Source organism: Mixophyes fleayi, chromosome 9 (assembly GCF_038048845.1).
Source record: "Mixophyes fleayi isolate aMixFle1 chromosome 9, aMixFle1.hap1, whole genome shotgun sequence".
Classification (NCBI taxonomy): Eukaryota; Metazoa; Chordata; class Amphibia; order Anura; family Limnodynastidae; genus Mixophyes; species Mixophyes fleayi.
Genome location: NC_134410.1, coordinates 14,909,910 through 15,198,267, shown reverse-complemented (window position 1 = coordinate 15,198,267; position 288,358 = coordinate 14,909,910). Strand labels below are relative to the sequence as shown.

At 41.7% G+C, this 288,358-nt stretch overlaps 9 protein-coding genes and 3 long non-coding RNA genes across 32 annotated transcripts; 8 read left to right on the top strand and 4 right to left on the bottom strand.

Moving 5' to 3' along the window:
• Positions 1 to 30,905: 30,905 nt before the first annotated feature.
• Positions 30,906 to 65,519, top strand: PRRC2A (proline rich coiled-coil 2A). 2 transcript variants are annotated; one of them, XM_075186581.1, is made up of 32 exons: positions 30,906 to 31,050; positions 38,794 to 38,931; positions 39,082 to 39,259; positions 39,712 to 39,811; positions 42,247 to 42,319; positions 42,743 to 42,886; positions 42,991 to 43,175; positions 46,360 to 46,439; positions 46,535 to 46,674; positions 46,750 to 46,834; positions 47,039 to 47,267; positions 47,514 to 47,802; positions 48,685 to 48,908; positions 49,357 to 49,636; positions 50,118 to 50,319; positions 50,456 to 52,477; positions 52,568 to 52,779; positions 52,926 to 53,029; positions 53,156 to 53,267; positions 56,549 to 56,634; positions 56,729 to 56,890; positions 56,976 to 57,095; positions 57,366 to 57,440; positions 57,591 to 57,714; positions 58,495 to 58,535; positions 58,918 to 58,985; positions 59,110 to 59,338; positions 60,024 to 60,119; positions 62,064 to 62,225; positions 63,528 to 63,613; positions 63,693 to 63,756; positions 65,130 to 65,519. In XM_075186581.1, the coding sequence occupies exons 2-32, from the start codon at positions 38,820 to 38,822 to the stop codon at positions 65,253 to 65,255; spliced, it is 6,210 nt and encodes a 2,069-aa protein (XP_075042682.1). In that variant the 5' UTR covers positions 30,906 to 31,050; positions 38,794 to 38,819; the 3' UTR covers positions 65,256 to 65,519. The 2 variants fall into 2 exon arrangements, with proteins under 2 accessions (XP_075042682.1, XP_075042683.1); XM_075186582.1 differs by lacking the exons at positions 42,247 to 42,319; positions 42,743 to 42,886; positions 42,991 to 43,175.
• A 13,939-nt stretch (positions 65,520 to 79,458) lies between these two features.
• On the bottom strand, positions 79,459 to 102,912 carry BAG6 (BAG cochaperone 6). 6 transcript variants are annotated; one of them, XM_075186573.1, is made up of 28 exons: positions 102,800 to 102,912; positions 101,325 to 101,410; positions 99,571 to 99,688; positions 99,309 to 99,496; positions 96,944 to 97,003; positions 96,422 to 96,478; positions 94,648 to 94,722; positions 90,915 to 91,048; positions 90,679 to 90,805; positions 90,232 to 90,426; positions 89,831 to 90,089; positions 89,695 to 89,745; positions 89,313 to 89,408; positions 87,343 to 87,482; positions 87,165 to 87,237; positions 86,364 to 86,644; positions 85,062 to 85,344; positions 84,756 to 84,925; positions 84,481 to 84,534; positions 84,264 to 84,366; positions 84,019 to 84,143; positions 83,231 to 83,377; positions 83,037 to 83,093; positions 81,368 to 81,427; positions 80,838 to 80,987; positions 80,572 to 80,679; positions 80,305 to 80,451; positions 79,459 to 80,013 (listed from the first exon to the last, which is right to left on the bottom strand). In XM_075186573.1, exons 2-28 carry the CDS (start codon positions 101,400 to 101,402, stop codon positions 79,918 to 79,920), a joined length of 3,432 nt encoding a protein of 1,143 aa, XP_075042674.1. In that variant the 5' UTR covers positions 101,403 to 101,410; positions 102,800 to 102,912; the 3' UTR covers positions 79,459 to 79,917. The 6 variants fall into 6 exon arrangements, with proteins under 6 accessions (XP_075042674.1, XP_075042673.1, XP_075042676.1 ...); XM_075186572.1 differs by having other exon boundaries at positions 80,838 to 80,990; positions 102,800 to 102,911; XM_075186575.1 differs by lacking the exon at positions 81,368 to 81,427 and having other exon boundaries at positions 80,838 to 80,990.
• Positions 102,913 to 105,827: 2,915 nt separating this feature from the next.
• Positions 105,828 to 118,195, top strand: APOM (apolipoprotein M). 2 transcript variants are annotated; one of them, XM_075186571.1, is made up of 6 exons: positions 105,828 to 106,055; positions 108,090 to 108,235; positions 109,436 to 109,509; positions 110,008 to 110,106; positions 111,415 to 111,513; positions 118,106 to 118,195. In XM_075186571.1, exons 1-6 carry the CDS (start codon positions 105,942 to 105,944, stop codon positions 118,126 to 118,128), a joined length of 555 nt encoding a protein of 184 aa, XP_075042672.1. In that variant the 5' UTR covers positions 105,828 to 105,941; the 3' UTR covers positions 118,129 to 118,195. The 2 variants fall into 2 exon arrangements, with proteins under 2 accessions (XP_075042672.1, XP_075042671.1); XM_075186570.1 differs by having other exon boundaries at positions 105,829 to 106,055; positions 108,078 to 108,235.
• Positions 118,196 to 128,937: 10,742 nt separating this feature from the next.
• On the bottom strand, positions 128,938 to 137,575 carry LOC142102045 (uncharacterized). 6 transcript variants are annotated; one of them, XR_012679189.1, is made up of 6 exons: positions 137,490 to 137,575; positions 135,764 to 136,086; positions 130,856 to 131,084; positions 130,404 to 130,606; positions 129,625 to 129,725; positions 128,938 to 129,086 (listed from the first exon to the last, which is right to left on the bottom strand). It is a non-coding gene; the product is annotated as an uncharacterized LOC142102045 (long non-coding RNA). The 6 variants fall into 6 exon arrangements; XR_012679191.1 differs by having other exon boundaries at positions 136,023 to 136,086; positions 137,490 to 137,504; XR_012679190.1 differs by having other exon boundaries at positions 130,856 to 131,080; positions 136,023 to 136,086; positions 137,490 to 137,504.
• A 98-nt stretch (positions 137,576 to 137,673) lies between these two features.
• On the top strand, positions 137,674 to 151,799 carry DDX39B (DExD-box helicase 39B). Of its 2 annotated transcripts, XM_075186555.1 has the most exons (11): positions 137,674 to 137,783; positions 139,764 to 140,008; positions 141,014 to 141,141; positions 141,224 to 141,316; positions 141,667 to 141,850; positions 142,041 to 142,159; positions 148,291 to 148,422; positions 149,865 to 149,974; positions 150,659 to 150,803; positions 150,938 to 151,085; positions 151,204 to 151,798. In XM_075186555.1, exons 2-11 carry the CDS (start codon positions 139,795 to 139,797, stop codon positions 151,218 to 151,220), a joined length of 1,290 nt encoding a protein of 429 aa, XP_075042656.1. In that variant the 5' UTR covers positions 137,674 to 137,783; positions 139,764 to 139,794; the 3' UTR covers positions 151,221 to 151,798. The 2 variants fall into 2 exon arrangements, with proteins under 2 accessions (XP_075042656.1, XP_075042657.1); XM_075186556.1 differs by lacking the exon at positions 148,291 to 148,422 and having other exon boundaries at positions 151,204 to 151,799.
• An 855-nt stretch (positions 151,800 to 152,654) lies between these two features.
• On the bottom strand, positions 152,655 to 164,345 carry DXO (decapping exoribonuclease). The gene is made up of 7 exons (XM_075186557.1): positions 164,239 to 164,345; positions 159,905 to 160,289; positions 159,190 to 159,416; positions 158,692 to 158,911; positions 157,569 to 157,704; positions 153,130 to 153,224; positions 152,655 to 153,050 (listed from the first exon to the last, which is right to left on the bottom strand). Exons 1-7 carry the CDS (start codon positions 164,273 to 164,275, stop codon positions 152,939 to 152,941), a joined length of 1,212 nt encoding a protein of 403 aa, XP_075042658.1. The 5' UTR covers positions 164,276 to 164,345; the 3' UTR covers positions 152,655 to 152,938.
• Positions 164,346 to 164,456: 111 nt separating this feature from the next.
• On the top strand, positions 164,457 to 170,556 carry WHR1 (winged helix repair factor 1). 8 transcript variants are annotated; one of them, XM_075186560.1, is made up of 8 exons: positions 164,479 to 164,563; positions 166,147 to 166,249; positions 166,921 to 167,072; positions 168,346 to 168,491; positions 168,705 to 168,937; positions 169,837 to 169,934; positions 170,025 to 170,172; positions 170,287 to 170,556. In XM_075186560.1, coding segments are annotated over exons 2-8 (825 nt in total). In that variant the 5' UTR covers positions 164,479 to 164,563; positions 166,147 to 166,247; the 3' UTR covers positions 170,333 to 170,556. The 8 variants fall into 8 exon arrangements, with proteins under 8 accessions (XP_075042663.1, XP_075042666.1, XP_075042669.1 ...); XM_075186563.1 differs by having other exon boundaries at positions 166,918 to 167,072; XM_075186561.1 differs by lacking the exon at positions 164,479 to 164,563 and adding an exon at positions 164,578 to 164,681.
• A 2,728-nt stretch (positions 170,557 to 173,284) lies between these two features.
• NEU1 (neuraminidase 1) lies at positions 173,285 to 180,676 on the top strand. The gene is made up of 6 exons (XM_075186558.1): positions 173,285 to 173,518; positions 175,143 to 175,335; positions 176,402 to 176,664; positions 176,959 to 177,141; positions 177,546 to 177,765; positions 179,515 to 180,676. Exons 1-6 carry the CDS (start codon positions 173,399 to 173,401, stop codon positions 179,730 to 179,732), a joined length of 1,197 nt encoding a protein of 398 aa, XP_075042659.1. The 5' UTR covers positions 173,285 to 173,398; the 3' UTR covers positions 179,733 to 180,676.
• Positions 180,677 to 184,877: 4,201 nt separating this feature from the next.
• Positions 184,878 to 186,776, top strand: ATP6V1G2 (ATPase H+ transporting V1 subunit G2). The gene is made up of 3 exons (XM_075185901.1): positions 184,878 to 185,137; positions 185,612 to 185,712; positions 186,380 to 186,776. Exons 1-3 carry the CDS (start codon positions 185,056 to 185,058, stop codon positions 186,554 to 186,556), a joined length of 360 nt encoding a protein of 119 aa, XP_075042002.1. The 5' UTR covers positions 184,878 to 185,055; the 3' UTR covers positions 186,557 to 186,776.
• Positions 186,777 to 192,621: 5,845 nt separating this feature from the next.
• On the bottom strand, positions 192,622 to 235,619 carry LOC142102039 (complement factor B-like). Its single transcript, XM_075186554.1, has 18 exons — positions 235,502 to 235,619; positions 229,435 to 229,638; positions 228,161 to 228,346; positions 224,380 to 224,553; positions 222,565 to 222,660; positions 221,614 to 221,744; positions 216,974 to 217,112; positions 216,208 to 216,339; positions 213,920 to 214,015; positions 211,254 to 211,391; positions 209,115 to 209,212; positions 207,310 to 207,427; positions 206,130 to 206,283; positions 203,231 to 203,310; positions 200,287 to 200,390; positions 196,551 to 196,683; positions 194,921 to 194,970; positions 192,622 to 193,359 (listed from the first exon to the last, which is right to left on the bottom strand). Exons 1-18 carry the CDS (start codon positions 235,542 to 235,544, stop codon positions 193,207 to 193,209), a joined length of 2,229 nt encoding a protein of 742 aa, XP_075042655.1. The 5' UTR covers positions 235,545 to 235,619; the 3' UTR covers positions 192,622 to 193,206.
• Positions 235,620 to 248,708: 13,089 nt separating this feature from the next.
• LOC142101441 (uncharacterized) lies at positions 248,709 to 256,357 on the top strand. The gene is made up of 3 exons (XR_012679010.1): positions 248,709 to 248,773; positions 251,768 to 251,813; positions 256,247 to 256,357. It is a non-coding gene; the product is annotated as an uncharacterized LOC142101441 (long non-coding RNA).
• A 10,907-nt stretch (positions 256,358 to 267,264) lies between these two features.
• On the top strand, positions 267,265 to 278,139 carry LOC142102038 (uncharacterized). Its single transcript, XR_012679187.1, has 3 exons — positions 267,265 to 267,324; positions 271,556 to 271,601; positions 277,244 to 278,139. It is a non-coding gene; the product is annotated as an uncharacterized LOC142102038 (long non-coding RNA).
• Positions 278,140 to 288,358: the final 10,219 nt, after the last annotated feature.

The following is a 288,358-nucleotide window of genomic DNA, read 5'->3' as shown; positions in this document are numbered from 1 at the left end:
TTGAATGTGGACTTTAAATGTACCGTACTTATTTATTTAGTATACTTATTTATTGTACATATTGAAATTGTTTCAAGCAAAAGTAAATATATAATTATTGTTGATTTGTAAGGCGCCACAGCTAATTCATCGATATTATGATTTTATTATAAAATACGAGACACACTTCTAAGAATAGAGATATTAGCATATAATAACATTTTGATCATTTAATGAATGTATTTGTCTTACATTTTCATTTGACCATTCACTATTACGGTTCTGAAATGGAACAGTAAAAGTAATATAAAAGAAAATATTTAATTGAATAAAACCAGCACATCATGTTAATTGTTTTGCAAGTTACATGAAAATAATTCCATAAAGGGATATTAAGTATCCTGAAAGATTAGAATTAAAAAACAAACACTACATTTTACCGATTGCGCTGGTTCTTAATTAAATTACAGTGTTTAGAGTGGTAACAGCCACGATTCTTGCACACAAATGAATATAATTTAAGGAGTGCCGACTGAATTATAATATATAAAAAATATATGGACACAACACTGACCTTAGATACACTGTCTACTGACCACTCGCACCTTAGTAAACAGGAAATTAGCCTCTAGGCTTCTATTATATAATATGCTTCTATTACAATACCTTTTCTTTGTACCGCTCACTACATCTGTTTACTTTGTCATTGGCTTGTTTGTTTTATCTCGCTCACTATGCCTTTCCTTTGGCAGTTATCACGGCTTTTGAACATTCCTCAGCCTTTGTGCATCAGTACTGCTTGACCAATAGAGCGAAAGGATTTCTCAGGAGTTTGACTTGGAATTTAACTGTTTCTTCAGTGAATACAACAAACACTAAATTCAATAATATTTAAATTAGAGATTATAGGAGGAAAGAAAAACCAACCTGGGAGGAAGACAGCCAAGAACACCGCAACAGTATAAACAGACATCTCGCCAGGACTATGAAAAAATAGACATATGGTAAAATAAATATATTTTGAAAATGCCATGGGTATAATATTATCTGAGCAGCTACATGATTGATTTACAAATGACATGATCAAGGTGTAGATTTAAGGTGCATAGATGTCACACAAAAAACTAGATTCATCATTATCATCTATTTATTTATATAATATATATATAGATTAAATATTTGTTACTTGTTTTAACTTTTATTTTGGTTCGGACTTTATTTGTCGCTTGCCATTTTATTTTTTCCTTTAAAAACTACAAAGTTTCACACGGACTATAGTTATAGAGGCTTTTCATAAAAGGAACAAAGTTGTACAGCCCCTAAAATACTATAAAATATTCTTATTCTGCACTTGCAACTACAAACTAATATGTGCAATACTACAAGTGATGCTTTAAATGTATACAATAATACAATATAAAAATAATTGCTCTAGTGATTATATAGCAAATCGCTCTTTACTATATAAAATTACTAATTCAAATCTGAGAGGTTTTATAAATCTGGGGCTCTAGTAGAAATTCGTTTGCATTTTTCTTCTAAATATATATGCCTATTATTTAATTCATTATTTGTTTACCTTTTATGTTCTTATGTTGTATTTGGTCTTCACGACGTCTAGACTGAAATCCGGGTCATTTACAAACAAGACCTATACTTTTTACATCTGCGGATTGAAGTCAGGTGAGCTAGCTCCTGTTAGGGCTCTATTGGCTATTGAGCGAGAGAATCCCGTTTCTAGTACTAAGCTTTAATCTTTATGCGCCTCACCACATCCTTCCTAACAATGTGTTGGCCTTAATTCTAGGTCATTTTGCATTTTAAATGTTTTCTTGATCAAATTTTTTTATTTTTTTTTAAGTATTCTATATAGTTATGTGTTGAAATGATGGTAGTCTGTAGATACATAAAGTAATTATAACAGAAATGTACAGTCCTGTGAAAATAATCTAGTAATCTAATTTGGCTCAGTGTCTTATATCGGGTTAAAGGCAGAGTCTTAGCTGATTGGTCTGTCAATGCTTTTGCGAACATGGTTACTATAAACATAAAATAACGACAAAGAGTAACTGGCGCTGAGTTCTTTTTAGCTTAACAGTATTAATAAGTGTATATAACTCTTCTATTGAAGATTAATAGATTCTCATCTTTGAAGATATAATGGCAGAGTTCTTTAACGCACACCTCAATAACAAAGTAGCAGACGGCCTTTAAAAAACTCCTGTTTGCTCACCCAGGATAAAGTAAACCTGCAGACACATAAAAGGACAAACGGCTTCTTGTAGTACAATACTTATGGCTTGTGACCTTATTTAAAATATTACAAAACTGCGGACCGCATATATGATCTAAAACAGCCTGTCCATGTATTATGATTGGTCAATACTTCACATGTAGCTTTCATCCGCATGTGCTCTGGCACATGCGGATGGAATATTTCAAGGGAAATATACCGGAGGAAAAATCAGTAGGGCAATATTGTTTTTCTAACATCACTTGTGCAATAATCACACAACAAAAAGTGTCTTTATACCAACAAGTTTTTGTTATGGATTCCCAGGGTGAAAACCACGGAGAATAGTTGTAAATGCAAGCAGTGTCTTTATTTTGAACACCGATCACACAGGTTATAACCAAATGCAGTGAATGGTAATACATCTATCACAAGTCCATAGGTACAACAGGTATTACTGGTAAGATATATCGCAGACAGGAACAAAAGTACTTGATAATGCTAGTTGCCAGGATTAGCAGATGAACTGAAGACCAAGCACAACAGGATGATCCACTGGAGAATCAGACAGGAGGAAGGTCAGGCAAGCCAGGGTCAGAAGCTGGAATATCCACAACAATTCCAGGGAGTAGACAGGACCAAGGTCAAACGTAGCCTGGGTCTGGGTCACAAGAAACAGTGCAGGATAATGGAACAAAGCAGGAGTCAAATTTCAGGGAGAAGTCAGGATCCAAACAGGAGTTTCACAGCAGCAAAGACAAGCGGCACTAGTCTGTAAGAAAAGGTAGTCTTAAAATGGCCAGTCGCAGGTGATCACCATCCAGATCAGATGATGAGGGTTTAACCCCTTGCAGGCAAGGAGAAACTGTCCAGGTATACAGAGGTACTGCAGGCCAAATTCAGAATAAGGACAGAGTTTTAAACATTTTCTTTCATACATGGCACAGATACATAGTCCTATAGTGATATATAGCAAAGAAACATGTCCTATGGTGATATACAGCACATATACATAGTCCTATGGTGATCTATGGCATATAGCCATAGTCCTATGGTGATATAGGGCACATATACATAGTCCTATGGTGATATATGGCACAGATACATAGTCCATAGATGACATGTTAATTTGAAAGAGGCAAACGGGACTACCAACTTAATAGGGTATTCAAATGGCTTCAGAAAGCTCCCAGGATAGAGATAGATACTCTTAATTATACCACATCAGAAGCTGAATCATCAGAGTGGGAGTCAACTAACAGAATCAAATGGGGAATTGTAGAGGTTTTTTTTTTAGGAAGGACTCATCAAACTGTGGAAGGAAAAGAAAGCCGGAGAAAATACAGAGAGGAAGGGACCACTCCAAGAAACAAAAAACAAAAAAAATCTTCCTTTTTTTTCCCCTGATATTAATAACAGTCCACAAATCCAGATCGTATGGACTGACAACTTCAAGATATCAAGCTTCTATCTTTTGCCCAAAATCCATAAAAACAGCAATAAGACACCTGGGAGACCGATTATGTCAGGAACAGGAACTCTTATAGAAAACGCTAGTGTCATTGTATATACATTTCTGAGACCTTTGGTAAGGAACTCCTATATTAAAGACACAACAGAGGCCCTTAAAAAACTAGATGGTGCCTATCTAGTGACCAGTGATATTGATTCACTATATACTAGTATTGAACATGAAGTAGGAGTGGAAGCTATTACATTTTTCCTCATAGCTATTCATCAAACAGAATTGAATACTTTTATTATTTCACTTCCGAAATTTATATTAACAAAAAATGTTTGTATTTCTCAATCAATTCTACCTCCCGGTCAGAGGCACGGCGATGGGCACTACATGTACCCCAACATATGCCAACCTCTACCTGGGTTGGTGGGAAAGCAAGTATGTCTATTCTGATAACAATCTATGTTTTACGAAATGTATCCCAAGATGGATAAGATTCATTGTTGATATCTTGTTTCTGTGAAAGGGACCTATTCCTCACTCATTCATAAGAATTCTTATCACAAATTCTTCCAATTTGAGACTAACCCACCAGGCAAGTCAAGAACAAGTTAATTTTTTAGACCTCCCGATCAAGACAACCAAGGATGGAAAAATAACAACTGACCTTTGTCCGTAAAGAAACTGCGACAACCAGTTTTCTGCATAGCTCAAACTCTCTTCTCAATTCTATCATTAGAGCATTACCAACGTGAGAATTCCAAGGGATTAAAAGGAACTTATCTAGTGAACTGGACTGGTGAATTTACAGATTATCTAAGAGAGAGAGAGATGGTATAGCAACATAAATAGTAAAAAAGCTTATAAAACGGCAAATTAAAAAAAAAGACTGAAGTTCTGTGCAATACTAAGAAAAGGGACAAGGATAAACATAACAGATTTGTGGGCGCGTATTGTAAACAATGGATCAATTTTAGAAACATTCTACAGCAGAAGACACACATTTTACAGACATATACTGACCTAAAAGTGATTACATAGGTGATAAGATCCTTATGAGCTGTAGAAGATCTAAAAGATCTAAAAATCTGAGAGAAATGCTAATCCACAGCCATTTTACTAAAAAATCCATACAGGAAAAAGGATCATACAAATGTGGAAGATGTATGTGCTGCCACCATATGCACCCCTAGTAATGGTAATACCATAGGATTAAGAGCATTTGGTATTGAAAAAGTGTATCTGGGAATTAGATGGGGTAATTTAACTCAAAAACTACTAAAAATGGAAAGTAGATATATAATCATCTTCAGTATGGTATATCCAAATGGACTCAATGAATATATCAGCTTCTCTCCATTTCCATTAAACATTTGAATCATTTAATAAATAACCATCAAAATTAGACATATATATATATATATCTTGACACAATATTCAGTGTAAGTTACCATCACTCATAAACTTAATATTTGTGTTAACAGAGAGCATTACTGGATCACAGTATATATTTTCACTAAAAAATCACAAATAGAATTGATTTCTTTCACTATAATTTTATAAATTTTTATTTATAGAACACTAATTTTAGCGATCACAAATATATTAATAGTAATCTAATAAATATGATGAGCAATTAGTCACAACATGTGACTTATAATTAACACTTTTTTTGGGCTAATAGTTTTTTATAATTATGTATAGAGAACGAACATATAGAGCTTCACCTATCACTAATTTATTTACTTAAAGTTGTACAATATAAGAATGTTGGAATAAAAATACAAACTAGATACCAACCAAAACACAATTTAAACATGAGCACATTAAAAAATGTTACTTACCTGGAGGGTACTTTGCTTTTGTTAAGAAATATGGTGATCAGTGCAGCATTCCGGATCAGTTGCCTAGCAACAGTATTTGGCGTCCTTTATCAGACAACAGCGGATTACTCCCCGATGTGCCAAGTGTGTGGTGATCCCCACTGCATACCAGATCTGTTACTGGTGAGGAAAATAATTTGATGATCACTGCTACATGTCAGATAACTGTCATCATATCCCTGTCAACCAACATTAGATTGTGCCCTGATGTGTTTACTTATCATTGTGCCGTGCTTATGCAACACAATCACTTGCTGCACTCATGTAGCTGATCATCCTGCAATAACTCATTTGTTCTGCTGCCTATATAAACCCATTCCTGTTACCATACCAATGCTGGTGATAGTTCCTGCTTGACCTAGTGTGTCTTGTATCCTGATCTGTTCTGTTCTTGTTGTTTGACCCAGGTTGTTTAAATGATTCTCTATTTTCTCCTGCCCCTGACCTTGGCTTGTTAAACAGATCTGCATATATATCTCTACCTGCCCTGACCCCTGACTTGCTAAAGGAACTGCTGTCTTCTCCTGCTCCTGATATTGGCTTGTTAAATAAATCTGCATAAATATCTCTACCTGCCCTGACCCCTAGCTTGCTAAATGAACAGCTGTAGTCTCCTACTCCTGACCTTGGCTTGTCTATTACTCTGCACTAACCCTTGCCAGTCTGATTCTCAGTTTACTCTGTTATTATCATCTAGGTTGCTGCAATAATGAGACCAACAACTACTACTAACCAAGCTTAAGCCCTGGGGGCAACTGAGTACTATGGAATGTATATAGTTCCTCGGAAAGGGGGCTGCTAAAGTAGTAGTAGTTGAGTACCACGTGCCAAAGTGCCCTTAACAATTTTGTGTGTTTCATCTGGGATGAGGTTTGTTTTCAGGGTGGGGTATGAGGAGTTTGGATGTGGAGACCACCTATAATATTATAACATCATATAATAATGAATAACAAATAAATTAAACAAGCACAATATCTTATGTTAACATAGACACATTTGAAGAGAAGAGAAACTCTTATAATTACATTTATTAGCATTCACTTTCAATAGTCAACAGATAAAGCTCATCTCACTACGTATAAAATAAAAATAAAGAATATGTAAACAAGAAAATTAAATGAAACAATAAAGTATATTAAAAATTAAATTAAATAATAACTATATGCTAATAATTAAATCTAACAATATATAATCCTTACTTTCATTCCCTAGAAATGTAGCCTATTGTTTGATATTTATTTGTATATTATGAAGATAAGTCACTATTCATTTAATGTTGCAGATTCCATAGTTGCTACTAAGAATAACAGTTCACATACGTGATCCCGACATTGCCGCTTTAAAGGAAAATTCATTGAGGGCGCACTGACGTCAGACACTACTGGCGGACACCTGTGCATTCGGAAGAAGCTCCTGTCCGTGTTCTGCTAGGATCGGATATGTGGATAGTCGCTGATCAGGTAAGTCTGTGTATATTCTTGTCGTTTTCTTCTCAAATCGTTTTTCTTTTGTAGGTGTCGTCAGCGTTGGACTTATCAGCATCGGCGAAGAGACTACCACCGATCAGTAGCTAGTGGATCTCCGTATATATAGTAATTAAATACAGTAATTCTCTTCAGCAGTCTGTCGGCTATTACATCACAAGAGCAGTAAACAGCTAGTTATAATACTGAAACAGTGTAAAAATATATTTACTCGCTGATCACAATTTGTGCAGGGTTTGAAAACACTACACACAAATAGTTAATGACTGACCGTGTCTGTAAATTAGGGGTGAATAAAAGATACCTACTACAATGCCGAATAATCCTGTCTCCGTGAGTAGTACATGCGCACTCATAGGCACTACGAATCCACAATGTATAGAACCACGTACATACATCAGAGTAAGTGTATTCTATTATCACCTTTTAAAAGGGGGCTTACAGTGGTTGGACAATGAATCGGGATTTTTTTTAGTTTCTTGTAAAATTTTGATAAAATAATGGCAAATACACATATTTAATACTTTATATAAGCTTATTTTTTTTAGCAGCTTTTTGCACGCAGTAGGTTAGCATATACCTCTGCTAGTACTTGGTTGGGTCACCCTTGGCACTAATAACGGCTTTAACTCGGCGCGGCGAGCTCTCAGTGTGTTTCTTAGCTAACTCTTTGATTCTATCATCGTGATGCCAAACCTGAATCAGTCGTTTAATCAGCTGTCACTAATTTGTGCAGACAATTTTGCTGATTGCATCTTTCATCTCCTTCCAAATGTTTTCAATTGGATTCATGTCGGGATTATTTCCAGGCCAGTCCAAAATAGAGACGCCGTTTCTAGGAAGGTGCTCTAATACCACCTTTGCCATATGGCATGGTGCGTCATGTTGTATGTTTATATCCTGGATTATAAACCAGAACGTATTTACTATATATTCGCTATTTTTGAAGTACAAATCTTAAAAATACACAAAAAGTTTAAAAATTTCTAATTCATTGTCCCCCCCAGTGTAATGACGCACTAGACTGTGAGAATGTTAGTAGCCATAAAGGAGTCATGACGGCACAAACACTTTTGTGAAATTAAATTCAATTAAGTGTATCCCGCAGCGGCTGCCTTCAAAGCCTTGCTAGAGCGTGACATGGTAAACGGCAACGATAGTAATGTCTCATAAAACGGAACAGTGTAATAGTGTGTGTGAGGAAACAAGGTGCTACTAGACTAAGAACTTTGTATTCATCACCTGTTTCTCACAGTTTAATGTACTTTTTAATCCTTGGCCCAGTCTAAGTATATACACAAGAGCATCGGTGTATTATGTGTATTATTATTTCATGTTATTAGGTACATTTTGCCCTTGCTATTACCCGCAATATTGTATGTAGTATAAATATAAAGAATATTGCCGTACCCTACACTGCCTTGCCCTACACTGGCTCCCCTTCCCCTACAGAATTATTTTCAAACTCCTCACCACCACTTACAAGGCCCTCGCCAACTCAACTGCCCCATATATCTCTAACCTCCTCTCCATTCACACTCCCACCCGCTCCCTGCGCTCGGCCAATGACCGCCGCCTCTCCTCCACTCTGATCACCTCTTCAAATTCCAGAATCCAGGACTTTTCCCGTGCAGCCCCCCTTCACTGGAATGACCTCCCTCGCTCCATCCGCCTCTCTCCTACTCTGTGCTCCTTCAAACGTGCACTCAAAACTCACCTCTTTCTCAAAGCCTACCAACCATCTACTTAACCCCCATCTCCTCCACTCATTCTCCCCTCTCTCCCATTCCCTCAACTGGCTCCCCTTGTGCCTGGTCTGTTTAACCCTCCCTTAGGATGTAAGCTCGCTTGAGCAGGACCCCTCCCCTCCTGTCTCCATACCCGTTCTTCTGCTCCGTGTCTATTGCATCTGCCTGCCTGGAGTTTCTGAAGTATTGGTAGTTTTGTTTATTGTTCTGTACTGTTATACCCTGTATAGTCTACTGTTTGTACTGTGTACGGCGCTGCGGAAGCCTTGTGGCGCCTAACAAATAAATGATGATAATAATAATAATAAAAATAATAATAGTGTGTGAAAATATCAGAACAGCAGCAGTCATTTTGCTTGTGCTAGCTAATGTAATTACCATTTGTCTCCAATGTCCATTGTATGAGGTGCAGCTGAGATTTGGTTTGTAATCAGAACAATGTCTGAGTTAACTAGTTGGCAGCCCATGTTAATTAGCTGGGTCAACAGATAACCTGAGAGGTAATGAGGTTAGAACATCTAATGATATGCAATGTGCCTCCACAGTAATATATTGGTTGAAATAGCATTGGGAAATGTATCAATATGTAACAATATAAATGTAATTGTATCAAAAGGTATCACAGACTTATATTGTGTAACACTGCTGATATAATGTGTCAAAAGTCTTATTGTCCCATGTAAGCTTGCAGTGTCATTCCTTGATGTACTATTGTAACCCCATGTGTTGTAGTGTATCCAGCCAAAACAGCTAATTGAGTCAAGCCATTCTATTGTCTAATCAAGATAACAGGGACAGTATGTCTAGTAGCTAAATTGTTGACTGGGAGACCCCTTCTGTAAAGGGGGGAGGTTTGAGACATTTGACCCTACTTCCTGTGTATACAGAAAATAATATAGGGAGAGGAGGATGCCAGGGGAGCTATTCTAGTTTGGAGACATCAGTGAAAAGGACTCTGGGCCAGGCATTGTGGTGCCGCTGGAGGAAACCCTACCAGGACAGGGACGGTGTGAGCCAGTAACCCAGGCTGGGGGACACCATATCTGTTTTGCTAATCGGTAGTGGTAATATTGCGGGAAGATAAGACCCTGAAAGAGACAGAGATTATGACTTTGGAGTGCTGACTGCAAGAGGCTGCTGGAGGATACATGCTACCATTTACCCTGTAACTTGTGAACGTCTTGTGGTGTTGTGATGTCGTAATAAAGTCTTATTTTGGATATATTCTGGTTTACCCAAGTGAGTTGAATCCCACAGAGGGTAACTGCCAGCCCAGCTAAGGGTGGTATCCTCACAGTGGTATATTCTCTTGCTAATTACAGGTCAAGAATCCACTTACCGAGTTTGTAGGGTTTAGTAATATCGGGCACGGTCAGTTATTAATTAAACGGCTCTGCCAGAGAGGTATATGCATTACCTGCCGCTTGAGATGAACGTGTATGTGCTATAACAGTTATTAGTGCTACTTAGAAAATAGAGATTAAATGGCAAAACGGAACAGTGCCAGAATATGGCACTTATTGTTCATAGTTTAAAGCTTAACTGCAGAGGTTACAGGGTTAAAAACGTAAGCACAACCAGGTATTAAACAGCTTTGCTGGAGAAATAAATACATTACTTAATACTACACTAAATAACCCTGTGTTTTTGATGAATGTGTGTGAGCTATAAGATTTGCTAGCACTATTTTTAAGCAAAAAATTGAGCACGTTTTCTTACTCAAGTTTTCTGGACAAAACCATGTCACAATGCAAGGGGTGCAAATTGCTTTATTATTTTGCACACAAGAAAAATACTGGCTGTTTTTTCATGTAGCACACTGTCAAAGATATTTTATTTTGGATGAAGACAATTTATTAACATGAAAATATTTCTATTGTTTTATCTTATTTTAGTATATCATTAATATTTGATGTGGTATAATTATGTCAATATAAGTCTTGCGTGTGAGCTGATGAAAGGTATATGAACAGGAATGAAGGAGTTATTTAAAGAACAGATGTTTCCAATCAAAAGATGTTGAACAAAGACTTACACAGACTTCTTCAACTTCTCCATTGCATCCAGGAGACTCATAAGGATCAGGATACGCCTATATACCTTCTCAGACAATTGTAATATGATATTTGTACATTGTAGTACAACCTACTTTTGTTGGAACAAAAAGTACGTGTCTGAGCTGTTGGAGACCAGAGTTTTCAGCATTGAAAATGAGCGCAAGCTTATTCTTTTGTAAATAAACAATTATATAATTTTATTCTTAAAGTCTCTTTTGCTGAAGGAATTATTTTATTACTTTAATAACACAAATACTTGATAGCTTATTTGTACACTGAAATATAAAGTTGATCTAGGACATGATCTACCCCAAATATAAATCTGTCCCCACATTTTAACTTTACCTCCCCCTCCAATGCAACATGATTTTGTCTTACTTACTTACTTACTTTTGCTTAACTTTCCTTAATGAATCAGGCCCAGCATAGCAAAGTTTTGATAATTTGTTTACTAACAACATAACTATTGATGTATTGTAAAACAACATTGTATCTATAAAGATTGATTTGTGAACACCCTTAATCTCATGATTTGATTCATTAAAGTAACAAATCAACATGTCTAAATGATCCCTTCAAGATTACAGATGTCATATAAAAGCCAAAATATGAATGAGCTAATATGAACAATCTGTAATTCTGTGGGATACGTATGTAGCAATGAAATCAAGCTAAAATATTGTAATATATCCATTCACTATAGGGTGGTGGACATTTAAATTGATTAGGATGTATTTGCTAATACCAGGATGTTTGAACCTGGAGTACTTTGACATATAGAAGTGATACACGTCCATTTACCCCTATCTATTAGAGATAGACACCGTCACCAATATACAAGGTGGCTGAGGTTTAGCAATACATGAAGAGTTTTATATTATCACTGCTTTTCTAATACAGTGAAACAGTACATGAATTTGGCATTGTGGCAAAACAATATTTTGAATTATCGTAAATAAATCAGAAAGAGGATATACCATTATTTGAGTTAAATGATGTTACCAGATGTATGATCTCATTTATCACATTTTATATTTCATCCATTGTTTTATTTACATATTTTATTGACACGTAATAAAAGATACATTTTATTTAATCAAGTGTTTGGCCTATGTGTGGTTTCCCTTATCACAAGTGCTTACAATATAAACAGTAGGGGCCTGATTCTTTAAGGATCTTAACTTGAGAAACTTCTTATTTCAGTCTCCTGGACAAAACCATGTTACAATGCAAGGGATGCAAATTAGTTTTCTGTTTTTCACATAAGTTAAATACTGACTGTTTTTTCATGTAGCACACAAATATCAACTTTAAATTTCAGTGTACAAATAAGCTATCAAGTATTTGTGTGCTACATGAAAAAACAGTCAGTATGTAACTTATGTGCAAAACAGAAAACTAATTTGCACCCCTTGCATTGTAACATGGTTTTGTCCAGGAGACTGAAATAAGAAGTTTCTCAAGTTAAGATCCTTAATGAATCAGGCCCTAGATGTAAACATACAGCAAGATTTGTATCTCTAGCGCTTCACAAGGTATGCAGTCTAGTATGTAACAAAAGGTTCCACTAACACTAAATATGCAAAGATAAAAAAGAAATGTACATACATGTAGCGCTTCCTTCAAGCACACTGTGTGATATTTCAGATGAATGTATAAGGATATAACCAATTTTTCATGTGAGCAACTCAGGTTCTCAGGTTCAACACATAAAATTTATCATGGTATAGTATGTAAAAACAACAATAAGGCAATCACAATGTTATGACAGTCTCTAAAAGATTTCCCGTGCATCCGTGAGAATCTTAAACCATTGATCATCATCATCATCATCACCATTGTGATCACCCGTGTCTTCGTGCATATATCACACCCTTATGGGTATATGTTTACAAGATTGTAGTTTTGTTCACGCCCAAAAACAACAATGTAGTTGTATTCCTCAGACTTGGCGCCCGCTTCCTAAGGTGTTTTATCCACACTCGAATAAAAGAAAGGAGAGCAATCTAGCGCATTATCCTTTCAATATCAAAACAACTTCACATATTAAAATTGGACTCGTACTCACAGCAGTGAAATAATAAAGCTTAGACAAGGTAAGTGTGGCAGCTTGAATTCGCTCACCAAACCACAGTCTCATCCACGATCTCCGCGGTCAGAACATCCAGAGTAAAACCAACGCGTTTCAACTTGATACTCAAGTCTTTGTCAAGGTTTTTCTTTTTTATAAACAGTAGATGTGACTCTTGAAATAGTAGTATTATCATTTCTTCTTGTCGTATGTATGCGTTACTACCTAGGGAGCACCGAGTACGTAAAAGTTAACATATTAGAAGAATATAATATTGTACTTTCAAGGGGTGAGTTCAGACCACTATTATTCTATTGCAGAGGGTCTCTCCATTATTGTAAATGTTCATCATATAGGTAGGAAAGGATGAAGACTTCATGTGATTTGTACAATGCCTCCGTGTTAACCCATGGGACCAATTTTTGGATATAGCAATTTTAATAAATAAACAAAGGTCGGTTTATACTGTACCTCAATACACCAGAATCTACATCCACAAGAAACATCCTTAATGCAAGCAACCACCACTTCAAAGCACTTCTAAATAGTATGGGCCTGAGCCATTAAGGAGAGCAACGATAAAAAGGAGTAACTTTGCACCTGGGCAAAACCATGTTGCATTGGAGGGGAGGTAAAATTAAAATGTGGGGACATATCTATAGTTGGGGTAGGGCATGTCTTAGATGAACTTTAAAATTCAGTATAAAAATAAAGCTATCAAGTATGTGTGTGTGTGCTACATGAAAAAACAGCCAGTATTTAACTTATGGGCAAAACAATAAAAATAATTTGCACCCCTTGAATTGTGACATGGTTTGTCCCGGAGAGCATTTACTCCTTTTTTTGCCTTACTTTCCTTTAATGACTCAGACCCTATATCTTATGGGCACTATACTAGAAATGAAAAATCAAGTATTGCAGCTTTACTAGGCATGCGTCTAGGGCAGCATAATCCAGAAGATTTATATATATTTATTTATATTGCTAATTTGTCTCTACCAGTAACACATATTCACCAGTAAAACAATGAAGGAGGTCTATGGTATTTCCCCATAGAAAGTATAGAGCAAGCAATTAAAGAGTTGCCCCCCCCCCCATTATTGTGGCCCCTTCACCCCACCAGTGGCAGCTTCACCCCACCAGTGGTCCCAGTATAATAGACCAAGGTCCCAAAGACCCCTGCCCATTATAGCAAAAAAGTAGAACAAATAAACGCTTTTCAGATAAAGTCTATTTATGTAACTCTTGTTCTACACTTTATTATAACATTAAAACTTTCTTTGTTCTTGATCTATTGTACTTCAGTGCAAATTATTCCGTCTTTGTAATCCAATGAGATATTATTCTGTCCCTGTAGTGCAATGCGAGGAAGAAAAGAAACATAAAAGCTGACGCAACTGCTCTCTCTGAGCGCCCAACGCTGATTGGCTATGAGTAAAACTTTCCGGGACTTCCTTTAAACACTAGCCAATCACAAGAGACCAGCATGGAAAAATGCTACTTGGTATGTGTTGAATGTGATTTTATTTTATGTTTAAACTATCTGTTGTACTTATAAGTAACCAAAAAGATAATCTGGATACAGGTAGCCCTCTATATATCACAGTAAGTACTATGTCTAAAGATGGAGGGGACATCTGATTTAGAAGAGAAACTAGTGATGTACGGATTCAGCCATATTGTTTCATGACCTATTTTTGCACTTTTAACCTTATTTGTGAAACAGAACCGTCGATAATGACACTTTCGTATTACAGACACTCACTCACCACACACACACTCACGACACACAAGCTGCAACTGTTGTTTTGTCCCTTGTAAAAAGCTGAAACAAAAGACAGCGTTTTATACAGACTGAAGCAGACGTCCTTGTTCTGGAAAGAGTCAAGAAATGAACAAGACATAAATGTTTTGTGCCATCACTCTTTGAAATATGATTGATTTGGTGAAAATGACGTATGTAATTTTTTATTGCTATATTATAATAATGTGACTTATGCAGGTAGGAGGAAGCCTGCAGTGGAAAGGAGAAACACAGATGGTGTCTTATCATAAATTACAGTGGATGAAGGTGATGTAATGTTTAAGTGGTATAGAGCACAGGTAATGGTAGGTAATCAGCGTATCGTTATCTTAGTTCCATTTGCATTCTTCTGCCCCCTCAGTCCTCATTTACCACCCACCTATCACTCCTTACTTTACATCCCTTTTGATGACTATTTGCTTTTTTCACAACTACCTATCAACGACCTGTCTACACCTCTACAACTGTGATATCCCTTATACCTGTTATACATTGTGATCACTTTCACTTTCCCCTTTTGCATCTCTCTACCTAATTCTTTCCCTCCTCCTCCATCCGCACAACTTCCTAACACACCTTTATTTCACTCCGATATAATTTTCCCAAATTGCCCATTCCTTCTTTCTCATTGTCCTCTCATTCTCATACCCGTCTTCTCTGCCCACCTCACCCATAATGTACCCAGGGGCGGACCTTCTCTTACGACTACCCGACCTATAATATGACTTTTATACATTCTATTCTGTGTCTTCAACATTCTACTTTGATATCCTTGTGTTTTATCCAGCATGTGTGTTCTGTAGTCCTATTACTATCCTGATCACGTACATCATATATATTCACCATTCACCTCCCAATATTAAGTTGAACTGCTCTAACTAATTCTACATTTTCTCCTCAGCCTCCACACAAGTATTTATTGTGCACCCCCTAACTACTCTCTACCGCCTCAACAACAACAACCGAACGGCTCCTGGGCAACATCAATATTTCTATCTAACAACAGGATTCTCACAACATTTTATCACTCTCCAGGCACTATAAATTGATATGTATATAAATATATATTGTTGTACTTAAAATGCAAAACAAATAACACACCAGTGACGGAACTACAATTGGTGCGGCAGATGCTGTGCAGCGGGCCCATGGAGGTAATAGGGCCCACTGGTTCCCTCCTCCTAACCCTAACCCGCCTCTGAACACACCATAATGAAACTGAGGTAATATGACATGATTGTAATTGTGGTGTTGCAGACCTTGGATGGGGCGAGGTGGTGCACTGGACTGAGGGGGTATCTCCAGAGAGTGGGTAGCAGACCCCGAATCAGAGAGAAGGGGGCCCCAGCCAGGCAGAGATCCTATCAGTTCTGCCCATATGTGTAGTTTCCCCTTGGTTATTATATGTACTTTATAGTTGTTCCCTTAACAACGCTCACATACTTCTGTCAGCTCTCTTCATTTCTCTCTAGATAATCTTGTCAGCTCTCTTTTTTTTTTTTTTCAACTGAATTCTGTCAGCTCTCTTTACTTCTCTCCAGCTGATTCCTGATAGGCTCTCTTTCCATCTTCAACTGTCACTGTGCATTTTCCGACTCTGCTGAGCATCAGATTAATTTGTAAATTGAATATCTGACATGTCTGGCATATTGACATCAAATATCACTACATTATATAACATTAATATATAATTTTGTATATTTTTTTCTTTCTAACCTCTATCACCTTATACACTAAGGGGTAAATGTATGAGAGTCTGGTTTTGTCAAATCACTGATTTAAAATTGCAATTTAATTAAAGGAAAAACTGGGCAGTTTGTCAAATAGGCAATTTGACAAAACCGGACATTTATACCTAAAACTTGTCTGTAGGGCACCAGACTATTACAGTGTTTTAAACACATGATTTTAAAATGTTGGCAACAGTTCTAATAATCTTCTGAAAGTTTTAAGTATATGTTTGTCATTATTATAAGTAGATAGTTTATATAAGGAAAACATTTATTTAAAGTTTAGTATCTGTGTGGAGTTGGTATGTTCTTCCCTTATTTGGGTGGGTTTCCTCTGGGTGCTCTGGTTTCCTCCAACACATCAAAAACATACTGGTAGGTTAATTGGCTGCTGACAAAAAGGGCCCCTAATTGTCAGGAGCAGTAAACTACATCTCTGGGCCCCATACTGAAATTTGGGACCTGTGCATGCACAGCGATGCCCAGGGATATATAAATAGCCGTCCTTCAGAAACATAAAAAGGTACAACTCCTGCAGTACCACTTGTGACCAACAGATGCCGATACTGTGCAAATACTCTGTGGTGCTAATTAATGAGACTCTTACAGACGCCTGTAGTGGGTTGTGCACGTTTTGAGACTGAAATGCATGTATCAACAAAAGTAAAAAAGAGTCCTTCACATTAAGTGAAACATTTCCTGTTTTAATTTTAACTATTTTTAATTTGATCTTAATTTACATCTTAGGCTTTATTTCAAGAGTCCCACTATCATGTTTTTATTCCTACTCCCATTCACTGCACCATGTATACAAACACGGGGACTCTAGAGGTGTCCTGCTTTTACCCTTTCTTCACTCCTGGATCACTGCCTTTCTCCAGCTCCACTTCCTCGCTGACGCATGGGGTGGGCTACTTTACTTTGATCTTTCCTATGTATAACGTGTATAGAAAAATGCCCTGAGCACGAATTTTATTATATCAGATGCATATTCCCCCTATAAAATGTAAATACAGAGAAGATTGGCAAACGGTGCTGCAATTATGTCAAACAGAAAAGAATAACATGATGATTCATAAACAAACTCCAAAGGACAGCCCAAATCAAAGATATAATCTTCTTTTCTTCCTTATGATCGCCACTTAAATATTTCCGGCAATTGTTCCAAATGAAAGAAAAAAATATCCCATATAGTGAAGTAAGTCTACCACAATGAAACTTGCACCTTATGAAGAGTATCACCTTCCAAATATATATACCCAGTGTTTGTAGCAAAGTGGTGAATCTCCTTCATCATCATCTATATTTATATAGATATTATCAATAAATAAATGATGATGATGATGATAAGTATCAAATAATATGGTGCTGTTCTGTATCCTAAAATCTGAAGTTACTTTAGTCAAAGTGGTTTTCATCAAATTACTGGAAGTTAATGTATTTGAATTAAGGACACCGACATACTTCATGGGCCTGTCTTCTGCCACTTTACCTTGTTTATTTACTCAGAGATATCCTGTAGTCGCAGAAGAGCATTCGCCCCTTTCTTATTACCCAGTTAACAACCCATGGGCCATAAACGTTTGGCTAAAATTCTTGAGGCCAGACATTACCATATTTTGGTCAATCCAAGTTCAGTGTATAATCCTTATTGCAAACATGCTGGATCAAAGCAATGCTGTCCATAATACATGTGTGTGAAAACATCTGTATAAATTTATAACCTCTGGAAGTAACCAAATAATGTGTCAATTATATATGCAGGTCATATAAGGAACCCGAAAGGAAAATGTATCTCCTCGAAGAATCCATATAACTGTCACGGTGCTGTTAGCTATCACACCACGGCCAGCCAAGCCGCTTAGTTGACAGGACAGATTGTCAGGGACAAAGTTAAAATGGATGGGATGAAGAATATAGAATAGTGAGGAATGAGCTTGATAAACAGACAAACAAAACAAGACTCTTGAAGCACCAGCAGATGAATGAAATTCCAACTTTGCTCATGCAAAGAGTGATAGGGGTGAGGCGTAATAAAGGCTGCATATAGGTAAGTCCTAAATTACTTGACCTTAAGCAAAGTGCTGATAGCAGTAAGTTAAAAAGAGTGAGCAGTTGTCAGTGTAGATGGTGCACTGCTAACTTTCAACTGTAGCCAGTATTTCAGTGGATCTTCACAATAACATAATCATGTTTCATACATATAGGTGCAAAAAAAAAACAACACACCGGGCCTGATTCATCTTCAAGTTGCGTGCCATATTTTGCGTGCACATGCTCAGAAACTGATTTTACACTAGTGAACGCAAGGGCATGTAACTGAGGTTCAAATGAAAATGTCACTTCTGACTGCTTGTGAACAAGGGAGGGAAGGGGCATATGCACATAGGTAATGTGCAGTAAGGGTGTGCCAAGGTCCAGTACATACGGGCGGCCACTAAATCCCCCTCCCCCTTAGGAAAAAATCTACCCGCCCCTGTCTATCAGTTTGATCTTTATTACATCTGCAATTTTCAAATTGCCATAAAATGTAGATTTTCAAAAACCACATTGTGATACATTTCCCCCAAATGCTCAGTTCCAGGAGTTTACTATATTGGTAAACAGGCTTGTCCTCACCAAATATGCTTCTTAGAAGAGAAATAGTTTGATTTTTAAGACCTACATTTTTAACACCCCCACAAACTATCTGCTGCACTCATATTTATATTTTTTCTGAAAGCCAGTCACTATCTACATTTACAACAACAAGGCTGACTGCAAAAACTGTAAATCGCAATATGGCTGTCATGTTACTATCAGTGCTCTGAGCGCCCTCTAGTGGCCAACAAGGTGCAGCATTATAAGTGAGAGGGAGATTCCTTATACATTTACTTAGCCTAAATTTAGGCATCTCTTGAAAAATGCTGTTCAAAAATATATTTTTCATCTGTAAGGCAGATACATGTAACTTTCATAATCATTACATCAATAAAATATTACCCTGTAGTCATTTTTAGCCTTGGTTTAAGACTATGTTATGTTGCAACAAAATATTTGCCTGATCCTATATCTACCTCTGACTTTCTCACTAAATTAACATGGGCTCGAGTCAGCTATTGATGTAAAGGACTTTGTTATACATGAATTCATTGAGCTCTGGTTAATTCAGTCAGGAAGTCAATGTTAAATGAGAGAGCAGATATAGATCTCTGGGGTCGGGTTACCGTGGATGAGTGGTTTGGAAGCCTATAGATTTGACTCAACAGCCTTATAATACTGGCTGTGGTTTCACAGTCATGAAAACAATCTGCTGTTGTTTGAAGTGTGAGGGACTTTGGGGGGGGGGGGGGGGGGAGTAGGTGGGACCTGATCTACTTCAGAGAATTCCCCACATCCTCCCTATATATGTCACATTGTGGCGGGCAAATACCCCCAGAAGTGAGGTGCTGCATGAGTAACAACTGAGATGCATGATGCACAACATAAAATAATGAAGGGGGAGATTGAGCCACAAGAGCATAGGAAAGTAAGGCGGTGGGGTTAGAAAATCTATACTAAGGGCATTTATAAAGCACAAAACGGGTACTATGCACACATAAAAGCAGCATTGGACCAACCGCCTGCCTCAGTTTGTACCTAGGTTTCCATAGAGGTGCATAAGATAAGATCGAGGCAGATACGGATCATCCATTAGGCAATCTAGGTTCCTGCCCAGAGGGCAGTGAGGGGCCAGATTACCTTAACCAGTGTTAATGTGTGTTGGGCAGGGGGTTATAAAAAGATGGAGGAGAAGGTGTACTGCCTAGGACCCCTTGGGGTCTTAGTAAGGCTTTGGATGGCCTCCTTTGTGTAAGAGCAGCAGTTTCCGTGGGAAGAATGGGGCAGCCGGAAGTTGTCCCTAGTGAGGGACGGTGTAGACACACCAAACCACATAATCAGGAGTGGAGAGGTCACTTTTTAGGGACAGGCGTACCCCTCTGCACACCCATTTCCTTGAAAGGACAGAATTATATCAGCTTAGAGCTAGTGGTCTAGGGGCAGCTCGGTGACTTAGTGGTTAGCACTTCTGCCTTACAGCATTGGGGTCATGAGTCCAATTCCCAACCATGGCCTTATCTGTGTGGAGTTTGTATGTTCTCCCCGTGTTTGCGTGGGTTTCCTTCGGGTGCTCCGGTTTCCTCCCACACTCCAAAAACATACTGGTAGGTTAATTGGTTGCTAACAAATTGACCCTAGTATCTGTGTATGTGTGTGTGTGTGTTATGGAATTTAGACTGTAAGCCCCAATGGGCAGGGACTGATGTGAGTGAGTTCTCTGTACAGCGCTACGGAACTAGTGGCGCTCTATAAGTAAATGGTGATGATGATGGTCTTTGGATCTCATCCTGTATTATCAGGACCTGTTTTATGCACCCACGGTGCACTTCAGCAAAGACTTTTCTAGGCGCACTGCAGCCAATATTATAAAATGTTAACACACAAATCCCATATGATATAAAGAAGTCTCAATGTCCCCAACTGCCACAATTAATGTACGCTATGGATGGGGCCAAACTCGGCAGCATTTTTCGTGACAAATAGAAAAATTTATTTTATTGAAAGGGTTGGTCCTAAGATGGTAGAAAGTCTGACAATTAAAGTTTTGCACAGTGCGCCTCTTCAGAATTTGCACACGTCTACGATGTGAAAGGTGTTTTCACGAGTTCAGAGGGTTATACTGTCCATGAATGTGGACCAGTCAGGCGCACTGACCGGTCTAGATGAGATATGCATTAGATGCACTTTGAGCATTTTACTATGGAGCCTCCAAAGTTCTAGTTAAGCCCCTGCTGAAAGCCCTTTGTCTGCTAATGTAAGAGGTCCATTGGGGGAGGGGTGGAGATGTCCGAGCACCCAAACGCTGCAGGGGAGAAAGGCCCCTGTCTTCGTGTGCAGGGCACTCATTTTGCTGTAAGGGCAAAAGGGGGAAGTACGGGAGGGACAACTGCACAAGGTGAGTGCACCAAGGGAACAGCCCTAGCCGCGGCTATACACATGTACGCGAGTCTACGACGGTGACTTCCTCTATCCCTTCCGCGCACCTTGTCTTATGACCCGCACCTGTAAAACAAGGGAGACAGCACAAAGACAATCCCTTTCCCAACACCCTCACAGCCCTTACAAGGGCTCCCTACCACTTCCGCCGGTATCTCAGGCGCTGGACATCGCTGGACGTCCTCTTCGTTCTTCGCCACCAGACTGAAGCAATGGCGGTGCCCAGCAGCTTGTGAAGCCGCGGGCACCCCGACGTCATCAGCCGTCGCCACGAGCCCTGATTGGCTCACGGCAGCGCCAAGGGATCAAATGGCCGGAGGCGAGCCAGGAATGGCTCGCCGGTCCGGCCACTGATTGGCCAGCAACGGGAAGGGAGCCCTGATTGGCTCGCTTTCCCGCTGCCACCGGGAACTGCAAGAAGAGAGAAGACATACTCACCGCTGGAATGCTGGATCGGTGAGTGGTTTTCCTTTTCTTTCTTCACCCTCTTCACGGGCAGCTGGTCCGCGGGGCACTTCTCCACACTAATATGCAACGGGTTCAAATGTACAAGGTCATGAATAATTATGAGCGTTACTATCAGGGTCGCAGCTGTTATAGAGCCCCTCAACTGTCACACAGGCTGACTTGACCCCTTAGAACCTAAAACTTGTATTTTAACTTTTGGGTGGCGTTCTCATTTAATTGCTCACTTGACGTCCCCTCCGTTTGTATCATTTTTAAATCCCACTAAACCTAAAATACAAGTTGACCAATATAAAAGAGCTGGCTGTGACAATTACAAACCTATGCGAGATATTTTCCTGTAAAAATGCGGACTTTAAGTAATTCCATTAAAGGACATTTTAGCCAATATTTTTGGGCTACACATTTGGGTTTAGTTGCTCCCTCATCTATGGCGCATTATCCTGCAGCGTGTTTACCAGCAACTAGCGAAAGGTCGGTAATGCGCCATGTGCATTTGTAGAGCCCCTTGTAAATATGAACCATGAGAAAATAACTCTGTACAGCAAAGACAAATTTCAAGTTATACTCTATGTATCCCCTGGACAGTTTTAGTTCAGGTGTATGTAACTATGGTTTGAAGCCTCCCTTACTTACAGTGCCGTTACCTGCCTACAGCAGCTAGCAGGTGACATCTTCACCGCTGCCTGATTCACCAAACGCAGATAATAAGCACAGATTCATAGGGAGACACGACATCACGGCACATTTATTGCAGGGAGAAATGTCTGCGATAGGGGCGTGTGAATAAAGGTAAGATGGTAGTTGGCAAAAGTTGAATTTGATAAAGCAATCACAATGAAATCGCAGGTAAAACATAAACACAATGCTGTGTAATAAAGTCTACTACAAATGACACAAAGATAGCCCTCATCATTGCATACTATGGGCCTGATTCATTAAGGAGAGTAAAGCAAAAAAAATAGTAACTTTTTACCTTGGCAAAACCATGGAGGAGAAGGAGGTAAATGTAAAATGTGAGGACAGATTTATAATTGGGGGAAGAGTATGTCCTAAATCAACTTGTAATGTCAGTGTAAAAAGCTATCAAATATTTGTATCCTATATGGAAAAAAAACAGCCAGTATTTTCCTTACGCACAAAATAATAAACTCAATTGCACCCCTTGTATTGCAACATGGTTTTGCCAAGGTTCCAGGTTACTCAGTTTTTTGCTTTACTTTCCTTAATGAATGAGGCCCTATGTATTTAAACTTAGAAGTGGTTTTATTGAAATTTAGAAGTGGCGGTATGAAAAATGTAAGTGAAAGGAATGTGATAGTTTTACAATGAAGGCAGTAGGAGAAGCGGCTGTATGGCGTACCACCACCTACATCCCCACTTCAAATATTGCTTCTAAATAATAATACATATATGTTAATGATGCACCTGGCCTGTTGCTGGTGCGTTTTCAGGAACTTGATGTTATTCACTAAACACAAGCACAGTACTACTCGGTTATATACAGGTGAATGATGGTAACATTGACTAAGGCAAAACGCCCGTTCCCGGAGGCTGAAGTAAGTGTTCTTTGCGTTTGAAGATGGAGCGGACAGGGCTTCGTTCATGGACATATCTCCCAGTTCTAGGCATGCCCAGAGTGATTTTGTATATGATACGCTAAAAATCGGCAGATAGGAGCCTTGATGAATCAGACCAAATGAGTTCAGTTTTGGCCATGCTAACTTTAAGTAAGCGTAAGGATTTCCAGGAGATGGTGGAGAGGCAACTGGACACCCGAGAGAGGAGGGAAGGGGAGATATCAGGAGATGAAAGGTATAGTTGTGTGTTGTCGGGATATAGGTGGTATTGGAGGCAGAGGGCTGAGGACAGAACCCTGTGGGACTCCTATGGGAAGGATGGATGGGGGGAAGGGGATAGAAAACAGAGAAAGAGCAGTTGGTGAGGTAGGAGATGAACCATGAAAGGACGATGTCAGAAAGGCCAATGGTGTGAAGGGTGTGGAGTGGGAGAGATTTCAGATATCACAGAGAAGTGTAGGAGGATAAGCATGGAGAAGAGACCAATGGATTTAACCAAGAGATGATCATTGGTCACTTTGGTCAGGGCAGCTTCTCTGGAGTGTAGGGGGTGGAAGCCAGTTTGTAGAGGATCAAGGAGGGAGTTGTCAGAGAGGTAGCTGCTGAGACGGTTGTAGACAAGCCGCTCAAGTATTTTGGAGGCAAAAGGGAGAAGAGAAATGGGGCGGGAGTTAGAGAGTGAGGTGGGGTCAAGATTGGGTTTGATCCAACACTGGATCAATATCCGCGCTAAACTTAGGGCAGCCTCCCTGACACATTGACTGTAGCTGCCAATAATGAAGGCAAGGGTAATCACAACTTTGAATTAACAGTGGCCTCTATGTTCCTGGAGTTGGTCTTCTCCTCTTGTGGGTTGCACCTTACTCAAGTTCTCCTAGGCGTAGGTTAGTATGCCTCCAACAACTGGCTTAGTCTCTGTCCTTTCCTCGTTGCTGATACCGCCAAGGAGAGAGTAATATATGCACTGCAGAGACATTCATGTTCCTTCCTCTCATTAGTTCCTGCTTCTCGGGCTGTTGGAGATGAGTGCAACAGGACCCCTGCTCTATAAAGCCCTGCTCCAATCAGCACAGGTAAGGGGTGGGAGTTAGACATATAAACCCATTTGTTGAATGGGACGTAAAAAAAAAAGAGTGAGGTGTTGATTAAGACAAACATGTAATGATAGGCCTGTATACCTTGTCAAGGTGCACCCAATTTGTTGATTGTATTTGTGATAGTGTGTAATGAGGTGTGTTGGGCTCGGTATCACAGATGGCTTGAAAATCATAGCGATTACTTGACATCATTTTATCTGAGCTATACTAATGTATTATGGATGGATGAACTGATGGATATACTCCCAGTTAGGCGTTACCCAAACCAGAAGCAAACGCCAGCAATGAGCTGGGGACATTCGGTCTCTGAATAAATACAGAAAAACGTGTACCTGACGCAGTAGTAGTTACAAACTAATGTTGGTGGAGCCAATGTCAGTGCTACTACACCCGAGCTAGTGTTGGCGTCTCTGTGCCATGGTGCCACGTGCTGCATCCTTTCTGTAGCTAGACAATAGTCTTCCTTCAGCACCCGAAAAATGTGGTCATCACTGCACCAGTAGCTAGAAGACCTATCTACTGTGACCTTCTAGCTACTTAAGTGATACTTACTTGAACTATGCTGCAAACTTTATTGAATTATATATTAGTAACCTAATTTATGCCCTTTACTTTATGTCAATCACTACTACAATCTTTATCTAATTAAAGACTTGACAAACGGTGCTACCAACCTTAGGTAAACAATTCTGGGCGCGTCGCAGATATCACTTTCTGCTAGCTACTCCCGCTTTTATGTCCTATATGAGATCAATTTATTTTTTACCCAGGGCGTTGCCCCCTACACATATCAACGTAACGTCTGGTACACCAAGCCTTCTTGTTGTCACACCCAAAATGACCTCGATGTCAGCAGTAAGGCTTGTACAATGCCCTTTCACTGGCCCAATCGATGAATGAGTGCCTGATTATCCAATGCACTCAGGGCCCTGTTCACCTTTCTAACTTAACAAAGAAATTGAATATCAGGCAAGTTATTGACATTCTCTTTAACACCATTTATTGCCAGGTTCTTTAGAGAGAGAGAGAGACTGTATATTATTCCCATAGATTGTAAGCTTGCAAGCAGAGGCCTCTTACCTCTCTGTCTGTATTACAGAATATGTTGTTGATGATCTATATATATGTATATTATATATTGTCATTTATTTATTTATTGATCCTTACTTCGTTTTTATCGGTCCCAAAAAAACACCTTGACATATCAAGATCTCATTATCATCATCTATCCAAAGGGATTAACTAGGCACCTGTGGCTCCTAAAAATTACTTTATCCCTAAAGCCGTGAGAACGCATATGCTAACAATATATCTTTATGACTGATTCCGAATGGACATTTCTTTTTTTAATGTCAGTTAAATGTGCTTTATTATTAATGTGCAATAATAGATAAAGCTTATTATCATAATTTAATTATAAAGTGCTGACATATTAGACAGAGCTGTACATTAAGGGGATCGTGACACAGAGGGCCTGAGTCATTAAGGAGAGCAGAGCATAAAAAAAAAAGGAGTAACTTTGCATCTGGGCAAAACCATGTTGCATTGGAGGTTGGTGGGGGTAAATTTTAAAATGTGGGGACAGATTGTAGTTGGGGTAGGGCATGTCCTAGATCAACTTTACATTTCAGTGTAAAAATAAAACTATCAAGTATTTGTATGCTAGATGAAAAAACAGCCAGTATTTAACTTATGTGCAAAATAATAAACTAATATGCACCACTTGTATTTTAACCTGGTTTGTCCCGGAGAGCATTTACTCCTTTATTTGCCTTACTTTCCTTAATGACTCAGGCCCAGAAGGTAGAGAGTGAGCTTACACTATAAGGTGCGGAGAACATTTGGATTGAGAAGAGACAAGGGAAGGTGGAGACGTAAAAGATGAACTAGTCATTGTAGAAATCGTAAGGCATGAATCTCCAGTCAGCCATGACTGTCCATCATTTACTCACTCTAGTTCCTCTTCTGGTTCTGGAGGCTTTTTCTTTTGTGCTGCATGAATATTCTTGTGGTCATCTGTAAATTCAGATTAGCTGTGTGCCCAGGATTTTTCTTTGGCATCATGCTTGTTGCCGGACAGAGCCAGGAGACTTGTTCCCCACGGCTCACAGAAGTTGTGGCGGCAGCTGTATCCACCAAGTAGTCCGTGGAGATCAACTAAGATGGCAACAGCAAAGACAGCTGAACTGAGATGGTATTCAGAAGATCGCCATACTTTGAGAAATTGATGTACATCATTCTGGTTTAAAGGTTTAGATTGCAAAGGTTTCTCATTCAACTATGGCACTGAAATGAGCAAACTATGCAATTCAAGTTTATTTCCTTTCTGATGTTCCCTGTTACCAGCTACTGGTGTAGTTTTTCTTTTACTTTAGATTCTTGCTTTTGTTCCTTTTTTACCTATGTAAAACCATTTATTAGAAAGTCAGCAGAACTCTTGTTTGGGTATATAACAGCCACTGACCCATGCTCTGTAATTTAACAGGTGACATAGTTTTAGTTAGAGGATCCAACTTGTGGTTGGTTACGATTTGTTTGAGCAATTTATGGCTGGGTGTGTTCCTGTGCAGTGGTAGAGAGTGTGCGAATTTACATGACTTCATGCTGCAAGAATTTTCGTCTTTCTGTACAATGTAGAATTATATTTTAACAACCATGTATTTCTTTAAAAAAACAAAACAAAAAAAAAAACAGTTGCTTCAAAGTATATTTATTGGGTTTTCAATATCACATTGACTTTTGAATACAGACTAAAAATAAAAAAAGACAATAGCAATCAAGCAAATAGTCAATTAAACACAGTGCAAAGTGCAAATAAAAAAAATTGTACAAATGAAACAAGTCCTTCAATACACATTTATCAGCAAACGAAACATACAGTCAATAAAAAAAAGACTTTGAAAATTTGATATAAAAAGTATAGCCAATAAAACACTTAACATGCAAAATGCAAACATAAAAAAGCAAAAAAAGACATGCAAGCAAAAGGCACTAAACTATGCAATAAAAAAAACATGAAATTAATAATTTGTCTCTCTGGTGCTCTCTCTCACTGGTGCCTGGTCTATCTTAGGTTCCAAGCTTTCCTGACCTGATTCTGATGGGATACCTGCAGGTCAGCAAGGCAGGGCATATCGTTCGTGAAGGTGAGAGAGCCAGGGTTGTTCCTTCCCATGGCCGCCGTGTGTATCTTGTATGTCTGCCCTCTGTAGCCAGTGCCCAGGATATGGGGAAAAAAACAATGCTCAACAGAGGCAGAGGCTGTGCCTTTTTTCTATTTCTCCTGCTGTGCAGCCACAGGTTCCTTGAAGAGCTCTGCTGGCACGGCACGGATCAACGGTGGCTTTTGAGCCAGCGTGATGTGGTCAGTAGATGTCTTTTTCCGCCGAAGCTGATACTCGTGAATGCTGCTGTAAAGCTGAATACAAAAAACTAGTACCTCCAGGGTGGTGGGAAGGTCCCGGCAGGTGAACTCGTCTGCAATGGAGTCCAACAAAACTCTCGGAAAGGAGGTGAGCAGAGACTCAGTGTTCCTTCCAGTCTCTGCTGCAAGAGTCCAGAATTCAATGGCATACCGAGTGACTGAGCCACTATGCTCGATCCAGGCCAGTCTTACAATAAGTATTGTCGGTGCAGTCTGGAGTCAAAGGTTAGGTTAACAAGGGCAAAAACTTTTTATTTTATCCATGAACAGGTCTTTCTTCTCGTGAAGTGGTGTGACCCAGGCCAAATTTGACACGTCCCACTTTGATCTGCTCTGTGGGGGACAATGCTGCTTGTAGTTCAAACTGCAGACGGATCTCAAATCCCCTGAACCATATGCAAGAAAAAGGCAAAGGTGCAAAGGCTCCTGGACAAAAATGGACACCTCCATTTGTTTTTCCCAAACAAACATCTAGGATTCTTTTGTTAGATGATTGAGGCAGCACGGTGGCTCAGTGGTTAGTTCTTCTTCTGCCTCACAGCACTGGAGTCATGAGTTTGATTCCTGAACAGGGCCTTATCTGTGTGGAGTTTGTATGTTCTCCCTGTGTTTGCGTGGGTTTCCTCTGGGTGCTCCGGTTTCCTCCCACATACCAAACACATACTGGTAGGTTAATTGGCTGCTATTATAATTGACCCTAGTCTGTGTGTGAGATAGGGAATTTAGACTGTAAGCTCCAATGGGGCAGGGACTGATGTGAGTGCATTCTCTGTACAGTGCTGCAGAAATAGTGGCGTTATATAAATAATGATGAAATGATGATGATGGATGACCAACAATCCATAGTGGGCAGCCTGTGTCTGAGCACCTAAAAACTAGGAAACATCAAGGTGGTCGAATCACCAGGGTGACAATTTTATCTGACAAATGAATGGTAGCAGGTGAATTCTGGGAAATCAATGTTTTACATGAAGGAAGATTTGATTCTGCTAGTGATAGATACATTTTAGATAAGTAATTGATTATAGTCCCAACACCGTTATTATACTTACAATAAAATAGAAATGATTAGCTGTTTATTTGTTAATTATTTGTTATGCGCAGCAGCTCCGTTTTGGCAGCGCTGTCCTATACAGCAGCCGCGCAGGGGCGGTGCAAGGGTTCTCGGCGCCCTAGGCAAGCCGCCCCCGCCCGCGCCCCCCGAACACACTAAATTAAAAAAAAAATAGATTTCACTTACCTTATCTTCCTCTAGCTGCTCCTCGCGATGCATGCTGAGAGGGGAGAGGAGGGGGGAATAACTTTATTCACACTGTCTGTCAGTGACAGACAGTGTGATACCTCAGAGGCGCCGGACAGACTATCACATGATCACTGACTGACGTCAGTGATCATGCGGACATTAAAAAACAGCGGCGGCCGCCCCGCCGCCGCTGCTGTGCATCTCTCTCGTGCCGCTGAACCGCTGACTAGATTAGAAAATCTAGTCAGCGGCGCCCTGCAGGTCCCGGCGCCCTAGGCAACTGCCTAAGGTTGCCTAATGGGAGCGCCGGGCCTGCAGCCGCGGCGTTGTCAAAGAAGCGTCCGCAGCGGTGCTGTATACAGCACCGCCGCGGACGGTTCTTTGACAGCACCGCGGCTGCTGTATAGTACAGTGCCGCTATGGTGAGCACTTAGTTAGCGGAGGGGGGGGGGGTTCTGGGTCTCCAGAAACCCCCCCCTGCGTGCGCCATTGGAAATATAGAAGTGTTTGGGGTCATATCTTTACACCTGCTGTACAGTTGAGTGCAAGCAGTGGCGGAACTACAATCTTTGCAACAGGTGCGGTGCACTGGGGCCATGGAGATAATGGGGCACGCTGCATGAGGTAGTAGCGAGCTGTGGGCCCCGGTTCCCTCCTTCCCTGCACTGGGGCCCACAGCTCGCTAGTTCCGCCTCTGAGTGTGAGCTATTGGTCCCTCCGGCTAAGAGCCATTTACTGGACAGGAAGTCAGGTAAACCAAAATAACCTAAAATATTAATTATCCTGTGCCCTCATTCAGCTTTGCGCCCCGGCCGGTTGCCCTCTCGCCCCAGTTATGGTCCTATTTGTGCATTTTACTAGTAGGTCATTCATATAAGCCACATTGCTTTTTCGGTTTCATTGCAGCATCCATTAAATATAAACTCAAGCCATTCCTGACATAATCGTAAACATCACTAATGTCACCAACTCAGGGTGATGCCACACGTGCACCCCCAGTCATAACACTGCAACATTTAGAACCCCCCCTTCTCCAAGATTATGGCACCAGAGTGTAAATGAGACTATACGAGCTGGGGCCACAAACTTAACAAATAGAGGTGGACAGGTATATGGAAATCTTCATGCATTGAAATAATTTAGAAAAACACCTTCTAAATTCATTACTGCAAATCAGCATTTTGTTTCAAGGCAAATATCGAAATTATGATGGCGATTTGGGCGTTCTTCATGAGACACAAGACTAACCCATCAACAGAACTTTAAAGATGACATATACCAGCCCCGGGCGGTTAAAGGGACAGCGATAGTACAAGAGCCTGTGGCGTAACATAAACCAATCAACCTCAGGAGGAGTACAAAGATGGCGGAACAGTAACACGGAACAATAATAACAGCCAAACGTCTAAATTTGCGTTCCAAGCCTCGCTCTGGGTGCTGCATGTTTAGTGACAACGGAAACGATTGGCCGAGGGAAACCCAACCTCTCTATTATTGGCTCTAAACCGACGCCTCCCCGGGTCCTTCGACCAACCCCCTTTCAGTGTAGCGATAGATCCATAACCTCCAATCAGACAGCCTGGAATGCTGTGACGTCCGCACCAACGGTCTGCGGGCCTCCTTCCTCCATCTTGTCATTAATCCCCCTCCCCCATCGAGCTTACAAGGCAAACAGGGGGGGAAAGACAATCCGCCGCCATCCTTCTCCCGGCAGCCTTTCCCCATCCCGAAAACCCGCTCATCGGAACCCACTCACCAGGCGCGTCGAGCCCAGGTGGGTATGGGGGTCCGGGGTACCGGTCTGGCTGCCGTTGCTCCCCCATTAAAGCGGGCGCTGCTGGTCTCGTCCTAGAAGACGTAGTGTCGCCATTTTGTTTTCCGTTCAGTCACCTACATCCTAACACCCCCTTACTACATCCACATATTCACCCCCTTAGGGGCCCCTGACCCCCTTACTGGGGCCACATGCCCACTGCTCGCCTATTATCCCTCCCTCCCCCATCATCTCCATCACTTACCCCTGTGGTACCCTGCTATGTGCTGTTACTGGGGCAGTTACTGAGGGATACTGCCCCTAGCTAGCATGGGGGAGGGGGGGGCTTTACTAACTCAGAATAAAATGCTAATTAAACCCCAACCTTGTAGTGTTATCCATAAGGTTATCAGTATGTACCTCTGACAGGTAACCTGCATCTGCCTTGTGGTGTATACTGGAGATATACATGTGTGGATATTTATATTTATATTTATACACACACTCTGCTGGGGTTTATTTAGCATCATTTAATGTAATAATGTATAAAATGTTCAGTTTATTGTGATTTGTTGATCACTTAATATGTAATTTAAAGCACTTGTGACCGATTGCTGCTGTTTTGATCCCACAGCCAAGTGGAACATTTGTACATAAAAATCTCTATGTGAAATTATATATATATATTATATATAACACACACTGATTACAGTTAAATGACTAAATTCTTCTGGATATGGTGGTTTGATCTGACATTGCAATGCTTGTTCTTGTTATTGACATAAAATTATTTTTAGTGTAAGGTGGATCATAATTGCAGAGGAAATGTTTTGTCTTTTTAGATGCATTGTCTTTTCTTATTCTAGTTATGCAGGTTACATTGAATGTTATTCCAGGCAGTTTGTTATTATAATATACAGCATGCATTATTTGACACTTTTTTATTTTGGAAAATCACTTTTAAGCTATACATGTGTTTTAATCAAATGATCTATTGGTCATCAGGTGGTTTAAATAGCTATTGTGCACATTCCTATTATTTTAATTGGAAGTCTGTTGATGCCATTGGTTAACAGGTATTTACATTGTGTCCTGTAGCTAGGCACCTGATCACCGACTTCCTATTAGTATTTGACAGCTATTTTAAATACTATGCAGGAAACTTATGGTACTTTGCAGTGTAACAGATTATCTTTAAAACTGGCTGTGTCCATATTTCTGGTAATAAGTCGAGCGTTGGCTTGTATGGTTATTGGATCTTTTGATGGATATTGCGTTTGGGTGCGTACATTTGTGCATATGTAAAGCTGGGTACACACTACAGGAATTTCAACCAACTTTTTATGCCGAGCAATTTTACATGTGATCGATGTTCCGATCGCTCGGTCCATGGACTGCATACACACTAGCCTTGTTTAGGACGTTAAAGGGAAGAGCGGACGTCCCTTTAGCGACTTTTTACAGCCATGTTGTCCTGAGCAATGACTGTAATTTCGTACTCACTGTTGTGGATCGGTCGGAAGTTTATACACACTACACAGCGGAAACGAGATGGGAACGAAAATATTAAACGGTACGACCAATCAAATGAGGCGATAATCGTCCATTTGGGCAGACTTTCGACCGTGTCACTACACACACTGACCCGACTTTTGAACGAGCGGTCGTATGTTGGCTGATTGAGCCGATTATTGGACGAAAACAGTGTAGTGTGTACCCAGCTTAAGCCTTAGCGCTGTCCTATGATAAATGTCTATATTGATAGATTCTATCAAATCCACATCACTTAGGAACGGTTTTCGATATTATGTTGATCTCGGGCTAGTCGCCTTTGGCAATCTTAAGACTCTTTAGGGCTATGAAATTAAAGCCGCACAACCATTTAGGATGGCATTTTCCTAAGGTTTCCCCTAGCAGACTCCGGGGGCATCTATGTTTCTCTTGCAGCTGCACCCCAGGGTGAGATGGGGGCAGGGTGAGTGGGAGGACAAATAACAAGCCACAGTCTTGTAAGCATGGACCTTTATGTACGTCTGGCCCACTAGTCACTAAACCGAACCATTGGTCCCATGCTTTTGTAATAAGGTCCACTGTGTGCAAACAAGACTCTTTGGGGCATATTCAATTGTCCGGATTCCCCGTCGCATTAAAACTACTACCGTTATTATGGTAACTGGATTTCAGCTCGCGGCTCAGGGAGCTGAAATCCAGTGAGAAAACTACCGTAATAACGTTTTTTCTGCGCACTATTACTGGTAATAGTGCGTGGAGCCGCCGACAATTGAATATGCCCCCTTTAGATTATTTTTATTTCAGCTCAGCCTAACCTGGCTTTAGCTTTTTTGTTTTGACATGATATTTAAAAGAAAAAAAAGTAAAATTTTATTGTTTTTAATTTTTGCCTTGAGTATACATATCTGGTGTGTTTTACGGATGCAATATGACCAAACCTGGGGATAGACTTACTAAACTGCAGGTTTAATAAAGTGGAGATGTTGTCTATAGAAACCAATCAGATTCTAGCCGTCATTTATTTAGTACATTCTACAAAATGACAGCTAGAATCTAATTGGTTGCTATAGGCAGCATCTCCACACTTTCAAACTCGAAGTTTAGTAAATATACCCCTTGGTGTTTTTCCTTCATTATTGTGTATTGTGCAAACCAAGTGTAGTTGGTGATTGAGCTTTAAGTGAACACTCTTGCTGTGGTATCATGATTAGTGACTGTGCTGTGCATAAAGTAGGTAAGATTCTATTTAGGAATCAATATCTACAGCTCCACACCCCCATTTTGATTGCTCTGTTTCTGAAAACAGTTTCTATAAAAAGTCTCATGTTCTATTAGCAGACGGTTATTGAACACCGGGGGTTAGGAGTGATTCCAGCTAGGAGGTGTAAATTTGCAAACCTTGTTAAAACCATGTTGTGCATTTGGTGGGGGAGGGGGGGGGGGGGTTACATCTAAAATAAGTGACGGGATTTAGAGTTAAGAGGGGCATCCTAGCTCAACTCTAAATCACAACACAAAGATAAAGCTTCTCGGTGTCTGTGTGTTACTTGCAAAAAGGACAAATAAATTGCACCCTGGCATCACAGAATGGTTTTCCACGTGTACATTTGTATAATTTAGCTGAGTTTACTATAAGGCCTCCCCCCTGTGTGTTAACTAATGTATATGTCCACCTGTAATGTATGCTTTGGATGGCACAGTAATATAGACCCTGTGGGAATGTACACATTCTCCTGTACTGCTTTGCCCTTTAGCGTCTTCTGTGGTCAGATCAATAACCGCTATGCTGTATTTTTAGTAACCTGTTTATTAATCAGCGTTCAAGGTCTTTCCATAGTTTGCTTAAAACTACAGCGAGTATTGTAAATAGTGGGAAGTCCCTCTGCAAAAGTGAGACCACCTCTTAAACATTTGTTCACACGATGGTCGTGGACCGCTGGCTCTTCAGTATAAGTCCTGGATATATCCGGTCATCTAATAGAAGCAACTAACTGACTCGAAATAAATACAAAATAACATAGGTGAGGTTACAGGAGACTGCTCCCAATGTTGTAGTTAGAGCTCCCATGTAGGGTGACCAGATCAGCCATGTAAGAAATATATAGGTTACATTGCTGTCAGTTCTGAGGCATGCATAAGATAATACTGCAGGTATGTGTCAGTGCTGCCTATCATGGCAGCTATTATATGTGTGGTAACCCTAGATGTGCCCTCATTTTCCCCGGACACTGCTTCTTTCCCCCTAGAAGTCTGTAACTTGGATTATGTTCCTCGAAACCAGACTCACGATGAACATAGAATGGCGTTAATCCCATGCATGTTACTAGCGTTTTTAATGCCAGTATAACCATATAAACGCTATATATACAATAGAACACATTGTTTTTAATGTGACTTTTATGTTCTATCAATATGCGTTTACTGCCGGTAAATATATTGGAGTCAAATACAGAGACCTCCAACCACCTCAAGAGACTAGTAACAACGCAGGTCAAATGCAAACACAACACCAGTGTGTACCTGGCTTTAGTGTTAACGGTATCCCATGAGGTGTGTTTTTTTTGTTGTTGTTTTGTGGACTGAGTCGACTTGTTCCATTTCTACACCAGATATCCTGGGGTTTTAGAAGTTAGAAAACAGGATGTTTGCATACATTACGTTTGAATATACCGTTATTTGGGTACCGTGGCTTTGGAAGAACACAGGAATGTGTTTTCATATTTTGCTGTAAATGATGCTGTCATTGTGTGTGTAAAATAAATACATACACGCTGTGCCTGGAATGTGTAAGGAATGCACAACTTGTCATTGGAAAGCCATCGCTGCAGATGAACAGTCTGTGACTTTAGTACAGACAGTTGGAGTAGTGCTGGTTTACTTCTGCCTCTTGAACCTTACTTTGATCATCTGGCGGTTCTCGGGGTTCGTCTGCCGGCCAGTAACAAATCTCTAGCAACTGATGTCCCCACCTACACGGCTTCTGAAGTCATTCCATTTAGTGCCGTAAAAAATAAAAAAGCCTAGTAAGATATGTAAATAAATGATTACAATTGAGGCGATATCGAAAAACATGTGGAACAAATTTACTCACACTGACCTTCTACAAGCACGGAAAATACAACACGTGTTACTGTACCATTATTTCCTCTACGCTGAGATGAGATTTTTCTGTGACCGTGCTCTGCTTTCATTTACTTTTTAATTGTGTGGTTTGTTAAAATTTCAAAAGTCTATTGCAGCATACACTGAAGCTGCTGATCTGTCGGTTGCACTGGAGCTGGGTCCACACTACAGAAATTTCAACCAACTTTTTATGCCGAGCGATTTTACATGCGATGGATGTTCCGATCGCTCGGTCCATGGACTGCATACACACTAGCCTTGTTTCGGATGATAAAGGGAAGAGCGGACGTCCCTTTAGCGACTTTTTACAGCCATGTTGTCCTGAGCAATGACTGTAGTTTCGTACTCACAGTTGTGGATCGGTCGGAAGTTTGTACACACTACACAGCGGAAACGAAATTGGAACCAGAATATTTACCGGTACGACCAACCAAATGAGGCGACAATCGTCCATTTGGGCAGACTTTCGACCATCGTGTCACTACACACACTGACCCGACTTCCGAACGAGCGGTCGTATGTCGGCTGATTTAGCCGATTATTGGATGAAAACTGTGTAGTGTGTACCCAGCTTAAGGCATGTTAAAGGACTACTAAACCCCCAAATTATTGTGTTATGTGAACCATGGCAGTGAAATAGTTCAGTGTTGTCTTTCTATGTCACTGCAGTCTGCAAAAAAGTAAACAAGTTACCTAATCCATTACAGACAGCTGAAGCTCCTTTTACTTCTTTAGGACAGTGTCCTGAAGGAATCTCATAGAGGTCAATATCTCTGTCCTTTTATATAAATCCAAGACTCCCGCACAGTGCTTTTCTGCATAACAAGTCTGCAAAGCTGTCACTCAAACGCTGCCTGCTTATTTAGAGAGACACTTGTCTCCCAACATGTTAAGAGATATGAAGCCACATTTCTAAAGCCACTGCAAAGTAAAAACTAAGTATTTTATTTCTACACTGTATCCTTTTTTTTTTTTTTTTTTTTTTTTTTTTACATTATCTCTTTGTACTGCAGTGATCCCAGTGATGTAAAGAGTAGGCATGGCTTACACAGCACTCTACTGTTCATCGTCTATAATATAACTCTGGTTGAGGTTTTGTTTACTGGCATTTTTCAGTAGAACACTCTGACAATATGATTGCTTGCTCCCGTGTAGAGCAGAAGTAACGCAGTGCTGCTTAGGTATTTGTTAAGCGCAGTTGTTTTTTGTTTTGGTTTTTTCTGTGTTTGCATTACATTTTTATAGCATATTGTGGTGTTTTTTAAAAAAGAAATCAAAACATTAGGCTAACTTTCCCATAATATCGCATAACACACACAATTTCTTCAGTTTGGTTTATAAATGTTGGTTTTCAAGTCACTTTGTATTACATAACACGTGTCCTTTTAAATGTAATATTTTTCAAGTATTTTATGATCATTTATGATTTTTCTTCCAGTAAGACAAAGTTAGTAGAAATAATTCTGCAAGCTCACTGCCATGCATGATGGCCTAACCTTGCTGTGTGCCTTTATAAATTGGCTAGTCTGTTTGTTGGATGAAACTATTGCAGTGCACTGCAGAGCTATACAGGGAGCAGTGTCAGTGCTTCTACCAGTGAGCTAGCTGAGCTTAGTATTGGAGCTTTTGTTGTGCACGAGATACATTCTGTTTGAATTCTAGGATATAGGTTTAGTTATTTAGGTTCTATAATGGTTTATATTTTAAGTGACTTATTATTTGCAATGCAAGGTCTGACTCGCTACATACACTACATGACCAAAATTATGTGGACACCTCTTCTAATTAGTGTGGGCGGCCATTTCAACCATACCAATTGTGAACAGGTGCATACAATCAAGCATACAGCCATGCAATCTCCATGGTACTGAAGGGGCTCAGTGGCCATCAACGTGGTACTGTAAAAGGATGCCACCTTTCCATCAAGTCAGTTCATCACATTGCTGCCTTGGTCAACTGCTGTTATTGTGAAGTGGCAGCAACAGCTCATCTGCGATGCGTTAATCACACGCTCACAGAACGCGACTGGCAAGTGCTGAGGCGCCCAGCACGTAAACCTTGTCTGCTCTCGGGTGCTACACTCACCACCAAGTTCCAAACTGCCTCTGGAAGCAACATTTGCACAGAAAGTGTTTGGTTGGGTTTCTGTGGACGAGCAGCTGCACACACGTCTCAGATCACCAGGCACAATGCCAGACATCGACTGGAATGGTGAAAAGTGCGTCGCCATTGGCCTCTGGAGCAGCCGAAACTCGTTCTCTGGAGTAATGAATCACGCTTCACTATCTAGCAGTCTGACCGATGAATCTGGATTTGGCGGATGCTAGGAGAACACTACTTATACTACTGCCAACTGTGAAGTTTGTAGGAGGAGGAATATTGGTCTGGGGCTGTTTTCATGGTTGGCCTGGCCCCCCTAGTTTCAGTAAAGTGAATTCTTACTGCTACATCATACAATGACTTCAGAGAATTATAAGTTTGTAGCAACAGTTTGAGGAAGGCCCTTTCCTGTTCAGTATGACAGTGTCACCATTTACAAAACGAGGTCCATCAAAAACTGGTTTAATGAGTTTGGTGTGGAGTCCTGACCTCACCATCATAGAACACCTTTGGGACGAATTTGAAAGGGAATTACAAAATCTAGTGGAAAGCTTCCCAAGAAAAATGGAGGCTGTTATAGCAGCTAAGGGAGGACCAGCTCCTTATTAACGCCCATGGTTGTGGAGTGAGATGTCCAACAAGCACATATGGATGTAAGGTTCAGGTGTCCACATATTTTTGCCCATCTAGTGTCATTTATAGTTGCTTATTGGTTTTTTTTTTTTTGTTTTTTTTATAGAGATTTTACGTTGTTCTTAACACTCATTTGAATATAGTATGGTAAACTTATGCATTTGGTGTTTCATGTGTTAGAAAATAAATTAGATTAGCCGAGTGCAAACTATTGACCACCTGTTGTCAGCAATGTTATGCTTTGAGTGGCTTCTTACGTTCTCATCCAGGCTTCTCCTACTATAGTGTACTGTGGTGTAGTGACCAGCTATTCGGGTTGTGTGTGTGCACATTCCTTTAGTTACTTTATATACAGTCTGATTTGTATTTTTCTTCCGTTTTGGTTTGTCTCTTCAGTCCGTACTCAATGAGCTTCCCCCGCAATGTCAGAGCGGCCGGGGCAGACTGCAAAAGGGAAGGATGGCAAGAAGTACTCGTCACTCAACCTGTTTGATACATACAAGGGCAAGTCCTTAGAGGTGCAGAAACCAGCAGGTGAGAGGGGGATATAACATTGTCTTGTTATGCAGAATGAATGAAGAGAATGCCTTCTGTGAATGAGTGAGGGGGGAAACTTGCACAGAGACCTTAATTAATTTATGCTGAGCGAACAGTGTATTTACTGTTCTTTTTTTTTCTCCCAAGTTGCTCCCCGCCATGGCCTGCAGAGTCTCGGTAAAGTTGCCATTGCCCGGCGCATGCCCCCCCCAGCCAACCTACCAAGCCTGAAAGCAGAAAATAAAGGGAATGACCCAAACGTCTCACTAGTTCCCAAAGACGGATCAGGATGGGCAAGCAAGCAGGATACACCAGAGCCAAAGAGGTGAGGACGCGATGGTGACACTTATGTAATGAGAGCCAGTCTGGTATGGGTGTGTAGAGAGGAAATCCTGCTTCGTTGGATAGACCAATAGAGAAAGACATATAGAGAAGAACATAGAGACTGCTGAGCATTCAGGACTAGGGAAAAGAAAACAAGGGCATTTCTACCATAGGCAGTCGTCATATGTTCTTTTATTGTAGTTGGATTGTTATGCACACGGATTAAATAGTCATGGATACATAGCCTTGGCGTATACATCTCCATTCTTTTGTATTTGGATTAAGTTTATGTTGTAAGGAAATGTTTGTGCTTACTAGACGTAATGAATAACGCTTGTGCTTTTCCTTGGTATTGTCCCTACAATCGTGTCTCACTGTATTGTCTTATTATGTCTCCTGCTCGTTTACCACAATAACATCCTCTCTTGTGTATCTTCCCTCTCCCGCCTCCAGTACCGATGTCTCTCCAGCAGCGCAGCCGGAGTTGCAGCCACCGCAGGCTTCACAGACGCCTGCATCCAACCAGCCGAAGCAACCCCCAGTTCCACAAGAGGTAACACCACATATGTAGATATGTTTGTGAATGAACCTCGTGGCTGTGGTTAGGTCGGGAATATGCCCAGATGATGTCTAGTTTTACAGTTTATTTATTGTTTGTAAAAATAGTCTAAAGGAATGTGTCCCAGTTGTCCAAGCCACTTAGCGTAGTGAATTAAACATTGTTAGATCACTTTTGTCACTTACAAGTAAAATTAGTTCCTAACCAATCCAGACATAACTATTTAGCATACTGACTTTAGAGCTAGTAGTCCAGTAAAAGTGTGTTTTCCTCATGTTAGAGAAATGCTTCTCCTTGCTGCAGCTTGGATGTGCCCCAGTGTGGCCACAAGTCTTTGTACTATTAGCTGGGGTCCAATCACCGATCACTGGGAGCAGGAGCTCAGCCAGTGTCTAGATGAGGTTCTTTCACGCCCTGTCTCACAAAAACACTAAGTGAAAAGACCTATTTCACACACTGACCTAGCTCCTGCCTCCAGAGAACCTGAGATTGGTTACATGATGATGCTACAGCGACTCAGGGAGGGTAGGGGTAAAATGAGGTGCTTACCACTGTGTTGGGTACAAACTGGTGTAATGTGATGGGCACAGGCTTATATAATGTTCTGGACTTAGTTTTGTATAATGCTATGGGCACAGGCTTGTATAACGGGAACAGTGTTTATAGTGTGTGTAGACAGATATGAGGAAAGCAAATAAGTGGCGAGTCAAGAGAGTGCAGAGTGAGAAGGGCACTGCTTGATAGGAGGACCAACATTATGGGTGGCCACATTATTGCCTGTGACCAATTGGCTGAATGCCTGAATTTTGTCACTGTCTGAGCATGATCAGCCTTTGTGTTGCCATCTTATGCTCCGACTCTAGGAGATCTGACCAAAGTATGATAATAAGCGCAGAAGTTGCTAGTACCTGCTACTGTATCCAGAGCACATGTTCCAAGTGCCAGGCTAAACTGCAAATTAGACGACAGGAACCAGATGCCTGATGTGCAGGTTGTGAGGCAGAGGTCTGGGGGGCGGGGGGGGTCTCGACAGAGATGGCGGAGCCTACATGGACTAGATCGGTGGGGCAATCCATCTCTGAGCTGACTTGCCTTGCTGCGCACATCCAAAGGAGGTGACCGGAAATCCTTCTTTTCCTTCACCAAGGTTACGGAGGTTGATTTTAGCGACTTTTTTAAAGCCATGAAACTTGAGCTAAAGGTCATCCCAAACCAGGCTTAAAGCAAGGAAACCAGTCTTTGCAAGAAACTACAATAGGGTGTGGAAATGGTTTATTTCCTGGCATGAAAGGAAAGGTTGCCATACTTCTTCCTTCAGGTTGCCACTTGTTTTGAAAGACTGTGTTCCTTCTGGCCATTCCTTGGTGAGGAGAGTTTCTGAGTTGGGGGCTTTATCCTGCAGGTCGCCTCTCCTGGTATTCCTTCACGACAGGGCTGTCCTGTGCACCAAAACATATTTCTCGGCCCAGGTTGTGTCCAAGTTTAAGGCGAAGTGGATCCTCGAGGGATCACGAGTTGTTTATTTACTGGACGTGGTCAGATCTCTGAAGATCTACTTGAATGGAACTTATGATTTGCGGAGTACGATTAATCTTCTAGTCCTTTAGTATGCCCAGAAGAGAGGTTTGCCAGCTACAAAACAGACCATGGTTTGGGGTGAATAAGCGATTACTCATCAGGCTTATGTCCGGTCAGGAAACCAGTTCCAGAGAATATCTCTGCTCCATCAACCAGATCAGTGAGGGCTTCCTGGGTGGCGTGGCACAGAGCCTCAGCCGGGCAGCTGTCAGGCAGCCACCTTATCCTCACTCCATACCTTTATCATTTTAATGGTTTTGTGTCAAAGGATGCTAGTTTTGGATGAAAAGCTCTGCACTGCCTAGGAGCAGCTTTGTAAAGTCCCTATTGTAGCAGAGTCCCACAATAGGAAAAAAGAAAGTTGTTTCTGCTTGTGTTAAATCAATTTCTGATTCCCTTTGGGGTATGCTGCAATCCAATCCTTATGCTCAATTGTGCTGTTATTTTTCTTAATGTTTATGATTGCGGGGCCCGATTTATGCTGCTTGTTGTCATCCTTTAGGGCTTTTTGAGTTATTAACTTGGGAATCATTGGCACAGGGTTATAGAGGGGAGGAACGTCTGCATCCGTAGAGTTTAACTTAGAAGTGCCCAACTCCTGCACCACTCTCTATATCGCATGGTAGTAGAGTTCCCCAAAAGGAATCGGAAAAACGGATTCAACGAAAGTACAAAGATTCTCTTATGCTGCTAGAAACTACCCAGGAATTCAGTAGTTAGTGACCAGTTTACAGAGCCCAGAAATGAATCTACACATTGAGTTCTGCTGGCTTACTTTGTCTAATATGCACATTTACATAATTATTACATCACATTTTGATTGGATTCACTTCTCTATTCTGTTTTGTCAGCCCCCCCAACCAGTCGTCGTCGCGGTAAAGACCTGGGCACAGGCCAGTATCACACATGGAGCACAAGGAGATGGTAGGTGACTCTTACAACTGGTTGGATATTACGAAGAATTGCAGTAAAATGATTTTTCTCCTCTAAAATGAAAAGCCTGGAGTAGATGTGTGTAAATGTAGTGGAAGGTTGTCAGTGGAGCTGACTGGATGACTACTGTGGTTTATCCAATCCAGCAGCAGTAATCCAGGTCAGGTCGGTAATCACCTTCCATTCCATACAGGCTGTAAGCACTGGAAAAGAATTGTGTGTAGTTATTGGTGGGGATGAGCATGTTGTTGACAAGGATAGAACCTGGATTTTCTAGTTGGGCCAAGGAGACTTATTAAAAAAGTTACATTTTGAACATTTCCTTTCTGTGGGCTGGGGTGTGACGGTCTAATTGCCATAGATTGGTTGGGTTTCTGTTCCTATAGATTCATTGTCTGCTCCTGTCCTTGTCAGGTGGAAAGGCATCAAGCCGACTGTCGCCATTCTCTCGCGAGGAATTTCCAACCCTGCAGGCGGCTGGGGACCAGGACAAAAGTGGGCACGACCAGAGCACCTCCGCTGTGTCGTATGGGCCCGGACCAAGCCTCCGCCCCCAAAGTAAAACACATGTTGCATATAAAGCTTATTGCATTGTTCTACCTGTCAGAGAACTGGTATATGTGATTCGGTTTTACTCAATGTCCAACCGTCTCTTTCTCTAGATGCAACGAGCTGGAGGGACGGGGGTGGGAGGGGGGGGCTTGCTCCAGGCTCCCTGGCTGGTGACAACCACGAGCCTCCTCCTGACACGGCACACACCCCCAGCAGTGAGCCAGCTCCCCGCCCAGGGCTGCCTCCCCCTGCTCCCCAACAGTTCCCTCCATATCGGGGGATGCTTACACCATTTGTGAGTATTAACTGATGATGTTTCTTTTCCTTTAGCTCTTCTGTCCTATGTTAGACTTAGAGTTTTTTTGTTTTGTTTTGTTTTTTGTTATGTTTTTTTGATTGTAAGCATGCTTTATTCCATTTTCCTTGATACAGCAGCCTTTTAAGTGTATGATTTCATGTTTTTTGGTCTATGGATAATCGCCACCTCAGGTACTCTGCAGAGAAAATCTCACACTGTGTTGTACAGAACCTTTTACCGACATTTCTCTACCTATTTGGGGTAGACTGCTACCTTGGGGTAGACTGCTACCTTGGGGTATAGAGGCTGGACCAGGAGCGGGGCACTTAGTTTGAATCTGCACAGTTTCAAGCGAAGCATACAAATATATGGAGTGAAGCCGTATGGAGTACAAAATGTAGTGATCGCAGCGAGGCATACACTCTGGCTTAGAGCCTGAGACATGGACAGAGAGTCCAAAAGCACTCGAGAGTTTTAACCCTTTGAAGGTAATGGGGCCTGAATTGGACAAAGATCATCTGTTCGGCCACAATAGGTTCTTTGCTTCTTGTTAATGCCCCTAGATCCAGGGGTCTGAAATTCTACTCCTTTAGTTTGCCAGGGAAACTAAGTAGTCCTTTGGGCCGTGAAAAAGGAAACGGCCATGGTCAGCCAAGCACCCAACCCCCACACCTTCGGAGACACAGTCCGCATGACAGATTTTTGCCTGCCTTCTTCTCTTCTGGAATCCATTGTTCGAGTCCACTTCGGATGCATGGGTGAGAGGAATCATGGAGCGAGGTTACATCCTAAACCTACAGAGGTTCCCGCACAGGCAGTTCTTAACCACCAGTCTTCTGGGGGACAGAGAGATTGGCTCTAAAACAAAGACATTCAGTCTTTATTCTCAGCAGTGATTGTCCCAGTTCTGGAAGAGCAAAGAGTGTTGGGTTTTTACTCCCAATGTTTTCCTGGTACAAAAACGAAACCTGACCTTCCCACCCATCTTGATCCTGAAATCCCTAAACACCCCGCATTGGGTGGAGGTTTAAGAGAGTGTCTCTTAAGATCATACATAAATTGCATGGAGTAAGATGAATTTTTAGGCTCTATGGACATCAGGGCCTTATGAGATTTGCAGTCAGGACTGTTAATTTTCAACTTTATGCTCTACCCAGTGCCAAGGGTGTTCACAGAGCTTGGACTACAGGCGTGACTTTGCACCCTTGTCTGCAGATACTTTGATCCTTGTAGATGACAAAACATCAGTGTTTTCTAAAAAGGCACAAGCTCTTCTAAGATGGAAGGCCATAAAGATTCAATTAGGCCATTCTATGGCTGTGACATACATAAATCATCAGTGAGGCACCAACAGCTCCCTAGTAATGAAAGAAAACACTAAAATATCGTGCTGAGCGGAACGGAATGTTCCAGCAAATTCAGTGGTATTTATCCCATTGGTGTACTACTGGGCAGTGGACTTCCTAAGCAGGCATGCTGTTCATTCCAGGGTATTGACCCTTCACCCAGAGGTTATTCCTCAGATCATCGGCAAGTGGGGTCATCGGCATGTCGATATGATGGCATTTTGGCTAAACCACAAAGTAGATTTTGTCCAAGAACCATGGATGTCATGGTGTACCTGGTAGATGCCATAGCCGTAATTATCAGTCAGTATAGACCTAGGGCTAGATTTACTAAGCTGCGGGTTTGAAAAAGTGGGGATGTTGCCTATAGCAACCAATCACTAGCTTTCATTTATTTAGTACCTTCTACAAAATGACAGCTAGAATCTGATTGGCTGCTATAGGCAACATTTTTCAAACCCGCAGCTTAGTAAATCTAGCCCCTAGTCTTTTTCTGCACCAGGATTTGGCTCAGTAACTTTGGTGCATGACTGGTGCCATGATGCTTAAAACTAAAGGACTTTCTGATGATGCAATCCAGGCCATGCTTAAGGATAGAAAACCTGCCTATTACCATAGAGCATGGAGAATAGATTGGCATATGTTTGCATTTTTACAAGGATGGTTTTGACAGGAGCTTGAGACTTGGCTCCTTGAAAGTTCAGATCTTTGACCTGTCAGAAGAAATTAGCTCTTTACCGGTGATCCCTGTATCCACCATGTGAACCATTGCAGTCTTTTCAGCCACCAAAATCAAGAAATAATTGTTCAAGAGTAAAATGGTTCTTCTGGTGAAGAGAGGGGCCCTTTTGTTTAGTAAATGTGGTCACTGCCCTAAAGAGGTGTCTTTATAGAACTTCAACAATGCATAGTATCAACTACATTTTGGTCCTCTTCAATGTGCATAGAATTGGGTTTGCCAGAAACTCTGTAAACCATTGCCAGATGGATTTGGCTTGTTATTCATCTGGCTTGTATTATCACGGGTAAGCCGGTTCCAGAGAGTGTCAGGGGCCCACTCTACCAAGTCGCTGAGTGCCTACTGGACGGTGCGGCATGGAGTCTCGGCAGAGCAGCTGTCTCGGGCAGCCACCTGGTCTTCATTCCATACATTCACTAATTTTACAGTTTCAATGTTTTTGTGTCCAAGTAAGCTAGCTTTGGACAGAGTCTTTACAGCTATGTCTGAACGTACCCTCCCCTTGGGTCAGTTTTGGAATGTCCCCAAGGTAGCCATAGCCCCCAAATAGGAAAAAGAAAACCGGATTCATGTAGTTATGTTAAATCCATTTCTCCGTTTCCTTTTTGGGGACACTACACTCACTCTTTAGGCTCGTAATGGTTCTGTTTAAGGTTTTGAATGTTTGTGTTCCTTAAGGGATTTGCTACACTTGTTTGGTTTGATTCGTGTATCTTATCATATCAGACTTTGCTACTTAACAATTGAGTTTCAATTAGGGAGGGGAGAAGAGCTTCTGAAACTGCAGATTCAGGTTAAGTGTAGCAGATCCCCCCCCCAAATACGGATATCTTATTTCTTTCGCCTGCATTTCCCGGTTTTCAGTGCTGTCTATGAACAATCCAATTGTTGTCCAGGTGCTTCTTATAGACAGCAGTGTAAGCTTTTAGAATGTCCTGTGCTCGTTTTATTAAAGCGTTTTTATCTTTTAATAATGAAAACTTTTCATTATATTCACACCCAATACATTAAACATGCCCACTCCCCACCTGTGTTTAGAATTAGGCCCTTTATCTTTTGTCATTTTTTTTTTTTTTTTTTTCCTCTTCTCGTCTAGATGTATCCCCCGTATTTGCCGTTCCCTCCTCCATATGGGCCACAGGGGACATTCCGCTTTCATGGACCGGATGCACCCAGGTGTGTAATTGTGTTTTGGTCCTTAGAAGAATCAGGAGCACTCTCTTCATTCCAGCTGTTTATATTTTGGGATACTAAATTTCTCTCTAATGTAGATTTCCACGACTGGTTCCTCCACGAACTTCTCAAGCTGCCCAAAGGATGCCTGACCCTGTTAGTCGCCCATCTATCTTAAAGCAAGATGATCTTAAAGAATTTGATGAGTTAGATCAAGAGGCAGATGATGGGTGGGCTGGTGAGTACCTGATCACCCTTTTACCCTCTTGGTTCAGCAAATCATTGTCTATATCATGTTGTTTTCTCACCCTAGGGGCACATGAGGAGGTGGATTACACAGAAAAGCTGAAATTCAGCGATGATGAGGATGGGAAGGACACAGACAATGAAGAGAAGAGGTGCGTTTATCTTGGGTCATCTCATGAAATGTTAACTTTTCGTCTTGTTTAGTTTTACATTTTTACGTGTACAATTTAATATACTTTTTGGAAATGTTGTTATTTTGAATTAAAGTATTCTGTTTACATTAAGCATGAGCCCTTCCCCTAAAATACCCTTTGTTCTTTGGGTTTTATGCTCTCAATCCTCTCCTATATCTTCAGGGAAGCTTCAGTCTCTGGCACTGAGAAGCCATCTGTGCCCCATCCACAGAAGACGGCTGAGATCCCTGATTCAAGGAAGGTCTCGCCAACCGAGGAGAAGCCTCCTCTTGTCAAGACAGCTTGGGCAGAGGTGTCTAATACTCCAGAAGCCTTGCAGGTGCCTGCTGCCTCTGTTGCACCCCCTCAAAGGGCACAGACTGCACACAGGGGCCCGCCAACTGAGCACAAAGTAAGGACTTGTTTGTTACCTCGAAAATCAGAATTTTTTTTCTTTTTTCTTTTTTTTGAAAATATATGGAAAAATCTAAATGTGCGTTCACCTGTGGATCACACAGTATTAGCTGTTCTCTCTAAGTGTATTTCAAAAGCTGCATTTTTTTTTTTTGGGTACTTCTGCAACAGAGACAAATAGACCCTGATGGTCGCCGTTAAGTAGTTCCTGGGTACCTGACTTATCTCTAGCTCTCTTATTTAGGAAAAGCCGGCAGCACCTGTAGCTGTGGCGCCCATGGAGGATGAGGATGAGGCATGGCGGCAGCGCAGGAAACAGTCCTCCTCTGAAATCTCGCAAGCAGTGGAGCGTGCTCGGAGGAGGAGAGAGGAGGAGGAGCGCAGGATGGAGGAGGAAAGGAGAGCTGCCTGTGCCGAAAAACTGAAGCGTCTGGACATGAAACACCGGACTGCTCCGGAAGAGGCGGAGTCTGCAGGCAGTGTACGGAGCGGTGCCAGTGAAGGGCCGAATCCTCCAGCCAGTTCTCCTCCTGGTATGATGATATTGTGTGTGTGTAGTGATATGTATTTTATATTTGTGTCCATCGGCTAGTGCAAGAAAAAGTATATTTTCATGTGTTTGTATAGTCCCTGCTGCTATTAACAGTATGGACACCAAGTAAAAACAAAAGGACTTCTAGAGGCAGTTTCCCCCAGGCATGACGTTACCTAATCGGTTTTAGCTGTGATCTTTTGGAGGCGCAACTAAGATCATTGTTATTGACCTGGTTTTATCTTTGTATTTGCGGGAAGGGATGTGCTGCTTAAGGGCCACATCAGTAGTTTGGCCTTCTCATTGTGGCTCCTGCAACACGATCATGTACGGCTTTCTGGGATTTTGCGTGTGTTGGTTTTCTTCAGCACAGTGTGTGGCAAATGTTATTGCATGTACTGCAGCTTTCTGCGGTCCTATCAGGGGCACCATGTATAACCCCAGAGAGGGTTATACATGGGTTGCTCCTCTTGCACTTGTTACTCATTGTGTCTGTCACAACTGCATGCATAGGCTTTGCTTCTCTGGGCCACTTTCTCTAGCTCCATAGACTCTGCCACTAACCTCGGTAATTTACAAATGAAAGGTCCACAGAAATGTGTTAAGTAATTTCAGATTTGAAAGAGACCACAATAATCTGACCTTTATGAGGGCACAAACAGGTCTGCTTTGAGACGAACTGGTTAGCTAGTGTCATGCCTCGGCATATGGCCTGCAGGTGGATCTTCCTCTTACTTGGTGTCCATCCTCCTGATGGCAGCAGTGCCTATAATCACTGTTCCTGTTACATCATTTCTGTGTTCCCCAATGAACTACATGGTAACCGTAAGTACAGAAAGTTCAGTTTTTGCAACTATTGTCTTTTTTTTTCTTCTGTGTCCAGTGGTGGAACCAGCAGCAGTTGCTGAAGCTCCTCCACAGCCCACAGTAGCTATTTCTCAAGCTGAAGTTCCCCAGGTTAAAGGGGAACCGACCCAGCCTCCGCGGCTAGAGATCAAACAGGAGCCGGTGCCAACTGTGAGCCGCCCGCCAGCAACAGGACCCTCCCAGGGAGGATACAGCAAGTTTCAAAAGAGTCTGCCACCTCGATTTCAGCGCCAACAGCAGGTAAGAGGTCCGAGCATGTAAGGAGCACGGTTATCAGAAGGCTTCAGTGCTACGTAAGGCACATAAGGGGTTCTGGACGGGAAATGTCTCTTTGGAATGAGCTTTCTCACTGTTTAACCAGTGAAATGGTTGTGCGCTTTCTTAGCTGGTGAAATCTTGTAAACGTGAAGAAATGTGTTTATATAACTGTGGGTATTTATCAAACAGCTGATAAAATACCAATCTATTGAAGTAGATAACTAGGAATCTTTCCAACTCTCTAAAGAACACAACCTATAAGAGGGCACTAACACACCATATCTTATAATGCCAATTATTAGCCAATAGTGTGATGTTTTCATGAAGACGCTGTAAATAATGTGTCTAGTATACTGGACTTATGTTGAGATGGGAAGTTGTAGTTTATCTTTGTTAGCATTTGTTTTTACACTCTCTTAATCTGTTATAGGAGCAGCTGATGAAACAGTGGCAGCAGAATAGAGAGCCCACTCCTCCTTCACAGGCTCTCTCAGCACCTACATCCCAGCAACCTCAGAAAACACTCTATGGTGGAGGTTCCATGGGGCGGACAACCCCTGTGCCCACCCCACAACCTCCTGCCCCTCTGCCACCACCTCATGTTAGTTATGATCCTCGCTGGGTGATGGTGCCACCTTTCATTGATCCACGCATCATACAAGGGAGACCCATGGATTATTACCCTGCCACAGCGGGAGTGCACCCTACAGGTGGGCCGAACAGGGACATGTGTATATGTAAGAGAAAGTGTCTACTTTGGCAGAACGTGTCAACTGATGGAGGGAGAAGTGGTTTTATTTAAAGAGATCATGAAAAGCATTAGAGTAAAGAGCCATTGTGTTATTTCTCAAATAGCAATTGAGTGTTTTACATCTTTTTGCGTGTAATCTCCCACTACCACCCTAAGGCCTGACTCCTACTCTCCCCTACTCTAGGGTTGTATTGGAATCTGGTTCCCGAAACAGGTCATGTTTTCAGTGTTGCCTTAAATATGTGGGTATGAATTAGTATTTCCCACAATTATACCACCTCTCCCCAAAGAGGGAAATTTACAAACGTGACATTTTTGGGTTACCTCTCTTGTCAGATAACTGTCAGCCTTTAATATCCTCGAAAGAGTTCTAGGTTTTCTACCTTGGTATGTTTTGTTCTAGTAAAGTTTCCTATTTTATATTTTTGTTTGCTATCTAGGACTCATGTCTCGGGAGCGATCAGACAGTGGCGGTTCAGGGTCAGATGGATATGATCGGCACACACCTCTGATGAGAGAACGGGGCACACCTCCAACAGACTCCAAACTAATGTGGGGAGGCGAGATATACAATCCTCCTGATACGCGACCAATGGCATCTCCTCTGCGACATAATGCGGAGGAAGAGGACAGGAACATGAGGTGGGTAGCAGTTTTAATACAAGAGACTAAGACAAAATTTTAGTTTGTAGTGCGTTGAGTTTATAATATTTGAAGGTATTTCAGGTGTATTTTCTTTGTGATGTCAGTTTTTAATTTCTGTTTTGCTTGTTTTCAGAAGTGAAACTCCACCTGTTCGTTCCCTTGGTCCAGAGCAGTCGCAACCTCCGCAATACTTGGGAAACATCACTTCATACCAAGAAAACGCTGTTACACCCTCCCAACATTCCCTTGTTGGACACCGCTACCCTGTAGATGAGCAACGTAATTGGCATCAGCAGCATAACCACACTGTTGCTCAGCAGCAGCATCCACCTCCTCCCGTTGAGCAGAAACGTTCAGAACCTGCTCCTGCTCAGCCTACTACAGCTTCTGCTCCTTCGTCTCTGCCTCGTCGGGCAGATGATGAACCGACCATACTCAGAAGAGAAACTTCTGCTCCTCCAACTACTACCCAGCCAGATATCCCTTCCAAAGTGGAAGTCAGCAGTGGGCGACGCAAGGAGGACAGGAAAGAAACTGCCAAAGAGGAGCAAAAGCCTGAGAGACAAACTGGCAGACCTGAGTATCACAGACCTCCTCCTCGCCGTGAGTCCAAGACTGAAACACGCTGGGGACCTAGACCTGGAGGAGCAGGAAGTCGAAGGCAAGAGGAGACTGCTGTTATAGGTGGAGCCCCATCTCAGGCACCATCCCAGAGACGGGCAGGTCCTATCAAGAGGGGTGTAAGAAGAGAGATTGCTGTAGTCAGAGAGCATGCTGTAGTCCGAGAGCATCAGGATGGTAAGGCAAGTCAGCAACCGGTGGTAGCACCGGAGTCACAGAAGCCTAGACAAGTAAACCATTTTAACAGGGAGGGTGAACAGACAGCTGGGTCACCTTCACAGAGGAGAAAGGACACTGTGATGATGACGACTCCAGCTCGGGGTTCCCCTGCATTGGTTTCATCCTCTCGAGGTCGTGGCAGAGGGGAGTACTTTGCAAGAGGACGAGGTTTTCGGGGGGCGTACAGTGGCCGTGGTCGGGGTGGCAGAGGCAGAAGCCGCGAGTTTCGTGGTGGATACAGAAGAGAGAGCCCTTTCTATAGAGATGAGGGTGAAGCAATAAGCAAAACCACACCTGGGCCTGGAGGACGGGAACGTAATGCAAGTGAAACCCGAAGTGAGGGTTCAGAATACGAAGAAGTTCCCAAAAGAAGACGACAGCGTGGTTCTGAAACAGGAAGTGAAACTGAGCCAGTGGCTTCTGAGAAAGAGGCTGGGAAGGGTGGGCACTCCCTGCAGAAGCAGCAAGCGGAGATATTGGTTAGTGGTAATCCACGTCATCAAGAAAAAGGTCGAGAATCTGGCAGGGGTCGCATTTTTACACCAAGAGGTGTTCCTTCGAGAAGAGGGCGGGGAGGAGCATCTGCAGGACCTGTGACCTGGAATCCACACCCCAGGCATCAGCCAATGGCACCTCAACTTCCATTGGCTCAACCACCACCTCCGCCTATCAAAACTGAGAGGAAAAACGAAAAGTCAGTAGTGACCGTGTGTCTTCCAGTGCCCAGTGAGGAACGTGTTCCTCCACCACCTCGGAGAAGACGACATGGAAGGTCCCAACAGCAGGATAAACCACCTCGCTTCCGGAGACTGAAGCAGGAGAGAGAGAATGCTGCTCGGACAGGAAATGGAGGAAGCCAACTACCACCCCAGCAGCCATTAACCGCAACACAAGAACAGCACCATCGTTCAACACAGGCTGAAGAAGAACGGGTTGTGCTCCGTCGAGGACACAAGTCGCCAGAACCGTGCAATGCTAATTCTGATCAGGCCAATGAAGAATGGGAGACTGCTTCAGAAAGCAGTGACTTCACAGAGAAAAAGGAAAGGGGAAATGTACCTGTCCAAAATGGAGGACTAGGGCCACCTCCTACAGGAGGATTTATTCCAACCCCTGCAGGAGGAAGAGAACAAAGGAAAGATTTGTCGAAAAGGAGTTTCTCTAGTCAGAGGCCAGCCATGGAGAGGCAAAACCGCAGACCCATGCATCCTGGTGGCCAGAGGCCAGGCCGGGGAGGAGGTGGAGGTGGTGGTGGTGGCGGCGGCGGCGGCAAGAGTGGAGAGAAGAGAAGCTGGCCCTCTCCTAGGAACAGAGGGTAAGCTAATGTCTTGTCACCTAATGAGGTGCTCTTCTCATCTTTGCCTTTTCTTTTCTGTACTAATTCGTTTTTTTTATTTGGTCCCAGTGGCAGGACTAATGAGGATCGTCCTCCTCCATCTGTACCTATTCCTCATCCATCACCCAACACAAGTGCTGTCTATCGTGTAGACCGTGTGATTCACAGTAATCCTGCAGGCATACAGCAGGCGTTTAATGAACTAGGGCAAAGACACAGCAAATCACTCCCTGTAAAGCAAACCATGGAACTGCCCAGTGGACGCTGCCAACCAAGGACAGGTAAGAATGTTCAGTAGACAACATTGCTTTCATGATATTTGTTTATAAAATGTGTAATATTTTACAGCTCTGTTCAATAAAATGAAAAGATTGGATACAGTGATCACATGTAGAGATTGCATTGGTAACTAGCGTTCCTCTTGCAGACTCTCTCCTTGCCAGCTGCAGTGAATCTGTTGGCGAAAGTTTTGCCGTTCCACTACCAAAAAGAAGTGTGCAGTGTCGGAGGACACGGGAGGTCCCACAGGAGGTAGGACAAGATGTGCCGCTGATGCTCCATTAATAAACGCAATAGCTGTGACTCAATCCTTTCCATTCGTGATGAGATTCCTAACTTCTCCAGCTGTTATTCAAGGAACAATGTTCTATTTTTCAGAATGCACCTCACGAAGGGATACCCATGTCAGCAACAACATGGACCCAGCAAGTTTCTCGAGACCGCCAGTTAGAAACACTTGGGTCAGGCGTTTGGAGCAGGGAGCAGAGCAGTAAGTTAACATTAATAGTGTTCATAGTTGACAATGATCTTTTTCTTCATGTTGCACTCCTCAAAAAGCAACTCCACACAAAAATGTTTTTAAAAATTCCTAAGTTGATTTGCAAATTATGGTCACCAGTCTGCTGCTTTATGGTGGAAATAAAAATTGGCTTTTTGTACCGCTTTAAATCCTTTTCTCTGAGTCCAATGATAAAACTGGTTACAGTGTGCTATAGAGTGATGTGACAGGAGTTTGGCCATTTTAAATTTTGCTCCCAAAAACTCATGATCCCCCCCCTCTATTACCCAGAAAACAATGTTGCATCAGTAGAACTAAGGAAAATGTGTATGGAATGTTGAGACACATTTTTAGGAACAGGCTTATCTGGACATAGAGGACAAAGAGGTCATCCGTTCTGGTACTTCACCAGTTCTATGGACCGACCTAGGTTCTAAAGGCCATGTCCAGAGAGTGGAGAGAACTTTCTTCGTTTGGAGAAGTACCCTGATAAAAGGCTGTAATTACAATCTCCTGATTCAGATGAAACCTGGGTGCCACCTTAAGGTTAAATAATTCTTTGTCCAATGGACAGTTCTGTCTTCATAAAAAAATAGACTTACAAGACCGAGTACCCCACCTGTGAAACTTACCTGTCTGTGGAGATGACCAAGAAGAAGGAATCTTTCTAGGTGAGGAACGACTCCGCCATAGAAACCTATAGTTCTAAATGTAAAGTGCTGCAGGGCAGTCGGCACTTGGCTAAGATTCCAAGGTTCTCCAGAGGGATGCTCAACTCCCTCAAAGAAAATATTCATTGTCATAAAAAAAAACATTCCAGTTTTCTGAAAGGAAAACAGATAAGGCAGACACCTGGACCTTCAAGGAACTGTCTTGATCCCCCATCCAAACCCTCTTGCAAGAAGAGAAGTATATGGGCTCAACGAATAGAAGAGGTAGGAAACCGTTTCCATTCACACCAGGAGATGTAGATCTTCCAGACCCAGAGATAATTCCTAACCAAAACCAGCCTTGAGCCATGGTATAAACTAGGGGTGGGCAAACCTGTCCTCAAGGGCCATATCCAGTTCATGTTTTTAGGATTTCTGTCTGTAGAAACAGGTGGGATAATTACTGACCCAGCCAAATAGATTAACTCAGCTGTACTCAGCTATACTATAAACCATTCTGTCCGTGGCATAGACTGACTGGATCTTAACAGTCCTTCCTCACAAGAAGAGGCGTGCTCTGACTTGTCCTCTGATATCCAGAGACCCTGAATGTGGCACTGAATGTTTCCCATAGAGCAAAATGCTTTGCTTTCTTTCCATTGAAGGCCGGTTGGGAAAAGCTGTCTGGGTTGGGGATTTTAGGACATCTGTTATGTATCCCTGAGAAACTATTTTTCTGGCCCAGGCTTCTGCGGTAGAATTGAACCACTGGGCCCCTAAGAAAAGCAGACTGTTTCCACCACGACTGATTCTGTATGGGCGGCCTGTCGGTCATACAGTCTGAATTGTTTCCAGGCTTGGCAGCTGAACACTTGGCTGTAAAACCCTGATAGCTTCCATGAGGAGCGGAGGTTTGTCCTCTGGAGGTCTGACTCCTTGCTGTTTCTGAAGGATTAAAAGAGCAAAACTGGGACCCCCATATATATCTGAGAACATTAATAAGGGAGAATAGGAGCTTTATCCCCATCCTGCAAAAACCTCTCCAGAGAAGGGACAACACACCAGTCATTTGCACTTTATCTCCGCTTCTAGTGGGCGCTGAGACTGTAATCTAGGCCCTAATGAGCCCTGCACCAATGGTGGCTTCACCAGATAATTTGAAGCCTCCTGGATATGCTCCACCAGGGTAATCCTCTGAGTTACCCAGACTGCAGACCTGCCTCCCATTGCTCCACCCCTAGCTAATTGACCCAAGCCAGAACTACGATGGGTTTAAGGGAGGCTCCTGCTGCCGTGTAAACAGACTTACAGGCAGCCTCTATCTTCCTATCTGTGCTATCCCTAAAGGTAACAAATCAGAATGGTGGTGGACTTACAGATGAGCTATGGGAGCATCTACCAGAGGTGGAGATTCCCATCTCTCTTTGCGTCTTGTAACAATGTTGCAGCTCTGCACAGAAACCTCACCTTTTGGCCCACTAATGATGCATTAAAAACCACAAGCACAAACTGCCTGTGAAAATGGGCTTTGTGTATGCATCCAAACCGTAGTTAATGTATGCTCTGGGAGCGTTTGCATCCGTTTTGAAAACCCATGTGGTATAGAGCTTTTTCCCATTCAGCAGGTTTTTTCCTATAAAAGCAGGGATAAATGTCTAGGGTTCTCCCTCCTAGACTGGAATCCAAATGTTTCTGTTCAATAACATGTCACCAGGCAAAATTATCTTTGCAAATTCTCTTGTCAGTAATTGGAGGATATGAAATTAATGGACATCTCTTTTACTTTCTGCATTTAAGAAAATAAAACCGATCTTGGTTCCATAATTTGTAAAGTATCCAAATACATTATTTATAAAGCACTAGTTAATATAAGTATCTAGAAATGAAGGTCAAAACTCAGTAGGAAGTACACTGAAAGCCTCAAAAAAAAAAAAATGTCAGCCTTCAGGATGCCCACCGACATCCCCTATTCTTTCAAAGTTGTTTCCAGACTTCTCTGCAAAAGGTTGTTGAACTTGCTCTGTCCATTTAAAGCAAATGTATCACTTGTTATGACTTCCAAATGTGTACCTTCACACACCCCACCTACCAGCCACTTGCTAAATACTAAAAAATAAAAAAAGACCTAATCTAAGAGGCATATTAAATTAAGCGCGAAGTGTCTCCGGAATGGACCCATAGGGTTGCAAAGGGAAATCTGCAATGCTGTGGTACTGTGATAACAAAAAAATGCGCAGCTTCAATGTTAATTGAATATGCCCCTAATAGCTTTACACTGGGGCAGGAATGGTACATGCTGCCTTGATAACCTGACAAACCTGCTTTCTATCCACTGTGTGTGTCCAAATCTGTCTGCTGGATAAGTAATGTTTTCTGGAGTTAGCTGCTGTCTTTATGATATTGTCATACACCTTATATGTTACGTTGGGTTTTTTTTGTTTTTGTTCCTGCTGTAGTATTTTAGTGTTATTTTAACATGCACATTTTTTCTTTTCTTTTTTTTTCCCTCGTTACTTCTGCTTCAATTCTCTTTTCTGCTTTTTTTATCTTTCCCTTTGTCCATTGTTTCTGTTTTGTTTTGTATCACCATTTTCTTTCCTCTGGTACACCGCCTAAATTCAGATGACAGGGGAAAACTTTGCCCCTCTTACCCCATGGAGCCGTGGATGGAGCCTTTGAATTCTTATGAAGATGCCATCAACACTGAGGTAAGTAGTAACTACCGCTCGTGTTGTTGTTGTTCCTATTAACACTTCTCAGGAGGGAATCCTGCTTTACCCCTTCTGTTGTCTGTCTCCCCAGATGAGCCAGTCAGACAGTGGAGTGGATCTGAGCAGTGACTCGCAGCTCTCTTCCAGCAGTTGTAGTCAACGTAGCTCCCCTGACGGAGGTATAAAACCTGAAGGAGGCAAAAGATCAGGCAGGTCTGGTCCCACGGGTCAGTCACAGCATGGACACATTCCGGTAATTGATGCGTCCCGCAGTTCTCTCCCTTCTGGCATAACCTTGTTCTTTTATTACCCTGCCTCATTCTGTCATCTCTCTACAGTTAGTGGGACTTCCTCCTGATCCAATTGGGATGGAACGTTCCCAGAAGCCTGCAACAGAATGTCCTTGTGGACCCAGCACCCCTTCCTGCCTCCCAGCTCCTCCATCTCCATGTTGTAAGGTAAGTACTGATGCACCAATATTTTATTGCTAGATCTTCTCCACTGCATGGGTCTCCATCATTTTCTTGTCTCCCCTCTTTCCATCTTCCCTTTTGGGGGTGGGGGGGACAAAAAGAAATCTGCGATGTTACTTCCCTGCTGATTACCTCTACGACCATTCTGGAGGCACTCCGCGGCTAATGAATATGTCCCAATGTTTGTGATTATACCATTATTCTGCTTTTATCTGATCTGTTTCTTTGCTCTATCAACACTTGTATTTTATGAAGGAACCTCGTGTTCCCTGTGATGGCACCAAGCAGGGCAGAGAGACACCAGGCACTGCAGGCCAGCATCCATGCATGGTAAGGACACATCATCGCCGCTCGCTCCCTTCCTTTGGGTCCTAACTTTCGCTGTGTTTTTTTCATGCTGTGTCCTGGCTCCTTTTTGTTTTCACTCTACTGTGTTTATTGGTGTATTTTCCTCCACTTATATACACTACTAACTTGCAGAGAGGGCCCTCGCCGCGGTCCTGGGATCTCCCTTTACATTCGGCAGCAGCTGAGCCTCAAATGGATCCTCAACAACTCACAGTATCACCTGCCCTCCCGGAAGGGGCACTATCTCTACTGCCAGGTAATAGTAACCCCCAATGATGATCACTAGTGTTTTATTGTGCTACGAAAATAAATCAATCGGCGCTAAGCTAAAAATAATTATGATCTACTGAAAAATCTATAAAGTTTAAATATAAAAAGGCTGCTGCTGTAAAAGGAACTTTCTGAGTGTCCAGACCAATTTATACTGTATCACACAAGTTTTGATCTAGAAATAGAATCGCTCCAAAAGACATTTCAAATCATAAAGAGCAGAAGTAATGTCCTAATATAACAGTGTATAAGCTAGCAGTGTCCAATTATAGGATTAGAATCTCCTTACCCCGAATCCAGGGTTAATAGCAATACACAATGTCTCAATCAATCTCCAAACCTTTGTTGCAAAAGGGAAAACCAAATCGTTTTATAAAGGATGTAGCCAAATTCCACATAGATGCCAGGTATGAATCTGACACATCTGTATGTACGAATGAGTTACGGCTGTGATGATATGTTAGTAACACACGTCCGTCCAGGGTCTTCTGACCACTGCTGGGTGGTTGTGGGAAAACAGTCCAGCGCCTCTCCTGTATCGCAGTGTCCGCTTCAGCACTCGCACATTACATGTCACAAGTAAGTATGGTCAAAGGAAAGCAGACTGTGCTCAAATGAGAATACTAATATACAGTATACTTTTTTGTTTGCTTTTTTTGTGTTCGTTTGTAGTTTTTGTTTCATCAGTGTTTTCCAGAAGCTTAGAATTCCCATAACCAGTATGCAGGTATATGTTATCTCTAAAAATGTCTCTTCTTATTTGCAGAGGATCGAAGCCAGAGAGTGTACTCTAACCAGTACTATCAGGTATTAAAACAAAAATAATTTTTTTCCTCTTTGTACATTGGGCAGGTAACGGTAGAAGAGGTGCTGGGACTTTTATGTTCTGAACTACTAGAAGAGCGTCGCTATGGGCAGCTCCTCCTTTTATACACTGTTACCTGTAGAACAGTTTTCATGTCTCCCAGTGTCACTTGGGTGGGGAAGTAACGTTTCTATATATCCTGACCCCAGTTCTGCAGAACAGAATGTTCTTCAGACAAAATTCTTAAAAAGGCCTCAAAGTTTATAGCTTCAGAATGTAAAAAACATTCTCTGACTTTCCTGAGTGTATTTCCATTCTATGTAGTGTCTTTGGACTGTTCCATTAATGTGGGTGATAATTTCCATTGCTTGTATTATGTGTCAGGTGGACGTCCATGTCACAAGCACGGGCAGTGGGTACAGACCTGGAACCCCCTCTCTGCAGCCCTACAGGTCAGAGGATTTCTTGGATAACCGTGACCTCTTATTGCTGTGTCTTCCTTTTATTCTTTATTTGTCTCTTATGATATTTCTGAAATTTGATTCCCTATAATGTAAATCTCTTGTTTTGTGGCAGATCCCAGCCTCTGTACCTGCATGCTGCTCCCTCTCCAGGTTCATCACCTGCCCTCCTGCCCACGTCTGCTCTTCTCTCCGGCATCGCTCTGAAAGGCCAGTACCTGGAGTTCAGTGACTTGGGCAAGGTGCCTGCAGGCAGCCTACTATACCAGGCACCAGCCTTCCTATACAGTGGACATTACTGCCCAGCCCAGGTCACCACTGAACAACAGCAGCAGATGCTGCAGGTGAGAGAGAAATGAGATCTGTAAGTGTTTTGTATGTATTTGTATCTAATAAGGACTCCCAACTTGTGTAGTTCTGGTGAATTTAAAGGAGAGTACCCTAAAAACAAAATGCAGCTCTCTAATTCTACCGTCCCTCCCAATATGCAGTTAATCTAGCATGGGACACTTACTCTGATAGTCTGGAAAATGTTATGGACATTACTTGTTACAGAAAAGCCGCGTCAGCCAGTAGAATACATCTCAATGGTAGATGGTCCGCAAGATTTTCCCTACTATGCCAGTGTGTGCTGGGGAGTGACAGAGACCCTCTATTTTAAAGTTCACACAGCTCGCTGCGTCCAGGGTGTAGCTGAAGGGAACCATCCACCTCTTTAACTGAAGCTTCAGCAAATGAGCCCATCATCTCTGATCAGGGCATCATATAGTCCCTCAGCAATGCCACCAGATGAGACGGTTTGGCAGGCCCTAGTTAAGTCAGTGCCGGGGTTGATTGCTCCTTAGGAAGGATTTTGGAGAACTCTTCTGGGTATTCTGGCATTGTAGTCCACCCTGAAGATTGCTGAATAAGTTGATACTGATGGTCCTAATATAGTCATACACTTTTCTTCTAAAGGTAGATGGGAGGGAAGAAAATGAATATCATTAGAAGATACCATTTACTGTTAAAAAATATCTTCCTCTTCAGGTCAGACAGGAAATGACATCTCCATCTGATTATTACTCTCCTCCCCTTCATCATGCGGGGCAGAGCGGATACCTCCCTACAGCTCCTACCCAGCAGGTACTTATGTCTATTAACTGTGTGCTGTGTATACATGTCATGGTGTAGTAGTGTGTGAGGAGGAGACTGACACTGCTGCTGTCTGTACTGTGCTGTGTATACATGTCATGGTGTAGTAGTGTGTGAGGGGAGACTGACACTGCTGCTGTCTGTACTGTACCTGTGCTGTGTATACATGTCATGGTGTAGTCGTGTGTGAGGAGGAGACTGACACTGCTGCTGTCTGTACTGTACCTGTGCTGTGTATACATGTCATGGTGTAGTAGTATGTGAGGAGGAGACTGACACTGCTGCTGTCTGTACTGTACCTGTGCTGTGTATACATGTCATGGTGTAGTAGTATGTGAGGAGGAGACTGACACTGCTGCTGTCTGTACTGTATCTGTGCTGTGTATACATGTCATGGTGTAGTAGTGTGTGAGGAGGAGTCTGACACTGCTGCTGTCTGTACTGTACCTGTGCTGTGTATACATGTCATGGTGTAGTAGTGTGTGAGGGGGAGACTGACACTGCTGCTGTCTGTACTGTACCTGTGCTGTGTATACATGTCATGGTGTAGTAGTGTGTGAGGGGAGACTGACGCTGCTGTCTGTACTGTACCTGTGCTGTGTATACATGTCATGGTGTAGTAGTGTGTGAGGGGAGACTGACACTGCTGCTGTCTGTACTGTACCTGTGCTGTATATACATGTCATGGTGTAGTAGTGTGTGAGGAGGAGACTGACATTGCTGCTGTCTGTACTGTACCTGTGCTGTGTATACATGTCATGGTGTAGTAGTGTGTGAGGGGGAGACTGACACTGCTGCTGTCTGTACTGTACCTGTGCTGTGTATACATGTCATGGTGTAGTAGTATGTGAGGAGGAGACTGACACTGCTGCTGTCTGTACTGTACCTGTGCTGTGTATACATGTCATGGTGTAGTAGTATGTGAGGAGGAGACTGACACTGCTGCTGTCTGTACTGTATCTGTGCTGTGTATACATGTCATGGTGTAGTAGTATGTGAGGAGGAGACTGACACTGCTGCTGTCTGTACTGTACCTGTGCTGTGTATACATGTCATGGTGTAGTAGTGTGTGAGGGGGAGACTGACACTGCTGCTGTCTGTACTGTACCTGTGCTGTGTATACATGTCATGGTGTAGTAGTGTGTGAGGGGAGACTGACACTGCTGCTGTCTGTACTGTACCTGTGCTGTGTATACATGTCATGGTGTAGTAGTGTGTGAGGAGGAGACTGACACTGCTGCTGTCTGTACTGTACCTGTGCTGTGTATACATGTCATGGTGTAGTAGTGTGTGAGGGGGTGACTGGCACTGTTGCTGTCTGTACTGTACCTGTGCTGTGTATACATGTCATGGTGTAGTAGTGTGTGAGGAGGAGACTGACACTGCTGCTGTCTGTACTGTACCTGTGCTGTGTATACATGTCATGGTGTAGTAGTGTGTGAGGGGGTGACTGGCACTGTTGCTGTCTGTACTGTACCTGTGCTGTGTATACATGTCATGGTGTAGTAGTGTGTGAGGAGGAGACTGACACTGCTGCTGTCTGTACTGTACCTGTGCTGTGTATACATGTCATGGTGTAGTAGTGTGTGAGGAGGAGACTGACACTGCTGCTGTCTATACTGTACCTGCGCTGTGTATACATGTCATGGTGTAGTAGTGTGTGAGGAGGAGACTGACACTGCTGCTGTCTGTACTGTACCTGTGCTGTGTATACATGTCATGGTGTAGTAGTGTGTGAGGAGGAGACTGACACTGCTGCTGTCTATACTGTACCTGTGCTGTGTATACATGTCATGGTGTAGTAGTGTGTGAGGAGGAGACTGACACTGCTGCTGTCTATACTGTACCTGTGCTGTGTATACATGTCATGGTGTAGTAGTGTGTGAGGAGACTGGCACTGCTGCAGTACAATACATTTCTGTTTTCTCTGTTAAGGTTCTTCTTTCTATGGTGGATACTCAGCTCCCAGTAATGGGATTTGGTTCCTTGTCATCGGCAGCTCAGCAGCCTCCTCTTGTCACAGTAGGTCAAGCAATGCAGCCTCTTCACCAGCTGTCTGCCACAGGACGAACACTTTTGCACAATGTCAGAAATGAGGTAAGTACTTTGAGGAAAGAAATCGGGTGGAAAAGAGTAACAGGATGTGGACATCTACTTGGCATATTTAAAAGAAAAAAGCAAAAAAAAATGCTCAAAAGTAAAGTTAACTTTTTTTAATATATAGGATTTACTCAATATACCACTGATTGTCTTACAAATACAATATAAGTATTTCATTATCTATTTCCTTAGATGAAAAAGACTAATTACACCTAGATATAAATGTCCTATGTATAACTTTTGAATTAATAATTTGAAAAGCAGTTTGTCAAAGTTCCTTCTAACGAAGGTATATTTATGATTCGGCAGAATCTTTTGTGACTATTTGGTAGCTGAAATGTAAAATATGGATTTGTTGCACCACTACCTTTAATTACATTATTGTTGTATATTTGGGTATACCGTGTGTTTATTGAACACTTTCACTAGTTAAGAAACACACCTGATTTCCATTGGCAATGCAATCGTATTTTTATTACAAGGTACGTATGTATGTGGTATGTAATCACTTACAACCAAAGGAGAAGCCGCTTGAGACCAACCAGTCATTACAGAAAGGTTATGTTCCAGAGACCATCTGAAACATCCCAATATTGTGTAGGTTGCGGTTATTCACCGGGCTGCATTATAGAGGGATATTCTGCACACAATCCTGAGTGTCTACTTGGACATGTGCGTCATGGTACAGAACTCATTGTTTGTCAGCAGTATTTTACCTGTTTTAAGCAGCCATTAGCTCTACCTTCTTTTTATTTAATTAAAGGCCTCATTTTGAGTTTTTATGCACTTTACAGCCCAAAAGTACACATAAAATCTCTGTTGAGCAGTGAGTACTCATGTTTATGTTGAATAATTTCATCTTGCACCATAAAACTTTCATAGGGGTAAATGTATTAATATCCGGATTCTTCAACTCCGGCGTGTTCAGCGTCTTCGGCGATTAAATTTGAAGCGGCGCTGCCTTGTAAAGGGAAACTTACCTGAAACTTACCTGAAACTTCCCTTTACAATTTAATCGCCGAAGACGCTGAACACGCCGGAGTTGAAGAATCCGGACATTAATACATTTACCCCCATAGTCTATAATAATGTTTATCCACAAATCGCTTTCTACCCCTAAGCACGGTCTCATCCAACTCTAAATTGGGTCCTAAATATTTTTTGTTTAGTGCAACGACCTTATTCCTGTTGGCCACATCTAATATGATTAAAGGTTGATTGTGGACTTAATAAAGTAATAATAAGTTGGTAGTTCTATGTCTATTTGTAAAAAGAGGATACTCCATTGTCTGTTTCTAGTATTCGACACATCCAGCTGATGTAAAACAGTCTGAAGATCAGCGAAGAAGTGGGACAGGAACTTGTGTTCCAATGCCAGGGGGGAGGTAAGAACAAGTCCCAGTTGATTGGTGGGAAATTACTCCTAAAATTATTTTCACTTATATATTTTCTTCTTCTATTTAGGACAAAATCTTCACATGCAAATTATGGAGCTGCCAGAAATCAGCGATTTGATGTTTATCAGCAGGTACATCTTTTATCTATCTATTCTGTGTGTGTGAATATCGGTCATCCCCAAATATTTGGTGAACAGCATATGCTGAAAGTATCTTAATATGGTGATGCTGCATTTGTTTAGTATTTGTAGATATGATTAATAGCTCCATTATGCATCATTATTAACCTGTCCTATTTTAATTAACTTCCTAATCCTTATTATTATTATTATTATTATTATTATTATTATTAAACCCTCCATCATTTACTCAGAGGGGAACTGCTCATACTCAGTTCCTCTCTGCCATCATGGAGTCTGAGCCAGCTTGAACGGCATTCTGGGGCCTCTGAGATCCAGGAGCGCAGAGCATAGATCTTATCACAGAGCTCAGCGCATGGGACTTGGGACCCATGGTTTGTTGAGCTTGATGTAAAGTATATAGACTATCTAAACTTTCCTATGTTAAAAAGTTCTATGTTTGTTGCTTGGCCTTGGACATCCCTAGCTGGAATTAGTGCTCACTCGCATCAGTCAGAGCAGAGTAAAACTCATTAACTGCTTAACCTTTTTTCTAACACTTTTATATCTTTCACTCCGTCCATGGGATTATTTTCCATTTTGGTGTCCCGGCTTGGTGCACACGCTTACCTCCTGGGGTTTTGTAAAATCCTTTAAAGGTGTTGGGGAGACCAATATGAGTCCCCTGCGGAGACTAACCACAGGTTTTACCCGTAGCCTTTGAACTTTCATACCACACTTGTTGGTTTGGTTGAGAGAAGGAATGAGGTTGGGATGTATTCTGGGGATGTGATGGCTGGGTCAGTACTTACGGGTATTCGGATAAGAATGTCACACAGAAAAGGATCAGGAAAAAAACAGCAGGAACTATTTTTGTTCTAATACATTATACACTGAGTGGCCAGTTCAACATTAGTGCAGATGGGGCAGGTTAACACTGGTACCAATGAATTGTGTGTAATTCACAGTGAGAATGGGCAGGGCAAGAATTGTAAGTAACTTTATACGTGGTAAGATCGTGTCCTCAAGCTTTAGTGGACCAGGAAGACTGCTGAGGTTTATACTTCAATCTCTTATACAACAAATGTACAGAGCTGATCTGTGTGCTATTCAAAGGGAAGAAAATAAACAGCTGGGCCTGGCTGATATAGAAGTCTTGCAGAGAAAGGAGCTGTGATCACTATTACTAAAATAAACATGTTCTACAGAAATGCTGCCTACAAGCACGTGGTGCACTGTACAAATGTCAGACTGCACCTCCTGGTTTGCAAATTAGGAAGGTTGTATGAAAGTAGAGAGTGCGTACATAGCTATTTCTGTTTTATGTTCTAAACATCCTAAATTCTCTTCTTTAGTGTGTTTTTTTTTCCCCCCCCCATTTTCAGGCCCTTCCTCCTGATGTTTCACGTTGGACTCCTAGATCTTGGGACAGACCCCAAATGCGGAATAGCGATTCCCAAAATACAAGAGATTCCCACACTGAAGGAACAACAACAGCTCGGAACCCCTGACTTCCCCCATCATCTATTAATATGACCCACCCACATGAAATTTAAAATATACTTTCCCCCTTGGCTACGTTAAGAGGGAAACAATTCTTGAGGCTCATTTGAATAATTATGGATTCTGTATTCAAATATTCACCATCTATGTTAAGGTCCAGAGTCTTACTATATTTTGTTCTTTCTTCCCATCCTGAAGCTCTCTAGCAACTTAATATTGATTTTTTTTTTTTTTTTGGTCCTTTTCTGAAAAATAAAGAGTATTTTCTCCGGCTCTGTCACTTTATTTAAAAGTATTTTGTCATTCCATTTATCTAATTACGGCAATGAATCCTGCAGGTCTGTTCCTATAAGGGCAATGTAGGGTTCCTGCTTGATGCTGACACTATAGTCAATTTATTTTGAGGCTGCTACTGTCTATATTTCATGTATGTTTTTACTAAGGTGACTTGTATAGATAATTGAGTGGATTCCCTGATGCCTCTGCAGTGATTCAGGGGGATCTTGTATCCTCCAAACAGCAGAGAGTGGCAGTGCCAGAGGTCCTTTCATACGCTGTGTGGTTATTAATATCATTTATTTAGCACCTACATACCCCACCGCTCTGCATAAATGATGAACTCAGACGGAGCGATGTCTGTTGAGAGTCCCAAGAAGCCGTGCACAACAGACCACAGTGGGCTTCAGCTGCCAACATTGCTGTTCTTCCTTGGACTGGATACAGACTAGGCTCAAAGGTGGTTCTAAGTCCCACATATCAAATCTGTGGAAATAAGTTTGGGAGGGAGAGCTATAGACTAGATGCCAGAGTAAGTGGCTCCAGTGCCCAGAGGGGGCAAGCACACAACCCCATACCATTATAGTTGATGTAAAACATTAAGGTGGTTAGATAGATAAGGTGTCTGGTCTACGTTAAAAACAAAATCCATGTTTTAATAGAAAAGAAGACTCTAAATGTGAGTTTGCAAGTTAAAGGGGAACCAAGCATCTAGATTTTCTATGACTAGCTTAATGCAAAACCAAGAACACAAGTTTTAGTCAAGTTGATAGATTCCACTAAAAATAACTTAATGGGGATTAATCTCCATACACAGGAGGAGAGCACCTTCAAGAACATTTCTCCTCTTCATCTAGTTTACCACCTCTTGTGCTAGGAAGGAACAGTTTTTTAAGTGTCGTCAGAACAAGAATTTGTGGGTCAAGGGCACCATCTGGTATTTTTATGTTCTCATTTAGGACTCAATTTGTCAAATGCTGCAATTTCACAATAAAAAGTGATTAAAACATTAAAGTTGGAGATTCTGCTCTTGATATACAAATGGGATTCAGTGTGTCGAAGGAAAAATCCTTTCAAGTCGAGTAAATTTCCCCCCATCATCACTTTTATCCTCAATCTCAGGGAGTCCACCTTAAACTTGAAAGTAAATGTCTTCAGGGATTTTAAGTTCAGAATTTGCCCAAATTACCTTACCTTCTTGAGAAGGATGAATAGGGAGAGTATGTACAAAATGGCAGTAATAACCCTTACTTATCCAATGTAGGGGACACTGCTACCATGGTTTGTATGATGGGATTGTGGAGTTGGCACTTTATTGGTTAACTTTGTAAAATGTATCAAGCTGACAGAACCCTCCCCTCTGCAACCCCAAGTAGCGCCTCAGTATTAGATTAAGTTCCCTAGGAGTTGGGTTTTCGTATTTTGCTAGTTAGTTTTATTTCATTGATTTTTCTTTCAACTAGTGTTTCTTGAATTCAGGTAGCGTACACTATAAGAGAGTGAATGCTTCCTCCTTATAGAGCCGCATTAGAGCTGTTTTACAGTGAGAGCCTGTGGCTCGCACTGGCAGTGATCAGTGCTGACAGGCGGCTTGATTAAGCCGCTGTCACAGACATCTAGCTGATATACCAGCGCTGGTAATCATGGTGGTGGCCATCTTGGGACCATACCAATTTTCTCCCTCACTAAAGGAGGGGAGAAAACTTGGGTGTCCAGGCAGAATCCAGCCATGCTTCAGCAGAGGTGTTAGGCCTCCAGGGCCAGACAACTGGATCAGAGGTCACTCCCATAGAGGTAGGTCTTCCTACTCTTCAAGACGTCTCTCATCCAAGCTCCAAGAGAAGCGGACAGCGTGACTGTGCTCCACCCCTTCTTGCGGGAGTGGGAGGACGAATTCTTTTGTTCAGGGATCAGTAGATGGCGTCTTCCAGGGAGAGTTGGGCTACATAATAGATCTTGCGGGTCCAGCCCCTAAACCAACCTGCCCCACGATCTGGAAAGAAAACAGGCAATGCTTCAGTGTGTAGCCTCTCTTCTTTCCGAGCGGGTCATTGCACTGGTTCCGAAGAACCAGAGAGGACAGGGGTTTTACCTCAATCTTTTTCTGGTTCCTAAACCAGACTACTCAGTCAGACCCATTATAAATTTTAAGTTGTTGAACCTTCACCTGCGGTTGGACAGGTTCTGCATGGAGTCCTCTCCGATCTGTTATAAATGGGTTGGAAGCTGTCAGGAACTCCAGCAGCCGATACCACAAAACCCGGAGTCCGCGCCGAAAGTCTGTTGTTCACTGTTGCCCCTAGTGGTGGGGACAGATTTGGCTGCAGACAAATGAAGGGTCGTGTGATGGGTACCGGCTGCGGAGAACCCAGGTATGAGTAATGGCAGACAGCGAATCCAGTAAACTAGCCGAGGTCAGGGGTCACTTGCAAAGAAGAATAGTCAGAACACGCCAAAGGGTCAGGGTCACGAGCAGGTCAGCAGAATCCAAAGTACAGGCCAAAAGATCAGGGACACAGGCAAGAAGGCGAAATCCAGAAAACAGGCAATGGTCACAACAGCAATCCAGCAGGAACAGAGAGCAGGTCAGCAAGTGCACTACACAGACACTATAACCGGCAGGGAGGCTAAGCCCTCCCTGCCTTAAATACTTCATATGGCCACTCAGTTGCTAATGCGGCCCCTGGTTCTTACCATCAGCACCTTGGAGCAGAAAGTAGGGCATTTTTCTTTGGACTCCTGCCTATTTTTTGGTATTTTTACGAATACTTTTTTCTTATTTTTTACTGCATCAGCACAGGGACCCTTTCCCAGAAAGTGAACAGCCTGTGGGCTGCCTTCCCTCTTGACATGAGTAGTTGGACATACCCAACAGCAGCAAGCTGTGAGTAGGCTGTCAGCGAGGAAAATGGAGGTGGTCATTACTGGTACTAAGGGGTTCTCCTCCTCTTCAGCATAGGCTTTCACTCACAGAAACAGCCATTTTCCCTGCACTAGAAAACGCTGCTTGATTGCAGCTTGGTCCCTGTCTGTGCCCTCTCCTGTCTAGTAGCATCTCTGTAGTATGCAGATTACATATTTGTATCTGTGCCTTTACCACCTGTTCTTAGTGTTTTAGGCTTTATTTTCTCCTTGGGGATCATATTTACTACATATCAGTGTAAAGGGTCCACTGCAATGTCTGTGCAACATTATACCTGTTGCCAAATATAATGTGAAATTATCTTGTGGGCTGTCTGACCTGGAAGCTCTGTGTACGACGTGTGAGGCAGAGATCCATGATCAGCTTAAGTCCGCAACTACATCGGGGGCTTTGGAGGAACCAGCTTGGGCTAAGTCACTGGCGTCATTCATAGCCAAACGCGCTTGGGTAATGTCTCAGTCGAAAGCGGTAGGTGACTTCTTATTCTCTAAATGTATCATACATTCCACCTTCACAACAGTCAGTACCACCCCATAATGGGGCTTATTAGTGCACCCCCCCCCCCCCCCCCCCCAACTGGAAAACATCAGGTTCCTATTCCAAACTGATCTTAAGAAGATGGGGAGTTGCTTCAGGAGTCTGAGGGGGAAACACTTTTACAATGCAGATGACACATCTACCTCATAGAGTGTGGGTAATTTAATCCTGGGAGTTAGGCAGACCTTAGGTTTTGCAGAACCTGAGATTAAGGAATCACGGGCTTCTTTTTTAAAAGGCAAAATAAGCAGACTGGTTGTTTTCTGCCTTCTCCTCAGCGCTTGGAGTTAGTACCTGAGGCCTGGCACAAACCTTCAAAAAGATCCAGACGGCAGGTAAATTTAAGTCCCTTTACCCCTTGCCATTGGAGGAGTCTGTTAAATGGGAAAGTGCTCCCAAAGAGGATCATCTTATTGCTCGCCTTACTAGAACCACTTTTATACCTGTGCAGGGCGCAGCTTCACTCTGAGATGTTACGGATAAGAAGTGTGACTTTCTTCTTCATTTCGCATATGTGGTGGTGGGAAGTTTGTTTAGACCCAACACGTCTACAGTCTGGGTCAACAAGGCCATTCAGACATCGGCATAACAATTAGCTAAGGGCCTCAAGGAAAATAAGCCTAAAGATTAATTGTTGGTTTTGGCTGAGTATATTCTGGACTTTGTAGGTCAGACCTCTTTAGACAGTCTAGGTTAACTCCAGACTTTCCCCACTTAGAAATGCGGCCCACCGCTCTTTGTGGCTACACTCTTGGTCGGCAGATGCAATCTCAAAACATACCCTAGAGTCTTTGCCATTTGACAGTGTTACTCTGTTTGGTTCTGAGCTGAAACAAATCATTTACGTGGCTACTGGCGACAAAAGCTCTTTTCTACCTATCAACACTGCTAAACTAAAGCAGCCCAGTCTTTTGGCCCTTTGGTAGATCAAGAGTGGCTCCCTCCAGAGGGCAGTCATCTTCCTCAAGGGACGGTTCCTACAGGGGCTGGGGCTCCCAAGATGGCGGACAAATCCACTGCGTGACTGGACACCCCACCGAGGTCCTGTGGTGGGGGGGTCAGTCTTCTGCTTTTTCAAGATCAGTGGCAGGCCTCAACTTCGTATGTGTGGGTTCGGGGGACTGTGACTCTTTACTATGTTGACGACCTGGTCAAATTACCTCCACGCAAGTTCTGCACTACAGGTTTGCCTTCCTGCGGACTCAGGAAACTGGCACTGCGGAAGGCTATTTGAAAACTTTTGGTCTCTAGCATGATTAGTCAGGTCTCACCTCAGTAACAAGATGTTACTCCAACCTCTTCCTTGGTCTCAAAACAAGAGTTTGGTTACTGGGATTCCGGATGGAATCATTGTGTTCCGTGATTGTGGGCATAGAACACTGGGAATTCCTAAGATGCCTACCTACATGTCCCCCCATATGGAAGGGACATCAAGGTCTCCTTTGCATTACTATGTGCAACACATTTCAGTTCAGGGCTTTTGCCCGTTGGTCTCAATTCCACACCGTGGGTGTTCAACAAAATTATGGCAGTCAAGGCAGGTCTTCTGCATTCTCAGGGAGTCACTATCAGGGCTTGTTTGGATGGGCTGTTGTTAAAGGCGTCATCCAATTCAATCCGTCAGCAGCACATTCAGCTAACCATCAGGGGGAAACACTCCATACCATGGTAATACGATAGACAGCGCGGAACATGTCCTGGGTAGAAGGTTATGCTGAACGATATCCCATGATATCGGCCATATTCATTCTGGGAGTGAATTAAAAGGCAGATTATATCTCAGCCGCAACAGGATCCATCTGGGGGAATGATTTCTTCACTATGAGGTCTTTGCCTTTCTGGTTCGACATTGGGGTCAGCCAGAGATCAACTTAATGGCATCCCATCTGAACTTCCTGTTCCGCCCTTCTGCTCCAAGTCCAGGGATCCAGGGGCGTTGTACACAGATGTCATGAGGAGCCGGAGGCGGTTTCGTCTGGTATACCCGTTTCCTCAGCTTCCCATACCCCCGCCGGTGACCTAGAAAATCAAACGAGAACGGGTTCCCTCCATTCTGGTGGCTCCAGATTGGTTGGGCGTGCAGAACGTGGTACTTGGACGTTCTATGGATGGCAGTAGGCCCCCTTACCAGTTGCCTCTTAAACAGAATCCAGAAGATTTGGATGATCTCCACAATGGTAATTGGAAGCTGGTGTCTCTACTCGACTTGTTGGGGGTCGCTGTGCTGTAACTTCCCCCCCCCCCCCCCCTCCCTTTCTAGTATTTCTGCTAGAACAGTGCTTCACACTAAACTCTCCTTTGTGCCAAAGGTGGTCTCCCGTTTTCACTTAAACCAAAGATTGACATTCCAATGTTCTGTCCTAGGTCTGAGTTCTGATGCAATCTCGCCTCTTTCGGATGTGGTCCAGGCACTTTGGTGTTTGGCGGGGGAATTGAAGACTCATTCTGCCAGGGCTGTTGGCGCTTCGTGGGCAGCGCATAATGGGGCTTCGGGTGAGCCATTGTGCAAGGCTGCGACACGGTAGTCTGTCCACAATTTTACAAGTTGCAGGGCTTTGCATCTCAGGATGCTAGCTCTGGGCGCAATATCTCCCTTACGCACATCTTTCGTATGTCCTAGCGGTGTCGCAGTGTCCCCAAATGGCAGGACAGAGACACGGTGGGTTATTACCTGTTAAACTGGTTTCTTTTACTCCTCCAAGGCAATAATACCCCCTTGCACTTGAGTCAGGCCAGGAAAGAAGACACACCCAGAAGCCATATAGGGCCACACACTGCGTCCTCTGGTTTCACCCAGGCTAAAAAAAAATATCAATCTCATAATAGAAACAAAAAGATTTTAGGGCAGGCAGAATGCAGCCATTGAGGAGTGAAGGAAACCAGTTTAACAGGTAATAACCTACCATTTCCTCTTCCATGGCAGCATGCACTATGCTGAGGCACCTCTTTGCTGTGAGATGCTGGAACCTCCTGACCACTTACAATGGATCAGAACTGCTGGGTAGTGGACAGACCGTTGACACAGGGTTCAACACAGGACAGCCTGGCAAAGGATTAGAGTGTAAGCTCTTACATCTTGGTCACAGGATACAGCAAGCAATAGGCATCAGGTAGAATCTTCAAACAGTGATATTTGCTGAAGGGGTCCTTACAAGGACCATTACACACTAGTAATCTTCCAGAAGTACAGATGTATAATACATTACACGGTCAAACAGAGCTCTGTACTGTTCTAGACAGATGTTGGCAGGGGGGGTAAACCAGCCCCCTTTCCTACCTGGTACCACAAAGTCTGAGATATTACATTCAGTGATCAGGATGTAAGATGTTCTCTAAACTAGGATTTAAACGCAATTTAAACTTAACAAAATTTACATCAATCTGATTTCCTAAATTACTTGCTGTTAGACTTTCATCCTGTGTCTTAAAGAGATAATAAACCTAATGAACCTCTCCTGTGTATTCAGGCTAAAAGAGGTCTTGGTCACTCACAAATGTAAAGTCCTAATTATCATTATGAAAAGAGGATTTATGTACTTACGTTAAATCAGTTTCTCTGATTCCGTCTGGGGGACACTGCATACCATGGGTTGTGGAGGGAGCTTGGGGAGTTGGCACCTAACTAGTTAAGTTTTAGTACTGGCGACAGACCCCTCCCCTCTACAATCCCCCTGGACTCTTCAGTTTATTAAAAAGCCCTAGGAGTAAGGCCAGTCAAACAAGAGCACACAGAAGAACAGAAGAAGGGAGGGATCGCAGTGTCCCCCAGACGGAATCAGAGAAACGGATTTAACGTAAGTACATAAATCCTCTTTTCTCTTTCATCCAGTCTGGCGGACACTGCTTACCATGGGGACGTTCTAAAGCAGCCCCCTAAGGGTGGGACTACTCTGAAAATCCCGCTCGCAAAGCATTACGAGTGAAATCTGCATCCGTAGATGCAAATACATTAAATTGGTAAAACTTTGTAAACGTGTGGACAGGGGACCAGGTGGCCGCTCTGCAAAGCTGGTCCGCAGAAGCCCCATTTCTCGCTGCCCACGACGCCACTACCGATCTGGTGGAATGGGCTGAAAGTCTCTCTGGCACAGGACGGTTAGCCTTTATGTAAGCATGTCTAATGGTTGCCGTAATCCATCTAGCGATGGACTGTTTTGAGGCTGGCCAGCCTCTCTTATTAGCATCATAGAGGACAAACAAAGAATCTGTACGTCTAATTTGTGAAGTTCTTTTTACATAGATGCGCAGAGCCCTAACCACATCCAACTTTTCCATAGTCTGAAGATCAGATTGGGAAGAGGATGAAAAGGCCGGGACTACAATGTCTTGGTTAAGGTGAAAAGCCGAAACTACCTTCGGAACGAAGGAAGGAAGGGTTCTTAGGACCGCTCTGTCCTCGTGGAAAACCAAATATGGTTCCCGACAGGACAAGGCTCCTAATTCCGAAACTCTTCGAGCAGAAGCGATAGCTAAAAGAAAGAGGACCTTCCAGGTCAACCACTTTAATTCTGTTACACGCAAGGGCTCAAAGGGAGGCCCTTTAAGCATTTCCAGTACCAGGTTGAGATCCCATGGTGCTGTCGGCGGAACATAGGGAGGCTGAATATGCAGTACTCCCTGGAGAAAAGTCCTGATATCTGGTAAATCGGCTAATTTCATATGGAAAAATACCGAAAGTGCCGATACCTGGACTTTTAGGGAACCTAACCTGAGACCTGCCTCCAGGCCATCCTGAAGGAAAGCTAACAAGCGAGTGAGGCAAAAGGAGGATGAGTGGCAAGTCCTACCTTCGCACCATCTAATGTAAGCTCTCCAAATCCTGTGATAGATGCGAGCTGAAACTGGCTTCCTAGCTCGCATCAGGGTGTTCACCACGTTGGGGGAGAAACCTTTAGCCCTCCAGAGGCTGGCTTCAACAGCCATGCCGTTAAACTGAGCTGAGGTAAATTCTGGTGTCGGAATGGACCCTGAAGGAGAAGGTCGTCTCGAGATGGTAGACGAACCCCGGGTCCTTCTGCCATGGAGATTATGTCCGCGTACCAGACTCGGCGTGGCCATGAGGGCGCTACCAGAATTACTGGCAGACCCCCCCTGCCTGACCCGTCTGAGAACGCGAGGAAGCATGGAGATGGGAGGAAATAGGTATCCCATCCTGAACTCCCATAGCATGGTCATGACGTCCACTGCCACGGCTAAGGGGTCTCTTGACCTTGCGCAAAACGTGAAAACCTTCTTGTTGTGTCTGGAGGCCATGAGGTCTATGTCCGGAAGACCCCACCTCTGAACTAGGGACTGAAAGACTTCCGGATGGAGAGACCACTCCCCCGGCATCATCTGGTTGCGACAGATAGTCGGCTTCCCAATTGTGTATTCCTGGGATGAATACAGCCGATATTGCCGGAACATGAAGTTCTGCCCAAGACAAAATCTGGGCTGCAATTTTCATTGCCGCTGCACTCTTGGTTCCTCCCTGTCTGTTGACATATGCCACAGCCGTGGCATTTTTGGACTGAATTCTGACAGGGTGGCCCTGGAGGAGGGATTGTCCTCCTTTGAGGGCCAAGAGAATAGCCTTCAGTTCCAACACATTTATGGATAGGGATGATTCCTGAACCGACCAAAGGCCCTGAAGCCGAGGTGAAGGATTACCGCCCCCCAACCTTTCAGGCTGGCGTCTGTCGTTGCTATGACCCACGCCCCCGGAGAGAAGGATCTGCGCACTGTCAAGTGATCCTGAATCAGCCACCACTGGAGAGATTCTCTGGACCTCGGGGATAGAGAGATCTTCTTAAATCCAGGCGTAGATGGGATCCTGACCACTTTGTTAACAGATCCCACTGAAAACAGCGAGAGTGGGCTCGAGCAAAGGGAATGGTCTCGAAGGAGGCCACCATCTTTCCCAGCAACCGCATGCACAAGTGGATTGAAAGACTGGGAGAGGACAAGACCTGGGAAGTTATACTCTGAATTGAGGTGGCCTTTTCGACAGGCAGGAACACCTTTTGCTGGCTGGTGTCCATGATGAGGCCCAAGAAGACCATGCGCTGACACGGAACCATCTGTGATTTCTTCAAGTTGATGAGCCATCCGTGGCTCCTGAGAACCACCAAGGCAACGGATAAGTGATAACGCAAACAACTCTCCGAGGAGGATTTGAAGAGCAGGTCGTCCAGATAAGGCATGACCTGGATGCCCAGAAGGTGAAGACGAGCTGCCATAACCGACATGACTTTTGTGAAAACCCTCGGCGCTGTGGAAAGGCCCGAAGGGGAGGGTCCTACAGTGAATCTGAAGAGGGACTGATGGCCCTTCCAAATGGGAATGTGGAGGTATGCATCTTTTATGTCTATGGAAGCCATAAATTGATCTTTCTCCAAACCGTTTATGACCGACCTCAGAGATTCCATCCGAAAACTGTCGACTCTTAGGTGCACATTGAGGCTCTTTAAGTTTAAAATGGGTCGGAAGGAGCCATCCGGCTTCTTCACAAGGAACAGGTTTGAATAAAAACCCTGTTCCTTTTGGAATTCTGGAACCCTGCAGATAACTTTCTGAGAGAGAAGAGGCGACACAATCCTGTATTGCCTGTCTTCTGAATGGATCTCGGGGTAGGGGGGGTTACGAAGAACCGATGGGGTCTGGGACCCAGCAGGTCTATCCTGTATCCCCTTGATATGATGCCCCGAATCCAGGAGTCCTGGGAGGACTCTGTCCACTGTTGAAGAAAAAGAGACAGACGACCTCCCACTGGGGTTTCCCCCCGGGGAAACGAGTGGTCGTCAGGACGCAGGCTTCTCCTGATTCTTGGAGGCCTGGCCCCTGGCCGAAAAAGAGGATCTTCCTCTAGAGGAGGAGCTTCGGGCATTGGGCTGTTTACCCCTAAAAGACTGTCCCCTGGACAAGGAGGATCCTCGAAAGGGCTGACGGAAGGAGCTGAACCTGGGTTTCCTGCTTCTACCTGGGAAAACCGGCAAGGAAGTACTCTTGCCCCCAGTTGCCTGGGATATCAAGGTATCTAATTCCGGACCGAACAAACCTGCTGCTGAAAAAGGAATGATTTCAACAGACTTTTTTGATTCCGCATCTCCTTCCCAGGATTTCAGCCATAGAGTTCTTCTAGCTGAAATGGATGCAGCCTGTATAGAGGAGACAGCTGCTGAATTTTGTGCCGCCTCATAAATGTACCCCGATGCCTCTTTTAAATGTAAGGCCAGGGGAAGTAATTCAGAACCCTGTAAGGCCTCTGCCAGCAGGTCTGCCCATACTTCCATGGCTCTAGCAACCCAAGCTGAAGCGAATGTGGGTCTAAAGGACGAACCTGCAGCCGCAAAAATAGATTTCAGTTGGGATTCAACCTTCCGGTCACTGGCATCCGGAAGGGACGCTAAACCAGGAGCTGGAAGTAAGGTGTGTTTAGCCAAACGGGCTATGGGAACATCTACTTTTGGGATACTTTCCCAACGAATTACCTCCTCCTCCTGTAAGGGGTACAAGGAGGAGAATCTTTTGGGAACTGAGAACCTCTTCTCAGGTAGTTTCCATGCTCCTTCTGCAATGTCTACGAGTTCCCTAGACGGGGGAAAACGGCAAGCCTTTCTTTTGGCCTTTTTAAAAAGAATTCTGTCTCTAGGCGTAGGATCCTCTGGTTCTGGGAGGTCCAACGCCTGTCTAACTGCAAAAACCAAATCATTAACAAATTGGCTTTTAGAACTATCCTCCTGTTCCGAAGACTGAACTTGGTCAGAATCGGAATAAACTGCCCCCTCATCCTCAGAAGATTCCTCAGAATCTGAAAGGACCATGATAGGGTTATCCGATCTAGGTCTCTTTCTTTTAGCGGACGGGATGTTTGGGGACTCAAGCAACAAGTTAAGCTTATTTAAACCTTTAAGGAAAGCTGTAGACCATGCCGCTTCTGTGGGGATAGGGGTTTGGTCAGAAAAGGAAGAGGAAGGTCCTGGTAAAGACGTTCCAATGGACCCTGTGGTAACAGGGAGGCCCAGCTGAGTGCTATTATTAGTAGCCACCGAAGTAGCCATATTAGATAGCAATTGGTTAGATTGTAATACCATCTGAGCTAAGGAGGAAACCGACTGTGTCAGGGAGGCCACCCAGGCCGGCTCCTCCGTCAGAGGGGCTGTGGACTGATGAGTCTGCACAGTGGAAGCCCCTGCATCACAGGCAGAACAGAGGGCCAATTTAGGGTCCCCCTGCCCACACGGTAATTTAACTTGACATTTTGAACAAGTGAAATATTTTGCAATAGGGCCCTTTCCCTTATCTGTCATTCTTATAAAGGAAGGCACACCAATCACACAGATTAAAGGGTTAATCTAGCTGTGTAAACAGAGAGAATAGAGAGAGATATGTATGCAGGAAAACAGATTATATAACAAGAACAACTAATCTATATAATAAAAGTTGTACTTGTAATTATTAAACACCAATTGTTTGTAGGCAAGTAGGAGACTATAATGTAAACCTTACAAGCCTACTTTTTTTCACAGAAATAAACAATATGTGTGTTTAAAGGCAATACTTAGCCCAGGGCCATAAATGAGAGAAGTCCATGGCAGTTTGTCCAGTGTCTGCTCCCTCAGCTCTGATCTCTCTTCCCGGGCTTCCTTTGGCACCAGAAGACTGGGATATACCATCTCTCTGTGTAAGGAGGGGGGAACTCTATGTATTAGCTCCCCCCCCCCCCCCCTTCAATAGCTCCAAAAACGTTTTTTAAAAAAAAAAAGAAAAAAAGAAAAAATTGGAGCGTGGCAGATAGTGGAGACCTCTATACAGAGGTCTCCGCAGCGACATACCCGGTGCCCTCCTCCTATGCATGAGGGGGGAACCGTGGTATAGCCCCCTTCCTCCTCTCTCCGTAGCGCTGCTGGCCCGAAAATCCAAGATGGCCGCCGCTACTTGCAGATCCGATAACCGGCACTCTTTGCCTGTAATGGCAGCGCCGGTTATCGGGGAGGCTGGAGGAGTGCAGCGGTCCATGAGACCGCTTGTCACTCCTCAGTTTAGGCACCCTTTTTTTAAGTTTCCCTGTCAGTGAGAGCCTCTGGCTCCCATCTGACAGGAGAATGCCTGCGCTGCTGGCTGTGAGTGTGTTCTCTACCATAGAACACACTCCAGCGCTGCCACCTGTAAAAGAGAATAAAAAAAAAGAAATAAAAGAAATAAAATCTTTTAAAATTATACTAGGATAAAAAAACACTGCCCAACTCCAGGGCACCTGAAAAAAACTGAAGAGTCCAGGGGGATTGTAGAGGGGAGGGGTCTGTCGGCAGTACTAAAACTTAACTACTTAGGTGCCAACTCCCCAAGCTCCCTCCACAACCCATGGTAAGCAGTGTCCCCCAGACTGGATGAAAGAGAAAACACATTTCCTCCAACATATGCCTACTGCATCAGAAACCAATACATTTGTAATACGAAAATCAGTACATTTGCAATGCTATACCATTGACGCACTGCACCACGAATTGAAATAAATTTATACATTAAGTTATTTATGAGTGATCCAGCCACAGTCACCATGGCTCTTGTTCAGTGTGCTCTCATGCTTTGAGACACGTCCACCTTCTTTACGGTGTATGTCTCTCTGATGCACGATTGTATCCAACTTGTTACAGATGCCTTTGAGGCTGGTCCACCTTTTTTTATTGCCGCCGATTATAACAAATAACTGCTTTGTTTTCCTAAATTCCCAGCAGTACAACCCAATCTGAGGAATTTCTCCTCCTAAGAAACTAACCTTGCCCAAAACCTAGACACACATACATCATCATTTATTTATATAGCGCCACTAATTCCGCAGTGCTGTACAGAGAACGCACTCGCATCAGTCCCTGCTCCATTGGAGCTTACAGTCTAAATTCCCTAATATACACACACACACTCACAGACAGACACACAGACTAGGGTCAATTTGTTAGCAGCCAATTAACCTACCAGTATGTTTCTTTTTGGAGTGTGGGAGGAAACCGGAGCACCCGGAGGAAACCCACGCATACACTGGGAGAACATACAAACTCCACACAGATAAGGCCATGGTTGGGAATTGAACTCATGAGCACAGTGCTGTGAGGCAGAAGTGCTAACCACTGAGCCACCATGCTGCCCCAAATAACATGAATCCTATCTTTCTCTAGGCAATGTCCTGTAGCAGAGGTGCCATAGGACACAAGTTAGGTTCACATTGATTATGGCAGCATAGACCTTGTCCTACAAATAAATATTGAATAGCTTAAGGGATTTAGACACTGCGAAGCCTGGTGGTGTGGTAGCAGTGCCTGATAAGAGTACATCCACCAACACAACATTCTAGTAGTTATTATGCTCATATCTACGTAGCAATGTACCCACCAGGAAAACACATTTATATAGGAAATCAGAGTGACACAATTCAAAGACTTTTCAATACAAACCATAAAGAATAATCCCATCTGCAATGTAACACACATCCACGGTCATTTGCTCTAAGACTTTTATTCAAGGTTTGGAGGGAGTGCAGAGGGACTGTGCGTTGCTTCTGGTAAAAGGGGCAGTTGGGACACGTTTCAAACTCTCTCTCAATGAGGCAGTAAGTTCATAAAAGGTTTCGTTTCGTGAGCAGACAAATCTAGGGGTAGTTAAGTGCACATGATTTCATAGAGGTCACATGATGTGAAGGGTACGGCTCGATTTCCTGGATTAGACGCAGCCCCAGACGTTAGAAGTCTTGCAGCACATCCTGGTTCAGTGAAATTACTTAGGGAACACAATGAACACGTATCAGTCTGTGAAAGATACTTTTTGGAGTACAGTCATAAGCAATATCCATATAATAGATTGCAGGTACGTTTTCGTAAAGTTTATTTGACTCTGTAGAACATTTATAGAAATAGACAGGGAAAGGGCATTTTCCAGGATCACAATGAGGGGTACAATGTCTAGGGGTCTCCCCTAAACACTCTCTGCGTGTTTGGGAATCGCTGGGTGCTGTAGGATTCGTTATCTTCAATAATTTTCTGGATATCCTGACAGAGCTAGGAAAGTAAAACATTTCATTAGCTGGCATATTCCAAAGCGAATTTACACCATATATAGAATATAAACATGCTGGTTGTAAATATTGCGTCATACTGTATATAATACAGCTTATACTAACACTCTAAGGCAAAGTACCAGGAATAATAATGCTTTTTTTTGGCACTTTCTGACAAACATATGCATATTGTTACATTCAATTTTAACCGATTCCCTGCACTTGGTGAGACACCGGTGCCCCCCCTTCCTGGTTATATTCACAAATAAACCCAGAATGTCTCTTTCCTCACCTGCTCTCTGTACCTCATTTGTACCTCACTGTTGTCTAGCTCTCTCCTCAGACTCTCTGTGCTGCTCTCGGGTTTGGCTCCGGTAAACCTTATAGCTCGATTCACAGCTTCTGAGAGGGAGAGGTGGGGACCCTCGCCCTGCATGGTCTGGAAGAGGACGGTGACAGGTTTATAGCAGAGACAGACACAATACAGCACGCACCACGCATTCAATTCAGCGCACCACGCATTCCACTCACAGCTCGTTCCACACATGCACATACTTACTTTACGGCGCTTAGCGGGCATCCCACTCAGGTAGGCGTCACTCAAAGGCGGCTGCTGCTTTTGCTTCCTTTGGCTCTGTATATCCTGCCTAATTACAGGAACCCATTCCTGGGGGGAGGCAGAGCACAGAGCAAAAACAACATAATCAATAAGGCAGCAAGGGAAGCCACACACAGAAGGAGGATGAACGTGAAAGAGGATACGTATATGGAAACAGAAGACAAAAGGATGAAGGAGCATGGAGGTGACAAGCAGTAGGCACTCACTGGCGGCACAGCTGCTGCCCATGGCTCAGAACCAGCCTCTTCTTGTGGGGGGAGCTCGGAGTCTGGGCACAGTGTTGGCGCTGAACTCTGTGGGGGTAGGAAGAGAGCCTCCTCCACTGTGGTAGCAGGTGCTGGAGAGGAGGCACCCGGCTGCTGGATGGATACAAGAGACAAAAGGGAGAGTGAATTAATCGATCATTGGACACAAGAGGTAGTGAACAAAACAGTTGATGTCTTAGAATGAACAATGACATTTGTTGTAATCACTTAAAAAAAATTGAGGGGGGGGGGGGGGGAGCAAACATCCTTAATAAATGGTGGGACAAGAGCTACCCAATAATGGGCTAAAGGCAAATTCCTCTCCATGGCCAACAAGTAGCTACAAGGCAAGATGGAAAAGAAAAATAAACGCCAAGCAAGATGAGGTCTTAGAAACCTGCGTGTAACAGTTTAATACAACAGAAAGTTGTTGTGGACAAAGGACACATTCCCAACCTAGGGGAGAGAGGAGCAGTCTGGATAACTCTTACCAGTATTTCCGGTTTGGTTAATCCGCCATGACAGGACCACTGAGAGGTAGGCCCTCCTCCCTATTAGGGATAGGAAATAGAAACGGTTAACCTTCCCCACCCTCCAATCACTAATTAATTACATATGACTACGTAGACGCTCAAAACCTATATGCAACACTAAAGTGTATTAATTATCAGTAGGGGATGGGGGTGCTGTCATGGAGGATTTATGGAAATAATTACCGATAAGAGTTATCCGGATTCCACCGCATCACAACCAACAGGGAGGAAGCAAATGCCAGATCATGAGTTGCCCAAACGTCCAGCGTTTAATACTTGAAAAAGATGCCCACAATAACCCAGGCAGATGCTTTACAGATTTAAACAAATGAAGCTCTCTCAGTCCAAGAGGTGTATACAGCTCTGGGGAAATGGTCCTTCAGGCGTCTTGAAAGAGTCTCTCTTATGACTTCCATCACTGCTGTAGATAGTCTGCTTTATCCATCTCGCAGAGGTATTTTTTGAGGCCCCAACAATATTCAGGTACTTAAAGCAGAAAAGTTTTTGTTATACCCTCTGGCTTCTTGTAGATTGGATGTTCTAGCACCTCCCAATCAACTAGGAGGGAAGACTTCCAGAGATCTGACTACTGACTTATTAACTCTAGGCTATTTTATCCCAGTTTTGAAATCTACATCAATATGGATATCTGCTCTTGGTGTATTTAGGAGTAAACAGATTTTCTCTTAAGTCTTGCACAGGTTCTTGATTTAATTATGGAAAGTCCAATGCACACAAAAAATCCTTTAGTTTGAAGACCTACAAACATTTGATCCTGGATGATCCTAGACTTGATGAGATCCTCAATGTCCTCGGTCAACATTACTCCCTTAAGCAATTCTTCTGTCTCCTTCAATGCGAACATTAAACTTTCTTCTTTTTACTTTGAAAAAAGTTGCTCCTCCTTCTCTTCCTGCCCCCTGACCTTAACAAAGAGAGCTGCTCACCATCTGGTGAGGAGGAAGCCATAATATCTGCTGCCTCTGAGAACCAGGCTCAAAATTGCCAACACCCATCTCCAACCATTTCCCCGCCTCCCGCTCTGTGTAACAATCAGCAGGACAGATGGTATCAGAATCGCACAAGATAAAAAAACAACCTTTTCTACCCAACGCCTGCCTAGTAGAGACAGAAAAACACTGTTGAATAGGGAGGGTGTGTCCAGCAGCCATCTTTAAATAGTTAACTCCTGGTTAATAGTCAACAGACTATTACTCATCACTCCTACTGGCGTCACTTTGCCACTAGACACTCGCCGACTTTAGAATGCCAACTGCGCAACAGTTGTAGGAGAATTTGGATGCCACCAGTAGTCTCCTTCAACAGCACCTAGAACCGCTTATTTCTGGGTAGCTGGTATAGCTGCTGCAGCAACTCTTTGCTGTGTGCTGGCTCGTACCTCCTTACCGCTTACTATGGCTAAGGACTGTTGGGTAGCAGGCAAAGCGTTGCCACAGAGACGTTGGGTTCAACACATGACAGCCGGGGAACGGATTAGAGTGTAAGCTCTAATAGGTGGTAACTGTGGTACAGCCATAAGAATGTAGTGAAATAACTAGGGAGCGTTACAGAACAGTGTTTATGGAGACCTATGGATAGGGACACCTGTTTTTTTGACACGTTTTACCTGGGCTTCAGCTGGTGAGGTCTCCATCGGTTGCTCCTGTGAAGCTGGTTCAGAAACCTGATTGAGAACAAAGATGGTAAGAGAAGGAAAGAATCTTAAAGGAACACTAGAAATAAAAATAATGAGTAGGGGTTATTATAATTATATTATAACTACAGCAAGTCCTTCACTTCAGCGTCAGCACCCAAACTCACCTGAGCAGGAGCTCCGACTCTGCGGACGTGTCTCTGCACCTCTCCTTCCGTCACTGGCATTTGCCCCAGCAGAACTTGGAGTCGGAGGGACAAGACAGAAGTCACCCAGGAGACTAACGCAGGAGATACATCCAGGGAGAGTCGTCTCTGGTGGACAAACCGAAAAATCAGAACGTGTCATAAGTGTGAATAGTGGTTTCAGGAGAGTCTATACTACGGGAATCTTTCCATGTTTCTGGCTCAAGCTGCTGGGTGAGAACGCAGAAGGGGTAATAGCATATAGCGGTGATACAGTATGTGAGCTTTACAGAATACTGACAAACTGGTCCTAAGAGGTTCAGAATCCTATATGTGCAATTCAATGTAACAGCAATGTACGAATACAGCATGAAAGTATGCCCTGACCTGGCCGACCACAACCCCCTCTTCCCGAGACTCTTCCTCCTCTTTATTGTTTCTTAAGCTCTTTCATTCTGCCCCTTTCTGTTTCTCTTGATTTCAGGATGCGGGGTGGAAGATGGAATCAGTGCTACCCGGAACACTATTGGATGCTATACATTATACACTACACTACGACATTCTCACCTGTCTCTATTTTCTTCTAAGTATGCTCAAAGTTAAATTAAATTTGTAATTAAAGAAAAAAAATAAGTCTGCCCTTACCAATTTTGTAGGTTTTTATCTAAGCTCTCACTGTACTTTAAAGTAAGCTGTGTTTACAGACGGGTGTAATAGATATCTGGGTTAGCGCACAGGACAGAGAGAGGCAGGAAAGACATGTGGCTTACGATTCGCTCATTGATGACTGAGGTTAGAGCATTCTGGTCCCCCCTGAGACAGTACAAATTCAGAGCAAGCCATTCAAACAGTGACTGGTTACACATCTCCAAGAGACGCTGCCCAAACGTGGAGTCTACATGATAAAAATTGGGAAAAGACAGAGTGCAATGAGAAAGGATCCATCCTCGTACCGAGCAACGAGCAGGCCATACCCCCCCCTCACCCCACCATACAGGATGATCCGCTGACCTACCTGCACAATGCAGAATGTGAGTGGTGATCCTGTTAAACTGTTCCTGTAAGAACTCAAGGTTTGTACTTGTGATGTCTACGTCATCCCGAACAGGGGCAGAGGCCTGTATGTGACGGCGGAAGGGGATGGTGAGAACTTAAAGGAAGATTGAAAGGAAACTGGACAAATAGGAGAAAACACGAGACACAAAACCGAGAAAGGAAAAACAAACACTTACGAAACTCTCGCGAATGTACTCTTCCAACCCATTAATAAGATTTCGTGATGCCATCTGAAAGTAGATTACATTGTTCAGAGATATCCAGATAAGACAATACACGAGGCAATCAGAAAGGGACTACTGCTCAGACACTACAAGAAGACCGCAGTGAAACTGTCCGTCACACTCTAGAGTTACATAAAAGCTCCAGCAGTCTTATCATTACACCGAGAAAGAAGAGTAAGATCGTTGTGCTGGTGAGAGAGAGGAGAGTGCTACATATGGGAACATACCTGGATATTCTGTGGTGTGGGGTCTGCCTGATGTAAATACTGCTGGAGGAAGAAGGAGCGAAGCTGAGGCTGCAGGTTCTGCAGTGGCTGAGACTGTCCATGTAACAACATCACCATATCCACCAAGGAGAAGTGATGACAGATCAGGGACAAGAGGTCACCAAAGAATCCTAAAACCGTTTAGAAGACAGGAGTAAAGCATTAGGCATTAACTTAAAATATATGGAAATAAGAATAAGGACGCAATGAAGATAAGGCAGTGCCAGTGGTAGACCACGTCACTTAGAGACAGAAGGAGACTCCTACCCCCAGGACCCTCTGCGTCTGGCTGGAAGATGTTGTGAGAGCCGCTGAGGCGCTGGATAAAGGCTGCAATGCTCTCCGTCCCGCTCTGATCAGCGGCGCTCAGAGATCCCAGCATGGAGGACAGGACTCCTTGTACCACACTGGTGAAGAACTCTGGGGGGAAGGAGTCTGGAGCCGCGGCTTGAGGTGGTGTGGTGGTGGCAGTAGGGGGTGCAGGAGATGCAGCTGTTGGTTGAGCGAATGTCTGGGCGGGAATGGTGGACTCCGGGATATTCTGTGTAGCCTGTAGGGAATAGAAACGTACAGAAACAGAAGTAAAAATGAGTGAATTACTTCTGTAACGTGGGAGACACGTGCTGCCATCTACTGGAACCATGCAGAACAGGCAGAACTAAGCTATACTTCCAGTCTCTGTTCTGCCCTCAAGAGCTATTACAACGTCTAAAGAAGGAACATTACGACGTTATATGCAATGTATTATGTATGTTTTATATACACACTATCATCTTCCCATAGAAGACCCATTAATGCTCTATTCTACTGGGATACCCGCTCCTTCCACTGTCTAACTCATCCGGTTACTTCCATTCCCCTCTACCAATTATGACAGTGTTCTCTCACTGATCTTGCGGGAGGCATCAACCTGTCTACTTGTGTGATTATGTTATGAAGGACGGAATTTGCTGGCGCTATATAAATGTTGATGATGATGACAGGTCTGCATGTGACAGATGCTGCGTTATGATGCGAGGAGGGGAATGGAGACCACCAGGAAGGCACAGAGCAGTGATGCCAGGCTCCAGCCATACTGACGCAGGAAGACTGTGGTGTCTAATCCACAGCTACATGAAATCAACTTCATCTATCCAATCTGTTTGCCAGAATAAAACAAACCGCTCTCAGTAATGTTGAATTTAATCTTTAATTATTTTTTTTTTAAAAAAAAGATCAGTCTCTCCCCTATAGCAGTTCAGAGCCTCAATGAGGCCACTGGTTGTGAGTGAACTGCAGCCAACAGTGAGAATACGGCCACATTCATACACACAGGTAAAACACATTGAGACATCACCTCACCTCATTATGAAAATATCAGAATTATTGTATTCTTAAAGTTCACTGTAAAACACCCTCAACACGGATCGGTCATCCAAAATTAAAACCACACTAGCATGTTAAACATGAAACAACTAAGAATGTCTAGAAAACATCCAGTACACTATTGAGGGTACATAAAGTGAGAATTGAAGGTGAGAAGAATAAGTACTTGTTGTGCAATGCAGACATGTCCACAGTCCCCGGTACCTGTAATATATCGGTGACTCCCTGCAGAAAAGCCGGCATTCCTGGAACCGCCACTGCAATACTTGGGGAGCCCATAGCTATGTTTGCCACCCCCGAGCTAGCGGAGCCCAGTAATGAGCCCAGGAGCTGGGACAAGTGTTGGTCTGGTCCTGGAGGAGGCTGCGACGATGGAGCGGAGGGGGCGGAAGGAGTGCTCGGGAAGGTGGAGGTGGTGGAAGTGGTGGAGGAGGAAGTGGTGGTCGATGAGGAAGAAGAGGTGGAAGTTGTGCTGCCGCTTTGAGCTGTGGGATGGAAGGAAATAAGAGGAAACAAGACCAGTAAATTAATGGTGTGAGACAGTGGGCACAATTTTAAGAGTTTAAGGACATAAACAGAAAAGATCAGCTTTGCACATGCCCACATTAACGGCTTTTATAGGGATCAACTGCAGCCAACAGAAATTCTGAAAATGAAAGCAAAAAAACCAAACAAACAAAACAAAAACACAACAACTTTGTTTTGAGGAGAAGAGGAAATAAAAAAGGTGAGAGGGAGAACTTTCAACAAAAATCTACTTTGGTAGTTACAAAGGATCGTACACATCCCATGTATAATTGTAAGAGTGCTTCCAGATATTTAGTTCTCCTATCACTGGTGCTACTATTAGGAGACGCCTATTCTATCGGGATAGACAAATACATAAATACACTTAATATACTGAAAATTCTCTTTAGTCCAACAAAGCAGAAAGAAGAGAATGGGAGGCCCTGACAGAACGGCCTACAGATCAGGTAAAAACAGAGGGGATGGTGAGACACTTACCTACAATGACCGGGTGCATGAGAAGCTGTCCCACTAGACCACTGATCATCTGAGTTAGAGAGTTTGGAGCAGCCTGGAGTAGACACAGATAAATATATTTAAATTAAATTAATAAATTAAATAAGCGTTACAGGGAATCTTGAATAACACAGAACGTGGAAACGTCATAACGCCTCACCGTTGCCCCGGGTCCTGCTCCGGGTGCTACCCCCGGTCCTGCGGGAGGGGTGGTGGCGGCTCCGGGTTGGGCTGGCTGGGGAGGGGCGGTGGGTCTTGTAAAAAGTACACGAGGAACGGGAAAGCCGGGAATCTGTTGCACTGTGCATAAAAATGATGATGGTGAGTGTACATAGTACTATGATTCAATAGTCGCTTATTGGTGGGGGACATCATGCTGCTACAGAGATATGTAGCTGCACACAAATAAAGTGCTGCATAACAGCTACATGTTACACAAGAAATTTCCTTTACTGTTACAATAAGCATTACGGTTGACATGTGCCAGCAGGGTGCATGGAGTTTTATTTACAAATGAACAGATCCCTGTTAGTTTAATAAGTTTTCTAAGAAAAATTAGGTTCACCCTCCACCATCTCCTTATGAGAAATACTGATTTGTTGCTTTACATTACAGGCTAACAAGTATATATGGGCAGCTATGTCCGATTATGCAACCCCCCCTCTTCTAACCAATAGGAGCTGGATGGCCAAAATACAGAGGGGTGGGGCTAGGGACAGATAAACTTAGCTCCGCCCATCCCACTTGCATACTAATACGTTGAACAGGACGAGCAAAGCTGTTCCATGGACATCCAGTAGGGGTTAGTGTACCGACCAGTGACCTGTTCCTTGACTTGTTTAGGGGGATTTTTTATTTTTATTTATTGTAAAATTTGTTTCTTTTAGGTCCGAAATGTCAGTACAAACATCTTAGGTGTCTGTTCCTTTACCACTAGTTAATAGGACAATACAATACTTAAGCTTTAACCCGGGACCTCCCAGCTTGACATCCCTGCTACAGGAAGTAGCATTCAGCAAAGCCAAGATGTGTCATCAAAGAAACAGTAAATGTGGAACCGTCTGTTAGGAAGAATGAGTAGTAAACCGGGGGGGTCTTACTGCAGATTCCAAGAACCAAACATTTAATGAGTAACATTGATCTGCAAAGTTTATGGCCAAAAACAATAAGAGGAGGCAACAAGAACATTGTAAAACGTGTGGAGAGAAGACCACCCGACAGATCTGTCCATCTGATGCCACATTACACAGAGACCAGGATCTGCAGCGGTCTGACAACTGTGCATTTGAACCCCAGATGTTCTCTATGAGGTGCTCAGTAATTTATGGGGAGATAAATGAGGCCCTAATGCTTCTGAGGTTATGGAGCAATTGCTGCCATTCCCTACGCCGTTGAGGGAAGAAAACGACAACTATCGTCTAATACAAGGAATATCGTCTAGTACAGTGTTGGCTAACCTGTGACACTCCAGGTGTTGTGAGTCCCAGCATGCTTTGCCAATATATAGCAGCTTATTGCTGGAAGGGTATTCTGGGACGTGTAGTTTCACAACACCACTTAAACACTGTGAAGGATTGAATAGGGTTCGTCAGGTTAAAGCTTCAGCATTAGATTGTCCTGCCTTCCTCCAGTAGAGGAACACAGACGACATCCCAGTCGTCTCACTGACATAGGGCAAGAAATTAATGTCTCATTACTTACAGCTAGTAAGCATATAGACCAGTCTACACTTGTGACAGTGCCCTCGGTCACAGAAAAATCCAATAAAAGGACATGTATTCATAGGTCGTAAAACAGCTCTGAATTTACAGTGTAGAACAGTCACAGGCTCCTGCAGAATCTAAGCACAGGGCAAATATAACAGAGGATAAAAACGAATGCCCTTTTGTATTTGTTAGCTGGATTGCACATATATTAGTCCAATTGTGCGATCTCCAGACAAGAGGGGGGAGGGGTTAAAGCATGGATAACAAGAAACAATGACAACCGATAGAAAAAAAAACAAAGAAAAATATATACGGTCAAATGAAGAGAAATAGAAAGGGATATGCAGAGTGAACGGCAAAACAGGAGCAGACATTTAATTACACGGCAGTCTACCTGGGACACTCCGTGATGTTCTCCACTCACCTGATGCAGCAGCAATGGCCTGCTGGGTGATCTGATGGGATATGGCCTGCATGAACTCTGGAGGCAGCCCTGGCATGTGTAGAGGGGTTCCAGCACCTAAAACACAGCACACCGGTCCTCAGTATTACATGCATGTCCTATAGTGGAGTAATGTTCACTGGCACTCAGCGGCCGCTCCTTCTCCCAGCAGTTCTCCGAAGAGATGTTCCCCGGGGATCTAAAAGAATCTCGACCCTACTTGACTGATACTTAATTTTCTCATTATTCTATCAACCAGTTTTACCTATTTATTTTGGCGGATAGTACCGCAGTTACCACTCCACACATCCCCAACAACATTGTATACAACTGTAACAAACCACCCCAACAAAAAATATCTCACCATGAGCCGCTGTGGATGGGGGAACGTTGGGTGATCCACTGGATCCCGAATCTAACGAGGAGAAACAAACAAACTATAGTCAAGGCAAAGTGGGTGGATGGAAACGTGACAACCGATGAGAGGCCGGCAACCTCACCCTGGATATTCATCATCATCATAACTGGCTCCACCGTCTGGTGTGTGATACGTATAACGCGTGGGTGCGGTGGTGGAGCAGGGGCGGGTGGGACCTGAGATGGTGTGGACTCCATGTTGGCAGGGCCCTGGTTCTCAGTAGTACCCTGTGGGGGGTCAGAGGCACTGGTGGGAGCTGCTGGAGTAGAGGTGGCGTCGGGGGCTGCCTGACCAGCATGGGCTCCGTTTCCTGTCATTGTGACGGTGGTACCCAGATTTATCTAAGACGACAATTGTTAGAATTGGATGAACAAGAGGAAGGAAGAAAACATGAAAAAAAGGGAATGAAGAATTACTTGAATGAAGACTTTAAGAAGAGAGGCAAGGACAGTGACGTACATACCGGTATGGAGGCCAACTCACCTGTATAGGAATGGCTGCCTGCTGGAGTAACATGGGACCCGTATAGTGTGACATGGGACGGACCACATGCATGTGTCGGGGTACAGCCATAGACAGATTACAGCGCAAGTCAGACACCGCAACCAGAGCATTTCCCAGAAGCCGTAGACATTCCCCGACAAGGTTAATTACTCGCTGAGACTGTTCCCTTTCCTCCTGCAGGAAGAAACAGAGGACAATGGATCGAACTGCAGGTTTATGAATTTCTTCTGGGAGTGGTCAATAAAAAACAATTACTAGCACTATAAATGGAAACTGTTTCAAAATCTGTTTACATTGATTAAAAGGAGTTATATGACAGGTGTGGGTTATGGCAATACAACGACTGTGAGGATAAGAGTTCTGAATATACAAATATAGACGCCCTACGGAAAAAAGGTCAAGACAACAGTTGGGAGCTGCCCTTACATTCTCATAGACACTATTTGCGGCATTGCTGATGATCTCCCGATATCGGTCCATGAAGGGGGCAAGACGTTCCTCCACCCTGGACAACAACTGGAGAATCTCCACATGTTCGGCAGGGGTGGGGTGACTGCAGAGAGAAAAACAGTGTCCCGTTAGAGAAGGTAGAAATAAACGTGGTAGAGGCTGAGTGAAATATGTTAAGACTAACAATGAGGCAGATGATTATGATGTGTTACCCTGTTGGCGCTGCACCAGCTTGCCCGTCATTCTGTGGGGTGCTGCTTTGTGCTTGCGTTTCCCGACTGCCAGATTCAGCTTCAGGCCCCGAGGTCTCCATAGGCTCTGCAGGCTGATCACCAGCAGGTTGTTGCTGCAATATGTACACAAAGTAGTGACGTACTGTACACACAGTGATAGTATCAGTCTCCTCCTCACACACTACTACACCATGACATGTATACACAGCCCAGGTACAGTACAGACAGCAGCAGTGTCAGTCTTTCCATCATACACTACTACACCATGACATGTATACACAGCACAGGTACATTACAGACAGCAGCAGTGTCAGACTCCTCCTCACACACTACTACACCATGACATGTATACACAGCACAGGTACAGTACAGACAGCAGCAGTGTCAGTCTCCTCCTCACACACTACTACACCATGACATGTATACACAGCACAGGTACAGTACAGACAGCAGCAGTGTCAGTCTCCTCCTCACACACTACTACACCATGACATGTATACACATCACAGGTACAGTCTCCTCCTCACACACTACTACACCATGACAAGTATACACAGCACAGGTACAGTACAGACAGCAGCAGTGTCAGTCTCCTCCTCACACACTACTACACCATGACAAGTATACACAGCACAGGTACAGTACGGACAGCAGCAGTGTCAGTTTCCTCCTTACACACTACTACACCATGACATGTATACACATCACAGGTACAGTCTCCTCCTCACACACTACTACACCATGACAAGTATACACAGCACAGGTACAGTACAGACAGCAGCAGTGTCAGTCTCCTCCTCACACACTACTACACCATGACAAGTATACACAGCACAGGTACAGTACGGACAGCAGCAGTGTCAGTTTCCTCCTTACACACTACTACACCATGACATGTATACACAGCACAGGTACAGTACAGACAGCAGCAGTGTCAGTCTCCTCCTCACACACTACTACACCATGACATCTATACACAGCACAGGTACAGTACAGACAGCAGCAGTGTCAGTCTCCTCCTCACACACTACTACACCATGACATGTATACACAGCACAGGTACAGTACAGACAGCAGCAGTGTCAGTCTCCTCCTCACACACTACTACACCATGACATGTACACAGCACAGGTACACTACAGACAGCAGCAGTGTCAGTCTCCTCCTCACACACTACTACACCATGACATGTATACACAGCACAGGTACAGTACAGACAGCAGCAGTGTCAGTCACCCCCTCACACACTACTACACCATGACATGTATACACAGCACAGGTACAGTACAGAGAGCAGCAGTGTCAGTCTCCTCCTCACACACTACTACACCATGACATGTATACACAGCACAGGTACAGTACAGACAGCAGCAGTGTCAGTCTACTCCTCACACACTACTACACCATGACATGTATACACAGTACAGGTACAGTACAGACAGCAGCAGTGTCAGTCTCCTCCTCACACACTACTACACCATGACATGTATACACAGCACAGGTACAGTACAGACAGCAGCAGTGTCAGTCTCCCCCTCACACACTACTACACCATAACATGTATACACAGCACATTACAGTACAGACAGCAGCAGTGTCAGTCTCCTCCTCACACACTACTACACCATGACATGTATACACAGCACAGGTACAGTACAGACAGCAGCAGTGTCAGTCTCCTTCTCACACACTACTACACCATGACATGTACACACAGCACAGTACAGTACAGACAGCAGCAGTGTCAGTCTCCTCCTCACACACTACTACACCATGACATGTATACACAGCACAGGTACAGTACAGACAGCAGCAGTGTCAGTCTCCTCCTCACACACTACAACACCATGACATGTATACACAGCACAGGTACAGTACAGACAGCAGCAGTGTCAGTCTCCCCCTCACACACTACTACACCATGACATGTATACACAGCACAGGTACAGTACAGACAGCAGCAGTGTCAGTCTCCTCCTCACACACTACAACACCATGACATGTATACACAGCACAGGTACAGTACAGACAGCAGCAGTGTCAGTCTCCTCCTCACACACTACTACACCATGACATGTATACACAGCACAGGTACAGTACAGACAGCAGCAGTGTCAGTCTCCTCCTCACACACTACTACACCATGACATCTATACACAGCACAGGTACAGTACAGACAGCAGCAGTGTCAGACTCCTCCTCACACACTACTACACCATGACATGTATACACAGCACAGGTACAGTACAGACAGCAGCAGTGTCAGTCTCCTCCTCACACACTACTACACCATGACATGTATACACAGTACAGGTACAGTACAGACAGCAGCAGTGTCAGTCTCCTCCTCACACACTACTACACCATGACATGTATACACAGCACATTACAGTACAGACAGCAGCAGTGTCAGTCTCCTCCTCACACACTACTACACCATGACATCTATACACAGCACAGGTACAGTACAGACAGCAGCAGTGTCAGACTCCTCCTCACACACTACTACACCATGACATGTATACACAGCACAGGTACAGTACAGACAGCAGCAGTGTCAGTCTCCTCCTCACACACTACTACACCATGACATGTATACACAGTACAGGTACAGTACAGACAGCAGCAGTGTCAGTCTCCTCCTCACACACTACTACACCATGACATGTATACACAGCACATTACAGTACAGACAGCAGCAGTGTCAGTCTCCTCCTCACACACTACTACACCATGACATGTATACACAGCACAGGTACAGTACAGACAGCAGCAGTGTCAGTCTCCTCCTCACACACTGCTACACCATGACATGTATACACAGCACAGGTACAGTACAGACAGCAGCAGTGTCAGTCTCCTCCTCACACACTACTACACCATGACATGTATACACAGCACAGGTACAGTACAGACAGCAGCAGTGTCAGTCTCCTCCTCACACACTACTACACCATGACATGTATACACATCACAGGTACAGTACAGACAGCAGCAGTGTCAGTCTCCTCCTCACACACTACTACACCATGACATGTATACACATCACAGGTACAGTACAGACAGCAGCAGTGTCAGTCTCCTCCTCACACACTACTACACCATGACATGTATACACATCACAGGTACAGTCTCCTCCTCACACACTACTACACCATGACAAGTATACACAGCACAGGTACAGTACAGACAGCAGCAGTGTCAGTCTCCTCCTCACACACTACTACACCATGACATGTATACACAGCACAGGTACAGTACAGACAGCAGCAGTGTCAGTCTCCTCCTCACACACTACTACACCATGACAAGTATACACAGCACAGGTACAGTACGGACAGCAGCAGTGTCAGTTTCCTCCTTACACACTACTACACCATGACATGTATACACAGCACAGGTACAGTACAGACAGCAGCAGTGTCAGTCTCCTCCTTACACACTACTGCACCATGACAAGTATACACAGCACAGGTACAGTACGGACAGCAGCAGTGTCAGTTTCCTCCTTACACACTACTACACCATGACATGTACACACAGCACAGGTACAGTACAGACAGCAGCAGTGTCAGTCTCCTCCTTACACACTACTGCACCATGACATGTATACACAGCACAGGTACAGTACGGACAGCAGCAGTGTCAGTTTCCTCCTTACACACTACTGCACCATGACAGTCCAGGTACAACCTGGCACCTTCACACTCACCTCTAGGCGATCCAGTATTGATTGTATATCCTGTAACATGTGTTGCGCCAGAACGAGACGGACACGAGGCTCACACTGCATGGAAGGATAGAAAGAAAGTAGAGGGAGATGGAGAGAAGGATACAGAGGAGTTAGCGAGAAGAGACAGCGAAGGAGAAGATGAGACAACAAGGGGATAGTAGGATGTGCAAGACGAAAGCAACAAAACAATTACAGACCAGTGAAGGGGGAAAGAATAGTAAGAATGTAACAATGGGACAAGTGACAGGGACAGCAAAGAAGATGAAAGGAAGCAAACAAAGAAGGCATTAGATTGTTGGAGCAGGAAACAAGTGCAGATGTAGGTTAGCGCAGCTCGCATGATCCCTGCCACCTTCACTTGCTCTATTTCTGGCAAGCCTAGCCCTCCATACTTAGACATATCTGCTGCCTGTAATCCAGGGGCCTTTAGACAGAGTCTAAGGCTAGTCCTCCTTAGCTTCTCCCCATTGCTCCATGTGGCAGATGGCCTGCATAAGGACAATTTACTAATGTGACTTCTCATTCTCTCTATTCTGGGTGTACTCAGCAGTACTTCATTACTTGCCACTGTATATATGTACACCAAAGCTACAAGGGAATGCACACACAATAAGAGCAACACTACAGGGGACCCATCCTTGACCCCTGTTTAATGCCAACAAAGTTGGACACACACACTTTCTGATAATCCTTCTCTTTGCATCAATGTCAATGTTACCTGCAGCATTCACAAGCGTCAACGCTCATTACAAAATTCTGGAGTTTAAGGGAGCGATTGTGAAGTACATAGTGCACTATGCTGTGGGGAGGCTTAGAGAACATGCTTTGAACACTCTGGTAAGGATGAATGCAAAGTACAAGGTCTGTCTATATAGAGTAAAGGAAGCATTGGGGGGTTTTGACCAAACAGATTCCATTGTGGTAATGAGGAAAACCTCTGAGAATTTCTAACAAGTGGCCCATAGAAAACTGTTCGAGAAAGGATCTGTAACTCCGAGTGGATCTGATTTCATTTTGTAAACTGTACATTACAAGTGATTATTAGAATCTGATTAGTTTATTTGTTGCTAAGGGTTACAGAATTAAGCGAGTTTGCACCAATGTTCATAAACAACCAGCAATGCTAAATACTCACAGTCATATCTTTATGAGGAATAAAATGTCACAGATCTCCTCTACACTCCCCGTGTCTACCCTAAGGCTAAACATGTAAGTGTGTGGACATTCCTATCCCTGATGTCCAATACGAAAGCAAATCTGTGTCCACGATGATAAAACACTTGCTAAAAACTGATACTGGGAAATACAACCAAGTTCTTATCACTGTAGGTGGTTCTGGGTTTATTAAATCAAAGTCTGGACACTAGGTTCAGAAATAGCACAGGGCTGGTCACCGTTATGGCAGCTTACAGTTGAGTGGGAAGGAGAAAACTAATCTGTACCGACAACTGAGGAATGAAGAGGCCTCAGTCTACGCTGTAAAGGCTTTGCAGAAGAGTGTCAGGAGAAACGGACATCTTCTGAGCCGAGAACAACATGAAAGAAGCTACGCGGTGGAATAATGTCCATGTCTTCAGAACAGGTCTCAAAGACGGAGTAAAACGCGTAGCTGCACACAACCTTTCCCCAATGCACACAGAGTGTTTGAAGCGCGTTCAGCAAATAGATCAACGTTAATGTAACTGATAGAAATTACAATCTGTGATAAAAACAAGTCACGGGGGATTCAAGGCGTTATCTCTACTTCTCATACCTGGATGGGGAGCTGCTGATCCAGGTTTATATGGACATCAAGAGAGGAGCCATCATTCTAAGCAGAGAAGAAAGGAAGGCGACAGTGTAGGCACGAGGAGGGGGGGGATGGGGGGGATTAGAGAAGTCAAGTGGAAAATAAAATGTAGAGAAAATAAAAAGAAGAATAGAATGAAGACAAGGAAAGTGGTTTGAAGAAATAAAAACAAAGCCAGGAATGGACAAAAAAAAATAGTGAAAAAAAAACCAAACAGTGGGGGAAGTGTGGAAGGAGAAAGAAGGGGAGAAGAGAAGAAGACACAGAGACGTGGATGAAAGGGGATCAAAGAGGGTGAAGAAAAGAGGAAGGCAACAGTAAACAGTATAAATCAGAGAATTGTTTAGTACATTTCATGTCTCCTAATCTACATGTAAACGGCCCACCCAGGAAGGTGGCATACGTGCAAGCAACACAGGAGAGAACACATCACGTACAGGAGCTGGATACCAATAGAAAGGACTGAATTACATTTTATGCACCTACCATGTTAACTGTGGGAGCACGTGGCGCCCGGCCGGCATCCCCAAAGCCCGACATGACATGCTGGGGGGAAGAAGGGGAGAGAGCAACTAAATAAACCAAATACAAATATTACATGGAATTATCTTGTGCAGGATGTTTAAGCAAGAAACATTGTCAAAATAGTTTTCCTTCTTGTGCAAAATGAAATTGACAATCATTGGTAAGATAAGTTTAAACAAGTTTGGCTTCTGATTTAAAGGGAATGAAAGTCTACAGTGTTACTACCCCAAAAATTAGACTAAAATAAAAGTAGAAAAGGGGATTAATTAACTTCCGCACAGAACTTTCAATAAATACAACAACTTATTTGGTGAAAAAAAACCTGTCCATTTGTTAATCATGTTTAATAAATAATAACATCCCTTTTATTGTTAAATTTAAAATTTAAGAGCACTACTTGAAAGGAAAGTAGGTGTCTGTTGTAATGGGGGCACTCATTGGCCTACGACAATATTTTGTTTATTTCTTAATTAAAAAGTCAAAATTCTTTATTTTATCAATTAAAATAATGACACAGCTACTGTAAACTAAAGTCAATAAACCCAAAATATTAAATATACTTTAAGAAAGTAAAGGAGCATGGTGTGTTTAAACAATAGATAGAGAACCCTTTGGTTGATGAAAACGCATTAATTTCCTCCACTACCATCTATTCATTGTAAATCATGTTGTACCTCTGGGGATACCTCTTGAACAATAGGCCCTCTATCCAAAGCTATTATATTACCAGATTAAATTTAGCACAAAGTTGATTGGGAATTCAATATAACATCCTAAAAACTATCTTAACTATCAATGGATTTAATCCAATAATTTTATCAGTTCTCAAGATTGTGGCTTCTTATTTAATATTTATATCTTAACCATCTTGGCAATCTGTAAATAAATATTCAGATGGTTAAAGCAAACGCGCAGAGACAATTGAACCCGTGTCTGAAAAGGCTCAACAATCAGTACTAAGAATATCTCCATCTAATATCATAGAATTAATGAATCCTCAATTCCTCTATTACAAACACTCATATATAGTCTCATTAAACCCTAATCTCAAAGATATTGTCAGGTTTAATTGCTGTGATTTAATGACAGAATAAAGAACACTGTTCTATTACTTAGGAGAGAAAATTATTCATCCATAGGTATGAGGGAGTATATGAGAACACACTCTTGTTGGCAATCCCTGCTATTTAATGTGTGTTGATTAGTCTAAGCCAAGCCAACCTGTGGCTCTCCAGGTGTTGTGAAAATACAAGTCCCATCATGCCCTGCCAGCTATCAACTGGCAAAGCATGCTGGGACCTGTAGTTTCTCAGCACCTGGAGAGCCACAGGTTGGCCAGGCCTGGTCTAGGCTATTGGAACTGTCTGCTGATTCATGAGTACATGCTGATCTCACAGCGACATTATAGAGCGGTTTCACCCTTTAGTATGAGGACACACGTTTATTATCAGTTGCAGCTGTTCGATACGTTTTAATTGATCTAGGATGTGCCGATTCTTTCACTTCGATAAGAAGAGAATGCACGTCGATCTCACACCGGCATCTATTCAGCCATTTCATTCATTTGTTTGAGGGAGTGGGTGAGAGCACAATCCTATTGGCAAACCCAGTTTTCTAATACGCTTTAATTAATTTGGGCTAATTGAGATGTGTGCTGATTATTAGCTTTGATATTTGTTAGCCATTGATATTTTAATAGTAGTAAAGAGGTAAGGAACGAAACGATCCTTACCTCTTTACTACTATTACAATATCAATGGCTAACCACAGGAATCCCTAAGAAACAGCGTGTAGAGATACTGCCACCAACGCACGTTTCGCCAGAGCATTTTTTCTCGAGTGGTGAATTGGGAGACTCAGGCATCATTATGTACAGGCGTTTACACTTGGAGGATCTGCACTAATTTCACTGTGGAAAACCATAACCCTTAGGCATGACACCTAGTTAATTCCTTACGTTAAAGGATCCTGTTCTGTGCAATGAGCATTCTTGATGTTACATGAGGACTTTAGGTCCTCAACAAGAAGGCTCCACTTGCCTACCAAGTGGAGGGCCCATTCCCCCAGGTCTACCAGCTTCCAACTTTAAAAGTCAAGGAGTCAATTCTCAACTCCTGGCACGTACACGGTCAAGATAATCGGCAAACATAGCCCAGATGGGGACCCTTGCTGGGTATGAGGACACCGATAACTTCCAGTAACTACAGCCAATACCCATTCATGAAGTAAGAATCTTGGACATCACAGGACATGGCACCGTATGCAGAGTCTCTAGCGTTAGTATATTTTGACATTGGAAATAAAATAATTCCCTGTATCACCTCACCGGTAGGTTAAATGTTCCCATCACAACGTAGCTGTTCCCGTTCCTCTCAGGACCTCCAGATCCCGGGCCACCCGCTGCAGGGCCGACGTTTGTGGTAGTTGTGCTTGACGAGGCTGACGGTCCTCCAGTAGTGGTAGTGGTCTGGGGTGGGGCACGTTCCACCAGGTGAATAACCTTCCCATCCACATCTGAGTGACAGCGAAAGAGAGGTTAGTGACCGCTCAGTGGCCAGCACACGGAGCAGTAATAAGCATGTACTCACTGTATTCCTTCAGCTTCTTATCTTCTTGCAAAACGCGACCCTGATATATGAGCCGCTGTTTCTCTGGAGGGATACCGACAGCGGAGGATATATGATCTTTAAAGTCCTTCACGGTTATCTGGAGCAAGAGTATTGACAGCTCAGACAAGAATGTGCGGTACATTATAAACTACAATAAACAAGACTTAAGGTGCTCTTTTCATTAGACGTCACACACAGCAACCAATCAGAGTCTGGTATTGTTTAATGCAGATTAAAACATAAAAGCAAGCCAACAGGTAAATATAGGTTACAGCACATCTGAGAACAAAAGACCATTCCATTAAATAAAGGAGGCTAGACAAATCCCAGGCGCTAACTACGTAATCACTGAAGACCACATCAATTCTGAAGTCATTTTTGGAGTGGTCAATTAATCCATATTTACCAAGGTGTCTTAAAGGATGGCTTCTATAAGCTACATTATTTTGTCCCCTCTTCTAACATAACCCCTATGCTGGTCTCTCTATGGCTTCGTTTAAATCACTTTATTGATTTTCACGGTGCATCATGGCAATGACTCCACCTTACAATTAGCAGTATACCGACAGGCTGGCAGTCAATGCATGGAGGACTGAATTTTGATGAGTTTATCCTTGCATAACATACTGGCAACTGTTATTCTATATAACAGGAATCCAAAATTAATATGAACATCCAATTGTTGTGCTGTAGGGGGTTTCCAATTTATTATTTCCCTATTTGCAATAAAAATATAGAAAAGAAACATAAGCAGTTGGCACTTGTCTCTGGTTTGTTTAATCTCAATGACCAAAACCCGTGGTTAGTGGCAGCTTCAAGCATGACATGTACAAACACAGACTCTAGAGCACCAACAATAAGTACATATTAACCTGGGGGTAGATTTATGAAACCTGATACAAAGGAAAAGTGAATCTATTGTCCTCAGTAACCAGTAACATTCTAGCTAGAATTTGGTTGGTTGCTAAGGGCAACACTTCCACTTTTTCTTCTGTGAGCTAAACTTATATCAGAATGGAGCCTAATAATTTACTAAGACCTAGTAACATTACTGACGTACAGCCCTGCATGTGACTAATTTAATGAACTTACACTTGACCTACATTTGCAGGATGCTCCTGAACTTGTTTTTCACCAACAAGAAACCCAATTATACCGGTTGCACAACTGTAGAAGAGATTGATATAGTGTTCTTTATCGTAAAGACCATAAGACTCCTATGCTAACGAAAATGCTCTAATGTTCTTAGAAAGTGAAGAGTAAAGAAATATGCTTTTATATTCAAAGCTGCTGATAAGGCAGTTTATAATTTACATGTCCAAGTTAATAATTTTCTATTCGGAAAGGGTCTTTTACTGAGACATGGCACCATCTGGTAAGCAACTTATAACCCACTTTCCTAAAAAATCCCAACTGTTCTGAAGAGCAAAGTAAATCCTCTGACACAACATATAACTACACTGAGATATTTAGTTCCTTCCTTAAGCTGCTCATACACACAGTGACCTGGATAAGTAATTTAGTTGTTTTACACCAAACTGGCCCCAAAACACGGCCTGTATGTTCCCAAAATTACTGTTAATCTCAATCAACATCTAACCAAGTCTGATCAGACATGGCTGGTGGAAAATTAAAATGACCACTATTTGCCACCAGCAGTTGATTGCACTAATATGTATGTTTTTGATTCACTTTTTCCAGTAAGAATAAACAGTTCCATCTACTCTCCGCACCTCAGCCTCTACTGTGAATGTCCGAGATTGAGAGTCCAGCGTTTTTACGGTCACCTCCATCTTCTCATCTGCTGCCATCTCTCACCCTGAAACACAAGATAAGCAAAATGTACATAATGCTAACAAAAGACGGTAAAGCCTGTTTATCAGCAGCTTTACAACCTCACACCTAGAACACTTATATGACAACAGGACCCATGTAAACATTGATGTAAAGCGCTATGGAATTTGCTGGCGCTATATAAATAAATGATGATGATGTACAAGGACAAACAATAAAAGAGTGCATGAAACCAAAATACATTTCTTCTTTTCCCCGATATGCTACATAATATTCATCACGTGTATAATTTACATATTAGAATTACACATGACAAGAGGAGCGTGACAATATCAAGTAGCATAATTACCAGGGATGCACTGAACATTGCTCCAGGCACCCAAGCTAACACTTGTGGAACTCCCTCATACCTTATTCTATGATTTGCTAACACATGTTCAGACAACTGTGTCTGTGTACCACTTTCTGAACCAATTGCAATTTTTTTTGCCAAACATTACTGTGGCTGCGTTTTAGGATTTATCAAAAGCCACAAAGAGGTGCTGCTAGAAATGTGGCTGGCAGAGATGCACTCCTATAACCGGGGGCACGGCCCCACACTGCTGTCATTTGCAGTCAGCAACTGCCTGGTTTTGGCCAAGTCAACGATGACATCTAGCAAAGCCTCAAAGCTACTGAACGATCAAGGCGACAAGAGTAAGCCGATCCAGTCACCCTGACGCATTTCAATAACTTTACTTCCGTTTAGAAAATCAATATACTAATAAAAGTGTAATAGGAACGAGGGCCCTTGTACAAAACAATATAAAAACAAAATGACTAATTAGCATATTAACTGGTAATACACAACAGGCATCAGGATGACAACAACTATAAATCAACTATAAATCATTAATAGGAGCCTGCAAACCAAGGGGAATTGGTATAAGACTTGTAGCCTGCCACTAGAATTTCTGTTAACAAAAAAACACACAATTCTTTTTTTAATTGGATTGCTACTTTAATTATGGAGTCTCCTTGGTAAAGACTAGGCCCTGAGCTGAGGACTGTTGATCTGACCTGATGTGAGCTCACTGTAAGAGATAGAGAGCTGTGAGGGAGCCACCTCCCAGCATGCCCCTGGCTGGCGGGGTATCCTGGGACATGTAGGCCCAGGACAGCTGGATAGGACCCTGTGTTATATGCTGAGCTCCCTGTGGTTACAAATTACCCCCTGCCTTATGTGTGATGTGTGGGGGGAGGGGGAGTCCTGTTATGGCTGCCCCCACAGAACTGACATGTAATATAACCCCAGGCTCATTAGAGCCCTGTGCCCTTGGTATCTACCCCCAGCCCCCTCTTTACTATCTGCCCCACGGCCTCTAGCGCCCCCTCTGCCCTCTCATCTAACCCCCAGAGGGGGGGGGGGTCTCACCTGAGATCCCGGTCTCCCTGGTAACCTGAGACACGGACAACTGACAAGTGCTAGAACGCAAGCAAGCGAAAGACAGTCGGCTTCCGGGTTCTCGCCTTGACTTCCGCCTCCAGGTCAGCGGTTAACCCAGCCACACTTCCGGCGTTTGAAACGCACAGCATCACCTCTGCCACTTCCGGGGTTTGGAACGCCCAGCATTACCTCTGCCACTTCCGGGATTTGGTACGCACAGCATCACCTCTGCCACTTCCGGGGTTTGGATATATTTCTTCTGTTTTACAGTAGTTTTCCCATGCACTGTCTAATTTCAGCTGATGGGGCTGGATTTATTCTCTTTAATTAACTGATCCCATTGTAATTGGAGAATAAGTGAGGAAGCAGAGCATGTGCTGTGAGGCTGAGTGATTGGAGATGACTGGGTGCCATTGTTCAGTCTATAATACAGCCTAAGGGGGATGTTGGGAAGAAGGGAATGATGCATATAATGTATTTACTTGTAATGAGACAGGGTTGTAACTAGCGCTGTGCGATCGGGGCGACCAATAGGGCGCAACGCGGAAGGGGGGCGCAGTTTATGAATATTTTAGGTTTATTTGGTTAAAATTGAGGGCTAGGGGGCGCCTAAATTTTAAATTACGGCTCTATAATGAGAAGCTATAGTCTAATAAGAACACAAAATAGTCAAAATTAAACAAATTTCCTTGTGTGATTAATGGTGAACCCTGCCTAAAACGGAAAATTAAGTTTTGGCTGAAATGCAGTAAGTTAAATAACACTATCACCTGAGAGGGTCCTACCGATGTATGTAAGAGTCCTAGGGGTAAATTGATCAAGCTGTGGGTTTGAAAAAGTGGAGATGTTGCCTATAGCAACCAATCAGATTCTAGTTATCATTTATTTAATATATTCTACAAAATGACAGCTTTTTCAAACCCTGGTCTCCCCCTTCCTGCTGAGGTGGGCATTTCGTCAAACTGACAGCAAGTTATCGATGCTCCTCCTCATGAATGAGACGATATAGAAGGAGGGGCTTTGACAACACACAGTAGAAGTGAGGAGAGCACTGCTGTAAGGTTACAGATGGTGTGGCGGGGTCATTGTAATGGAAGGAACATCAGAGCCCTGGTGATTACTATTCAGCTTTACTGTTTAATTTACTGAATGCTAGCTACAACTGCATGTTCACAGTATTGCGTAGAGTTATCCTTTAAAGGTGGAGCAAATGTACAGACAAGAGAGAGCAGCAGCAGGAGATTAGTAAGATTACTCCCCCCAGGCCTGTTGTATTATTAAAGGGTAACTCTCATTAAAATTAATTTATCCCTCTTATTTTCTCCTGCTATTAAATATATAAAGTGTCAGTTTTGATTAATGAATATTGACTTAGTATTAGGTATTAGTAATTGATGTATACATCTTTATCTGGCACATCTCTATGGTATTACATGTCATTTTTACTTGATTTTATTGGGTAATTTATAGAATAGACTAAGAACATATAAACGCTGAATTCTTTGCGTATGATAGCTTTGATAAAGCTTTTTAATAACTTTTCCATGCTAGAAACTATTAAAAGAGGCGATGACGGATCAAACACCATAGTAATGTGACCATTAAAATAATTAACGAATGCAGAGATTTACACTGGACATGGGAGCCCTTAATCAACCCATGCAAAATAAAACCAACAATCTGGAAACTCAGTTGACATCTGACATCTTAATAAAAAATCTTTCGCTAGGAAAATAATGGCCATACACCTGTCAGCATTTGGCGCTACTGAGCAAAAGAGGCAAACACCCTAGTCTCTGTGTGTGTTAGGGAATTTAGACTGTAAGCTCCAATGGGGCAGGGACTGCTGTGAATGGGTTCTCTGTACAACGCTGCGGAATTGGTGGCGCTATATAAATAAATGGTGATGATGATGATGATTGTCAACATTCTATAACCTACCCGATACAGATTTCTTTACATTATAGCCAACTCCTGCACTTTATTAGATCTACTATTACTAGTTACCCATGTTCTCTATATTCCCCAATATTCCTATGTATTACATAGTGGGAGCATATTTAGGAAACCAATTACATTAGCAATATTTCACAATACTTACATAGGTTTCAATAGCAATCATCAGTAAATGTCAAATAATGGAAACAAATGCCCTAGATGTAACTTATCTGTAGATAATAAATTATTGTTTCCTGTCCATTCAGGAAGTTTAAAAATTTGTGGAATCCTCTAATTTCTTCTCTGGATCCTCAGCGCTCTTAACAATGGTTAAAGTTATGGTCTAAATGCCATCACCCTTAATCTCAGTAATAAGGTAAAACTATACATTTAATCAAAGAAAGAGACAGCTGTGTGTCATACCATATCAGCAGGCATATTAACCTGTGTTGTCCCTTAGTATCTCTCAGTCTGTGTGTGTGTGTTAGGGAATTTAGACTGTAAGCTCCAATGGGGCAGGGATTGATGTGAGTGAGTTCTCTGTACAGCGCTGCGGAATTAGTGGCGCTATTTAAATAGCTGTTGATAACAATATATGCCGTGTTGCAACACCAACTCATGTATACGTATCCGCAGCTGTGCACACATACACTTTAGCACGTTTGTAAAGGACCTTTAATGTTGCTTAAAAACAACATTTTAAAAAACTTTTTTTGTTGGCTATTTTCTTCTGCTTGGTTTTTCGTCATGACCTTACGAATTGATTAGCCGGCTGCAAAACGCTGACGTGGACAGAAAAATCATTTTACTCCTCTCTATATGCCGCAAGGTAATATATGAAATGTCTATGTATGTCACGACGAAAACGCGCTGTGCGTATTTCCTGCGAGTGAGAAACAATATGAATAACGGAGGTAATGGTGATTATCAAGGGAAACGTTTTCAATTAATAAATTGGGCTATAGTAGGAGAAGTCTTCCTGTTTAAACTGACCATCGGCCTTGAGTGAGAGTACGGTTAATAATTGTCAGGAACAAAGAACAAGGGTCTATGAATGAGAAATAAATAAACAAAAAGGTAAAAATAGAGAGCAAGGTTCTGAGAGATAACCGGACAGCAAAGAGGTACAAGGAGAACACTTGGGAGAGAGAAGCCGCTGGGTTATAGCTGTCTGACAAAGACCCTCACAGAAATGATTGGCAATGCTTGGCATTACTTTCTATACCTGTATGGACTCATTATTAACTCCTTCTCCACCTGCAACAACAGTGATCGTCTATCAGCATCACACATCAACAGGACACAGGTAACCAATTGGACGTAGGCACCGAGCCAGAGTGTCCCTTTAAGGGCAACACAAAGGGCATTAAGTTTTAATGCAAACATTCCCTCATCACCTCGGTGAAGTAGAAATATAGAGACTCACAACAAGGACCCCAGTGGTCCGAGAGAAGCAAAACCCAACTGGTATATTTAATGACAGCATTTTATTTTATAGCTTGCAAAGCAAATTGTGATGTAAGAGGTTGTCAGATAAACTGATTGGATACCTTGAATTTTTAAACTCTGGAGACAAAAACGGTACGTAGACCGGTCAGGGTGAGTTTGGTCAAAACCTGGAGAAAGTACAACCTAAGTTCTGAGGTTTAGTATTAATAGATACTGTCTCTCTGACAGCATTTAAGCAGATTCTTTATGCAGATAAGAAATGCTACACTCAAAAAATACAGCATGTTGGACACTATTATAAATCTATTAACTTTAGGAAGTTAATATAGCATGAGCAATGTGGACTGATAGCAGGAGAGGGGGGGTTGGGATGCTGGAGAGCTCAATGTTAGCTGTGCATATATACTGTCATTAGTTTGGCAGCTAGTGTACATTAAACAAATTTGCATGAATTTAGTAAACGGTACAAAGTGATAAACAAAACGTTTTCACCGTTTTATTCATTATGTGCATCTGTTTTAGTTTTGCAATCCATTTGTCTTACTCGTGCATATACCATTCATTAACGCAGCCTCCTGCAAACTCTGGCTGAAGTGTCAAAGGTTACCCACCTCTGTCAAAGGTCATGTATGCAGAAGTGTAACTTTAAAGTTCACAGAGATTGTGACTGAGACCATGTTCCAGTGGTTTGAGGTTGTAGAATTAATATGCTATTTAAGAGTCGGTAGCCTGGCTGTGAATTCCTCTTGCAACCATAAATGTTAGCTATTAGCAGCAGGAACCGAAACTCAGGAGGTCATTTATGAGGAGCAGGACGACACTGCAGAATATTTGGTGGTGCTGAGCTCTTCAGTTTGTGCAGGTGCCCCTACATTTCTGCAAAACCTCATGGGTTTGTGGTGCATTATTATTATTATTATTATTATTATTATTACCATTTATTTATATAGCCTCACTAATTCCGCAGCACTGTACAGAGAACTCACATCAGTCCCTGCCCCATTGGGGCTTACAGTCTAGATTCCCTAACACAGACAGAGACAGAGACTAGGGTCAATTTGTTAGCAGCCAATTAACCTACCGGTATGTTTTTGGAGTGTGGGATGTTGGCGTTTGTGGAGGGGCAGAAGTTTGCACTGACCGAAGGGCATTCGTTGCGTTCAGGTATAGAGCCGGTGTGCCTAGTTTTTTAGAGCAGGGAAATTGAAATGGGATAAAGAGGTGGAGAGGTAGAAAGGTTCCATGTTTGGGATCCTTTCTTGCTTTGCAGAAGGGCATACAACCATTTTTACTCCATACTTGAAATTAGCAAAAGTTCTTAGATGGAAGAAATTGTGTCTTGTCCTATACTTTTAAAGAGACGCGTTTCACAACTTCCAGTTGCACTTCAGTGGAGAAGTGGATTCTCAATCACACAGAAGTGTCACATGTAATAAATACTGCCCCATGTAATAAATACTGCCCTGATGTCCCCTCATTCTCATGGTTAAATTAAGCTATAAATGAGGCTAAACAGAGCAAAAGTTTAGGAGAAAAAGTGCAAAGTTTTATCAAAGGAAAGGGATGGGTGCAAACTGGTAGGAGGATGGCTTTAGATGGGACGTTTAAACTTTTCCACAGCGCGCCTCTTCAGATGCTTCCACCTCTCCGCAGACCTAGGTCCAGCTCTAGTTTGTGGAGGTCTCTCTTGAGAGCATGGCGTAGGAGAGCACCTTGAAATGCGCTGGGTGAACCATCTAGGGTCATCAAACATTCAGGATTAGTACAAGAGATATAGATCCAATGTAGGTAAGAAATTTGCAGAAAGGTCCTATAGAGTGGCGCGTCAGTGTTTAGTATTGTTTGGCACGTTTAGATTGTTGTATTAAAGTCCTGGCAGTTCCCTTCGCAGTACATGGGGAACTGGTATTTCTTGGCAGCGGCAGCCAGACCTGGAACAAACGCGCTGGAGATCTTCAAGGTAATGGATAACGCGCAGTTCACCGTCCAAGAAGGTGTGGAGCAAGAGAAGCTGGAATTCGGAGCCTCCATTAGAGTGTGAGACTAGCTGTATGTCTCTATCACCCTCCCACTGCTTTCTCTATTCCTTATTCCGCCACTGATCCTCCAATCATACATCTCCCTGGCAGACTACACCACTTCTATTTCCTATGTGTCTCTACGCATCCTCTCACCACCTTGCTTTGCTCAACACCTCTCTATACTTTCCATTCATGAAAATGTATACTAATTATTAACCTAAACCTCCAGGTCTCTGACCTTCTCTATCTCTCCATCACTCACCTCCATATCTGCAACTATGGGTCATTTATATAGAGCACTGTGTACTATTACACACACACACACACACACACATGTACACAATTGCACCTGCTGATAATCATCCACCTATCCACGTCATCTCTTTCTAAGGCCTGTGATCTCATTGGATCGTTGCTTTTTGTATTTAAACTATTATGTTTAATATTTTTTTACATATACTGCTCATTTGATCTTATTATATATTAATTTAACCGCTGATGGGGGAAACCAGGAGTGCCTTAGTTTACAATATTCAAATATTAGAACTTACTTCCCCCCCAAAAAAAATACATTGCTTTACCTGTCCATGCTTATGTGCATTGCATTTTATTTACAGCATATTTTCACCTAGATGAAGCAAGAGACTTGACTCAGATCATTAGACTATGTTTTAGGTAAATGGGTACAGTTACGGGTACCCCTTTCTTATTTTGAGGATAGTCCGGAGCATCATTCTGCCTATCAGAGCAAGTTTCTACCATCACCAGTAGCAGAACGTGTTAAATTTGCAATGTAATTCATTTTTTGATTTTACAAATGCGCTCCAGAACCACATTTACACTTTGTCACAAAAGCACTTGCAGGCTTATCGAGCATCACTGTCAATTCATAAAAAACCCTTCTATCTTACTTTATCATTGGGACTAAACTTGCTATAGAGACAATCACATGCCCCCCAACATTTAAAAGTCAGTCCCTGATATGCCATACCAAACACACATTTGCTCAAAGTCACTCCCACTTTTCTATAAAAAAAAAACCACATTATCTGGATGTGTTCAATTACTCCATTATCTGTATGTGGCTTACACAGACGACTTTGCCTTGTCCCTCTTGGCTAGTTTACCACTCTATACCTCTAACCTTATTTTACACACTCGCTTTTTGTGCCTACCCATCATCGACTTACACTGCTTTCTCTCCACTTGTCTCCAGTAAAGATGGGTCATGTGTTCCTCGGAAGTGGATATATCTTTTGACTGAGGGCAGCACGGAGCTGAGGACGGAGGGTGAGAGAGGGGAAAAATTACATTCCTAAAGAAAGGAAAGTAGATATTGAGAGAGGTTGACTGAATAAAATAATGGGATGAAGTTATGGTCAAAACTTTATCACCACTATCTTTGAAAACTGGCACTAGATTATTTTGAGAGGTCTCTATATTTATATCAGTATTTGTGAACCATAAGCAGTCTGACAAGTCACACAATGCCTCTGATATATCTCTAGACATGCAATAAGAGCCTTATGTTGACTTTAATATATACCCATTGCCAATGAAATAGCTGCCTCCACTGTGTGTAGACAATGTGTACACTAAGCATGGAAGGGGATGGCTCAATTTGTAGTGTTGATGACAGGTGGAGTACTAAACATTACCTCTCCTTAGTTAAGTACCTGGTCACACTCACAATATTCGCCCAGATATCAGAAATGCCTCAACAAGTCAGCTCTGTAAATAATACTCAAGTGACGAGATGTGATGAATGAACTGTTTCACGTTTTGCAGGACACCCAGATAGACTGACCGAGCTATTCTCCTGTCATTGCCCACAGTGTGTTATCCTGAAGGAGACAGATAATAGCACCGCCAGGCTCCTCCTCTATTGTAAGTGCATTATGGGGGGTGGAGACACTTTTATTTTCCCTTCCTCTCCCATCTTAATGAACCTCTCTTTAGTTATCCCATTGTTGATAAACTGAAAAAACAAAACAAAAAACAAATATGAAACCCAAAATAAGCCACATTCAACTTTCCCCAATAACAAAATTAAAAAAGTTGGTCATTTTTGGATTGTTATTTTGTAATTTGTTTTTTGTTCCCCATTTGGACTGCAATGAAGTTAAGAAGGAAGAAAGGAAGATTTTATTTTCTATTTATGGCGGATCAAGATATAAGAACATAATATTTTTAAAAAAATGATTTAACAAAGTTGTGGCCAAGGGTTTGGGAAGTCTTTAATTCAACTAAGCTTTGTTGGAAAATGTTGTATGTGTCCTTATATATATTTTTTTAAACTCTCTTGTTGTAATGGTAAGTGGTGTTAATGTCCCTTGTCCATTATACTGGGACACCAAGGTTGCAAAGTTGCACAGGCTAGAAGGGGTCGGGATGAAACCCAGCACTTTTTAGCGCTGAACAGGTAGCCTATAGGAGGGGGTCGCCCCCACCCCACCATAGAGACATATATCCTGCTCTGACATACATGGGGCTGGTGTTCACTATAGTAGGGTGTACCCAGCCGATCATAGTCTCTTGTTATATTGGGATCACACAAGTCTGTCTAGTGCCCAGGATCAGGCAGGTGCACAGTAGTAATGGTGTTTATCATGTTATAGTACTCTTATGAGGGATATTCATTTTAGTACATATACACATCACTAGAAGGCAGGGATGGTAGACCCTTTTACCTAGGCCTGCCCTTCAATATTACTAACAGGTCTGGGGGTGGGTTAACCCTCCACAGCCTGCTCCCAGCTCCTTTAACCAATCCAGGCTGACCCTCTTATCTGTGCACGAGGGACATTCTGGTCACTGTACATTTATTTTAGTGTCGCTTTGGGTGTCCGTCCTCCTGCCCATGTGCAGTCACCTGCCAGGACAGCTCAACTCCCTCTAAAGTTGGGGCAGGAGCATCTGATCACTCCATCTCCTGCCCAAAGTTACTTCCAGGGCTTTGTTCCACCACCTCCGAGCCAAATTTGGCTCTTGGAGATGTGGAACCAGATCTCAGGGTTCCAGGAATGGCGATGATGGAACACCAGAGTCCACTGAGTTTAGAATCCTTCCGCATATACTGGGAAGGCTTCTGGCGCTGCCGGTATTTGGACTCTTCTCTCCTGCGCGCTCTCACATATCCCCCGCTCCTCCCTCATTATAGCCCCCTATCTTACATACTCTCTTTTTTTTCCTCAGCGCGTTCCCTGCAACTGGATGAAGGGTGTATGGAGGAGTTCAAGCATAAATCCACCTGTGAAGGCTACAGAGATATTTTACAGATCCCTTACCAGCTAGGTAATGTCCGACACTGCTACGCTTCATGTTGTGTGGGTGTGTACAAGGAAGGTTGGCAATGTCGTGTCATGTGTATGGTGTCAAAGAGGCAGACTGGCATTTGGACTAACGATGTGCATTTGAGGGTGATGCTGGCAGTCATGTTAGGGTACCCCAGCCCTACCAGCAGAAAGTGACCTACACAAAATATAAACTAGTATTAGGCTATCTGGGGTTCTCCTGCTGTTTTGAAACTACAAATGTAAGCATGTATGGCCTCCTTTGGTCATGCTGAGACTAGTAGTTCCATAGTAGCTGGAGAACCTCAGGGCATCTGCTATGAACAAATGATGGTTGCTGTTTACAGTACAATGTCCAGTTATAGTACTGTTTCCATTTGGCTCCTCACCACTTGTTAAATAGACCTTAATGTGGTTTTCGGCATGGGCCAACCATCACAGTTCATCACCATTTATTTATATAGCGCCACTTAATTCCGCAGCGCTGTACAGAGAACTCACATCAGTCCCTACCCCATTGGGGCTTACAATCTAAATACACACACACACACACTTACTTTTGTTAGCAGCCAATTAACCTACCAGTATGTTTTTGGAATGTGGGAGGAAACCAGAGCACCCGGAGGAAACACACGCAAACACGGGGAGAACATACAAACTCCTCACAGATAAGGCCATGGTCGGGAATTGAACTCATGACCCAGTGCTGTAAGGCAGAAGTGCTAACCACTGAGCCACCGTGCTGCCCAACTTTTATAAGTAATGGAATCAGAATAGAAGATGCTCGAAATGAGATTCTCTTAGCCCCTGGTACCCTAGGAAAAAAAACAAAACCCTTGTTACTTAACCTAAGATCTCTATGATCTCCACAGGACTGTAACATCAGCCAAGTCCTACATCTGAGGTAAATTACATAAGTGCACTTACCACTTTTAAGGTCTGCGTGCCTCTTGGGACAAGAGCAACCCCCTATAAGGTTCTCTCTAAATGACAAGACTGTATTCATGTGACCAGCGCACAGCACCCCTTAAAACATTCACAATGCTCAGTATTGTATGACAATGATGTCAATAACAATAATATTAAAATTGTATCTGGTTTATTAACAATAAAAGTATTAATATAAATTAAATTACAAAATGTGTAAGATATAATGGGTATAATCTTGGTTGTGGGCTCCAGGGCAATTAATGGTTTATATCAATTTTGATAGTAATATAATTCCCTTCCTACTCTATGACACGAGGAGAAAGCAAAAGCTGTGAAGGAGTCTAGGGGGTATGGGGTATATTTACTAAACTGCAGGTTTGAAAAAGTGGAGATGTTGCCTATAGCAACCAATCAGATTCTAGCTGTCATTTTGTAGAATACACTAAATAAATGAAAGCTAGAATCTGATTGGTTGCTACAGGCAACTACTCCACTTTTTCCATCCCGCAGTTTAGTATATATAGACACATTTTCATTGTGAAAGACTATACCCATTATATCCTACACATTTTTAATCTTATTTATTTTAATGCTTTTATTGTTAATAAACCAGATACAGTTTTAATATTATTGTTATTGACATCATTGTCATACAATACTGAGCACTGTGAATCTTTTAAGGGGTGCTGTGCGCTGGGCACATGAATACAAGTCCTAAATCTGACCCTAGAACCCGTCACATGGTACCATTCGTACTAGTGGGATTTTCCACCTTCAAAGTGACTTTCATTTATGAATATGCACATGCACTACTGCAACTTTTGCTAATAGATGTGTTTAATTTTTGTTCTATCTTCCTTCTGTGCTTTTGGCCATGTATTTATCTCATCAGGCTGAATCATTTATATCAATTGCCCGGGGATAAGACACAGCTCTGCTGCGCTCTATGCATTGGATACAATTGTACTTGGAGAGAAGATTTGTGTCATATCCCGGGCAACACAAGTAAACAACTCACTCACTCACTGATGATGTATAGACATGGCTGGAAGGACCAGAATAAAGCCCGAATGAAATGCAGTGTATTTAGTAGAGGGTGTAGAGGAAAAATTATATATTAACAGCAACAAAATTAAGAAAAATAAATAATAAATTAAATGCTCTACTTTTACAATACGGTAAGAAGTTACTCCATGGGGGGTATTCAATTGTTAGCGTTAACGGAAAAAAACGAACGCTCAAAAAAATATTACCGTTTATACGGTAATATTGCGCGAGAAAAGTGTTAATACGGTAGTTTACTCGCGGAATTTCAGCTCAGGGAGCAGCGAGCTGAAATTCCGCGAGTAATTACCGTATTAACGCTAAGATTTTTTGAGCGCTCGTTTTTTTCCGTTAACCCTAACAATTGAATACCCCCCCATGTGTCCTGTTAAGGTTATTAGGAGCCACTAATATAAACCCTGCTCTGTGCTTACTTAAAGCAGCCCTGTGAGAGGCACTGGGTGTCACACATACACCCATCGTTGCTGTAAGTGGTAATGGGTCTTTTTAGGGGTAGGAACGGAGTTGCAGACTTCAGAGGTGCAAGTTGTGCCCCTTCGGGACATCATCATCATCAGCTACTTATATAGCGCCACTAATCCCACAGCGCTGTACAGAGAACTCATTCACATCAGTCCCTGCCCTATTGGAGCTTACAGTCTAAATTCCCTAACACACATACAGACAGACAGACAGACACACAGAGACAAACTAGGGTCAATTTGATAGCAACCAATGTTACCAGTATGTTTTTGGAGTGTGGGAGGAAACCGGAGCACCCGGAGGAAACCCACGCAAACACGGGGAGAACATACAAACTCCACACAGATAAGGCCATAGTTGGGAATTGAACTCATGACCCCAGTGCTGTGAGGCAGAAGTGCTAACCACTGAGCCAGTGTGGGACATGGCTCATCCCCCAACAGTTAAAGTAATTAAAAAATACAAAACACTATACATGCAGTAGATGAATTATGTTTGCAAAGATAAGGACACATTTGATATATTATTATTTCAAGTTAACATTTTATTTTCGTGATTTTATTTTCATGGGAGGCCACCGGGTGTACTGTAGACATTTTCAGTGGCACTGCAGTAGGGGTAGGAAGTCACTGCACTGTGCCCAGGGGCTCTGGGATTCCCCTGCACGATATGCATCATGGGCTGAGAGCTCTTCAGTTCCTTCCCACAGAAGCACAAGCTCGGCCTGTTCAGCAGCCATAGAACATGCTCCATCATCACAGAGCACGATATAGGCAGTTTATGACTCTTTTAGATTAATTTTGTTAAAATTGAAGGTTAGGGGGGTGGCTTTTTTCTTTCTCCCCCCCTTTCTTGTGATAAAATTTAAAGTTAAGTTCCCTTATTTACCTGGATTTTACACTAATTCTTCAGATCCCATGGAGAGAGGGAAAGAGGGAGAGAGGGAGAGAGGGAGAGAGGGAGAGAGGGAGAGAGGGAGAGGGAGAGGGAGAGGGAGAGGGAGAGAGAGAGAGAGAGAGAGAGCGAATTGCTCCTAAAATAGTATCCAGCACTCCCACACTCTATCACCATAAACAATCTACCTCACCAGTGTGTCTGCAGTGTCAGCACGCAGGAATAATGAGTGTTTCTATTGTGTTAAACCAAAGCCATCAAAGTCACACATTTTTCGTTGTGTAAACGTAAAGTGGAATTAAACCCAAAACAAATATTGTAGGAGAGGGGGAACATTACGATCTTCCCTTTTATTGAATATTAGAATAGCTAGGTTTCCTCGAAAATTTAATTCAGAAGTTGCTCATGGCGCTCTGCTTTATTTCTGTGACAGTCTAGCCCACATCACAAGTCACTAACTTAGATCAATAAATAGTAAGCATTGTTAACAATGATTTAGTTTTTAAAGCATACTTGCATAGCTTGCTGTAGGAGACCTGGAGGCAAGATAGAAAAAGACGAGGAAGGTGGAAATTAATGCGGTTCAAAATGACAACTGGGTTGAGAAATCACGCAACTGACCGTACATAATGTCTCCAGGTCTGGACATACAAGGAGATGATCAGTAGCCATAGGATACAGTGGCCCTTTTTGTGTACACCGTGTCATACACTTATGTGCACGATTGCAAACGATGAAACCAGTAGCTAATACACTTATGCAAATTGGGCCATAACTAGTAGGAATTCTGCTGTTGCCTCTGCTACTTACAGATTCAGAGGCCATAATTCAATACAGTCAGCCTATGTCCATTGTACAGAACCAGGGGAGCAGAGTTGGGGGGGCAGGTACAAGATATCGGGGTCCCTGTCTGCTTGGCGGCCGTTGACTGCCCATTTAGCGTGAGGAGCCACCAGCCTAGTGTGGTCACAACCCCTTAGGCAGCTACGGAAGGGGCCCCAAGAAGTTGCTCTACCGGGGCCCAAAATTCCTCCTGGCGGCGCAGGGTTGGACTACCGAAGGTGCAGTGGAGGGGGGCCGGTCAATTCTGGCACTTCCCCGTCCATCCTAGGCCACCACAGGAGACCCCATCCCAACACCTCTGCTCCCTAACATCCCCCTCTTAAAATCAGGAGCTCCCAGTTCCTCTCAGGAGTTTTAGAACAAACAGCAAAGTTAAACTACAACCACCATTGTTCGTAGCCAGGCAACAGTTAGGAAGTATTGTTCAACAAAGCTAACTGAACGTGATAACCCGGCCACGGTGTCGTCCATTAGTCAAATGTGTACTGAAGTCGGCAAACTTTTATTTTGTGTGTTTACATTGTAACAGTAACGGGCAGAGTGTGCTGGTGGCTGGGGGAGCACTGCTCATTCTCTCTCCTATACAGCATCTGAACAGTCAGGAAGTAACACAATGCCCGAGCAGCCGATGTACGTGACGAGGCAGATTATCACTGAGTCACATGCCACTAATACGTAGAATATTTCTGAGTGGGGGAAGGATGGCACAAATACCAAGCTTGTCACATGTAGAATGTTACTGCTGTCTGTACTGTACCTGTGCTGTGTATACATGTCATGGTGTAGTAGTGTGTGAGGAGGAGACTGACACTGCTGCTGTCTGTACTGTACTGTACTGTGCTGTGTATAGATGTCATGGTGTAGTAGTGTGTGAGGGGGAGACTGACACTGCTGCTGTCTGTACTGTACTGTACTGTACTGTGCTGTGTATAGATGTCATGGTGTAGTAGTGTGTGAGGAGGAGACTGACACTGCTGCTGTCTGTACTGTACCTGTGCTGTGTATACATGTCATGGTGTAGTAGTGTGTGAGGAGACTGACACTGCTGCTGTCTGTACTGTACCTGTGCTGTGTATACATATCATGGTGTAGTAGTGTGTGAGGGGGAGACTGACACTGCTGCTGTCTGTACTGTACCTGTGCTGTGTATACATGTCATGGTGTAGTAGTGTGTGAGGAGGAGACTGACAATGCTGCTGTCTGTACTGTGCTGTGTATACATGTCATGGTGTAGTAGTGTGTGAGGAGGAGACTGACACTGCTGCTGTCTGTACTGTACCTGTGCTGTGTATACATGTCATGGTGTAGTAGTGTGTGAGGAGGAGACTGACACTGCTGCTGTCTGTACTGTACCTGTGCTGTGTATACATGTCATGGTGTAGTAGTGTGTGAGGGGGAGACTGACACTGCTGCTGTCTGTACTGTACCTGTGCTGTGTATACATGTCATGGTGTAGTAGTGTGTGAGGAGGAGACTGACACTGCTGCTGTCTGTACTATACTGTGCTGTGTGTACATGTCATGGTGTAGTAGTGTGTGAGGGGGAGACTGACACTGCTGCTGTCTGTACTGTACCTGTGCTGTGTATACATGTCATGGTGTAGTAGTGTGTGAGGGGGAGACTGACACTGCTGCTGTCTGTACTGTACCTGTGCTGTGTATACATGTCATGGTGTAGTAGTGTGTGAGGAGGAGACTGACACTGCTGCTGTCTGTACTGTACCTGTGCTGTATATACATGTCATGGCGTAGTAGTGTGTGAGGAGGAGACTGACACTGCTGCTGTCTGTACTGTACCTGTGCAGTGTATACATGTCATGGTGTAGTAGTGTGTGAGGAGGAGACTGACACTGCTGCTGTCTGTACTGTACCTGTGCTGTGTATACATGTCATGGTGTAGTAGTGTGTGAGGGGGAGACTGACACTGCTGCTGTCTGTACTGTACCTGTGCTGTGTATACATGTCATGGTGTAGTAGTGTGTGAGGAGGAGACTGACACTGCTGCTGTTTGTACTGTACCTGTGCTGTGTATACATGTCATGGTGTAGTAGTGTGTGAGGAGACTGACACTGCTGCTGTCTGTACTGTACTTGTGCTGTGTATACATGTCATGGTGTAGTAGTGTGTGAGGCGGAGACTGACACTGCTGCTGTCTGTACTGTACCTGTGCTGTGTATACATGTCATGGTGTAGTAGTGTGTGAGGAGACTGACACTGCTGCTGTCTGTACTGTACCTGTGCTGTGTATACATGTCATGGTGTAGTAGTGTGTGAGGAGGAGACTGACACTGCTGCTGTCTGTACTGTACCTGTGCTGTGTATAGATGTCATGGTGTAGTAGTGTGTGAGGAGGATACTGACACTGATCCCACCAATTACATTATCAATTTCTCTTTTCAGAAACCTGTCATCTGAAAGAATGATCATGGTACTTTGGAAGAAAATAGAATAAAATAAAAATGAATAAATAAAATGAATTTATATCTACAAGTCCTGTGTTTCCTCAGTTTACCTGGCATGTGCTTTATAAATCCTTACTATTTCTGTGACCTATTTCTTAATATTACTTTTTAATTCTTAATACTTATTGCAGAAAATATTGTCTTGTCATGCACATTTCTCACCCACACACCCTGCACACTACCATATTGTGGGTTGAACCAGTAGTCATGTGATTACAGATATCCCTTCCCTGACATGTTTCTGGTATGTGCCCAGATCCTACTACAGCTGTCATACAGGCATTTTTTGTTTGTTTTTTTAAACAGGGTGTGAGGCGAGATGAGAAAAAAAAAATCTGTTTTTGCTTGGAACAAAGAATTTTAACAGTCCATTGGTGCAGATTGGTCTTTCTGCTTTTATCTATATTGCTGTCAGAGCCGACAGCTCCACCATAATGCCAGGATGTGAGCACACGTGAGCCTACGCTGTCCCTCTTCACCCTACCTGTCCCGCTGCTCCTCCCCAGACCTGTCGTCACTGGGAGAGAGATATACATAGCGCCAATCCCAGCCCTTACATAAGTCAGCTCTGAGTCATAGTTTCCATAACATGATTGTCTCTATATGTCAGCTGCATGAATCCTTAGACTGCCTGCACTACAGCAGTGACAGCTGTACAATCCCTGTAATGCTTTATAGAGATATAAGTCTGTACTACCTAGTAGCTGGCAGGATGGAGCTTCCCATGCAGAATACAGTCTGGGGGCAGTTTTGTGCCTTGTGTTGTACCCACATGCAAAAAATGTGCTTTTAGGAGGCGTTACCTTTTCATTGGGAGGACCCCTGTGGTGGAAATCAGGCCCTGTCCTATACTTACAAGTGGACATCTTTTGCAGTTCACAGGAGCACCTTATATGTGAAAATGAATTTACATTCTATACCCTCTTCCCAGTACCAGCACTAAATTCTATACTAGATCAGATCCATTATTCCAGATTCTATACTCTCTTCCCAATACCAGCACTAAATTCCATACTCTCTAGATCAGTCTTATTATTCCAGATTCTATACTCTCTTCCCAATACCAGCACTAAATTCCATACTCTCTAGATCAGTCTCATTATTCCAGATTCTATACTCTTCCCAGTACCAGCACTAAATTATATACTAGATTAGTACTAATAATCCAGATTCCATACTCTCTTCCCAGTACCAGCACTAAACTCTATACTCTCTAGCTCAGCGTCATTACACAGATCCAATACTCCCATTACCACTAACAGATTCTATACTCATCTCCCCAGTAATACTTTTACAGACTCGTACACTTTATATCTTCAGTGCTACAAATATAGATTTATAGACTCTGCTGTCAATAAACTTTACTATAAAACTAGAAGTGTCATTTTCGTATCTTTTAATGTCTAGTTAAATAACATGGCAGAAAATGGCAAAACACACAACTTACTTAAACTGAAAGCAAACATAAAACATTAAACGCATTTTACATTTACCTGTGTGTGTAGGAAATTGCTGTTTTAGTGATAGAATTCTCGGCTAAGTGAGCAGATTTAGTGTTACCAAAGAGGAGGTAGTCTGGAATTTTTGTCACTTAATCTTGAATGATGTACCGGTGTTACTAATGGATATCATGCTAATGGCTGGATATGGGGTTGTTATTATCAGGGTTGAGAACATCTTTGTTACTGGGATTTGTGCGTAGGAACAAAGGATTTAGCTGTTGGCGTGGGTCACTTGCTCAAGGTCATAACGTGGTTCATACAAAGGGAAGGTCTCCAAGTTGGACCTTGCACCAATATTCACACTTACTAGGAACCACAACAGCAAAGTACGAATTGGTGTCACCAAGGAGGCAACAAAATCGTCTCAGAATATTGCCAGCTGCCATTATGTGTGTGGTTATATTGGTAAAATCAGACCCCTTTTTAATCCGTCCCCAAAACAGCCTAATCTGTCAAATCAAATCCAGCCACCTACATGTGAGGCCAAATTGAAAACTGCTGCTTTCATTTAGGCCGGAGGACGAATGGCCCTTGTTTGACCAGTTTAAAAAGGAGCTGTCATCTCTGTGGTAATTCCTTTTTTTGCTAAATACAGGACATTCAGAACCTGTACAATTAAAAATGTCCTCGCGTACGGTTTTCATCCAAGAGAGGCTCCAGTGCATCAGACAATGACCATGCTAATCGAGCTGACCAACATGCTAATTTATACAAATAGCATGCTAATCACAGCCTCCGCCGGCCCCTGCACCACATCAGCACTATAAACCGGCGAGAAGCGTGCCCTTGGAGCAGAGTTCTGGGAGAATTTGCATACAGATCAAGCTTCTTATCTGGTGAGCTGGGAAAGTGGAGGGACAACATTTTTTTGCCTAAAGGCTTTCAAAAGCTTGCACTGAACAAAAAAATGTTTTCCTTGTGTCCTTACTCCTGATTCTATACTAGGTGTCCGTGTGAAAGTGCCATTTTAACTATTACCACACAGCACAATTTTTCAGTTTTGTAAAAATGTTCTTATAGATCAGGTATTCTCTTCTCTACAGTCACAATTACTGGATTTGACATTTATTTTAAGAACAACAGACCTGGAGTACCAAGGCTTCATAATGTGATCAGTCCTGACCAGGGCTTTGTGTACCAGATAGGCAACCTAGGCAAACGCCTCGGCTAATAGAGGAATGAGGTTATATTGATCTTATCTTGACATATAAGGCAGCATCAACTTTAAATACAGCCCTGGTCCTGACATCGTTCTGGCTCAGATTAAACTTTGATCCCTACAGTGGTTCTGGATTTCCAATATGCCATCAGTGATCCCTCTACTAGTCTACCTTTGCAACGACAGGGTCTTCACTGTCGAGAGATTTTGCTAAAACCTCTGCATCTGGGTCGGAGATGCTAAATGGTCCCATCAGTCATGACTTCGTTCTCTTTCTTTCATCTGGATTTGCGCTGTATTCTGGTCTATTGAGTACGGTTACAAAAATGCGTAGTGTTCTACTCAACAGTTTCAATCTCACTCCATAGGAAGATATGTAGGTAAAAATATATAAAAGTATGTATATAACATATCAATAATAATATAAATTATTGCCTCCCATTGTGACCTGTCCTAAACATAGAACCCCCTCTAGTTTAGGATGGATCCCCGAAATACCTGACATACATTATTGTTGTACAGCAGTAACCCTTATTATTATAGTCTATCCTCACAGTCTGGTGTCCCTTCATATTATGGTATCCCAATTTTTTAAAACAGTTTCAGTTTTTCCTTCTTTAACGTTTTCTTTTCCTTGGACCTCGGTCCAAAGACTGCATCACATGACGTCAATCTGTCACCCACATTTCCTTTGAAGAACAATGTTCAGGTTTCACGCTGTCCCATAAATCCATGGGGTGAACACGTCTCTTTTCAAGTCTATTCAGGCATTCCCTACTTCCTCTTCCCCATCACTCTCCCACTCGTCATGCGAGTCTACTTCATCTTCACTTCCTCCAGCCCACCGGTCCTCTCCTTGTTCCATGTCCCCTTCAACCTCATCCTCCTTCTCAATGACAATGGCTTCTTCTTGCCCTCTCTCCTCTTCTCTTTCCGCCCTTAGGCTAACAATCAAGACCAACGTCTGTAAGATACCATAAAAGGAGGCCAGCTGGAAAATATATTCTTGGGCCAGCCACAGGAGGAGATACATGCCATAAGTTGTGGCCAAGAAAATAGCAAGTCCATGGATCCACAGCTTGAGGGCTCCTTGAAGGCCAAAAACATCCAACGTTACCCGAAACACAGGAGAAAAAAGCCACAGACAGCCCGATGCGCAGATGTCTATTATGTGGTGGACCAAATTGATGCAGATTTGAAAGTGTTCGATAGTGATGCCAGAGTGAGAAGACTTTATGGTGTCATCTCTCTTCACAGAGGGAAGGAACAAGCGTAGAGTATGTATACTTGGCAAAGGTATTACAGGAAATGTCCAACGCTTAGTTTTTTTGGGAGAGGAGTCTGTATGTGATTGCGTACCTGGCGAGGAACGAAAAAGCTTGGAGAAGAAGGCAGGTGGAGATGGCCACTTCATAGACCGATGGAGGAACATCTAGATGGGAGGGAAAGAAGAGGAGTCATGCAAAGTATAGTAACAAATATAATTGTAAGAACATTTTAGAGCAAATTGTTAATTGTTAACTGGTCAAATTTGCTGGCGCTATATAAATAAATGTTGATGATGAACCACATGCACAGACAGATAATGATGATGTATATTAATATAGCTTGTAAGAAGTGTTACCAGCTTCCCTAAGCAAGCAGTAATACACATAATAAAGTGGCTCTGTTACCCTCACACAATTTAGTTTTATTGATTTTAATTAAGGAACACCTCTTGCGTACATATAGTGGCGGTGGCTTCGAGTTGAGTGGAGTGAGGCTGTTTATTGATAAGAATGGAGTGTGCACGCAGTTGCACTGGTTTTTAAGAGAAACAAGATTTCATTTTGCGGACTGAGATTGGTGAAATTAGATGCAAGGATAGAGAGGGTGCATTTTTAGGTGCAGAGGAGCACACAGCCACTCTCACGGCTCAAAAGAACTGAATTTTGCACCAGTGCCGAGCTGGTCAAGATCGGGTCTCATCTTACACAGTTAAAGGAATGTATTTTTCACCTTCCAATGGCACTTAAGAGGTGAAGCATATTTGTAGGTACTTCTATATGTAATAACTCACCCATGTCCCCTCGCTCATTATTAATTTGACTCAAAATAAGGCTCAACCAAGCAGTGCATTAGGAGAAAGTAACAGACAACATGTTTCATTTCATGGAAGTTCTAAAGTGGTATTAGATGGACTTTTAAAAGGCGCTTTGTGCAAAACCATCACATCAAGATTTGTCCTCCGATCCTCTAACCTAGATGCAGTGTTGGTTTGTGGCTGCATCTCCCAAATACTTGTTTAGTGGTATACAGTTAACCTGTTGCCTTCCTCATTAAATGACAGAGGCTTCTGTATGTAAATAAGAGGGAGAAGAGATTCAGCAGCAGTTTCCAATCAGGTGTGAATCCAGTCTGTTGGGGTTCTAGAATGTCATAGATGACAGCAAGAATCTGATTGGTTAATATGGGCAATACACTTCCTTTTTAGAAACTATAGTAACTACCCCTGTGTCTGCTTTCTACATTTATTTTACAAATGCCATGCAGGGGCCGACTTAATTACTGCACATAGAAAGAGGTGAAAGCAGACACAGACTAATATCACGCTGAAGGGCAGTTACATTTGCAGACATATTCTAGTGGTTGAAAAAGAACATCTGCTTTCATAACATGAAGGAGCTAGGACATTACTGTTTGAAGAGTCAGCCATGTAGACCACAGGCATCCTCCAGTATAATACTCCAGCTGTTATGGAGGCTAGCATTGCATTGCATTATGGGAAGCGTAGTTCAAAACTGCCACAAATGTGTTTGTAATAGAATTGTGCAGTAACTCATTGTAACCAGTGACGTATTATCCAGATATAAAAATGCCAGCTAGGATCTCACTGATTGCTATGTGATCTCCACCGCCCCCAATTACCTAAAGTAACTTGCATTTTAAGTCATGTCCCCCCCACTCTTTTCAGCCTTTTGATAAATTACCACAATCCCCTCAATTTAAAGTTTTAATATTACAGTATTTTCATTTGTTAGTGGAGGTGGAAGTTGCCTATTCACACAGAACACAGCAGTCACCTTCTGACAGAAGGTCCTGCCATGCTCGATAGTGCTTTCAGGAATATTATCAGAGAGCGTAGTGGTCTTTAGCCCACACACTAACATCGGGTCACTTGCAGTATTGCAGATATCAGCTATTATCAGACATTACTAAAACAGATTTGGACAAGAGATGGATTCTCTAACCAGCATATACAACATATGACAACAGGCAGCTGCTCCTTTTTGGGCCTACACGAGTTAAACTCATTGGAAACACAAACTAAAACTTTAGCTATGAATGAAAAATCGTTGAACGTTAAGCTGTCGAGAAGCAGCCATAACCCGGGTAACATGAAATTTACTTTTAAAGGCAAATTCATACTACAAAGTTAGCTCATGACTGTTGCAATCAATGCTATAGATCAGACCTGTCCAACCTGCGGCCCTCCAGGTGTTGTGAAACGACAAGCCCCAGCATGCTTTGCCAGTATACTACCTGTTGATAGCTGGAAGGGCATGCTGGGACTCGTAGTTTCACAACATCTGGAGGGCCGCAGGTTGGACAGGCCTGCTATAGATTTAATAAGCCTAACTTTGAGGAATTTGTGGAGGAAACAAAAAGGGGACCATTTCTAATCCAATTACCCATAAATCTTACAATATTCAGTTTGGGATTTATGCTAAACATTCCTGCTCTATATAAGCCTCTGTAGTACCTGTCTGTCCCACATGATCTTACATCACTGCTCTATCAGCATTTGACCTGTAGATATTGTTAGATGAGTGAGGCTATTGGAGGTTAGGCAATAGAGGTAAAGTCCCAGTTTGCTGTGCTGTCTGAGTGCTCCTGGGGTGATATTAGGGTGGGAAGAGGCTGCCATGTGGCACCACCAGCGCAGCCGTCTGACCCTTTCAAACTGGGAGAGGTCAGCAGTGCATAAAAATAGACTTCCCTCTGCAGAACGGATCAGATAACTGACAGTTAGCTGCATGGTGAAGAGATGAGTGGGTATGTATGGTACAGCATGCATGCTAGCGAGATCGCGTGGGTAATGTAAATTAAAAGACATTGAAGAGGTCACACACACCAAAAAATAAATTTTAAAGTGATATTTAGAAAACAAATTATAACAACTTTCCAATTTATTCTTTTCTTTGATCAGTTAGGCAGCTTCTGGCTCCACCAGCTGTTAGAACAACAAGTCTCAGCAGGCCTTGCCACCAATTGAGCCACAGCCTTAAGAACTACACTTCCTAATGTTTTCAACCAGCTGAGCATGATTGTAGTTATAGTATTAGTGGGTTAAATGTCATTAGAAGTGGAATAAAGTAACAAGTCCCCCCTCCTTCCACCCCGCTGTGTGTCACTTACCTTTTCTTGTGCTTACTGGACAGCAGGGGATAGTTATACTACTTTCTTCCAGATGTTTGGTTTGTCGCAAATGACTAAAGATCACCTCTCCTCCTTCTCCTGCCAACTTTCAGAGCATCCTCCTCTTCCACCTCCTACTGACTTCACATTAGTCTTTTCTCTTTAGTTCCATTTGCTTCCCAGCTGATCCTTTCACTCCCAGACTTGGTCCTTTCTTCTCGCAGTCCTCACGTTTCCTGGGTACTGTCACTTAGGACATATCCCTCTGCTTCCATCCGCTCAGCCTCACATTCCCAGATCTGCAGTGTGTTGTCTTGCAATTTCCCTCTCTTGCTCTCTCGGTCTTCATTACCTTGTCTGCAAGTGGGAGGTAGCTTAGAAAGGTGCTTTTCAAACACGATAGGTGCGGTCTCTACCTCCCTCCTCTTCCTAGTTCCTCTGCCTCATAGCCGGAATTCCAAAAAGGGTGCAGTTGCTACGGAAAGCCGCATGGCTCAGCCTCCTTGCTCTCAAGACAATAGATTTTTGTGTTCTCTCCACCCCCCACTGACCATTCCTGGATATTCCAGTTTTGCAGCTCTCCTAAAAAACCACAAAGGGGGAGGAGTGGACCAGGCTGAGGCACTGGCCTCACTCCAAATTAGGAAATCCAGAGTTCCCTTAACAGGATCAATGCTTGGTTTCTATTAACACAGCAATCTCCAGACTTCTGATCCTGACCGGCTAAACTAAGCCCTGAGCTGTAGTAACTTCTGCAGACTATAGTGAGGACTTCCTAATCTGAAGTCTAGTTTTGACCGTCAGGTTTTATAGTCTTTTTAAAGACACAGTACACTACCAATAAAATATACATAACACTTTTTATAAGAGAAGTTAGAAATACTTCCTGATGGCTTCTACATATTCAATGCAAAGTAATTGACATTCATAAATAATTTCACAGGCTTTTGAGAATTTTTGGAGTATTAGAGGACTGGGTATTTCTCCCTCATTAGTGCATAATCTTTAACCCCCAACTAAAATGGTTTTTCTACTGGAAAGGAATCAGGAGTCTTGCAGTTTACCTTACCCCAATAACATATCCATTTTACTACTTTGACAAAGTTGTATTACAACATTTGTCAGTGATCTGCTCACCTTCAGGGACAGGGGATTCTGAGCCAACTAACAAGTTCCATGCAGCTACAGAATTCCCCAGCGCTGTACAGAGAACTCGCATCAGTCCCTGCCCTATTGGAGCCGACAGTCTAAATTCCCTAACACAGAGACTAGGGTCAATTTAACAGCAGCCAATTAACCTACTAGTATGTTTTTGGGTTGTGCGAGGAAACTGGAGCACCCTAAATCTTCAATGCATTTCCAGCCTCTAGCTAGGGTGACACTCAATTCCTGAATTAGTAGCACCCACAAGGAACATTAATACTTTACATCACACCTCCATATTATGCAGCAGTTGAGAATTTTTTTTAAAATAATTATACATCTGTCCCTGCCGCCATAGGAGCATATTCAATTACGATTTTGGTCCGCGGAGTAGCGCCAAACAGGCCGCGAAGTTAATCCACGGTACCGCAATAACGCGGATTTTCATTTGCAGCCCATAGGGTTGCACACAAAAATCTGCGTTATTGTTGTACCGTATTACCAGCAATACTGCGCACTTTCCGCGGTAACGCCGGAATCGTAATTGAATATGCCCCTTAGAGTCCTAATTATTTAGCTCACCCTAGGTTCCATTATGTCAGCAACCATTTAACCTAACAATATCCACCAAGTTAGGTAGAGGTGGCACCTATGCCATGACAGGCTGCAGCAATATGACAACTTACCCATGTGCTCAACCTCCTACCTTCCTTTATAAATCATTATCCCCGACTGCCCCTCTATGACAAGCCTGCCCACCCAGAGGCTCTCGTGAAATTACAAGTCCCAGCATGCTTTGCCAGTAGATAGCAATCTGGTAAGGCATGCTAGGACTTGTAGTTTTACAGGCCTGCTCTATAGTAACACCAGACATCCTTACACTGCCAACAGTGCATGTCCTTGTATCTCCTACTGCACACATCACTGCTGCTGGTGAACAAAGCAATAATAATCCTTCACACCAAACCTGATCATGTATTGCTGGAAGCCATGTGCAACACAGAGAAACATTTCTATGCTTACAGGATACAACTACAAGAGACGTGATCAGTTTCCACACACAGGATGGCGTCACATATCACAGTTCATGACCAAGTCACTTGGCTTGTGCACCATGACTCGTGCAAATCATAATACCCATGCAGATAGCCCAGTGCAATAAAAATTGTGTTTACAGCTAAATTGTTTTGCATACATATTCCAGTTCAGTACCTCAGGCACTTTCATAGCAGTGTATGCCAATGCTGGCTTGTTACTGCAGTATAGCAGAGGACACCTCCCCAATGGTGCACTATATAATCAAATAAAAATTGAATGTTTTCCCCCCATTTCAAAATATTTGGATGTTAAAAAAAAAATCCACCTTAACACAACTGTATGCCAAGAGCAGGATATATAGAATTCTCCTAAAATATAAACATTAATATTTTATAGAACACATTTTTAAAAAGTCAGTATACAGGACAGCAATCTCCACCATAGATTGGGGCAGTATATCAAAAATCTCCTAGATCCTCAAACGTGGCTCAATAGAGAAACTAAACCTAGATGAATTCAAACAAGATCCATTCTGCAACCATCATTTATTTATATAGCGCCAACATATTCCGTAGCGCTTTACAACTGGGGACAAATACAGCAAAAAAAAACAGGGTAAAACAGACAAAAAGGTGAGAATCCATTGCTGGAATCTATTGGGTGGTGTTGTGAAGTTTTATACTGACCTGGAGCAATATTAAACAGCCACTTCGCATATGATTGGACCAAGTCAAAAACTAAATCTTGATTGCAACATACAAATGGTTGCTGAACAGATCTCATGGAATTCATCTAGGATTAAGTTTCTCAATTAAGCCTCATTTGATTATCTAGGTTTTTGAGATACTGTCACAACATATTGCAGGGTTTACTGTGATATATATAGTGACTAAGGTTGTTCAATATTTTATTGTTTATATTTTAGGATAATTCAATAAAATCATGTTTTTGCATCCATCTGCATGGGTGATAATTTCTTTAGACTCCTCTTAGCACTTACCATTCTTGTTACTGTACATACAGAGTCATTCAGCATACATTCCATGCAACATTAGACTTTTGAAAGGAAAGGCAATAGTATCATGTAGTCAGCTTTAGTTTTCTGTCCCTTCAAGATTGTTGCTCTTTGAAAGCTTCCACATTTCTCCAATGCTCTATTCACTGATTAGAAGTGATAACTCGTGTGCCATTTGTCAACTGTAATTAACTGAGGCACTATAGGGCATGCAGTGCACCCCTTGTCTATGGCAGACACATTATGAGAAGTGACGGTCACCAAGGGAGTTTGATTTAAGGAAAAGTTCCGGAGGATGCAGTTATCTCGGGTGAAGGTCATTGTATGTAGACACATGCAGCACCCATGTTGAACAAGTCTAATTCCACTAGAAGATTAAATTCCTAGTGCCCTTATTTCTACATTTCAGTTATCTGCCCTCATGTACTGACTGAAATCAGGGAGAAGCCATCTCACTCTGCAATATTACAACATGCAAGTTAAGACATTGTGGGAAGGGACAACAGGACTCAATATAGGTTTAACAGTTTGTTTATTGCAAAATATTTCATGTTTTATACACCAATGAGAATTCTTGAATAGCTCTAGTCAGGAAGAACCAGAATCCTGTTTATAGGTCCCAAAAAAAACTGTACTTCCATTCTTCACCAGTGGGAGTCACTACCTGTGTAAAGATATGCATTAGTAATGACAGCACATTCATTTATTCCATAACAACACTGTATACCTCAGTATCTGTTTTAGGGAACGGATATTCAAGGGCGTAACGTTATATTGATTAAAGGGGCCACATTCCACCAACTGCATGCAAACACATTTTTTGCAAGGTGCGCAGATGAGATTTAAATACTTCATAAAGACTCAAACCACCACATATGAAATCAGCTCATGTATGCATATTAAAAGGCAGCCAGTCTTAAATACTTCTTGCTGGTATATTAATCTTTAGCAGAGAGTTAAGCGTGTCAGAGCGTTTACTAAAGCATCATAATGAAATCAGAGACTCTAGTCGTGTGTCATCAGCCACGCTTAATTTAGAAAAGTGGTGGGCAACAAGGAAAGTGTCAGGGACCTATCGCAGTGCAGATTCCAAGCGGCCACAAGTTACATTTCCAGGGTCATTGCGCTGGATAGCCTGAACACCGAGCCCCCCTGGTCCCAGCCCCTAATTTCCACCGTACATTACATCACAACATAGTTACCTCATTTAATTTGTGCAGGAGAAATGACCGATTATAGCCGTGCTCAAAATCAGTGCTCTAGGTCAGCGTCACAGGCTCCTGTACACTGGTCGGGGCCACAGCTGCAAAGAAGGAGAGCAAAGTCAAACACCAACACCGTTATTACACCAGGATGTCAAAAATATAAAGATTGATTGCAATAACACTTAGTGGTATAGAGCAGTTTCTGTAACTACAGCTACATTTTAAGAGCGTATCAGAGCGTTTACTTGAACATCATAATACATCAGAGACTCTAGTCAAGGTGTCATCATACACGCTCAATCTACCTAGAACCTTGCATTTAGTATACCATAACCAGGTTATAAATTCAAGGCAAAGCTATAATCAAACCTAACTATTGTTTACCAAAGAACAATTCCACCCAAAACTATAAATGTTGGCTTGCAAAGCAAGACTACCTCATAGGCACCGTCCACATGAGAACATGGGGTCCCCCAATGGCTGTAAATGACCAGCAGTGTACTCAAACACATTTCCCATTCAACTTTTTTCAAATAGGCCAAATGCATGTTAGATCTCCCTAGTGAGTTTAATGTATGCAAATGTAAGCTTACAGCAGTGGGGCAGTAACACCTTCCAAACAAACTAAACTTCGATAGGAACACAAACATTGTGGACCCCAGGTTTTCGGTCATGCAGTGCCTGCAGAATATGCACTTTTGTACATAAGCATCCACCCAAGACACATTTTAAGCTCTTCAGTTCACAAGACTAACAGTTGGAGCCAGCAAGCTTACCTCGGCAATGCGGCACAGCATCCTGCATCACCAGTCAGTGTATCTTCATCTGCTGCAAGAACAGAATAGGTTAATCTCTGTTAGAGAGAAAGCATCCAGTCTTCAGGAGGAAGGGTGGTCCCATCAGAACGCTGCGGTGATGGCATCACAACAGGAGTCAGTGGATGATAGGATCATCATTTGCAGACCACATGGAGTTACCACTGCAGAGCAATGCAGACAGTGAATAAGCCTGTAACAAGTTTATGCAACAAACAATACAGGAGAAACAAGGGAAAGAGAGAATAAAAGTTGCACTTTATGCACCAAAATAAACTTATAAAATACATAATAAAGAACACCCCCCTCCCCCAGCTACCATACAAATCTATCTGCACCGTGCAAGACACAGAGGTCAGAAATAATCCCTCCTATAAATCCCAGCCACTTTCTTCTACCCATAAAGTGATTACCTGGAGGAATAGAGAGCAGGATGGCGGCGATATCACCCGGGGTCGGTCTGCACGGTGCCCGCCACACCCCAGCTGCAGCTGCATAGATCTCCGACCGCCATCTTTATACTCCAACTCAAACCAGGGACTAAGAGACCGGACACTGCAGAGCTCGCCTTTTATACCAGCGTGTAAGGCCCCCTCCGGGAGTACTGCTGCAGCAGTGTTCGGCTGTCCTCCTGCCGCCTGACTCAAAATAACATTATATTCCATTAAATTCTGGCCACCAAAGCGTGTAAACTGTGACACACGTACACTATATAGATTCTAACATTGGACTTGGATTGTAAAATAAGTTTAGGATATATCAGGCAAACAAGCTGGTCACAAACTTTACAATAGGCAGCCTAAAATGCCTAGGTCAGGTCAATTTAAAGAGTAAGACATGAAGCTATAATCAAAATGTATACTGTGATTAAATAGGTATTTCTTATTCCTGAGCTACAATTATAATAAAACAACACTAATGTGGAGGTGCCAGTAATTGTAGGTATATAATAAGTGACAATCAGTGTGTGTGTCCAATCAGGTTTTTTTTTTTTTTTTTTGCTTTTTAAAAAATGTTATAGGTATTTTTCCCACAGGGAGGCTGTACCACGCCTATACCTGGCATGTTTTAAAAATTGCCCATAGGTATTTATGAGGGCATTTTTATAAATAAAAAGGTTCTTGCAGCGATGGAGGGGAGGAGGGCCCAGAACCAGTATATTGTGTGTATCTATATAACTGCATTAGTCATTCATCTTTCTCAGTTGCTGTGTTATGTGGCCTCAGGTTTCTCCTTCCAATTTGATGATGCTTCTAAAAGATACCCACACACTAGCCAAAACACCAGAACAAAGCCAAAAAGGCCACTCATAGTAAGGTATTTTAATGTCAATAAATAACAAAGGTTAAAAAAAATTGTACATTGGCTAAAAAGTGCAATCGCCTATCTGGTCAGTACAGTCCCGGCAGATAGATATATATAATCACCTGAAATTGGGAGAGAGCTCTAAGCAGTGCCACCTTCTTGTTGGAGTAGTTCTTGGACTGATGAAATATAGAAGCCACACCGTCGAAGGCCACCAAGGTGTTTCAACTAACACATACCTGCCAATTTCTTTAGTTGGCCTCCAGGAGATCCTGGGGAGCGCAGAAGGGGGCGGGGAGCTTCAAATCACATCATTTGGCCCCGCCCCTGTGAAGTAATCGTAATTTTGTCGCGGGGACAGGGAAAAAATTACGCGATTCACCGCAAAACGCGTCATTTTGGCTACCAATAAGCAGGATGCGGGAGACTTGCCTGCTCTCCCAGAAGACATACCTGGAATTTGAGAGTCTCCAGGATATTTCGAGAGAGTGGTTAAGTATGATCTAACGCTTCCCCTGAAGAAACAGAACACATGTAAGTTTTGTGTGAACTGTGTAGAGGGGTGGTAATCGGGTACAATACCCTGGGGAGGTTGATTCAAGAATTTAATAGGTTTGCCTGAAGAGTTGAGCTTTTCGGTGAACGCTTAAAGGAGGCTAGAGATAAGTCTTGTGTGAGGGAGGGCATTCTACACAGTAGATACAGCCTGAAAAATGTCCTGTAGCCGGGAATGGGAACAGGTAATTTAGTGTGAATGAGATGTGATAAGTGAAGAGATGTTTGTTGGTACAGTTTTGTTGATGGCCGTATGCAAGTAGAGGTATTGTATATTTGATTCGGTAAAATACAGACAACCTTTGTAGGGACAGAGCAGAGCAGCAATAGAAGAAAGTTTTGCGAGGAAAATCAGTCTAGCTGCTGCATTCACACTAGATTGTAGGGGTGAAAGGTTGGTTCGTGGAGCACCAAGGAGGGAATTGCAATAAGCAAGGCAGTGTCTGTGTGATAAGTGCATATTCTGGAAATGTTTCTTAGATGTAAGTAACAGGATTTGGATACAGATTTTGGATGTGGGAACAAAGGGCAGTTCTGAGACAAGGATAACACCCAAGCAGCAAGTTTAAGTGGTAGGGTTTATTGTCATGTTGTCAACAGAAATAGAAATGTCAGGTAGCCAACTTCTGTCGGCTGGTAGGAATATTAGTAGTTCGGTATTTGAAAGACTGAGTTTGAGGTGGTGAGAGGATACCCATCATGAAATGACAGAAAGACAGTAAATGTGTGTGTGGGAAGAGTAACTGGAGCCACTTGATCAAAGGCTGTTGCTAGGGTTTGGTTAAGATGTGGTACTGCCATAGTATTTATTATTATTATCGGTTATTTATATTGCGATACCAATTCCGCAGCGCTGTACAGAGAATGCATTCACATCGGTCCCTGCCCCATTGGAGCTTACAGTCTAAATTCCCTAACAAACATATACACACACAGACAGAGAGAGATTCTACAGTCTACATTCCCTAACATATACAGACAGACAGACACAGACTAGGGTCAATTTTTTGATAGCAGCCAATTAACCTACTAGTATGTTTTTTGGAGTGTGGGAGGAAACCGGAGCACCCGGAGGAAACCCACACAAACACAGGGAGAACATACAAACTCCTCACAGATAAGGCCATGGTCGGGAATCGAACTCATTACCCCAGTGCTGTGAGGCAGAAGTGCTAACCACTAGGCCACTGTGCTGCCCTAGTAGGAAAGAAGAATGCAGAAATTGAGGAGAAAAGTTGTTGCAGCGAGATGGAAAGTTATTCTTAATTAACAAAACTGAGAATCCTGCGGTTATGAAGAGGCTTCGTAGAGTTCGTCAGTAGAGAGGTTAATGTAATGGAGGAGAGTAGGTGATGATCCGAAAGGAGGCGTAAATAAATCAGAAACGGAACACAGTCAGGCATGGCCAATCTGCGGCTCTCCAGGTGTTGTGAAACTACAAGCCCCAGCATGCTCTGCCAGTAGATGGCCACCTTGCGAGCCACAGGTTGACCACGCCTGATCTAGAGAACACAAGATCAATGCAGTGGCCATCTAAAAGAGTCAAAGCATCAATCCACTGGGCACTGGGAGAGGCCAAGAGAGAAGGTTAGAGAAGGTAGTTTGGAGGAGAATGTGGATAATCAACGGGTAAGTGGAAATAACCCAGGACGATGGTGGTGATGTCGAAAGGAAATACATGAGTAGGCCAGACAGAAAAATGTTCAAGAAATTGTTTGGGTGGCCAGGGACAATAGGTCACAGCAGACAGGGTTGAAAAATCTGGATAGTATGTACGACCCCCCCCCCCCTCTCTGCCAGATAACATTAATACACCCTCCCACACATAACAATAATATAATATATAATGCCCCCCTTCGTTCTATACCCAACGCGGCTGTGATTCTTATCTTCATTTCACGCGGCTCCTTTTCTGCCTCCCCTCTCTACCTTGCCTTACACTGGCTCCCCTTCCCCTACAGAATCCTTTTCAAACTCCTCACCACCACCTACAAGGCCCTCTCCAACTCAACTGCCCCATATATCTCTAACATCCGCTCCATTCACACTCCCTCACGTTCCCTGTACTCGGCCAATGACCGTCGCCTCTCCTCCACTCTGATCACCTCATCCCACTCCAGAATCCAAGATTTCTCCTATGCCGCCCCCTCACTGGAACGACCTCCCTCACTCCACCCGTCTGTCCCCTAACTTGTGCTCCATCAAACGGGCACTTAAAGCCTACCAGCCATCCACCTAACCCTCTCTCCATGCTCGTTCTCATCTCCTCTCTCTTCCCGGACCCTGTATTCACTCCTCCTGCGCTATATCCCCTCAAATGACTCCCCTCTGTGCCTGATGTCTGTTTACCCTCCCTTAGGGTGTAAGCTCTTATGAGCAGGGCCCTCTTCCCTCCTGTCTCTAAACCTATTCTTCTGCTCCAACTTCACTACAATAGCCATGCCCGGAATTTCTGAAGTCTTGGCATTATTTGTTTACTGTTCTGTACTGTTTTACCCTGTATAGTCTACTGTTTGTATTGTGTATTGCGCTGCGGAAATCTTGTGGCGACTAATAAATAAAGGATAATAATAATAATAACATACCCCATCCCCATAGATAATATGATTACACCCATCCAAACCACCATATAATATTAAAACCCCCGATTTATCCCCAGATAACATTAGTACATCCATCCCGCCTTCTCACATACATGCCCTGGTGGGATGTACCCAATAACCCAGGGAGTTCCCAGTTATAATGATCTGTCTTATAGATTGTAAAATGAAAAACATGAGGTATTAGTTCATATTTTGATCAAAACATTTAAGCCTGCATCCCAGCGTCAAGGGTACCTCATTATATGCAGGTCCTACACTGACCTATATGCTTTAAACACCATCAAAATGCAGATAAAATCAGATGCACTCACCTCCCAGGTATAGAGGTTTACATCTAGCAACGGCTGGCTTGTGAGCCACACCCAAATGTGCCTTAAATAGGCTTAATGGACAGCTGCTATGACAAAAAGGCAATATTTTTAAACAAAACCAGAGGAAAAAAAAACCTGTCCATCAAGCCTATTTAAGGCACAATTGGGTGTGGCTCACCTCATGTTTTCATTTTGCTAGACACACATATATATACCGAGTGCGGGCTTGTTTTTTTCTGTCTGGTTTTATAGATTGTAAGCCTACGAACAGGACACTCTTACCTCTCTGTCTGTCAGTAATACCCAGCCTTGTTTTATTTTATAAGCCTGCTTTGGTTAATTCAAGAATTGTGTAACTTGCCTTTCTGGAGCTGATCCTACACAAATCATTTTACGGTAGACACCTTTTTATTTTCTTCACGTCCTTTGACATATCCCTGCACTTGTAAACCTTAGCTGAAGAAAAGGTGAATTTTCTTGACTTAACGAGAAAATTACACAATAAAAAACAAAACCTATTCAAAAGAGGTGGACTGCGACAACTTACTGCAGGCCTCTGGTAACCACCATAGAAAATGAATAAACAACATTCTTGGTGGACAGTTTAGAAGAATTAAAAGAAATTGCACCAGCTCAGAAGTCTTTGAAGAACAAGGAGATCACCTCAAACAGAAATTCCTGGAAAGAGGATATAATGAAAATAATTTACATCAGGCACTGGAAAAAGTAAAACATCTATAGAGAACACAACTCCTCCAATATAAGGATAAAGCCACAAAGAGAGCCCCTGATATTGCCTTTCTTACCTATTTTAACAGTAGTAGGAAAGCTGTAGACAATATCGTCCGGAAGCATTGGCTCATCATGGGACTGGACAAAGAAAACAAAAAGATTTCAGAGAAACAAAAAACCATCTACAAAAGAGCAAATAATCTATGCAATATTCAACAAAACAAATTACGAACTTCAAATGTAACTTCAACGGAAGAGGATTCACAATGAAAGCAGCCATCAATTGCAACACTGAAGGCGTATTCCATTTGCTGGAATGTACATGAGGCCTTCAATACATTGGTAGAAGTCAACGTTCTTTGAAAGTTTGAGTCACTGAACATATAAATAATTTAAAAAAGGGAAAACTTCTAACCATTTTGCAATCCATCATAATTGCAACACGAAAGGCTTACTATTCATGGGCATTCAACACGCTAAACAATTCTGGAAGAGGCAATTTTACAGAAATAAATTCTCATATTGAGGCAAAATGGACCTATAAAATGAAAATCTTGGACCCATATGGACTCAATGTAGATTTTGATCTAAGCTTATTTTTATCCCTATAACCCCCTACAGACCACGTTATTACTAAAATCCCATTTATTAGCTTTTTAATCTTTCATCTATTTTATATTTGTTTTATTTTAGTTATATTCTCACTTGGTGATTTTATTCAATTTCTGGTAAGTGGCGCTATACCCCCGAAAGGGGGGTGTTGTGGGAGGGCAGAGGGGGTGTGTGGTATGGCTAATTGCGACATTTTAGCCCCACCCACACAATGAAAGCAGTTTTGTGGCAGGGGGCTAGCCAAAACGACGAGATTCACTGCGGAATGCGTCGCTGAGGCTCTCATCGGGCAGGATGTGGGAGAATTGCCTGTTCTCCCGAGAGTCTCCCAGACATTCTGGGAGATTGGGCAAGTCTTGGTGAGATAAGATGCCACTACCTTATGAAGCAACAGTCAGACATGTTTTTTTGGTGGTCCCTAGTGGGGACTTCCTACTAACTAGTAGTGTTGGCGCTTGTGTCAAGTAAGAAATGTGATCCCCCCCAATTGTAACCAAATTAACGTAAAACATTAATTCCCAACACCCCACTTCATACTGCCCCTCTTGCACAACCCTAGTTTCTTCCAGGTGAAGTGACACTGATTACAACAAATAAAACACATATGGGGCAGCACGTTGGCTAAGTGGTTAGCACTTCTGCCTTACAGCACTGGGGTCATGAGTTCAATTCCTGACCATGGCCTTATCTGTGAGGAGTTTGTATGTTCTCTCCGTGTTTGCGTGGGTTTCCTCCCACACTCCAAAAACATACTGGTAGGTTAATTGGCTGCTAACAAATTGGCCCTAGTCTGTGTGTATGTTAGGGAATTTAGACTGTAAGCCCCAATGGGGCAGGGACTGATGTGAGTGAGTTCTCTGTACAGCGCTGCGGAATTAGTGGCGCTATATAAATAAATGGTAGTAATAATAATAATGAAGGACAGTTACCTATCCTCAGCCTCCATTCCTCTGAAGCTGGTGTAATTTAAGAATCTGAGTCCAATACTTTAAGTTAGACATTCCCCTCAGAAGCAGAAACCCGGGATATAATGTATCATCCACAAAATATTATTATTATTATTATTATTCTTGTGTTTTAGAGCAGGCACTGCGCAGGACAGCTGCGGTTGGCAGATACGGGCTTTGCCAACCACGCCCCGCCCTCCACCGGAAGTAGAATCCTAACGCTTGGCGCCCTCGTCCCTCCCGCCCCTACTTGGTCCGGAAAGAAGCCGAGTGCAGGTAAGCGGTGAGCCGGGGATGGAGTCATGTTATCCCCGTTACCCTGCCCCGCCGCCCTCCATCCCACCCCCTGCTCCCCTACAATGCCCTGTCAGGAGCTAGGATGGCGGCGGGAGGGCAAGATGGAGGCACATGTCCGTCGCACATGTCCGTCCAGTCCCTGCCACGCACGTCTCAGACCCCACATTACAGATGGCTGCGGCTTCCTGACCGCTGTGGGGACTACAAGTGTCAGGATGCTCTGGCTGTGACTTGTAGTTCCCGCACCGGCTGCAGAGACGGTTTGTCTGCGATGCGGTAATGGGATTACATGGTAGGAGGGGTCGGGTATGCAAATGAGCAGATATGGGCGTGGTCATCAGTGCAGGTACAGATCAGTCAGTGTCAGGGTGATCCTGCACATTCATAGTAGGAGGGGTCGGTTATGCAAATGAGCAGATATGGGCGGGGTCATCAGTGCAGGTACAGATCAGTGTCAGGGTGATCCTGCACATTCATCCAAGAGAATCAGATAAAGCCCCAATTCCTGGTCAGTGACTGCCAGTGTGTGGTGAGGAAATAATGTGTATACCCTGTATGTATCTGTTATAGTGCAGGAGGCCTTTGTCCTTATATAGAGAAATATGGGGCAACAATTCATTTACAGTGTCCATGAGATGCAGGGAGTTGTCTAGTCCTGATAGGTGGTACTATAAATTATTATTTTTTATTTTTTGGTGAACTATTTGAAGAGGAAACAACTGGAGAAATACAAACATATTGAACTCAAGAATATGAATATACAAGGTGTCTCCTCCATGTTTTATACATTATATCAATGGGGTAGGGGGGGAGAAGGAGGGAGAGAGGTAGAAAGGCACAAATTCTATTGACAATATTACTAATAAGTATACATGGAACATGCTCTAATTTCCACCTTGGAAAGATCCAGGTGTACATAGCAGCATCTTCTCTATAGGAATCAATTTTCTGCTGTTTCTTACCTCACTCTTACCAAGGGCTGCAACGCTGTGTCTGTGGCCTCCATTTACTATAACAAGTGCTAGCAAATGAGCTGCTTACTTTAATGGGACAGTTTGATTCAGTCTGTTTGCAATTTTGTCATCTTACGTTTTAATGAATACAAGTGAAACAACGCACTTGTAGGAAACCAGTTTTCTCCTTTATGGCTGGAACACACAAGCGATGTACAGCTTTGTCCTTGCGTTTAACAAAGCGTTTGCTGCCCATTCTCAAAGCAATGCAGTGTAGTATACTATGTATTTAATGCGCGCTCGCATTATATTGTACCGAGTGTTGACGCTCAGGCACGCTGTAGGCACTGTTGAAATTGACGCTCCTGTCTGTCAGAAAGTTTGTATGTGTATAGGTTTTGGGAGTGCGCTTACTAGGCTTTAAGAAAGCATGTTTACTGTGTAATGTGTGTCTTTAGGGTGACATCAGGTGAGTGTTTCAGAAAGCATCATTTTCCCATTGAGTACAGTATCCCAGTGCTAAGTGGATAAACAGTTCTGCAAATCTCGACTGACATTGCCCTCAAAGTACTCCTATTATCACAAATTCATATTTTCATGACCACTAACAAATAACAAAGTCATGGTATGTGATGATGGTACTTCATTCTGATTTCAGGAGATATTCAGCCCAGTTTCTGGAGACTAAAAAGAGGGCCGCTATGCTTTGTAGGTCGTAAATGATATTATATTACAACAATTCATGTCTCTTTACATCCTCCTCTAAGCAAAGTCTTACTTGAACTTTCCTGGAGAGGTTCAGTTCACTTTAACCTACATTATTAGAGTCACAGCCGGTGTTTATATTGTCCTGAACTTTACTTTCGGCTACCATATCAAATGTACTGTTGGCACAAGCTGAGCCCAGTGTAAATACTCTCACAGTCCCGCATTCTGTAGTGGTGTCGCTTGCCATATTAATGCATGTAGCAACGTTACTACCTGGTCACAAGCCTCTGTCTCCTAGATTCCTCCGCAGAGCAGAAGACTTACACTCAATGATGGCAGAAACCGACGTGGACAATGAGCTTTTGGACTATGAAGATGATGAGGTCGACAACCAGGCCGGGGGGGATGCACCGGACATCGCCCCCAAGAAGGAAATGAAGGGATCATACGTGTCCATTCACAGCTCTGGCTTCAGAGATTTTCTTCTTAAACCTGAGTTGCTTCGTGCCATTGTGGACTGTGGGTTTGAGCATCCATCAGAAGGTGAGACAGGGTCTTACGGCTCATGTAGACAAGACATAAATGTTTCTGAGAGTGAATAAATTAGTTTATAGGCATCACACCAGGAGTGAAGGAGTGTAATGTCCCTTATACATAGCGGAAACAGCCAGTTTGTGATAGACCAATGTTCTGATTTTCAATGTAATGTAACATCCTAAGTAATGTGCCTGTAGTTCCTAGCGAAGTGATTGACTGCATCCTTCATTGGCTGTGTGTAGTACACATTAAATTAAGATGGATAAGGTAGCTCTTAATTTATGTTCTAATACAATTTTATTGCAAACTGGAGACTGCTGTGTCTAATCCAATTAGCAGGCACTGATAAAGAGCGATGTAGTATAGATCCTTTACTAAGAAACCTTCCCTTTTATGGTACAGTTTGCGCTGGATACTTCAGATACAGCTATATCATTCGTTTAAGCTAATTAATATGGACAGCCCAGAATTTTTATCTCGCTAGGCTTTCACCCATTAACAAATGTGGATTCTTTTATGATAGCGAATATGCTATTTATCTGAACTGTAATAGAGACCTTGTTAACAAGCACCAAAGTATTATATAAGTGATGTCTTCAATGGTTAACAAGAAAATTATATTGCACTCTTTATACTTGTAGTTTTATGACAGAAAAGTACCTTCTACAATACCTTTCCTAACACGGTACTTAATACTTTTGGCCAAATTCTTTATAGGGTCACCCTCTAATGACTGAAGAGGTGTCCAAACCTTTTCCTTTAGTGTCTGCAGGTTTTTTAGGAGCATTAATAATTATTCCTATGTTTTATAACATAGTGACTTTTATCGTTTGAGTGCACATACGCTCCTATGGCAATATCCTTGATTCCTGAGTTGCAGACTCTACAGTACAGTCTGTTTTATTGTATTCAGAAGTGTATGAGGTCTGCATTTGCTAGTGCATTGTAGGGGTTGCTGATCTGGTGTGCAGCATCTTTCTACATCAATCGTGTTCCATTCTACCTTATCAGTGCAACACGAGTGCATCCCGCAAGCCATTCTGGGCATGGATATTCTGTGTCAGGCAAAGTCTGGCATGGGGAAGACTGCAGTGTTCGTCTTGGCCACATTGCAGCAGCTGGAGCCTATTACAGGACAGGTGAGTGATGCGTTTTCTTACAGGGACATCCTAAGAACGTGTAAGAATTCCTGGTAATAAGAATGCCCCTGATGTTTTACAGGTCTCCGTGTTAGTCATGTGTCACACCAGAGAGTTGGCTTTCCAGATCAGCAAAGAATATGAGCGATTCTCCAAATACATGCCGTCTGTGAAGGTAAGGGGGAGAGAGTATCCATAAAGTTTCTAAGATAGCTCCCAATAAACATTGAGTTGTTTCCAGGTTCTGTTTACACATGGGCTGGTAGATCATCTCTGCTAATGTTAAAACTATGTAATGCTATCATATGTAAATCTATACTTAATAAATGTCAGTATAACCTGTGTTTGAACCATTATCTATGGAAAACCTGCTCGAACATAAGTTTTGTTCAATACATAAGATTTCAGATACTCTGCACCCTATAATTGTGTTTTGTAGTATTTCCCCTGGAGATTTATTTTCCTATTGTTTTACTTGGCCTCATACACACCTCGTCTCATTTCATCACTTTCACCCTCCACCAGGTGGCAGTATTTTTCGGCGGCCTTGCCATTAAGAAGGATGAGGAGATGTTGAAGAAGAGCTGCCCCCACATTGTGGTGGGGACCCCCGGACGTATTCTGGCGTTGGCAAGAAACAAGATTCTGAATCTCAAACACATCAAACACTTCATCTTGGATGAGTGCGACAAGATGTTAGAGCAGCTAGGTGAGGACGTGGGACATGGCAGTGGTGGGAAGGAGAAGGCTGGGTCATGGCTTATGGAAGATGTAAGGGAAAAGCATGGACCTTGGATGGGTTCAGGAATGAATGTAGCGTTGATTAACAACTAGGGTAATTGGTGCTTTGTAAAATATTTTTCTAATTGTATCTTACATGCTCTTAATCTTCCTTTCAGACATGCGCAGAGATGTTCAGGAAATCTTCCGTATGACCCCGCATGAGAAGCAGGTCATGATGTTCAGTGCTACCCTGAGCAAGGAGATCCGCCCGGTGTGCCGGAAGTTCATGCAAGATGTAATAACTGACTCCTCACATCTCTCCTTATCCTGCACCGTCCCTCCACCAGTCCCCGCCTGATACTGCTACCTAAGGGACTCTGGTGGAACAAAGCTGCAAGCTAAACAAAAAAAAAGGGTCTCTCCTCCCTCCCAGTACGACCCTGAACGAGTCAGATGTCAGATGGTCTGTCGCGCACCTCACGCAGGCCTTATTTAATGCTCTACTTCCCATCCGTGACAGAATCATCAGTGTCGCGAGAGCTAGGTTACCCATTTGTGTTTCAAAGTCTGGTGTGTCACAGAAGCCGAGTTGCAAGTGTCTTGTGGCACAAAATCTAATTCAATCGTCCTTTCCCTTCAAAAACAAGTAAGATAATATCAGCACAAGTGTCACTAGCAAATATAGAAACCATTTGTTATATATCAGTGTCACACTAGTCAGTATCCAGTCCTTGTGTGATATCAGCTCTGTCACACTAGTCGGTATCCAGTCCTTGTGTGATATCAGCTCTGTCACACTAGTCGGTATCCAGTCCTTGTGTGATATCAGCTCTGTCACACTAGTCGGTATCCAGTCCTTGTATGATATCAGCTCTGTCACACTAGTCGGTATCCAGTCCTTGTGTGATATCAGCTCTGTCACACTAGTCGGTATCCAGTCCTTGTGTGATATCCGCTCTGTCACACTAGCAAGTATAGAAACCAGCGCCACTTTCACACTAATCAATATCCAATTTCCAGTTCTTGTGTGATGCACCAGTACAAGTGTCACACTAGCAAATATAGAAACTCAAGAAAGTGACACACCAATACCAATGTCGCACTAGCAAGTATAGAAACCTGTGTGACACAGCAGCACCAGTGTTGCACTAGGAATTATACAACCCGTGTGTGATACATCCGCAACAGTGTCACACTTATAAATTATTCAGTACCTGCTTGACACACCAGTGTTGCACTATTATTAAATGATCCAGTCCCTGTGTGACACACTAGCACCAGTGTTGCACTATTATAAATGATCCAGGCCCTGTGTGACACACCAGCACCAGTGTTGCAGTATAATAAATGATCCAGTCCCTGTGTGACACACCAGCGTCGCACTATTATAAATGATCCAGTCCTTGTGACACACCAGCACCAGTGTTGCACTATTATAAATGATCCAGTCCTTGTGTGACACACCAGCACAAGTGTTGCACTATTATAAATGATCCAGTCCCTGTGTGACACACCAGCACCATTGTTGCACTATTATAAATTATCCAGGCCCTTTGTGACACCCCAACGCCAGCGTTGCACTATTATAAATGATCCAGCACAGATGTTACACTAGCAAATACAGAATCCCTGTGTGACACAGCCAAGAATACTTCCATTTGTGATGTGAGCAACACAAATGTCGCACTTGTCAATATCTGCCCCAGATGTGGCACACCAGCTACTGAATATAATATATATATTATCCTGTGTGACACAAGCACACGTGTCATGCTAGTAAGTTGTTTTTTTGTTTTCGTTTTTTTTTTCATCACAAAAGCAAGTACAGTTCTTGTTTTGGGCCACACTTGCCATATTTCAAACTTTTTTTGCCACATTAGTGCCCTTCAACAAAATTACACAACTTAACACCCTGAATTACAGTGTCAGCCTTTATATGGCACACATCATTTTCATCCTTTAATGGGATCAAAAACTACCCTTTTTTTTCTGCTGTGACACAACTGCAAATATTGTTGTTTTAAGTGCCCATAGGTGTCACAAGTTTAAAACTGCAATCCTGGAGCATATGGTTCAATCCATACCTTCTCCTACTGTTCAGTGTGACATTTTGTAATACCAAATCCACAAGCTCTCATATTAATCTAGAGCAAAGTCACACCGTTTTATTTTTGTTCCCTGAGTGACACAATATTCTAGTTGTCACTTTTTTTTCCTCTACAATCATTCCTATCTGTCAGTGCCAGAGATGGGGTAGGGGTGTGTGCTGGGACAGAGGCAGATCTAGTTGGGGGCTGACGTAAGGGAGGTGAAGTTGTGATACTGTCAGACTTACATTAGCTGGTCTTGCTCCGGTCAGTCCAAAGGATTTGATAGGGTATAGCATATGGGACATTGAGTCAGCGTAGCTAACAAAACCTTATATTTGAAGTTTTTAATGCCATAGTAAGGGAACCACTGTATTGTATATTCAGGACCCACTCCCCCCGAAGAAATGCATCAATGAGAAATCAGATCCCCCGAAGGCTTAGAAGTAATTAATTGATGGCGCATGATCTTAAACAAGGGGTGGTAAATGTGTGGATGCAGCTCCCCCTAGTGGATAAGAAGACAGCCAGGTTTAGGCAGAAGATAGCACTGGTTAGACAGGACCCATCTTTTCCTACTGTCTCAGTCTTCTTTCTCCTCTATTTCATTCTACTTTATTCCAAAGTGTGAATTATCTGTGTGTTTGTGTGTGATACTCGGTATACACATATATGTATAGAACTATACCTTTTCGCTCCCTTGTTTTTGTGTGTAAGTCTTAACACTGATGAGTACAGTACGTCCAGGCATATTTCTATACATATATAGGTGGAACTGAAGGTGTACATTTGGATATATACATGCCTTAGGGGTGTGTGTGCTTATATTACAGTATGCACCCGGTTGATATTATCTTAGCAATGTTTAGATAAGTCAGGTTGTGTTTACTGAGACTTTAAAGCTGAAATACAAGTTGATCCAGTTTGAAAGGGCATCTTGTAACATTTAGCAATATATGTAAATATTCACCTGACGAGATCTCTCATAAACGTGCTCACCCACAATACAATTCATATCCCAATTGTTTGTTTTTGGGACTGTCTCAAATACAAACCTATATAATGAGTGTCTTGTTTATGTAAAGCAGCTTGTATTTCAGGTTTTTAAAGTTTTTTTTGTTTTTTTTTTTGTTATAACGGTGGTTAATGAGGCTGTAGAGTTACAGGTCCTGCACAAACTGAAAGATTATCCCGATAAAATGGTTATTAGGATGGCTGAGGGAGGTCAGTGCAAGGATACTGTTGACCCAGAGATTGATTGTTTAATTTATAATAGCTCCCCTGCATCGTAAGATCCTTGCTCTCCTCTGAATGTTGTATAGCAACTTCTGAAAGACGATGCGTGTCTAGGTTACAGCTTATATATGCCACATAGGTTCAAAAAGAGTTGCTTTACTAATTTTAATGCTTCTATCCCATATAAATGTCTCAGTATTCCCAAGCACGGTCTTCTCCCCCATCCTAATATCTGTTACAATCACCAGGCTTTCTGGAATGTCTCTTGAGGATGTATGAAATGTAAATTAATGAGGTGCTCGGCTAGACTGATACGGGGGGATGGTGGACGACACAGGACTCATTGTTGTGGTGTGAGCCAACTTCACCAGGCCCTGACGTACACAAGTGATTTAAGCACCGCGTTTGATCGCATACTTCTCCGGTTATCACATTTTCTGCCTATATGGAATGTAAGTCATCTTGAACTTGTGAAATATTTGTAAAATCTCATGACCAGTCACATTCTGCTTTACATTCCAAACAATGTGCAAGATGAACCCAGGCTGTCTACTTAATACAATGCTCCTGTGTTACCCGTTCATCAGCCTGGCCAAGTATTTACATGTGTGTGTGTGTGTGTAGATGAAAGTGCACATTAGTTGTGTACAAGTCACCTACACACACAATGCAGCCGCCATATTGCGTCGGTGGCATCATGAGTTAGTGAATTAGACTCGGCCAGCACAAGAGCTGCATACATTTGGTGTAAGTGTTGGGTACATGTTTATTCTGTTATAATGTCGGAGCAACTCTGACGCGTAGTTTTCAATGGTCAAAAATCTGCTAACAAATGTTTTTTTTTAAGTAGTTTATAGACCTAGACGATGTATATTGTGATGTGTGTATGTGTGGTACACAATAGAAACGTCATCGTTTCCCTATTGATACGGCGCAATTTACATTTGAAAAATGAAAGGGCTTCAGACACATTTAAATACTCTGTGTTGTGAAAGATTCTGTGTTTGCTTCAGAGAAGTGAGTATGTTTCTATAAATAGATCCAGGGCCCTGTTGCTTTATGTAGGGCTACAGGACTTGCAACAAATAAAATACAGTAAATATCATTTGCCCTCTATGTACACAGATCTCCTGACTTGTATTCCTGATTGGCTTATTGTATTTACTGTTCAGTGAAAGTCCAGGAGCACCTTGCCTATGCGCATTGTAAAAATGTAGTTATAACTATATTAACTTTCTTGAAGCAAAAGCATGATCTCAGCAACATAGTTTAAATGGTGGTAAAAATAATAATAGACGTGTTATAATACATTCTAGGAGCCAATGTTCCTAAATAAATTGCAGCTTGCTTGTAACTTTTGTGAGTCCTTGGATAGATGGGAATAATTAAAGATCTAACATTACCTTCAGCTGTGGACTCTTCCCTTCCATCAGATGCTTATATGTGTGGCTCCCACAGCCTGTAGACACTAATGATGACTTAGGAAGTGTTGAAATCTTCAGCATGAGAATCTATTCACGCTGCCAATTCCAGACTCCTATGTCGCATTGATCACTTGGTGATGGGGTCAGATGTATGAGGAGGGACGGATAAGTTCCCTCTAACACTTAAAAGAGGAGTCTTAAACTGAATTTAATGTTAGATCTATTGAGCATTATTGGGGGGGGGGGGGAATTTGTACAAATGTAGGCTGTGGTTTTGTATAGTGATTAGAACAGTGATAGCTAACCTGTGACACTCCAGGTGTTGTGAAACTACAAGCCCCAGTATGCTTTGCCAGCTAGTTATCTACTGGCAAAGCATGCTGGGGCTTGTAGTTTCACAACACCTGGAGTGTCACAGGTTAGCCATCACTGGATTAGAACTATGAGAGTGCATGTTTAAAACTACCCAGTCACCTAGGAATTGTTTCTTCCTAAAGAGCCCTTTACCTCTAGACGAAGCCCTGTTACTCTCATGTCCCCAGCTGAAAATCATGGGAGGACCAATCACAAGAATAATTGCCCCAGGAAAAATGGGGCAGCAAGTAGCAGCCCCCAGGGCTTTAGCTAGAGGGAAGGGGCACCTATGTGTTAGTACAGCTTTTAAAAAATGTACACCTTCAGTGAGTATTTGGTATTCTCAATGTAATACACTTTGGAAATTGAATATGTATATTGTATGTACCCCGCCTTTCAAAGGGATAAGATGACATCTCGCATGATTTTTTGTTTTGTTCTATATGCTATTTGTTTCTGATGAGACATAGGCCACCTAAAAAACAATGTTTTAAAATATGATGTACATCAGGGACCTGATTCATTAAGGATCTTAACTTGAGAAACTTCTTATTTCAGTCTCCTGGACAAAACCATGTTACAGTGCAAGGGGTGCAAATTAGTTTTCTGTTTTGCACATAAGTTAAATACTGACTGTTTTTTCATGTAGCCCACAAATACTTGATAGCTTATGTGTACACTGAAATTTAAAGTTGATATTTGTGTGCTACATGAAAAAACAGTCAGTATTTAACTTATGTGCAAAACAGAAAACTAATTTGCACCCCTTGCATTGTAACATGGTTTTGTCCAGGAGACTGAAATAAGAAGTGTCTCAAGTTAAGATCCTTAATGAATCAGGCCCCAGGTTTGCAGTATTTGGAGCACAGGGTATATATTTAGTCTCCGAGGAGACACCACTTTGAAATTGAAGAACTCTTTGGCTCCGTCCAATGTCACCGATGTCAACGTGGTGAGCCACAGGTTCTTTCTATTGAATGACAATTTTTCTAGAGTCCAGAATTTAGTCTACATCCTAGGGCGGTGGGTTTGCTAGGTGTAAGAACAGTCACCGGTATAGATGGGAGGAGACTAAGATAATATTTATAGTTTCTCATTAAAGAGGAACAAAGGTTCCAAAATTTGACTGTACCATAAGGGACACTTAATGCTTATTGTTTCATTGGCTTTTTCTGTGCGAGATCTCAGCTTAGCCCAAGAAAGTTTTCATCATAGGAAGCCACCATGATCCAGTCCTCACCTGTAATAGGACTTCTCAAAGATAATAAAGGAAACCGACCCCTCCCCTTACTGTTTAACCCTTAATCTCCCACCCCCTCCTCCAGCCGATGGAAATCTTCGTGGATGATGAGACCAAGCTGACACTTCACGGACTACAACAATATTACGTCAAACTCAAGGACAATGAGAAAAATCGCAAACTTTTTGACCTCCTGGACCTGTTGGAATTCAACCAGGTGAAAAATATACCACGTTGTGCTTTAAATGCGTTCCCGTTGCCCGTACACCTGTAGGCTTGGCCAACATTCATGAACATGCAGCCCATCCATTCCTTAGGGTTAAAGGGAGTTTCCACCCTCAAAGATTTGTTGTCCAGGCATGTTTGCTCAGACTGACCTGTGTATTGGACCCAGGGAACAGAAGTAAATTGGCCTGGATAATAGAATACTGTGAAGGTGGTCCGCCCCCCGTTACAGCATTGAGGCATCTCATGACCAATACTTGTGAGGCAACGGACCCTGTTGAATTGGCTGCGGTTTCATGACCTATTGCATCCCACAAAATAGCTGCCTCCACTGTGTAGGTGATTGGCACTTTAAAATATATAAAATTCAATACATTTTTTAGTGCTTGTGCCATTATTTTAAGTCTGCAGATAAAAAATAAACATGCAAATGTAAAGTTAATGGCAATGTTTATATTCCCCCATGTTTATAACCATGCAGTAATCTTGGCTTTTCGAGATGCATGTATATTTGTGTATTTGTTTTTTGAGGAAAGTTGTTGCTATAGAAAAGAGTGCTGTAACCCATAGCAACCAGTCAGGTGTCCGTTTTCTTCTACCTAGTACCTTTTGCCTACGCATCGGTTTTCAGGAGTTTTCAATATTGGGTTTATGAACCGGTGTGTTACCAATACACCTAATTGTCAGATTTTTTGTTGGTAATCTTCCATTCATGTACAGCATGTGTTTATTTGGTTTTAAAGGAGGCACTATTTCAGTAATTGTTTGCTTTATAGTTTTGTACAAAAAAGGTGTTGGATAACAATCTAAAGACTTTGATCCTTTTAAATAATTGAGCAGGTGATTTAGTGGAGTGTTTTATGCAAGGACAATATAATTTAGTAGCAAGGGACTTAATACTTGTGATGGCTAGTTATTATATTACTACAAAGGACTGTCCATCTCTTACAGAAGCATTTATGAATTCAAATTGTTTTCAAATAGGATATGACTAAGAAAGACAGTAAATGAAGTGCTGATTGGAGGTATCTTCATCTCCAGTTGGTGCTTCCTTAATGAACTCTGATACAGTAGGGAACTCCACTAAAACAATGGCTGCGTGAAGACTATTAGGCTGGAAAGTGGATGAAGATATAGGATGGAGCTTTTAAAAAAAAAAATTTGAATAGGGCAATTTTCATAAACCAGGGCAGACAGGCACGGAAGACTGACAAAATCCCAAGAGTAAGTTGGCCACAGTACTGAAATACATCATTGCTGGAACGTTGTTTTATGTATTTTATAAAGAGGTTCTTGGATGCTTAATTCAGAGCTACGGTTCATCTGTTGCTGCCATTGATTTTACCTGGAATTAATTTTGTGCTTCGTGTGGGATTATGTTTGTGCGTTCTCTACAAGAAGGATAGCTTAATTAGTTAACATTGTTTAATGCAGGTGGTCATTTTCGTGAAGTCCGTTCAACGATGCATCGCTCTGGCTCAGCTACTGGTGGAGCAGAACTTCCCAGCAATTGCAATTCACCGTGGGATGCAACAGGAGGAGAGGTGAGGACTGGGAGACCGAGCTGGGTGCTATATTCTCGTTAGGATTAGAGGTGGGGACTGGGAGCTTGGGGATGCATTATGCTAGGGACAAGGTGAGAACCAGGTGACAGAACTGGGTGCTATATTCTTGTTAGGATTAGAGGTGGGGACTGGGAGCTTGGGGATGCATTGTGCTAGGGACAAGGTGAGAACCAGGTGACAGAACTGGGTGCTATATTCTTGTTAGGATTAGAGGTGGGGACTGGGAGCTTGGGGATGCATTGTGCTAGGGACAAGGTGAGAACCAGGTGACAGAACTGGGTGCTATATTCTTGTTAGGATTAGAGGTGGGGACTGGGAGCTTGGGGATGCATTGTGCTAGGGACAAGGTGAGAACCAGGTGACAGAACTGGGTGCTATATTCTTGTTAGGATTAGAGGTGGGGACTGGGAGCTTGGGGATGCATTGTGCTAGGGACAAGGTGAGAACCAGATGACAGAACTGGGTGCTATATTCTTGTTAGGATTAGAGGTGGGGACTGGGAGCTTGGGGATGCATTGTGCTAGGGACAAGGTGAGAACCAGATGACAGAACTTTGCAGTATTTTTGTGCTAGGACGAGAGGTGGGGACTGAAACAGAACAGGGTTGGTACTACACACTTGTGGATAGATGATGCTTACCACTGACCTATGTTTCAATAACAGACTCTCCCGGTACCAGCAATTCAAAGATTTTCAGCGCAGAATCCTGGTCGCCACAAATCTGTTTGGTCGCGGGATGGACATAGAGAGAGTGAACATCGCCTTCAATTATGACATGCCAGAGGACTCCGATACCTATTTGCACAGGGTCTGTATATCTGTCTTTATTGCTCTCCCGGACGCCCTCTATTCCTGGAACTCATTTTCTCTTCATGTCTGGTTTTTCATTTCTCGGTCTCTTGCAAATATTTCTAATATTCCTAATCTCGCACCCAACATTAGGTGGCCCGTGCTGGCAGGTTCGGCACGAAGGGTCTAGCCATCACATTCGTCTCTGATGAGGGAGACGCAAAAATCCTAAACGAGGTCCAAGATCGTTTTGAGGTCAACATCAGTGAGCTGCCGGACGAGATCGATATCTCCTCATACAGTGAGTTTTTCATGCCCAGTCCTGTGCTCTGATGTTACCTTTCCTGTACAAATTGCTGTCTCCACCTCAATCTCCACCAGTCTACGGCCCCTTCTAATATCTGGTTTGCTTCTTACAGTTGAACAGACGCGATGAGGCTGGATCCCTGCTTCGATGACGCCGTGTGGCTGCCAAAAGAAATGCTCACCTGTTGTTCCTTCTCGCACCAGATTGGGGAAGGCAGTCACTAGGAAAGCCGTTGAACAGCGAGCATGGCTCTTTTAATCTGGATTCATCCCACTTTAATGTTTGATAAGCAGAATTTTGCTCTATGAATTTCCCTTCTGCACTGACCCGCACTCTTTATTTGAAAAGAGCATGAGAACGGTTCTATAGTGTGCAAGGAATTAAGTTAATAAGGAATGCAAAATGATGCTCTGTGAGTCTTTTTGAATAGCGTAGTAGACGCCTGCACAGGGAACCTTTTTTTTTTTTTTGACCCAATTAAGGATAGATGTCAACCAAGCATTTTGAGTGCCACGTCTGGTTAATGAAATATCTGAAAACAAGCCCTTACGTTGTGCAGTATTTGGTTCTAGTTTTATACAGTGAGGATTGGCTTTTTGTTTAGTGACCACCTCTGGACGAGTGACATATGGTGTCACTTTCTTGTATCTTGTGACCCTCTTACACAATGTCACAAAAAATAATAATAAAGAAAAAAAAAAACAACTTGCGTTTGTTCCTCTGTGATCACATAGTCCTTCAGTTCCAGTGTATATGTCAGTGTGGCGGTGGAGGGACAATGAAAGAAAGAAAAACAGGTAAAAATCAGGTACAAATAACAAACTGGCTTTTTAAGATGATATTTTTACCATCTGGATCTGCATTGCTTGTACTGAAGTTTGACATAAAGAGGAGAGTGGTCTGTAGTAGATTGAAGTTTTCTTTTATACAAATGTTTGTTAGCATTCGATGCGATGAATTGAAGTGAGCAGGTTCAATATCATTGAGCATATACCTAATATGAAGACAACAGTAGAGTGCTTTGCAAATACCTTGTCTAAAATGTGAAGCAGATTCCCAAACTAGATCTAGGTCCCAGGTGAAAGGGCACAAACTCTCCTGAGGCTTGTTCATACGAGCAACTCGTCAGAATTTGCTCAAACTGTTTCAGATGACAGATGAGCAATATTTTATTCACACAAGCAACAGTGTAAACTGCAGGTCAGAGCAAAGAACAGGAAAATTGTGTGCAACTCATTGTCACTTCTGTGACCAACCCACTCATGTCTTGTTCCGTGGAATAAGGCGGCTGAATAACTATGTCCATGTACCATAACAAAACTACAGTCAGTGGAAGAGTTAGTAACCTGGTCCGTTCTTTAGTGGTGACCAATTCTTATAGACCATTCAGGGTCTTTATAAACTGGAGCTCCGAAAGTAGAAACTGCACGTTTTAAACCGATATCAATGCCAGGCTTTAGGACGACAGGGTCCAAATTCTCAAATTTCACTAGAAACCATAAAATTATAGGCGACAATATTCAAGCAGAAGTAATCTTACACAACCACAATGAATTGACGACATTATAACAAAAGTAAATTTAATGACATGGTTCCAGTTTATGCAAACTTTTAAAAACGAGGACCAGCCCCTGGTTCACCTTTCACATGTGAATCCAATACTGCGTCTTTCCTGGTCACTTGAGGGTGCGTGCTACACGAGCTTCTCCTTCCTCACAGAAGACATGACACCAGTTCACAGATTTGTGATGATCCAGGTCTAGTATGTGAGCTTGACCTAGTGGCTTTATACCCTGTAGAATCCTCAATAATATACTTAGCTTCAACGCCAGGTCGGAATCTCTGGATCACTGTGATATCGCCTGCACGTACCAGTCTGGGAGGATCACGTATTCTGGGTCCGTTTCAACAGTGAATGTGATGTCTGAACCTACCTCCCAAGAGAAGACATAGACCACCCTGGGAAGGAGAAAAGGTTTGTGACAAGGCTGTGAGAGCAACAGACGGGCAGACATGCTCCGTAATACAAGGATCTCACCTCGGGTCATCGGTGCTCACCACTTTCTTGATATGAGTCAGAAAAGCGTTGCAGAAATTCATGCACGTGGCGGGATCCCAGCTCTGATTGTCGCCCTACACAAGTGGGAATGTGTTATTTATATATTCTCCGGCTATGTGCGCACACCTGTCTATCTCCATCTCCCCAGCTTTTCTGATGGGAACCTAGGAGAGATATACTCTCAGAGACCATTGACCTCTGACGTTAAGCAAGCGCTGTGGATGTTCGAAAAGTGGAAAGGAAAACATGTTCTACCTTCTTCCATCCATACTTTGTCATCCATCTTTCTAAGAGTCCATGTGCCCAGGCAATAATCTCATGGGAGTATAACTCCCACATCCAACGGGGGGGACATATTAGGGTATAGTGTAGCGAGGTGTGTGTCACTTTAAAAAAAGTTGTTAGTTATCCCCCTTCCTGTTTAGGCTTCAGTTTAAGTGCCCCAGCGTATCAGACGTTTGGGGCTGTTCAGCAACCCCTGGTTATTGTTGTTTATTGTTTTAAATTCATTACTTGCCGGCATGTGATCCGTGTCTGTGGTCTCATTCTGTGGTCATATGCCGGGAGCAGCGGTGACTGCATTTGCAGCTCCTGCATGGAGCTTGCCTGAGTGGGCTAATTTAGGCTGATTAACAATGCGCAGGAGACCAGAAGTGTTCCCCTGCCTCTTTATCAAGTGGGGTGGATCCTGTTCTTGGTTCGCTGAGCCAGGGTCCAGTTGGACTTGGTAGTCACGGATTCTGCAGACCCGGCCTGGGTACGGGGTCTTGCAAGCTCGGTACAGGGCTTGGTTTTCGTTTCCTCTTCATTAGAGAAATCCGCCACGTCATAATCCTACCGTAACAGTAGGCGGGTGAAGGTGCCCCGGCAGGGAAAATAAATTCTGATTGTTCTTCCCAGGAGGAGGGCGAGGTGGTTGAATCTGATGTGGAGAACTCCTCTTTTGTGGAGGAAGTTCCTTCTGACCATCAGGAGGTAGAAGATTTAATACAGGCTGTGCGCCAGGTGCTGGAGATTCCTAAGGAAGTAGTCCCCGAGACATCGGAGCCTTCTTTATTTGCAATACGGTCAAAGTCTAGTCTTTTCCATTCTCATCCCAGTTGGAGGATTTGTTGGGGGAGCCTTGGTCTTCAGCGGATTGTAAGTTCCAGGTGTCCCGTTGGCTGCAGTCTCGTTATCCTTTTCCCCCTGGGGTTCTCGCAAAATGGGAGGCGCTTCCACATGTGGACACTCCAGTTGCAAGGTTGGCTAAGTGACTACCATCCCTTTTCCCAATGCAGCCACTCTTAAGGACGGCACAGACCGTATGGTTGAGGACGTCCTTAAGTCCATTTTCGTGGCGACAGGTGCCTTCTTGCGGACCGCTTTGTTAATGTGGGTTAACAAAGCTGTAGCACTCTGAACAGAACAGGTGTCCCTTGGTGGAACAGATTCAGAGAGCTGCGGATTTCTTGGGAGAAGCAGCCCTGGACGTGAGACTGATTGGGGCAAATATCTCTGCCTCTGCGTTCTCTGTTGGTTGGACTCTCTGACTTAAGTCCTGGGAGGTTGATGTGAAGTATAAAAAGGCTCTTGAAACAATTCCCTTTTCTGGGGGTGTTTTGTTTCAGCCTTGGCTTGACACCATTATCAGTCAATCATGGAGGTAAGTATCAGGAGGTAAGTACTTTTCTTCCTCTCCGTTCTCCCGAACCAAAGATGTCCAGGTTCTGATCCTTTCGATCTTCAGGCACGTCTCTGGGTCAGTACTCTACTGGTCACTTATCCAGAAGTCTGTTGTCCACGCTGCAGATCACCCCTGGGGGTGGACGTCAGGACTGGTCTGCTTGGTGTCGGACTCCAAAGTCAGCAGACAAGCAGTTGGCGTGATGGACATTCTGCCAAGGATCATAGCAGTCATGGCTGCGCTCCATGGGGATTAAGATCATCCCTTACCTGGACAATCTTCTATAGGTGGAATCACCAATGCTACTCCTGTCCCACATCCAGGTAATGACCCAGACTCTGGAGTTCCAAGGTTAGATCTTCAACTCCAATAAATGCAAGTTGACTCACCCAACAGATGATCTTTTTGGGACTTCTATTCAACACCCAACAACAGCGGATGTTCTTGCCTCTGGGCAAAATTTAGGCTTTACAGAGAATGGTAAGATCTCTGTTAGCTGTCAAACAGACCTCTGTACTCTTCTGCATGAGGGTTCTGGGCAAGATGGTATTGACTTTTAAGGCACGGGAATTCCAGCTTGAACTCCTGTCTAGGTGGAACAGCTCCCACCGGTTCCGTCTTTCTCCTCGAGTTCATCATTTGCTGCAGAAAAACAAATCTGCCTTCTCGATCTGGGATTGGATCTTTATTACAAAGCATGCCAGCCTTTGTAGTTAGGGTGCCATCTGTCTTCACACCTGGTTTCAGGGTCTTTGTTTGGAGTCCAATGTATTGGAACTGCGACCAGTGTTCCACAATCTGATCAGCACGCAACATTTGCTGCAGGGTAAGGTTGTGAAGATAGTTGGACAATGCCACGACTGTGGCATACCTCAATTGCCAGGGTGGTACCAAGACTCCTTTAGCTATGTGCACACACAGGATTTTTCTGTGGGCCAAATCTCACGCTCAAGCTGTCATGGCAATTTTTCATCCCAGGGGGTAGAAAATTTGGGAAGCCGATTTTCTCAGCAGACAGACTCTGCATCCCGGGGAATGGTCCCTCCATCCGGAGGAGTTTGGCCAGTTTGTAGACAAGTCCGGTCAAATGGACGTTGACATGATAGTGTCGAAGTTGAACCACAAAGTCCAGCTCTTCTGCTCTCGGGCCAGAGATCCTCTGTCTGTCTCATTAGACGAAATGTCCGTTCCTTGGCAGTCCCGCTAAGTTTACCTATACCCACCTGAAGCCATGCTTCTGCATATCTTAAAGTTAGAGAGAGGACATTCCGGTCATTCTGGTGGTACTGGATTTCCATGGAGGGCTTGGTACATTGACATTCTCTCCAGGGCGGGGGGTCAGTTGTGTTGCCTGCAGCTACGACCAGACCTATTATGTCAAGGACCATTTTATCATCTTGGTTAGGAACGTCTGGTTTTAACAGCGTGGCTGTTGAAGCCATGATCCTTTGAGCTAAGGGTTTGCGCATGGTTAAAACAGAGTTCAACTAAAATATATAATCATGTCTGAAGGACATATATTGGCTGGTGTGAAAAGAGGAGGTACAAACCTCTTCTTTTCGGCTGTCCAAGTTGCTTATGTTCCTGCAGGATGGGTTGGATGTGGTCTGTGCCTTAGTGGGTGTTGGCTCCTTCGATCTTCTTTCAAAAGAAGACTTGCTATGATGCCCGATGAACAAACTTTCATTCAAGGGGTGCTTCAGGTACAACCTCTGTATGTTTCTCCGTTAGAGCCTTGGGATTTAAACTTTGTGTTAAATGTTTTACAGCATTCCCCGTTAAAACCCTTAGAAACGGTGGATTTAAAGTTTTTGACTTGGGTTTCTCTTGGCCATCTTGTCAGCTAGAAGTTTCAGAGCTTGCAGAATTATCATGCAAATCTCTTCTTATTTTTCATGATGGGGCAGTTCTTCGTACCAAGCCTTCATTCCTCCCTAAGGTGGTGTCAAGATTCCACATAAGTCAGCACATTGTCATCCCTGCCCTGACCAAATGACGATCTTCGGAGGACGAAGTTTCTCTTCGTTCTCTCGATGTAGTCTGTGTGTTGTACGTAGGACCTGTGCCGAATAATCTTCAGGCTCACTCCACGAGGTCCCCAAGTGCTTACTGGGTGTACGGAATGATACCTTGACTGAGCAGCTGTGTTGTGCGGCCACCTGTTCACACATTTACTTGATTTTACAAGTTTCATGTGTTTGCATCAGGTGCTTCAGGTTTTGGGAGAAAGGAGCTTTGTGTTGTTTCTTCTGAGCGTTCCCACCTGTTATGTAGGCTTTGGGATGTCCCCCAATTGGATGCGAGAGAAAATAGGAGTTTTATACTTACTTAAAATCCGTTTTGCCTAGTCCATTGGGGACAGCTTCGCTTTGGTTTCTCTTTTTATTTGACATATTGTCTTTTTTTGTTTAAGAGAATGTTGTTCTCTCTTTTCTGTTGTTTTTCTCGATATGGTCTCTTTTTCTGTGGGGCTTGATTAAACAAACTGAAGCATAAACAGGAGGGGGTGTAGAGGGAGAGGAGCTAGGGCTAACTAACAACTTTCTTAAAGTGCCACATACCTATATCATTAAAACCCAATTATCCCCGGAGATCCCCAATGGACTAGAAGAAACAAATTTTCCATAAGAATAAAAATCCTATTTTGTCTCCACTTGATTAACATAAAAAACCCAAAAGAGATGGAGATAACAACGTCTGTGTTTACAAGTGATAAAACAAAAAAACAACATTACTGCGACCTCTAAATTACCCGAACTAAATGAGGGATTTCTGACGTTCGATACTTCTGTAGAGCTACGATTCTTCCCTGTGGATCCCGAAATCCAGCAACGATGAGGGGAATACCCAGGAGGAAAGACTGACACCACCATTTAAGGAGTTTGTACCTGGTGAAAAGAAGCGCACACACATCTGAGAGAGACGCTCACATAGCACCACATCTGCAAAAGCACAGTATTAAAGAAAATGGCTTAAAATGCTCAAAACTAGAAAGATCACATTGGATAGATTTATATTTATTGAGAATGTACATTTTACACCGTATCTGTCATACATAAAGTGGGAGTAGATTGTGTATGGTTTATTGCAATGCAGTTAAGGTTTTAGTGGAGAATCCATTGCACAGATTTAAAATTCGAATAGCTGTGATATTGAGGTTATATTGCAAAAAGCATCTGCACCATTACACACCAGTTACCGCAATAAATACTAAGTCATTTGTTACCCCATATTTTTCTAAAAAGTTATTTTCTATTTAATTATTTTTACATTTGGCTACCTCGGTGTAAATTTACTCTGATAGAAATGCCTTACACCAGCACCATCTACAGGCACCTCCATAAAACTGTAGCTAAACAGTTAGGGGTAAATTTACTAAACTGTGGGTTTGAAAAAGTGGAGATGTTGCCTATAGCGACCAATCAGATTCTAGTTATTTATTTAGTAGATTCTACAAAATGACAGTTAGAATCCGATTGGTTGCTATAGGCAACATCTACGCTTTTTCAAACCCGCAATTTTGTAAATATACCCTTTAGTCTCTCCAGGTTTTTTTTTCACTAGAACAATGTGCAGCGATAGTGCCTTACCGATAATGTTTCCTTTGAGTGGGGGCGAAGGGGGGGCTTAAAAGAATGTCCACCTGGAAAATACTATTTATAGGACACCCCACCCAAGTGAATCAATGCCCTATCCACTGGCTTTTTACAGTAGGACACTGGCACACAGAACGAATAGCAAGATGGGAGATTTTCAGACCACGAACCCTGGGATAAATACTCCAAAAGCTTTTGAACGACAAGATAATAGCTGTAGTGAGTGAAGCATGGATTTACCATACATCGCAACAGAGGAAAGATTTACGACTGCGATACCTGTTAAAGCTGCGCTGTTGGTGCGGGTTTCGGATCTGGGCGCTTGACTTCAGCTCCACGTAGGAGGACGGAGGGGATGGATTAGCACTGGACGGATCGGAGCAGTCCACCTCTCCTGACAGCAGGATAGTGTGGGACTTCAGGCGCCCCAGCAAGACGCTGCAAAATGCCTCGTTGGTGTTCACCACTTCAGACGGGCAGGGAGAGGTGTCGGGGGAGTCTGGAAGAGGACACAACCTGTCACTCTACCAAACGTACAGTATGGGCACATAACCTGCTTACAGAGAAGAAAATCAGTCACTAACGACTGATGTAAGCTTCTATGATAAATGGATACCGAACAACAACAGTTAATGTGTTTCGCAAACAGATATATAGTGAGCATTGGCTTAAGTGGGGAGGAAAAAAAAAGGTGAGCCAAACCAAATGTTGTGTACGTATTCCTAACAATACTAGATCTAGGAACACAAGTGAGACGATGGGAAAGTGGAAACAGACCAGCACACAGGTAGCTTTCAAACTTGTAGCCGGAGTACATGAGCTTTTCCTGCTCCTGGGTCCTCGCCTTCCTCTTCTTGCATGCAGCGGCCGTCTCTCTCTCACTGATGTACAGGGTTCCCTTGAACAATGTGACTGCCAGTATCCAGCCTTCTTGGTTTTCATACGGGGTGCACAGAATCTTAGTGAGGTGACCGCGCCAGGTGACAAAGTCTCGGTCCACTGGTCTGGAGAAAAGCAAAACTGTTACAGGTAACTTATTTTTGGTGTTTCTGAAGCACCAAACTCCCTTGTTCTCTTACACAAAGTTATTAGTGTACTTGTCTAAAGCTCCCTCTCTATACACATAAATATATTACACATTTACTCAGTCTATTGTTGCATTTCTTCCTATACAATCATCATCCCCATAATGCCTTGAACTATTGTTTTTGGTTCTTATGTGACCCTTGATCTCACCACACAATATTTTGCCTTAGTCCTTGTATAACCTACATTGATTGCCTCTGCACATTCTTGCACTCTTGTAAGACCCATGTCCCTACCTCACATCTTTGTGACTTCCTTCCTGTTAGACACCTCTATTGTGTGCTGTTGTCTTTCTTTCTGCAAGACCCCCATCCCTAGCATGCACTATCGTGGCTTAATTCCTCTCAGACCCACATAAACTGGAGAACTCTCCCAGCACCTGTCTAATTCCACCCATGTTTCATACCTCTTGCTGTCACCACGGCTGGGTCCTTCCAGAAGTCCTCTATTGTCTTTAAGCCATGTCAAAATGTGCAGCAGGCCCTCTTTCTCATCTTCATTCCTCCGCACGTAGCGATCGTCAAATCCCTCCATCACGTCCCATCCCAGCGAGGCACCGTTCCCGTCCAAACCGGCAGGGGGGCGAAAATAGCGCAAACGTCTGGCGTCACCGTGGTAGCAACGATTCTCATCCAGTGAGAAGGAACCGACTTGGGAGGGCAGCCTGAAGAACGGGAAAGGACCCTGGTAGAGGGAGTGGTGCGTTCTTAAAGGCGGAGAGGAAATGTGAGGATACTTTGTCTGTGGGGCAGCGGAGGGATCCTGCTCAATGCCTCTTTTAGGGGGCCTCACTGAAAAACAGAGTGTACATAGGGAATTAAATAAACCCAATTGCAGCACTCCTTGAAAATATTTTACTAGAAACTATGTAACATCAAAATGTTTATAAAAACAACGTAAATGCAGCATCTACAAAAAAGTAAACGGTAATCATAAAGAACCTAAGAATGATTAACGCAACTGCTGCATGCATTACTGGTGTCCCCCAAACGCACTTACTACAACTGCAACCTGCGGTTTATATTTGTGAATTGGCCGCAGGAACTCCAATCAGCAATTGTTTTTAATGTACGTGCAATTGTCTATACGTCTGTTTCTACGTAACTAATTTGTACTTTCATAGTTCTAGAAATATGTATATTAATTTACTACACTATAAGACTCCTGCACTCTTTTGCTTTTTTTCAGTAGCAGGGCAAAAAAAAAATCTCATGGCAAGATAATAGATTTAGTTCAGATAACAGAGTCCTGCATAGAGTCCATGGCTACCAATAATTATAAGGGCTGCAGTGAGAGATGGTGGTGGGTCTGCCATGTACAGGATAGTGTCATCTGCATAGAAGGAGACATCTTTCTTAAGGGCTCCAGCCCAGAGTCCAGAAACAGCAGGACTGTGTCTAGCTCCACAGCCACAACATAAGGGGCCCTTCCTGAGATGTGAACATTCAGAAGTCATATAGCTGAGCCAGTCTCTGACCGATATATTTAAAAAGCTGAAAATCTTCCACACATAGTTTCCCGACAGCTTTTCACAGACTTTACTTGTGAAAATTGTTAATACAATGTAAACTTCTGGGAAAATGAGGGAAGCACATCAGTGTTCTCCCCATAAAACTTTGCCAGGTGGGGCAGTTGTAATAAAATGTTGGTGGTTATTGCCCCCACCTGCCAACAGGACTGGTCAGATTGGTGGTCAGTGGTCTAACACACACTGCTGGCTGTAGTGCTTACATACTGCCTGTTCCAATAGGAGAAACAATGGTTTATTCTATTATAATAGGACTCCGTTGGGCTCCAAGAGCCGGGTGGCAAGTAAAAACAGAGGGAGGAGGACCCGGGAAATAGGTGCTGGGAGAACACTGCACACTGAATGCAAAGGCTGTAGTTCATGTGTAAAGCAAATAGCATTCTACCATGATTGGAGTCATGTATACAAATGATGGACTGCCCTCATTGTCTGTAATTATGCACAGCATGGCTGCAAGAGGAGACCTCAGTGACCTTGAAAGAAGGGGTGATTGTTGGAGCATGTTTGGCAGGAGAGTCAGTGACCAAAACTGCTGAACTTGCTAATGTTTAACATGCAACAGTATCTAAGGTCATGTCAGCATGGAATTCTGACGGTAAAACGTCATCAACAAAGTGGGCGGAAAAGCGTACTCCAGGATTGTGATATTGCGCATTCATTCAAAGTACAAGACAAAACAGGCAAGAAACTGCAATCAAAAACGATCTGATGAGAACGCTCAGTGCAGGATGCCATACTTGTGCTGTAGTGCATAAATCACTCTTCATACCTAGCAATGCACGTTTGCAAGTTAATTTGTGCATACAGCACAGGCAATGGGCTGCTAAGCAGTGATGGAAGATATTCAGATGAACCATCCTTCACTATGTTCTTGACAAATGGATGAGTACACGTGTGGTGCCTACTTAAAGAACTCTGCAGCCCTGAGTGGTTGTTTCCAACAGTGACAGGGTTCTGATGGTTCTGTAACATTGTGGAGTGGATTTTCCGGCCATGATTTCGGTGCAGTTAATTCCGGACAATTCCTGCCACAGTGCATACAGGAAGGTGGTGGCCCAATGACCTATTAAATTACTTTATATTGTTCTTTGTATGTTTTTTTTGTCCACTACCTGTACAATGATGTATTGTAACAGAGGGGGGCAAGCTAAAAGCTACATAAGTCTACACATGTGACCTCCAGGTCCCGTGTCACCCCACCATGCTTCATCCGTCACTAAAGCTCTTATTATATTAGTGAATAGGGTGGCTGGGGGTTGTTTTAGTGCCAGTGGGAGGTATGAGGCCATTTTAGGGTAAATGTGGTTCTAAAATGCTTATGGTGGTGTTTTGGGTGAGTGGGCATTATGGAGGGGGGGGGTTCTACAGGCATTTAGGGTTGAGTGGGAGTTTGAGAGACATGCAGGGAAATACGAAAGGTGTTTTATGCGTCTGGGATCCATTCTAAGGGCATAGTGTGTCTCTTTCTTTGATCAAATGTACTGTTTTAACATATTACTTAAATTAAGGGTAACACGCTGCGCTTTTCAATGTTAGAGGGCCACACATGCTTATAAGGGCTGTATATAATGTTGAAATAATTTGAGGATAACTAGTTCCCTTAAGCAGCCAATTTCCTAACAGGGAAAAAAACATCTTTTGTAAAATCTAACAATTACAAATAATAAAAGCACTTTATAGCATAATTTGTACAAGGGGAACTGAAGAAAACTTGCCCTTGCATGCCGACCCTGATAAGCTTTAGGGGCTCTAATGGAGGAGCTTAACCTCACTCGTCAGCTTACACCAATCAGCCACAACATATAAACCACCCGTCTAATGTTGTGCAGGATCCCCTTGTGGCAGCAACGCAGCTCTGACCCATTGAGGCATGGACTCCACAAGACCTCTGAAGGTGTCCTGTGGTATCTGGCACCAAGACATTAGCAGCAGATCCTTTAAGTCCTGTACGTTGTGAGGCTCAGACTTGTTTTTCCAGCACATCCCACAGATGCTCGATCAGATTGAGATCTGGGAAATTTGGAAGCCAACTCAATTCCTTGAACTCTTTGTCATGTTCTTTAAACCATTCCTGAACAATTGTTGCAGTGTGCAGGACGCATTATCCTGCTGAAAGAGACCATCAGGAAATACCACTGCCATGAAGGGGTGTACTTGATCAGCAACAATGTTTAGGTAAGTGGTACGTGTCAAAGTAACATCCACGTGAATGACAGAACCCAAGGTTTCCCAGTAGAACATTGCCCAGAGCATCACACTGCCTCAGTCGGCTTGTCTTCTTCCCATAGTGCCTCCTGGTGCCATCTCTGCCCCTGATAAACAATACACACACTTGGCCGTCCACATGATATAAAAAAAACACACGTTTCAACTGGATCTGCCCAGGTTCTTCATCTTTATTGCTCCATGGTCCAGTTATGGCGTTCATGTGCCTGTTGTAGGCATTCCGGCGGTGGACACAGGTCACAATGAGCACTCTGACCGATCTGCAGCTACACAGCCCAATGCGTAGCAAGCTGAATTGACACCTTTCTATCATAGCCAACATTAACTTTTTCAGCAATTTCTGCTACAGTAGCTCTTCTGTGGGATTGGACCAGACGAACTAGCCTTCACCCCCATGTGTATCAATGAGCTTTGGACGCCCATGACCCTGTCACTGGGTCACCAGTTGTCCTTCCTGGCACCACTTTTGGTAGGTACTAACCACTACATACCAGGAACACCCCACAAGACCTGCCATATTAGAGATCCTCTGACCCAGACGTCTAGCCATCACAATATGGCCCTAGTCAAAATCCTCCAGATCCTTACGCTCGCCCATTTTTCCTGCTTCCAACACATCAACATCAAGAACTGACTGTTCACTTGCTGCCTAATATATCCCACCCCTGGACAGGTGCCATTGTAACAAGATAATCAATGTTACTCACTTCACTTATCTTGATGTTGTGGCTGATCAGTGTATATGTTCACTAATATTGGCGGCAACTCTTAGGAAGTAGCCCACATCAGTGCTATATACTCTAAATGTAGGTCTATCAGATTATTATTTGCTATTTTGCTGTAAGGCAATTGCATGCATTATATATATATTTTTTCAATTAGTCTAGAGTTCCCTATCATAACAATAAACCTGATATAGGACAAGGGCAGTTCCTCCAGGTATATATTGCACAATAACACCATTGTGAAGCAGTGCAAGTCCTCACCTGCACTGTCCCTCAGTGTCTGTGTATCTGACTCCATATCTCCTCTACATCTCTGTGGGTGAAATAGTCCCCGGATGTACCAGGCCCCTTAATGCACATTCGTTTCCGCTTCATACATGTAGTACTGACACTAAAGGAAAAATAATATCACATTGATTTGTCTGCGGTTTTGTGCAACCATCTTTGTTTAACTCTATAGCTCCAGATAGGACTTGATCTTCGGGAAAATGGCTGCTCGCTAACGTCCAGCCCTGCAGTGGTGGAGACACTTCTCGTACGCTTTATATCATGTATCATGTATAGAAGTGCGGAGGAGAGACTGGAGGTAGGTTTACAGGGGAGAGTTGTATAAATAGCTATCGATTTATTATGTCCCTGGATCAGGCTGGTGCAGCCAACTAGTGGCTCCAGCTATTGTGGAACTAAAAGTACCAGCATGCCAGGTAGGCGGGGCATGGTGAGACATTAACTTTTACAATTGCACAAGAGCCACAAGTTGTCAGTTTGTGAGCTAGGGGTGTAGTGTTTATATAGACATCAAAATTATAAACCCCCCAACTATCTTTACTGTCCAGCCCTCTTTCCTACCATTTGGGTCTGATGTATAGCTCCTATATTATAATATACTTATAATATATACACTCTATTAGCTTCCAAAAGTATCTGTGTTCTCCTAAAATCTCTATATGATAGCATCTACCTCGTATAGTAATGTGTTTTTAGTGATGTGCTATAATTGTAGTAGTTTATGTTTATTAGACATTTGTCTAAGTATGCTTATTTATACTAATCTTGGGCCTGATTCATTAAGGATCTTAACTTGAGAAACTTCTTATTTCAGTCTCCTGGACAAAACCATGTTACAATGCAAGGGGTGCAAATTAGTGTTCTGTTTTGCACATAAGTTAAATACTGTTTTTTTCATGTAGCACACAAATATCAACTTTAAATTTCATTGTACAAATAAGCTATCAAGTATTTGTGTGCTACATGAAAAAACAGTCAGTATTTAACTTATGTGCAAAACAGAATACTAGTTTGCACCCCTTGCATTGTAACATGGTTTTGTCCAGGAGACTGAAATAAGAAGTTTCTCAAGTTAAGATCCTTAATGAATCAGGCCCCTTATGTGTAAAGCTCACATAGTTTTTACATTTTAATTTAGACTAGAAACCCCCATGAAGATTACTCAGTCCTTAAAAGCCACCTTATTCTCTCTTTTATTTGATATATGCAGCATAGGGGTTATATCAGCATGCATCCATAAATCATGCTAATCTGTGCGCATAAGTTCTGGAAAAATAGGTTTCCTGTTTTAAATGTTTGTGTTCAAAACCAAAGCATTGCAACAAACAGTGGAACAAACATTTGAAATGTTGGGAAAGACTGACCAGAAATAAGTTTTGACGGAAAAGTCAGCATAAGAACATATTGTGATGTTCACAAGTATCATGCCTTCTATGTGTGCTTCTTATTTGCGCTTTTGTCCATTAGAGTGTTCTGTTCTTTAGAAATATACAGTCACCTAACCCAAAATATATCTTGTGATATTTTCATTTATATGCACTAATGTGGTGGAAACTCTTTGTGAGCTTCCAACAACTCCCTACTTATTTTTTTAGTATATTAGACAAGATGAAAAAGTAAGCGCTAGGTATATGTCATATGAATAATAGTCCCAAATAAGCTTCAATAGTCCAAAGGAGGTCCCAGAGGAGGATTGAAATGTGTTTGTGAATATAGTGTACCCCGGCAGTTGCAGTATTGTGAGATCTACATGTGTTGGAGCCATTCTGGTCCTGTATATATGCTATGTCTCCTGCACCATCTGGTAGGGGCAATTTGTTTTTATTATTTTAATAAATTGTTTCAAAGTAATGTACCTAGATTGCGTTCTTCTATCTCTAGTACAATCTGTCGTGAAAGATAGAAATAGAGAAGATACAAGACCTTTTGGTGTGGAAATTCATTCAAAAGAGATGTGACAATACCTTTATTATCCAAGATTGATGTAAGCATACTACTATTAGGGGTTTAATGGAACCTGTGATTGACTCTACATCTGCCTTTTCACTGAAGTTATTTGGGGTGTTTTTTTCCTTCCCCACTTGGTGAGGTATTCTTTTGGATACCATAGAATATTTATATTGTGACTTAGTTCACTATTATATACGTTTCTTTTCTCCCTGACGGTTCTCACATTTGAGGAGTACGAAACGGAGGAGAGGAAAAGAGGAATCATAAGGAGTTAATTTCCTTTGGACTGTTGAAGTGTATTTGGGACTATTATTCGTATGACATATACCTAGCGCTTATTGTTGCATCTTGTCTACTATTCTATTGTTTTAGGAGGGTGGTTCTCCTGTTGATGTGATTTGGGCTGCTGTGGTATATTGAAGCGCTCTTGCAAATATTATATATCTGCTATTACAATTATTTTTTTAGTAGCCTTACAATCTTATTCTGGTAAACAGGGAATTTAATGTGCATTGCTTCTCTTAAACAACACATTGCTCTATTTATAAGGAAAGGTAACTCGTCATAGTAGGTAAAAATAATACAATAGATTAAATTGAGATTTATTTATTTTTTTGACTATCCCACTAATTACTTTCAGATTTTTCATATAACTCATATATTACATAATTGTCTCATTTCACCCCTTCTTTGTCTGTTTAGCAGGAATTCAGACTTTCCCTCCCTTACCCCTATCCCCTTCCCCTCCATGGACCGCAAGCGGAAGCTGATCTGTGACACGTTCAAATTAAAGAAACAACGAAATGAGAACGGGAGCCTGAAGCCAGAGTTAAATGTGGTCCCCTCACCCTATCCAGGTAGTGGAATAACCAGAGGACACATGTACCTCACCTGGTGCATCTACCATTGCAAACTTAGGCATCTCCCTCAGGCAGCAGGGTTTTCGTTTAGGGGGGTGTTAAATCGGGGTTTCTAACTTAGAGGAATCGTGTTTTAAATTACACTTTCTGTTTTACAGAACATGCTACACAAAGGGGATTATTCAATTCTCAGCGCGGATTTGGACGTGCAATTGCGGCCGTTTTTACCTAAAGTAAAGTTAAAAATCGTGGTATTCAAATAAAAACAGGTAGCGCGTTAACCATTGGTGCCTGTGAATTTTTAGGGGAGTGGAGCGGAGGGTTTAACGCGGCCATTTATAATAAAAAAAAACAACATTGGCATACATTAGTATTGCATTACACAACCTTCTATTTTATAATATCTACATACAGCACTTTTTTTTACTATATATATATATATATATATATATTTTTTTTTTTACTATACAATTATCTATACCATGACAAAACACATTAGTACATACATATATTAGTTGTGTTTATTAAAAAAACATTTTACAGGCTTTTTGTAAACAAATTTCACCTTTTGCATGTTATACATTACTGAGAATCATAATTTTTCTTCTTCTTTTTTTTTTTTTTTAAATTTTTACATGATTTCAATAGTTTTCTTATGTTTTTCATTTTTTGCACAGCCATGAGAGGTGCGAGATAAAACTGGCGATTAGACACCACGCCACGTTAATAAAGAATTGAATAGCTTTTAACGCTTCTCCCTCCCTCCTTATACTTTCAATAGATCGTCTACTTGTCCGCGATGGGACTGTTTTCGCTAACAAAACAGTGCCTTAAAATTAGATTTAAATAATGCGCTCCAGAATGAGTGAAAACCACGTTAAAATCACTTACCGGAGTGTTAAAAAAAATTACTGCTGAGAATTGATTCTCCCCCACAGAGACAGCTGCCTTGATTTAAAGTTCACCACTGAACAGTCCATTGTTATAATGCTACAAGGGGAAAAGTAAAACAACAGTACAAACAGAGACTGTAAATTAAACAGGTGCCAACACACCTTGTTCTGTCACTGAGCTGTTACGAAATTCATGGCTGGCTGGGTATAATAACAGATATGGTTGAGCAACCATCAACAACACCATTGCTTATATAAATGTTCTTTATTGCAGTGACCCAGCAAAAGTCGCTTTCAGTGTTAACGTCTACCATGCATAATATGGTCGTACACAAAGACATTGTGCTGAGTTTGATTTATCTTTCTTATTACCCTAGATTTTACCGAAGACCCTCAAGAAGCTGTATTGTACCTGTGCGCTCTTTTCCCCCGAAAACTGTTCAATGACTCTCTCCCCCCTATTTTTCTGAGACATCAAATGTACAGTCTCATACGAGACCGGACGAGCGCAGATAGATTGTTGGTGAGTGAATAATCCTTTTCAAAAACAACTTTCAGCAAATACTCTGTTTATTTGACTACTTCACCTGCTCTTCTCCCCCTTCCTCATTATCTTCCTGTCTTGCTTCACACTACAGCTCTAACCTCTAGTGACAAGTCTGAGGCAGTCTCGTTGTTGTTGAACGATGAGTTCAAGGATTCATGTTTAGTTATTCCCGTTTATCTCCTCTTGTAGAACACTTTACAGCAGAAGGGTGAGGTGAGCCTTGTGCAGCCAGGGTTCGATTCTGACACTTTCCTAGTGGTTAGGAATGAAGATTTGCGTGGAGCTGCCCTCAAAAGCATCGATGGAAGTTCAAGAGCCCCTATTGTCCACATGTTCCTGGACTCCAGCCTCTTTGCCTCCTCTAAGATCAGCTACAACAAGAAAGAAATGCAGGAACACCGGTTCAACGATGGAGAGATCACGTGAGGAAATGAGTCCACTACAGACAGATTGAAATTAGGGCCAGAATAAGCAAGCGGGTGATTGAGCTGCATCTCCTGTCCTTCGTCACAGAAGCCCAGTAGATCCGGCCAAACATCCCCTCAAGCCACGCGTGTGTGTGTGTGTGTTTGTGTTCTCAGTTACACAGCTTTTGAGGTTAATAGCTCAGCACTACTTGTAATGTAGACACCAATAATATGGAGAAGGTGAAAGAAAAGTTACTGGGTAAAACGGCAGAATATGACAGACCTACATGTATGGAACATCATTTGAATACAGCAAATCCCAAGTTTTACGGTTCAGCCGAATTCAATCCCCAATTTTGTATTACAGTTGGGTAGAACGGACCTAAATGATAAGACCTGATCCACATTTTGGCTTCTGGAAGCTGCGTCTTGTGCATTCAAATTTTCGTGAAATCGATGTTCAGATTTAGTTTGAATTGGGCCAGAATAATGAAGGCATTATGCATGTGATAACCTCACTGCATCTTTATATAAAACCCTCAGTAGTCGGCTGAATCCTGGCTTAGGCACATTCTTAAGACTGTACAAAGTGCTTGATTTACTACAAGGTAAGTTCATGGAATGCATGGATCAAATGAAAGGGTTTGTTTAACTAAATGTTTAATAGAAGGGGTTGTACCACCTACAGGTTGAAATTAGTCAGATTGCTTTGATTAGACAATGCTTGGGCATTGGGAACGACGATCCATTCCCACTTTAGCCTTCGCAGTTCACAATTAAGCTTGGATCACATGGAATGATTCGCTGTGATTTCTGAGAAGGGAAAGCACCTCCTGTTTAAATGACCCATAGCCCGATCGCTGGCAAATACAGCAGTTATACTTTCCACTCTGACCAATATATCTGATCCTCAGGCAGCTGGTTCATGCAGGACTGCTGACTGTGAGGGACGCAGGGAGCTGGTGGCTGTCGGTCCCTGGTGCCGGGAGGTTCATCTCGCATTTTATAAAAGGTAAATAATGTATTTTATAGGCAGCTGGGTGGTCCCAAGTCATTTCCCTCCTTTGTGCTGTCATGGTTTTCCCTCTCTTGCGTCACCCAGGACGGAAGGCCATTCTCTCCCAGATCAGCAGGTCTCGGTATAAAGAAGTCCTTCTTACAGACCTCGCTACTCGTAAGCCTCCCCCCAGCCTGCGATTAGGAATGGAGTATCACATCCATGACATCATAGGAGCGGGGCTTGTGGACTGGTGGGTATTAGGACCTCGCATGTTAATCGATGCTTTCCCATTTTCTGCGTGATTAAATCTTTTTTTGTGTGTTCTCTCCCTCTCTTCTAATCACCACTAATATTCCTCTTGCAGCACTTCTACAGCCTCCGGAAGCCTCCTACGTTTATCGGACGTCTAGCGCGGTGCGTGTCACCATCCCTGTGCTTTATAAATCACCTTGATGCAGTTTCTGGAGCCTTTATTTTTGAGCCATAGCAATGGGACCTATATTCAAAAACAATCCTCTTCTTACAAATGTCAGACATCGCTGTTTTAATGTCTGCAATGAATTTGTGCCATTTATTTTCCATATAGATATAATAAAGTAATATAATATAATTTATTAAAGACTTTTATGTTGTACGTATGTGTAGTGTATTCTGCTTGTGGAAACTGTCACTTTATTTCAAAAACTGTGCAAATTTTGTAATTGCATTGTAATTTTGATTATCCACCTGCATCAAGGCATAGGGAGGATGGACAAGAGAGGGCTAGAGGAGAGGGGAGATCCTACAGGAATGCACCGTGGACTTAACACTCCCCTCCCATCAGCTGATCAAAGAGGAACGGAGATCATCCATCATAAAAAGCTGCAGCACTGGTGCCCAATAATCAGCGGTTGCTAGTTATTATTATCATCACCATTTATTTATATAGCGCCACTAATTTCACAGCGCTGTACAGAGAACTCGCTCACATCAGTCCCTGCCCCATTGGAGCTTACAGTCTGAATTCCCTAATACACACACAGCCAGAGAGAGAGAGAGGGAGAAAGAGACTAGGGTCAATTTTGATAGCAGCTAATTAACCTACCAGTATGTTTTTGGAGTGTGGGAGGAAACCGGAGCACCCGGAGGAAACCCACGCAAACACAGCGAGAACATACTAACTTCACACAGATAAGGCCATGGTCGGGAATTGAACTCATGACCCCAGCGCTGTGAGGCAGAAGTGCTAACCACTATATCAATGATACTTAACCAATACAGATGCTATGGAATAGTTTGTTTCTTTAGTCATAGATATTCACAACATTCCAGTCCCAGGTGAATTTGAATCTCCCCCTTTATATCTCAGTCTAACCCTTGATATACCTAGCTGATGCAAAGAAATGGCATTATGTTGCCTCTGACATTCCATCGTAAGTTGAAGTCCATAAGTCTTGAATATGCTCAATCCAATTCACAGATAGTCTCACCAAACATGTCTACAACTATTCTGTCACAAAGTGGTATAATGGGGGACCTAGATATATTGTTATACATTCAAAAGTAACTTAACAAACCACTAAACCACAAAAATAAGATTTACAGTTTTTAAGAATACACAAAATGTGTGATGTCTACAGACATGCTAGCACAGGTCTATGTTGTCCTCGGGTTCTAGAGATACATATAACAAATTTGAAGGAGGGGCATGTGCTGGGAGCGGCAAATTGCGTCATTTTGCCCCCCCCCCCCCCCCTTGCGACAAAATCAACATTTTGTCAAAGAGGGTGGGTCCAAAATGATGTGATTCACTGCAAAACGCGTCAGCCAGGATGCGGGAGAATTGCTTGCAACCCAGAAATCAGGAGTCTCCTGGACATTGTGGGAGAGCGGGCAAGTATTCTGCGTTTTTCCACCATGAACTGCAGCATCTTCTGGACTTACGGGGTCTATTTATCAAAACCTCTACGTTAAGAAGATTTTCTATTAATACTCATCGCAAAAGTCTTCTATCGGGCAATTTATCAAAAAAAGATATTAATGGGGAGCCTGAGCGACGCCCAGCTCACCAGCAACAAATCCCCAAATCCGGTGAATCTATTGGTTCTCTTCCATTGATAAATAGACCGTTAAGTGTTGTTGTGTAACAGGAGAAGTGTTTCCCATTTACAAATAAGCTATATGAACGCTACGCTTTTCTTACTGGGAAAGTGCAGTATTCACCCACTGCCATGGTAAAACACCCTCAATTGGCGATATCACACTGGGCGTATTGCAGGTATCACTTTGATAGCAGAAGCACTCAGGTGTGATAGGGAAATATTAGTCTCCATTCTTATTAATGTCATACTGTGGTAACCTTTGGTCACTTCGGTTCACTCTGGTCAAAAAACTAGCGTTCTAGAACGTCTCCATCGTTCTGTTAAAATGCAGCATTGACAACATTCTAATGCTATTGTGTCCAACTGTCAGATGAAACCATTGATCCCAATGGTAGGAAACATGCAGCGTTTAAAATCATCATTACCATTTATTTATATAGCGCCACTAATTCCGCAGCGCTGTACAGAGAACTCATTCACATGAGTCCCTGCCCCATTGGAGCTTACAGTCTAAATTCCCAAAACACACACACAGACTAAGGTCAATTTTTTAGCAGCCAATTAACCTACTAGTATGTTTTTGGAGTGTGGGAGGAAACCGGAGCACCCGGAGGAAACCCACGCAAACACGGGGAGAACATACAAAACTCCTCACAGATGGTCGGGAATTGAACTCATGACCCCAGTGCTGTAAGGCAGAAGCGCTAACCACTGAGCCACCGTGCTGCCCATAGAAAACACAACACAGAAACCACCAGTGTGACACAGTTCTGAGTGTAAATTACTGTGATTCTATATTCTGAGAGGAAGCAGCGACTGCAGGACACCATCAAACACCATTCAATGTGTGCAGCAATTACAATGTATTTATTTATTTTGTTTTCTTATTCCAGGAATTTATCTAAATTAATAATAAAAAAAACCAGTTTGTATAAAACAAAGTTTTTGTTAATTTTTTTAATTCATATATAGAACACAGGTGACAAGATTTAGTTATAATCTCCATACAGTTTGCTGCTTAACAGATGCAGCCAAGAAAGTCATACTTATAGGGGTAAAATATCATGTATTGTAATATAAAACAGGGATATTTTCTGTAACTGAGGGTTAGTATGATATAACTCAGTGTAGAAGCCAGTGTGTGCTATATTATAGGACACAGACACTATCAGTCTCCTTATCACTCCTGTGGTTTCCTGTGGCCAGTAAACCACAAACTGCTGGTTACTGAACGGTATTTATAGGCTCCTAGGAGCCATGTGAGTGCCGGTGATCAGCTGACTGAGGCGTGGTCATGTGACCAGGTGTCTGCAAAGTTCCAGGAAGACTCCTGATCCTTACACTGTATTATTGCTGCAGCTCCTGTGCAGGGAACTAACTCTGTGATCGGGGCCCATGGGGACGTGTAAGGGAACAGGGGCAGCTCTGCTTATGGATTACAGAGCTCACAGCTGCTGGCTGCCCATTGCCCTGGTAACTCTGCTGTGCATGGCATGGTGTGCACCCTCCAACCAGGTACAGTGATGGGGGGTAATGTATAGGGGGGTGATATTGACAGTTTATTAACTTACTTCCATACTCTCTATCTATTTGGTATCCAGATACTGTAAGCTTTGTTACAAGGAAACAATTTGCAGCACAATATGTATTAAATATGTAGTGGGGAAAATGCAAGTATTGCAAACAGTTTAAATCTTATTTATTGTTGTGTTCTTGCTCTTTTTTGTTTGTTTTGTGAGCATTTAGTGATTGACTACACTTCTCTGGGGGTAAAAACAACTGCTGGCTAAATAATAATATTAATATCAAGAGCACAAACCTAATAACAATAGTGTCTAATCTGTATTTAAATAGTCAGTTAAAAGGTTTGCAATCTCTGTAGACTATGGAATGTATTATATGGCATGAACATTCTAAAGACTGATTTATATAACAGTGTATTCATAGATGCGGGAGTTAACTCTGTAGATAATTTAGTCACGGTCATATAATCATTATGTTAACTTGATGTTGTTGACTATAGAGCTAAGTAAAAAGTCACAACATTGTGATCCAAATGACACTTTTTCAGCATTTGCCTTTTTTTTTGTAACATTCATTGTAATGACTAGAAAGGATATTCAAGATAATTACCTTTTGTGTCTTGATTTTAGATCTTTAAGTGAAAAGGCTGGTAGACTTAAGTTGCTATAAGGGCCAGCTGCGCTCAGCTGTTAGATGGTCTGTAAGTCAACATGACAGAATAGGCTAACACGCTGTCTTGTTTGTGCTAAGCCGTGTGTTTCTGTAACATGGAGGAAGTGTCTTTGTGGTTGATGTACAAACCTGCCCGACCGGTTGTCTTGTAACTGTTATTTACACTTATACAATTGGGCCAGGTTATGCTACTTTGATATTATAGGGCAGCTGGCAGTGTGCTGATGCATATTTATTTTCCTCTAATTTGCTAGTAAACAAAGCAGAGCTGTAGTTCAAAACCACGGCCTCACCGCTCTCTCAGTTCTTCTGAGACCGAAAAGTATACGTCAAACCGCTCCTAATGCTGTTGCTGACCACACAATGCCACCACTCTGTGCTCAGTCAGCACTTGTGCTGGAAAATGACACGGCACTGTTTGTGTTTGAACTGTTCTCGGCTGTCAAATTGGGGCCAAAAAAACCCTGTTGTTCCTTTACTATTAATACCAGTGAAATGAGTTTATAGATTTACTAAATTGTCTAGAGATCTGTTTAATTATGACTATTAAGTCAGTATCTGCATCTCTTCAGGGTGTGTACATATGGGCGTGGGATAATGACTTTCAACATTACTAACTTTGAACATTACATAACCTCTAACATCCGACAGTCCAAAAATAAAAGGATTTATCTTTTGCCCGTCAAGCCTCCCAAAATGTGTCGCTGTGAACCTCATATACAGATCAGTGATCCCTGCTTTTACAGCCAGTGGATTGCATGACGGCAGGATGAAAATGGCCGTGGTTATTATCAACGAGGATACGTTTTATGGCTTATATCCTCTTGCGTATACCACAGGCTTTTATGTGTCATGCAAACAGTGTGTGTTTGTTTTATGGATCTTTTTTTGTACAGTATAAAAGGCTTCATTTATAACCCTTTACCCTCTCCCTTCCCCAAAGGTTTCCCCAGTGATTACTATGGAGCAGTTGCTCTGGGTCAGTGGGCGAGTGATTGGCTCAGTTGACACGTTCCGCATTCCTCTGATTACCTACACTCCTCGGGGACACCTCTTGGCATTTTCTGAAGCCCGAAAACATTCTGACTCAGACCTGGGAGCAAAGTTTATTGCCACCCGCAGGTCACATGATGGAGGTGAGAAGGAAATTGTATGGTATGGTAATGTCAACATGGCAGCCATTTTGTGATAGTCATGGCAGTTGTGTGGAAAGGAAATTAAACTTTAAGTCAAAATAAATTTTACTTTCCTTTTTTTCGCAATTGTGACACTCTAGCTCTGCAGTTCACCAAGGATTTCAACCAGACGCATTTCGTGTATTTGTGGCAGCGCCATCCAGTGGAAAATATAGGTTACAGCAGGGAGTGAGAGGAAGTAAAACTGAAAGGATTACCGAATAATTTAACATCTGACAGCCTCAATCTTCTGTCTTTTATAATAGCTCATTTCTGGGTTAATGTTGATGTCGTTCATAAACCAAGAAATAAACATTTTGAAATGTATTTTAAATAATTCCCATAGTACTCCACTGTTATAGACAAATATATTCACAAGTAAGGCTTATACTGGCTATACAAAGTACAGTATTGTCTTTTTTTTCACATTTTTAACAACATTGGATTTGTTTGGGTTTTTTTTTTTTTTTTGTTTTTTTTACCACAGGTCAACACAAAATACTCTGAATTGTCAAACAAAACAAACTCATTCTCTACATTGTTTTCTTAATCCATTAGATATTAACACAGGCAAACATTGATTACATAAACATACATCCATTTTGCTGAGATGCATCTGAATACATCATGTTGCAATCAGCTGTCCTCAGAGGTCATATAATTGAATTGAGTCCGCCTGCGTACAATTAATTGTTTCAATATATTTAAAAGTCCTGTCTGTCAAAATACACAGTTGGTTAGTGCAATTTGTAATTGATCCACGGGTCATTTGCACACCTAGGGGTATATTTACTAAACTGCATGTTTGAAAAAGTAGAGATGTTGCCTATAGCAACCAATCAGATTCTAGTTAACATTTATTTAGTACATTCTACAAAAAGACAGCTAGAATCTGATTGGTTGCTCTAGGCAACATCTCTACTTTTTCAAACCCGCAGTTTAGTAAATATACCCTATAATCTAGACCCCGGAATTTTAAAAGCTTCCGGAACTTTTCAATTCAGGGTCTCTCTCCTTGTATCTACAGGTTACACATGGTCAGCGACTTCCTTCATTGTGGACGACGGTACAACTCCAGACGGACTCAATTTAGGAGCTGTCGTGGTGGACGACAAGACCAGCAACATCTTCCTGGTGTACACGATGTGTGCCCACTACCACCAGTGTGACGTTTCCAGCGTCATGGTCACCAACAGCTCAGATGATGGCATATCGTGGAGCGTCCCGAGAAACCTCTCCCGTGAGATTGGCACCAAAATGTTTGCCCCGGGTCCGGGATACGGAATCCAGGTGAGTAAGGGGAAGACGGACAGAAAAGGTGTTGTGAGATAAAGAAGACGGAAAGTTTGGCTGAGGACTACATTTGATGATGTAAAGATAGAGAGCAAAAAATATACAAGGGTTGTTTAAGCTCCAAAGAACGAGATCCAAGGGGAAAAATGGGAAAGAAATGCAGAAATTAGACCTGTTTAGTGACAGGACAGTGGGAAAATAGTTACTTGTCTTCCACGCATATTTGTCTACTAGATTTGAGTCTGACGTTGTGAGTTGATTAGTTACCTCCGTATCCTTCTCTCTGTACAGAAAAAGTTATCGCCAAGGAAAGGGCGTCTTATTGTGTGTGGTCACGGAACCCTGGATGAGGACGGGATCTTCTGCCTTCTAAGCGATGACCATGGAAGCACATGGAAGAAAGGTGGGAAATTGGAGGGTCTTCCCTTCAAGCAACGGAAAAGGCTGGGGGACTTCAGTCCAGACGAGTGTCAGGTAATCTGGTTCCACCCTGTATGTGGAAGAGATTGTGAGCGTACATCTCCAGCTTCCAAACCCTAACTGTGTATTCCTTACCACCAATCTTCTGTTCTTCTGTCCTTATTCCTTACCACCAATCTTCTGTTCTTCTGTCCTTATTCCTTACCACCAATCTTCTGTTCTTCTGTCCTTATTCCGTACCACCAATCTTCTGTTCTTCTGTCCTTATTCCGTACCACCAATCTTCTGTTCTTCTGTCCTTATTCCGTACCACCAATCTTCTGTTCTTCTGTCCTTATTCCGTACCACCAATCTTCTGTTCTTCTGTCTTCTCAGAAAGCCTTCTCTCGGAACTCCGTCATTCTCACCCACAATGCAATTTTTATAGAAAATAACTTGTCGTCTTAATACTCTCACAGCCCTTCGAGCTCCCAAATGGCACAGTGGTAATAAACGCCCGGAATCAGTACTTCTACCACTGCCGCTGCCGGATTGTGGTGTACTCTGCGGATGGCTGCGATTCTCTGCCACTAGAAAATGTCCGCTTTGATGAAGGGTTGCCGGACCCAGCGGTGGCTGCGGGTGCATTATACAAGAGCGGCGTGACCTACTTTGTTAACCCAGCAAACCAGGCTCAGAGTAAGATATTTATTTCACCTACCCAAATCCTCAGACTCATAATTCCAATATTCACCTCCCATATTATTCTCTCTCCGAGTGTCGGCAGTAGTGGTAAACCTGAAAATGGTGGAAACGGTAAAAACATCAAAGCCCAAACTATTTAGTTTTACGTTTTTCTCATAAAATACTGCTTGTGTAGCCTTTTCCTTAACCCCAAATTGGTGCCAGATCAGTTGCCCCCTCTATCTATTTGTGACTTCATTTGGTTCTGGTGCTGTTCCTGGGAAATATTTAATTAAGTTCCAGAGCAGACCATCACAATTATGTAGCGTTCAATATGAATGCTGCGTAACCTAACGGGATTTCTGTATTTGCGTTTCCACCTGGTGACTTTCCTCTGGGTTGGGGGAAAGCGTTTCAGAGTTGGAGAGACCTCCTATGGCTACTGACATAGTCCACCAACAGCCACAACTAGGGCCATCCCCTGGCTTCAGGTAACAGGGTGTTCCTGGGATGAACTCGCCCTACTGTAAAAAATGTAGGCGAAAGGATGAGCTTGAGACGGGGGCATCCAAAAGTGAATCGACCCCTTTACTAGATTATCGATAATGGTGATCTATCGTCACGTGGCATATTGGATATTGCAATGATCTATTGCTGCAAAGTTTTTTAGGGTGCATGGATCCCCCTGCAAGGACATGAGTGCTCCCCACCCCCCCCTCCCAAAAAAAAAATCTAAAAGTAAAAAATGAAATGATTTCAGTATTTTCCCAGAGGTTCTTTTCCAGTCTCCAAAATGTCGTTCATTGTCACAAACGCACACATATGGACAAAGTTATCAGACCTTCTAAAAGGGAAAAAGTGGAGGTGTGCAACCAGTTTCTAGCTAACATTTTCTAGAATGTACGAGATGAATGATGGCTAGAAGCTGATTGGTTGCTATGGGCAACACCTCCACTTTTTCCTTTTAGAAGACTTGATAAATCTACTCCCAGGTGTCACGCTATTGATTGAAGTACTGTTAGTTTATAATGTCTAATTACTAGAGATATAAGAATTCTATGTATTTTTTTTTTATCAGAGGCAGCAAACTGGTTGTTGTCTCTCCCTTGTAGAATTCAGAATTCTGCACAGATCCAAAAGCTTCCAATTCTAAGAAAACGGGAGCGCAGCGTCGTGAAGTGTGTGAATATATTAGAGATGTTCTCTCAATGGTACTCCATGAACAGGTTATGTGGATAGTGTTGCCCGTATGATCTGGAATCCACACAAAACCACTTATTTGCTGGATTGTTAGGATAATAACTTCTAGAAGAACGCCTGTACTGACTGGTCTTTTTGGCATGAAACAGTTCTGGCTAATCGGTAGAGTCCACCTTCCTGTAGAACACGATTAAGTTATTATCCTGACAATCCACCAAGTTAATAGAAACCGGTATTCTGTGGATTCCAAATCAACTTCTACTCCTGTATTATAATGAATAAAGCACCTGCTAATGTGATCTATAAGGATATGAGAAGTCACCTTGAAATTTTATGCCCTGTATAAAAACAGCCCTGTGGCCAGGGGCAGGGGGACATCTGCCCCTCGGGCCGGTCCATAGTGGGCTACCTTGGGCTGGGTCATGGGGCCACCTGCATGACTTCTAAAATCCTTATATTTTACAGTAGGGAGCGCACCATCTCCTAGGTCTTTATACTTGTGTCCTCTGTCCATTCTCTGTGTGCTACATGCTCTTACCCCCGTCTATAACCTCCATTTCTCAGGAGTCAACCTCACTTTGCGTTGGAGTTTCGATTCTGGGGACTCTTGGGAGCAGAAATCCATCCAAATCTGGCCGGGACCCAGTGGTTACTCGTCCCTCACCACCCTCTCTCGTAACGTCGAGGACTATGAGAACCTCTTCATCATCTACGAGAAAGGAAGAAAAGAAACCACAGAGTCCATCTCTTTCGTTAAGGTCAACCTCTACGGACACGTCTGATTCTGCGTCTCATCCGCCGCTGGAACTGATACGGGATTTCGCAGTAGCGTCTACTAGACTTGTTGCCAAAAAGTGACTCCTTTTATACACCCAGATTTCTGTCGTGCACTAACTCTCTTCATAAGAGATCAGTTTGAACTGTTCCCGCTCTTAAATGACCCCCTCCTGGTTATCATTCCTAAAGATTTACGATCGTTCTCTCACATCTCGCCCACTTCTTTGCATGTGTTGTTGTTGTGTCTTTTTTTTGTTTTTTATGGATCTGTTTCTGCCGTGACATTTACTATCTATGCAAATGAAGCAGGAGACAGTGTCAGCAGCTCAGCAGTTACTTCATAAAGAACGTGGGCTCCTGAGGCTCTAGCTATGGGGGGGGAAATAAATAAATTTAGATGAATTAATTCTTGATGTTTTAAAGTCGCCAGTGAACTTTTATGTGGTAATAAGAGACCCACTTTAACTATTTCACCAACGGAAATTAAAATATCGTTTTTTTTTATGTCTGCAAAGTAATCAAGTGATGAGAAGACACACTGGGGGGAGGACTTCTGTTATGAGTGTATAAATATGTATTATATTCGATTTGATTATGGTGGTGCTTTGCCCTGGGTGATTATTTATACATTTTGGACCCGTTGTACACCTCTATCAGTCACTGAAGTGACACCATTGCCCGATTTGTGTTTTGTCTATTTATTTTCCACTCTCTTTAATACTTGACTATCTTCTAGCACAACCGCAGGTTTCTGTACAAAGACTTATTTAAACCACTGTGCAGGAATCAAAGAGCAATAAAGGTTTGTAGTGATTAAATTATTTGGGCTATCTAGAATCATGGAATTTATTTAATGGACAGTTTATTTTTTCAGCCTGATTCAAACTGGATTACTCCTATGTCTGTGATGTATGGATTGATTTGGTAAAATAAAATAAGCATTTTCCAATTTGTCCATAGTAGTCTTTGGAAGGTTCTATATCATTATGCTTTGGCCACTGAATGTACATCTCACCGATATCCAGACTGTTAGACGTGAATGTTTTAGTTCCACTTAAGCGAAGATTTGACGGTACAATCCTGAAATAATGGCACAGAGGGGAATTTAATTGCCGTGATGAGTCTCCGGGACCAGTGTAGGAAGTCCCAGGTAATACGCTTAAACCGGTCCAAGACCTTTAGCTACACGGACACTATATCCAACTACACTGGAGAATTCAAAGTCCTCCAGTTGAAACTAACTTTCCTACTGATAATCAGACCCCGTAAGATTATGGCTACTTACAATTAGAGATCTTCACTGACCCCCGTAGACTGGTTTTGGTTTTGGTTTGGGATCTGCATTAGTTTTGAATTTCTTCCCTTGTGTGTTTTGGATTTAGATTTTATAGAAAAAAATCCTAAAATATGCTAAAATCATATTTTTGCTCCTACATTATTATCATTAACCTCAATAACACTAATTTCAAGACAATTGCAGTTAATTTTGTCCACCTCACAGGTCACAATATTATGTTCATACACTTTCGGACAAATTCTGCAGCGACCTGGCTGGATGGTAAGCGACAGAGCAATGGCACAAACACACGGCAGTTCCTACCACATCTAGGACACATTTGCACACAGCAGTGGCAGAAAAGAAAAACCATCACACCCACCGTTATGTTGGATTTTAAAAAGGAATCCAAAAATTGCGAGATACGATGACGTTTTGCCTCGTTTTCGATTCCGAGGGCGCGCAAAAGTACCAAACCGCCTCAGCTTGGTACTCGGGTCTCCTAAGTTCGGGTGTGTTCGGTTCTCGAAGGAACCGAGCCTGAGCATCTCTACTTACAATATGTTCTAATTACATACAATGATAGATGGCAGCAGAACTACAGGGTAATGGTGGTTTATTTATTTTTTTCCTCAAAAGGTTTTTATTAAGTTTTTGGTAAAAGAATATGTAACAAACATAGCAGTTACCACAGAGTACAGTGCATAATGTAGATCCAATAAATCAGTCAGAACTGCCCATAAACCATCAAAAAAGTAACAAAAAACAATAACAGGAAACATTCAAGTACACATAAGACAAAGACTTCAATGGGGAGGAGGAGGGAGACAGACAGACAGGGGGGCAGGAGTCGGAGACTGGCCATATTGACCCCAATCAACCGTAAAGGCACATTTTGAGAGCGGGATATCTACCCTCCAGAGGGGTATACAGCATGAGAGATTTAGGTGGCAGACACAGGTCTATACTCTGAAAAGAATTTGTACCATGTGAACCATTTAACCAAGGGCGAAGAAGCTCTTGAGGAAAAGTTAAAGCCTAGGGTAATGGTTATTTTAAGGTTTGTTTCCTTCTAGAGTACAGGCCGTCTGAAAATGAATTTTGCATTAATCACACTAGGCTTAATAATATTGTGTCTTTAAATACAATGTCCCAATATGTTTTCATAAATTTTCCTCTGGAATTTACCATGTTAAAGGAGAGAAGAACACACACACACACACACACACACACACACACGGCAGCGTTTTCTCTCTGCATTCCACCGGTTTATCTGATCTATCTGCGTTTTTGATAAGATACTGAAATTGTAGCTTTAAGCCTTGGATCTAAAATATGGAAACCTGTATAAAAAAACCCAGAACAAACCTGCAGAATAAAAGGGGCAGAGGAGATGGGCCTGTGGCGATCAGGGTGCTGGTAGAATCATCTGTAAGTGCCAGAGGTCCCAGGATGACCACAACAACGTTCGTCTAACGTCCTAGCACTTTTAATTCCATACGTGTTGAGTAAAACTTAAGACGTGAAGTTATTCTCCATCTTCTGACACAAGTCACCACTAAGATTCTCATGGGCATCAAGGTGGATCTAGGGGCCAATTTATCCAACTGTGCCACAATCTAATAGTTCAACTGTGCTGGAGATACCAGCCTGGAGCAGTAAGGGTTAATGTCCCCTCTCATGGGATGGTCTCTACAGCAATGTGGAGGATCCTGTATGCACAGTAGATTTGGGCTTTCGTTTCTACTAAGGTGGAACTTTTTTCAATTTTATCTTTAAAATAGATTCTGTTCATTAAAAAAAATTAAAGTATTTTTAAAATGTTATTCATTAAAAGAAAAAACACTTGTTTAAAATGGTTTTGATACCCTATCTCCATCCTGAGAGGTTTTGCAGAGGTACAAGTACCGTCTCTATACTTTAAAAAAAAGCCTCACACAAAGGTAACCCTGTAGCCCTATAACCAGTGAAATCGGCCATCTTTGGCAGCAATATGCTTATTTCATTCTTTGGTAAATCTGCTCAATAGACTGATTGGGAGTTTTCCAGGTAATATGGGATAGTAAAAGAAAAAATATGTCTGACTTTGGCATCTACACTGTATAACATTCCCCTCTTCATTACCTTGTTTAGCAGAATCTCACAGTGACATATGGAAAAGGCGCTCAATGATCATGTCTCTGTGTATGCAATATCCCTCTTTATAACTGCACAGCAGTGCTCCTCACAGTGACTGTAGGAGGAGGTGTGTGGTGATCATCTCTCCGTGTATGAAATTCCCCTCCTCCTCATCCTGTACAGTTGTGCTCCTCACAGTGACTGGAGCAGGAGGTGTGTGGTGATCATGTCTCTGTGTATGAGATTCCCCTCCTCATCCTGTACAGCAGTGCTCCTCACAGTGACTGGAGCAGGAGGTGTGTGGTGATAATGTCTCTGTGTATGAGATTCCCCTCCTCATCCTGTACAGCAGTGCTCCTCACAGTGACTGGAGCAGGAGGTGTGTGGTGATCATCTCTCAGTGTATGAGATTCCCCTCCTCCTCCTCATCCTGTACAGTTGTGCTCCTCACAGTGACTGTAGGAAGAGGTGTGTGGTGATCATGTCTCAGCATATGAGATTCCCCTCCTCCTCATCCTGAACAGTTGTGCTCCTCACAGTGACTGTAGGAGGAGGTGTGTGGTGAGGATATCTCTGTGTATGGGATTCCCCTCCTCCTCCTGTAAAGCAGTGCTCCTCACAGTGGGCCTGAGTCATTAAGGAGAGTAAAGCATAAAAAAGGAGTAACTTTGTATCCGGGCAAAACCATGTTGCATTGGAGGGGAAGATAAATGTAAAATGTGGGGACAGATTTATAGTTGGGGTAGGGCATGTCCGAGATCAACTTTAAATTTCATTGTACAAATAAAGCTATTAAGTATTTGTGTGCTACATGAAAAAACAGCCAGTATTTAACTTATGTGCAAGATATTAAACTGATTTGCACCCCTTGCACCGTAACATGGTTTGTCCCAGAGAACATTTACTCCTTTTTTTAGCCTTACTTTCCTTAATGACTCGGGCCCAGTGACTGTAGGAGGAGGTATGTGGTGATCATGTATATGTGTATGGGATTCCCACCAAGCCACATAGATTATTTATTTTTTCATTCCTGACTCCAGGGGCTGGTTGGCAAATTTTAGCCTGGGGGCTAGACTCAGCTCAGCAGCCTATTAGGAACATTTGAAAGGGAAAAAAAAATGCAGGTGGGCCAGTGACCCAGCCCAAGGGTAGCCTGCTATGGGACCAGCCCATGGGGCATATGCCCCCTGCCCCCCCCCCCACCCCCAGTCCAGCCTGCCCCTGTTTGACTCCACTGCTTTCTGAATGATTGGTTTCCCGATAAAAGTTATCACTGTAGAATTATAATTCTGCTAATACTAAAGGCTGTAGAGATGACACAATGGAATTATTCAAAATGTAATGTGATTTTGTGGGTGCTGCTTTTATTTTTATTTTTGTACCTGTGATAAAGATACCAGCATAGAAGAAGCCGAGGTGTCCACAATTGGCAGTAGTTTTAAAATAGCTACAAAATGTCATTGCCTAAGCAGCTAGATGTGAAATAGAGAAATGTCCCCAAATGTTTCCAATACAAAAAAACATTAATCAGGACTCTCAGTGCTCTGTACATTTGTAATGTATATCTGATATTTTGCTCACACACATAATTTAGTGCATTAAACACACAGTTTGGAAAGGGATGAACGACTGATACCAAGAGACGGATGGAGAAGATGAGGATGGAGAGGAGGGTACTGCACTGTGTTATTGGTGTATGGAGTGGGGGAGGGAGAAGAGGATGCTGAGGATGAAGGGAGAGAACAGGAGGAGGAGGAGGAGGAGGAGGAGGAGGAGGAGGGGTGTATCTGTGACTGCAGAGAGAACAGAGGACACAGGTACAGCTGGAAAGGAGATCAGGAATAAACAAGGAGATTCTATAATAAAGTGTCAACAAAGCTTTGTGTTTGCATCAGATCTCGCTGTAGATTTGATTGTTTTGGGACAGTGACACCATGACCAGCCAATCACAGGGGATCCAACAGCTGCTGCAGGCAGAGAAGAGAGCGGCTGAGCGAGTGTCCGAGGCCAGGAAACGTGAGTCACCCCCTTTATCTATATTCTATCTATCTATCTATCTATCTATCTATCTATCTATCTATCTATCTATCTATCTATCTACAGTATATGTATATCTATCTATCTATCTATCTATCTATCTATCTATCTATCTATCTATCTATCTATCTATCTACAGTATCTATCTATCCATCTATCTACAGTATCTATCTACAGTATATATCTATCTACAGCATCTATCTATCTATCTATCTATCTATCTATCTATCTATCTATCCATCTATCTACAGTATATATCTACAGTATCTATCTATCTACAGCATCTATCTATCTATCTATCCATATACCTATCTCCTGTCTATCTATCTATCTACAGTATATATCTATCTATCTATCTATCTATCACACAGTGGTTAGTGGTAAAGCTTTGCAGAGTTATGAGCTATGTGCAGGATGGTACGGGGAGATATTACAGATGTTTGTACCTTCCAGGTAAAGCTCGGAGGCTGAAGCAGGCGAAGGAGGAGGCACAAGTGGAGATTGAACAATATCGAGTGGAGAGAGAGAGAGAGTTCCAGACTCAGCAACGTACTGTATGTATTTCTCCCTAGAAATATTCACATTTTTAATATTGACCAACTGCACCAAAATATAACTATGTTTGTGCATTTTAGATGACATTCTTACCATGTGTTCTTACCCTCTGGGCTTTATATATTATTATTTTATTACAAGGGTGTATTTAAAATGTAAACATACATTACCTTATAATCAAATTCCATATATATGTCATAATCGGGATTATAGTGCTCCAATTTCCGCCAATTAATTCACCCGCTCATCAGCAAAATGTCCAAGGAAACAATGCAGATTGAGGTCACAGGACAATCGTAAAATGATCTGTTCTGCAGAACACTCTGATTTTTGAAATTGAATCTGAGACCTTGGGGTAGATTTATCGCACCTTCTAAATAGGAAAAATGGAGGTGTTGCCCATAGCAACCAATCAGAATCTAACTATGATGTTCTAGAGTGTACTAGATAAATGATAGGTAGAATCTGATTGGTTGCTATGGACAAGACCTTCACTTTTCCTGTTTAGAAGATTTGGTGCATCTAACCTCTTGTCAAACCTCCAAAACACTCGCCTATCAAAATGTAGTGCTGAAACAATCTTGAAATCATTGCATCTGGAGTAAATACAATGCCCCTGGAGTATGTCCTACATTACATTCTTCTTCTTCTTCTTCTTGAATACAGGCATTGGGCACCCAGGGGGACCTGTCCTCTGAAATTGAGGCCCGAACCCGTCGCACGCTGCAGATGGTGCAGAGCAGTCATGGAAAGCATAAGGAAGCTGTGCTGAGGAGGTTGCTGAGCCTGGTGTGTGACATAAAGCCCGAACTCCACCCCAATTATCGCTTCAACGGTTACTGAGCCGCCCGCGGGCAGCCCCTCTGTGTGTATCTGCAGTGCAGTGTTGTGTACCTGGCAGGGTACATTGTTATAAAGCCTCTCACCCTGCAGGGAATCTGCTGTTATGCCAACTGAGCCCTCATTCCCACACTTGTTTTCTTGTTTCCTTACCCAGAATCCTCTCTATTGTAATGGCGTGTGTGATGTGTAACTTAAATAAAGAGACAACTTGTCGTGTAAATTGGTTACAGTGTTTAATGTGCATGAGTGGAGCAGCGGGAGAGTTCCTGGTTATGTGCAGGGTTTCTTCACACGTTTTGTAAATATATTCTGTGGCTTAGCGCACTGGTTGCACGTCTGACTGAAAACCCGCAATATCCTGGAGATCATGGATTCCTTTGGTAATGGCATTTGCCCATTCACATTATAACATGTCAACGGTCCTTTGACTAGAGATCAGGGGGGGCATTGCATGCAGTAGACATGCGGTCAGTGCACATTGAAACACCTGGAAATACCACAGTGTGAACAACTTCTAGAGGTAGATTTATTAAACCTTCTAAAATGAAAAGTGGAGGTGTTACCCACAGCAACCAATCAGATTCTAGCTATCATTTATCTAGTGCATTCTAGAAGATGATAGCTAGAATCTGATTGTTGATATGAGCAACGACTCCACTTTCAATGTTTAAAAAATTTAGTAAATATAATCGCTAGTCAGTATAGGGTCCTGTGTATCCCCTTCATCCCCACCCAATATCTTTAACTCATAACATTTATTTTCCATAAGTTTGGTTAATGTGGAGTTTAAATTAACAGGACACTTGGAAACGGGTTCCTATAACTGTTTTACCTTATTTGTGACCTAAAAGGATGAAAATAGAGGATTTTGTGGCCTGAGCAATCCTTCAGATCATATCAGTGTCTCGGTTTTCATTGCAAAATGTTGGAAGTTTGAACCCCGAGTACCCCCTGGGGTGTATACAGTCATGGCCAAAAGTTTTAAGAATGACACAAGTATTGGTTTTCACAAAGTTTGCTGCTTCAGTGTTTTTAGACCTTTTTATCAGATGTTGCTATGGGATACTGAAGTAAAATTATAAGCAGTTCATAAGTGTCAAAGGTTTTTATTGACAATTACATTAAGTTTATGCAAAGAGTCAATATTTGCAGTGTTGACCCTTCTTTTTGAAGACCTCTGTAAGTCGCCCTGGCATGCTGTCAATCAACTTCTGGGCCACATACTGATTTATGGCCGCCCATTCTTGCCTAATCAATGCTTGGAGTTTGTCAGAATTTCTTTTTTTGTTTTGAGGATTGACCACAAGTTCTCTATGGGATTAAGGTCTGGGGAGTTTCCTGGCCATAGACCCAAAATGTCGATGTTTTGATCCCCGAGCCACTTAGTTATCACTTTTGCCTTATGGCAAGGTGCTCCATCATGCTGGAAAAGGCATTGTTCTTCACCAAACTGTTCTTGGATGGTTGGGAGAAGTTGCTCTTGGAGGATGTTTTGGTGCCATTCTTTATTCATGGCTGTGTTATTAGGCAAAATTGTGAGTGAGCCCACTCCCTTCCCTGAGAGGCAACACCATACATGAATGGTCTCAGGATGCTTTACGGTTGGCATGACACAGGACTGATGGTAGTGCTCACCTTTGCACACAATAATTTTATAGCAATTGTATTTGGTTTTCTAACAGTTGTATTTGGACTTTTCTTTAACCTAATTGTCAACAGAAGAAAATGCTTAGAAACATTTGTTTTATCAGTCTATACAGAAGAAGGGGGAGGGGCTCTAACTGATCATGTGACCCCTGAGGCTGACTGGACATGTGACCCCTGAAGCTGACTGGACTGGTGACCCCTGATACTGACTGATCATGTGACCTCTGAAGCTGACTGGACATGTGACCCCTGAAGCTGACTGGACATGTGACCTCTGTGTCTGACTGGACTGGTGACCCCTGACACTGACTGGACTGGTGACCCCTGAAGCTGACTGGACTTGTGACCCCTGATGCTGACTGATCATGTGACCTCTGAAGCTGACTGAACATGTGACCCCTGACGCTGACTGGACATGTGACCCCTGAAGCTGACTGGACTTGTGACCCCTGATGCTGACTGATCATGTGACCTCTGAAGCTGACTGGACATGTGACCCCTGACGCTGACTGGACATGTGACCCCTGAAGCTTACTGGACATGTGACCTCTGTGTCTGACTGGACTGGTGACCCCTGAAGCTGACTGGACTGGTGACCCCTGATGCTGACTGATCATGTGACCTCTGAAGCTGACTGGACATGTGACCCCTGATGCTGACTGATCATGTGACCTCTGAAGCTGACTGGACATGTGACCCCTGAAGCTGACTGGACATGTGACCTCTGAAGCTGACTGGACAGCAGTTAAGTTTTGGCGGGAAAATTCCAGGTTACAAATCTGAGGGTATAAACTGCCATGTTGATGCCTGAGGAGCGAGGCCGAGAGGTCAGGGACACGGAGCTGAGTTCCCCCAGCAGTGAGAACCAGAGCACCGGGGACTTGTGTGACGTGCTGAGAAGAAAGAAGGGAAGAGCCTCTGACACTGACTACAGGTGAGTGAGAAGAGGGGATCATCATCATCATCATTTATTTATATAGCGCCAGCAGATTCCGTATCGCTTTACAATTGGGAACAAACATTAATAAGACAATACTGGGTAATACATACAGACAGAGAGGTAAGAGGACCCTGCTCGCAAGCTTACAATCTATAGGACAATGGGAGTTTGAAACACAAGGGCATGTGCTACATCATATTGCACACTGGACCAGCTAGAATGCAAAGGTAAAAGTACTGAGTGGGCTGTGTGTGTACCAATGTTGGTCAGAGGGTTGTTGTCTTGTGTTAGCTGTGTAGAGGGTGGTAATAGGGTAACCTAGGCAGCTTAAGAGGGTGGTAGAGGAATACTATAAGCTTGTCTGAAGAGATAGGTTTTCAGAGAACACTTGAAGGTTTGGAGACTAGAGGAAAGTCTTACTGTGCGAGGGAGGAAATTCCACAAAGTGGGTGCAGCCCAAAAGAAGTCCTGTAACCGGGAATGGGAGGAAGTGATGAGAGTGGAAGAAAGACGCAGATCTTGTGCAGAACGGAGGTTTCGCAATATTTTGAGACAAGTGAGGAGATGTCGCTGTAATTGTGTTGACGGCCCTTGTATGTTAGTAGAAGATTCCCTGCTGTAAGATGCCCTTCAGTGGAGACATCTAGAAAGGTCTGTAAAAGAAAACAATCTCCTCTCCTCAGCCCTTCTTTATCTCCCAGCTACTAGCTTAGTGCACCACTGATTCACTGACTGGCTGTAACTTATAATAAAGAAAGAAACAAGAAGTTTATTCAAATTGGTGCACTATATTCTCATCATCATCATCATCATCATTTATTTATATAGCGCCACTGATTCCGCAGCGCTGTACAGAGAACTCACTCACATCAGTCCCTGCCCCATTGGAGCTTACAGTCTAAATTCCCTAATATACAGACAGACAGACATAGAAACAGACTAGGGGCAATTTGATAGCAGCCAATTAACCTACCAGTATGTTTTTGGAGTGTGGGAGGAAACTGGAGCACCCGGAGGAAACCCACGCAAACACAGGGAGAACATACAAATATTCTCCCAAATTTTCGATTTTAAATTCTTTGATGTTTATTTTTATACGATTCTAATATGTCATTTTGTTTTAATAACTTACCTTTATTTGTTATATAATCTATTAAAACAGTGAAATATAAAACAAGTGAATTATGTGAATGAAACAAAAGAAATGTGCTTTAAAATTGCTGGGTGCACTTAAACTCACTCCTATATTTATTGAGGCTTTTTATTTTCAAATTATTTCAGGTTTGATTATGAGGCAGATTGGATTAGTCTCCTGGGATTTACATTCCCTTATATATAATCCATAGTTTTCCTTATTTAGCAGTTAGGTTCTATCAAATCATCCCTTTATTTATATAATAGCTGCTATTTAAGTTGTTTGGATACAACCGAGCTACGTAAATCACAGTGCCATGATATTATCCACAGTTGCATCTATTTGTATCTTTGTATTGTAGAATTGCACCAAGAATCCCGATTATATGGCACCTGCAGTAAAGCGTCTCCTCTCCAAGACTATAAATATTAAATTGTACGTTTCTCATTGACTTAAAAATTGAAAGCTACCCCAGGAAACAGAAAAAAGCAAAAACTTTGCATTTTCAAAAGCAAGCACTTTTGTGGCGGTTTTTCATTGCAAAATGATGGAAGCACTAAATGAATGTGTGTATAGGTACAGAGGTGGCACTAGTGAGCTGTGGGCCCCACTGTGGGGATGAAGGAACCGGGGCCCCATTATCTCCATGGGCCCCAGTGCACGTCATCTGCCGCACCAGTGGTAGTTCCGCCACTGTATAGGTAGCTGGGATTTGGAGCTGAAGAAAGAGCTTTACAAAACGATAACATAAAGTGTCATATGTCAACTCCACTCACCAGAAAAATATTAGATAGGGATGGCTGCTAATAGGAAACAATTTAAGCTCATTGGTTGCATTGCTAATGTTCTTTATATAGTGAATGTTGCAGATGTTTTCCTTGTATTTGCTGCCACCTTGTGGAACAATGTTATAGTTTTTCATGTTTGCCTGTACTTCTGACCTGTGTGTTTTGTGCTCTGTTCTGTTTTAACATGGCACATAGCAATCTGTGTCTTTCCTTAAACATATATCTGAAACAGTGAACTCCAGACGATTTAAGCATTATAGGATACGGCGAGATGGCTAGAATTCGATATAGGAAGTGCAATCTTAGCATTATTACCAATGCCTGCACTAAGGGCTAGGCTACATGGAAGATTTTTAGTTGCACAATCTAAGATTAGTCTCATAATAGAAATTGCTTATTTTCTTACATTCTGTGCTACACAAGAGACTTTTAATCACTTTGTAATGACATGATCTCATCAGTCATGCAATCATACTTGCATACCTCTCAACATTTGGAGTTCCGAAAGAGGGACAAATAAGTCACGCCCCCCGTCAAGCCCAATCACTGCCCACGAACTTCCTGTTTGCACAGTGTGCGCATGCGCAGTAGTGCTTTTTGGACTAATGCCCTGCCCCACTTCCTCCTCGACCCCAGTGGAAACTTGGTGCTATGGAGTTCGTGAATGCTCAATAACGCTTTTGGGACAGACGTCCTGCCCCACTTCCTCCTAGACCATTGGGGAAACTGGCTGCTATGGAAACGGAGCGTGGCACTCCGATACCGGGACAAATTGTAAGTCGGGTGGGATAGTCCACTGAAATCGGGACTGTCCTGCTGGAATCAGGAGACTTGGGAGGTATGTACTTGCCTATTCTCCCGTACGGTCCAGGGGGGCTACCGTATGTCAAGAAGTCCTCCCAGACTTCCGGAAATGCAGGAAGCCTCCCAGTTAGAGGCGGGGCTTAATGACACAATTCATGTTATCATGGCCCTGCGCCCCCAAACTACCCCCCCCCACTGCGTTACGCTTTGAATGTTCAGTTTCTCCCTTTCAGTGGTCATTTCATGTAGCAAAAGTACTAGGTACACTGCTCCCAGCTTGGGAAACACCCCTCTCACATATTAGGCAACTGGTAAGACAGTAGCTTGATATCAAAAGTAATATTATGTAATATCATTGTTCCCATAATCCAGTTATGAGACATTTCTTGTATCTGTAGCAATGTTACCACTACAGATACAGTGAGGATATTATCATTAATTGGTAGTGAAGATAAAGAGGATTTATGATATATAGCACAATCATGTCTCATGATATAGGCATCTAGCCAATATCCATCCAGAGAATTTGATTCACAGATTTTGAGTGACAACCAACACACAACTCTATCTAATGGTACATTCATAAACTGTGCAAATTACCTTGTATAGCAGACCTGGCCAACCTGTGTCTTGTAGTTTCACAACACCCAGCGAGCCACAGTTTGGCCAGGCCTGTTATATAGTATTTCCAAATTTGTATTACTTGCCCTTGAAATAAAACATGTACGATGGTAAAAAAAACAGCACAAAGTTTGAATGCATCTTTCATTTATTATCATTTGGTCAAGTAAAATACAGGAGTCATTGTCAGCTTGGGGAAGTATTATGCTGTTCCAATCTAAACTGGTATTATTCATTATTTAAACTGTACAATTGATCTTTTACTGAATTTTCAAATTTGTGCTGTTTTTCCTTAAACTCCCCAAATGCTCTTTTCAACATTTCCCATTTTCGAACTATATTTTACTTTTTGCCTCCATTTGAGTGGAAAACAGTGACTAAGAAAAGATATGACTTATAGAGGTTACGGTATATTCAGCCTCTCTGGGTTGTGTCTATGGTTGGCCCTTGTGGAGGATGCCAACTGATGAATGAGACTTGGCGCTGCAACTGAACTCACTAGGCAGGAGAGCAGAGGGAGGCTGAGTGTGGGGGATGGGAACTACTTTTTAAAAATGTGAATAAGCCTTTTTCTAGAAGATATTTTTAAACTGTACAACTGGCCTTTTTCATTTGTGAGGGTTGTCCTTAATATAACGGCCACTCCCCAAATGCACTTTTCAATGGGCATTCCATTTTTCTAACTCTACTTGCACAGTTCCTTGGTTTGTAAGATTTAATCCAGGAATTGAAGATCTTCTTTCACAACTTCCTTTATCCAGTCCCACGTGCGGAACACATTAACATGGAAGTCCCTAGAGCCTGATGGAACCGGGAGCCCATTAGTCCCTTTACAACTGTTCACCGTCCCCCAACTTACAACTCCCACCTAAAAAAAACAAAAGGAGACTAGGATTATCCTCACCGGAAATGAAACCCATTACACACTTTAAGGACCAATAAACATAAAATACAAGAAAGGACACTGACAATTACATGTTTTGTTTGCTTATATTGTATTGTCCTGTTATATCATGTACTATTTTACTGTATGCTCTCTGTACGGTGCTACAGACCCTTTGTGGTGCCTAATAAATAAAAGATAATTATAATAATACCCCTACAACAAATTATATGTATCCATTGTTGAGAGTAAAAACAACTGTATACAGTAATTTACTTATGTCACATATCTTCCCCTGTGAACGATGATCTACATGTGTGAATGTTGTTAGTGGCCTTTATAGAAGGAAGTTCATATTGTAGACTTTGTTGTGCCATACAAGAGACAGAGCACTTGATTTACCAGCACTAGACAAAGCTTAAAGGATTTATCTTTTTTTGGAGAACCCATCTTTAATAGTACTTAGCCCTGTGTAGCAAATGAGAGTAACCGTATAATCTGAAGCTAGGAGCTGCATCGCTTCCTGCTAATTTTTGCCTTTGCGTATTACGAACCTCCCAGCCTTCTTCATTAGAGCTCTAAGAAGTTTCAATAAAGAGACTGGATAGACCGACTTCTACAGCACTGTGACTTCACGTCATAATCCAGGTTTTTCATTCACTACATTGGGGGTCAGCAGATTATATTAAGGGGTGCTGCCCCATAGTGGACAGTTATTTGTGGACATAGTTGATAGTTGATATGTTATTTAGTGTCTATAGCCAAGGCTATAGCAGCAAGGAAGCACCAGGATGACACGAGGAACTGCATGTGACAGACACCACCATGAATTTTCTATGTGTAATGATTATTACATATAGGGCAGTGAGTGCATTATTCTTGCACAATTGCACTTATTTGGGCATATATTACTGCACACTCACTTTCTGCTTTTGGCAACGAATGGCACAGAGCTATAAAAAGTTATTATGTTAGAGTTATACCTGACGCAGTGGTGGGAAGGCGGGTCTTCCTTTGCGAAGGCTTGATGTAATCAGGGGTCTGCCTGGCTCAGCAGAAGGGGTCTCCAGGGCAGGTGGTTAATTAAGTTATAATTGTGTTTTATATCCCAATAATTAATGATTACATTTAAAGAGACCACAGTTAAAGAGCAAAATTTCACAAGTGACAGCCCCCATTAAATTATGGGAGAGGGTTATAAAAGCGTCACAGGTGGAGAAACAGTGTACCTAGAAAAATGCATGCACAATGCACCGATTGTTTAAAAAGAGATGTTGCAACATCTGCTAATTTAAACAGTAGGGGCCTGATTTATTAGTGATCTTATCTTGTGCAAAAGTTAAGATGCTTATTTTAAGAAGAAATAGGGAGATAAGAGTGAAGTTAAGATGGATTTTCATCTTAATTTAAGAAATTATTCACTTACACAGTGGATTTTGCTTCTTATCTCCCTTTTATGGGAATGCACAGAGTGGATTTGGCAGATAAGATCAGTAATGAATCAGGCCCTAGATGTGGTCATAAGTTCGGCTCTTCACTCACTCACCTGGATGTAACGGTTTTTGAAAGGGACAATTAGAGGACCTCCAGCATCTCCTGTAACAGGTGGAAGAAAGAACATAGATACATTTCAGATACATGTTAGATCAATAAATGACATGAGGAATAAGGAAGTCAACCAATTAATTGAGATACAAGGGTGAGGTGATAACACAAACATAAAGCACAACGAGTGAAGACAAAAGGAGAAAATCATCACCAGGTTTTGTAAAACTACAAGCCCCAGCATGCTCTGCCAGCAGACACCTGATGGAGGATGCTGGGCTTTCAGTTCCACTGGCAAATCAGCTCACACCTGAGCATATCTGCAGGGACTGGCCTGGTGAAGCGGTGAGTTAACCTTTACCACAGCCTCTGTGACTACTCCACTATCCTGTGGTAACGCTCTGCAGATTATTACTACCTGTTCCCTGAGTCTCCAGCACATCTACCCGCAGATTATCGCTACCAGTCTCCAGTATAACCTGCATACTCACCTGCTGTTGCTTACTCTCAGTACATTGGCTCTACCATTGCCCTGGGAAACTGCCTCTTAGTTGCTCAGTCATTGAACTACTTCTCATCCGTGGCATCTTCAGTTATTATCTTAGTTCTCAATACGGCCTCGCTCATCATCCCCTAAAAGGGCCGCGGCATTCGGTCTGGGAGGAGCTAACTCCAAACTCCCTTGTGGGAGTCCCTGGCGAACACCTCCCTTTCCTCCCGGGAGGTAATATCACGTGAGCCGGCTCTACGGGCAGTCCTCTGACCCTAACTCAGTGACAGTCGTACAATCGTTTGAGATAGCTGGTTGGTTGGAAAAATTCTTCAGTGTGTACCCAGCTTTACACAGTGTAATGTTTCTTGTTAATTAGTATCACATTTCATGTCTTCTGTGTAATCTCTGGTAGCAGCAGGACATATAAATCAATCGCGATTATACTAAATGCTAACCAGGTCTGTGATAATCCACTTGTCACTTGAGGGAGCACCCTGCCAAACCAGATCTGCTCACCGTGGGGAGCCATAGGTAGGCGCTCAGAATTCTGTAGATAAGCACATCCAATGATGCCCTTCCCCCGGGGACACTACGCACCCAAACCTAGAGGACACTAGCGTGGGAACCTGGAAGGATATAAGAATCTGAAGGGGTGAACAACAATTAAATGTTGGAAACAGGACTGGCTGGAGATTATGGCTCCAGCTGAGCTGGACTACTATGGAAGTGGAATGTAGAGTTGCTGATCCTAGTACATACACAATTGGTACTTGACGAAAGAGGAAGTGACACCTGGACTGAACCAATGCCACATCTGCCAGTAGGACATTAGGACGATCCTGGGGCTACAGTATTAAGAAGGACATCCTTATTACCCAGCTCATTGGTAAATCCCTCTCCTATTGTTGTATATATGCCCTTGTTGTGTGACACTAGGTTCAGCATTCTTAATATGTTTTACATAGTCTAGTAATATGTTAGTCTATGTTACTGTATTGTTAAATAAAATAGTATTGAAATAATATTGGTTATCTTATTGGCCCCCAGGCTAGTCCTGCTTATGATTAAAATGAAAACTACAGAAAACACATGGAATAAGAGTTCTATAAAAAATTAAGAAATCGTCATCACTGATTACCTTTACACACTTGAGGCTCCACGTCTGGCTCTATCCCCCCTGTGCATAAGAAATTGTCGGTCACAACATCGGTAATATCTACCACATCCATGAAATCTGGAACTTTTTTGGCATCTGCGAGGCATCCGTTCCTCTGTGGAGGAGGAGGAAAAGAATTTAAAATGCAGGAAATTAGATACAAATATACAAGAAAAGAACAGAGCATTGGGGAGTGGATGGATTAAGTGGAAGATGGGATTATGGGGAGGACAAGTGTTTCACACATTCATGACATTGTGGAATGACCTTTTACTCTAAAGTAATGTGTTACATGGGCAGTTTGTAGTAGTCTGTTTTTTAATAGTCATTCTAAAAATGTGATTTGCCTAATTGTGTCTCCATTATAAATATATAATACTATTACTCAGTGCACGCTTAGTATGTTTTATAAATCTATAAAGAGTTTGTTCTCAGGAAAAGAATAGCCCGAATCAGATCCTCCTTCATGGGTGCTCTCAAATCTGATCTAACTATTCTAACAACCTCTCAACACTAACTTGGGTCGGTGACAAAGCAGTAACCACCAGGGCAACATCTCTGACAATTTCTGGATATAAGGGAATGGCTTCTGTCACAGTTAGTTTTGATGAACAATCCAATCTTTCTATTTATCTTACTGCAAGTGAGACATTTTGCTGAAATGTATTCAATGTGTCCTCTATGGGTTGTGACGAGGTATCCATTTCTAAGCAGCAATGCTTTGTATGCTCCTTGTGATCCAAATATTGGTCAAAAGTAGATTAATCCTTAGTTGATGTGGGTGAAGATATGACAGCAGCACTAACTTCTTCCTCCTCCTGACATTCCTGTAACCCATTCATTCTAACTGCTACCTCCAATAGAGCATCTTTCGATCTTTCGCATTTGTCAGCTGTTGATCATCCAGCAGGATCCAATGCTTTGGGTCTACATAAATAGCTGCCAAAATAATCTTGGCAGCTATACTTGTATTCAATCAACAGAACAACCTTGTCCTGCTGTGCTTGTTTTTGTCTTTTTCTTTCTCCTTCTGGCCTTTTGCATTTTTATTTAGTAGCTGGAGTCAGAGTCAGTACTCCATCTCCACCCAAAATTGCCTCCGACTCTGACACCACATCTCCACTGCCCTACTTAGGGTTAGTGTTGTGTGGGTTCTTTAGATATTTTAGAAACGCAGTTTAATCACTCCTTTTATCAACTCATTATAACCACTGTGTTCTTTTAACATGAGCACCGTTACAAAAACACTGCATGAATGAGTGATCAGGCTTAAAGGTGACGGTTCACAAAGTGTCCGTCCGGCACTAATCTAAGTCAACAGTCTCGGTTACATGCAAAGTAACAGATATGCTCAGGGCTGGATTAAGGGTAGGGAGGCCCCCGGGCTAAGGGTACTGTGTGCCCCCCCATGAAGCCCCCCAGCCATGAGGCCCTCCCATCCCCATGAGCTTATCTCCCTCTGTTGTTCCACTCCCTGTAGACTATGAGTTATAGTCTCACTCTCACGAGATCTCCTCAGTAAGGAGATTAAAGCGCGCCGTGTAAGTCCTACAGTGACAGCAGGCAGCTAACAGCATAACATTTGCTGTTAACTGCCTGCCATTCTCCTTGAACAGGTGACAGTCGGAGCCAGGGGTGGGGACGCCCCCGACCTGATGAGTGCCAGAGGCCCCTGGTCTGTAGCCCCTTTAGCCCTATTGTTAATCCGGCTCTGGATATGCTAAACCTGCACTATACTGTTGTTAGTATGTGAAAAAACTGCTTTTAAAATTTGAAAATAAATACTGGAGGCCATTTAGAAATGTTCACTGCCAGGTGCCAATACAGCTATTGACCTGGTGTGATTTGCTACTGCACCTAGATTTCCATTAGGAAGACAGGAGGATTTGGCGGAGTGAAGGGATTACCACTGAGGTACAGAGAACGCACCGGCATGCCTTGTTGTGCGGAACTGTGAAGGAACAAGATTTTATTTTGCATAGTGAGATTATTGTTATGAGATAATGGGGTGGAGGGGGACAATTTCCTGGGGTGTTCACAGCCATTCCTCTCCTGTTGCATCTACGAGATGGTGTGTTTATATATATGTATGTGTGTGTGTGTGTGTGTGTTGTCGAAGTCAGCAAATTGGATAAAGTAATTTCAATTAAAATCGAGCAAACTTGGTTGTCTTTGTCTGAAAAGATGCGTATGGTACGCTTAGTCTTTTACATACATTCGCACAAACACGCTCACTTGTAAAATAGTACACATTAATGGTAGTTGCAACACATAGTCATTTATGTCGAAATATAGTAGTATTTATGTTTTATATTATAAGTTTTATATGCATATTAGTGAAATATATGGAACAGGTTGAAGGAATCATATCATGTGTGGTATCATAATAAACCTCTTAACATTTGCTACTGTTTGGTTCACTCTGCGAAGGAATCGCAGAGTGCATACGCAAGTTATGAATGATAGGGAATTATGAACTACTTAAGACTAAGGAATCTTGGCGGGAAGAGCAGAGCATACCCCCTGGAGAGATGACCCCCTCCTTTGGATTCTTTAGGATGAACTAGCCAATGATTGACAACCCCTTGGACCTTCCTGAAACCTGGACCAATAGAAGCAAGCTATACCAACTTCATTGTTTTACTGTATTCCTGTGTGCATATAAGCAGCATCTTCTCATCTAGTGTTCAGACATCTTGTCCCCAGACTTCAGGATTGAATGACTGTACACTGGATCCAGAGTGCCTGCGATAAGTAACGGCTGTACTTATTATCACTTCGCTTGAATATATTATACTACTTTTTGCGAATAAATCTTTGTGCGTTGGAAACACAAATTGAGGTTCGACAATCGTTATTGGTTAGCGACAATACGCACATAACAGTGTTTGGGGGTGGGGGGGGGGGGTGGTCGCAATAAACAGCATGCATCCCGCTACCAGCATTACAGTAAAGAACTGGCACTCTTTCCGACACACCTGGGTGATGGAGTAATTAACAAGATCGGGATCATTGGAGCAACAATATTGGTAACCCAGAGCTGCCAATATAATGGGCAGGGGTCTCTAAGACCCTGCTCTTATACCAAAAGACTAGTAAGAATAAAAAAATACACCTACAGTACATAATAGTTACACAATATTACATAACAATAAAAAAAATATTTCTTCTTTCTTCATCCATTGTACACCAAATGGGGAAAAAAAGCAAGAAAACACCAAAAAGCCCCCTAAAAACACCCCAGAAGAATGAATGAAAAGGAAATTTCATCTACATTTATGTCAATTGTGTAATACATATTGTAGATTTATAGATGTTGCATGTGCAATGTGAACGTGCAATGGGATTGAAAGCCCAGATTTGAGTTTTCAGTTCCATTTAAAAAAAATAAAGTTTACAAATATCCGCACAAACAATATAATATATATATATATATATATATATATATATATATATATATATATATATATATATATATAATATGTGCCATATATTATATATAATGTATTTTATTACATTTATATACTTATTTTATTTTTTAATGATTGTTTGGGGGGTAGCCAACATACTGCGGGCAGGACTATGGCCAGCGGTAACCCCTTTTGATATTTGCGGTGATTCACTAACAAGTCTTATTGCTGCAATAGGCCCTTGACTCTTTCATAAATAGACCCTTATAAGAAGAGCTGAGTATCACATTGATATATTGTCTTAGTACCTTACTCCCTTGCTTTATGATAACATCCATCTCCTTCAGTTCTCTTGGCGATTCCTCGGCAATAAACATTGCTTTGACCAGTTCTCTGGAAAGTAAGGTTTTTTCTAGAGAAAACAAAAAATAATGAAGGCTGAAGAGTAATATATACAGTTCCTTGTCCCACCTCTCCACTGACAACATTTGTATAGTCCTTGATGTTACCCCTGACAGTTAATCCATTTTACATTACAGTTTTGGAGTACAGACTACAAAGTAAAAGGAAACATCTGTTTGGTTGCTATGATATTTTCATAAATGGCCCATGTGATATCATCGCCGCACAAATCAGAGACGCAGCTTGTACCTAGTGAATTGATGGCTGTATATTAGTCCACTGAGAGAGACATTTTGTTGGTGGAACTGAGACCTTCTACTCATCGTAATGGCCTTTGTCTTCTATTCTCTAGACCAGGGGTCGGCAACCCTGGCACGTGTGCCAAACGTGGCACGCCGACCACTTCTGTCTGGCACGCCGGTCTCCTCCGCTGTCAAACTAAAGAAGCCGAAGATACCTGAAATGGACCTAATGCGCATGCGCAACAGCTCCGTTTCGGCCATGTTCGGCTGCTTTAGTAAAGCAGCTTACAGGTTGCAGTGAAGCGCTGACTCCAAAGGTAAGTATTAGGTACATTATGATTTGGTGGTTCAACTATGGGGATATAACTATATGGCATGCTTTGAATTTTATGCAACTATGTGGCATACTTTCAATTAGGGGGTAACTGTGTGGCATACTTTGAATTGGGGGCAACTGTGTGGCATACTTTGAATTGGGGGGCAAAGGTGTGGCTTACTTTGAATTGGGGGCAACTATGTGACATACTTTGATTTGGGGACACAACTATGTGGCATAAGATGGATTGGGGGCACAACTATGTGGCATAAGATGGATTGGGGTCACTTATATGTGTCATAAAATGAATTGGGAGTATTACTGTGGAATAATATGAATTAGGGGCATTAAAGTGGCATAATATGAAATGGGGGCTTTATTGTATGGCATAACATGAATGTTTATTTGTTGGTCCCATTACTATTAATATTATAATGATATTAGCGTTATAAAATAAGAAATAATTAAATGTTACATAAATATATATATACAGTGGTCGAAGTGGACATTTATAAGTGGCGGTATGGATAATGTAAGTGAATAAGGAATTTGGTGGTCAATCAAAACAGTAAATGAAGTGGTATATGGCATACCACTGTATAACAGCACTTTATGACACACAAACATATATACACATATATGTATATACACACACAAACACATGCACACACACAACTGGCACTCCTGGGCTTGAAAAGATTTTCACTGGTGCACTGATAGAAAAAGGTTGCCAACCCCTGCTCTAGACTATGTTTGGTTCTGAGCACTCCTTTCCCTCTCAGGTGATCATTGTATCCCCCGTAAATTCTCCTCCACCATTCATCCAAACCTTCTGCTGTCAAACTCTACCAAGCCTCCTCATACCTGCAGAAACCTAAATTCTATTAATTGTCATGAACTTCCCACCTCTCTGCAACCACGTCTCTCCCCAATTTCTACAATTTCCTCTCCTGATGTGACAGTACCACATGTACCAAACCCTAGCAACAGCCCTTGATCAAATGTATCCAGATAATATTTACTCTCAGCGTAGACCTCAATCAGCCATGGCACATTAAGAAATGTAATGGATTCAAAAATTTTCTTGCAAAGTAGAATGACATTGACTATTGCAACTCCCCTCTTACTGCTCTTCCTCTAACCAAAATGTTCTCCCCTCCTTACTGGTCTTCACATAAACCAGTGTTTTTCACACCCCTCAGGGATCCCTAACAGTGCTTGTTTTCCATATCTCCTTGCTGGATTACAGGTGTTTTCATCCACAGGTGGTGCTTGGAAAACACATACTGTTAGGGCACCCTGAGGACTGGGTTTAGGAAACACTGCCCTAAACCAAATTCTCACACTTCAATCTTTTCAAAATGTTCTTCTGCTGCCTCAGTTCTTGGTTGCCTGTATTTTATCAAATACAATCTAATATATAAAAGCCTAGCGGCGTGTGTTAGTGTGTGTGTGTGGAAAAAACTACCGGGTGACAGAGTGCTCAAGCTGCAGCGCCACCTGCTGGGCGGAGTTATATACTACACTGACCTACTAAATTCTTAGCATCATCTAATATATAAAAGCCTATCGGCGTGTGTGTGTGGCGATGAAGATGACAAGAACCTTTTTAACACCTTAAGTAGCTTGATTTGACTAGAATGCATGAGTATCATGCACGGGTTAACTTGTATATAATATGTCTACTAAGATACAAAAGCCATAAACAAAACTGCACCAACGTACATCACTTCATTTTCAAAATATCTCCCAACTTGACCCCTCCACTCTGCACAAGATCTGTGTCTCTCTTCATCATTACCTGCTCCCATTCCCAGTTCCCGGGAGTTTTTCGTGCTACACCCACTCTACAGAATTCCCTCCCTGTAAGACAAGACTGTACCTTACAACATTACCTAAAAGCTCATCAAGTTCCTGAAACACCCTCTTAACCACCCTAGCTTGTTCTACCCAACCCCACTCCTCTACACAGTTCACTCAAACTTATGGTAATTCTGTTCTATGCTTGAACAAACCTCTGATTCCCAAACCAACACTGCTGAGTGACTGGATCACATACTCTCACTAACCCCTTTATATGACACTTAACTTCATGTATCTATCTCCTATTTCCCAAACGCTAATTGATGTAACTCACAGCAAGTAAACATATAAGATGCTCTATGTGCTCATTTCTATTATTTTGACTGCTATATTAAATATTTATATGGCTTGCTTGGCTATTTGTTTTCCATTTCATTGATCCTACATTTTAAATCCTTCCCCTGATGATGTTTTCTCTCCCATACTCACCATGGTCTCTGCAAGACACGTATTTCCCCCGCTGCCTCAATGCCCACCAGGTACCGGTTGTGCATGGAAGACAGATGGGCCTATAACAAGAAAATCCACTTTGAAATTAACTCTCTGTATCCTGAATTTTATTTTGATTTCTTCAATAAGTTATTTGCAAAATATTTCCTTCAGTTTTCAGGATGCAAAAATATCATATAAATGACCTACAAAAACAGATATCGTCTCTATTCATTACATGAAGTGCATAGTTACAAATACAGTGTAGGGGGTAAATTTATCAAGCTGAGAGTTTTCCGGCGGGTTTGAAAAAGCAATCAGATTCTAGCTATCATTTATTTAGTACATTCTACAAAATAATAGCTGGATGCTGATTGGTTGCTATAGGTAACATCTCTACTTTTCAAACCCGCCGGAGAGCTCTCAGCTTGATACATTTACCCCCAGGTTATCATTCCATGGAATCACAAAGAAACAGCAGATGTCAAATATTTATAACCAGAACTTTGCACCTATGTAAAGAGTACAGATGTTCACTGACCCCCCTGTTTTTGTTTTGGATCTGCATTAACTTCGTGTTTTGGTTTTGGCAAAACCACCCTCACGTGTTTTGGTTTTGGGTTTGTATCTGTATTTTTTTAATTTGTTTTAAAAAAATACTAAAATCACATAATTTGGTGCTTTTTTTGTTCCTACCTTATTACTAACCTCAATAACACTAATTTCCAGTCAAGTTTTGTCAAGTGACAAGAACACTGCTACTCCTCCTGTTTCTGTGTGAGCAATGGCACTGAACAATGTCACTGGAGACTGGAGAGTGACAAGAACACTGCTACCTCTGATTCTGTGTGAGCAATGGCGCTGGATCTCCTGGTAAGGGAGGTTCTTATAGAATCCAAAACCCGCGAGATCCGACGATGCAAAGATGACGTTTTGCTTTGATTCAGATCTGAGGAAGCGGGGAAGTACCGAATCAGCTTGGGTAGGTACTCGGATCTGAGATGTTCAGTTTTCGGAAAACCAAGCCCGAGCATCTCAAGTAAAGAGGCTTTTTCTGCCCCAAATCTGGATGTGAGCAAATTGTGGCTGCAGTTTCCCTCATCTCTAATGGAGTATAGATAACAACAACCCTAAGGACAACTTAAGACAATTTCCATTCCTCCTCTGTTATAGAAAACCCATCTTTAGAGGCTGAATCGAGGCCTTGGACTGGGCAGCTTGTGATTTTCTGGGCCAACCCTAACATAAATGGGGGCGACCCTGCAAATGATGTGCATTCTGGTGAGGGACCAGCCACCTACGAGCTGCACCGCAGATGAGCAATACGTTAATCACCCCATCTGTCACCCGTCCTCTCCACTTCTTCCCCTCGGCTCTGCACATGTGGATCAATGAGTGTCAAGAGGGGAGGCTAAAGTTATGTGTGGGTTAGATTAATGTTATGTGTGGGGGAATGGATTAATGTTATGTGGTGGTGGTATTAATGTTATGTGGTGGTGGTATTAATGTTATGTGGTGGTGGTATTAATGTTATGTGGTGGTGGTATTAATGTTATGTGGTGGTGGTATTAATGTTATGTGGTGGTGGTATTAATGTTATGTGGTGGTGGTATTAATGTTATGTGGTGGTGGTATTAATGTTATGTGGTGGTGGTATTAATGTTATGTGGTGGTGGTACTAATGTTATGTGGTGGTGGTATTAATGTTATGTGGTGGTGGTATTAATGTTATGTGGTGATGGTATTAATGTTATGTGGTGATGGTATTAATGTTATGTGGTGATGGTATTAATGTTATGTGGTCGTGGTGGTTTTAATGTTATGTGGTTGTGGTATTAATGTTATGTGGTTGTGGTATTAATGTATTAATGTTATGTAGTGGTGGTATTAATGTTATATGGTCGTGGTGGTATTAATGTTATGTGGTGATGGTATTAATGTTATTTGGTTCTTTTTATTAAACGTGGGAGGCTATGAATGTAGTGAGGGCTTAGTGGGGCTATAAATATATTGTATTACCTGTTGCTCCAGTTTTAAATCTCTATCAAATGGGGGTTATTAATTAAATTTCACGGCTTATGGGGGAAATAGACGTATTTATTAAATGCAAATGATATTCATTTCATATTGGGGCTGGGTGGGGGATAATAGCAATCACATTTATGTGATTGCTATTAATTTAATGCCAGGGCTGGTTGAGGTAAATAGGTTGATTTATATATTAAACGTAAATGCTATTCATTTAATGTTGGGGCTCTTTGTGGTGGAAGGAGGCATAATTATTAAGTGTAGGTGATTTTTATTTGATGTTGGGGCTGACTGGGATAAGGGAGGCCTAGAGTGCTCACTCGTTCCTCAGCTTTCTACGAAGTAAATAGTACCTATCCCTTTTCCAAACAGGTCCCCAACATTCCAGGATCCGTCCAAGCAGCAACTGAGCTTAAGATACAAGCAGCAGGTAGTGAAAGTTGGCTCTGATACTAAGCCATAAATGTATCTGTGAAAGTGGGTGCAATTATGCAAATTAGGGTAAATAATATTACTAAGATGGAGAAACGCGGTATGTGTTGTGCATCCGCATTTTTGTTGGTTCATCAATGACCCTTTGTGTCTTTTTTTATTTGATAATAAATACCACTATTATTTCTATTACCATTTTGTTACTGTAGTTAATTATATTTTTATTACACTTTATAAAATGCATGTAATAAAAAGGAAAAATAAGGCTATTGCTATGACTACAGGAAAGTAAACTGATTCATGAATAAAACAAAATGAAATAGAGGTAAACGGGTGCAGCCAAATGAGTAGAAATGGAAAATTATAATATAAAATTGCAACATGTATATTTGTTTTTAAACAATGTATAAATAAGTTGAAAGTAGAGGATATCTGTTACCTCACAGTTCTAGAAAACTTAATCGGTTTCTCCAGTTCCACAAGAGCCAAATCATAATCAAAAGATTCCCTAATGTTCTTGTCCACCTTGCCTGCGCGGTCATATTTAGGATGGCGGTGGAGGTTTTTTACTTTTACTTTCTGACTCTTGCCATCTGCAATGAGTTAATGGAAGACATGACACATATATTATTTTTTGCACCTGAACCTAAAATACAAAATGGACCTAATAAAAATATATAAAAGATACTAACATCATTCACAAATACAGACATAGCCATGGTTATCTGGCATCAAACTTGTCAACTTTCTAATTACGGAGGGGAGGTCAGGTGGCAAGAGCAAAGGGTTCGGGGCAAAAATGACACTATTTGCTGCACCACACCCCATGGTCTTATCAAGATGATGTGCTTGCAGCATTTGCATCAAGAGGTGTAGGGTCAAAATGAGGCCCCCGTCCACCCACATCACTAGGAAGTGGGCAGGATCTGGTAGAAAGACCTGCTCTCCTGAGGGTCCCAGAAACCTACCCGACATTTGGGTAGTCAACTATGTCTGACATTCTTTCTGTTTAACTCACATCCTAACTCTACAAGATATGTCAACCCCTGTGGTGGACTGGTCGGGTGATGGTCTGAGGCTTCAGAGTGGGAATAACACCGACCTCAACCAAAATGCAAAACAAAGAAATAGCATACACTTAGAGAGGAATGAGGGAAGGCTGTATACTGGGAAGGTCACAGGGGATTCTTAAAAGGCAAATATAATAAATATTTAAAATCATGAACTAATTGCACTAGAAATCCACAGAGTACCCATTATACTGTATATCTTATTTTGTTCACTATTTCACACTGAAATTTTAAATTGTCGCTGAATTACAATACATGCTTTCATACAATCAGTATGATTCACAGAGCGTTCATGTGTTTCAATGATTAACTGCAAAAAACTAAAAGTTGATGAATGTTCAATATCAGTTCCTTGCAGTAGTATTGTTGTCCCTTTGTTCCCAATTAGGAATTTGTTCCAACAGTTGCGCAGGTCTGGACTAGTTGGTGTCCTCAGTATGTTTTACAGAATAAACTAGGAAATAAATCCTAGTTTGAAATATGGTCGCTTCTCTTTATGTGTTTATTGAGATATGAGTCAAATAGGTGAAAGCTGATGGTATCACTCACCTCCAATGTCCACAGTGATGTAATGTAATGAGTCATCTAAGTGGAAGCAGTGAGCAGCGGTCAGGATAAAATTTCTGCTCACAATAGATCCTTTACATTTCGCTTGACCCCCCGGGCGCTTCAATAAAAAACATGACGATGAAATCAGGAAAAACCTCAAGAAACTGCCTAAGCCTATCTCATGTCAATTTTATCATTAGCTATCCGACACTGCTTGTACATGACTATCAGATATTACTTGTCCCTAGCTATATGACACCACTTGTACATGATTATCTGATATTACTTGACCCTGGCAATCTGACACCCATTGTACATGTCTTTCTGACACTGCTTGTCTCTAGCTATACGACAAAGCTTGTAGTTGGCTATAGGACAGCATCTGCTCCTGGTTATCTGACCCCGCATGAATAGGTCTATATGATGCCTCTTGTAGAGGTCTTTCTGACACCGTTTGCCCATGCCTATCTAACAATTCTTTTTCCCAACCTCTTGTCCTTAGCTGACACCTCTTGTGCACTGATGTTTGACTGCTAGTACATACCTACTGTCATTGGTCTCTGCTTCAATTTCAGACTTCTAAGAACACTGACAACCCTTTACCAATAATTTCAAGATAACCTGATTTTGCTACTATTTATGTCAAGACCAGGAGCAGGCTCAGAGCAACCTCTAGAGTGCAAATTTACTAGACTTTGTGTATGTTCAATAGAAGTCCTCTACTCCACCCACAGTCAGCTGTCTAAAATTCTTTAAGCTTCTTGCAAACAAACAGTGCCAGATTATTGTGGTTTGACAATAGTCTAGTTTCTCTTTTCCTGGTTTCCTGATTTCTAGATCATGCACAGATCTCTGGCATTGACATTGGCATGTTACCTGACCTTCCTTCTGACTTATGAATCCAAGAAGAAGAAAAATTTGACCAAAATAGCACTCCAGGTATAAACAATGAATTAATTGTTTATACCTGGAGTGCTATTTTGGTCAAATTTTTCTTCTTCTTGGATTTGTATGCTAATAAGTCTTGACCTTAGCACCCCCTCACGAAAAACACGATTTATTCTGGTTTGATAGTGAGGTTGGTAATTACCTTGTGCCGAGCGGTTTTCCGATTTTCCTACCCCTTGCTTCTGACTTACTCTATGATTCTAGATACTAACCTTGGCCTCTCTATGTTACTGACTTCTGAAATCTAAATCTCAGTTAGGCTGGGTACACACTACAAAGAAATTTCTCCCGATGAGAATTACAATCTGTTACAATTTTACCAGCGACTGAAAGTCCCAATCAGTATGCCAATTCATGTGTACACACTATATACATTTTACACTATTTACCTTCAAATCTGTACTCTTCATCTGTCATAGCCATTGGCTGAAAAGATTGTGACTCTGTAACTCTATGGAGATCTGCCTACACTGCTAGTTGTGAGTGCGCACACACTTCAAAATCATTACAACATAGTTCCATTGCTTATAGAGATATTTTGTCCGTTTATAAAATCAAATCAAATGATAAGTTGTGCTTTGGTACAATAAAACATGATCATGGGAGCAACATCGGACCTAATGGTTGTTTATTGTGTGATTGGCCCGATAATCGGGTGAAAAACCTGTAGTGTGTACCCAGCCTTATAGTGCTGCTATCCAGCAATCCAGCCATTGGAACGCTCTCTTGAGCACAAGCCCCTGTAATTACTAAGTAACCCTGACAATGGCTATGTGACACTGGTTGTCTCGCTCTATGTACATGGCTACCTGACACAGTTCATCCACCAATATGGCAAGAGTATGGCGACTACTTACGGTGATGGTAATTTTAGCAATCCAGGGAAACTTATCTGCTAAGCCATCATCCATTGGTTTATTGGAGAGTCCACACATCTGAAAAGCTTCTGCGTCATCTGAGAATATCATGGGGATAAAAGCAAAGAGATGGTGAAGAGGAGACATAAAAATATTGTGAGAGAAATATATGAGAAATGAGTTGTAATAAGTCAACTAGATGTGTGTGAGCAAGGTATATCCTATGGGAAACTAGATACGGAGTTCTCTGTGGAACCGATGTATTTTAGGGATTTATAAAGTTTGAGGGACAAGTAAAAAATGTCCAGGTCCCGCAGCTGTTCTATGAATGGAATCACAGAGTAGTAATACATAGATATTTGTGGACACCATATGCAATTACATTCATAATCACAGAATGTAGTGAGAGAAGGTAGGGCTGGATTTGACATCAGGCATACTAGGTATGAGCTTAGGGATGTAAAAGGCTGAGAGACAGATGTACAAAAGAGCTTGGCTGTGGTAGAGGTTGGTAAATGTGCGCTATGAACACAGGGTCCTCTGTATAGAAAATCTAGAAGTAATACTAATTAGTTGTTCATCGTTGTGGAGCACTGTATGTAGTGCCTCAAAGTCTTATTGGTAGATCACTGTATTGGTGTTGCAAAGATTGCCTCCAGGCTTTGGGTTTGGTAGAACAAGGCCAAATCTAATGTGTTGCTGTGTACACAGGCACTTAATTTCTGTAGGGCTCACTTAAATAGACTATGACCACGTGTGATGATTATGTAGTATATCTAATGACTGATTGTTATTTTCTGTTGAATTCATGTATGCCAATGTATATTGTATGTAACCTTGTAATGTAATCTCAACGTGTGCTTTACTAACTGACATGAGTTTAAACCTTTGCAAGGATCAATAGTCTGTTGAAATTAGCCAGACCAGGGAGAGATAGGTATCTCTGAGGAGTTTGAAGCCCCAAAGTTGTAAACCATTTAGCCAATTAGAAGAAACAGAGGTGAGAACTCAAGGCCCTGAACATTCAGATCTCAGGACATCCCTAGCTCACTTCAAAAGCCCTGCGATATTTTGGAGATCAATCTGTCCTCATTGACAGCTAAACTCCAAAGGTGGGGGGTGAGAGCTATGTGCAAATGGGTTTAAAATCTTCTGTTTTCGACATTACTTTGTGCATTTTCATGAGGAGGTCTATCAAGACTGAAATGCTTCATCTTCCTCAATTGTGTTCCCTCAAAGTGGTAATATATTTGCCTGAGTTTCTGAGTTCTTGGAGATACTGAGTCTCTGGTCGTGGGTTCAGGTCCTCTCTGTTCCTTCATACAGGTTTCAGTCCAGCAGCTCTAGATTTCAGGCATTTATTTCAGTACGGAGTCCAGTCCAGCATTCCTCCTCCTAACTTCCAGTATACGGGATTAGAGCAAGCTCTATGAGCAAGGCATTCAACTGGCCTCCCAGTTTCCACTACACTCCTGCCACAGCTAGCCCCAGGGGTTCTGAGACGGATCCCAGAGACCGTATTGCTGTGACAGTAATGAATGGCCCTTTTGAAAGGTAGCGGGTAGATGTCCGTCCATGAGGTGTATCAGGTTGCTTATCAATGTCTTAAGTGGTAAGTTGCCAGGTCATTTTGAGTTGCTAAAATGCCCTGCAGGACTTTGCAAAAACCAGAAGCACTTTAAAATGGGAGCAATCTTCAGAGTGTCCTTCGTCACAATGACGTCCCCAGTTCCTAATAAACTGATAGGGGGGATTAACGTGAATGTTTCTCCGCCTACAAACAGTGGAAATGGCCTGGTGTATCCCGTTTTTAAAGCTGTACTACCACCTAGTGAAAAGCGCAACACGATTGTTATTGGTCCCCGAGCTGACTCTCCCCTCATTCAACCCCTGTTTATTTGCTGAGGCTCTAAGAAGTGAGGGGGAGGGGCAGCACTACCAGCTTTAGATAGGTGTCAATGCAGCTTTATTCATAGCAATCCTGGGCCTAGTGAGCTCTCTTTTCAGGATTTCTAAGACACTAATTAATGTGGTAATAATAATTTGGGAAAATACAAAAGTGTAATTCCCACCATAGACTTTCTGCATTTACGTACAGAGAAAGAGAAGCGATGAGACATCCGGTGGACAACTTCTTACCTATCATTTCTTGAAAGGCCCTTTTCAAACTGTCAATATTTTCCATCACAAAAAGATGTCTCTCTGCATCTTTCTTGGATGCAATATCATTGAGCTCTGTAACGCTGACATCATCGCCCAGGCCGAAGACGTAAACATCTGCAATTATGAGAGGAAATTGGTCACAGAGGGTGAGGAACAGAGGACATGAAAAAGAATAATAGTCATTTCGTTTACATGACATGAAAAGAACGCAATGGTGTTTGTCAAGAGAAACCATCCCTTAAAATGCCTATAGACGATGAAAGCAGCCATTTAATGGTTTCAACTAATATTCATGAGCACGCAGCCTCTACGTTCACTAGGAACTAGTTAAAGCACTGAGGCATGAGGTACAAAGTGCCTCACTTGTCAGTGCCGACGCTAGTCCCTCAGGAATTGATGATTTCCCATTAATATTGGTTCAGTCCACAAAATGGCTGCCATCTCATATGTTTTTTTGCAAAATGCATAAATCTACAAACAGTTCTCCTACAATAAAAATGCAACAATTTCATGCTACATGACTATAAATCTTTCTAATCCTGTTCCAGATAGATCTTCCTCTTCTATCCCCTGAAACACAACCACTTGCTTGCTTCAATTTATTTAGCTGGAAACAAAAAGCTGAAATGCAAATGACTTGTGCAAATATAGTTCTAAGTTGATTGGTAAGTAAAGGAGATACATCAGAAAACCCAACTGCTGTCTCAGAATGACCCTTGACCTTTGGGGGAGAGTAAAAAGTTATAGGGAATTAGCTAGTGCCAGTGACCTTTCTTTGCAGGTTAATTAATTATTTAACTACATGTAAGTTAGGTAAAAACTTTATGAAGAAGTACAATTATAATGTAAATCCCCCTGCCCCAAATAGCTCAGTGGTAGGACCAATACCAATGTAACACACTCACTCACCACTGCCTGATTAATAGTTAGTTCTCCTGCTGGCGGAGAGTTCTGAGCCTCAACTCTCCTCTTGTGTGATTGGACAGCTCTCCACTCATCTTGTGTGATTGGACAGATTTCCACCCAACCATCCACACAAGGCAACAATGCAATGTGACAGCTTGTGACTCGCATCTCTGCCGACCATTTATTGGGCCACTTGGGGTAAGTGTTTCATGAACAGCAGGTGTATGGGGGCACTGGTCTCCTGCAGTTTTGCTAACTGGGGAAACTTGCCATATAAGCTTAGTTCTGGGTGATGTCCTAATTGAAACTAAAAAAAGTGTTACTCTGACACTCATCAGCGAAAATAGATGTAAAAGAGTTTATAAATGCACAACAACGGTGGAGATGTTAATGTGGGTGCATGCGTTTACTCATATTTTATTTTTTATCTCACGCCAGTATATTGCGCAGTGCTGTAGAGAGCATACTGAATTATCCGTAGGCACAGAAGCTGCTAAGATGCTCCTTGGACCACATAAGACAGGTGTATATCAAAATGCAGCGCTACAAGGGGGAGGGGGCTATCGATTCAGTTGTCAGTGCATAAGAGCAGAATTCTCCTGCATAACGTCCCTGTTGACAATGGTGCTGGTCACCAAGTCATGTTATATATACAGGTATTAATTCAACAGTCTGCTAATGATCCTTTTGGCAGCACTCTACAGTTTTGCTGTTAGGAAACAGTCTGAGATTATTCTCACAGCTGACCTTGCAGCATGCTGGTGCAGACTCCCCAGAGTAATGGGTCCAGAATACGTCTAGGTACAATCCATACCCCTTTCATGTACAATGTTTGATGTCTCCCCTGTCGGTAATGCTCCAGGGCCTGCACCTGTCTTTACTTTTGCTTTTGAAGTGGATTTAATCCTTTTTCATTACTAGAGGCAGCAATCTTATGCAGGAATCTAAGGAACATGGACTATACTTTACATAATTTCATAGTTTATTTTGGGACATTAACACTTATGAATATCTGATATTTCTCATTGCTATTCACTTCAGTGGCTGGTCCACCTTCAGATGACTTTCATTTATTGGCTTGTACATACCCTCCTGCAACTTTCATTATATCCATTTCTTTATTTCTAGATTAATTCTACACTTTTTTGTTATGTATTTTGTTTCCCTTCAGTAGCCTTTGTATACGACACAATTCTGCGGAGTTCTCTATGGAGGGTTGGTAGCTTTTGGCAAGGGCCAAGGCTCTGAAAAATGTGCATGACCGATGCCCAATGAACGTGGTTTGTCTAATGTGGGAGTAGTTTTATATAGTCAACGAAATATATATTTTTCTTCTTTTAACTATTTGGAAGAGTTATCAAATCAACACAGCCCTGTCTAATTAGTATCCACTGCAGAGACTTCTGTTGTGAGTTTGATAGGATACAGAAAGCAGCAATACAGTTACATCCAGATATCCTTTCATGTCATCTCTTGGCGCTACAAAAATAAACTGTACTTGGTCACCCTGCTCATAGAAATACATACGGTACTTAATAAAAGTTGCATGTACAAACCAATAAATCAAAGTCCCCTGAAGGTGGAGAAAAACACTTTAATTGTTTTTGTCATATCTCCACTTTGTCTTTAATTTAAAAACATTAAAAGATAAATTCCATTAAAAATAATCTTTAATCCACAATTAATCCACCTTTTCACCGATCTTGACACTCACATCTCCAAAGTGCTTTACATACCCAAAAAATCATCTCGTTTGTTGTCATTCCGAATTTCCATCAATGACCTCATAAACTTCATTGACACAACTGGGTTCTCTCCGCTATTCTGGTTACCTAAGTGGAAAATAATTATTCACAGAATAAGTGTAGGGCTCTGAATGTGGTTGTGTGTACAAGGAGGTAATGAATGATGCGACACAGACTGTGTTTGTGAATAGGAAGAAGATGGGGCACTGACTGATTGTGATGAGGAAAAGTATGAATACTAACTGCAGATATGAGGAGGCAAAATTATTACAAACAGTCGCGAACTGACTGTTTGTGAGAAGTAAGAGACTAAGATGCTCACAGTGGTTGTAATGAGGAAGAGGATGGGACAGTCATTGTGGTTATGAGGAGGAAGAGGATGGGACAGTCACTGTGGTTATGAGGAGGAAGAGGATGGGACAGTCACAGTGGTTGTAAGAAGGGAGAGGATGGGACAGACACTCTGGTTGTAAGAAGGAAGTGGGTGGGACAGTCACTGTGGTTATGAGAAGGAAGTGGATGGGACAGTCACTGTGATTATGAGAAGGTAGAGGATGGGACAGTCACTATGGTTATGTGGAGGACGAGGATGGGACAGTCACTGTAGATGTAAGAAAGAAGAGGATGGGACATCACTGTGGTTATGAGGAAGAAGAGGATAGGACAGACACTGGTTGTTAGAAAGAAGCAGATGGGACAGTCACAGTGGTTATGAGAAGGGAGTGGATGGGACAGTCACAATTGTTGTAAGAAGGACGATGATGGTACAGGCACTTTGGTTGTAAGAAGGAAGAGGATGGGACAGTCACTGTGGTTATCAGGAGGAATAGTATGGGACAGTCACTGTGGTTTTAAGAAGGGAGAGGATGGGACAGACACTGTGGTTGTAAGAAAGAAGCAGATGGGACAGTCACAGTGGTTATGAGAAGGAAGTGGATAGGACAGTCACTGTGGTTATGAGGAGGAAGACGATGTGCGAAGGAAGAGGATGGGACAGTCACTGCGGTTGTAAGAAGGAAGAGGATGGGACAGTCACTGTGATTGTAAGAAAGAAGAGGATGGGACAGTCACTGCGGTTGTAAGAAGGAAGAGGATGGGACAGTCACTGCGGTTGTAAGAAAGAAGAGGATGGGACAGTCACTGTGATTGTAAGAAAGAAGAGGATGGGACAGTCACTGTGGTTGTAAGAAGAATGAGGAAGGGACAGTCACTGTGGTTGTAAGAAAGAAGCAGATGGGACAGTCACAGTGGTTATGAGAAGGAAGTGGATAGGACAGTCACTGTGGTTATGAGGAGGAAGACGATGTGCGAAGGAAGAGGATGGGACAGTCACTGCGGTTGTAAGAAGGAAGAGGATGGGACAGTCACTGTGGTTATGAGGAGGAAGAGGATGGGACAGTCACTGTAGTTATGAGGAGGAAGAGGATGGGACAGTCACTGTGGTTATGAGGAGGAAGAGGATGGGACAGTCTCTGTGGTTATGAGGAGAAAGAGGATGAGACCCATAGCAAAATTTGGATGATGGGGTGAGGTGCAGAATGTGTCCATTCTCTCCAGGCTCGCAGCTCTGTCTTCTTGAGCATGAGCAGGGGGCAGTACATGTGCAGTTAAGCACCGTTGGGGTTTTCAGTTCAACTGTAAGGGACTTGTGTGTTTGCTTCACATTGAGCACACTGCAATTACCTAGGTGTTTCTCTGCCACATTGCAAGTGGAAAGTACAAGATCCTTCCAATTAATAGTATAGGACAAGACCCCCATCTCTGTCAGCTCAGAGCTACTGCAAAATTGAAGTCCTTAAAATAATCAGAAATAACTGTTGGGCCTGTAAGCACAGCACAGTAAGGAATTCAACCTCATCTGACCACTTTATCCCATTACACTAATTTTAATATGTTAAAGGAATCTTATTTTTGCTCTGTTCTGCAATACATTACAAAGAACGCCCTCATTCTGTCCAATTCCTCCCATCGGCTGGTGCAGACTTCTACAACTCCACTGATGCTTCCACAACCTATGCTTGTTGGCTGGAATCTAAGGTCACTTGTACAAATCCTCTGCTGCACCTCAGCCATTTTGCACTTTGTAAATGAGGCCCACTGTGATTGTAGGGTGATGCACAAAGCACTGACTGCTTTTGATTGGAGGCAAAGATTGCTTTTCCTTGGGCAGTATCAGTGGAGCACGTGAGAGGGGTATTTTCTCAATATATGTCAAAAGTGGTGGCACCTGCTTTGAGCTGTGAGACTGAATGTGTGTAATAATCCAGAGATACACTCACCACTTGTCATAAGCAGGATAACATTTTTAGTCTGCAGGAATTTTTCTCGGTCTCTAACTTCTTCCATAACCAGCATTTTAATAACTGCATTCAGAGCAGCGCATGTATTAGCTCCTTCTCTATCTTCAGACCCTGCAGAGAGACAAGCAATGTCATTGAGATAAATGCTGAAAGATATAACTTTAGATGATCCTTACATCTAGGTGTTTTTATTTAATTTATTGTGAACAGTTAAGCCAGATATGCTGTAATATTGCAGGAAATCTTGGCGAATCAACCCAATATTGCTTTGCATGACATGGAAATGACCAATATACCAGATCATTAACCATATCATAAACAAATAGAAACATTATTATAGGTTTGTGTGCGCAGTCATCCTTCAACTGAAGCCAGTGAGAAGCTGAAAGTATGATTTGAAACCCACGTGTGCAGCCAATCTTGAGAAGGCACGAACATTCCATATGTGGAAACATTTGAAGGGATTTTTAACATACATTCTCCAGCTACTCAAAACAGAGAAGGGACTTCTGAGGAAGCCATTTACACAACAGACGTTTGTGTCAACACTTTCACACGGGAAAATTTAGAGCATAACACAGCTTGTGCTGACCTAAATTCAGCATGCTGACAAACCAGTTCTGCACTTAGGAGTCTAAACAAGGACAAAACAGGCTGTCTGTAAGTAAATGTTGTTGGATGTTGCTCTAAAAACAGTGGCTAAAACATTGCCATAAAAACATGTACAAGTTATAAATTGTTTTACCTAAATATTCCATTTTTTTAATTTTCTCAATAACGTCATCAGCATTTACACTTTCCTCATCGGAGAGCCTCACAGTAGGTTTTGCTGATGAAGCGTAAGGGATGACAGCATACCGTGGCACAAAGTCAAAGCTGGAAACCTACAAACACAACCATCATCATCATCATCATTTATTTATATAGCGCCATCAAATTCCGTATCGTTTTACAACTGGGAACAAACACAGTTACAATCTATGGGACAATGGGAGTTTGATACATCAGGTTATGCTACATATAGCATATTGTTCCAGGCATAATGCAAAGGTAAAAAGCAGAGATGTGCACTGACCCCCGTGTTTGGGATTTAGATGTGGTTTTGGTTCTTAAAATGTCTCGTGTTTTGGTTTTGCTGCCAGTTTTGCCCAAAAAATCATGAAAAGTTTTGGTTTTGGATCTGAATTTAATTAACATTTTTGAAAAGTAGGTAAAATAATGCCATTTTCACCTGTATTTTGCTCCAATATTACTATTTATAGCATTCCTATACTTTTCCAGTCATTTACAGTTTTTTTTCTAATGATCCCTTCACCACTTTTCCAATTGTTACCAATTGCAGTCAAAATCCTTCCTTAAGACAGCTCGTTGCAGACTCTGCAGTGAGCTGTCTTAGTGAAGGATTTTGTAATTTTGCCATTGTTGCATTTGCTTTCTCCCATTCAATTCCAAATATAATTAATCAGTCTATACGGTTCTCTAACTCCATCACTTAGCATAAATCGTCAGCTAATATATCTTGATTTCTACATGGATTCTTTGCAAGGGACAAAATCTGTCCTCTTTAATTCCTCAGAATGTGGACTTGTTTTGGGCAACCAAATCTCCATCAATGTGAGCACTATGCATACTTATATGTGTGGGAAGAGCAACTATTGGCCTATCTGAACTGTCTGTTTACATATTTCTTACACTTCACTAGTAGACCATATAAATATTATTTATATACATTCCATATTTATATACATGGGTCTTAGCGCCACCAAGTCTCAGGCAGTCCCCTTTACCTCAGGGTTAGATTAATTAATAGTCCCCTGGTTTGATTTAGAAGGGCAGCATTCTGGCACAGAGCATATAAGTAAAACATGGTATGAAATCTCTGCTCTTGGGATACTGATGAATGGTCAGGCTATTGAAAATGCATTGTGTGGATTGTGTTTGAAGTTTTATGGGTGCAGGCCACCTTCATCTATCAACATCAACCTTTATTTAAATAGCAACAGCAATTGGCTATATACTTGTCTAAATATCTACTGATGGATCTGTCCATCTAATGACATCTAATTGTTACTGCCTCTTTACTTTCCATAATAATGCATGCTGTCTCCGTAGCATTTCACCTTTTGTATCTCTTACACCTTACACTAATTTTTTTGGTTGTTTAATTTATTTAATTTACTATCGGGCTTGCTTCAGTTAGTGGTATGGCAGATGACATTTTTTTTGCAGCCTCTGCAATGTTTTACATGCAGTTGCTGAATGCTGAATATATCCAGAAAAAACCCTCACATGCAAACACCCTCTTTTAAATATAGTTGTTACTGAAAGACCATTTACAAACTGACAAGTATAGAGTGTTTTTGTGGGGTCTGCAGCTGCTGCTGCACCTCACACGCAAACACCCTGTTTATAATATGGATGTCACTGAATGACCCTTTCAAAATTGACAAGTATTAAAAAATAGAAAAGATTACAATATACATAGTGTTTCTTGGCGTGTGCAGCTGTGTTTACCCTCACATGCAACACCCTTTTTTTAAATATAGATTTCACAAAATGACCCTTTAAAAATTGACAAGTATTATAAAATAATAAATATGGGAATATATAGTGTTTCTTTTGGGGTGTGCAGCTGCGTTGACACTCACACGCTAACACCCAGTTGTTTTTAAAATTATTTCAGATGCCATTGCCCAACATATAGTTACTTTCATAGAAAAATGTTACATTTTGAAATAAATAAATTGATTTTTTAGGGGGATTCGATTCTGCTGCTAATAGTCATACAGCAAGAGCCCACTGTTTTACTCCACTAAATATACTACTTATTTCATAATGATATCTAACTCAGTCTATATACTAGTACTATTATATATGCATTAACAACAACCAGTAGCCATTAGTCTGTCTAAACTCTCTGAAAGATTGAAATTAAAAGCAATTTATCAGCAAACTATTCTAGCTGACTAATCTGAGGGGGCAAAGTGTCATGAAAGGGACAAAAAAATGTGATAAAGGAGGGGAACAACCAAACTAATTTGCCACAAACGTAAAATATTATTACAAAGAATACATATTTTATATTATTCATATAGCAATTCATGTTTGTTGTTTAAGGTATTTATTTGTATTACTCTCTTTAGTAAAGTTTATTATATGATATTCTTTAAAAGAAAAAGCAGTATTGAATGAACAAATAGTTCATAAAAAAGGAGGGCGCAAATTTATTTTTTTGCAGGGGGGGGGGGGGGCAGACATGCTAGCAACGACCCTGGGTGGGTTCAAAGGCAGAGAGGGTGTCAGAGGGTGCTGGGAAGGAATTGAACTGATTGCTTGGTGAACGAAGACGATACCATTTCAAGTTGGATCTTATTAGTCTTGTCCTTGAAGTGGGAAGCAAGATTTTGGGCAACGATAGTAGGGATGGAGGGTTTGGGGTGGGAGGGTTGAGAAGAGATTTAAATGATTTAAAAAGGCATTTGGGGTTAGAAGTCTGAGCACAGATGAGTTTATTTAGCAGTGTCCAAAGCATTTCGGTAGGAGTTGTAGGTAGGAGTATATGTGAGGAAATCATTACAGGTACGAGATTTATGCCAGTGACGTTCTGATTTATGAGAAAGTTTTTATAATGTTTTCCATCACCTTACAAATTTGTTCCTAATTGTTTTATCATTTCATTTAATCTGTTGTAAACATATTTGAGGACATTTATTGAAACATGTTAAATATTAAAGTGTGATATTCACTCCATCATTCATCATAACCAATAAAAGTCTTAAAGTCTTATACAATTGTTCAAAGATTGCTAAAGGAAAAAAAGGTGAAATATGCAAACATATGATGTCAGTTTCTTTCAGTCTTGCTGCAACATCATTGATAGTGGAAATACTACTACCAATTTCTATAAATTCAAACTCTGGATTTTGCTGTCCTTGTCCTTGATGGATTCTCCACAGGCCTTTGGAGATATACTCTTTCCATAAACAGTTAAATGTTCCACCTTCTGATTCTTCTTCTTCTAAAACCAAACTTGTCCACTTTTGACTCAGTTTCTCCTGTGGCTGAGTCAGAAGTGGCTGATCTATCTCTTTTCTATTAATCGATTGTGCTTTTGATCTCATCCCTACTCCCTTACTGAAATCTCTATTTCAGATCATGATTACTTTGGCCATCCACATTTATTTTGTTTCCCTATCCTTTTCCAAGGGTGTATGGTTCACACCTATCCTTACAAAGTTAATCCTTACTGTTCTATTTTCTGTGTTTCCAATCTTGCTTTTTCCAGACTAACTGACCATCTCAACTTCCAAGGCCTTTTAGATGCTTCACAAACTGATTTTCACCATTTAACTAAAAGCGGACCTAAGAAGAGTTATATTCATCCTTCAGATTGTCAAATCTAAAGGCCACAATTCAATTATAGCTCTCCCTAATCTCTCAGTTGGTTTTGGCATTGTGGACCAAGTTCTTCTCCCTGAATCTTTACTCTACATACTTTTCCAGTCTCAGTAGCTGCTCATACTCTGTTGCTGGACCAATACACGCTCTTCACCTATTCTCTTCTAGTGTACAGGATCATCATTATAACATCTCTATCTAAGATAAAAGTCCATAAATGCTAAGGTGCACATCTTGGGCTTTTACAGTAGCACAGATTTGTTCATCACTAGTGCAGTGATTATGACTGAGCTACCTATCCTGAAGTAGAGAAAGATTTGGAAACTGCCCTACACGTGGTCATCACTTCATCTACTCAGAAGAATTTGACTATCAACTAAGATGTAAAACTGGTCACACACATTATGATTCCATCATTTCACCTAATCACATGAGTGATCAGATCAGTTTCAACCATTCTGTGTTGTAGCCAAATGACCAGATCCCATTGGGCTCCAGTAATGTGGTTGACTGATAACCATACACACATAGTTATAGTCTACAAAGATTGACTACATTTTTGGTCAATGGCAACTGAAATCTGGACTGATTTTAATCATCCTCAGTCATTTTCAGTGTTTCCCAAACCTGGTCCTCAGGACCCCTAACAGTGCATGTTTTCCATATCTCCTTGCTGGAGCACAGGTGTAATCATTACTGACTGACACATTTTGCAAGATCCACAGGTGGTACTAATTATTTCACTTGTGATCTGGAAAACCTGCACTGTTAGGAGTCCTGAGGACCAGGTTTAAGAAGCACTGGTCTAACACAGGGATGGCTGTTTAAATGGGCATGGGCATGGGTTTCTAAGGATTGCAAAATCGTTACACAGGTGCCTTATAGGGGGCATGATCTTTTGTTTGGCCCCCATCTACTGAAGGCAACAGGCCCAGCACTGAGTACATATACTTTCTGTCCTTACTGGTGGTGTATGAATTTACATACCTTTTCTATGAATATTTCACTGGCAATCTTTGCAGTTTCAAAGTTTCCACTCCCTAGCCGGTGTGAGGCATCAATGATAATAAAGATGTTCACCAAGCCGCCTTTTATTTTTAATTTGTGATCAATTCTATCTGTAGAGAGAACAAGTGAGAACTGATGATAGAACAATGGTTGTAAGAAAAGGGAAAACCATCAAAATCTCACAATAAATATTTATATATCTATAGCCAGCTAGTCAGAGCAGTGCTCTTTAAAGAAGACGTAAAGCCATATATTGATATACATTAATGTATATAAAATGCTGTGTATTACAGAGCTATATAATACCTACAGCAAAAATCCCAATAGATCAGTATATAGGCTTGGCCAACACTGCTAAGGCCTTGACCAGAGGAGTCAGCTGCCTTAGGTGTAATCAGGCATGGTGCCGCAAATCCAGTACTGAATGTAATTTTTTTCCCCAAAACAACTTGTCTCGCTCTTGTATTTCTTATGCAGGGTCTATTGCAATTGTTTGACTACGTGATGTCACCCTACAACATGGGAAAAGTCAATTATCTCAATCTCATTCTTTATTAGTAATTCTTTTGGCTTGAAAGGTTTATTTTATGACCCATAATGCACCTGGGATAACAGGATAAGCTGGAAGAAGTTCTATATTTATTTATTGTAAAATAAAGCTTGGGGTTGAGGATAATATTATGAGTAAATGTTCTTTTGGAGAAGCAGTGATAAAGTTTGCAAATAGGCAAATAGGAACTGCCTCCCACAGAGGCAAAGAGGGGGGTAAACAATTCCCATAGTACAGAGAACCATCTTTAGAGTTGATTCTGCCCTTGATATTGTGAGTGAATCTAAAATAATAGGGGTTGTATTTCATGTCATATACAGCAGTCAGCGACTGTGGTTATACAAAACTGCAGAGTATTTCTCCATTAGTTTATCTCCTACCTTCTTCTTTATCGGGGTCAGCTGATTCAAATATTTGAGAGAGGGTTGATGAGAGGCTGGCTGCCACCTCCTCCGGGGTGTCAAACGTGTACCAATCTGTGGAAGAGAGTCCAGTGAGAGATACATCAGTCCTCTTTTACCATATACGAGTGATAACAAATTCTCTTCTTTCACAGTAAATGTAATACGCAGACCCCTATGTTAGAATCACCAATATTTACTGATAATTACTGTTTATTTTCCCATGTGGCCATATTTTCTTCCATTCTACCTTAATTAAGACCCTAAAGCTAAATACCTAAAAGAAACCACAACACAAGCCCTCTTTTATCCATTTATTGCTCACCTAATTCCATTATAGGGGTCCTCTTCTGTCTTGAAGCTTAAAAATCCATTGGGATGAAAAAACAAACAAACCTGGATCCTGTAGAACGGCTCCTTTCGGAGCTGCGATTCAAATGACAGGTTCTTGGACTCTTACCCTACGCTTCACTCTAATTGGTCAGAGCGTGAGAAAGCCGCTGTGTACTGGTTAGTAGTGGTGAAACACCACTAATAGCAATAAGCTATATTGCTACAATGTAGTTTGTTGATATATCATCTTTTTGTAGAACTGTGATCATTGCCCAGTGATATCTTTTATTAAAATACCATTCATTCTGTGGACACACCGCCACTCTGTTTCATTTGCATTCACTGCTACCTCCTTGTACTAGTAGGGATTTTATTTGTTCTTGAACTGCCATCCGACTACCTATGTAGGTGATCTGCTAGTCTGTTTCATTTACGTCCAATACATCTCCTAGTAGCAGAACAGGCATAACACTACCTACCTTGGGGCTAGAGATATTTACTATAGGCAAGATGAATACAATACCATGTTAATGTATGCAATGGAGAGAACAGGGTTGGTTTCCTTCCACAAATTACACAAATTAATTTAATCGTGGATGTAGGTAACATTTTCAGCCAGCCAGCTTGCTGCAGTGGTCTTTATAAAATAGACTGTAAATGAATGTAAGTGATATAAACACTAATGTAGGAACAAAACACAGCTCAAAATTACATGATTTTGTGTTTTTGTTTTTTTTTTAAACTATTTTTCATCAACATTTTTTTGAGGTGAAATCCAAAACTCCAGATTAGTCTTGCCATAACCATAACTCCTGGGTGGTTCACTCATCTCTAATGCTTATGTAAGTGATCTTTGTGACTTATGAAAGATTTTATGATTTGTATGATTTCTACTTTTGTATAACAATTGTCCCTGTCAAGTGCTAGACTTATGCGTTGGACACCGAGGTGGCTCCAATGTCCAACGTGTTCTTCACAGCGCCGGCCGGTTCTTCTTCTCCTCAGTGGGGATTGCCCTCAGTGTTTGCCGAACTAATATAGATGCTGTTTAGTAATAAGTCATTCTGCCTGTGAGGTTCATCCAGTTCCCAGGTTTTCTCCAGGGAATTCATGCTGAACTCTCCAGACCGCTTCCTATGAACCTTATCTTGTCCTAAGATACTCTATACAAAAAGATTCCAGTGCTAGCATTGTTCCGGACCCCACACCTTGCATATGGACTACGTTTAAGACCCACTTGCAATGTATGACTCAAGTAAATTGCCTTAAACTGAAGTGTAATCCAAATAAGATTGAGCTCCTTGATTGATCCTTGTCTCAGCGACGTCACTTGTTTCTAGTGCATTGATAGGCTGCATTCTGATAAATGTTCGTTCAGTCCACAAATATGGCTGCCTCATCTGTGTGTAGACGACAGGTGATCTTTAATTTAGTTTATGTAAATTATTTCTACCCTCTTACCCCTACAGGATGGTTCGGCTCCTGACCAGTGATAGTTGGCCATACATGTCCTCTCCTTCGATCCAATCATCTTCAGCCCATTCTGGCACTCATAGGTCACTTTGTCCTTTATTCTATAAGACGTGCCTACTTTAGTGGCCCCAAACGGGATTCCTGGGTTGGGGCATTGGTCCACTGTGTGGAGAGAGAAATAGAGGAATACAGAGAACAGACAGATAGGAAGGAAAGAAACAGAGAGTGAAGATGGAAGAGAAAGAAGGGAAAGAAAAGCATTGTGTCATTATAAACAGTTAGGAATTCACATTCTTTACATAAAATATCATCATCCTAGGCCTGAATGCAATGAAGAAGATCTATACAACAACAGATCTATATACAGGTGTCCCTTCCCCAGGGTTATGTCTATAGGAATCAGTTATCTTACACAGCAGGTTTTTAGCACAAAACTATTTGAGGAATTAGTTTAAAAATCCAAAAGTCTAAATTTGCAGATTTGAGTTTGCTGTTATGATGATAGTGACAATCTATGTGTTTTTCAGTGTGCTTTCCCAACAAATTCCAATGTTTATGATAATTTGTGTAAGTTATGAGAAGGTTCACCTGCTACCTCTGCTAACTGAACAGCTTGGCACACTCCTGATCCTTCTGTACATTATATGTCCTGAAAGCAATCCGGGATTAAGGAACCATGGAGTAAATGTAAAACACCCCACAATGAGCATGTCTTAGGAGCTCACATTTATCTGAAACTTTCCGATCTAATTTCTAAGCTATATATAGAGAAACAGTTATCCCAAAAGTGATTTATTGTGAGACTATCTAGTTCTGTATCTATACCATGTGACCCAATACTCATTGCAAAAAAATATTCAGTAATTAATAAATGACCATTGCTTGTTAATGCTGTCAGGGATACATAAATACTCTTGCCCTATGCCAGGGCCTCTGTTGCCTTTTCACAAATCCAGACTTGTCTGTCTAACCTCATAAAAAGAGTACAGAGCTCCAGTCGGACACATCCTGTTAAAGATTTTGGCATAACCTATTGTATTGGCAGATGCCTGTGATAGGTGTCAGAAGAATGTGAGAAGGAGGTGAATCCACACGTTTGTAAACTTAACCAGGAACGTTGGTTTATGTATAACAGGATACACAGGATACAGAGAAGTAACTTGTATGCAGGATAAAGGTGTATGTAGCTAGAGTCTTGTGGACACAGGTTTACAGTTTGCATATATTAGATATGCGGTTTCAGAGCCAATGTAAAACATCTGTTATTAATGTATGGCAGTCAGACACATGCAGGGCACGTCTGTGCAGTAGTATTGTGTGCAGTAAATTACAGACGGATATATCAGATAAGAGAGCCGGGGACCGCAGGGCAGAGAGACTGCACATGCACAGTGGTATAAGCCGGACAGGACCCGACGGTGCCTCACTTCAACCACACTAGACTACTGGGGACCTGGAGATGGAGGGAAGCGCTCCATGTCAACACCCATGCTTGCTTAGTGATATCTCCAGTTACAAGAAAAAAACACATGCAAAAAAACTGACTTTTATCTCAACAAGTTCTCATATGAAGTTGTTTCTAATGGCAATATGCTTAGACATGTCATCATGCTTGATACTTGCTGACGAGTCAATGGCACCTCTGTTATCGCATTTGATGTCAACAATCCTACTCCACTTTGAAGATGTAGTTCACACAGAGTCTCTTTAATCCTAAGGGCTTTGTTGGCTGCTTCTGTCAAAGCCATATACTCCTTTTTGGTGCTGGAAAGAGCAACTGTAGGCTGCTTCCTACTTTCCCAGTTTACTGCTGTGCCTTCTAATCCAAACAGGTGGTTTGGTTTCCTATGGTGACAGACTTCAGATTGTGAAAAATTCTAAATTCCCAACAGGTGATGTGCAGGACCTTAAGTCTTTCAATCTGAATTTTTCTCCTAATAGACATTTTACACTGTCTATGTGATTGTTTTGACCCTAGTGGGTCAAAAAAATGTTGCCTTTTTTTTTTTTTTTTAATCCTAGATGACTCTTATGATTTACACGTCTTGTCTTGTTGAATGTGGCACACTTACCTAGTGTACCTACAATCTCTTCTTGCTTAATACTTCCTGTCCAATTGTAAACAAAAAATAATAATAATAATAGCCTTGCATTGCTAAGATAAAACACCCTTCTTATAATTTCACACCTTTTCACTTCTTTTTTATGTCATTCTATCTTTCCATCCTTCATCTGACTACCAGTCACAGTTAAATATTTGAAGATACAGCACTAAACTACACTTTCTCTTTGGAGTTTTTTTTCCATATTTGGTTTATTCGTTTTTTTCCGCCCCTTGCACGCTCTCTCTCTCTCGCTCGCTCTCTCTCTCTCTCTCGTTTTGTTTTTTATTTTTACTCTTTTATCTCTTTTACTGTTCTTATTTGGGTATTGTGTACAAGAAATATTAGAATACCTTTTTGGTACATATTTTTGCATACTTTAAATGGTCATTAGGGCAGAGAACCGGTTGTTAATTTATTTGAATCCCACCACTGTATGTATGTGTGTGTGTGTGTGTGTGTGTATATATATATATCTATATATATATATATCTATCTCGTGCATTTGCAAATATGTGTAATAGAATTCCTTCAGTAAAGTGCTAGCCACACCCCCACATCAGGTTGGCCACACCCACTTGGCAAATGTCACTCCCACTTAGATGGGGGACGCCAGTGCCTTGTCTCGCCCAGGGCACTAAAATGTCTAGTTACGGCACTGCCTTGGAGGTTTTCTTTTATTGCTTCCTGTAGAAGTTCTTGTCTCCTGCTGCTTGTCCGTGCAGTTGCATTGTTTAGCACATGTACATTAAAGCTGGATCTGATGAGAGAGCTGGGAACCGCGGGGCAGGGTGCTAAAAGTCTGAACCCGACGGTTCCTCACTTCCGTCATACTAAACCATCGGGGACCCGGTGACAAAGTGTAGAGCTCCCTTTCAAAAAAAGATTTGACCCATCTTTTCACACATGAACTTTCAAGACATGACCCATGGTACCAGTCATTATATTGGCTATACATGTTTTTCTCTGTGCTGTAAAATATTTATTTAGCTCTAGGATGACCAAATATCTGATAATGCTGTATACAGCTCACGTTACAAATGTCAGGAGAATTCAGTGAATTCAGGAGAAAATTATTGTTGGGCACATCAATTTTATTTTCATCATTTTAGTTTAAAGAATATAACTGTGTCGCTTTCAGTAAATTCCATATAGGCTGTGACAGGCTTGCACAACCTGTGCCAGCTGGCGGGGCATGCTGGGACTAGAGGTTCTTCGACTAATGGAAGCCTGGTCTTTGGTGTAAGTTATGACAACTATATCTCACATGGAACAGGCATCTGATAGAGCATGCTGGGACTTGTAATTTTCCAACATCAGGAGGGTCGATTTTCCATTTTCTGGCTCTACCACCTTCCATTTCCTTATTCTTTTCCCTACAGACTTACTTCTTTGCCTATATTTACAGTTCTACTCCATCTAATACTTACTTCTGGGGGTAAATGTATCAAGCTGAGAATTTATGGCAGGTTTGAAAAGTGGAGATGCAACCAATCAGATTGTTTTTATCATTTATTAAGTACATTCTACATAATGATAGCTAGAATCTGATTGGTTGCTATATGCAACATTTCCACTTTTTAAACCAGCCAGAAATTCTCAGCTTGATACATTTACCACCTGATTTGTTTTTCAAACCCCAGCTCCACCAACTGCCACTTTCTTACCTTGATCATCACATATTGTAAGTTCCCCGCTCCATTTTCCATTCTCCTGACATGTGTGATTTCCTGGTCCAAACATTCTAAATCCATCCCAGCACTTGAAGGTCAGGACATCTCCCACAAAATACTTCAGAGCATTCGGGACGTACTCTCCACCCTCAATCGAAACTGGTGTGGGACACTGAATAGCTATTGGGGTAAAAGTAACAAGAACAAGAAAAGAATGCATTGAATAAACAGTAAATATAATTAAAATGGTCGTCTGCAGGCAGTTTGTCGAGAGCAGGGACCCATCACCTGCTTACCGTTGGCAGAACCAATATTCATCAGAATGCAGCCTATCAATTCACTAGTAATTTATGACATCACAAAAAAGCTTTTGTGGCTACCTTCACTGTGTGTACATGACAGATCCACTTTCTAGCAAGAAGACACAAATTCTGAGCAGGGTTCCACTTCTAGGGTTTCAAATATAAAAACATGGAGTGTTTGTTAATAAATTTAGGTGCAATCATCTTTTCTGGTCTGTTTGAGCAGACACATTGTGTGAGAATTAGGAGACATTTGAACCACCAATTTAATTATTTACACTGATATTAATGTGTGTCCTTTTTTAAATATGTGTAGAGATGGATGCAAGTCCACTGATAACACATAAATATGCGTACATATAGCGGCTGAGGAAGGAGCAATTACGGTCTATCAACAGGTGTAGGCATGTGCAGAATATAGGAGAGACCTGGCAGTGGCAGAGCACAGGAGATAGCCGCCAGAGCATAAGAAAGAACAGGCAGTTGCAGAGCATAGTAGAGAGCTGGCAGAGCGTAAGAAGGAGCAGGAATTTGCAGAGCACATGGGATTGCTGGCAAAGCACAAGCAGGAGCAGGCATATGCAGAGCACAGAAGAGAGCTGGCAGAGGCAGAGCACAAGAAGTAATAGCGAGTGCAGAGCACAAGAGACAGTCGGCAGAGCATGAGAAGCAGCAGGCAATTGCAGCGCACAGGAGAGAGCTGGCAGAGGCAGAGCACAAGAAAGAGCAGGCAAATGCAGAATACATGAGAGAGCCGGCAGAGGCAGAGCACAAGAAGTAGTAGGCAGTTGCTGATAACAGGAGATAGTCGTCAGAGCATAAAAAGGAGCAGGTAGTTGCAGAGCACAGATGAGAGCAGGTAAAGTCAAAGCACAAGAAGAGGCAGGTAGGAGCAGTGCAGATATGGGCTAAGCAGTGACAGAGCATTGAAAGATGCGGCAGTAGAAGAGGAAAGAAGTGGGTTACCTTTGCATACAGCCTTCTCGTTTTCATTTGTCCAATGGCCATCAGATATGCACTCACGTGACATGGCAGGGTGCGGGTACATTCCTTTAGGGCAGCTGTACTCCACCTTACTGCCAGTGTTTGCCCCATCACTCACTGTATAGCTGCCACCAGCAATGGCCACCTTGCTGAGGTCACATTCAGCTGAGGGGGAAGCAATGGATACTAGAAGGAAAGAGAGAATGTGTGTTAATATAGTTGAGAAATAAGGGAAACAGAGTAGGGCAGAATCCATGACAATTTTTATGACGCCCTGTGGTGATGTGGTATGAGTGGAACCGCGGGTCTAGCAGCTAGACTGAACCAATATACTTGAGAATATAGCCTTTCAATTCATTAGGAACTAGTGACTTCACTGAGGGAATATACAACATTATTGATACTGCATGGTTCTTTGTCAAAGGGCGAAATCCATATTTCCGTTAAAAACAGGTGCTGTAGCCAGTGGAAAGGTTTGTCTTTGCTTCACCTTATATACAATATGAAGGTTGTTACTGTCTGTAGAGAAAAGGGAGGAATTACAGTTATAAGTATAAACTCATAACTGTGGTGAATGAAGCATAATCATAAGGATTGTATTGTAAATATTATATATCAAATGAATCAATTTATCATTTGTGTTTCTCTGTAAGATAGGGTGTCATGCAAATGGTTTCAAAGCAAAGTCTGTTCTTACAGAGTTAATGATCTAACAAATGTGAGGCCAGAAATACTGGTCTGTGTTTATTCTGTGGCCCTGCAGACCCAAGTCCTACAAGATAACATTGTCACCTTTAGGGGAAAATGAACAGCTTTAAAGACCTCACAGAATGAGCTATGTCCTGGTACTGTAGTAGTTTTTGGCATCTAAAGAGACTGCACATGATAGCTTGCTATATTTTATATAGTCAAATATAATTTCCAAAATACCACTTACAATCAATATAATTAGTGATCAACCATATATTCATAAACAGTATGATGAAGGGCATCCCATTCATCGAATAAAGCTGTCTGTCACACAGAGAATGAGAGGAAATTAGTATCAGCTCCACTAATACACTGGACCTATGTCTGTTTGGTGTCTGTAGAATGGTAAATTTGTATTGGATTTATTAATGATTAAAATGGGTCTGTTTGACACCCCCCCAGAAAAGATATGATAAATTTTAACATTGGGGATTAAACATGGAAGATGTAAATTGTGGTTGTAAAACTGTGTCACTTGCCTTCCCTAAAGACCAACTCCTGTAGAAGGGGAAAAGTACAAAATATAATATGAGACCACTTAGAAGATATTGTCAGACTTTTGGGAAATCAATCAACATTGATAAGCTATCCATCTTCCAAGCCAATTTCCCTTGTATACCACTGTTATGTAAGTTTATACCACTTTCTCCTTTTTATTTTTATGTTTGCTGTATGTTATGTCATTTTTTATTAATTGTTTTTATAATATAGTTTTGTACGTTTTTGTATATTAAACCTAAAATGTAATAAGTGCTGTCCTCATTGCTCTAAATGAATTTACTGCCTGTTTAGAAGAGGTTGATTGCTTGGCTATGTTAACCCTCTAAATACCAGTGTGGGAAGTGTTAACACTTTTAGCTATGAGAGCGCAGAGCGTGCACAATTGGGTAATTAAGTCATAGGCTTTCTACAGGCCTTATATGTAGATGGTGGCAGAGGAGTAGTGTGGAAATGTGTTCCTGTCTTGGGGAAGGGACCAGTAAACTTACAGGGAACTTCCAAGTCACAAGTGTGCAGAGTGCAGCTTGTGACCGGTAAAGGTGGTCCGGAGCAGTTTCCTGACAAAATAGATATCGTTTGACTGTTTAATGGTTTGATAAGTTATTAGATCAATGAGCCAGCAGAGGCTGGTCTCCATGACACCATTGGCGATAAGTAATCCCGGCTCTCACATCTGGAGGATCACTTGCACTTTAGCTGTAAAAAATTGCGTTTCCCCATAATTTATTCATATTATATTTTTGGACAGATCAGCGATACTCAGTCAGCCAATATAAGCTATTTTTGAAAAATAAAACCCTTATCACCAGCATTATCCTTCTTAATATAAAGGAGAAGCAAAAAACAACAAGAAACCTCTCTTTGAAAAAAAAACCCTTGTTTCGCTGGGATTTGGATTTTTATCCTTTGATAAATCAGCCCCATAGATTAGGATAGTGTATTGTCAAACAAAATCACATTGCCCGAATGGGTACTTTTTATAAATATAATAGACAAGGACTGTTGCAGAAATATATACTGTATGGCACCAAAAGTTTTATCAACCAAAAGAAACCAATGCAGCTAAAAGTGAAAGCCATAAGGAAAAATAGAAAGCTTTTAACGCGTTGAAACTGGAAGGGACTACGGAGGTTGTAAATAGTAATAGGCTAAGTAACAAAGGGGTTTATTTTCCAAAAGAAAATAAATGCACTTGTTAAATGCAATTATGTCAGCTAGTACACTGTCCGTGCAAGCAAATATACAAGAAATATATATTCATTTGGGTGCTAATTTGGAATAAAAAAAAAATATTAGAATTATTTAGTTAGTTAATACTAATCACTAGATAAGATTTAGCTATCCTCAGAAGTTTGGGCATCTCCAAAGTTGGCCGTGTCTTGGGGGCGTGGCCCAGCTAATCGAGTCATTAGGCCCCTCCCCTGCTATACAATATAATTCCGGTCTATTATATCAGGGGGCGTGGCCATGATGACACAATTAGCCGTGCCCCCACCCACTTCACCAACAAAGCGGGCAGGATTCAGGAGGTTGCCCTGCACTCCTGGGAGTCCGGGAGAGTTCTCAAAAATTCTGGAGTCTCCCGGGCATTCTGGTATAGTAGGCAACTATGGATTTGGGTGACCTGACATATTAAAATATGTAAAATATTAGGGCCTGTGCTGAGAACTGGTGTGTATTATCAATATTCTATTAATATAAACATGTCGCAACTCACTTTCAAAATAATGAAATCATATTTAAATTTATTTCTTAATACGTATTATACAGTCAAAAAAATATTGAATAAAAAAAACATATGTAGAGTACAAATACTCATAAAATAAAACGTTAGTTCCCTGTATAACACTGCACATATGACGCAGACTTCAAACTATTATTGTTTACTGGATATGCACTATTATTTATGAAATGTCTATTTAAAGTCCCATAAGAGGAGAATGTTTCTGTAAAGTGTCTGATAGTGTCTCTGAGATTGCTTAGTATACAGCTTATGATGTTATAAGAGAACAAATTGAAATAGTCTCACCCTCTAGGAAACCTTTCCAATCCAAATATTTCATTTGGTATAGGTGAACTCTATTGTCCCATTTACACCAGCGCTGCCGACCGAGCAAGCAATCAATGCCTTTTCATATCATTTTAGCTTGCACAGGTAACGTTAAGTGATTCTTACATGATATCCAGTTGGAAATGGATATTCATGCTCAAAATCAATACTTAGGGGGGAATTCAATTAGCTGCAAAGTGTCTCCGGAACGTCCATTAGACAATTCACAGTGGAGATTTGACCGAAATCTCCCCTCATTTTACCGTAGAGATGAGAGGAAAAATGAGCAGAGATTTCTACTGCAATTGCCAACAATGTACGCGACGTGATATCAGCACCACATCACCGGCAATTGAGTTCCCTCCTTAGATTGAAGTAAATACACTTTTTCGTGGGACAATTACTTTTAGTTTTTTTCTTTGTTATATGGAATGCCAGAGCTGTTATCAAAAGAACAGCAATGAAAAATAAAAACAGTATTGACGCAATTTAACAAAAAACTATCGCGGTGAAAATATCACCACTCCTTGGTGATATTGGTCCAGGGCGGTAAGGGTTAGCCTACGGCTTTGGTGAGCCAGACTTTGCACACACGCACATATATGAGCCACCATGCCAGATATGGACTTACTGTTCCACCATAAATGTGGAAGGAAAAAATGTAAAAATAAAAAAGTTTAAATATAGATGAAATTATTCCAAATGAAAATAACATTTATTTACAAACCTTTCTTTATTAAAAAAATGCTTTATTTAAAGAATAAAGTTTTAAACTGTTATTGCCATCCTGAGATGTACCACGAGGGTACCCGTTCTGATCAAAATCCTTAAAAAAATGCTTTATACTCAGAAGATTTTTTTTTTCAAAATTCAATAATATTTAAGAAATAAATGTAACATATTTTTTTTACTAGTGGAACTGAAGCCCAAATTTGGACTTTGATTTCCACTGTGTATTGGCACGTTGGCAAGCCAGCTCAAGCATGTGTGAATTAGCTCTTACTGCTCTGGGGTAAGCATTGGAGATATATGGTTTTGTTAAATTGTAGCAATATTGAGGCACTAATGATAAATATCTCTTGGCTTATAAAGAGCAAGGAGACTGGGGTGTGCAAATATTGAATTGAGAGGGTTAACACATTTATTACATAGAGGAGCTATGTATGGATATGGGGGTAATAAATAGGTTGTAATAAAGTAAGAATAGAAAGTTATATTGATATTACAGAGTATAAGGTACAGAAAGGAGAGATGGAAATATGAAAGTGGAGACCAAGCATACAGAAAAGAGGTAGGGATGTACGGGTCAGAGAGCTATATGGATTTGTCAGGAAGAGTGGGGCAGTGTGCAAAGACGGGTGGGTGGCTGGCTGGTTGGTTATAGAGGAGAGAAAGGTTTGGGTATAGCGAGGGAGAAAAATAGGTACATATATATGTACTGTATATATATACCGTATTTGCCGGCATATAAGATGACTTTTTTGCCCTGAAAAACATGCCTCCAAGTGGGGGGGTCGTCTTATACGCCGGGTGCACTTCAGTTGGGATAGACATAGCTGCCATAGTGGCCTTCCGATACTCGCCCGGTGCCCGTAGTGGCCTCCCGATGCCCGCCCACCTCATTCTACATACCATCCAGTATCGCGCGGTATCCAGTGCGGCCGTGGCGGGTCATCAGCGTGGCTGCGGCGAGCATCAGCAGCGATACAGGGGTGTCAGCCTTTTCGGTGTGACCGGCCCGGTCTGCTCGGCGGGAAGCAGCGGCGCTCCGGCCCGCCCCTTGTCTACGCAGAGCTCGCACATGCGGACTTGCTCACTAGTGCCAATTACAGGGAGATGCAGGGACTGGCCGGAGGCGCTGCGGTCGCGTTGTGGCCGTACAATGGTGACAATGACAGGTACTGTAATGGCACTAATACTAATACTAATGGCACTCATGTGAAACCGGTAACAATAAATGCACACAGGGGTATACTTTTATACATTTTACAACTTTCTCCTCGCCCCCTCCCCCCTTCTTATGCATGCCTTGATAAATACTCCCTATCCAAATCTTTTATCAGGTCATAATATACAGTATGTCACTTGGTATTAATATATGGTACGGTACTATAATACTGGTACTATCCATAATATGGATTCAAGGACGGACCAGACTGCTGCTAGTGACATGGAGACAGGGAGACGGAGACAGGGAGGGCAGACAGGGAGCAGGGACCAATCCAATCAGGCTTTGTATACAGCCAACAGCCAACCACAGTACTGCACCATTGTACAGTACAATACAGCATAGAAAATGTCCAGCAGTCAAACCCCTATCAACCCTATCATGGCACCAGCAAAAAGAAAGAAATATGATGCAAGTTTTAAAGCATTCGAATATAAATTAACATGTTGAAATCAAATCTGATGTTCTTTTACGTTTTATTTGGTGTGTGGAAGGTGTGCGGAAGAGGGGGTAGTCTTATACAGCGAGTACATAACAAACTCTATATTTTGAGTGGAAATGTTGGGGGTCGTCTTATACGCCCAGTTGTCTTATACGCCGGCAAATACGGTAGATGGAGCAGAGTGTATTACATTGAGCATTGCACTACAGCACTGAAAACTTTATAAAAAAAATGAATTTCCCAAACTAAATAGTTAAACTAACCACAGATTCTAAATAAATTCTCTACCTCACTCTTAGTTAGCTCACAGGGACACAGTTTGCTCCAGTTGCATAGGATAAATCACTCTGTTACTTACTTGCTATTTGGCTGAGGAGAAGAAGAAGTAACATCCTGCACATTGTATCCGACCTCTCACACTCTCCGCAGCTCTCTTCTGCTGTAATCTGAGATTTCCAGCTTTTTATTGAGGGATCAGGTACTTTGCATATAAAAGGATAAATCTTTAATTCTCTCTCACAATAGGTGTTTACCGAGAGGAGGGGAGGAGGGGGATTAAACATTTACCCAATTCATTTTAAAATAGGAATAACGAAATATGTTTTTTGGCTGAGGAAGTGATTACAGAAACGTGGTTAGCCAAGTTGGCATGACAGCATGCAGAGACAGATTGTGAACTTCTAGCGACCTGCAAAAAATCTGAACGTGGCCTCACATGGGCGGGACCAAATCAACGGTAGACCGGGTCAACGCAAATGAAGGCGGGGTTAGCACACCATTCTCCATAGTCACATCGGTGGTAGGCAAAGCTAATGAAAAACACAATGGTTGGTGGAGTCACAGCAGCACATTTCCAGATGTAGCACCCCTTTCCCCAGTCTGTCTATGGTGAGGGGTGGGGGGGTTTCTTAAATTCTCTTTAAGAAATAGCAATTCTCACCATTGTATCTTCTGCGCAGTGTCTCCGCCTTAGTCAAAAACTTGTAGTACCTTCCTTGGGTAGTGTCCAGGGACTCTGCAACACCAGTGGGAGACTAAGGGAACTCTCTGCCCAGACATACACAATAAGTATTAATGCTTCACACAAGTCTTTAGAAGTCACACCGGCGCTTTTATTGACAAAGTAGAGGACCACTAAAGGGTTTTTTATTTTGTTTCCTTAAAAAATTTTAGTTCACTGTAGAAAGGTTAATAAAGTGCCATACATAGCAGGGCTGGTGCAAGGTTGCGTGGCACACTCGGCAAAGCTTTAGTTTAATGTAGATTGTTCTACGTTTATTTGCATTTGTTAATGTATTCTGTAGATGTAAAACTTATTATACTAATAGAAAGCAACCGAGGAGAGCCAAATAGAGAGCAAATACTAAAAAACATAAATGGCTCCTAGAGTAGCCGCGGCATGGTGAATTACAGCGGTATTTTATTATTATCCAGCCACATCTCCCCCAGTTTTTCCAGCCTCCTCTCCCCACCCACCCCATTTTTTATACCTTTCTCTATCCCCGTTTTCTGTAGCATCCTTTATCTCCCCCTGTTTTCTGTAACATCCTCTTCTTTCACCCCCTTTTTTCTGTAGCATTTCTTCACTTTTTTCTTCACTCCCCCCTTTTTTATGAGGCATACTTTCTGAGTCCCCCCGTTTTCTGTAGCATCCTGTTCTCCCCGCCTTTTCTATAGCATCTTCCTCCCCTTTGTTTTCTGTAGCATCCTCTTCTCCCCCACCTCTTTTTCTGTAGCATTCTTCTCTCCACCCCTTTTCTGTAGATACCTATCCCTCCCCCGTTTTCTGTAGCACCCCCCCCCATTTTCTGAAGTATCCTCTTCACTCCCGCCGTTTTCTGTAGCACCCTTTTCTCCCCCCCCCCGTTTTCTGTAGCATCCTCTACCCCTATTTTCTCTGTATTAATGTACTTACTTACTCTTTTTTCTTCTTTTTCTTCTGCCCGCAGGCAGATCTAAAAATGCGGTGCTGATACAGTGCAGCACCGCAATGTAGACTTATGGACTGCAGGAACGCTACATTGCGAGCAGAAGATCTGCCCTGGGCGATCGAAACGCCTGCATTTATTTAAATAATAATAATGTCTCATTCTGAGAAATTATTGTCTACTCGACCGCAGTGCTGCCCCCCAGAGGCTGACGCGCTAGTCAGCTGCCTAAAGGTGACGCCAGCCCTGTACAAATGTATATCAAATAATCAGTTGAGGTAGCAAACAATATTTGTCCATGTAATAAAATAATAACGCAGCAATATCTATACATGAACATTCACATAGATTATACTTCAGGTAAAACAAAATGCGTCGCCCAACTTCATTCCTTTGTCACAGTAAGAGGTACCACTGACCCACTTATCATTACTTTAAACAACTAACTACTCCTGGCTGCATACATAAGACCATGATCTCTCAAACATTGTTCTATGACTATAAACTGCAAACACCTGGCTTGAACAGTGCAACACATATCATGCAATAATATATATATATATATATATATATATATATATATATATAGATAGATAGATAGATAGATATATATATCAATTATGAATGTTCAGTTCTTGGTATCCTATGGTATCAAAGGCATAGATAGTTATTACTTGCTCCAGATTTTTGGTGCGTGCATGCAATATAAAAGGTTGAAGAAACAGCACAGATCCGCTGAATTACAGTACTTGATAGAGCACCAATAACCATTAAATATATACATACCACTTGCTTATCTTCTTGGTAGGAATACATATATAGGTAGATTTCTCACAAATTCAATCACTGATACTCCTCTTCTGTCACATGTGGTTTTCCCAAAGTGGAGGCAGAGACATATGTAACAAACTCCAGATGTTCCCTCCTTTTACAATGTGTTACATTTTACACTTGCAATTCCCTTCACTGAAATGCTCCTTCTTTGTGATTAACAAATGCAACTTTCTTGGTATCTCAGTCCCCAAATTCCTAATTATCTCTCCTTGCACTATCACCCTTGAAATTAGAGATCAGTCCTCCAAAATGGCTTTCCATACACAACTTCAGAGTCTCCCCACCAGTTCCCTATTTAACTAGTAGTATTACAAACACAGTCCAGTAACTTGACAATGTAGAAAAATATGAGTACTTATACAACTGATCTCCAGTTTCCACTTTCATTATGGCCCCATTCTGCAATGGAGTCTGATAGCCTTCTCCATTCCTCTCCAAATGGTCTCTGATTCTCACTCTTAAATTCCTCTTCCACTCTTCTTCGATAAGCAGGGCCATTTTAACAACATTATGGGCCCCCGGGCAAAGCAGTGCACTGGGGCCCCTATATATAGATATAGATATAGATATAAATATATAGATATATACAGATACAGATATAGATATAGATATAGATATATAGAGATAGAGATAGATAGATGTACTTGCTCAGTGACCCTTGAAGGTTTTTTTTGCAGGCTTTTTTCTTTTGCAGGATTATTTATTCTCATTAATAGCCGTGCCTATGGGGCCCCACGGGCAGCTGCCCATCGTGCCCAATGGAAAAGATGGCCCTAGCCTCCTGTATCTTTCAACTGCTCTGTCTCAAACGACTTCGACTCTCCCACACACATTGCTCTCTGCTCTCTCTGACTCCTCCTCTCTTCTTCTTTCCAGAAACCCCCTCATCACCACCTCTGCGCGACTCTGAGACACCACCCCAAAGCATTCTGGGTCATGTAGGCTCCGGGCAGCTTCTCCATGTTCCGCTGTATATGCAGTTGAGATGGTCTATAATGTACTATTTTATTTAACTTCTTCAAATGTATAGATGGACAAGTTCATTAAGAGGGAAATGTATATGATTTAGTACTTATAAATTAGACAGAAGAAACTCTTTCTGTGCTATCATTCATGCACTAGCTGTGTGTACTTCGTCACCGATAAACCTGTCTCATTCACATTTCGCTCTCCCTACCACAAAGTAAATTGCACTGAAGTCAATGTGCTTTACTTTTGTCGTAAGAAAATCAATTTAAGCTAGATACTGCAGAAAAGCCCTGGATAGCTCCTACTACAGTCATAAACACACCATGCCTTTACTATAACATTTTCATATTTCAGATTGTAAAGACAACTACACCCACAATGTAATGGCTGAGATAGGTTGCTAGGTTATCAGTGGACTACACATTACATGGTAGTTCCTCCAATGCACACACAGATGGAGATACAGTTACACATGCCACTAATGAAAGATGAAAGTCACATCCCACTGATGGAAGCCGATAGCTAAAAGACTGCTTGTATGAGACAAATAAATCACATAGAAAATCCTAGTAGTTCCTCTTCAAACTTGAAGTGAGAGACAACACGGTTTTGACGGTCCTTGAGCACACATTGGTGCACACGCACTTATGATCGCAGAAAGAGACCAACACGGGAGAGAGGGAGCGCCAGGATGATGTCAGCCACATGGCAACAACCAGTGCTGCCATCGTCGCAGAGAAAAAAACCCTAAATGCATTCAAGAAAGACTTCAGACGGCCCCATCAGGCCACAGCCTTATCAGGAGAAGTCCCAGGAAGGCCTATGACCAATCTGCCCCTGTCAGCATGGACCCTCTCGTCACAGTAGAAGAAGAGTGACACTTAGAGAAATCAGCTCATATTTATACACATTTGCAGTCATTGCACAAGTTAGAAAAATAAGGAAATTATGATTTGAACAATAAAAAGACAAGATGCTCAACACAGATAAAAATAAGAGACATTGATGGATATTGAAGGAAAGAAAGGTTATATCTTAAACATTAATTACTTTTTAAGTCAAGAATAAGGAAAGAACAGTAGATGGGTAAAAGGTTGTGTCTTGTACAAGGAATTGTGCTGTTCGGCAAAAACAAGACACAATATTAGATTTCTTGGAATTATCACATCCTGTCCTTGAATATAGTTCTGTTACACACACAATCCATATTATACCTTCCCTTCATATCTGGATTGAGTTATTGCTTTAATAAAACAATTTATGTTTTCACCATAATCATGGCTCCATAGCTGCCATTACAAGATTCCAGTAATTAGAGCAGAAATGTGACAAGTGCAACATTCTTGGCCCATCAGAGCACAAACACCTCCCAGATCAGTTAACAAGATTGGAAGATCTTCCCTATCTTCCAAATATGGGCTACTCCTTCATTCATTTTAAGAAGGCGACCTTAGGTTACATTAACAACTTTGTCTAGGATTTCTGAATATTCTTGTGGGTTGGGTACACTTTAACTGTGAGGACAATTCCGACACTGAGGAGTCCTCCACTTAAAATCTGAAAGTCTATTGACGGACACCTGACTAGTCGGAATAACTTGCACTCAGCATCCTGCTGCAATTGGAGATCTACAGCGTCGGTATGGAGGTAAGTCTGCTTATATTTAAATTGTTTTTTCACACATTGGATTTTAAGTGGAGGACTCCTCGGTGTCGGAATAGTAGTAATCGTGAAAACGATTACCACCGATTCTTGTAATCTGCCCACACCTACATGCGGGAATAAGGTTTACCAAAATTGTTCATTCTTGTTTATGCATTAAATACTCATGTGTATTTCTAGGAATTGCCTGTAATTCTTATATTATTAAATGACAAAAATAACATAGGCTAAAAACACTTGTCCCATTTGTGACTCTTTTACCACATAAAGATTGCAACCTCCTGGGCAGAATACATGAAAAGCCATGTCCAACTCCCCCTGGCTTTGGGATGATTGGTGGAGGAATAGTAGTTTAAAGTAGTTTTGGTAGTAGACGGAGAGCTAGTTGAGCAACTGGCAAAGAGGGTAAGCACAGGTAGAGTGGTAAGACAAAAGAAAAATAATGTGGGAAGTGATGGCAATGATAGACTGAAATGACTGAAAAGGGGAAAAGTGTGAATTACATAGACCAGAAAGGAGGTTTGTATAATGAAGGAGAGAGATAATGAGACATTCAATTATAGTTTCAATAGATTCCATGTGTATAAAAGGTGCGATTCATGAAAATCTTCCATCATGAAACTGGAATGAATGAGAGAGGGTCTTACAATTAGGAGAGAAGGGGTCAAGGATGACACCCAGGTGCCTTAATTGAGACACTGAAATGAGAGACAGATATTGAGAGGAGAGGAGATAAGGGGGTAAAATACATGAGTCAGCATGACAATGAATTTAGTATTTGACAAATATAATTTCGAAAAAGTATTGGACATTCATAAAGACATTACAGAAATAGGGATAAGGGAGAGGAGGTAGAGAGCAGAGGACTCTACATATATTTGGGTGTCACCATCATACAGGGAGGAGGTGTAGAGGGAGAAGAGTAGATATTGAAGTAAATAACTTTGGTGTAATATAACTGGTAAGGGAAGAAGGGAGGAAATAGAGCTAGATGTAGTTACAGAAAAAAAATATTTATACTTCAGAATGAACACCTGGAAATGATATGTGTGAAAGTTTGGAAATATAAGAGGGAGATGAACGGTAGTGCAGACAGCAGAAGAATCATATGGAATTTGAATGAAGAATAGATAAAATAGTTGATAATTTTGTTGAGTGGACGGATATGTGTGGTAGAAAGAGCCAAGGATGCACTGTGGTGGATATGGGAAGGAATGATAAGAGAGGAAGGATGTGAGATGTTTGTGAAAAAATATATATAATAATATGAAAACATTATAATTATATAAAATGTATATAAATATTTAGAATATATTCATTTATTATATAATAATATCAAAACATACATATTTTCATAAAAGGGTAAATGGTATATGTATGTAAAAAATTGGATATATACAAACTATCCATACATCACAATATAAATACATATAAATTAACATAGAAAATGTCAATAATCAAGTAAATAATGAAAACTTATTGTTTCATGAAAAACCATAAGTTCAATTTCTCTATACAATATATATAAAATTGCTAAAAACACATACTCTATAAACATTCATTAACATTTTTATATAGCACATTAATAAAATCAGTACTTATCCTGGAATATTGACACAGGTACTGCGAAAAACATTTTTATGGGTCTTACAGATTCTGCACAGACTGGGCACTGCATAGAATAATAATATTAAACATATATATGATTCATTAAGGAAAGGATCTGCCGAAGTCCATCATTAGTAAAGAAGAGTAGGCGGAGATAGGGAGGAGATTGGGCGGAGATCTTAGTGATTTAAGAAGAGTAGGCGTTTACCTCCGGATCTGTCGGATAGTTAAGAAGCTGTACTTTGCATTTTCCTTAACTTCTTGCTTAACATTTAAGGAAGCTCATGGTCATGTTTAAGTCCCAAAAAATCATACCAGTAGCGCTGAATACCATCAGTGAAGTGTTGGAAAATCTTACTTTTGGTTTAAACTATCCACAATCACACATAAATATGCATAAGATTACACCTGCATAACTTTCTTTTTTTTTTTTTTTTTTTTTATATTAAATGACAATAACTAAACGCTGTTCTTTTTACTACATGACATGGTGGATGCACATTTTAAAGAAATTGCAATGTGAAGTTGTTGATGTGTAATCTCTATCAAGTTAATTAGCTTTTTTTTATATATAGATATATATTTTCTGCGAATAATATGCTAGCAAATTTAAAACAAAATCAAAGTTCAAATTGTATTGAAAACAAGCACCTTTGAACCATGAACAACACATTGCAGGAATCCCACTGAGAGAATATCTAACTTTCACAGGCTGTGAAGCTGGATTCGAACCCCCCACTCCACTGCTAGTAGCTGGAGTCACTAACCCCTAGGCCAAATATCAGATGTTTAAATACGTGCAGTATATACATGAGAACGACAAGCTGAATGCTTGCAGGTCAGATAAGTGTTAGTGGCCAGCTAAAGTGTAACTCAGAAAAACAATTGCACACACCAGCATCACCAAATAAGTCACAACACTAAACTGTTGGAAAACCATTGTTAGCTTGGAATACCCATAATCACAAATAATTAGGCACAACGAACATACACATTCAGACACATCTCTAATAACAAACAATTTTAATGGCTGTTTTTTATAATGAATGGTAAGAATTAGACAATGTACTGTTTTCACCCAAAATCCATGGAAAATGCGCATTTTATTTTGATTACATTGCAATGTTAATTGTCTGGGTATATTTATTTACATTTTTTTGGGCGGTTCTTTTGAATTAACTTTAATTTTTTCAGCTGCATGTTGGATCTGCACAAAAATAAAACATTAAATTGGGGGTTATTCCCCACCCTAGGATTCAAACTCCTGACCCTACATTTGCCAGTAGGGAAAATTGCAGTTGGAAAGAAACATACATTATATGGTCCTAGGCCGACAAGCCCATGTCTGCTATATAGCACATATGGAACATATATGTTTGTGGTCACATAAAACAGCAAAAAAACACCACAACACAGTTACTATTGCAAACCTCAAGTGTTAATGAGAAACATTATCAATTACACACATATATTTATTCACCTATATGATGGTTCTGGCATTTTTTTTTTTTTATTATTTTTTTTATAAAAAATGACACAGGCAAATCTTCTATGAAATATAACTGGCACATTGAGAATTCAAGACTAAACATGTATTCATAGATATTATTATTATTGTTACTATTACCCAAGCCTGCTTCATCCACTATTCATCATCATCATCATCATCATCATCATTTATTTATATAGCGTCAACATATTCCGTAGCGCTTTACAATTGGGGACAAACGTAATAAACTAATAAACAAACTGGGTAAAACAGACAAAGAGGTGAGAAGGCCCTGCTCGCAAGCTTACAATCTATGGGACAATGGGAGATTGACACATGAGGTTAAGTATACATTTTCCATCTTGGCCCAGCCAGACTGCAAAGGTAAGGTGACTCATAAGCTAAATGATCCAGTCACACAACAATGTTGGTCAGGGGGTAGTTGTCTTGTGTGAAATTGTGTAACAGGCTAAAGGTAGTGAGGTTAAGAGGGTGGTTGAGGAATATTATAAGCTTGTCTGAATAGGTAGGTTTTCAGAGAACGCTTGAAATTTTGTAGACCAGAGGAGAGTCTTATTGTGCGAGGGAGAGAGTTCCATAGAGTGGGTGCAGCCCGAAAAAAGTCCTGTAACCGGGAATGGGAGGATGTAATGAGGGTGGATGAGAGACGCAGATCTTTTGCAGATCTTTTGCAGAGTCTAGTACACTCCTAGTTTTGCTGGAAAGGTTCTTCTTCTTCTTCTTCTTCTTCTTCTTCTTCATTCTTCTTACTTCTTCTTTCTTCTTCTTTATTTCAGTTTTTAAAGCGGCAACGCACGGACCCATGTAAGTATTATTATTATTATTATTATCTTTAATTTATAAGGCGCCACAAAGGGTCCACAGCGCCGTACATAACATACCAAAAACAGTGAGCCATGACACAACATGATACAGAAAGAACAAAAGTGAACAAAAATATACACACAGACACAGGTAACATGGTAATGCAAATCAAATTATTACTGGGACAATGAGTGAAAGTGATGATAGAAATCAGCGAGATGTAAGCCAAAGCTTAAGAAAATAGGGCTAGGAAAGCAGGCCAAGAGGTACAGAGGGTGATGGAACAGTAGAAGGAGCACACAAGGCAAGAGGGCCCTGCTCCTGAGAGCTTACATCCTAAAGGAAAGGGGAGACACAAATAGGGTGGTACTAACTGGGGAAGAGAGTTAAGAGGAGGACTGATAGACTTGAATAAAGAAATGAGTCTTAAGAGCATGCTTGAAGCTTTTGAGAGTAGATGCTAACCTGATGGAATGTGGAAGATCGTTGCACAGCTGGGGAGCAGCCCGGGCAAAGTCCTGGAGATGGGAGTGAAGTACTTCCTTTACTTTAGGAGTCCATGCGTTGCCGCTTTAAAAAAAAGTGGAAGTGACGTCATTTGGAAGTGTCGCCCTCTCCTCACATCGGATCTGCCCTGTGTCTGTTTACAGGTAAGTAGGTGTTTCTTACATGTCGCTCTCTTCAGTATCGTAATAATTCTGTAGGTGTAAACACTGTCAGTGTACTACACCCAAATATTATTCTTTATCCAGATTATAAATGGTACTCCACCTCCAATGCAACATGCTTTTGACCATGTGTCAAATTTTTAAGATTTAAAATTTGCTTCCCTTAGTGATTGAAGACCAAACTCCACAACAATAAGGAATGTTGCGTACTCAAAATCATGACTTCAGTGCTTAGAGTCAGATATGCTAACCAGTAACCAAACGTGATGATATAAAGTACCAGACATTTGTAATATAACAGTGGTATAGTCCAAAGATACTCGGTGCAAATTTTTGTGCCCTATGCTCACAGTTATAGAAAGCAGATGTAAACTTTTAACAAACATTTAACCAGAAACAAATAAGTTCTACTTATTCCAACAGGCCATCAGAGGCGTGAAGAGAGGAGTGAGGAAGCTGAGCAAGAGGAGCCAGCGGCCCCACAGGCCATTGAGGAGGAGGAGGACCCAGTGGGTGCAGAGGCCAATGAGGAGGTGGAAGACCCAGTGGGCGCAGAGGCCATTGATGAGGAGGATGAGCCAAAGGCCACACAGGCCATTCTGGTGATGGAGGAGGAGCAGCATCAGATGCAGGCTTTGAAAGAGTGTAAGTTATTAACATCCAAACGTTCTACATTTGTATTTTGGTGTTGTTAGGCCCATTGTAGTGACCATAAAGCATGGTTTACACACACATCTTCATGAAAAATAGTTATCCATCACATAAACTTAGACCATGATGGCGCTAATATTTTTTTTTTTAATTCAACAACCCCCCCCAGCCAAACAACACACAAACGTGTCTCTATATATAATATATATATAATATACAATATACAGTATTAATCCTGTGGCTAGTAATGTAACATTCCCCACCTCTGATTCAGTCAAACATCACCCCAAGAAGTAATTTGCCTATGAAAAATAACAAAACCATGCTAATTTATGTAAATTTTGTGATTTTTACAGCTTAAGACCACAGAAATGATGTATCCACTCCACTATCAGCCGCCTCACTGCTACACTCCATTTACAAATATAATAAAAAAATCAAAAAATACAAAAAAAATAATTTTAAACAATAATTTTATGTTTATTTGTAAACGTTTAAAGTTATCTAAGTTTGTTTGTTATTTGGAATTTTCAACGTAAATTTGTTTCTTTAACCCAAACAATGGTGAGTGTGTCTTTTTTACATTAAATGCTAAACAGGTATTTAATGGGTTTTTACACATTTTCTTTGTGCTATTTAACACATACATTAAGCGTTATTTTACAAGGGTCAAAACCTGGTTGGCTCAAGGTCCAAATTTCCATTCCCCCCCCCCCTCCCCCCTAATTCATGGCCCAAAAGTGCACTGTAGTGTTTACTGTACTGCTATTTGTCATCTCTTCACAGGAATTGCAAGCTGTGATATGGGTCAGTTCTTTGGAAGACTCAGTTTGTTTGTCATTGTGCAAAAAGAGGGGATTGTCCTATAGGGGAAAGAGCTGTAAACTGCTTTTCTCTGTAATAGCAAATAGCAGTAATAACATTAACTCTATTTACTCATGTTAAGATATTGATTTCAAAACTGTACTCTTTGATTCTACGTTAACTGAGAAAATATTACAACATCCAACTGGCAGAGTTGGAAATAAGCCCATGGGAGAAGCCAACAAGCCTGGGGCCAGTTTGGCAAACATGGAGGAATGACACTTTTCATTTATCATTACTATTTTGTATGTTAAAAATATATTACTTACATTTTACCATTAGCAGAATTAAGGCTGCATTGTTTCCATTGATTAATACAGGTGAAATATGGTGGGAATTGTGACAGTTAAAATTATGGAATAGGAGATATGAGATTGCACCAAAAAATGCCAGTCTAGAAGTGGTCGGAATAGGTTAATTCTGTACTGATCTACAGAGATGTTAGAAGATGAATTATCTGCATATTATTCATAGACAATGACTTTGGATCAGTAAATATAGTTGGTTTGACATGGAGGGAATTCAATAACATTAAAACATAGGTACAGACAGACAGACACATAGGGCCTGAGTCCTTAAGGCTGGCAGCAAAATTGGAGCCTGAGGGGTGGGAGTTAGTTTAGCAGCCTAGGAGCTTTTTAAATTAAAACAAATTGGAGGTAGCCCAGTGACCTGGGCCAAACACTACACATATTTATATATATATATATACACATGTGCCTCAAATACATAATATACTTCGTAATACTGCTGTGTTCAGCATAACCCATTGGCCCGGTCTCCACTTAAGTCCCCATTTGTGATCTCCACTGAACTTGCAAACTGTTTGAACAAAGTACACCCATAGGGCTAGCATACATATAACAATATCTTTGTAGTAAGATAGTAGTAGTGCATTTTCACCATTTAAATAACCCCGCCCCGTAGGACTCTTCCCATAACAGTAATTTAATTTAATTACTGTAAAAATAAATTTTGACCAAGGTGCACTAGATGTCCAAAATGTGGCCAGGGTGCCATTAAGTATCTGGGCATGAGGCCACTTGTAGTACAACGGGCACCAGAATACCCATGGTTGGCACTTGGGGATTCACAAGAGGCCGTTGGTGCCTATATTGAAGACAGAGGTCTGAGGACCGAAGGAGCATAAATGCCAAGGCTGTGCCAGCCCTGCACTAATTAAGAGAGGGGAAGGTGAGAGAGGTTAGGGAAGATTAAGGGAAATGGCTTAGGTAGATCAGGTGTGAAGTAGAGGGGGAGCTGATTAGGAGGGAGCCATGGAAGAAGGGAGGGAGTAGTAGTAGGGATGGCCAGAGGGGATTAAAGGAAATTAAATTAAGGGAATCCAGGAGTGGAGGGTAGAGGAGTGTTTATCAGTGGCCATGGAGGGGGAGGGGCAAGTGGCGGCCATGGGGATACCTCCCTTTTAAAAGGCGGCTGATTACTCGACAACACTCTTATGGGGGTCTTATAAGAAGCCACGGTAAAATGGGGTGGGATCCCCAGACCTGGAGGAGCCAGGGGGCGTTGAGGGCCCCCTCTAATTGGCTGTGATAATTACGGCTGTGACTGGAGCTGATAAATACACTACTATTTTTTTTCCACCTTCCAAAAGATTGATTGTAAAATAAAGCTGTGACCTCTTTTTCGCCAAACAAATCTCATGTCTTTCTTTAAAAAAAAAGGGCGTGTGTAGCAAGAAAGGGATTGGTTGCTATAGGCAGCATCTCAACTTTTTCAAACCCTCAGTTTAGTAAATATACCACAATATGCTGCCGCAAGTTGTAACAAGAAACAGAACATTCAAGTGGAGCTGACACAGGTAAAGCAAAAAAACAGAGCCAAGTCCACAAAACACTTTTATTAATTGCATAATGTGGTTTTAGCAAACGCAGTGAATCAAATTATGTACTTTGGGTGCCGAAAGGGAGGGAGGATAATCTGCACCCCTAATTACCCCCCCCCTCCCATTACAAGGAAAACCACACCTTAGTTTCTGAGTTGTTACAATGTAATGTAATGAGTAAACATTGTCACTAATTCAACAATAGGATTATATATAAGTGAGGTGTAATATGAAGATTGGCAGAACACTCGTTTTACTTTCATCAGATCTGCAGCAGAAAGTCAGGGTAAGACTGTGATATTATTGTACCAATTAACTCAATTTTGGGGGGATAATTGTCATTTAATATGAAATCTTCCATGAATCATCAATATTGTAGTTTAAGCCAATGCTAAGTATATAAGTCACACTATCATTAGCAGCATATTATGTAATCAGTATAGTAGACACACCAGGAGGGGTAAAACAAATGATTGATGGTCTAGGTCAGTGTCCTCTAACAGTGCAGGTTTTCCAGCTCACAGGTGAAATAATTATAGCACCTGTGAATCTTTCAAAGTGTGTCAGTCAGTAATGACTGCACCTGTGCTCCAGCAAGGAGATCTGAAAAACATGCAATATAGTATTAATGGCACTATAATGTAAACTACTGAGGAGGGAAGGGATCTCGGAGTCACTATTTCAAGTGACTTAAAGGCAGGTAAACAATGTAACACAGCAATGAGGAAGGCAAGTCAGATGCTTGGTAGCATAGGGAGAGGAATCAGTAGCAGAAAGAAAGAAGTAATAATGCCACTGTATAGGTCATTGGTACGGCCTCATCTAGAATACTGTGTTCAGTTCTGGAGGCCATATCTCCAGAAGGATATAAATATATTAGAGACTGTACAAAGAAGGGCAACTAAAATGGTGCATGGCCTACAGCACAAAACTTACCCAGAAAGACTAAAATATCTTAATATGTATAGTATAGTATAGTATATGTATAATATGTATAGTTTGGAGCAGAGAAGTGAATGGGGGAACATGATAGAAATTTTCAAATATACCAAGGGTTATAACAAGGTACATGAGGGAAACATTCTACAAAGGAAGAGAAGTATTAGAACACGAGGACATGTACTGACACTGGGAAGAAGAGAAGTACTAGAACACGAGGACATGTACTGACACTGGGGGGAAGAGAAGTACTAGAACAGGAGGACATGCACTGAGACTGGGGGGAAGAGAAGTATTAGAACACGAGGACATGTACTGACACTGGGGGGAAGAGAAGTATTAGAACACGAGGACATGTACTGACACTGGGAAGAAGAGAAGTACTAGAACACGAGGACATGTACTGACACTGGGGGGAAGAGAAGTATTAGAACACGAGGACATGTACTGACACTGGGGGGAAGAGAAGTACTAGAACACGAGGACATGTACTGACACTGGGAGAAAGAGAAGTACTAGAACACAAGGACATGCACTGACACTGGGGGGAAGAGAAGTACTAGAACACGAGGACATGCACTGACACTGGGGGGAAGAGAAGTATTAGAACACGAGGACATGTACTGACACTGGGGGGAAGAGAAGTATTAGAACACGAGGACATGTACTGACACTGGAGGGAAGAGAAGTATTAGAACACGAGGACATGCACTGACACTGGAGGGAAGAGAAGTATTAGAACACGAGGACATGTACTGACACTGGGGGGAAGAGAAGTATTAGAACACGAGGACATGTACTGACACTGGAGGGAAGAGAAGTATTAGAACACGAGGACATGCACTGACACTGGAGGGAAGAAAAGTATTAGAACACAAGGACATGTACTGACACTGGAGGGAAGTAGGTTCAGAGGAAATTTGAGTAAATACGACTTCACAGAAAGGGTAGTGGATAAGTGGAATAGCCTCTCTTCAGAGGTGGTAGAGGCTAATACAGTAGAGCAATGTAAACATGCTTGAGATAGACGTAAGGACATCATTACAAAGGATCAAATAGGATTTAAGGTTACCATAGGTAAAAAAAATGGGCAGACTAAATGGGCCACGTGGTTCTTATCTGCTGTCAAATTCTATGTTTCTAGTATAATTGTGTACCCAAGTTGTACATGATTCTAATTATTTCATTTTCAACTGGAATACTTTAGTAGTAATAAATGTATGATTTTTGTCTTCCCATTATGTCTCCATTCCATGTGTAATACAGCAGTGTCTTATAAACTAGTTGCAAGCATGTGAATAGCGTCTGCTTTAAGCAAAACGTTATTGCATTTTAGGAATCTTAAAAAAATGGTTTAAAGCAGCTTTATTTCTGCCTCTTAGGGGGGTATTCAATTGTTCGTCCGGACCGCCGAAAAACTTGTGCTCTAAAACTATTACCGTTAATACGGTAATTACTCATTGAAATAAATTACCGTATGAACGGTTTTTACGCGCAATATTACCGTATTAACGGTAATAGTTTTAGAGCGCGAGTTTTTCGGCGGTCCGGACGAACAATTGAATACCCCCCTTAGTCTTACAAATACTTTGCAGCCAAAAGCTTTTGTTTTACTTTATTGTCCAGGCCAGGCGGACACTACATTCACACTGGAAGAATCCCCATATTAGAAGCAGAGGAGGAGTGACATTGTTATATAGGGGACGTTCCATGTACCACATTTGGCCCCCCTTACCTCTGTAATAAATCTCTTTCCCCACCCGTCACCTGTAGCCTGACCTCAGCATTAAAATATATAATCTGATGGCAGATAATAACCTCAGGACAGCTCTAGGATAGGTTTGGACAATGCTATGCAGCTCCTTTTTATGTTTATGGCCAATTCATTTGAAAGGGGTTTCTACATGCATTGCACAACTGAGTTAAACTGAATGAGCTGGAGAAATGAATGAACCATACAAATCAATAGGAAAAATACAGCACAACACTGATTAAACTGCTTGTGTCACTAGTGGTTATGTGCACAATGTCTTCTATTATATATGAAAGGACACTGATGTTAAGCAAGTAGCACCCAAAAAAGTGCCTCGATGCAACACACATGTAGATGTAAGTATGAATGCGTGGGCTTTATTTTAAAATGTGGTTGCACACATTGCACTTGCTTTACATTGCATCGGAACGCCATTGATCACAGAAGTACATGATAATTTCTAATATTCCTATAATTTACGTTAGTCAATGCATTATCCCATATATAACGTAATACAAAATAAGTAAGTTATGCTTTGTTTTGAGTGTATATACCTTCATTTTAACTTTTTTGTTTATTTATTTACAGTCACACGGTGTCATTGTGCCATAGAATAGAGAACTCTGCCCAGAAGGTAAGATCCTTAGATGAGTAGGTTAAAGGAATATCATTAATATCTAATATATAAAAGCCTTGCGGCGTGTGTTAGTGTGTGTTATGTGTGGAAAAAACTATTTTCTCAAAAAGGGCTCATCCAATTGACCTGAAATTTGGTATACTGACATTATTTGACAAAAAAATTATAATAGTGAAGTCAGTTAACTTCCATCGCCCCCCCTTCCCCCCATGGGAGGGGTAGTAAAGGCTAAATTTACCAGTTGAGGGCTCAAACTCTTGACCATGTGGGTATTTATTTACCAGAGCCTGTGTTTGGTCATGGACAATTGTATGTCGCATTTTCACAAGTACGGAGAAGCAGTGATGTGAAAGTGCAGGTTATGAATACTGCCCTTCAAGGAAGACTGATTGAGCACAGCGATAAGGTGTTTAGCAGAAACGTTGTGTATCGAGAGGTTTTAGAACAGTAAGACGATGGAGATGAAGGATGAGGTGATGGAGAAGAATGATGAGGTGGTGACATGTGGACAAAACCACGTTAAAAAAAGGCGCTTACGTCGGGAAGTAATGCTCTTCCCATGAGGAGGCCTGGCCTAGCCCCAAATGCATGACAAGAACCTTTTTAACACCTTAAGTAGCTTGATTTGACTAGAATGCATGAGTATCATGCACGGGTTAACCTGTATGTATATATATATATATATATATATATATCTTCATTTGTTGCATTAAAAAGATGATCATATCAATTCCGTAATCTAAAAAGCATATTTTTAATACTGTTTGTTTTGTTCTGACGCACCTCTTGGTTATTTAAAGAGAAGGAAAAACCGCACCAGGTAATCCACAATGCTTCCTTTAAAATACGCTCCGCTATATAGCTTTAATTGTTATGGTGAGTATCTCAAGGAAGGGTGCACCTAATCAAATAGATTGGTTTAGTAAGCAACAAAGAAAGAGAAATATGATCATATGGGGCACTTAAATTGACATTGTATATATAAATCACTAATCTTTATTAAGTTCTGCTAAATACAACTTTATTAATTCACATAAAAAACTACTGATAGCGAAATATTAAAAAGTGCATATGGTGAAGTTCCAAACAATAAATGTAACGGATAAAATAGACAACGTTAATTGTCCAGCCGTGATGCTACTCAATGATCATACTCTATATCTTCTTAACTTCTTAGTCATAGATATAAATCATGGATACATATTCCTAATAGATGTTCTCCCTCCAATATAGTTGTCATTATGTTCCCAATGGTTCCACCACCCTCTTTCACTGATCCCAATCGTCTTGATAGTATTATGGGTTAGGTGGGCTATTATCCCCGTCCACAGGGGAAACAGCGTCTGCTGTTCACTGCATATCTTACAGGAACGGAAAGGATTGAGCGGCAGTATCTGATAGTATTGCCCTCGCTAATCTTGTAAGATTGTGGTCATAATTATTAACATTGTATATTCAGGGTAACTGACATCTAAATCACGAACAGTAAACGTAGATAAAGCCTGTAGCGAAACTCGCGTCGGCAGACGCCGCGTTTACTGCTCGTGATTTAGATGTCAGTTACCCTGAATATAAAATGTTAATAATTAGGAACTAAACTAATTATCTAATGCAGGTGGGAATCAATGTACATCCATTGTATGTCCCTTGTGTGTGGGAAAACACAACAGAATAGCATATTGACGGTGGTTTTATTAAATGTGAAATCCGCATTTTCCATATAAAATGTAATGACTTTTCCCGTGCAGCCCCCCTTCACTGGAATGACCTCCCTCGTTCCATCCGTCTCTCTCCTACTTTGTGCTGCTTCAAACGTGCACTAAAAACTCACCTCTTCCGCATAGCCTACCAACCATCTATTTAACCCCTCACCTCCACTACTCGTTCTCCCTTCTCTCTTCTGGCTCCCCTTGTGCCTGATTCTGTCTACCCTCCTTTAGAATGTAAGCTCACATGAGCAGGGCCCTTTTCCCTCCTGTCTCCTCACCTGTTCTTCTGCTCCATGCTTATTGCAGCAGCCTGCCTGGAGTTTCTGAAGTATTGGTATTTTTGTTTATTGTTCTGTACTGTTTCACCCTTGTATTGTCTACTGTTTGTACTGTGTACGGCGCTGCGGAAATCTTGTGGCGCCTAACAAATAAATGATAATAATAATAATAATAATAATGAAATACAAATACCCCCACACCTTTTACTGCTTTAAAAACCCAATGGGAATATTTATTTTTTACATTAGACCAGATGGAATTGACAAACAAGTAACATACGGACCCGGCTTGATATAATATAACTCTAATTAATGTAGTTCTATCAGGTACAGGCATCAATATGCAACCAACCAATCAGAAGTGGAACTGTAGTGTTGCTGATGTCATCATCATCATCATCACCACCACCTACCTTTATACCAAGCCTCCGATACCTGCAAAACATGCGTCTCCTAAGAAGTGTACTTGGGAAATGTTCAAGTCTCATTCGGTCGCATCTCTGGGGGACGTGTTACAACCTTACTATATGTACCCACCTGTAAGTCTAAGATATCCAGAAATCTAGTTTTGGGCGTATTGTGGTACACATGCGCAGTAGAGAAAGACGCATATTTATGGCAGAAAAATGATGCATGTTGTATTAGTTTTACATACTATGTATGCTCCATATATATTTTCTATATAAAAATTATCCATATTAGGTTATGTTTATTGCAGACTTAGAAAATGTAATGTATTCCAATGGGAAACTAGGATATAAAAGGGGGGAAGGGGGTTGCAAATAATTTGGGGGTGTGCAGGGCACAATGTGGGATCTGTACAGAAGTACCAGCCACACTGACAAAAAGGTCCAGAGGGAACCAATCCAGAGGAGCAGGACTTACCCCACTGATAGAGGGCATGTATTGGGGAATAGTATACACCCTTATAGAAGGATAGTCAGTACCCTTATTACGTGACTATGGATCTTACTGATTATATATATGTGCAATATAAAGTTCCATCAGTATGCATGCCAAAAAAAGTCTGTTAACTAAATTAACAGGTCTTAATATTATAATCATTAATAAAAAAATACATGCTAAAAAAAAGTTATTATTTTAAAAAAAAATATTTTTCTGTATATGAAATACATAAATCAGGATGTTCTTAATGCATACTGTATATAAAATGTAAAAAAAAAATCTATATTTTTAGAGATTCTTCATGTATACGTGTCAGTCATCACTATCAGTCGGCACTTACAACTACTCTGTAGATGGAGGAAGAGATACGGCTAAAAACCACGGAGATGCGTACTCAGGCAATGTATAGTAAGTGCGTGCCGTAGTCGAGAGCACGCATTTACTATTTTATTTATTATTTTTATTATCATTTATTTGTTAGGCGCCACAAGGTTTCCGCAGCGCCGTACATAATACAAACAGGAGACCATACAGGGTGACATAGTACACAGCAATAAACACAAAGTACCAATACTTCAGAACTCCGGGCAGACATATGAGTGAAGATGGAGTAGAAGAACAGGTATGGAGACAGGAGGGGAGAGGGGCCCTGCTCATACGAGCTCACATCCTAAGGATTTACTACACATTGCCTAAGTATGTCCGCCCCTTCATGCCCCTTCACGCCCAATAAGTTGTCGGCAGTCAGAAATGTCATTTGCGGACATGAATTAGTTGGAATTGCGCTCACTGGCGCAAAGTCCTTTTCTGAGCATGCACAGAGCGATATCCCACAGGGTGCAGCACACAATGGGACTTACGTCTGCAGGTGAATCAGGCCCAGTATCTGTATAAACACAATTTACTGTGGAAAGTTCAGAATATTTATCAAGTCAGGGCAAATTATTGGATTGGCCTGTTTGTCGAATACTTACACAACACAGAGACGATCTAGAAGAATAAATAGAAACAAGAAGAAACATAGACACACAATTGTTGATAAAATTACAGAGCAATATATAACAAATATCCCTACACACTAAGAGCGGTGATACAGAAGCATCACACGTCCCAGATAATAATAGTACATACATGGACGAGGAAGAGGGTGATGAGCACAAACTATTAGAGCAGTCACTCCATAAACAGCTAATGACTATTACTAAAGATATCCCGCTTTATACTTCTCTTTAGGACCGTCACATTTGATACATAGAGGACAATTTGGAAGTTTAGTTTAGGTCGGAACTAAAATGTTCATATTATCTGAACAATGGGTAGAGCCCAATGCATGTGGCAGCATTGTGATCTAAGTCAGTCTACATTATGTCTATGGGTGGGGCAGCTTGTCTCTATGTGTATTGTATATAAAATACTAGAAGCAACAGATCATGTATTATTAATTCCATGACTGTAACTCTCTGGCTGACAAAATATCTTGTATAAAATGCTTCAGATTGTCCCAGCTGTCACCTCACCCCCGTGTTCCTCTTCTCAGGTACCTCCAGCAAAGATGTCCTCAGCAGCAACATTTCTTATCATATTTGTGATCCTCTTCAACATCTCCCAGCTGTCCTGTCAAACATGGGAAAGATTTTCTGCAAAGCACCTTACTACGTCATCAGCAACAGGCTTCAACTGTGACAGGGCCATGAACGATCCCATATTTATAGAAAATGGGCAGTGCAAACCTGTCAATACCTTCATTCATTCCACTACTGGACCAGTAAAAGATATCTGTAGATCTGGCACTGGCGAGAGAAATATAACTAGTACAACTACATTTCAACTCACTACATGTACAAAAGTGAACAGATGTAACTATACTGGACGTTATCAGCAGTCTGTGATATGTGTAACCTGCAAGGATAAAAGACCTGTACACTTTGAAAGAATAGGAAGGTGCAAGAAACCCTCCTCTATATAACATAGAGGAAGAGATAAGCCCTTCTCTGTATAACACATAGGTAAAGATAGAACCTCCTTTGTATAACATATCAGGAGATAAAGCTTCTTCTGTATAAGGCTGGGCACACAGTACAGAATTTTCCGACTAATGTGTTATCTACAATGATTGTACCAATAACTGCAAATAATAAAGGTCCCGATCAGCAGCTGATTCATGTGTATACACTATATATGTTTTAAAAGATTTACCCTCAGATCTGTGCTCTTCATCTGTCATAACCATCAGCTGAAAAGATCATGGCTCTGTGCACTCACAATCATGATCTCCATAGAGTTCACAGACACTGCCGGATTGGAACGGCATTGGAACAAGATTTATAGTTCTGCTGAACAATTAAATTAAATGACGATCGGTACTGTGGAACGACTGTTGTTCATCATTTAAGCATAAACACCAATGTGATATTGGCCCGAACAGTTGTCTATCGTGTGATTGACCAAATAGTCGGCTGAAAAACCTGTAGTATGTAACAAGCCGAACACAAAGGAAGAAATAGACCATTCTCTGTATAAGACAAAGAGAAGGTATAGAGCCTCCTCTGTATAACACACAGCTACACATAGATTCTCCTCTGTATAACACATAGCTAGAGGTAGACTCTTCTCTGTATAACACACAGCTACACATAGATTTTACTTTGTATAACACATAGCTAGATAGGTCGTCCTCTGTATAACACATAGCTACAGATAGACTCTTCTCTGTATAACACATAGCTACATATAGACTCTCCTCTGTATAACACATAGCTACAGATAGACTCTTCTCTGTATAACACATAGCTACAGATAGACTCTTCTCTGTATAACACATAGCTACAGATAGACTCTCCTCTGTATAATACATAGCTACAGATAGACTCTCCTCTGTATAACACATAGCTACAGATAGACTCTCCTCTGTATAACACATAGCTACAGATAGACTCTCCTCTGTATAACACATAGCTTCAGATAGACCCTCCTCTGTATAACACATAGCTACAGATAGACCCTCCTCTGTATAACACATAGCTACAGATAGACTCTCCTCTGTATAACACATAGCTACAGATAGACTCTCCTCTGTATAGCACATAGCTACAGATAGACTTTCCTCTGTATAATACATAGCTACAGATAGACTCTTCTCTGTATAACACATAGCTACAGATAAACTCTCCCCTGTATAACACATAGCTACATATAGACTTTCCTCTGCATAACACATAGCTACATATAGACTCTCCTCTGTATAACACATAGCTACAGATAGACTCTTCTCTGTATAACACATAGCTACAGATAGATTCTCCTCTGTATAACACATAGCTAGAGGTAGACTCTTCTCTGTATAACACATAGCTAGGAATAGACTCTCCTATGTATAACACATAGTTACAGACAGGACTGTGTTAGTGTGGCAGTGGTGGTTGGCAGAGGGGAGTGGATGGATTGGAGTGTAGTGCTAAGTGAAGTTGAGGATGCAGTTAGGAAAGAATTGGCTTTGGGATGATTGGTGGAGGAATAATAGTTTAAAGTAGTTTTGGTAGTAGATGGAGAGTTAGTTGAGCAACTGGCAAAGAGGGTAAGCACAGGTAGAGCGGTAAGACAAAAGAAAAATAATGTGGGAAGTGATGGCCATGATAGACTGAAATGACTGAAAAGGGGAAAAGTGTGAATTACATAGACCAGAAAGGAGGTTTGTATAATGAAGGAGAGAGATAATGAGACATTCAATTATAGTTTCAATAGATTCCATGTGTATAAAAGGTGCGGATCATGAAAATCTTCCATCATGAAACTGGAATGAATGAGAGAGGGTCTCACGATTGGGACAGAAGGGGTCAAGGATGACACCCAGGTACCTTAATAGACACTGAAGTGAGAGACAGATAGTGAGAGGAGATTAGATAAGGGGGTAAAATACAGGACAATGAATTTAGTATTTTACAAATATAATTTCTAAAAAGTATTGGACATTCATAAAGACATTACAGAAATAGGGATAAGGGAGAGGAGGTAGAGAGCAGAGGACTCTACATACATTTGGGTGTCACCATCATACAGGGAGGAGGTGTAGAGGGAGAAGGGTAGATAGGGAAGTAAATTACTTTGGTGTAATATAACTTGTAAGGGAAGAAGGTGTAGAGAGAGAAAAATAAATATTTGTACTTCAGAAGGAACACCTGGAAATGATATGTGTGAAAGAGGCCTATTAAATGGAGGTTTGGAAATATAAGAGGGAGATCAACGGTAGTCCAGGCAGCAGAAGAATCATATGGAATTTGAATGAAGAATAGATAAAATAGTTGATAATTTTGTTGAGCAGACGGATATGTGTGGTAGAAAGAGCCAAGGATGGGGAATAAGTTATGAAGTATTTGTGTGCTACATAAAAAAACAGTCAGTATTTGAAAAAAGTAAATTAGTTATTAAGAAAATTAGAATGTTGAAAGGGCTAAAAATGATTTTAAGATTGGTATTGAAAATGTGTGAACCACATTAACGGTAGTAGTAAATGTAGAAAATAAATTTACTTGCTTTAAATAAAAAAATTGTATTACAGACAAGAAAAATATGTTACACTCTAGTTTGATAAAATAAACAGGAAAGCACATTTGCATGTACAATCCACATGGCCACGTAACTATAGATATGTGTGCATTAATACTAGTGACTTCAAGTATGGGTTTGGCAATGATAATTTTTACAGTAAATTTAGTTTTCCTATAAACAATGTTAACAATCTGTGACAGGATGGACCGCTTATGCCACCCTGCTTGTTGTTGCTGGGAACCGGCTGGGCTTACTTTGCCAACGTCTCCTTTCTTTATCCCAATTACGCCCTCTAACCACAGTAGGAGGGACTTAAGCTGCTGCCACCAATTGACTCCTTCATGGCATCCAGAACCGTGTTCCTTCTGGGTAACTGTCGCTGCTGGTGTACCCCCTTGCTGGTGCACCTGGGCTGGTACCCCTGACCTCTTCCTATAGATCAGGGTTGCTGTGGATGGATCCCACTTGGCCTATCACACTGGCCAGAGCTGCTGGGTAGTAGGCAGTAACGTAAAGCTGGGTTCAAACCTCAGAACGGCCGGAAATGGATAAGAGTTGGGTCTAATCTGTAGGTCACAAGAAATTACAGCATGGAATAAGTTGTCAAGCAGGTCTTGAAGCAAGTGATGTTTATTTAGCTCAAGTGTCCTGACAAGGACAGTTCACACTGGTTGAAGGTACCAGTGATGAGAAAGTCAGATGGAACAATAATGATACATTTCAGTACAAACCAGTGCTGTTTTATACAGTTTTGGACACAGCCTCGCAGGGGGTAAGCCAGCCCCCTGAGCACTTTGCTGGCCCAAGAAGTCTGAGGTATTTTTAGTATCAGGATGCAATATGTTTCCTTAAACATGGATTTAAATGCAATTTATACTTAACTAAATTTACACTTATCTGTGATATCCTACATCACGTGCTGTATACAATGTTCAGACAGTTTATTTTCCCTTTATCCAGGCAGGATACAGGTAAAAGGCAACACGGTGGCTAAGGGGTTAGCACTTCTGCCTCACAGCGCTGAGGTCATGAGTTCAATTCCCGACCATGGCCTTATCTGTGTGGAGTTTGTATGTTCTCCCCGTGTTTGCGTGGGTTTCCTCCAGGTGCCCCGGATTCCTCCAACACTTAAAAAAACATACTGGTAGGTTAATTGGCTGCTAATAAAATTGACCCTAGTCTCTCATTCTCTCTCTGTCTGTGTGTCTATATTAGGGAATTTAGACTGTCAGCTCCAATGGGGCAGGGACTGATGTGAGTGAGTTCTCTGTACAGCGCTGCGGAATCAGTGGCACTATATAAATAAATGGTGATGATGATGATGATGATGACTCTCTGTTGTGTATTCAAGTGTTGGTCACTCACATTGAATAGCCTTAATAAGGACTTCCTCTAAATTTTACACAAAGGACTCCTCAAAGAATTGCTCATTGCATCAGACATATACCTCAGAAATTAATGCAATTCCTATGTAGAAATATAACACAATATAATAAAATTATGAGAGAGGCCATTAAGCTGAGGGAGTTTAAAAGCATGTGTTGTGAGCTGACAATGTTACTTACCACTGTGGGTTAAGTCTGTGATAGAATCAACCAATGGTGAGGAGGTGGGAGTGTCATGGAAAGATATATCAAGCAGTTGGAGAAGGAGAGAGCTTCCTGTTTCCTGGATCTGGATACCCACCCACCCACCCTGTTTTAAGGTTATCTAGTTACATGTTTCCTTGTCACGAGGAGCAAGGTATTTAAAGGTAGGAGAGCATGGCAGTCAGATGGTTGTTAAACATACGCTAGGCAGAACGTTAAAGGCATGTAGGGGGTTGTCATAAGTCATTCTGGGGTAACGGTAGACAAGAGGCATCTTTTTAGAGCGGATGGGGTTCATTTGTCGGCAGAAGGAACGGTTTTGGTTATAGAGAGGATTTTTTCAGAACTAAAGGGGTTAGTTTTTTCTTTAGGTGGCGGGCCGCGTGGTCCGTAGGGCACACGGCTGTGGCAGGAGAGCATGGCAGTCATATGGTTGTTAAACATACGGTACTTAAGTGTTGGCGATGAGCTTTGGTTCCCTCAACGTTATCAGACTCGTTGATGCTCTAGTAAGGAGTATCAGGTTTTGCCTAGAAAGGGCTTAACCAGTTTGAGTCCAGAGGGTATTGAGTTAATTTATAGTTTATAGTACCGGCCAATAGATAAGGTTTTAACCTGGGTCGGTGGAAAGGAGACGATCTTCAACCTTATTGGTTTATGTTGGTTTTAGCTGGCTGCCCTGCTCTTCGCCACCTATATAAAAAAAGGTCCAAATTTTTGATAGAAACTTTTGATAGATTTTGATAGTAATAAAATAAAATAAAATAAAAATAAATAAAATAATTTAAAAATAATATAAAAATAAAGTGACCTTTTTATTCTAAACTTAAGTCGGTGTCCGTGTCTTTATTTTATGGTTTGTAAGTGTTGGGGAATGTTTACAGAAGGGGGGGTTGCATAGGAAGGGTAATCAATACTATGCATTTTATAAGTACATTTCTAATACACAGTATCAAGAATCAGTACATTTGCAACAATATAAATTGGCACACTGTGCTAATAATTTAAATATAGTATTACAATAAGCTATTAATAGGTGATCCAGCTACAGGAGGGTGGGAAAATAAGTTTGAAATAATTACCAGTGAAACCAACACTTTATTTTCAGCCCCTGTAAAACTTGGCCCACAATTGGATGCACTTGTTCCCTCGTCAGCATCTTCTTTGGTGGAATCCTGGACAGCCATGTCCTGTTCCTCTTCTTCCTCTGGAATGACGGCTGTTGGTGCAGCTGGAATGACTTCAGGTCTGGGAGCAACCTCTTCTTCCTCACTGGAATGTTAATCTTGTCGCTCTTCCTCAGTCGGGTCCTGTGGGGAAACAAATCTTCTGCGCTCCTTAGACATATTTTATATTTAACAGTTAATATAAAAAAAATACAATTGTTGCTTTCAAAAAGCAGTTGTGTGTACAGGTAATGCAGTTGCAATTGAAGAACAATCCAATTAACGACTCAAATCCACCACAAAAACCAGCAAGCTCGGCAAAATCGTAGAAATGGCAGCGTGCCAATTCCCAACTAACATTTTAATAGGAGCTGTAGTATGGAGCGAATATATATCAATATTATGCTAATCTTCATGATCTGATAGGATAGCATTAATATATTCATATTTCAATGAGTTTGGACCACAACAACCTGGTCAATTTTTTCTGAACAATTCTGATTTTATTAAAATGACAGTTCTATAGAGTGTTCTAGAAAAAAAATTAATAATTAAAATGTATTTATAAATAATGTTTATTTTTCTATGTTCTAATTTGTATTTGTTTTTTCTAATAATTACATCTAATTGAGTTGATATCATTAATAAATATGAGGGTTTTCTTTAAAGAAAAATGGCCCCAATGTTAGTATTCGGTGATGTGACACATCTGCATAATGTATTATGTAAAGATTTGCATTAAAGAAGTTTTTACTGGGGGGGGTACATATTAAAGATTGGGGCACGATATGGTGATACACGCTTGCTGGAACAAAATATACAGTACATTATCAGTGTAGATGTTTGAATTTTCATTGTTTAGATGGTTTAACTGTAGGAATTTTATATTTCTGCATTTTTATTGTGTCATCTTTACATGTTTGTCGGTTTTTATATTTGTAGGCAATTAAAGTGTCTATATGTTTTTTTAATTCAGGATGCTTGGTGTCGGGACTGTTGGCATGTCTGTTTTAAACATATGTAGGGTTTTTGGGTTGTCTAGATTTTTAATGTCTATGTAGTTGTTTTGTAGGAAAAATAAGTGTCGCGATTTTAGGTATGTCTTCTTCATTTCAATTTCAGAATTTATCGTGTCGCTATGTATTGTGTCTATTTTTTATGTGTGTAGGAATTCTATGTGTCGTGATTTGTTTATGTCAGTGACAACTTCATGTCTGTATTTTTTGTGTCGTGATTCATTCCACGTCACTATTTTTGCATTCTGTATTATCGCATCTTAATTTTCTGTGTCTGAATTTTCAGAGTCGGAAATGTGACTACTACTGATAGGTACATGATATATGGAATATATGGGAAGCCTAGCAATCAGTGAACACTCTAGGCCTCCCTCCCCCTTAATCAGCCCCACATTAAATGAATAGCACTGATAAATATTTTATTCAAAGATACTTACACTGCTTGGCTGACAACTAATAAAAAACTGAACAATAATCCAAAATGTACTAAGTATTTGCCGCTGTGGGTTAACCCAGAGTTTTCTCTCTCACTATTTAACCAGATGTACAAGGTTTGAAAGGAAAAGGGTATATTACCAGTGAAATGTGTTTTGATACAGGAAGATCAATTTATACCTTCCAATAATTACAGGAGACACATACACTTCCACATTCTCATTTTATTTATATCTGCAGGTGTGTCATTATGTTGCAGGTAAAGAAAGAGCCGTAACAGAAGAACATGGATCTGCAACGGTGAACCTTGAATCTTTATTGGGTTTCTTTTGAATACACAAGTTTAGGATTAGATATCTATATTCGGATCTGATCATTACGGATGTGGCCTCTCTTTGGTTTAAGGTTTGTGAGTCTTGGAATCGGGATATCCTAGGCCTTCGACCTTCGGAAGAAGTGTTAGCTCGCACGGAGCATTCTATGAAAGCTTTAAGCTCTGCAAGACTCCAGGATATTCATATAAAGACAATAAACAGTGCTCACATTTCACAAACCCAAAGAAGGTGCATATGGTGGAATCTGAGCCTGGCCTCTGTTCTAAATGTAGGAAACACGAGAATACTATGATACACAATTTCTGTACCTGTCCAAATGCCATTAGGTTTTGGAGTAGACTTGTGTCCTTACTTAATTACCTTTTGCTTACAACTACAATCACATCCTGGGGTTTTGTTATTTGCCTCTTTCGATGCTTGGAAAGAGATCCTGCCGGACCCTCAGATCATACGCTTGCTAACAGTTGTTATTTTGTCGAAGAAAGCCCTATTGGGCAAATTGATCTCATATGTGTCTTCTACTGTTATGGAACTTAAATCAGAATTGTTAGATGTTTTGTATTTTGACAGAAGCTCTACATTCTCCGATTTGGAAACAGGCATTAAAGGGTTCTATGGTAAATGGGGCATATAAACTGAACCTTAAGATAACCAGGTACAAACTCAAATCATGCAAGTATTTAAAGGAACCAAATGGCCTCTCTTGAGACGATTATAATGATGTTCTGCTCGTGGTAGTGCTGTTATACCTGAGATATAATTTGAGCCATTTTGAACTAATCTGAGCTAATGTATCTTGTTTTGACCTACTCTCCTCCCCTCTCTCTTTTCTCTTCCCTCATTAGTTCAATTAAATGTCATGAAAAGTATACAATGATATATGTATCAATGTTTGCTGATTGCTTAATTGGAATTTCAAGACTTCGCTCTTTCTTACTCTACTCTTTTTGCTCCTTCTCTTATATTTCCTATCCTTCTATCCCTCCCCTCTCTTTTACCCTCCCTCTTTTTGTCTAGCTCTTTTACCCTTTATAACTGATGAAAATGTATTTGTACAGTTCATTGTAGATATACATATCAATATATGTTAATGTTTTATCATTAAGCATTCATATCTAATATACCTATCCCTTCCCCAAAACATGCCTGATATTAAAAATTAGTTCACACATTCTCAAATTCAAAATTCTACCCACATTCAGCCCGACATTCAATTAATACCCCCTAAATCACCCCAGCATTAAATTAGTAGCTCCATCACCCTACCTTAAATGAATAGGTACCACCATGACGCTACTATTAAATAGCCACCACCCCGGCAATAAATTAATAGCTCCCACCCACTATTAAACGATGAGATTTGTATCCATTACTTACAGAAGAAATGTTAACACCTGATGAGGTGTACAGAATCATTTATAGGGCATACACAGCATATTACTTTCATAGTCAGCACTTTATGGCCCAATATAAATCTGTAAAATATTATCACACATTAGGATAAGCTCATAGCGCCCCCCGCCTTCTACACCAGACTCATAAACTGTAGGTATAAACCAGGCATGTCAAATTCAAAACCCCAATTGGGCCAAATAATCAAAGTCTAAGATTGTGTGGGCCACAAGAAAACTAAATATAAATAAATAACCATCGTCCGCACAAACGGGTAATATATTTGATAAACAATTGGCAACCTGTCATATAAATGTACTTGGACACCAACTTACCAAACGAATAATGATAATAGTTTGAGCACAGTCACAGATTACCAAGTACCAAGCAGTATGCTTGAATTAGGAAAGGGTACAGTTCTGACTGCATGCGACAACATACAGCGTGAGTGGAGGGAGACGAATGGAATCAGCGCGTACACTTGTCACCGGACACTGACGGAGAAGGCTGACTGAACTTACACGCAAACTGTTCTGTCGTATACAGTGAATTTTTAAGTCATTTAACCCAATAAAATAAAACGCTGGCCGCATTCCACTTGTTTTCTTATATTAATGCAGGGCCGCAAAAAATATGCGTTTGAGCCGCAAGTTTGACACGTCTGGTATAAACAAAATCGTCCTTAATTTAAAATCCGGCTTCCTTCACCCGCCAACAATGATTATGTTCCCATATTTTTGACAATCAGCTCTACTTTGCTTATTAAAACGGTCACAATCAATGTTATTGCGTCAGTTAGGGCGATGTCATCTCATGTAGAACATGCTAGATAGTTATCTGATCTCTTGTTTAAATGGTCAAGTATATATACCTTTTAGAGGCTACATGATCTCATCTTTACTACAAATGACTAATACTGCTAAGACCACCTGTGAGCTCGCCATGAGACTATTCTACTCAACAAACATGTTTTTCAAACATGCATATGACTCAGCAATTCATAACACACTAATATATTCTTATTTTAAGTCATCTTTATGCCAAAACAAAATGGCTTCTAATCTTCTTGCTCAAAATGGCTGCCAAACCTATATTATCTAACAAGCCTCCTATCGATAGGTATATAAACATTCAGAACCCTGCACTGAAATAGGCCATTTTCCTGACCCCATCCTAGAATAAAACCATTCCAGTTCACCCCTAGGGCACTCACTTTTACAGACTAGCTGATCTCATCTTTGATACAAACAGCCTATACTAATAAGACCACCTGTGAGCTTGTCACCCGACTATTTCAGTTAACAAACGTGTTTTTCAAACATAGGGCTCAGCAATTCTTGACATAGTTATATATTCTTATCTTATGTCAAAATGGCTTCTAAGCTTCTTACACAAAATGGCTTCCAAACCTATATTACCTAATAGACACATGGTTGTGCATTCCATGAAATGTTCTAATTTTCTTTTGCTGAACTACTTATAAAAACGATACACGGCTGGCTGAAACATCGATATTTCAGAATTTACAATGCTGAGGTACTCCACCTACCAGCTTATTTTTGGGAGACAATGGCGAATATTTACTAAGCTGCGGGTTTGTAAAAGTGGAGATGTTGTTTATAGCATCCAATCAGATTCTAGCTGTGATTTTGTAGAATGTACTAAATAAATGATACGTAGAATCTGATTGGTTGCTATAGGCAACATCTCCTCTTTTTCAAACGCGCAGTTTAGTAAATATACCACAATATGCTGCTGCAAGTTGTAACAAAAAATCTGATGCAAAAAAACAGAACATTCAAGGGGAGCTGACACAGGTATGCTACAAAACAGAGGCAAGTTCACAAAACACTTTTATAAATTGCATAATGTGTTTTTAACTAAAGCAGTGAATCAAATTATGTACTTTGGGGGGAAAAGGGAGGGAGGATATTCTGCATCCATAACCCCCCATTACTGGAAAAAACAGACATTAGTTAATGGATAACAGGTCATGAAGGTCTGAGTTGCTACAATGTGATGTAATGAGTAAACATTGTCACTAATTCAACAATAGGATTATATATAAGTGAGGTGTAATATATAGATTAGCAGAACACTCGTTTTACTTTCATCAGATCTGCAGTGGAAAGCCAGGGTAAGACTCTGATTTTACTGTACCAATTAACCCAATTTTGGGGGGCATAATTGTCATTTAATACCAAATCTTCCCTGAATCATGAGTATTGTACTTTAAGCCAATGTTGAGTATATAACTCACACAATCATTAGCAGCATATTATGTAATCAGTATAGTAGACACACCAGGAGGGGTAAATCAAATGATTGATGATTTCGGTAGACTAGAAAAATGGTCAAGACAATGGCAACTACAGTTTATGGGCAAAAAATGAAAACTTATGCAATTGGGTCTGAAAAACCCAAAGGCTAAATATAGTATTAATGGCACTATAATGTAAACTACTGAGGAGGGAAGGGATCTAGGACTCACTATTTCAGGTGACTTAAAGGCAGGTAAGCAATGTAACACAGCAATGAGGAAGGCAAGTCAGATGCTTGGTAGCATAGGGAGAGGAATCAGTAGCAGAAAGAAAGAAGTAATAATACCACTGTATAGGTCATTGGTACGGCCTCATCTAGAATACTTTGTTCAGTTCTGGAGGCCGTATCTCCAGAAGGATATAAATATATTAGAGACTGTACAAAGAAGGGCAACTAAAATGCTGCATGGCCTATATGACAGAACTTACCTGGAAAGACTAAAATAATATGTATAGTATATTATATGTATAATATGTATAGTATAGTTAATTATATGTATAATATGTATAGTATATGTATAATATGTATAGTTTGGAGCAGAGAAGGGAAAGGGGGGACATGATAGAAACTTTCAATATATCGGGGGGTTATAACAAGGAACAGGAGGGAAACAATCTTCAAAGGAAGAGAAGTATTAGAACACGAGGACATGTACTGACACTGGAGGGAAGAGAAGTATTAGAACACAAGGACATGTACTGACACTGGAGGGAAGAGAAGTACTAGAACACGAGGACATGTACTGACACTGGAACGAAGAGAAGTACTAGAACACGAGGACATGCACTGACACTGGGGGGGAAGAGAAGTATTAGAACACGAGGACATGCACTGACACTGGAGGGAAGAGAAGTATTAGAACACGAGGACATGTACTGACACTGGAGGGAAGAGAAGTACTAGAACACGAGGACATGCACTGACACTGGGGGGAAGAGAAGTACTAGAACACGAGGACATGCACTGACACTGGAGGGAAGAGAAGTATTAGAACACAAGGACATGTACTGACACTGGGGGGGAAGAGAAGTATTAGAACACGAGGACATGCACTGACACTGGGGGGAAGAGAAGTATTAGAACACGAGGACATGTACTGACACTGGAGGGAAGAGAAGTACTAGAACACGAGGACATGTACTGACACTGGAACGAAGAGAAGTACTAGAACACGAGGACATGTACTGACACTGGGGGGAAGAGAAGTATTAGAACACGAGGACATGTACTGACACTGGGGGGAAGAGAAGTATTAGAACACAAGGACATGCACTGACACTGGGGGGAAGAGAAGTATTAGAACACGAGGACATGCACTGACACTGGGGGGAAGAGAAGTATTAGAACACAAGGACATGTACTGACACTGGGGGGAAGAGAAGTATTAGAACACAAGGACATGCACTGACACTGGGGGGAAGAGAAGTATTAGAACACAAGGACATGCACTGACACTGGGGGGAAGAGAAGTATTAGAACACGAGGACATGCACTGACACTGGAGGGAAGAGAAGTATTAGAACACGAGGACATGCACTGACACTGGGGGGAAGAGAAGTATTAGAACACGAGGACATGCATTGACACTGGGGGGAAGAGAAGTATTAGAACACAAGGACATGTACTGACACTGGGGGGAAGAGAAGTATTAGAACACGAGGACATGCACTGACACTGGGGGGAAGAGAAGTGTTAGAACACGAGGACATGCACTGACACTGGGGGGAAGAGAAGTATTAGAACACGAGGACATGTACTGACACTGGGGGGAAGAGAAGTACTAGAACACAAGGACATGCACTGACACTGGGGGGAAGAGAAGTATTAGAACACGAGGACATGCACTGACACTGGAGGGAAGAGAAGTATTAGAACACGAGGACATGCACTGACACTGGGGGGAAGAGAAGTATTAGAACACGAGGACATGCATTGACACTGGGGGGAAGAGAAGTATTAGAACACGAGGACATGCATTGACACTGGGGGGAAGAGAAGTATTAGAACACGAGGACATGCACTGACACTGGGGGGAAGAGAAGTATTAGAACACAAGGACATGTACTGACACTGGGGGGAAGAGAAGTATTAGAACACGAGGACATGTACTGACACTGGGGGGAAGAGAAGTATTAGAACACAAGGACATGCACTGACACTGGGGGGAAGAGAAGTATTAGAACACGAGGACATGCACTGACACTGGGGGGAAGAGAAGTGTTAGAACACGAGGACATGCACTGACACTGGGGGGAAGAGAAGTATTAGAACACGAGGACATGTACTGACACTGGGGGGAAGAGAAGTACTAGAACACAAGGACATGCACTGACACTGGGGGGAAGAGAAGTACTAGAACACGAGGACATGCACTGACACTGGGGCGAAGTAGGTTCAAATCTGAGGAAAAACTACTACACAGAAAGGGTAGTGGATAAGTGTAATAGCCTCCCATCAGAGGTGGTAGAGGCTAATACAGTAGAGCAATGTAAACATGCTTGGGATATACATTAGGATATCCTTACAAAGAACTAAAGATCAAATAGGGTTTAAGGTTACGATAGGTTAAAAATTTGGGCAGACTAGATGGGCCAAGTGGTTCTTTTCTGCTGTCAAATTATGTTTCTAGTATAATTGTGTACCCAAGATGTACATGATTCTAATTATTTAGTTTTTATCTGGAATACTTTAGTAGTAAAAAATGTATGTTTTTTTGTCTTCTTATTATGTCTCCATTCCATGTGTAATACAGCAGTGTCTTATAAACGAGCTGCGAGCATGTGAATAGCGTCTGCTTTAAGCAAAACGTTATTGTATTTTAGGAATCTTAAAAAAATGGTTTAAAGCAGCTTTACTGCTGCCTCTTAGGGGGGTATTCAATTGTCGGCGGGATTGCTGAAAATCCCGCTGGTCCACGGACGATTACCGATATTACGGTAATTGTGCGCGGAAAAACATGTAATACTGTAATTTACTCGCTGGATTTCAGCTCGCAGCTCCCTGAGCCGCGAGCTGAAATCCAGCTACAAATTACCGTATTCCATGTATTAGGTTTTCCGCGGCGGGATTTTCGGCGATCCCGCCGACAATTGAATATGCCCCTTAGTCTTACAAATACTTTGCAGCCAAAAGTTTTTTTTTTCTTTATTATCCAGACCAGGGGGACACTACATTTCTTGGTCTGAGGGTCACACTGGAAGAATTCCCATGTTAGAAGCAGAGGGGGAGTGAAATTGTTATATAGGGAACGTTCCATGTACCTTCCTTGTATCACATTTGGCCCCCCTTACCTCTGTAATAAATCTCTCTCCCCACCAATCACCTGTAGCCCGATCTCAGCATTAACATATATAATCTGATGGCAGATAGTAACCTCAGGACAGCTCTAGGATAGGTTTGGACAATGCTGTGCAGTTCCTTTGATGTTTATGGCCAATTCATTTCAAAGGGGTTTCTACATGCAGTGCACAACTGCATTAAACTGAATGAGCTGGAGAAATGAATGAACCATACAAATCAATAGGAAAAATACAGCACAACACTGATTAAACTGCTTGTGTCACTAGTGGTTATGTACACAATGTCTTCTATTATATATGAAAGCACACTGATGGTAAGCAAGTAGCACTCAAAAAAGTGCCTTGATTCAACACACATGTAGATGTGGGCTTTATCATAAATTCTGGTTGCACACATTGCACTTGTGTTACACAACATTGGAACGCCATAGATCACAGAAGTGCATGGTAACTTCTAATATCCGTATAATTTCATAGTTGCCTACTCTCCCAGAATTTCCATGAGACTCCCGAATTTCTGGAAGTCCTCCTGGACTCCCGGGAGAGCAGGGCAACCTCCCGGTTACTAAATATCTCTATATTAAATTGGTGGGGGAGGTGCTTATGACGTGATCACGATGACACGTAGCTAAAGGATGACTTAGACAGTGCATTATTCCATGTATATGGTGATACAAAATAAGTAAGTTATGCTTTGTTTTCAGTGTATATTTCTTCATTTTAACTTTTTTGCTTGTTTGTTTACAGTCACACAGTGTCATTGTGCCATAGAATAGAGAACTCTGCCCAGAAGGTAAGATCCTTAGATGAGCAGGTTAAAGGAATATCATATATACACATATATATATATATATATATATATATATATATATATATATATATATCTTCATTTGCGACAGAAACTGGATGATCAAATCAATTCCGTAATCTATAAAGCATAATTTTAATACTGTTGTTTTGTTCTGATGCCCTCTTGTTTATGCTACTGTCTGTAGAATAGATTTCTACCAAAAACTTACCACTAAGTTTTGGGTGGTAACAAATAGACAATAATTTATTAGTCAGAGCTTAACCTTGAAAATACTTTGTGTATTATTATTATTATCGTTTCTTTGTTAGGCGTCCCAAGATTTCCGCAGCGTCGTACACAGAGCAAACAGTAGACTACACAGGGTGGTACAGTACAGAACAATAAACAAAAATACCAATGCTTCAGAAACTCCAGGCAGGCTAATGCAGTAGAGGCGGAGCAGAAGAACAGGTGTGGAGACAAGAGGGAAGAAGGCCCTGCTCATACGAGCTTACATGCTAAAGGAGGGTAAAACAAAACAGGCACAAGGGGAGGCAGTTGAAGTATGGGGAGAAAAAAGGGGCCAGGAGGAGGGAGGGAAGAACGAGCGGAGAAGATGAGGGGTTAGGTGGATGGTTGGTAGGCTTTGAGGAACAGGTGAGTTTTGAGTGCTCGTTTGAAGGCGCACAGATTAGGAGGGAGACGGATGGAGCGAGGGAGGTCGTTCCACTGAAGGAGGGCTTGCCGGGAGAAGTCTTGGATTCTGGAGTGGGAAGTGGTGATTAGAGTGGAGGAGAGGAGACGGTCATTGGCCGAGCGCAGGGAGCGGGCAGGAGTGTGAATGGAGAGGAGGTTAGAGATATAGGGGGCAGTAGACTGGGAGAGAGCTTTGTAAGTTTTCGGATTGGTCTTTATGTATCTCTGTATCTTACTATAGAATATCTTTCTAATTGTTGTTTTCTGGTGACTGCACTTTGTCTGAGCGATTCTGGATCTTTTGCCGTAGAGTGAAATCTGTTTATTAAAATCCTGTTCACGGCTACAGTTTCTTCAAATAAGAGTAAAGTATAATGTTACTTTTCCATTCGTCTAAGTGACAAGTCAAGCAATGGAGATCGCTATTGGCATTGGCTTAGCAATGCCCTGACACGAAACACAAGGGAAAGATGTCACTGCCCAAATGAGCTTACAATCTAAGAGGTGTGGAGAACAATTGATACATAAGGTAGTGAAATAACAATTGTAGCTGCTGCTGGAGAAAGTGTATGTGAAGGGGGTCAGAACTGGCTTCCCCCAAACACCCCTGTGCTTTGTACCACAATAGAGAAAATGCTGCTAATTAGTGAGATATTTTTGAGAGTGGAGAAACTGTACACATTAACAGATATTACTATATAAAATATATGTTATGTCAGCTATATTTACATATTTCCCACCCCCCCCAAAAAATCAGTAACAGTGGTATTAGAACACCCATATGCTTATAACCCCCTGTCATAGCGTGTGAGGTTCTGGGGTGCATAGGTAAGTAATGCACTGCCTCACTTACACTTTCCTCTGCCCTGGCCAGCTCTTGGGTGTGGGCATAAGTGACCATGCTGGTTCTACTGCACCACCTGTAAGTGTGGACCAGGGTGATGTTGTGTGATGGTGCAGAGCTACAGTTGTTGCAGTAAGTCGGGCGACAGACCATCTCTATAGTGCAAAGTATAAACTCTTTATTTACACTCCTCCTCCAGCACCATACCGGGGCTCCAGATAATAAAGTCAATTGGGGTTAGTATTCCAGCGCTCGTATAGTGATACAGATAAAGTGATGTATATTGAATATGTCTAACTGCTGAGATCACTTGATATGGGAGCACCAGATTTTCTAGCTGGGTCACATATAAAGACATGCACTCCTAGATGTAAATATCTGAAATATAAACATTTTTTGTGAGGGCAACTTGTACTCCTAAACTAATTATCTAAAATATAGGTGGGGATCAATGCACATCCATTGTATGTCCCATGTCCCATTGTATGTCCACGGACCAGCTCCCCAGATTGCCGGGGAGATGCCAGGACCTCTTCCGCTCCATCCTGGGTCCACAACTGTCACCCTCTTCCCACACAGGTTCTGATTACCTTACACAAGCCTTATGTTGCTGAGCAACCGTTCCTGGTGTGTCTCCTCTAGGTAGGTCCTAGCGTCGGAACCACAGTCAGTGTGAGGTGTGAATAACACCAGAGGGGATCTTACATGTTATATATATATATTCTCTTTCTACAATACATGTCAAACAGGTTTACTATACTGTGAACGTAGAAACTGAGAATTGCTGTGATTAGTGGCTGAGGCTGCATTTCAACCTCAAGCCCCCCCCCCCCCCCACATTATACCCTTCCCCGGACCCCTGTCCCAGACTGGTGTATTTCAGAGCAGTGTGTAAAGTAGAATGTGCTACATATTGGGGTTTATTTACAGTTGTACGTATTTGTGCTCCGAATGTTGACGTAAAAGTCCTGATACAGAGATTTTACTTACGTGTGTATGTTACGTAGCATGGATCTCAAGATACATCCAACTCAAAGAGTTACACAATCCTTATACTTAGGCCTCACAATAGGGTACAGATGCAGTTTGACAGTGTTAGTACTAAAAGTTGCATCCCATTATTTGTACACAATACAATGTGATCAAGTATCATATATACAACAGAATAGCGTATTCATCATCATCATCATCATCATCAGCTACTTATATTGACGGTGGTTTTAATAAATGCGAAATCTGCATTTTCCGTATAAAATGTAATGAAATACAAATACCCCCACATCTTTTACTGCTTTGAAAACCCAATGGGAATCTTATTTTTTACAGTAGACCAGATGGAATTGACAAGTTAGTAATCCTAACAGACGGACATAGCTTGATATAATATAACTGCAACTCTAAGGAATGTAGTTCTATCAGGTATAGGCATCAATATGCAACCAGCCAATCAGAAGCGGAACTGTAGTGATGCTGATGTCATCATCGTCATCATCATCACCACCTACCTTTATACCAAGCCTCCGATACCTGCAAAACATACGTCTCCTAAGAAGCTCTTCTGGGGATATGTCCAAGTCTCATTAGGTCGCATCTTTGGGGGACGTGCTACACCCTTACCTATATGTAACTTACACCTGCCCACATTTAAATATATAGTATGCACAAATCTAGTTTTGGGCGTATTGTGGTACACATGTGCACATTGAGGCACAGTGTATTACTGTTACATACTATGTACGTTCCATATATATTTTCGATATAAAAATTATCCATATTAAGTTATGTCGAGTGCAGACTTCGAAAATGTAATGTATTCCAATGGGAAACTAGGATATAAAAGGGGGTGCAAATAATTTGTGGGTGTGCAGGGAGTAACGTGGGATCTGCACAGAAGTACCAGCCGCACTGCACTACAAAAAATCCGGACTTAACTTGCACACACGTCCACCGTATACACGTAAAAGCGGATCTCAAGAGATGTTTCCATTTGAATATGGCTATAAGTACGCATTGGCTATATGTTACTTGCCGTATGCAGACAGACACAGCACACACAGGATACTCACATGTATATGTGCAATATAAAGTTCCATTAGTACACATGCAAAAAAAAATCTGTTAACTAAATTAGCAACCTAATACTATAATCATTCATCAAAAAAATACATGCTAAAAAATATATTATTTTAAAAAAAATTCTATGCATGAAATACTTAGATCAAGATGTTATTAATTCATACTGTATATAAAATGTAAAAAAAACCTATCATTTTATAGATTTTCTTACTTGCAAACACAAGTTAGCCGTAGCATGCATGCGCGTCAGTCGTCACTATCAGTCGTCACTATCAGTCGTCACTATCAGTCGGCACTATCAGTCGGCACTATCAGTCGTCACTATCAGTCGGCACTATCAGTCGTCACTATCAGTCGGCACTATCAGTCGTCACTATCAGTCGGCACTATCAGTCGTCACTATCAGTCGTCACTATCAGTCGTCACTATCAGTCGGCACTATCAGTCGTCACTATCAGTCGGCACTATCAGTCGGCACTATCAGTCGTCACTATCAGTCGGCACTATCAGTCGTCACTATCAGTCGTCACTATCAGTCGGCACTATCAGTCGTCACTATCAGTCGTCACTATCAGTCGTCACTATCAGTCGGCACTATCAGTCGTCACTATCAGTCGTCACTATCAGTCGGCACTATCAGTCGTCACTATCAGTCGTCACTATCAGTCGTCACTATCAGTCGGCACTATCAGTCGTCACTATCAGTCGTCACTATCAGTCGGCACTATCAGTCGTCACTATCAGTCGGCACTATCAGTCGTCACTATCAGTCGTCACTATCAGTCGGCACTATCAGTCGGCACTATCAGTCGTCACTATCAGTCGGCACTATCAGTCGGCACTATCAGTCGTCACTATCAGTCGGCACTATCAGTCGGCACTATCAGTCGGCACTATCAGTCGTCACTATCAGTCGTCACTATCAGTCGGCACTATCAGTCGGCACTATCAGTCGGCACTATCAGTCGGCACTATCAGTCGGCACTATCAGTCGTCACTATCAGTCGGCACTATCAGTCGGCACTATCAGTCGGCACTATCAGTCGGCACTATCAGTCGTCACTATCAGTCGGCACTATCAGTCGGCACTATCAGTCGGCACTATCAGTCGGCACTATCAGTCGTCACTATCAGTCGGCACTATCAGTCGTCACTATCAGTCGTCACTATCAGTCTGCACTATCAGTCGGCACTATCAGTCGGCACTATCAGTCGGCACTATCAGTCGGCACTATCAGTCGTCACTATCAGTCGGCACTAACAGTCGGCACTATCAGTCGGCACTATCAGTCGGCACTATCAGTCGTCACTATCAGTCGGCACTATCAGTCGTCACTATCAGTCGGCACTATCAGTCGTCACTATCAGTCGGCACTATCAGTCGTCACTATCAGTCGGCACTATCAGTCGTCACTATCAGTCGGCACTATCAGTCGGCACTATCAGTCGGCACTATCAGTCGGCACTATCAGTCGGCACTATCAGTCGGCACTCACACATCTGCCCTGTAGCTGAAGCAAGTGATACGGCTAAAAACCACCTCACAGATGCCAAGAGCTTGAATCGGATGAATGTGCGTGCGGCCGACCTCGGCACCCACTTACTGTACATTACCGAGTTTTGTCCACCCCTTCGCGCCCCTGTTCCGCCCTACAAGTTGTCGGTAGTCGGAAGTGTCATTTGTGGACATGAATTGGATGGAATTGCGCTCACTGACGTAAGGTCCTTTTCTGAGTACGCGCAGAGAGATTTCCCGCAGGGTGCAACACACAATGGGACTTAAATCAGAATATTTATCAAGTCAGGGCAAATTATTAGATTGTCCTGTTTGTCGAATACTCGCACAACACAGAGACAATGTAGAAGAACAAATAGAAACAAGAAGAAACATAGAAAGACAATAATAAGTAAATAAGAAATAATTTGTTATCAATTCCACAATTATAACTCTCAGGCTGACAAATGTCTTGTATAAAATGCTTCAGATTGTCCCAGCTGTCACCTCACCCCCCTATGTTCCTCTTCTCAGGTACCTCCAGCAAAGATGTCCTCAGCAGCAACATTTCTCATCATATTTGGGATCCTCTTCAACATCTCCGGGCTGTCCTGTCAAACATGGGAAAGATTCCGTGCAAAGCACCTTACTACGTCATCAGCAACAGGCTTCAACTGTGACAGTGCCATGAATGACCCATCATGGTCTGTAGTAAATGGGCAGTGCAAGGATTTCAATACCTTCATTCATTCCACTAATAAACCAGTAACAGATATCTGTAGATCTGGCACTGGTGTGAGAGATAAAACCAGTACAAGTCCATTTCAGCTCACTTCATGTAGAAAAGTGAACAGATGTACCTATACTGGATATTCTCAGCAGTCTGTAATATGTGTAACCTGCAATGGCGGAAGACCTGTACATTTTGTTAAAATAGGAAGGTGCTAAAATTTGCAAGATTGGGGTTTTCCTCTTTTCCCCCTGAGTGCATAGACATAAATCCCCTCTATATAATTCATAGCAAGAAACAGACCCTCCTCTATATAACAAATAGGAAGAGATAAGCCATTCTCTGTATAACACATAGGTAAAGATAGAGCCTCCTTTGTATAACATACCAAGAGATGAAACTTCTACACACTACAGAATTTTCCAACCAACGTGTTATCTACAATGATTGTACCAATGATTGCAAAAGAAAAAGTCCCGATCAGCAGCTGATTCATGTGTATACAGTATATATGTTTTAAAAGATTTACCCTCAGATCTGTGCTCTTCATCTGTCATAACCATCAGCTGAAAAGATCATGGCTCTGAAGACATAAAGAAAAATGAGAAAGAAAATTTGACTATTGGGGCACTCCAGGGCCCATTTTATTGAAACATGTTTCAAACATTATTGGCATGCATTAAAGTATTACTGCAATAAACCTTCTGTGTTGTTCTTTAAAAACAATCAAAATTAGCGAAATATTAAAACGTGAATATTGAATTGAAAACCAGGAAAATTAACGGTTAAGACTAGCAGATAAACACTGCTGTTGTGCGCCACAAGCCCCTTTCATATATATACTTCTGTTGGTGTGGGTTCACCACTATTAATCATTTGCAGGGTATTAATACTGCCTCAATATTATGAGCAAAATGTTTTAATGTCATCCCCGACAAAAAAGAAAAATATATGCCTCAGAAATAGGTGTAGTCAGTTTAAGGATAATCCATGAAAATATATGGTCAACCTAAAGCTTCATTTTATGAGTAGGGAATCCTAATTCAATAACGTTCCCCCTACCATCACGCTGCAAAAGGCACACTGTTATGTATTAACCTTAAAAAATGCATCTCTGCCGTTACAAATAGGCACAGCCTGTTAGGAGAGTCCATAATTATATTAGCCACCCCATGCTTAGTAATGCGAGTGGGGAACTTCCAGAACTAGACCTCCCCTCTCTGTATAACACATAGGAAGCAATAGACCTCCCCTATCTATATAACACGCATTGATTATGTGACATTTCTGCTAATAACATAATGATTGGCGTAAAGCAGCTCAGCCAGATGCTATCTCTCCTTCCTCCGGAGAAAAGAGTAACAGCAGCCCCAACTCCTGCTGCAAATACCATTCACTTACATTCTCCATACCGCCACTTCTCCTGCTGCAAATACCATTCACTTACATTCTCCATACCGCCACTTCTCCTGCTGCAAATACCATCCACTTACATTCTCCATACCGCCACTTCTCCTGCTGCAAATACCATTCACTTACATTCTCCATACCGCCACTTCTCCTGCTGCAAATACCATTCACTTACATTCTCCATACCGCCACTTCTCCTGCTGCAAATACCATTCACTTACATTCTCCATACCGCCACTTCTCCTGCTGCAAATACCATTCACTTACATTCTCCATACCGCCACTTCTCCTGCTGCAAATACCATTCACTTACATTCTCCATACCGCCACTTCTCCTGCTGCAAATACCATTCACTTACATTCTCCATACCGCCACTTCTCCTGCTGCAAATTCCATTCACTTACATTCTCCATACCGCCACTTCTCCTGCTGCAAATACCATTCACTTACATTCTCCATACCGCCACTTCTCCTGCTGCAAATACCATTCACTTACATTCTCCATACCGCCACTTCTCCTGCTGCAAATACCATCCACTTACATTCTCCATACCGCCACTTCTCCTGCTGCAAATACCATTCACTTACATTCTCCATACCGCCAGTTTTACATATCCACGCCGATCACTGTTTTAAAAAGTATTTACTTATTTGGAATAGCTTTTAGTTTAAACAGATATATTTTATCTTCAGTAGCATTTATTTATTCATTTTTTAATTGTATTATTATTATTTTAATTTCTAATAGCACATTTTTTTTTTTTTTTTTTTTTTTTGTTCAATTTTTTATTGAGGTATAAAATATCACATATACAATTGAATGCATTATGAATAAATACATATTTTCACAATTCTCATACAATTAAATAAGTCACCAACATCCCTTGTTTCCTCTTCCCCAATAACCCATCCTATCCAGGACCTAACCATTAGAAGGTGGAGATAAAATAATCGGAGGGTCTGCTGAAACCATTCTTAACCCGTACCACTCAGTATTGTGGAAACTATTCCAAAGTTGTGTTCGTATAGTATGAGGTAAGAGAGTTATAAAGCTCTCCCATGTGTCAAAGAATTGCTTTACTCTAACTTCCTTCTGCAAAGACGTTTCTATCCAGTCCATTCGGAATATGTGATAGAGCTTTTCTTTAAAAAGGGAAAACATGGGAGGCGAATCCTGGGCCCAGACCTGGAGTATGCTCTTCCTGGCCGAAGCAGAAACTCTAATAGCACATTTTAATAATAATAAATAGAAAGACAGAGAACAAACAGAGCAACGAGGGGAAGGGAACAGGTCAACGGGCTCAAGGGACCAAAACAGTATTCCCAGCCCTGCATCTGACACAAGGAATATACGTAAAGGAAAATAATAGGAAAGTACAATGTTTTATAGACAAGACTTTATGGGCCTAATGCAGAGTTGAACTTACGCCACTTTGCGTAGTGTAAACTTGCAATACGCATGTCCACAATGCTCGTCTATGCGCCACTACAGACATGCGCGTATCTGGCCTCCTTGCAGCTGCAGCGGTGGGAAGGGGCAGGCTGAGACCGCTGACACCGGCTGAAATACTCATATCTGCCTGTGAGGAGACGTATGTTTCCCACCTGCTAGAGGGCAGCTGATGATGTTGACTTATTAGGATGGTGGTGGAGATTTCTTACTTTCACTTTCTGACTCTTGCCATCTGCAATGAGTTAATGGAAGACATGACACATATATTATTTTTTGCACCTGAACCTAAAATAAAAAAATGAATCTTCTAAAAATATATAAAAGATACTAACAACAGTCACGAATACAGACATAGCCATGGTTATCTGGCATCATACTCGCCAACCTTTTAATTATGGAGGGGAGGTCAGATGGCAAGAGCAAGGGGTCGGGGTAAAAATTATACGATTTGCTGCACCACACCCCCTGGTCTTGTTACGATGATGTGATTGCAGCATTGCATCGTGAGGGGTGGAGCCAAAATAAGGCCTCCGTCCCACCCACTCCACTAGGAAGTGGGCAGGATATGGGAGAAAGACCTGTTCACCCGAGGTTCTGGTAAACCTACCCGAAATTTCGGTAGGCAAGTATGTCTGGCAATTGTTTCTGGGTAACTCACATCCTAACTCTACAAGATAAGTCACCCCCCTGTGGTGATCTGGTCCGGTGATGGTCTGAGGCTTCAGAGTGGGAATAACACCGACCTCAACCAATCAGAATGCAAAACAAGGAAATGGGATACACTTAGAGGAATGACTTTTATTACCAGTGCAAAGCAGAGGAATAAGGAAGGCTGTATACTGGGGATTATTAAAATTCAAATATAATAAATATTTAAAATCTTTGTCAATTAATTACACTAGAAATCCACTGGCTACCAATCGTACTGTATATCTAATTTTGTTAACTATTTCACTCTCTGAAACTTTTAATTGCCATTGATTTATAATAAATGAATTATAATAAATACATGTTCTCAAACAATCAATATGATTTATATCATGTTCATGTGTTTCAATGACAATCTGCGGTTACTTAACACAAATTTAATTTATTATTGTTTATTATCTCACGCCAGCTTATTAAGCAGTGCTGTACAGTAGAGAACATATTGAATCATCCGCAGGCATAGACGGTGCTTAGATGTTCTTCGGACCACACGAGTCAGGTCTATATTAAAATACACCGCTGCAATGGGGAGGGGGCTATCAGTTCAGTCATCGGTGCATAAGAGCAGAACTCTCCTACATTATGTCCCTGGTCCCTGGTGCTGGTCACCAAGTCATGTTATATATTCATTTATTAATTCAACATTGTGCTAATGATCCTTTTGCCAGTACTCTCTACAGTTTTGATGTTAGGAAACCAAGGTTAAAGGGTCCAAAATACATCTAGGTACAATTCATACCCGTTACATGTACAACGTTTGATGTCTCCACAGTTGGTACTGCTCCAGGGCCTGCACCAGTCTATACCATTGCCTTTGGAGTGGATTTGATTGTTTTCCATTACTAGTGGCAGGAACCTTATGCAGGAATCTAAGGAACATGGACTATTCTCTAGACAACTCCATGTAGACTATTTATTTTGGGACAGTTACACTTATGAATATCTGATATTTCCCATTTACATTCACTTCAGTGGCTGGTCCACCTTCAGATGACTTTAATTTATTGGCTTGTACATGCTCTCCTGCCACTTTCATTATATACATTTCTTTATTTCTAAATTAATTTAACACTCCTTTATTATGTGCTTTTTTCCCATCAGTAGAATTTGTATACGACACAATTCTGCTGAGTTCTCTATGGAGGGTTGGTAGCTTTTGGCAAGGGCCCAGGCTCTGAAAAATGGGCATGACCAATGCCCAATGAGCGTGGTTTGTCTAATGTGGGAGTAGTTTTATATAGTCAATGAAATATATGACTTTTTCTTTTTTAATCATAAAGCTATCAAATCAACACAGCCCTTACTGATTAGTATCCACTGCAGAGACTTCTGTAGTGAGTTTGATACAATACAGAAAGGACAAATACAATTACATCCAGAGATCCTTTTATGTTATCTATCGGCGCTACAAAAATAAACTACTGTACCTGGTCTACCTGCTCATAGAAATACATATTTAATCACAGTTGCATGTACAAACCAATAAATCAAAAACTCCTAAAGGTGGAAAAAACACTTTAATAGTTTTTGTCATATATCCACTTTAATTTAAAATTATTAACGCGTAAAGCCCATGAAAAATGAACCTTAATCCTCCATAGTCTTTACAGTTCATTCTTATTATAAACACATTCAGCGTCGGAGCAATGTCAGATATCATGGGAGAGGGAAGGATTCTGCTGCCTAACAACCATTGCACTGATCTGGACAATCACATCTCTAAGGTGCTTTACATACCCAAATAATCATCTCGTTTGTTATCATTCCGAATTTCCAACAATGACCTCATAAACTTCATTGACGCAGTTGGGTCCTCTCCGCTACTCTGGTTACCTAAGTGAAAAATAATTATTCACAGAATAAGTGTATGGCTCTGAATGTAGCTGTGTGGAGAAGGAGGTAATGTATGGTTATGATAAGCTGGATGTGGCACAGACTGGGAACTGACTGATTGTGGTTGTGAGGGGAAAAGATGGGGCACAAACTGCTTGGGATGAGGAAAAGTTTAAGTACTCACTGCAGATATGAGGAGGAAAATTATGGGGCACTGACTGTTTCCGAGGAGTAAGAGAATGAGACACTCACAGTGGTTGAAGGGATGAAGACAATGGTACAGTCACTGTGGTTATGAGGAGGAAAAGGATGGGACAGACACTGTGGTTGTAATGAAGAAGAGGACAGGACAGTCGCTGAATTTATGAGGAGGAAGAGGATGGGACAGACTCTGTGGTTGTAACAAGGAAGGGGATGGGACAGTCACTACGGTTATGAGGAGGAAAAGGATGGGACAGTTACTGTGGTTATGAGGAAGAAAAGGATGGGACAGACATTGTGATTATGAGGAAGAAAAGGATGGGACAGACATTGTGGTTGTAATGAGGAAGAAGATGGAACAGTCACTGTGGTTATGAGGAGGAAAAGGATGGGACAAAACAAACATTGTTACAGGCCATGTGAAAGTGGTGTGTGTGTCTGTCATGTTTATCTCCTTTTGATGAAGATTATCTTTATTTGTTTTGCAATATAAATGATTCACAATGTCTGATCACATTATTATCTGACTACATCTGTATAATATTTAACCAGGTGGATTTTTGAACAATCATCATCATCATCATTTATTTTTATAGCGCCACTAATTCCGCAGCGCTGTACAGTGAACTCATTCACATCAGTCCCTGCCCCATTGGAACTTACAGTCTAAATTCCCTAATGTAGACACACACTCACACACAGACACAGACAGACAGAGAGGGAGACAGACAGAGAAGGGAGACAGACAGGGAGAGACTAGGGCCAATTTTGATATCAGTCAATTAACCTACCAGTATGTTTTTTTTGGAGTGTGGGAGGAAACTGGAGCACCCGGAGGAAACCCACGCAAACATAGGGAGAACATACAAACTCCACACAGATAAGGCCATGGTCGGGAATCAAACTCATGACCCCAGTGCTGTGAGGCAGAAGTGCTAACCACTAGGCCACCGTAACAATACAATACACTTATGTTATATTTATTGTAACAGATCGTAGAGATCGTGCCAGACAGGAGGAGGCGGAGGGTGCACCAGTGGTAGAGGCGGAGGAGGAGGAGGGTGCCCCAGTGATGGAGCCAGAGGAGGAGGAGGGTGCACCAGTGGTAGAGGCGGAGGAGGAGGAGGGTGCACCAGTGGTAGAGGCGGAGGAGGAGGAGGGTGCACCAGTGGTGGAGCCAGAGGAGGAGGAGGGTGCACCAGTGGTGGAGCCGGAGGAGGAGGAGGGTGCACCAGTGGTGGAGGCGGAGGAGGAGGAGGGTGCACCAGTGGTAGAGGCAGAGGAGGAGGAGGGTGCCCCAGTGGTGGAGCCAGAGGAGGAGGAGGGTGCACCAGTGGTAGAGGCGGAGGAGGAGGAGGGTGCACCAGTGGTAGAGGCGGAGGAGGAGGAGGGTGCACCAGTGGTAGAGGCAGAGGAGGAGGAGGGTGCACCAGTGGTGGAGGCGGAGGCAGGAGCGTTGGAGGTGGCAGAGGTGGACCTGGCGGAGGAGGTGCCTGCCACATGGGCAGTTTTGGAGGGGGTAAGGGGTGAATGTAAGTAAGGAAATTAAACACTTTTCCGAAATGTATTCCGTTTGAGTCACATTGTAGTTGAGCAAACATCATTAATAACCACATGCCCTTTTTCAAATAGCTAGTTGGCCATTCTACAGTTTTCATCCATAATGGCCATGAGAATACTTTTGGAGGCTTCAAGCAAACCACAGCCACCACACAAATGTGTATCTATAAATGCATCTGCCATCCAAAAGTAGTAATCCTCTGGCTAGTACTGTGTTTAGCATATCATTAACTTTTTCAAACACTGTAAAGTTATGTCACACTTCATGCCTCTGGTGATCCCGGCAAATGAGACAAACAAAGAACACCCTTTTGAAGTGATATATGTTTGACCAATTAGCTAAGCATGTTTTTTTTTCTTTTTTATCAACAGCTCAAGAAGACACCCAGGCTGTGGATGAAAATCCTCAAAGCAACGAGGCGCTCATCCACAACATATTAAAATATAAGAGCAAAATTAAGAAATATACAAAATTGCTTAACAAAAAAATATTGTGTGTCTTTTGTAATTTAATTATAAGAAATGTGTCGAGGTTATTTTAGCCAATAATGGGTGGACATTTAGAAAATACCTTAATATTTAATTGACATTGGTCCCTTTGCACTACATCATAATTTATTTCATCATGTATTTATTTATTTATGATATAACCAGCAACCCTGAGGACAGAGAACACAGCCCCTGGCCCAATTGTGCTTACAGTCTAACACACACACACTTTGGGGAATATTGAATTGTCGGCGGAAACGCCGATAATCTTGCGCTCCGCGCACTATTACGGTTATAACGGTAATAGTGCGTGGAAAAAATTGTTATTACGGTAATTTTCTCGCTGGATTTCAGCTCTCAGCTCCCTGAGCCGCGAGTTGAAATCCAGCTAACTACTACTGTAATAACGGTAGTAGTTTTAACGCCGTGGAAATCCGCGACAATTGAACATGCCCCTTTGATTGATAAAGTCAAAAGGAGTTGATGGAGGAATTTAAAAAAAACACGGCGAGAACACTAACGCCACACAGATAAGGCATACAAGCAGGAAATGAAGAAAACAAGGTAAGGTTGGCAGATGCTAATTGCTTTTTCACACTCCCCCCTCCAAAAGGGAGTCCATTCATAGTAATATCATACACATAAGGTGATCTTGGCCCAGAATCATTAAGGAAGTTATATACCAAATGACAAACCAAATTAACACCTTTACAAAACCATCTGGCATTGAAGGGGTATGCAAATGCTAAATATGAGTTCAGATTAAAATTTGACTAATACATCTACTTCAAATGTCAAAGTCAACCCACCCAAACATGGAAGAGAACATACAAAGTCAACACATATAAAGGAATGGTTGTGAATTGAACTCATGACCCTAGTACAGTAAGGCAGTAGTGTGTGTGCTGAAGCCACCATGCTGATCCACTGTAGTCTGCATTGATGTTTTGTTGAGCTGAGTACATAACATAACACATACAATCCGTAGAGGGAGAAAAAGCAAGGATTCCAGACAAGGTTCCATTTCTGGCCAAGAAAGAGGCCTAAAAATGAAGCCACCCCCCTCTGAGTCTTAGTCCATTCACATGGATGCACATAATAATGTGAATGTGACCTGTGGGACATCTTCCATTTTGAATGTAAAACATTGTAATAAATTCAAAATGCACCTTGGCCTAGCAAAGTTGCATTGGAGGGTGAGAGGCATCTAAAATAGGAGGACAGATTTATCATTGTAGTACAGCATGCAGTAGATCACATTTGAACGACAGAGTAAAAATCGCGCTAACAAGTGTTTGTGTGTTACAAACCATAACTTTATCTAAATCAGGCCTGTCCAACCTGCGGCCCTCCAGATATTGTGAAACTACAAGTCCCAGCATGCCCTTCCAGCTATCAACAGGTTGTCTACTGTCTACTGACAAAGCATGCTGGGGATTGTAGTTTTACAACACCTGGAGGGCCGCAGGTTGGACAGGCCTGATTTAAATAGTATCCAAATGAGGGGATAACGACCTAAACTTTACCCAACATTTGAGCTGGCTAACAATGAACTAAAAAAGAAATGGGAGTCAACCCTTGTTAAGTGCTCTCATGACCTTATTAATATTCTAATTGAGCACGATAGTTTACTATTGGAAGAACATTCCCAGGAAATCAACATTTTGAGTGAAAAGCTCAAACAGTATGAGGATCATTTTGAAAAAATGATTGTTGATAAGAAAAGAGGGAAATTTACAAGGGACAAAAATGATTACATCAATAACAACGTTTTTAAATGGGATGCTCATCGAAACAAGAAACTTATATCAGGTTATAGTGCATCAAAAGCTGAGTCATCAGAAGGAAATATCCCAGAGCATTCCCCGGGACAACGTAGCATACGATCCAATATGAGAGATTTTTTTAGATTTTGGCCACAGAAACAGAGATGGGGAGGCAACATAGACAAATACAAAGGCGGGCCAAAAACAGGAGAAAGAAAAAGGAAGGTTATGGAAGAGCAGGAATCCCTTGTTCAGCTACCTCACAGGAGGAACAACAGACGGACACGTTATTAGAGGATCCTTTAAGGATCATCAACTTATCTGATAAAATTCTCAGTCCCCACCATATCTCCCTTCTGAGTAGGGGTCTCTCATTTTCACCTGATCAAAAGTTTGATCGATTCGAGTGGGAAAAAGATCTTGCACTCTTCTCTAGAAAATTATTATTAAAAAAAAAAAATCAATCAATAAATACAGGGATCATAATATTATTGATGGGGAACATTCCAACTCTGATATCCCGATTTTTGACACTGCATCTGAAATACAGGCTTTACAAATTTTGGAAGAACTGGATTCCTCATTTATCTCGGATAAAGATGGAACAAATCAAACTGAGACAACGATACATCACTTAAAGAAGAAATCCACTTTTTCTCCTGATATATCAATATGCCCCCAAGTTAAAAAATTTAGGGATAAGGTATCCAAGGACTTGGATTTACTTTTTCTCAACCCAGACATCATAACACATTTACCAGCAATTTATCTAAAGATGAAAGGATAGCATTAAAGGAGATTGAGAATTGGAACGACGTTATTGTAAAACCCTCAGATAAAGGGGGGAACATTGTGCTTTGGCCTCGTGAATTATATCTGAAAGAAATCTATCACCAATTTAACAATAAAGAGTGCTATAAGCTCTTAATCTTTAACCCTACAGCAAACTTCTTAAGCCAATACAACAAATTGATTGGAGATGCATTTCTGAGGGGGGTGATAACACAATCAGATTTCCAGTACCTTTCAGTTGAGAATCCCAGAATTTCAACAATCTACTTACTCTCTAATGTTCATGAAAACGAACATAATCCACCAAGGAGACCCATAATCTCTGGGGTGGGCTGCCTCACAAAGAAATCCAGCAGATATGTAGATAACCATCTACAGGAATATGTAACCAGTCTAAATTACTGTGTGAGAAATACTTTGTATGTGTTATCGAAATTAAACAATATAATCGTTAATGAAAATACTCTTTTAGCATCAAATGACGTCGAATCCCTCTATTCAAATATCCTGCATAATCAGGAGATAGATGCAGCAAAATATTTTCTGAAAATGGGTTCTGCGAATCATTTCAATGATTTTTTGATTTTTTTTTTTCTTCAGATACAAGGTACTGCAATGGGCACTATATGTGCCCCCACCTATGCCAATTTGTTCTTGGGATGGTGGGAGAGGGAGTTTGTATTCACTGACGCTAATGAACTATACA

Bases quoted from the DNA above. Each gene is read 5' to 3' on its own strand.
- BAG6 (XM_075186572.1), bottom strand. From the start codon at position 101,402: ATGGCAGCAGATGAGAAGATGGAGGTGACCGTAAAAACGCTGGACTCT. The intron at 97,004-99,308 runs GTGAGGTGATAC...TCTTCCCCCCAG, and splicing joins TGGGAACATTTAACCTACCG to CATGTCATGTCGGGCTTTGG. The intron at 81,428-83,036 runs GTAAAACGTGTC...TATCCCTAATAG, and splicing joins CCTCACCAGCTGAAGCCCAG to GGAGGAGGGCCTACCTCTCA.
- LOC142102039 (XM_075186554.1), bottom strand. From the start codon at position 235,544: ATGTGCAGGATGTTACTTCTTCTTCTCCTCAGCCAAATAGCAA. The intron at 200,391-203,230 runs GTGAGTATGGGA...TGTTTTCTCTAG, and splicing joins CGTGTCTTGCAGAGACCATG to AAAAAACCTTACTTTCCAGA. The intron at 196,684-200,286 runs GTACTAAGACAA...CCTCCTCCACAG, and splicing joins TCATAAAGCAAGGGAGTAAG to AGGAACGGATGCCTCGCAGA.
- PRRC2A (XM_075186581.1), top strand. From the start codon at position 38,820: ATGTCAGAGCGGCCGGGGCAGACTGCAAAAGGGAAGGATGGCAAGAAG. The intron at 49,637-50,117 runs GTGGGCCGAACA...TTTGCTATCTAG, and splicing joins AGCGGGAGTGCACCCTACAG to GACTCATGTCTCGGGAGCGA. The intron at 60,120-62,063 runs GTACTTATGTCT...TTCTCTGTTAAG, and splicing joins CTACAGCTCCTACCCAGCAG to GTTCTTCTTTCTATGGTGGA.
- NEU1 (XM_075186558.1), top strand. From the start codon at position 173,399: ATGGGGACGTGTAAGGGAACAGGGGCAGCTCTGCTTATGGATTACAGA. The intron at 173,519-175,142 runs GTACAGTGATGG...CCTTCCCCAAAG, and splicing joins GGTGTGCACCCTCCAACCAG to GTTTCCCCAGTGATTACTAT. The intron at 176,665-176,958 runs GTGAGTAAGGGG...CTCTCTGTACAG, and splicing joins GTCCGGGATACGGAATCCAG to AAAAAGTTATCGCCAAGGAA.
- APOM (XM_075186570.1), top strand. From the start codon at position 105,942: ATGATTGGCAATGCTTGGCATTACTTTCTATACCTGTATGGACTCATT. The intron at 108,236-109,435 runs GTGAGACTAGCT...ACTTGTCTCCAG, and splicing joins TTCGGAGCCTCCATTAGAGT to TAAAGATGGGTCATGTGTTC. The intron at 110,107-111,414 runs GTAAGTGCATTA...TTTTTTCCTCAG, and splicing joins CGCCAGGCTCCTCCTCTATT to CGCGTTCCCTGCAACTGGAT.
- DXO (XM_075186557.1), bottom strand. From the start codon at position 164,275: ATGGAGTCAGATACACAGACACTGAGGGACAGTGCAG. The intron at 157,705-158,691 runs GTATCGCAGTCG...TCTTTTCACCAG, and splicing joins CAACAGCGCAGCTTTAACAG to GTACAAACTCCTTAAATGGT. The intron at 153,051-153,129 runs GTGAGATCCTTG...TCTCCTTCCCAG, and splicing joins GTGAGCACCGATGACCCGAG to GGTGGTCTATGTCTTCTCTT.
- ATP6V1G2 (XM_075185901.1), top strand. From the start codon at position 185,056: ATGACCAGCCAATCACAGGGGATCCAACAGCTGCTGCAGGCAGAGAAG. The intron at 185,138-185,611 runs GTGAGTCACCCC...TGTACCTTCCAG, and splicing joins AGTGTCCGAGGCCAGGAAAC to GTAAAGCTCGGAGGCTGAAG. The intron at 185,713-186,379 runs GTATGTATTTCT...TCTTGAATACAG, and splicing joins TCCAGACTCAGCAACGTACT to GCATTGGGCACCCAGGGGGA.
- WHR1 (XM_075186560.1), top strand. The intron at 167,073-168,345 runs GTAGTGGAATAA...TTATTACCCTAG, and splicing joins GGTCCCCTCACCCTATCCAG to ATTTTACCGAAGACCCTCAA. The intron at 169,935-170,024 runs GTAAATAATGTA...TGCGTCACCCAG, and splicing joins CATCTCGCATTTTATAAAAG to GACGGAAGGCCATTCTCTCC.
- DDX39B (XM_075186555.1), top strand. From the start codon at position 139,795: ATGATGGCAGAAACCGACGTGGACAATGAGCTTTTGGACTATGAAGAT. The intron at 142,160-148,290 runs GTAATAACTGAC...CCCCTCCTCCAG, and splicing joins GCCGGAAGTTCATGCAAGAT to CCGATGGAAATCTTCGTGGA. The intron at 150,804-150,937 runs GTCTGTATATCT...ACCCAACATTAG, and splicing joins CCGATACCTATTTGCACAGG to GTGGCCCGTGCTGGCAGGTT.